The sequence below is a fragment of the Vulpes vulpes genome, chromosome 9, assembly GCF_048418805.1.
Source record: "Vulpes vulpes isolate BD-2025 chromosome 9, VulVul3, whole genome shotgun sequence".
NCBI lineage: Eukaryota > Metazoa > Chordata > Mammalia > Carnivora > Canidae > Vulpes > Vulpes vulpes.
The window spans coordinates 102,673,801-102,934,911 of record NC_132788.1 but is presented as its reverse complement, the minus strand read 5'-3'; the positions used below and the strand labels follow the sequence as shown (position 1 = coordinate 102,934,911).

The 261,111-nt window shown below is 44.2% G+C and overlaps 6 protein-coding genes across 7 annotated transcripts; 4 read left to right on the top strand and 2 right to left on the bottom strand.

Moving 5' to 3' along the window:
* Window positions 1-5,145: 5,145 nt before the first annotated feature.
* On the bottom strand, window positions 5,146-6,084 carry LOC112909748 (olfactory receptor 7G2-like). Its single transcript, XM_025985793.2, has one exon. It carries the CDS (start codon window positions 6,082-6,084, stop codon window positions 5,146-5,148), a length of 939 nt encoding a protein of 312 aa, XP_025841578.2.
* Window positions 6,085-31,250: 25,166 nt separating this feature from the next.
* On the top strand, window positions 31,251-32,192 carry LOC112909638 (olfactory receptor 1M1-like). The gene has a single exon (XM_025985626.2). The coding sequence runs from the start codon at window positions 31,251-31,253 to the stop codon at window positions 32,190-32,192; it is 942 nt and encodes a 313-aa protein (XP_025841411.2).
* Window positions 32,193-52,247: 20,055 nt separating this feature from the next.
* LOC112909635 (olfactory receptor 1M1) lies at window positions 52,248-53,189 on the top strand. The gene has a single exon (XM_025985614.2). It carries the CDS (start codon window positions 52,248-52,250, stop codon window positions 53,187-53,189), a length of 942 nt encoding a protein of 313 aa, XP_025841399.2.
* A 69,877-nt stretch (window positions 53,190-123,066) lies between these two features.
* Window positions 123,067-215,470, top strand: MUC16 (mucin 16, cell surface associated). Its single transcript, XM_072722141.1, has 64 exons — window positions 123,067-135,601; window positions 136,679-137,092; window positions 138,763-138,876; window positions 142,714-145,629; window positions 146,734-146,858; window positions 146,957-147,024; window positions 149,541-149,713; window positions 152,249-152,284; window positions 152,507-152,572; window positions 153,278-153,402; window positions 153,498-153,565; window positions 154,760-154,932; window positions 156,867-156,902; window positions 157,147-157,212; window positions 161,653-161,777; window positions 161,872-161,939; window positions 164,003-164,175; window positions 164,774-164,809; window positions 165,012-165,077; window positions 168,031-168,155; window positions 168,345-168,412; window positions 171,484-171,656; window positions 171,976-172,011; window positions 172,246-172,317; window positions 174,312-174,371; window positions 175,791-175,915; window positions 176,122-176,189; window positions 176,845-177,017; window positions 177,130-177,165; window positions 177,394-177,450; window positions 180,815-180,936; window positions 181,289-181,356; window positions 182,929-183,101; window positions 183,435-183,470; window positions 183,708-183,767; window positions 184,762-184,886; window positions 185,126-185,193; window positions 187,283-187,455; window positions 187,578-187,613; window positions 188,086-188,210; window positions 188,405-188,472; window positions 189,076-189,248; window positions 189,361-189,396; window positions 190,434-190,558; window positions 190,655-190,722; window positions 191,173-191,345; window positions 191,612-191,647; window positions 194,880-195,004; window positions 195,097-195,164; window positions 197,095-197,267; window positions 198,147-198,182; window positions 199,497-199,562; window positions 200,478-200,599; window positions 200,700-200,767; window positions 200,926-201,098; window positions 202,034-202,164; window positions 202,495-202,562; window positions 203,335-203,483; window positions 204,563-204,726; window positions 205,259-205,326; window positions 210,289-210,455; window positions 211,898-211,939; window positions 212,142-212,221; window positions 213,178-215,470. Exons 1-64 carry the CDS (start codon window positions 123,067-123,069, stop codon window positions 213,274-213,276), a joined length of 21,840 nt encoding a protein of 7,279 aa, XP_072578242.1. The 3' UTR covers window positions 213,277-215,470.
* Window positions 215,439-216,071, bottom strand: MBD3L1 (methyl-CpG binding domain protein 3 like 1). Its single transcript, XM_072722140.1, has one exon. It carries the CDS (start codon window positions 216,069-216,071, stop codon window positions 215,439-215,441), a length of 633 nt encoding a protein of 210 aa, XP_072578241.1.
* An 11,345-nt stretch (window positions 216,072-227,416) lies between these two features.
* Window positions 227,417-247,826, top strand: ZNF558 (zinc finger protein 558). 2 transcript variants are annotated; one of them, XM_072721486.1, is made up of 9 exons: window positions 227,424-227,770; window positions 229,017-229,123; window positions 234,727-234,823; window positions 235,345-235,433; window positions 235,783-235,860; window positions 236,035-236,161; window positions 243,271-243,366; window positions 244,023-244,105; window positions 244,602-247,826. In XM_072721486.1, exons 6-9 carry the CDS (start codon window positions 236,128-236,130, stop codon window positions 245,382-245,384), a joined length of 996 nt encoding a protein of 331 aa, XP_072577587.1. In that variant the 5' UTR covers window positions 227,424-227,770; window positions 229,017-229,123; window positions 234,727-234,823; window positions 235,345-235,433; window positions 235,783-235,860; window positions 236,035-236,127; the 3' UTR covers window positions 245,385-247,826. The 2 variants fall into 2 exon arrangements, with proteins under 2 accessions (XP_025841428.1, XP_072577587.1); XM_025985643.2 differs by lacking the exon at window positions 235,783-235,860 and having other exon boundaries at window positions 227,417-227,770.
* Window positions 247,827-261,111: the final 13,285 nt, after the last annotated feature.

Below are 261,111 nucleotides of genomic sequence, written 5' to 3'. Positions count from 1 at the left end.
GCTGTGGTCATCAAGACAGTGTGGTACTGGCACAAAAATAGACACATAGATCAATGGAACAGAATAGAGAACCCAGAAGTGGACCCTGAAATGTATGGTCATCTAATATTCGATAAAGGAGGAAAGACTATCCATTGGAAGAAAGACAGTCTCTTCAATAAATGGTGTTGGGAAAATTGGACATCCACATGCAGAAGAATGAAACTGGACCGCTCTCTTTCACCATACACAAAGATAAACTCAAAATGGATGAGAGATCTAAATGTGAGACAAGAGTCCATCAAAATCCTAGAGGAGAACACAGGCAACACCCTTTTTGAACTTGGCCACAGTAACTTCTTGCAAGATACATCCACAAAGGCAAAAGAAACAAAAGCAAAAATGAACTATTGGGACTTCATCAAGATAAGAAGCTTTTGCACAGCAAAGGATACAGTCAAAAAAACTAAAAGACAACCTACAGAATGGGAGAGGATATTTGCAAACGACATATCAGATAAAGGGCTAGTTTCCAAAATCTATAAAGAACTTATTAAACTCAACACCAAAGAAACAAACAATCCAATCATGAAATGGGCAAAAGACATGAAGAGAAATCTCACAGAGGAAGACATGGACATGGCCAACATGCACATGAGAAAATGCTCTGCATCACTTGCCATCAGGGAAATACAAATCAAAACCACAATGAGATACCACCTCACACCAGTGAGAATGGGGAAAATTAACAAGGCAGGAAACAACAAATGTTGGAGAGGATGCGGAGAAAAGGGAACCCTCTTACACTGTTGGTGGGAATGTGAACTGGTGCAGCCACTCTGGAAAACTGTGTGGAGGTTCCTCAAAGAGTTAAAAATAGACCTGCCCTACGACCCAGCAATTGCACTGTTGGGGATTTACCCCAAAGATTCAGATGCAACGAAACGTCGGGACACCTGCACCCCGATGTTTCTATCAGCAATGGCCACAATAGCCAAACTGTGGAAGGAGCCTCGGTGTCCATCGAAAGATGAATGGATAAAGAAGATGTGGTTTATATATACAATGGAATATTACTCAGCGATTAGAAACGACAAATACCCACCATTTGCTTCAACGTGGATGGAACTGGAGGGTATTATGCTGAGTGAAATAAGTCAATCGGAGAAGGACAAGCAGTGTATGTTCTCATTCATTTGGGGAATATAAATAATAGTGAAAGGGAATATAAAGGAAGGGAGAAGAAATGTTGGGAAATATCAGGAAGGGAGACAGAACATAAAGACTCCTAACTCGGGGAAACGAACTAGGGGTGGTGGAAGGGGGGAGGAGGGCGGGTGTTGGAGGGGAATGGGTGATGGGCACTGAGGTGGACACTTGACGGGATGAGCACTGGGTGTTATTCTGTATGTTGGTAAATTGAACACCAATAAAAATTAATTTAAAAAAATAAATAAATTAAAAAAAATACTTAATTACAAATTTTCATTATTTAATGAATTTATAATTTTTACACACTTATCAATTTATTTTTGCCACACGTTAACTCTTTATGTATAACTTCATTTTAAAAGATTTTAAAAAAATAAAAGATTTTATTTATTTATTTATTTGAGAGAGAGAGTGCACAAGTGGAAGGAGGAGGAGGAGCAGAGGAAGAGGAGAAGCAGACTCCTCACTCAGGGGGAGCCTGATGTGAGGCTCAATCACAGGACCCTGGGATCATGACCTGAGCCAAAGGCAGACGCTTGACTAATGAGCCACCCAGGTGCCCCTATGACTTCATCTTTTAATTAGTGGAATTTTATGGTAGTATTTGAAACCGACATGAGACAAGATGGCATTTGAATGTCATCCTTTCATTTCAACACATTAAATAATAAGTACATATATAAATTCATAGGTGGTCTCATAAAACAAGACAAATTTTTCCATGTGCTATAAAAATAACTCACACATAATGGGTGAGGGCACTGAAGCCTAGAGGCTCTATGGAATCACCTCCATAAGGAAGAAGTTAACTCTCTCCAGGTAATGAGCATCCTGGAAGTTAAATGTCCTAGAAGAGATTAGTGCTTGAAGTCAAAGACAAAAATGGAGCTTTAGTTTTCGAGCAATGTGGGTGAACACAAAAGTTATGGACACTGCCTGGACCCAACCATAAATATGGATTTGGAACAACTGAAGGTTTCAGAAAATGCCCACTATCTCAATCCGAGTTACCTATTCACTTGGAGACTGGGTTTGTGATATTCACAATATAGAAAAAGCAATCCTCAAATTTGTATGGAGTCTCAAAAGACCCCAAGGAGCCAAAGCAGTCCCGAGTAAAAGAACAAAGTTGGAGGTATCACACTTCCTTGCTTTAGACTATGATGCAAAACTAGAGTAATCAAAATAGTATGATACTGTCATAAAAATAGACACTGGGACCCATGAAACATAACCAAGATGCCAGAAATAAACTTCAGTGTATATGGCCAACTAGTATTTGACAAAGGAGATCCATATTCAATGGGTAAGGACAATCTCTTCAATAATGGTGTCAAGAAAAATGGATAAACACATGCAGTGAAATGCAAGTAGACCTCTACCTTATACTACTTACAAAAATTAACTCAAAATGCATTAAAGGCTTAAACAAAAGACATGAAATCATAAAACTTCTCGGATGAAAATTTAGGGAAAAACACTTTGACATTGGTCTTGGCAACAGTTTTTTGGATAGACACCAGAACAAAGACTAAAATCAACAAATGAGACTACATCAAATCAAAGGCTTTGCACTACATCTGAGACTAATTATGTGCCATATGTTGGCTAATTGAATTTAAATTAAAAAAAAAAAGCTTTCACAAGGAGTAAAGCATCAACAAAATGAAAATACAACCTATTGAATGTGAGAAAATATTTGCAAATCGTACATGTGATAAGGGGTTAATATCCCAAACATATAAAGAACTCATACAATTCCTTAGCCAAAAACTAAACAACCCAATTAAAGAGTGAACAGAGGAACTGAATGGACATTTTTCCAGAGAAGATATATGGGTAGTTAACAGACACATGAAACAGTGCTTGACATCACTTATCATCAGGAAAATGCAAATCAAAACCAGAATGTCACCTCGCACTGGTTAGAATGGGTCACATCAAAAAGAGAAAATATAATGTGTTAGCAAGGGTGTGGAATAAAAGGAACCCTCGTGCACTGTTAGTGGGGATGTAAATTGCTACGACTCCTGTGGAAAACAGTATAGAGGTTCCTTAAAAAATTAAAAATAGAGCTACCATATGATCTAGCAATTCCACTTCTTGATACATAGCTAAAGGAATTAAAATCGGGATCTTATGGAGATATCTGCATTCCCATGTTCATTGCAGCACTATTCACAATAGCCAAGTTAGGAAAACAACCTAAGTATCAACAGATGAATGGATAAAGATGTGGTATATATACAACACAGTATTATTCAGCCTTGAAAAAGTGGTAAATCCTGCCTTTTGTGACAACTTGGATGGATCTTGAGGGAATTATACTAAGTAAAATAAGTCAGAGAAAGACAAATACTGCATAATATCACTTATGTGTGGAAAATCTGAAAAAGTTAAATTCACAGAAACAGAGACTAGAATGGTGGCTACCAGGGGCTGGGCAGTGGGGAAAATGGAGAGATTTTGGTCAAAGGGTATAAACTTGCTGTTATAAGATTTAAAAATTTTGGGGATCTAATATAGATCATGATAATTATAGCTAATAGTACTATATTATATACTTAAGTATTGATAAGAGAGTAGAGTCTTAAATATTCTCACCACAGAAGAAATGACAATTAAATAATGGGATGGAAGTTTTATCCATGTAATGGTGATAATCATTTCGCAATACATAAATGCATCAAATCAGCACATTGTACGCCTGAATCTTACAGAATGTTATATACAACTATATCTCAATAAATCTGGAAAAAAATGACCAAATACTGAAAATTAAATACTGGCTGCATAAATCCAATTTATGTCACCATGGTTACATTATCTCTACATTTTTGGGATCATTTCCACTTCTGTCTCTTATAAGGATACATATGATTATATTTAGAAGCTACCCAGATAATAGGGTGGATAAGTTCACCTTCTACAAAGACTCCAAGTAAGTACAATTCATCCTTCTATCATAAAATATTAATAAGTTATGGGACTAGAATGTGGAAAAATTCTTTTGAGGACCACCATACAACCATTTATAGCTGGGGTTCCAGTTGACTCTTGTAACTGACTCTGTGGAAAATTCTATAATCATCTGACTCAAGGAAGGACAGTCAGAGTTCTGTTTCTGGGAATCATGTTCAAGTATGACATCTCCATCTGGTGCCACTACCTGATGGCCCTGAGGAAAGCCAGCCATAGGCCCATACAATCCATGAAGGACTGAATGAATCTACCTGTTTGTATACATTCCCTGCCTCTAAGTGCTTGTAATGAAAGATAACTCTCTTTATTGTTAGCAATATTAGAGTTAGGGATTTTTTTTCTTATTGTAACTGGAAGTTTCCTCAACTGGGAAAGTTCAAATATTTCACAATCATCTCAAACCACTGAGATAACTTAATTATACAAATTTCGTAGATAATAGAATGAGATAAGTAGATGCTAAAGTCCTCAGCAGGATAGAGTTTACAGTGAACAAATTAATTACTAAATAAGTATATAAAAGGTAAACTCCCCTTCTCCATTACAGGTCTAACTCCAGAGTGTTACTGGCATGGCCCTACCCTGAAATCAGGTGGAAGCTAGTCTCTAGCTATGACCACAGTCTTGTTTCAATACTTTCCCTATCCTACGTACTTTCTGCAATATTCCTTCTGAGAGTGATCCCCTCCAAAAAAATCACTATAAAAAGAACACTTGCCTCAAGCTCTGCTTCTGTATAGAACCTGAGCAAAGAAACTGAATTTAGAGAATTGAAATCATGTGTCAAACATCATAAGACCAGACAAAAAAATAAAAGTATGTTTCAACCCCAAGTTAAAATTAACTTGGGCATTCTGTTGCCTGGCTGGTTTAGAGGTATTCAGTGATGGAAAAATTAAGCATTATGGCACATCCAGGATTCCTATCACTTTGCCTCTTTCTAGAAACCCAAGTCCAAAGTAGATGGCATAATCACAGCAAAGAAGGCATCCCACTGATGAGCTTTCTCAAGGCTCCTTTCATGTCCCTGTTCCGTAGGCTATAGATAAAGGGGTTCATCATTTGAGGAACCACAACATACATCACTGAAGCCACTGCAGTCTTCTTGGAAGAGTCACTAACTACAGAACTAATGTACACTCCAACAACTGTCCCATAGAACAAGGACACAACTGACAGGTGAGACCCACAGGTGGAAAAAGCTTTGAGCTTTCCCCCTGCTGATGGCATTCTCAAAACAGAGGAAATGATTTGAGTATAAGAGAAAATGATCCCAGAGAGAGGAATACCACCAAATAGGCTAGCCACAAAATAAATCAGTATGTTATTGACGAGGGTGTCAGAACAGGCGAGCTTGATGACCTGAGCAAGTTCACAGAAGAAATGAGGAATTTCCAAGTCCTTGCAGAAGGAGAGTCGTAGCACCATTAGACTGTGGAGCAGGGCAACCACAAAGCTAAAGAACAGTGAGAGCAGAATCAGCAGAACACAGAGTTGGGGGTTCATGATAACAGTGTATCTCAAGGGGTGACAAATGGCCACATAGCGGTCATAAGCCATTGCTGCAAGGAGAAAATTTTCAAAACCACCAAAAGCCAGGACAAATCCAACCTGGGTAAGGCAGCCTGTGTAAGTGATGCTCTGATCCTGTGCTTGGATGTTCACCAGCATCTTTGGGATGGTGGTTGTGCTTAAACAGATGTCAGTAAAAGACAGATTGGAGAGGAAGAAGTACATGGGGGTGTGGAGGTGAGAGTCAGAACTGATGACCAAGATGATGAGCAGATTTCCCAGGATAGTGACCAGGTACATGGACAGAAACAGGTAGAATAGGAAAGGCTGCAGTTCTGGATCATCTGTCAATCCCAGAAGAAGAAATTCTGAAACATCTGTGTGATTTCTGGGTTCCATGTTGTTGATGAATCTGAGGGGGAAAAACGAGGTAAAAATAAAATAAAATGAATGGTCCTTGGAGGAGCAACAGCAGCATCACCTGGAAACTATTTAGAAACGCAAATTCTTGGTGCTGCTCCAGGTACACTGCTGATAAACTCTGACGTAATGACCAGTAATCTTAAATTTTAACAAACCCTCCAGATAAGTCTGACACATGCTGAAGTTTGAGAGCCAGAGCTTAAGTAAAAAGAAATAAAATTTTATGTATATGGTGAAGCAAAGAGAGTATTCAAATCTTTCCCTCTGCTAATTTCTTCCTCCATCATCATCATATCTTACTTTTCTTTTCTCCACTCAAATTTGTGGCTCAGATTTTTATTGATCACCAGTTCTTTTTCACACATTGTGCCAAGTACTGAGACGAGACAAAGAATAAACCATGGCATTTCCTTCAGAAATATTGCTTGTCTCAAACAGAAAGATGAGAATGAAATTATCCAATTTCTGTTGTAGAGCATGGTGCCCAACCCTTGGTGTGCCTCAGAATCAGCTGATGTACTTGTCAAATTACAGATGAGTTGGATCATACTGTTACTCCATTTATCTATTGGGAAATTGAGGTGGGGTGGAGAACATAGTGCCTGGAAAGGACAAGGTGTGAACTCAAGTGGTTTAACTGCTGAGTTGACTTTCTAGACCAATCATTGCTATACAGAATTAGCATTCCTAAACCGACACTCAGATTTCATAACAGTTCCTTTATTTTTTAAAAAAAGATTTTATTTATTTATTCATGAGAGACACAGAGAGAGAGGCAGAGACACAGACAGAGGAAGAAGCAGGCTCCATGCCGGGAGCCTGATGTGGGACTTGAACTCCAGACCCGGGATCATGACCTGAGCTAAAGGCAGACGCTCAACCACTGAGCCACCCAAGCATCCCTATAACAGTTCCTTTAAAATCTTAATGTATTCACCTTGAACAATGCCCCAAATCTTTTCCCTTGTCTACAGTATTTGTCCACCCCTACCCATGAAGTTCTGTGTAGCAGATGCTTGACATCTCCAAGCATATACTCTGTACCTGAGCAAAGATTAGAAAATGTTGTGTATAAACTTGAAGCTCATAAGAATCCCCCAGAGAAACAGTACTCATCAGCATTAGCAATTAATTTTAAGAGAATCTGGGCAAATGTCAATGACATTCTCTGTCTTATCCTAAGGAGACATCTTCCTTAGGGGATAGGTAGCAGGAATATCATTTTTTAAAAAACCCAGGTAAATAAGAGGAAAAAAAAACATAGTCTTTTAAAAAATAGGTGAAAATAGCAACAATATTTGGTCCTTGGAAGATGGAGAATTATAAGATGGACTTATATGATACTTATAAGATAATCAGGCATCCTTAACAGAAGTACTTCTGTAAAGCAGTGGTCCTCTCCTGCCTAAATGAGACAGAAGTGGCCAAGACAGCATTAATCATTTGGCATATTACTTAGGCTTAAATATTGAATTTAATCCAGACCAGTACTTGATTTGTGGGGGGGAGGGGTGGAATTATTCACTTATATGAAAAGCCTGGTGTCCTCATTTGTATAATGGGGACTATCATAAAACCTCATGTTTTTTTTGCAGTGATGGGAAACAAATAGAGGAAAAGCATCTGGTACAGTACTTAGTACATAAGACCCTCATACTGACATTTCCATGAGTGTGTGTGTGTGTGTGTGTGTGTGTGTGTGTGTGTGTGTTCCTGCTGTGAAGAACAACACTTTATACATTTCACTCCTCACGAGGAAGCAGTGGGGTGGGGTAAGTTGAGGAAAGTCCATAGAAAGACAGAATATCCCCAGCAGGATAGCTGCAAATTTCTGGGAAAAAAATTATGAGCTGGGAACTTTTATCATGTAGAAAAAGAGTGAAGGATTCATCAATGATATCAATATTCATTTGAGGGGCGCCTGAATAGCTCAGTGGTTGAGCATATGCGTTGGGCTCAGGCCCTTATCCTGGAGTCCCCGGATTGAGTCCCGTGTCGGGTTCCCTGCATGGAGCCTGCTTCTCCCTCTGCCTGTGTCTCTGCCTCTCTCTCTCTCTCTCTCTCATGAATGTATAAATAAAATCTTTAAAAAATTCATTTGAAATGGACACAGTGGGAGGATGGGGTAAGTAGGTGATGGGCCTTAAGGGGAGCATGTGACATAATGAACATTGGGTTTTATATGCAACTGATGAATCACTGAACTCTACCTCTAAAAGGAATAATACTATATGTTAATTAATTGAATTTCAATAAAATAAAATTAAAAGTTAAAAAAAGAAAAAATGAAATGGACATATGATGGGGGTGCTTGGGTGGCTCAGTGGTTAAATGTCTGACTTCTGCTCAGGTCATGATCTCAGAGTCCTAGGATCAAGCCCTGCAACTGGGGAATCCCTACTCAGTGGGGAGTCTGCTTCTTCCTCTGCCTTCGCCCCCATCCCACTTATGCTCTTTCTCACACGTGTGCTCTCTCTCTTTCAAATACATAAATAAAAATTAAAAAGAAAATAAATGGGTATATAATGAAAAATATAACAATTAGGATCACCTGGGTGGCTCAGTTGGTGAAGCATCTCCCTTCAGCTCAGGTCATGATCCTAGGGTCCTGGGATGGAGCCCACTGTCAGGCTCCCTGCTCCTCGGGGAGCCTGCTTCTCCCTCTCCCTTTGGTCCTATCCCTGTTTGTGCACGAGTGTGTGCTCTCTCTCTCTCTCATGAATAAAATCTTTTTTAAAATATAGCAATTAAAATAAACTACACAATAAAATGTATTAGATAAAAAATTAGTATAAATAATGAAGCCTATACGGGAAATATTTTTGAATTCCATAAAGTATACATTATTAGAAAATTTTAATTATATTTTGAGTCATTAACAAGGCATAATCCATAATAAAATTTACAGGTTTTTATTTTTACCCCGGATTATTCAAACAAAAACAAAAACCCATAGAGATAAATGAAGGGTGGTACCCACCAATCAATAGCATAAAATTCACACACATCACCATCTTCATTCTAAATGGTTTTTTAAAAATATTTTTTTAAGTTTTATTTAAGTACCCTCTACACCCTAGGTGAGGCCTGAACTCATGACCCTGAGATCAAGTCTCATGTTCTACTGAGCCAGCTAGGTGTCTTGCATTCTAGTGTTTTTATTGCAATAAATGATCCAAGTATACACATTATGTATTTGAACAATCTTGATTCTTTTCTTTCCCTGGGGGAATCACTACATGAACTTCATACACATTATTCCCTAGAAATTTTTACTAAAATTAGTATTATTGTTAATATAATAACATAAACAACTACATTATTTTCAACTTTGAAAACCTTATATAAACAACTATATAGGATATTTATATTTGAAATTTATTTATATTTGAAATTCGTATATGATTTATCTTTTCTTTATTATGATATATTTAGTCCCATTTATTTATTTATTTTTATTTATTGATTTAAAAATATTTATGAGAGAGAGAGAGAGAGAGAGAGAAAGGCAGCAACACAGGCAGAGGGAGAAGCAGGTTCCATGCAGGGAGCCTAATATGGGACTTGATCCCGGGACTCCCGGATCACAGCCTGAGCCGAAGGCAGGCACTCAACTGCTGAGCCACCCAGGCATCCCTAGTCCCATTTTATTAATTTCAATTACCAGAGAGTAATCCACTGTATTGTTATGTCATGATTTATTCCCCATTCCCTAACTGATAGGTATTATAGTTAATGCCTTTTATCCTATGTATGTTTATGAAGACATGTGCATTATAAAGCCATGTATAGGGGATACCATCACATTTGAGAGGAAGTTGTCTTAGGAAGGGAAGAACGAAAACAGAGGATACAAAAATGGTGATTTCTGTATGCATTTTTTTAAGTAGGCCCCACGCTCAGAGTGGAGCCCCACATAGGGCTTGAAGTCACAACCATGAGATCAAGACCTGAGCTGAGATCATGAGTCAGATGCTCAACCAACTGAGCTGCCCAGGCGCCCCTATTTTGTTAATTTATAAAAAAAACCTGAACTTTGTGTTTTTAAAAAAATAGTTTATTTAAATTCAATTTGCCAACATATAGTATAACACCCTGTGCTCATCCTATCAAGGGAAGACCTAAACTTTGTATAGTAGAAGTCAACATTTGTTGATTCTGGAGTGAGTTGAAGGATGTCTTTTAATTTATTATTATTATTATTATTATTATTATTAATTTATTATTATTATATAAAATCATTTTTAAAAAGATTTTATTTATTTGAGAGAGAGGGAGAGAGAGCATGGGGGGGGGAGGGGTAGAGGGACAGGGACAAGCAGACTCCCTATGAGCATGGAACCCGATGCAGCACTTGATCCCAGGGCCTTGGGATCATGACCTGAGCTGAAGGCAGACACTTAACAGTCTGAGCCACCCAGGTACCCCAAAATCATTGTTAATCTTACAGAGAAACAGGTATGCTAAGAAGGCAGTCTTCTAGATCTCTCTGTGCCTCCACTTTCTCCCCCAGCATCCTTAAGCAAGCTACAGGGATAATATACTCTTTTGCTCAGTGGCGTATTGAGAACCAGGAATGCAAATAATAGAAAAGCTCACCCAAATCCCTCCCCATGACCACCACAAAAATTCAAGTAAATTCCAGAACGTTTTATAACAGTGATCTTGTTTGAGAAGGGGCAGATTTCTGTTCAAGAGAATAACTGGGTTCTGCCATTTTTAAAGAGAGATTAGGAGACCAGGTGATTGAAACCAGGGTCAGTATCAGTACAAACCTACTTGGGAACTTGTCAACAGGAAGACAAGCTGGACTGCACAGGATACTCAGTTCTCATCATTTTATGCATGCACACTCCTCACTGCTTTCCCTGGGTGAATCTGCAGCAAAATACCTGCCTCTCTTACAGAAGCATTAACTAAGGGACTTTAAATTACCTGGCTGGCATCAGTGTAGAATGATATCCCCTGGATACTGAAGACAGAAGGTCTGTCTCAGAAAGGGCAGGGAACACCAAGTGAGACATTAGGCTTGTGGTCAAGAAAGGTCATTCCTGGATGGAGCCCTAGGTGTGCTTCTTCTTGACTAGTAAGGGCTGTTTGTTGAATGAGGTTGTCACAGGCTGACTCTACAGTCTCTCTCTCTATCCCTGGGGAATCAATATCCAAAGCTCCTCATTAGACACATGTGTTTAGTATCATTCTTATCCCAGACTGTGCAAGTCCTCAAAGACCAACATAATAGAAGAGAGGAATTCATGATGTCTAATCCCTCACCATGTGTGGCCAGGAGTACACCAGGCAGTCCTCTCCACCTGCTCGTCCTCATTCCCTCTTTCACATACCTTGCACATGTAGACACACATCCTTCTGGAATTGGACTCCAGTCTTCAGTTTTTAGATATAGGCAAAGGCATCTCAATCTAATTAGTGATATCAGGAAACCAGATTTTATTTTTATTTTTTTAAAAGATTTATTTATTTATGAGAGAGAGAGAGAGAGAGAGAGAGAGAGAGAGAGAGAGAGAGGCAGAGACACAGGAGGAGGGAGAAGCAGGCTCCATGCCAGGAGCCTGACGTGGGACTCGATCCCGGGACTCCAGGATTGCGCCCTGGGCCAAAGGCCGGCGCCAAACTGCTGAGCCACCCAGGGATCCCCAGGAAACCAGATTTTAACTTCAAGTTGAAAACACAGTTTATATATGTTGGTGTGAAATATATGTTTATAAATACAGCTAAGCTGTGTAAAGATGCAAACAATCAGTGATGATTTTTTTTTTCCTGAGAGGCATTGAAGTGAACATCAATTTTCATTCTGTAGAGTTCATACTGCAGATTTTAATCTATAATCTGTAACAAATCTAACTGTGATCAATATAGATAAGACTTTAGAATTTCATAAACACCATTTCCAATTTCATCACGATGGATTCAGTGTACATTTTTCTTTACATTAATGGGTCATGGGTTGAAATTATGACACTTCTTTTTTTTTTAAAAAAAAGCATTCTGCTGCTCTTTTTAAAAAGCTTTAATTTAAATTCCAGTTAGTTAACGTACAGTATAATGTTAGTTTCAGATGTACAATATAGTGATTCAACACTTTCATACAAAACCCAGGACTCATCACAAATGCTCTCCTTAATCACTATCACCTATTTCATCCATCTCCCACCCACCTCCCCTCTGGTAATCATTAGTTTATTTTCTATGGTTAAGAGTCTATTTCTTGGTTTGCCTCTCTCTCTCTCTTTTTCCCCTTTGCTCATTTGTTTTTGTTAAATTCTGTGTATGAGTGCAATCATATGGTATTTGTCTTCCTCTGACTGACTTATTTCACTTAGCGTGATACTCTCTAGCTCCATCTCTGACGTTGCAAGATTTCATGCTTTTTTCTTTTTTAATAGAGTTATAACAAATTTCAGTGTCACTGGCAAAGCAATAGTATGCTGGTTCATCCATATTCTCAGTAAAATGAATGAAATTTCAGCCCTAATTTAATAGATGAAGATGGTGCTCAATGTTAATAATTATAAACTTCATCATTAGTGAATGCAACATGTCTAAAAGAAAGTGAAGGAAGTATAGAATTCTATAGCCTTTATGCAAAATTGATATTTCAAACATTGAAACATTGCCTGATCAAATTTTGTTGAATTAATGCTATTTGACAGGAAGGATTTGACAAATTCACTGATTTAGCTTCTCTTTTACCAATGTACTTCTGCCATTCAAATCCTTCCCCAAATCTGTACAGAATCTGTTGTGAATGTTGCTAATATCACAACCTACAGAGCTTCATGGCCTTCAGGCAATCACCTCTTATCTCAATAACATTGGTCAGAAATGATGAGAGTTCTTCCCAGAGCATCATGTAGATCCCCAGAGCAGATGTTTAAATTATGAGTCATGCCATTTCAAGTGTCAGAAGTGCTTATGGCTAGTGTGTTATTTTTCTAAAACTGAGATGAGGGAGGGCCTGGGTGGCTTAGTCAGTTAAGCATCTGACTTTTGCTCAGGTCATGATCTCAGGGTCTGGGATTGAGCTCCACGTTAGACTCACACTCAGTGGGGAGGCTGCTTATCCCACTCCCTCTGCATTTCTCCCTCTCTCCACTTGTGCTCTCTTGCCCTCTCAAATAAATAAATAAAATCTTAAAAAAATAAAAACTAAATTGAGCTAGAATTTACCTAATGTAAAATTAAACATTAACTATTTTTTTAAATTAAAGTATAGTTGACATACAATGTTACCTTGGTTTTGGGTGTACAGCATAGGGATTTGACAAATCTGTACATTGTGCTGTGCTCACCTCAAGTGTAACTATCATCTGTCACCATGCAATGCTAATTTAGTATCATTCTCAAGGCTGTACCTTTCATCCCCATAACTTATTCATCCCATTACTGGAAACTATACCACCCACTCCCCTTCACCCATTTTGCCTATCCACTCATTCTCTCCCTTCTGACAACCATCAGTTCTCTGTATTTATGGGTCTGTTTCTGCTTTTTGGTTTATTTATTCATTTGTTTTTTTAGATTCCAGATGTAAGTGAAATCACAAAATCTTAACCATTTTTAAGTGTTCAATTCAGTGGAATTTATTACATTCATGGTGTTTTGCAGCTATGACTATGACTTGTTTTCAAATGTTTTCCATCATCCCAAATAGAAACTCTGTAACCATCAAGTGAGCACTCCTTCTAGCTCCTGGTAATCTCTAACCTACTTTCTGTCTCTGTGAATCATACAATGTATGTCTTTTAGTGTCTGGCTTCTTTCTCTTTCTCTCTTTTTGCATTGGATTTATTTAATTAAGGAGACTATAATTGATCTTTTAATAATCTCAATTCTTTCAATCCATGAACATGGTATAATCTTTACCTTTATTTAGGTCTTATTTAATTTTTCCTAGAACATGTAGTTTTTTCTTTTTAATTTCAGTATAGTTAACATACAGTGTTATTTTAGATTTAGGTGTACAACATAGTGATTCAACGTTTTTTAAAGACTTACTTATTTTAGAGAGAGAGAGAGAGAGTGCACGAGCACAAGGGAGATATGAAGCAGACTCCATGCTGAGCTTGGAACATGATGTGGGGCTGTCTTACAACCTTGAGATCGCAACTTGAGCCAAAACCAAGAGGCAGACATTTATCTGGCTGTGCCACCCAGGCACCTGGTGATTCAACAATTTTATGCATTATTCAGTGCTCATCATGGTAAGTGTACTTTTAATCCTTATCACCTATTTCATTCATTGCCACCCCCTCTGGTGTGCTTCAGTTTGTTCTCAACAGTTAAGAGTCCATTTCTTGGTTTATCACTCTCTCTCCTTTAAAAAAAAAAACTTTGTTTCTTAAATTTCACATATGAGTGAAACCATAGGATATTTATATTTCTCTGATTATTTTGCTTAGCATTATACCCTCTAGCTCTATCCATGTTGTTGCAAATGGCAATATTTTGTTCTTTTTAATGATTGAATAATATTCCATTGTGTATATATATATACACACACACGCATATATTATATATATAATATATATACCAACATTGTGTGTGTGTGTATATATATATATATATATATATATATATATATATATATACCACTTCTTCCTTGTCCATTCATCTATCCATGGACACTTGGGCTACTTCGATAATTTGGCTATTGTAAAAAATGCTACTATAAATATAAACATAGAGGTGCATGTATCCCTTTGAATTAGTGGTTTTGTATTTTGGGGGTAAATATCCAGTAGTGTAATTACTAGGTAGTTCTATTTTTAACTTTCTTTTTATTGGAGTTCAATTTGCCAACATATAGCATAACACCCAGTGCTCATCCCATCAAGTGCCCCCCCCTCTGTGCCCGTCACCCAGTCACCCCCACTACCCGCCCACCTTCCTTTCCACCACCCCTTGTTCGTTTCCCAGAGTTAGGAGTCTTTCATGTTCTGTCTCCCTTTCTGATATTTTCCACTTATTTTTTCTCCTTTCCCCTTTATTCCCTTTCACTAATTTTTATATTCACCAAATGAATGAGACCATATAATGTTTGTCCTTTTCCGATTGACTTATTTCATTCAGCATAATACCCTCCAGGTCCCTCCACATCGAAGCATAGTGGGTATTTGTCGTTTCTTTTTATATATATATAAATTTATTTTTTATTGGTGTTCAATTTGTCAACATATAGAATAACACCCAGTGCTCATCCCATCAAGTGCCCCCCCTCAGTGCCCGTCACCCATTCACCCCCACCCCCCACCCACCCCCCCTTCCACCACCCCTAGTTCGTTTCCCAGAGTTAGGAGTCTTTCATGTTCTGTCTCCCTTTCTGATATTTCCCACTTATTTTTTCTCCCTTCCCCTTTATTCCCTTTCACTAATTTTTATATTCCCCAAATGAATGAGACCATATAATGTTTGTCCTTTTCCGATTGACTTATTTCACTCAGCATAATACCCTCCAATTCCATCCACGTTGAAGCAAATGGTGGGTATTGGTCGTTTCTAATGGCTGAGTAATATTCCATTGCATACATAGACCACATCTTCTTTATCCATTCATCTTTTGATGGACACTGAGGCTCCTTCCACAGTTTGGCTCTTGTGAACATTGCTGCTATAAACATTGGGGTGCAGGTGTCCTGGCATTTCACTGCATCTGTATCATTGAGGTAAATTCCCAGCAGTGCAATTGCTGGGTCATAGGGCAGATCTATTTTTAACTCTTTGAGGAACCTCCACACATGGCTTTTTCACTTAGCATAATGTTTTCAAGGTCCATCCATGTTATAGCAGATATCAGAACTCAATCCCTTTTATGACTAGTATTTCATTATAGGTATATACACCACTGGACTGTCTTGTGGATTAAAGGGTGCCTAGCAGCATCCTGCCTTCTACTTGGCAGATGCCAGGAGCACTCCCCTCAATTGTGACAACTAAAACTCTTCCAAAACACTGCCAAATATCTTCTGGGGGACAAAATTATCCTGGTTGAAAACCACTATCTTAGCCTCTTTCTGCCTCAATCAACTAGGGAAATATACATTCAGGAATGACATTCAGGGATGCCTGGGTGGCTCAATGGTTGAGTGTCTGCCTTTGGCTCAGGTCATGATCCCAGGGTCCTTGGATTGAGTCCCACATCAGGCTCCCCACAGAGAATCTGCTTCTTCTTTGCCTATGTCTCTGTCTCTCTCTCTCTGTCTCTCATGAATAAATAAATAAAATCTTTTAAAAAGGAATGACATTTATATTTAAACAATGGAAAAACCATTATTAAGGCCTAGCTGACAATTTCAAGATGGTACTCCACTGAGGTCATGATGTCTACCCAAGGCTGATACTCAGGTAAACTCCTATTCCAGTATAGAATTCTTGTCAAATGGGGCTTTCAGGGACAGAGGTTCTTCCTTCTTGTAAATGGGCAACAGTCACTCACTTACTGATCATATCCTAGAGTTCAATGTCAGAAGGTATCCACCTTTACTTATCTCATTCCACATGCCTTAGATGTACCTGCAGTCACATACTGCAGCAGAGCAGGTTTTGTTCCAGCAGAGAGCAGATAAACTCCTTTTGTGTGTGTGTACGCAATTCTCCACAGTATAGTCTGATTAAATTGTGTGTCTAATGGAATATCATTTTATTCTAAGGAAAAGAAAAAAAAATATGTAGTCATTTAATAAACAATAGATATTTATTATATAAATTTATATATTTTATATAATATATAGTCAGTTAATAAAGTATATATTTATTATATAAATTTATAATATATATTATGTATACTATATAAAATATAATATATTATATAAAATATATAAATTTATATAATAAATATATTTTTTCTTAACTGACTACATATGTGTGTATGTGTATATATATATATATATATATATATATATATATATATATATATAATGAGGTCAGATTAGACAGATTGAGGCCCTAGGCAAGAAGGATCAAATCGGCTTTCCCTTTCTGAATGCCAATAAGAAACACTAAGGCAGTCAACCACAGCAAATTTCCACAAAACAAAAACTTTGTTTTTTTGAATCTCATAAGAGGCAGGGTTCCCATCCTGCTCATGCTTTTTTCACTTTTTATTTTGAAATATTTTTAGACTCACATAAATGTTGCAAAAATAGAATCAAGATCTTGGTGTACACTTCCTAGAGCTCCCTTTGATGGTGATGTAATCTTTCATAATTTTAGTAAATTACCCAAACTAGGAAACAGACCCGAGAGCAATACTATTAACTAAAACTATATGCCTTACTGGGATTTAACCAGAGTTCCTTTTTGGGAACACAGAAAAGACAGAATTCATGCATTCACACTGAAATCAGATGGAAGCCTTTGTCTGATCAAAGTCTCAGTTCAGTAAAAGAGGACATAGCCATTCTTGAAATTATGAATAATTTATCTATTTCCAGTCTCAATGTGTGCCAGCTTGTATTCATTAAAGAAAATCACTCCAGGACACCCCCTTTGTACATTAATCCACATGCATGCATGCATGTCTTTTCTTTCTCAGTTCCCAAATACTGCAGCTCTCAGACTTGCTGTGCTTTTGAACCTCCTGTGGTGCTTTTGAAATTCCAATGTATAAGACTCATACTAGATCAATTAAATGAAAATCTCTGGAGGCCAGGTTTTCAAAATTCTTCAATGATCCCAAACTTCAGCCAAAATTAAGAATCACGGCTTTCAGAGATTCTGCAATAAAAAAAAGACTCAAATTGACAGGATCCCAAGCTAACAATAAACTGCAGTGGGAGACAGACTCCCCACTGAATTTCACATCAAGGCTAATTTTAATTTGTGCTGTTCAGGCTGAAGGGGCCTCTTCTCTCCTGCCCTCTAGGCTGTCTTGAACAGCTGTCAAATAAAGAGGTAAAGGATCTATACCCTAAAAACTACAGAACACTTCTGAAAAAAATTGAGGAAGACACAAAGAGATGGAAAAATATTCCATGCTCATGGATTCGAAGAATTCATATTGTGAAAATGTCAATGTTACCCAGGGCAATTTATATACTTAATGCAGTCCCTATCAAAATACCATGGACTTTCTTCAGAGAGTTGGAACAAATCATCTTAAGATTTGTGTGGAATGAGAAAAGACCCCAAATAGCCAGGGGAATAATAAAAAAGAAAACCAGAGCTGGGGGCATCACAATGCCAGATTTCAGGTTGTACTGCAAAGCTGCAGTCATCAAGACAGTGTGGTACTGGCACAAAAACAGACACATAGATCAATGGAACAGAATAGAGGACCCAGAAGTGGACCCTCAACTTTATGGTCAACTAATATTCGACAAAGCAGGAAAGACTATCCACTGGAAAAAAGACAGTCTCTTCAATAAATGGTGCTGGGAAAATTGGACAGCCACGTGCAGAAGAATGAAACCAGACACAAAGATAAACAAAATGGATGAAAGATCTAAATGTGAGACAAGATTCCATCAAAATCCTAGAGGAGAACATAGGCAACACTCTTTTTGAGCTTGGCCACAGCAACTTCTTGCAAGATACACCCATAAAAGCAAGAGAAACAAAAGCAAAAATGAATTATTGGGACTTCAAAAGAAACAGTCCACAAAACCAAAAAACAAACTACAGAATGGGAGAAGATATTTGCAAATGACCTATCAGATAAAGGGCTAGTATCCAAGATCTATAAAGAACTTCTTAAACTCAACAGCAAAGAAACAAACAATCCAATCATGAAATGGGCAAAAGACATGAACAGAAATTATCACAGAGGAAGACATAGACATGGCCAACACACACATGAGAAAATGCTCTGCCTCACTTGCCATCAGGGAAATACAAATCAAAACCACAATTAGATACCACCTCACACCAGTGAGAATGGGGAAAAATAACATGGCAGGAAACCACAAATGTTGGAGAGGATGTGGAGAAAGGGGAAGCGTCTTGTACTGTTGGTGGGAATGTGAACTGGTGCAGCCACTTTGGAAAACTGTGTGGAGGTTCCTCTAAGAGTTAAAAATCGATCTGCCCTACGACCTAGCAATTGCACTTCTGGAGATTTACCCCAAAGATACAGATACAGTGAAACGCCAGGACACCTGCACCCCAATGTTTCTAGCAGCAATGTCCACAATAGCCAAACTGTGGAAGGAGCCTCGGTGTCCATCGAAAGATGAATGGATAAAGCTGTGGTTTATGTACACAATGGAATATTACTCAGCCATTAGAAACGACAAATACCCACCATTTGCTTCAACGTGGATGGAACTGGAGGGTATTATGCTGAGTGAAATAAGTCAATTGGAAAAGGACAAACGTTATATGGTCTCTTTCATTTGGGGAATATAAAAATTAGTGAAAGGGAATAAAGGGAAAGGCGAGAAAATGAGTGGGAAATATCAGTGAAGGTGACAAAACATGAGAGATACCTAACTCTGGGAAATGAACAAGGGGTAATGGAAGGGGAAGTGGGCGGGTGGTTGGGGTGACCGGGTGTTGGGCACTGAGGGGGGCACTTGATGGGATGAGCACTGGGTGTTATGCTGTATGTTGGCAAATTGAACTCCAATAAAAAAAATTAAAAAAAAAAAAAAAAAGAGGCTAGAGAAAGATGACAACCAGGGGGCACTTGTGAGCTAATGTCAGGAAAAAAATTCCAAGTTCACATCATTTTAAAGAAAACAAACGGCACTAAAAAAAAAAAAAAAAAAAATCTCTAAATGGAAACACATGTTTCCAGTTTCCAGTTTCTACATGGAAAGACTCAATATCATAAAGTTTCAGTTCTTTCCAAATAATTCTAAAAGCTAATGTAGTTGTGAAATTATACCAACTCAGGTTAGAAGATAACTAAAAATCCTAAAATTTACTTGCAAGAGTAAAAAGATAGGAATTCCAAGAATATTTTAGGGAAGCTGAATACTAGATATTCTTAAGCAACTGTCAAAATAAAGTAAAAAGAATTTTTAAAAAATGATGTGGTACTGATCTCAGGAATATGTAGGCCAAATGAGTTAAATAGAAAACCTAGAATATACTTCAAAATTGTACCTGAAAGAATCAAGTGATTTTCTATAGGCTTAGACTGTACACTTGAAAATGAAATCAAAGCCCTTGTTCGAAATGAAGGGCTGCTATGTTGAGTTTTGTTTCCTTTGTGCATTTATTTTCTCTAGAGAAATAGACACATGAATAAATTATCATCATCACCATCGTAAGTGTTATTGTTATCCCAGCTAACCTGTATTTAGTGCTTCCTAGTTGTGTCAGAAATACTTATAAGCACATTGTATGTATTGTATCATTTAATGGACATAATAACTTTATGAGGTTGATACAATTATTTGCCACAATTTACAGATAAAGATACCGGGATTTAAAAAGTAGCGGTAAATCCCCATAGAAAGTGATGGTGAGGCCAAGATGCTAACACAGGTAATCTGGTATCAGAGCACAGGTTCTTAATAATTGAACACCTGGGCTGCTCAGTGGTGAGCATCTGCCTTTGGCTCAGGTTGGGATCCCAGGGTCCTGGGACTGATCCCTGCATCAGGCTCCCTGCAGGGAGCCTGCTTCTCCCTCTGCCTATGTCTCTGCCTCTCTCTCTGTATCTCTCATGAATAAAAACATAAAATCTTAAAAAAAAAAAGAATTGAACCATAACTTCACATGTACATATATGCTTATATTTTTAAGTATTCTTAAACAGTGGGCCAAAGTCATGACATAGATGACCTAAAACAGCAGTGCCAATTTTCTTTTGGAGGTGATCATTTTATTTTCCTTATACCTAAATATTTTTAAAAATTATGTAGTAAACATTACTTTTATTACCACATAAAAGTACTTTTTTTAAAAAAATGATTTTATTTATTTATTCATGAGAGACACACAGAGAGAGAGAGGCAGGATCCCAACCCATTTCAGCACTGTACTTGCCCCTCTGACCTGAATCTCCAGGTGGGCTCCCACAGACTCAGCTTCCAAGCTTGCCCCAGCACTAGGCCAGCCCTAAGCTTCCAATTGGCCTCAGCATCTGGCTGAACCTTGTGGCCTTAGGCTCCAAGTGAGTTCACATGAACTCAAACTCTGGTCTTTTTTTTTTTTTAATTTAATTTTATTTATTTATGATAGACACACAGTGAGAGAGAGAGAGAGAGAGAGAGAGAGGCAGAGACATAGGCAGAGGGAGAAGCAGGCTCCATGCACCGGGAGCCTGATGTGGGATTCGATCCTGAGTCTCCAGGATCCGCCCTGGGCCAAAGGCAGGCACCAAACCGCTGCGCCACCCAGGGATCCCTCAAACTCTGGTCTTTCCCACTACCAGGCTGGCCCCAGGGCCCCCAGCCTCCAGGTCAGCTACCACATACCCAAGCACCAAACCCACTTCAGTGGTCTCTGAACCCATGAACCCAGGATCCAGGCCCAGTCATATAGACACAAGCCCTAGGCCCAACCCAGTGAAGCCAGGTTGGTCCCTGTGTATACAAGCACCAGATCTGCCCACCTGGCAACCCAGGTACCAGACTGCCTGCTCAAGAACTCCAGCAATAAGCATGTAAAAAAAGCCAGTTTTATTGGCCAAAAATGGTGGAATGTTGGCAATTTCATATGACTCAGTCTAGTACTATGTTCTCTACTTTTGTCTATGGTTGGGTGATTTCCATAATTAAAGGGTTTTAAAAACTGGCACTTAATGTAGCAGTTGGTTCCATGGATGTTTATTGAGTGGACCCATGACCTGATAATCTGGCAGTGACCTCATAAAACTGAATTCCTAAAAATGCAAAAGTAGAGCCTCCCTCTAATGCTACCCTAGGACCGATACCCAGAGCAAGGATCTGGCTGCAGACCCATTCAACCCGCCTCTCTCTGTGTGTGTGGTCATCGGGTGAGATTCTATTTGCTCCAGTAGCAGAAGTGGAAGGAAGCTATGGTGTCTTTCCAGAGAGTTGGCCTCTTGAGGGTAAGTGGGGCTGGAAGCAGCCTTTGTTTCTCGGTGTGACCTCACTGGGTGAATGTAGGGAGATGTTTCTTGGTTCTTGAGCTGATGAGGAACACTAGCTTCAAAGAAGAGTGAGGACAACCTCAAGGAGAAGCCCTTGACCCTGGAGAGACAGAGTTAGGAGGCTAGGAGAGTTTGTTCTCTAAGGAGAGGGCACAGAGCACATTGAGAAACCTACAATTTGCACCAAGTTGCCTCCTAAAGACCTCAAATAGTCAATAGAGGCTTCCTACTGCTATGTCTCAGCCCCCGTAGGAAACAACTATTCAGGGAGTAGAAGTGAAATTGGACAATTTGTCTAACAAGGAGCCTTGGGAATTGACTTCTTATTGGCCCTGAAATTGTAAATATTCCCTCTGTTCTTACAATTCATCCCCACCCTAGCTTTTACTCTTTGGGCCAGGTGGATACCTACCTGTGCCTCTATGAGGGATCCTTGGTCTCAAAGACATAGCTTCATCATTCTTGTCCTGTCCTATAAGCAGAGCCAGCATCTTTACTGGCCATCACCAGGGAGGAAACTGAGCCAAGTTTGCTTCAGTGATGTCAAGAAGAGGAAAGGTAGCCCAGTAAATGGGCTTGAGGGACAAGGAGAGCGAGCAAGAGAGAACCTCGATGAATGTTGGTAAAGTGAGTAGGTGGCAGCCTTTGTATTGCCAAAAACACTGGGAGATTTTGCTTGGCTGAGCTCAGCACCATTTCCCAGCTCAGAATCGAAGGACCACCCCTATCCACCTAGCTCAAACTAGTGCAGCTAGAATGCCACCAATCACTTTCCAAAGCCAATGATTTAGGACACAGTTCTTAGTATCTGGACCTGCTTTTCCAAGCCCCCTTGAGCACCTCAAAACACAAAGGCATTCCCTCCAAGACACATGTATTATTCCAACCATTGAGTCCCTGAAGCCCTTGGATTTCATGATCTTTTCAGGCTGAGAGGCCCTACAAACAGGTCCAGGGATTCACCTAGGATAGGATTTGGGTTTACTTGAGTAGAGCCTAACCGAGAAGAAGGGAAAACATGAGTCTTCCAGTTTGTAAGACTTAAAGCGTTTCCAAGAGCTTTGAAGGACATAGGATGACAGAGTAAGTGAGGGATAGCTTAGGTGTGCAGAAGAATATGGGATGAGGACATTGATTCACTTAGTAATTTAACTTAAAGGGTATTTGCTAGTTCCTTTTGGTGTTAAAAATATCAGTCTTTTAGCCAAATTATGATACCACTCATGGTAGGATGTTGGCAGTGGTATAGAGGGGCGTAATCTCTGATCTGATGTCAAAACAGAGTAAGGGACATTTGGGGGACTCAGTCCATTGGGCATCTGCCTTTGGCTCAGTTCGTGATCCTGAGGTCCTGGGATCGACTCCTGCATCAGGCTCCCTGCTCGGTGTGGAGTCTGTTTCTCCCTCTGCCTGCACTCCCCGTGCTTGTGCTCTCTCTCTGACAACAAAACAAAACAAAACAAAACAAAACAAAACAAAACAAAACCACAGAGTAAGAAACCACCTTTGACAGGGGGCTCTGTAGGGGTAAAATTTGGTGGATGATAGCAAGTGGGCCAGGGAACTCCAGGAAAAGAGAATGCAGAAGGACAGCATGGCTCAGTGGAAAGGCTGTGAGCTTTGGACTCAGGAAGAACAAAGTTCACCTCTAAGAGCTGTGGGAGCTACACATCCTTTCTCCTCTTTGGGTTTCAATGATCACGTCTGTAAAAAGGGATCATGACCCGTTCCTCATGGTTTGTTGCTGTGACAATATATCATGCATATAAAGTATCTATTGTGGTGCTTGGTACATATTAGGAATTTATTAAATAACTTGAAATGTGAAGGAGCACGGAGACAGAAATAGGCAGGAAGGATGATATTTTAGAGATTGGCATGTCGTCCCACAAAGCTGGTGAAAAACATCATTTTAGGAGGGCAGTAGTAAATAAAGTGAGAAGTATGGATTTGCATGGGTGTCTGCAGAAGAAGTAGACACTTCTTCCAACTTTATGGACTGACTTCTGTAAGAGAACAATTTCATTTGTGTGTGGGGGCAGGCTGGAGCATGCTGTGACCCTGGGTCTAGTGGTGTGGGGTGCAAGTGCAGGGGCTTGTGGTGGTTTGGACAGGGAGGGGTGATGACTGCTGGGACCCACAGCACTGACAACTATGTGGTGGTCCTTGGTGAGATGTCTGCAGTGGCTGCAAGGATTCTTGGGGTCCTTGGCACTGCCTCCAGATCCTTCGGTTAAGGACCACAGCAGACCGGAGTGGTGGCTGGAGCCAGTGATGCACACATTTGGCTGTGGGGACAAGTGCAGTAGGTACCTATGTAATGGTAGGGACTGGTTGCAGACACACATGTAGTGGTGGGGGCCAGGGTAGGCAGCAAGAGCTGGGGCCAGCTATGGATTCACTGGTGGCTATGGGGGCCCTGGCTGTTGGTGTGTTTTCCCATGGCTGCATAATTTCTCTACTGGCATTTGCACTGCATAGAGGCTTATGATGAGTATCAGGCCAGAAGCTTACAGGTACACAGCTGGGGGTGGCTTGTCCCAAGGATGCACATGGTTGTGAGAGCGGGGTGGGGGTGGGGGTCTAGTCTGGTGTCTTGCACTGGTGCAGCTGCAGAGGCCTGAGTTGACTGCAGGGGGGATTCTTGGGCTCTTGCCAGGGCAGGGAGGGACTCAGGCAGCTGGCTTCCATGAATGGGAATCACTGTGGGGCAAAGGCTGATGAGATCTGCAGGTGGTCCTGACAGCTGTTCTCACCACTGATTCCTTCTTCAGTGGTAAAATTTGGGGAGTTTATCTGTAAAGCAGATCACTGGGAACTGTAGTCACTTATGCTGTGTGGCTGCTTTTCTTCCTTGTTTTTTGCTGTGTCGATATATCTCAGCTTTGTAGGGTTTGGGTGGGGTAAATCTGAAGCAAGTCCTTTGCGTAGTGCCCCAGAAGACTGGAGAAACTGGCTGCTTACCTGAGTTTCATTCCTGGTAAGGGCATCGATCTTTCTTGCTTTCTTTCTTCCTTTCTTTTCTTCCTTCCTTCCTTCCTTCCTTCCTTCCTTCCTTCCTTCCTTCCTCCCTCCTTCCTTTCCTTTCTCTTCTTAAGATTTTATTTATTTGAGAGAGAGAGAGAGAGAGAACTTAAGAGAAAGAGAGCATGAATGGGGAGAGGGACAGAGGGAGAGGGAGAAGCAGGCTCCCTGCTGAGCAGGGAGCCCAATGTGGGGCTCCATCCCAGTACTCCAGGATCATGACCTGAATGAAGGCAGACGCTTAACTGACTGTGCAACACAGGTCCTCCAAGCGGGGGGTGTGTGTGTGTGTGTGTGTGTGTGTGTGTGTGTGTCTTTCTAGCTGGGAGGGTCCTTTTTTTTTTTTTATATTTTTTAATTGGAGTTCTATTTGCCAACATGCAGTGTTACACCCAGTGCTCATCCTATCAAGTTCCCACCTCAGTGTCCGTCACCCAGTCACCCCAACCCCCCACCCACCTCCCTTTCCATGACCCCCTGTTCGTTTCCCAGAGTTAGGTGTCTCTCATGTGTTGTCACCTTCACTGATATTTCCCACTCATTTTCTCTCCTTTCCTCTATAATCCCTTTCACTATTTTTTATATTCCCCAAATGAATGAGACCATATAATGTTTGTCCTTTTCCGATTGACTTATATCACTCAGCATAATACCCTCCAGTTCCATCCACGTCGAAGCAAATGGTGAGTGTTCATTGTTTCTAATGGCTGAGTAATTCCATTGTATCCACAGACCACATCTTCTTTATCCATTCATCTTCCGATGGACACCGAGGCTCCTTCCACAGTTTGGCTATTGTGGACATTGCTGCTATAAACATCGGGTGCAGGTGTCCCAGCGTTTCACTGCATCTGTATTTTTGGGGTAAATCCTCAGCAGTGCAATTGCTGGGTCATAGGGCAGATCTATTTTTAACTCTTTGAGGAACCTCCACAGTTTTCCAGAGTGGTTGCACCAGCTCACATTCCCACCAACAGTACAAGAGGCTTCCCCTTTCTCCACATCCTCTCCAACATTTGTTGTTTCCTGTCTTGTTCATTTTCCCCATTCTCACTGGTGTGAGGTGGGATCTCATTGTGGTTTTGATTTGTATTTCCCTGATGGCAAGTGATGCGGAGCATTTTCTCATGTGCTTGTTGGTCATGTGTAAGTCTTCTTTGGTGAAATTTCTGTTCATGTCTTTTGCCCATTTCATGATTAGATTGTTTCTTTGCTGTTGAGTTTAAGAAGTTCTTTATAGATCTTGGATACTAGCCCTTTATCTGACAGGTCATTTGCAAATATATTCTCCCATTCTGTAGGTTGTCTTTTAGTTTTGTTGACTGTTTCTTTTGCTGTTCAGAAGCTTTTTATCTTGATTAAGTCCCAATAGTTCATTTTTGCTTTTGTATCCCTTGCCTTCGTAGAAATTCCTGTGGCCAATTTCAAAAAGGGTGTTGCCTGTGTTCTCCTCTTGGATTTTGATGGATTCTTGTCTCGCATTTAGATCTTTCATCCATTTTGAGTCTATCTTTGTGTATGGTGCTTCTTGATGGTGACTTGGGGGATAGGATAGTATGAGCAAAAAGAAGCTTTCTTCTTTTCTGGTGTGATTAATCTCTGGTTTTGTATTCTACTGTGTTGCTAAAACTCTTTGAGTGGATTCTAGAGCTCTCCCAGAGCTTGTTTTTGTTCACAGATAGCTGTCTAATTGTTGATCTTTGCAGGGGGGTGATAAAGCTGGGTCTTCTGTGTTGCCATTTGGGGCTCTTGCACTTCCTGGCTGATTTAATCAACCTTGGGCAATGTAAAAATATCTTTTAGCTGTAAAGGCCATAATCATAACTATAAAAGCTTTCACTGAGATCTATGAGTCTTTCTAGCAAATTAATGAATCTCAGGGGGCTTAGGGACTCCTTGAAACTTGCAATTGATGTCAGACATAGGAATGACCTTGTGGACTGTGTTCTCTTTAATTTCATAGTGTCCCAACTCCTTGCAGGTCCTGTCAGAGCAGTATTCACTAGGATGATGCTAATTCACTGAAAAACACTCATCCTTCCACTTTGACTCTTGGATGGCCACAGGGTCTGTGTATGGAACTGCAGTTGTGCTATGCTCAGTTATTACAGGTAAAAGTTATCAATTGTTTTTTTTTTTAAAGATTTCATTTATTTATTCGTGAAAAACACAGAGGCAGAGACAAAGACAGAGGGAGAAGCAGTCTCCCCAGAGGGAGTCTGATGTGGGACTCCATATGGACCAGGATCACGCCCTGAGCCAAAGGCAGATGCTCAGCTGCTGAGCCACCCAGGCATCCCTATCAATAGAATTTTTAAATGATGGGATCTAAAAATCCTGAGGATTGGCTCACTGAATGCATTAGGAAATGGAAGCCAACAGGAAATAAGCTTAGCTTCCATGCAATCACTTAGTTACTGTTATCTGTAACAGCTAAAGTATAGTTGAAGGACAATATTGGGAAAGATCCTGACTCTGGTCCAAGTTTGGATATGGGACAGAGGGAAATCCATAAACACAGCTGACAAATCAGATGGATTTGCTGACCAAAGCTCCAAATGGGTCTTGATAGAACACTTACTCTGCACTAGGCTTTTCACACTCAATGGCAGATAAAAATGCTCAAGACACTATGGAAGAACTGAATCAGGAGATACTATATCACTGTGAACCAAGGAACACACTTTCATCCTCAGAGTAATAGTTTGGTAGAGAATTGGAGTGAACATTTGAAACAGTGTTGTCTAAAACAGGGAGAGATATAGCAGCATGATGTGTTGGCTTATACACCATCACAAGCATGCTATCACGCTCAACATGAGGAGGCCCAGGAATAGATAGATTCTTCTATTTATCTGGGGGATCTGCGTAGGTAAGTTTTGGGGAGGATAGTGTTAGGACTATGCAATTCTTCCTTACATCATCTCAAGTTTATTTTTTCTCCCTGATACAATAATCCCAGGACTTGTGCTACTCTGTGGATGCTGGGTGCAAAGATAATCCCTAATCAAGGAATGGCAACTATACCTTTAAATCTTTATGTCTTTATCTAAATCTCTAAATCTCCATATTTATTGGAGACTGACAGTTTAGATTTTGCCTCCACCCCATCTAGCAAAATTGGGGCTAGAAGTGAATGCAGCTCTATCACCTAGTAGACCAGATAGCCACCAGTTCTACACCTATATAACTTTATTCCATGTAGGTGGGAACAGACTGAAGGGGAAGCACTTGGTTAAATATTTCTGACCACCATCTGGGCCAGCAGAGGGACACAACAAAGATGTGCAAGGTTGGGTGAAAAAAATGATAAATGGGGAAAAGGGAGAATAGTTACTGAGGGTAAAGGCCTACATAGATTAGGCAGTTAGGGAAATCCAACATTATACTGTTGCCTTGACACAGGCTCTGAGCAAAAGATGATACTGTTTCTTAGCTCAATTATACCAGATGCTGAGGTCACCTCTGCTTTTGGAACTTGACCAAGTCAGATGGAAGGCTATAACTCTGAGTGGCATTGCTGTAGATGACATTTTGATCATATGATATGATAATGGACTGGACTCACTGTTAATGACTGACTGGAACCCTGGTAATGTTCCCTGTGTCTCTGACTTGTACATTTCAGTTGGCATCTATTACCATACTGAAATATAGTATAACACTGGCATTGTTGGTAAGATTCTAAAATTGATACTGACAGTTTAATGTATTGGGAAATTGAGTTAAAACCTCCTTGTTATGTAATAGTAATGGAAAATGACTGGTCTGGGGAAGCTGATTTTAGCTAATTGTCAATGATTTTCTGTGCTAAATGATTCACAAGTTTATCATAATGTATAAATACAGGTAGATCAAGTGACAAAAATATGAAAAGGGTTGTAATGACTTTATAGGGTAAATTGGTTGTTTCTTTTTTTTTTTATTATTTTATGATAGTCACAGAGAGAGAGAGAGAGAGAGAGAGAGAGAGAGAGAGGCAGAGACATAGGCAGAGGGAGAAGCAGGCTCCATGCACCGGGAGCCTGATGTGGGATTCGATCCTGGGTCTCCAGGATCGCGCCCTGGGCCAAAGGCAGGCGCCAAACCGCTGCGCCACCCAGGGATCCCAAATTGGTTGTTTCTTTAAATTTATCCCTATCTACACTGACAGTGACAAGTGTTAGGCATATAATCATGTTGCTATAAGAGAGCCTTAGCCAAGGATGGTGGATGTTTGCCTGTGTGATAAAGAATTTATCCCTGCTCAAAACACTTCTGGGAGGTAATTTCTAAGCCCCTGGAATTTCATACCTGATAAGAGTGTCTTGGTTTGTCTGGAGGTCTTGAGTCACACTAGATGTAATATGGGGTGGTGATTGTACCAGATAGTCTTAGGGAGGAAATGGCCACAAAAGGTAGCAATAATGTGGTTTCCAGAGGGGATTTGGGTCCTTTTCCAGGAGGACTAGAGCTTGGAGCCTGATATGAGTGATGTGGACAGTCATTTGTACTTACATGATTGAGTCTCAGTGAAAATTTTGAACACCGAGGTTAACGAGAGCTTCCTTAATTGGCAGTATTTTGTGTATAATGAAAGTGATGCTGTCTCGACTCTGAGGATAGCGGACTATAGGGGTTCTATATTTGGTATTTTACTGGGTTCTGCCCTATGTGCTTCTTCTATTGGTTGATTTTAATCTGTACCCTTTAGCCGTAACAAACCATTTTTAATTGAAATATAGTTGACATACAATGTTATGTTAGTTTCAGATGCAACGTATAGTGATCCAACAATTCTATACATTATGCAGTGCTTGCCACAATAAGTGTAGCTACCATCTGTCACCATACAAAGTTATTAGAATATGATTGATCACTGTAATAAACTTTAACCATGAGCATAATAGCTCTAACCATGGGTATAGCAGCTGTATGTCTTTTTAGTGAATTCTGAAATTATGAATTTTAGGGGAACCCCTAACCATGGAGTTAGTGTCAAAGTGGGGATGGTCTTGTGGACTGTGTTCCTTCTGACTTTGTAGTGGGCAAACTGTCACACCCTGATTCATAGCATTTGGTGATTTCCATAGTGTGAGTATGATCATAATGATCAATTTTAAGCTACCAACATTTTAACAGAATTTATTAAAGTTTAAGTTTCTGGGATCCCTGGGTGGCGCAGCAGTTTGGCGCCTGCCTTTGGCCCAGGGCGCGATCCTGGAGACCCGGGATCGAATCCCACATCAGGCTCCTGGTGCATGGAGCCTGCTTCTCCCTCCGCCTGTGTCTCTGCCTCTCTCTCTCTCTCTCTGTGACTATCATAAATAAAAAAAAAAAATAAAAAAAAAATTTAAAGTTTAAGTTTCTACTCATGTGAAACAATATGAGTCAACTTCAAAACACCTTTCCTGTTCCAGGTAGTATGATGAAAATCTCTTTTTTTTTTTTTTCTTTTTTGTTTTTTTTTTGAAAATCTCTTTATTCCTGGTGTGCCCATTGTACCAAATTAGAAGCTACATACTCTATGTTCATTATTTTAGTGATTTCATGAAGTCTTTTATCATATGTGTTTGACATAGAAGGTACAAAATACTCAATATTCCTATTCTCCTGAAAATCAATGCAAGAATCTTATAATAATTTCATTCTAATTACCTTAATATATTCTGTTATTGTTGCCTATTATTTTAACTCACCTTCATTACACACTTTTTAGAATTATTTCTTCACACTGAGTGTTTTATTTAAATGTTTCCTACATATATACCAATTTCTTAGTAAACCATTGCTTCTCAGACATCACTTACTGTGTCTTGATTCAATTTATTTTAACCTGGAGCATATTCTTCTGTAATTCTTTCAGCAAAGATCCATGCATGATGTACTCTCCCAATCTTTATCTGAAATGGGAATATTCAGGTCAAGTTTCTTTGAATTGAGTCTTCAAACCTGTGTTGCTGCAATGTAACAATTATTCAAGGTACAAAAATATGGAAGCTAGTGTTGTAAATAGCACAGATAAGAAATTGGTTATAAGCTCATCTAAACTTACAGAATCATCTTCATAGCATTCAGCTAACTTCCCCCTTTCAATACTTCCAGAGGAATCATACCCATGGAATCAAGGAATCAATCCAGCACATCTGAATTTATCCTCCTAGGACTTTCAGAAAATCCAGAGCAGGAGACTCTTCTTTTTGCTTTGTTCCTCTGCATGTATGTGGTTATGGCTATGGGAAACCTTTCAATCATCCTGGCCATCAGCTCAGATTCCCACCTTCATACTCCCATGTACTTCTTCCTGGCCAATCTCTCCTTGGTTGATTTTGGTCTGGCTACCAACACAGTCCCCAAGATGCTGGTGAACATCCAAATGAAAAGCAAGTCAATCTCCTATCCCTGCTGCCTGACCCAGATGTACTTTTTCCATTTCTTTGGCATTGTTGATAGTGTCTTAATTGCTGTGATGGCTTATGACCGGTTTGTGGCTATATGTCACCCCTTACACTACACCACCATCATGAGCCCACGCCTCTGTGGCCTGCTGGCCGGTAGCCCATGGGTGTTTTCCTACTTTATTTCCCTCACTCATATCCTCTTGATGGTGCGCTTGGTTTTCTGTGGGAACAACAAGATTCCTCACTACTTCTGCGACCTCACTCCTCTTCTCAGGCTTTCTTGCACTGATACATCTGTGAACAAGATCTTTGTGCTCATTGTGGCTGGGATGGTGATAGCCACGCCATTCATCTGCATCCTGGCCTCCTATGCTCGCATCATTGTGGCCATCATGAAGGTCCCTTCTGCAGGCGGAAGGAAGAAAGCCTTTTCCACCTGCAGCTCCCATCTGTCTGTGGTTGCTCTCCTTTATGGGACCACCATTGGGGTCTATTTGTGTCCTTCCTCTGTGCGCACAGCTGTGAAGGAGAAAGCCTCTGCTGTGATGTACACTGCGGTCACCCCCATGCTGAACCCCTTTATCTACAGCCTGAGGAACAGAGATCTGAAGAGGGCCCTGAGGAAGCTTTTTAGTAAAAAAATAATTTCATCTTCCTGACCACAAGGACATCAGGAAACTTCCAGGAAGTAGGATCTCAACATCCAGGGTCTTGGGCAAAAGAAAGGAATTGGACGGTTTGGGAGAGTAGCCACTTGGAATTTTAAATTGTAGAAGTTTAAAAGGAAATCTCAAGATGGTCCTGTTACTATTTTCTCAATTACTGAGACCAGTAGGAGTCCTTTTGGGTATGTCTAATGCTATCTTCCCAGAAGGATCAGTCTAGCCCTACCAGATTGGATCTTTCCTGGTTCAAAATCCATTTAGCTCTCAACAAATACTTATGGAGTTCATATTCTGGGCTTGCTATAAGTGCTGGCCATGGAGTGGTGAGCAGGAGACACAAGGTCCCTATTGTGTGGATTTTGTAGTTGAATATAGGAGAAGATACTGAACACTAATTATAATGGGATGAAATATGCACATGAGGGCAAGGATAGATAGAACAGGAACACCGGACAGAATCTGGAAGGGGGAATCAGGGAAGGTTTCCTAGGAGAGATGATCCTAAACTTCAAAGGATAAGATGATATTTTTCAGGCAAAAATGAGGAGATATAGTATCAGAAAAAGAAAAAACAACAATATGTGAAAAGTTCAGAGAGCAAGAGAAAGAGAGAGAAGGATGAGTTTGTGAAGTAAAAAATCCAGCTATGGTGAATGACTTGGGGAATGCCAGGTCAAGGACTTTGGGACCAATTCAAGAGTTTGGCTTTTTTATGAGAACCAGGTGGTTCATTGACTTCCAAGAACAAAGTCAGGGAGCACGTAGGTAAGTCATGACCACCCCCCTCATCTTCACTCCTATTCTATCATCTGGGGGAGAGGGCGGCACGTGCTAGATAAAAACTGTATAAACACAAGGGAAAAAAATTCAGATTGTGTATTAAGGAAATGAAGAACCACCTGATGGTATAAGTCTTGATAGCCAAAGGGGAAAATACCAATCAATTGAATCATGAATGTCAAAGGCAGAAGGAGGCTGAGGCATGTCTCAATCACCATATATGCCTGTGGAATGCGTATGAGTAGTAACACTGTTTACAACAGAAATGAGAGCTCTTCATTATGAGCTTATTTTGTGCCACACACCATTCTTTGTTAGTTATTCTAAAGCCCCTATGATAGCAATGAATTTCATTTATTTTATTGTGTAGTAGTCCTAATACTCATATGGAGATTTACAACTGAAGTAAAATGAGTGGTGACTTAGCAGGGCCAGAAATTTTCAAATGGTGCTAAGGAGCTGACATCATCTTAAACAGGATGACTTTGAATAATGACACATCTAATTTGCCTTTGGTAATTCCTTCCGTGATAATTAAAATAGAATTTCTCAGTTGAACAAACAGATATACAGGCCTGGTCCTAGTTTAACAACTATTAGTGAAACTACAGGTAGAAAAATACAAAAAAAATCCAGTTCGTGGGGGAATATCCTAATAGATAAAATATAAAATTTAATAATTTTGGACTCTGCCCTCTGCAGGTGGCAGGAAGAAAGCCTTTTCCACTTGAGCTCCCAGCTGTCTGTGGTTGTTCTCCTTAAAGGGACCACTACTGGGTTCTATTTGTATCATTTTCTGTCCAGCAGCTGTGAAAGAGAAAGCCTTGCCGTGGAGTACCTATGCATCTGGTCATGACCTTTTTCACATAACCAAAAAGACAGGGGAAGATTGATTCACAGCCCCCTCCCTTCCTAAGTTCCCTCCATTCTCTTGACACCTGCATGGAAGTAGTTACAGTTGACTGGAAGAGAGCTGGAATTTGCAGACTCAGAGGATCATTACAACTTGGGACTCAGAATATTTGTGAATACTTCTCTCTCTGATACAGAAAGATATGGCTTGAGCTGTAGCACTGATTTGACCACCTCCTCCTCTGTGGAATGAGAGATTCCAGTGGCCAATAAAAATTGCTCACGATTTTTGTCAGCTAAACTATCTTCATCTTGTTTTAAGAAATGAAAACCACAAACCCAGGAGAGACTTGTTCTGTTAGTCCTTGTAATATCAAATTCCATCACTTGTTGGCTTTAGCATATCCATTTATTCCATCTCCATACCTTATCTATTCATTCAACAAATATTTACCAAGTGCCTACTCCATGATAATTATTTTGCTCAGCACTGGGGATAGAGCATTTAACAAGCAAGCGTAAAACCTTCCCTGTGTCCACAAAGAGGCAGTGAGAGGAAATTTTGGGGATGTCCTGTTCCTAATCATAGCACAATTATTTTTAGGGATCATAAATTCTCAAATGGTGCTATTTCCTTTAATAACCACGAATCTAAGGCAGCCCTGGTGGCCCAGCGGTTTAGTGCCGCCTTCAGCCTGGGGTGTGATCCTGGAGACCTGGGATCGAGTCCCGATGTTGGGCTCCCTGCATGGATCCTGCTTCTCTCTCTGCCTGTGTTTCTGCCTCTGTCTCTCTCTCTATGTCTCTCATGAATAAATAAATAAAATCTTAAAAAAAAAAACCATGAATCTATACATGGGATAAAATTCTAAGCACTATGCATCAAAACCAAAACAAACACATTATTGATTGATATTAATTTTAAAAATAAAATTGAATAATACAAAACAAACAACCATTACTAGTCCAGTATGGAAAATAACAATTTAAAAAAGTTACTTGGGCAGCTGGGTGGCTCAGCAGTTTAGCACCTTCAGCTTAGGGCTTGATTCTGGAGACCTGGGACAGAGTCCCATGAGTCCCGCATCGGGCTCCCTGCATGGAGCCTGCTTCTCCCTCTTCCTGTGTCTCTGCCTCTCTCTGTGTGTGTCTCTCATGAATAATTAAGTAAAATCTTTAAAACATAAAAAATTAAAAAGTTACTTAATTAGTTAATTAATCAAATACCAATGGTAAGAACACCAAAGGTATAATGCCAGATGCATAATTAAGGACAAGTTTGCATTTGAATAAATTTTAAGGAGTTGTCCATGTCTTTTTAATAAAGATTATTTCCCTTCTCAATCTTGGAATAAATTATGCAAGCTTTATGAACCCAACATATAGTTCAACTTAAAACAATGCTTAAAAGATTTATCTCACAGTTTCTGTGGATCAAGTGTTTGAGTATGACTTAGCTGAGTGCCTCTGCATTAAAGTTCTCTCATAGACTGCAATCAGAACGTCATGAGCAGAATAGCATTCTTATAAAAGAGACCCCAGAGAGCTCCCTTGTCCCTTCTGTTATGTGAGGACTCAGTGAAAAGTTTGCCATCCATACAGAGAAATGGGAACACTACTGCACTGTTGGTGGGAATGCAAACTGGTGCAGCTACTCTGGAGAACAGTATGCAGGTTCCTTAAAAAGCTAAAAATAGAACTACCCCATGATCCAGCCATTGCACTACTTGGTATTTACCCAAAGGATAGAAAAATACAGATTTAAAGGGTTACACCCACCCTAATGTTTATAGCAGCACTCTCAACAATAGCCAAACTATAGAGAGACTCCAAATGTCCATTGACTGATGAATGGAGAAAGAAGATGTAGTGTATATATACACAATGGAATATTACTCAGCCATCAAAATGAATGAAATCTCTCTATTTGCAGTGACATGGATGGAACTAGCATGTATTATGCTAAGTGAAATAAGTCAATCGAAGATAGACAAATACAATATGATTTCCCTCATATGTGGAATTTAAGAAACAAAACAGATGAACATATGGGAATGGGAAAAAAAAGGAAAGAGGGGAAACAAATCTTATCTAGGAGACTCTTGACAGTGGAGAACAAACTGAGCGTTGATGGAGGGAGTTGGGTGGGGGATGAGCTAGAGGGTTGATGGATATTAAAGAGGGCACTTGTGATGAGTCCTGGGTTTTGTATGTAAGTGATGAATCACTGAGTTCTACCTCAAAAACCAAAATTACAATGTATACTAACTAGGTAAAATTTAAGTAAAAAATAAAAATGTAATAAAAACATAAAAATAAAAGTTTGCCATCTATAAATGAGGAAACAGACCCTCACCCTACACCAAATCTTCTGACACCTTGATTTTGGATATCCTAGTCATCTGATCTGTAAAAATAAGTTTATGTCATTTATAAGTCACCCAGTCTTTGATATAGCAGCCTGAACAGACTAAGACAATTGCTAAAGAGGGAAATTTATAGCTATAAATTCTTACAATGAAAAAGATCTGAAATCTAACTAACAATCTAACTTTACAATTTAAGTAATTAGACAAAGAGGGTCAAAATAAACCCAAAACTAGTGGAAGGAAGGAAAATAAGAATATTAGAGGAGAGATAAATAAAATAAAGAATAGAAAATCAATAGAATTAACAAAACCAAAAGTTGGGTCTTTGAAAACATCGACAAAATGAACAAATCATTAGCTAGACTAAGAGAAAAGAGAGAAAACTCAACTAGAATCATAAATGTAAAAGGGAACATTAGTAGTGATTTTACAGAAATAAAAAGGATTGTACAAGAGTGCTATGAAGAATTACATGTCAGCAAATAAAAGTAACCTAGACAAAACGAGCAATTTCCTAGAAAAACAGAACCCACAAAGGCTGAATCATGAACAGAAAAATCTGAATAGATTTATAGCTAGTAAGGAGATTGAATTAGTAATCCATAATCCCCCAAGAACGAAAAGCTTGGGACCAGATGGCTTCAGCGGTCCTAACCTTTAAAGAAGAATTAGTGCCAATCCTACTTAAACTCTTCCAGAAAGAAGAGAGAGCACTTCCAGCATTGCCCTGGTATTGAAATCAGACAAAGACACTGTAAGAAAAGAAAATTACAGACCAATATCCCTTATGAATATTAATGTAAAAATCCTCAACAAAATACTAGCACACCCCAACATAGTAATAGGATTGTACATAATGACCAAATGAGATTTATTCTTGGAATGCAAGGATGTTCCAACACAGGAAAAATTAATGTATATAGCACATCAACATAATGAAGGGGGAAAACACATAATTATTTCAACTGTTGGAGAGAAACCATGTGAAAAAATTTAATACCTTTTTATGATTAAAAAATCCAAGAAACTAAGAATGGAAGGAAACTACCTCAACACAATAAAGGCCACAAAGAAGAAGTCAAACTCTACCTCTTCGCTGATGACATGATACTCTACATAGAAAACCCAAAAGCCTCCACCCCAAGATTCCTAGAACTCATACAGCAATTTGGCAGTGTGGCAGGATACAAAATCAATGCCTAGAAGTCAGTGGCATTTCTATACACTAACAATGAGACTGAAGAAAGAGAAATTAAGGACTCAATCCCATTTACAATTGCACCCAAAAGCATAAGATACCTAGGAATAAACCTAACCAAAGAGGTAAAGGATCTATACCCTAAAAACTATAGAACACTTCTGAAAGAAATTAAGGAAGACACAAAGAGATGGAAAAATTTCCATGCTCATGGATTGGCAGAATTAATATTGTGAAAATGTCAATGTCACCCAGGGCAATTTACACATTTAATGCAATACCTATCAAAATACCATGGACTTTCTTGAGAGAGTTATAACAAATTATTTTAAGATTTGTGTGGAATCAGAAAAGACCCTGAGTAGCCAGGGGAATTTTAAAAAAGAAAACCATATCTGGGGGCATCATCATGCCAGATTTCAGGTTGTACTACAAAGCTGTGGTCATCAAGACAGTGTGGTACCGGCACAAAAACAGACACATAGATCAATGGAACAGAATAGAGAACCCAGAAGTGGACCCTGAACTTTATGGTCAACTAATATTCGATAAAGGAGGAAAGACTATCCATTGGAAGAAAGACAGTCTCTTCAATAAATGGTGCTGGGAAAATTGGACATCCACATGCAGAAGAATGAAACTGGACCACTCTCTTTCACCATACACAAAGATAAACTCAAAATGGGTGAAAGATCTAACTGTGAGACAAGATTCCATCAAAATCCTAGAGAACACAGGCAACACCCTTTTTGAACTCGGCCACAGTAACTTCTTGCAAGATACATCCATGAAGGCAAGAGAAACATAAGCAAAAATGAACTACTGGGTCTTCACCAAGATAAGAAGCTTTTGCACAGCAAAAGAAACAGTCAACAAAACTAAAAGACAACCTACAGAATGGGAGAAGATATTTGCAAATGACATATCAGATAAAGGGCTAGTTTCTAAGATCTATAAAGAACTTCTTAAACTCAACATCAAAGAAACAAACAATCCAATCATGAAATGGGCAAAAGACATGAAGAGAAATCTTACAGAGGAAGACATAGACATGGCAAACACGCACATGAGAAAATGCTCCACATCACTTGCCATCAGGGAAATACAAATCAAAACCACAATGAGATCCCACCTCACACCAGTGAGAATGGAGAAAATTAACAAGGCAGGAAACCACAAATGTTGGAGAGGATGCGGAGAAAAGGGAACCCTCCTACACTGTTGGTGGGAATGTGAACTGGTGCAGCCACTCTGGAAAACTGTGTGGAGGTTCCTCAAAGAGTTAAAAATAGACCTGCCCTGACCCAGCAACTGCACTGTTGGGCATTTACCCCAAAGATACAGATGCAATGAAACGCTGGGACACCTGCACCCCGATGTTTCTAGCAGCAAAGTCCACAATAGCCAAACTGTGGAAGGAGCCTCGGTGTCCATCGAAAGATGAATGGATCAAGAAGATGTGGTCTGTGTATACAATGGAATATTACTCAGACATTAAAAACGACAAATACCCACCATTTGCTTCAACGTGGATGGAACTGGAGGGTATTATGCTGAGTGAAGTAAGTCAATGGGAAAAGGACAGTGTATGTTCTCATTCATTTGGGGAATATAAATAATAGTGAAAGGGAATATAAGGGAAGGGAGAAGAAATGTGTGGGAAATATCAGAAAGGGAGACAGAACATGAGAGACTCCTAACTCTGGGAAACGAACTAGGGGTGGTGGAAGGGGAGGAGGGTGGGGGGTGGGGGTGACTGGGTGACGGGCACTGAGGGGGCACTTGACGGGATGAGCACTGGGTGTTATTCTGTATGTTGGTAAATTGAACACCAATAAAAAATAAATTTATTATAAAAAATAAAAAGACAAAACAAAACAAAAAACACAATAAAGGCCATACACAAAAAACACATAGGTAACACCACACTCGATGGTGAAAGACTAAAAGCTTTTCCTCTAAGATCGGGAATAAAACAAGAATGTCTGATCTTACTGCTTCTTTTCAACATGATACTGGAAGTCCTAGCCAGGGCAATTAGGCAGGAAAAAATAAATAAAAGACATCCAAAACGGAAAGCAAAAAAGTAAAATGATCTCTGTTCACAGGCGGCATGATCTTATATGTAGAAAGCCCCAAAGATGCACAAAAAATTTAGAACTAATAAATTTAGCTATACAAAGTTGTCCAAAGAATATAAAATCAGCACACATGGGGATCCCTGGGTGGCTCAGCGGTTTAGTGCCACCTTCAGCCCAGGGCCTGATCCTGGAGACCCAGGATCGAGTCCAGCGTCGGGCTCCCTGCATGGAGCCTGCTTCTCCCTCTGCTTGTGTCTCTGCTCCTCTCTCTCTCTCTCTCTCTCTCTCTCTCTCTCTCTCTGTGTCTCATGAATAATATAAAATCTTTAAAAAAAAATAAAAAAAAAATAAAAATAAAATCTTTAAAAAAAATAAAATCAGCACACAAAAATCAGTTGTGTTTCTATACACTAACAATGAGCCATCTGCAAAGGAAATCAAGAAAATAATTCCATTTACAATAGCCTCAAAAAAGGATTTAAAAAGGATAAAATATAATTCTTAGGGATAAACTGAAGGAAACAAAAGGTTTGTATACTGAAAACTACAAAATATTGCTGAAAGAAGTTGAAGAAGACACAGATTAACAAGAAAGGCTTCTGTGTTCATGGTTTGGGAGACTTAATATTGTTAAGATGTCAGTACTACCTAAAGCAAGTGGCAAATTCATTATGCCATGAAATCCCCATGCAAATTTCAACAACATTTTATGCAGAAATATAAAAATCTACCATAAAGTTCATATGGATTTCAAAGACTCTCAATAGCCAAATTACTCTTAAAAATAGGAACAGACTTAGAGGTCTCACTCTTCTTGATCCCAAAACTTACTACGAAGCTACAGTAATTAAAATAGTATGGTGCTAGCATAAATACAGACATAGAAACTAATGTTATAATAGTGGGCCCAGGAAAAAAAAACGTGGCATATATGGTCAAATGATTTTTGACAAGGGTGGTAGACAATTCAGTGGAGGAAAAGACTGTCTTTTCAACAAATGGTGTCGGGAAACTGGATATTCACATGCAAAAGAATGGTCCCAAATGTTGAGCCCCTACCTTCTATCATATACAAAAATTAAGTTAAAATGGATCAAAGACTTAAACCTATAACTATAGAATAGTTTGGAAGAAAACACAGAGAGGAAACTTTATGACATTGGATTTTGTAATGGTTTCTTAAAATGACACCAAAAGCACAGGCAACAAGAGAAAATATAGATAAAACATACTTCACCAAAATTAAAAGCTTTTGCACATAACAGGGCACAATCAGCAGAAAAGGCAACTCATGGAATGGGAAAGAAATATTTGCAAACCATATATCTAATAAGGGATTAATATCCAGAATATATAAAGAAGTCCTACACGCCAACAACAACAGGACTAAAACAACCCAATTAAAAATGGGGAAAGGATTTAAATAGACATTTCTCTAAAGAGGAGATACAAATGGCTAATAAGCACATGAAAAAGTATTCAACATCACTAATTATTAGGGAAATGCAAATCAACTTCAATAAGATATCACTTCACACTTACTAGGATGACTACTATAAAAACAAACAAACAAACAAACAAAAAATAAAAACAAGCAAATAGAAAAACAAGCTTTGACAAGCATATGGATACATTGGAACCTTTGCTGGTAGAAATATAAAATGGTCTAGATGCTATGGAAAATAGTATGGCGGTTCCTCAAAAACTTAAACATAGAATTATCATCTGATCCAGCATTCCACTTTTGGGTATATGCCCCCCAAAATTGAAAGCAAGGACCCAAACAGATGCTTGTATATCCATGTTCATAGCTGCATTATTCGCCATAGCTACATGTGGGGAAGAACTCCAAGTGCCCATTGCTGCTACAACATAGATAAACCTTGAAGACATTATGCTAAGTGAAATAAGTCATACACAAAAATACAAATACTGTGTGATTCCACGTATATGAGGTGCAAAGATGAGTCAGATTCATAGAGACATAAAGTGGAATGGTAGTTACCAGTGGCTGGAGGGGAGAGGATAAGGAATTAGCATTTAATAGAGACAGGATTTCAGTTTGGGAAGATGAAAGTTTTGCACATGTATCATGGGGATGGTTGCACAAGTGTGAATGTACTTAATGCCACTGAGTTGTACAGTTAAAAATGGTGAAAGTGGTGGGGGGAGGGGGAAGGAGAGAAAATCTTTTCTTTTGAGCAGTGAGAATACAAGTGGTACAAAAAAAATTATTAAAAAAAAAAAAACTAAAAAAACCCGAACAGGTGGTTTTACTTTCTCTTTTAGGTTTTCTGTGTTTTCCAATTTTCCTTCAATTAACATTTATTGCTTTGGTAAAAAGAAGAAGCATGAATGCTTTTAAAAATTACATTTTAAAAGATGTTAAAGGAAAATCACAGAGGCTATTTTGAAAATTGACTTTTAGTAGCCATGTCTAACAGGAATAGCATCAGACAAAAAAGAACAGGTGAGGCTAAACCATATTTTAGAGGCAGTTTCTTTTAAAAATATGTATTTTTACATTTATTTTAGAGAGCAAGCAAGAGTGAGTGGGGTGGGGGGGAGATAGAGGGAGAAAGAATCTCAAGATGCCTCCTCTCTGACCAGGTTGTCCAGCTGGGAGCTCTATCCCATGACCCTGAGATCATGACGTAAGCTGAAACCAAGAGTCAGGTTTCATGAATCTTGATTAGATTTCTTGCCATGAAATCCCCATGCAAATTTCAACAACATTTTATGCATAAATAGAAAAATCTACCATAAAGTTCATATGGATTTCAAAGACTCTAAATAGCCAAATTACTCTTGAAAAATAGGAACATTAAGATGCATAATTGACTGAGCCACCCAGGTGCCCCTAGAAGCAATTTCTAAATGAACTTTAATGGGTTGAATACTGTCCTCCCTTCCAACTCATGTCTGTCCAGAACCTCAGACTGTGACCCTCTGAAGATTTAGAGTTTTTGCAGGTGAAATGAAGGTAAGGATTTTAAGATGAAATGATCTTAAGGTGGGCACTAAATCCAATGACTGGCATCTTTATATAAGGAGAAAGAGATGGCTTTGAGGCACACAAATGCAGAGAAGAAGGTCATGTGAACATGAGAGCAGATTTTGAATTTCTACAGTCCCATGCCAAAGAATGCCAAAGGTCTTCTGCTGCCGGGAAAAGCTAGGAGGGAAGCAGAAAATCAATTCTTTCTCAGTCTCCAGAGGGAACTAAGCCTGCCCAAATCTGGATTTTGGAATTCTGGCTTCTAAAAGTATAAGAGAATAAATTTTTGTTGTTTAAAAAATTTTTTTTTTAAATACAGGGATTCGAATAATGATTGAAAAAAAAAAACCACATTCATTGTCACCTATGGGAAATGTTAGGGAGACGAGAAATTATTTTGAAAACCAATAAATAAATGGAAATAATATAAAGATTCAAACATTTTTGCTGACTTTCTTCTAGAAATAGTACCTCAAACTGACCAGAGACTTAAAGAGGGGAAGTTTATTTTTGTAGAAGTATTCTACCTCCTAAAAGACAGTCTGAAAGAATACTTTCATTTGCAATCTTTCGTGAAATGATGTATCCAGGCAATGAATCTAAATGACTGCAGATTTCACAAAAAGAGAAACAATGAAAAAATATGTGCTTTCTCCAGTATTACACTGTTTGTGGGAAATGTAAACTCGTACAGCCATTATGAAAAACAGCACAAAGCCTCAAGAAATACAAAATAAACCTACTATGTAATCCAGCAATTTCATTTCTTTTGGGTATATATCCAAAGGAAATGAGATCAATTTTGAGGAAATATGTGTGCTTCCATGTTCATGGCAGCATTATTCACAATAGCCAAGGTATGGAAACCATATCATATGACTCCGTCTAGTACTCTGTTCTCTACTTTTGTCTATGGTTGGGTGATTTCCATAATTAAAGGGTTTTTAAAACTGGCACTTAATGTAGCAGTTGGTTCCATGGATGTTTATTGAGTGGACCCATGACCTGATAATCTGGCAGTGACCTCATAAAACTCAATTCCTAAAAAATGCAAAAGTAGAGCCTCCCTCTAATGCCACCCTAGGACCAATACCCGGAGCAAGGATCTGGCTGCAGATCCATTCAGCCCGCCTTCTCTGTGTGCGTGCCCATCAGGTGAGATCCTATTTGCTCCATTAGCAGAAGTGGAAGGAAGCTATGGTGTCTTTACCCTCTTGAGGGTAAATGGGGCTGGAAGCAGCCTTTGTTTCTTGGTGTGACTTCACTGGGTGAATGTAGGGAGATGTTTCTTGGTTCTTGAGCTGATGAGGAGCTCTAGCTTCAAAGAAGAGTGAGCACTTCCTCTAGGAGAAGCCCTTGACCTTGGGGGAGACAGAGTTAGGAGGCTAGGAGAATTTGTTTTTTCTGAGGAGAGGGTGCAGAGCCTGTTGGGAAACCACCAACTTACACCAAGTTTATAGATTCATTAAAAAAAGATTATGCTACAAATCATGGGCTTTAGAAAGGGCTTGCTAGAATCACAGCTGGATAACATTGAGTGGTTGAATGTTATCCAGAGGCAGTTATGCTAAGAGCATCTGCCTTTGGTTCAGGTCATGATCTTGGGGTCCTGGGATTGAGCCTCGTGTGGGGCTCCCTGCTCAGTGGGGAGTCTACTTCTCCTTCTCTCTCTGCCCCCCACTTGTGCTCTGACTCTCTCTGTCTTTAGGCTTTCCTTATGTTCTTCCCTGGTTTTATGAATTCATATCTTACATTTAAGTCTTTAATGCATTTTGAGTTATCTTTTGTGAGTGGTATAAGAAGTCCACTTTCATCTTTTTCAATGTAAATATTCAGATTCCCTCACAGTGGTTGAATGTCCTCACCACACACCAAGTTGTCTTCTAAAGACCTCAAATAGTAGAGTCTTCCTACAGCTATGTCTCAGCCCCTGTAGGAAACAACTATTCGGGGAATAGAAGTGAAATTGGACAATTTGTCTAACAAGGAGCCTTGGGAATTGACTTCTTATTGGCTCAGAAATTGTAAATATTCCCTCTGTTCTTACAGTTCATCCCCACCCTAGCTTTTCTTCTTTGGGCCAGGTGGATACCTACCCATGCCTCTATGAGGCAGCTTCAATCTCCAAGATATAACTTCATCATCTTGTCCTGTCCTAGAAGCAGAGCCAGCATCTTTATTGGCCATCACCAGGGAGGAGACTGAGCCAAGTTTGACTCATGCCTCACTGATGTCAAGAAGAGGAAAGATAGTCCAGTAACTGGACTCAGAGAATAAGAGAAGAGAGTGAGAGCGAGCAGGAGAGCAAGAGTGAGTGGGAGCAAGAATGAGAATTTGAGAGCAATTGGGAAGAATGCAGGCAACCGAAAAAGAGGATAGACCCTGTGTTCTCAGAGAACTGGGTGATTCTGCTGGGCTCAAGTTAGCATCTAGGTCTCACGCCTGACTCCTGCATGGCCACTCATGCAACCACTCAATGTTATCCAGCTGTGATTCTAGCAAGCCCTTTCTAAAGCCCATGATTTGTAGCATAGTTTTTTTTAATGAATCTATAAATTTTGTTTAAAAAATAACTCAGAAACATATATACACTCCAGTGATATATGAGCACTATATTAAATTTTACATTTTGATCACCAGAGAAATTATCTTCATGAATAGATACATTTTATAAAGCTGAGATTTTTGTAATTCTAAAGGTAAGTGTAATTTCCTCATTAAGCATCTATTTCAAATATTAAAGGCCTTTAAAGCTAAGATCTGCTAGAAATTTTATGATTAAAAATAAGTCACCAGTGAAGAAAGATAGCTTCTAACAAATATTTGGTGTTTGTTGTTAAACTAATATTTAATTTTGATTTGCTTACAGATTTTAAGTTTATTAGTTTGAGGCCAATTTTATTGAAAATTATTTATCATTTTGAAGTCTTAAAAATATCAGTTTGCAATTTAAATTTCTGGTTTTCTGGTTAAGTATACTTCATATATAAAAGGTATCAAATTGCCCAAAAATACTTTGGAGCTGTCGTTACATGGACAAATAATGTGTCCTTTTAAAGGATTGTTTGTCTTCATTTTGACTTACATTATCTGATCAAATATTAATTTTTAAAAATTATCAAGTTAGGTATTGGATTAAGAAAGAATCCATCCCAAAATGTGAATCATGAGCCTTGACAGACAGTGATTCAAAATAATCATTTCACTTATTTTAATATCCAGGTTTAATTATAAAAATGTTATCTAAATGTGATTAATGTTCTTCCTGTTATTGAAGATTATGGTATGTATATTAACATATTACATTTTTTTCAAAATTTAGGTTAAACCAGTAATTCAAGAAAGGTATTAAACTGCTATTAAAACTAAATCAAAACTCAACTTTTGTATGAACATTTTTCATGTTGTTTGGACTAATTAAAAAAAATTAGTCATTGAAACTCTTGAAGTTTTATTCATAGCTAGATGATAACTATGTTTCTTTAGACAAACAATACTTTGAACTGGAGACATTAAATATAAAGAGTCTTCTTTTTGCAAGAAGCATGTAGCACAATCTTTGTATCTGGACCTGCTTTTCCAAGCACACTTGAGTATCTTAAAGAAGAAAGTGTTTCCGCCAGGCTTTATTAGCATAAATCTGAGTTATTTCCATCACTGAGTCTCTGACGTCATTGGAAATTCCTGATCTTTCCTTGCTAAGAAACCGTGGACACCAAGCTCTAGGGTTCCATGTGAGATAGGGATTGTGCTTCTTTGAGTAGAGCCTCATCAAGATGATTGGAAGTATGTGAGTCCCCCAGTTCCAGAGACATAAACTTCTCCCAAGAGTTGTGGAAAAACAGAGTGACAGAGGAAGTGAGTAGGAATTTAGTGGACAATGATCAGGGGGCCAAGGAACTCCAGGAAGAGAGAATGCAGAAGGGTGGCATGGCTCAGTGGAAGGGCTGTGAGTTTTGGATTCAGGCAGACGTACAGTGGAAGCTTATCATGTAGTAACTATGGGAGCTACATGTCCTTTCCCCATTTTGGGCTTTGCTCATCTCATTTGTAAAAGGGGGATCATAATCCCTTCCTCGCAGTTTGTTGTTAGGATGACATGCCATATATGTAATATGTCTATTATAGTGCTTGGCACATACCAGGAATTCATTAATATGAAATGTGAGGGAGCATGGAGACAGGAAATGACAGGGAAGGATGGGTAGTGAGGGGGATTGGCATATTGCACCCCACCAGATCAGATGTGAGACATAATTTTAGTAGGGCAGTGGGGAAAAAAAGTGAGGCATATGGATTTGCAATAGAATCAGAAGATTTTTTTCATGTGAAGGTAAACATTTGGATTTTGTTCAGTGGACAATAGTGATTCATGGTCTCTTGCATAGATGGCAGACTTTCTAAGAATCACTGCCTGATTCAGCTGTGCTTTCTGAGAACTCTTATAATTCTCAGGATAATTTTCTATTACGCCCATTTCCCCATAATTTGATAAATGCCTCTTGAGTCTGTTTCCTTTATTAAACTGTGAATTTATCAGTTCGCTCCAGATTCTTGAAATTATAGAGATTAAGAGTATAGGCTCTAGATTCAGATGACTTGATTTAGTTCTGCCACCTGCTGTCTGTGAAGCACCATTTGATTTTATTAATCTCCTTGTGTCTCCATTTCCTTGTATGTGAAACAGAACCAAGCTCAGTAGGTTGTTGTGGGTAGCAAATTGGCAAAGAACTTAGAGCAGTATCTTGTGTTATAGGAGGCACTCAATATAAAAGAGAATCATTATTTATTCATGCACATATTTAAAGATTGTGTTTATGCCTTTTATACCTGGATAAGGTGCTGGCTATAAAAATGAGCAAAGATATAGAATCCCTGCTCTCAAGTGTCTGGAGGACAGGGTCTGTGTCGCTTCATGGCCATGTCCCCACAAATCCTGGTATATGGCAACCATCGTTAATTATTTATGGAATAAATGTAAATGGCTGGATGATTGGGAAAGTGAATGAAAGTGACACAGTTAGGGGTATGCTTCATAAGGATTAATCTGGCAGTGATTTCAGGATGGTTTGGAGGAAGGAGAATGGATGCATAAAAACTAAATATTTCATATTCATTTTTTATAAATAAAAATCGATATACTTACTCCAGATTCACCTGAAAAAAAAAAAAAGACTAATTAAGAACTAGGATGTGGCAAGCCAGAAGTAATGGGAGCCTTGATTTTCTCTCAAGTGATGGCAGGAGGAGGTAGATGGAAAAGGAGTAGAAGAATAGAATGTTCAACTTCTGGAAGATGTAGCAACTCACTAATGGATTGGCTTTGGCAGTGGAAGAAATGTTTCGGTCATAGTTATCTAGAAGGATAGTGATTTCATTCACAGAAAGAGAGGGTCTAGAAGAAATTAGACTTTATTTTGTATATAATGAAGTTGCCATGCAAGACAAAAAAAAAGAGAAGGATATCACTGCTTGTTATAACCATTTTATTACGTGTCAGACACTGTAGATAATTATATATATATGTATCATTTGATCCTCAAGAAAACCCTATCCATTGTATACTATTATCATCATTCCCTTTTGAAGAAAGTGAGGTTTTAGTGGTTAGGCAATCTACTCAGGGTAACTTAGCTAGTATGTGGTGAGCTCATGAATCATATCCAAATGTTTCTTTTTTCAAAGTCCTTCCCTAACATCTGAGGTGATGCTGCCTCATGTTGGCTGAGGCCGTGCTGTGATGCTGAGCACTATATGGGTCACTTTCCACATGCTGCCTTGCTTCAGCTTCTAAGAAAACTCAGAGGTGGGTGTTATTTCTCCCAGTATAAAAATGCAGAAAATGAAGTTTAGAGGCGTCAATATTCACTAGATTAGTAAGCTCGGGTTTTAATTCTGGTCTATCTGGATCCAATTATCATTCCACATTGTATTCATAAAAATTTTCCAGGTGGAAATATTGGGTTTGCAGGTAGTAATTCAGGTCTAGGTGTTGGAAGTCTGGAATTTTAAGTCTGAGAATCACCTCTGAAAACTAGCAGACCTCTACAGAGAAAGCTTTTAAAGGTGGATCTTAATGTGGAGTTTAGGATATTGCATGAACACCTTGAAATGGTGTGCAAAGTAATGTCAAGGCATATATTTTCTGGGGGTTGGGGTGGAGAGGGCAGGCCTATAGTTTAGCAGAATCTCCAAAAGATCACAGGACCAAAATTGTTAAGTAAAAGAGAGCCAAAGTGAGAATATTTAAGATCTATTCTCTCAGCACATTTCAAGTATACAATAGAGTATTAGTAACTCTTTGCTCATTAGATCCCCAAATCTTATCCATCTTAGAACTGCAAGCTATACCCTTTCACCAGCATCTCCCCATTTCCCCAAGCCCCTGGAACCACCATTCTACTGTATATTTCTGAGTTTGACTTTTTAAAAAATTCCATATATAAGAGAGGTCAAATAATATTTGTCTTCCTCTGCCTGGAATATTTCACTTAGCATAACTTCCTCTGGGTTCATCCATGTTGTCACAAATGACAAGATTTCCTTCTGTCTCATGACTGAATTTTACATATATCCCACAGCTTCTCTATCCATTTCCCCATTGATGAACACTTAGCTTGTTTCCATACCTTGGCTATTGTGAATAATGCTGTAATGAACGTGGGAGAGCAGATATCCATTTGAGATGCTGACTTGGTTTCCTTCAAATACATACCCAGAAGAGGGATTGCTGGATCATATGGTAGTTCTAGTCTAACATTTTGAGGAACCCCCACACTTTCCACAGTGGCTGTACCAGTTTATACTTCCACAAAGACTGCACAAGGATTCCCTTTTCTCCATATCATCACCAACAGTTGTTATATATTGTCTTTATGGTAAAAGACATCTAAAAGTCGTGAGATGATATCTCATTGTGATTTTTATTTGTGTTTCCTTGATGATGAACACCTTTTCACGTACCTTGTGGCCTTTCGTATCTCTTTAGAGAAATGTCTGTTCAGGTACTTTGCCCATTTTTAATCAGATTATTTGCATTTTTGTTATTGGGTGGTATAAGTTCCTTATATATTTTGGATATAACCCCCATCAGATATCCCCCATCATCAATGGCTTGCAAATATTTTCTCCCATTCTGTAGGTTGCCTTTTGTCTTTGTCGATTGTTTCTTTTGCTGTGCAGAAATCTTTCAGTTTCCTGCAGTCCCAGTTGAGTTTCTTTTTGTTTTTCTTCCCTCTGCTTTTGATGTCACATAAAAATAAAAAATCATTGCCAAAACTGATGTCAAGAGGCTTTTCCCATGTTCTTTCCTCGTTTTATGAATTCATATCTTAAGGTCTTTAATGCACTTTGAGTTACTTTTTGTGAGTGGTATAAGAAGTCCACTTTCATCCTTTTCAATGTAAATATTCAGTTCCCCCAACACCATTTATTAAAGAGACTAGCCTTTCTCTATTGTGTGTTCTAGGCACCCTTGTAAAAGATTAGTTTACTGTTTTTGCATGGTTTTATTTCTTGGCTTTCTATTCTGTTCCACAGATCTATGTGTTTTTATGCCAGTGCCACACTGTTTGATTTCTAGAGCTCTGTAACGTAGTTGAAATCAGGAAATGTGATGCCTTCAGCTTTGTTCTTTCTCAAGATTGCTTTGGCTTTTGGGGATCTTTTATGGTTCCATGCAAATTTTAAGATTGTGCCCTCTATTTCTGCAAAAAATGCCATTGGAATTTTGATAGTCATTGCGTTGAATCTGTAGATCACTTTGAATAGAACACACATTTTTCACCATATTAATTATTCTAATTGGTATAACACAGGATATCTTTCCACTTATTTGTGTCTTCTTTTTTTTTTTTTTTTATTTGTGTCTTCTTCAATTTCCTTCATCAGTGTTTTAGTTTTTTGTATATAGACCCTTTACCTTTTTGGTTTAATTTATTCCTAAGTGTTTTATTGTTTTGGATGCTATTATACATGGAATTGTTTTATTTGTTTCTTCTTCAGATAGTTCATTGTTAGTGTATAGAAACGCAACTGATTTTTTTAAAATTTTTATTTATTTATGATAGTCACACAGAGAGAGAGGGAGAGGCAGAGACACAGGTAGAGGGAGAAGCAGGCTCCATGCACCGGGAGCCCGATGTGGGATTCGATCCCGGGTCTCCAGGATCGTGCCCTGGGCCAAAGGCAGGCGCTAAACCGCTGTGCCACCCAGGGATCCCCGCAACTGATTTTTGTGTATTGATTTCATATTCTGCAATTTTACTGAGTCATTTATTTGTTTCACATAATGCTCAAATCAAGCTGGTTCATTGTGTTACTTATATTTTCTATACCTTTGCTGAAATTTTGCCCTGCTTGCTCCTGGTCTCTCAGCTACTGAAAAAAGATATGATAAAATCTCCTAATATGATGTGGTTTATGATTTTTTTCTTACAGTTCTGTTAGTTTTTTTCTTTATACATTTTTATAAGCCTGTGCCATTAAATGTATATTAGTACCTGTTTTTTTTTCTTTTTCTGGTGAGTTTTCATTTTATTATGATAATGACTTTTCTTATGCCTTTAAATGCCTCAACAAGCTCTCTGTCTTCCTGCTTGCTTCAGCAGGCACATATACTAAATACTTTAGCACATATATTAAAATAAGCTGTTCATCTTCATTTTGGTTAGTATTTCTTTTTTTTTTCGTGGTTAGTATTTTTTTTTTTAGATTTTATTTATTTATTCATGAGACACACACACACACACACACACACACACACACACAGGCGTCTAGACACAGGCAGAGGGAGAAGCAGGCTCCAGGCAGGGAGCCTGACTCCGGACTTGATCCTGGGTCTCCAGAATCAGGCCCTGAGCTGAAGGTGGCGCTGAACCACCACCCGGACTGCCCTCGTGGTTAGTATTTCTTGATATACCTTTATTATTTCCTTATGGTCAAACTTCTCTATATCATTACTGTTTAGATGTATCTCTTGCACACATGAGATAATAGAATTTTGTTCCTTTGTCCAATCTGAGAATATCTGTTTTTAAAGATTAAAATCATTTAAACATTTGGTGTAATTAGCCATATATTTTGTGATTTTATTTCGCTTCTTTATATTTCTTTTCTTGACTTAAAGTGGTGTGACCAAAATCTCTTTAGTTTTGTTACATCTCTACTATAATTTACAAGCTATAAATTCTATATTCATTATTTTAGTGATTATACCTAAACTTAAGTCATGTCCAAAATACTCATTATTTCTATTCTCCTGTAACTCAATTCAAGGACCTTTCAACCCTTATTCTAATTCCTCTTCTTGTAGTATGATAACTGTTCCCTAGTATCTTAATGCACCTTCTTCTCCTCCTTCTCCTCCTCCTTCTTCCTTCTATTATTATTATTTTAAAACTCAACATTTTATTTTTTTTCTACATAGAAACAAGTTACTTGGCAGTTCATTGCTTCCTGGATATTACTTATTTTTAACTCGATTTGTTTTATCCTGAAGTAAATCCCTTAGTTTTTTCAGTAAGTTTTCATGCATGGTAATCTCAGTATTTTTTTGAAATGGGAATATTCATGGAGAGTCCTACTACCAAACCTTGACATATGAGTTGCTGTAAACATGTCATGAATAGTTCAAGATGTAATCCATATATAAACAGGTGTTACACTTAGTCTGGTTGGGAAATTGGTTGTAATCTCATCTGATCTTCCAGAATCATCTCTGCAACATTCATGTAATGTCACCCTTTCAATACTTCCAGAGGAATATTACCCATGGAACCAAGGAACCAAACTAGCGCATCCGAATTCATCCTCCTGGGGCTTTCAGAAAATCCAGAGCAGGAGACCCTCCTCTTTGCTCTGTTTCTCTGCATGTATGTGGTCACAGTAGTGGGGAATCTGCTCATCATCCTGGCCATCAGCTCAGACTCCTACCTCCACACTCCCATGTACTTCTTCCTGGCCAATCTCTCCTTGGTTGATTTCTGTCTGGCCACTGATACAGTCCCCAAGATGCTAGTGAACATCCAAATCAGGAGCAAGTCAATCTCCTATGCCTGTTGCCTGACCCAGATGTACTTTTTCCATTTCTTTGGCATTATGGACAGTGTCTTAATTGCTGTGATGGCTTATGACCGGTTTGTGGCTATATGTCATCCCTTACACTACACCACCATCATGAGCCCACGCCTCTGTGGCCTGCTGGCTGGTGGTCCATGGGTATTTTCCTGCTTCATCTCCCTCACTCATATCCTCTTGATGGCCCGTCTGGTTTTCTGTGGGAGCAATGAGTTGCCCCATTACTTCTGTGACCTCACTCCTCTTCTCAGGCTTTCTTGCACTGATACATCTGTGAACAAGATCTTTGTGCTCATTGTGGCTGGGATGGTGATAGCCACGCCATTCATCTGCATCCTGGCCTCCTATGCTCGCATCATTGTGGCCATCATGAAGGTCCCTTCTGCAGGCGGAAGGAAGAAAGCCTTTTCCACCTGCAGCTCTCATCTGTCTGTGGTTGCTCTCTTCTATGGGACCACCATTGGGGTCTATTTGTGTCCTTCCTCTGTGCGCACAGCTGTGAAGGAGAAAGCCTCTGCTGTGATGTACACTGCGGTCACCCCCATGCTGAACCCCTTTATCTATAGCCTGAGGAACAGAGATCTGAAGGGGGCCCTGAGGAAGCTTGTCAACAGAAAAATCACTTCATCTTCCTGACCACAAGGACATCTGGAAACTTCCAGGAAGTAGGATCTCAACATCCAGGGTCTTGGGCAAAAGAAAGGAATTGAACAGTTTGGGAGAGTAGCCACTTGGAATTTTAAATTGTAGAAATTTAAAAGGAAATCTCAAGATGGTCCTGTTACTTTTTTCTCAATTACTGAGACCAGTAGGAGTCCTTTTGGGTATGTCTAATGCTATCTTCCCAGAAGGATCAGTCTGGCCCTACCAGATTGGATCTTTCCTGGTTCAAAATCCATTTAGCTCTCAACAAATACTTATGGAGTTCATATTCTGAGCTTGCTATAAGTGCTGGCCATGGAGTGGTGAGCAGGAGACACAAGGTCCCTATTGTGTGGATTTTGTAGTTGAATATAGGAGAAGATACTGAACACTAATTATAATGGGATGAAATATGCACACGAGGGCAAGGATAGATAGAACAGGAACACCGGACAGAATCTGGAAGGGGGAATCAGGGAAGGTTTCCTAGGAGAGATGATCCTAAACCTCAAAGGAAAGATGATGTTTTTCAGGCAAAAATAAGAAGAAAGAGTATCGGAAAAAGAAAAAACAAACAATAATATGTGAAAAGCTCAGAGAGCAAGAGAAAGAGAGAAAAGGATCCATTTGTGAAGTGAATGACCTGGGGAATGCCAGGTCAAGTAGGACTTTGGGACCAACTCAAGAGTTCAGCTTTTTCTTGAGAATCAGGCAGTTCATTGACTTCCAGGAACCGAAGTCAGGGAGCATGTAGGTGAGTCATCGGACAGGAGAAGACTCCTGTCTTCTTGGGAAGCAGGATGGCATGTGCTAGATGAAAATTGTACAAAACAAGGGGAAGAAAGAGACTGAGACCATGCACTGAGGAAATGAGGAGCCATTTGGTGGTATAAGTCTTCATAGCCAAAGAGAAAAATACCAATCAATTGAATCATGAATGTCAAAGGCAGAAGGAAGCTGAGGTATGTCTCAATCGCCATATATGCCTGTGGAATGCATGAGTAGCAGTACTGCTTATAACAAAAATGAGACCTATTAGTTGCAGGGTTTACTTGTATCTCCTTGCCATGTTCTTTTGCAGTGTCTCATTTCCTCATTCTATAGCCCCTATGAAAGGAACGCATCTCATTTATGTTTATTGTGAAATAATTCTAATCTTTACATGGAGATTCACAACCCAGATAGACTAGCAGTGAGTTTGGACTCTACTTCCGGGCTGAATGAGCAGTGAGTGGGGCCCGAATTTTTCAAATGGTGCTAAGGAGCTGACATCATCTTAAGCAAAATGGCTTTGAATAATTGTGCATCTAGTTTGCTTAGTTGCTTTCCTTCCAAGAGAATTAAGTTAGACTTTCTTAGTTGAACAAACAGACCTGGCCCCATGGTAGGCTGGAAAGATGATGCTTTCTGGAGATACTCAGGCGAATAAAACCCAGACTCAAGAATATTGGAGTTTGCTTAGAGAACCCACCATCCCACTCAGGGCTTTTTTTGAATAATCAAAAACCAGCTGATCGTTGAACCACAGCTCTCTCTCCTAGTAGCTCCCGTCTGTCTCCTGCCATATGCATGCGAGTAGTCACAGTGATGGTTGGGAGAACGGATGCAATGGCGGACACCTGGTGCCAATAAAAGTCTCTTAAGATTCTGTCAGCCAAACTGTTTCTGTCTTGTTTTGTGTTAAAAAGCTAAGGCCTGGGGATCCCTGGGTGGCGCAGCGGTTTAGCGCCTGCCTTTGGCCCAGGGCGCGATCCTGGAGACCCGGGATCGAATCCCACATCGGGCTCCCGGTGCATGGAGCCTGCTTCTCCCTCTGCCTGTGTCTCTGCCTCTCTCTCTCTCTGTGTGACTATCATAAATAAATAAAAATTAAAAAAAAAAAAAGTTAAGGCCTGGGGATCCCAGGGTGGCTCAGCAGTTTAGCCCCTGCCTTCGGCCCAGGGCGTGATCCTGGAGACCCGGGATTGAGTCCCGCGTCGAGCTCCCTGCATGGAGCCTGCTTCTCCCTCTGCCTGTGTCTCTGCCTCTCTCTTTCTCTGTGTCTCTCATGAATAAATAAATAATAATAAAAATCTTTAAAAGAAAGTTAAGGCCTCACCTCTAGAAGATATTTGTCCCAGTAGCCCTTACAATATCAACTTCCAACATTTGCTGGCATTACTATATGTTTAATTAATTCACTCAACAAATATTTACCAAGAGTCCTTTATGACAGCTATTATTTTTAAGCACTGAAATAGAACAGTAAGCAAGAGAGAAAGAGAGAGAGAAAGCCCTTTCCTATGACAACAAGGTTTAGTACCAAGGAGTTTTTTGGGGGAGTGCAACTGTTCTGTGTCCTGATATCAGAGCAAGACTTTGAAGGTACTAAAAAATTTTAATGGTGCTCTACCTCCCCAGATCCCACAAATCTATACATGGGATAAAATTCCAAGGACTGTATGCCAGAAAAAAAAGAGTTAATTTTACTGATAATATTTTTTTTCAGAAATAAAATTGAACACTAGATAAGACAGCAACCCTTCCCATTTCAGCAGGGAAAACAATAAACATAGAAAACAATATGTCAGATAATTACCAATGGCAAGAAGGACTTCAAAGATATAATGGAGAATATGTAACAGAGACAGACGGGGGGTATTTTAATCCCCACATTTCTGGGGGCAACTGGTCTCTGTTAAGATGACTTCTGAAAAAAAAAAAAAAAAAAAAAAAAAAGATGACTTCTGAGTTGAGACCTGAATCAGGCAGAAAGTATTCCAGGGAAGGAGGTGGGAACAGAGCGTCAGAAGCAGGGAACTGGACTTGCAAACTCAGGAGGAACAAGTCGATATTTAAGTGCTAAGGAGCTGTCCCTGTTTTAAAATATATTTATTTGTATTTCCCTGATGGCCAGTGATATGTGGAGCATTTTCTCATGTGCTTGTTGGCCATGTCTGTCTTCCTCTGTGAGATTTCTCTTCATGTATTTTGCCCATTTCATGATTGGATTGGTTGTTTCTTTGCTGTTGAGTTTAATGAGCTCTTTATAGATCTTGGATACTAGCCCTTTATCTGATGGGTCATTTGCAAATATCTTCTCCCATTCTGTAGGTTGTCTTTTAGTTTTGTTGACTGTTTCTTTTGCTGTGCAAAAGCTTCTTAACTTATGAAGTCCCAATAATTCATTTTTGCTTTTGTTTCTCTTGCCTTCATAGATGTATCTTGCAAGAAGTTGCTGTGGCCAAGTTCATAAAGGACAAATATTAAATGGTCTCATTCATTTGGGGAATATAAAAATTAGTGAAAGGGAATAAAGGGAAAGGAGAGAAAATGAGTGAAAATATCAGTGAGGGTGACAAACTACAAGAGACCCCTAACTCTGAGAAATGAACAAGGGGTAGTGGAAGGGGAGGTGGGCGGGGGGTTGGGGTGACTGGGTGATGGGCACTGAGGGGGCTGCTTGGCGGGGTGAGCACTGGGTGTTATGCTATATGTTGGCAAATTGAACTCCAATAAAAAAATAAAATAAAATAAAATAAAATAAAAATATATATTTAGATTCATATAAATAAATTAGATTTGCAGGAACAAAATCCTGCAAGCATTATAAACCCAGAACATAACTTGGCTTAAAACAACCGATGGTTATTATTGCATGGTTTCTGTGGGTCAGGGAACTGGGAGTGGCTTAGCTCAGTGACTTGGCTCAGAGTCTCTGACAGGGCGGCAGTCACAGTGTCAGCGGGGACTGTGGTCAGGGCCTGTCTTGACTGGGGCAGGGGATCTGGTTCTGCCCTCACTCTCAGCAGATCTCATCTCTTCACTGATCAAAGACAGCAGTTCTTGGACATAGGGGTCTCTCCATAGTGGGGCAGAAGAGAGAGAGGGACAGAGACAGAGACAGAGACAGAGACCCAGAGAGAAGGGGGGGGAGGTGCTGGCTGTTGCCTTGGGCTGGACACTCTGAACTCATGCAGTTCCAGCTTATGACACACGGGAGCAGCAGAGTCACCTAGCCGGGTTGCCTCGTCTTTTCCACTTGCTCGAGGAATAGCACTTCACAGTGAGCCTATGTATACCAGGCACAGACCTGCTAATCCTGGTTCCTGACTCTACTCCCACCTCAGCCCCATCACCACAGGGGAGCTCCAAACCTGTAGCTTCCTGAGGGCATCCCCAGTCAGGGCGTATAGACGAGTGAGTGGTCCTAAGTGTTCCAAATTCCCCATCCATCCCACCCCTGGAACTCCCTGAATCTGTGCTTTCTCTTCCCACCCCAGGACTGGGGCTGTCTGGGGTCCAAATGGGGAAGGTCCACAAGGGCCTTATTCTTTCTGAGGTGGGGAGAGAGAGACAGTGGCAGGGTTGGGGGAGGGAGAGAGAAGGGAAGGTAGTGCCATCACGATTAAAAATAAAACAGCAGCATCTGTGTATGGAGTGTCAAGTCCAGAGGTGGCCTTGGGACAGGTGGGATGTAGTGGCCACTTCATGTGAGGGGCGAGACAAAGGCAGGATTTGGAGAATCCAAGGGGAAGGTGGAGAGACAATATTGACAGTAACTGGATGGTTAGGACACTCAGCATTCCCTTCGCAGATATTCTTTGGGTTCCTGTGATGTTCCTGACAAGTCTCAGGCCTGGGGAGATAATGGATTCATTGACCGACTGCCAATTTCTGCCCTTTAGGAGCTAACATTCAAGAGTCAGAGTCCATGAATATAATTAATGAGTACATCAAGGAAGATGTGATGTCACTTTTTTTTTGAAGAACAGTATATGGATAAGGGTAGAGGGCTATGTTATAATTTTCTTTTTCAAAGCTTTATTGAGATATACTTCATACAGCGTACATTCACCCATTTAAACTATGCAGTTTTATTTATTTTTTTAAATAATAAATTTATTTTTTATTGGTGTTCAATTTGCCAACATACAGAATAACACCCAGTGCTCATCCCGTCAAGTGCCCCCCTCGGTGCCCGCCATCCAGTTTTAAAAATATATACAACTTAGTGGCTTTTGGTATGTTCACAGAGCTGTGCAACGATCACCATGATCACGTTTGAAACATTTTCATTACCCCAAAAAGAAAATCCATACTTGATGGCAGTCCTCATACCCATTTCACTCCTACTCTGTAGTCCCCAGCCCTAAATAACTGCTAATCTATTTTCTCTCTTTCTTTCTTTCTTTCTTTCTTTCTTTCTTTCTTTCTTTCTTTCTTTCTTTCTTTCTTTCAAGATTTTACTTATTTATTCATGAGAGACACAGGCAGAGAGAGAAGTAGGATCCCTGAGGGGAGCCCAATGGGATCCCATGACCCCAGGATCAGGACCTGAGCCAAACCTAGCTCAACCACTGAGCTACCCAGGTGGCCAGGATTGTAGGATTTTAATTATTATTTTTTTATTTAGGTATAATTGACTTACAGCATTCTGTTAGTTTCAGGTGCACTACATGAAATATTTGCATATATTGCAAAATGATCACCACAATAAGTCTAGTTAACATCTGTCACTATGATGAGGGGACAAAGGACTAGCTGAGGACAAAGCACAAGCCCGGGACAGCCCATTGACAAGTCCTTGAAACAGGCAGAGGGACATTCCTCAAGGGGCTCAACTGCCTCAATGTTAGTACTTGCTAAAGGCAAAAGGCAATCTTAGCCTGACCCCCAGGATCCTGTAAGTCTACTTTAACGTATAAAGATTCCTTTAGAAGTGTCCTTTATCTCCAAAACACCTGAGATACATGTTAGCAATCATCCCCCAAGCATATAGCCCACTGATATACATCTGAAGGGTCTCATGACTCAGGTTTTATTAGACGATAATAAGTGACCTTTTCCCAACAATAGCTGGCCCCTCAAGGTCCTGGAAACCTTGCTTCCAAAATTCCTTAGAGAGTACCCTCTCCCCGAACCCCTCCCAAATGCGGGGTATGTAATCAGCCACCCCTCACAGGCCGGGGCAGCAGCTCTTCCTGCCCTTGGGTCTTGTCCCCATGCTTTAATAAAACCACCATTTCGCACCAAAGAGGTCTCAAGAATTCTTTCTGGTCGTCAGCTCCGGATCTCACCCCACCAAACCTCACCTGTATTCCAAAACTTCATCAACCATGCATAGTTGATGCACTTTTTTCTTGTCATAAGAACTTTTAAGATATGTTCTCTTAGCAACTCTTAGCAATACACAATTGTGTCATCAAGAGTCACCACCCTGCACACAGGATTGTAGTTTTAAACTAAGTGGTTAGGGAAGGCCTCACTGAGAAGGCGGCATTTGATCAGTCATCGAACAAGGGGTGGTAGAAAGGGAGGTGGGCGGGGGGGTGGGGGTGACTGGGTGACAGGCACTGAGGGGGGCACTTGATGGGATGAGCACTGGGTGTTATGCTATATGTTGGCAAATTGAACTCCAATAAAAAATAAATTAATTAATTAAAAAAAAAAAAAAGAAAGAAAAGGCGAAGGAGGGAACCAGTTGGACGGCGCAGGGACAGCCAGCTCATGGGTCCTGCAGTGAAAGCAGGCTGGTGTGTTCAAGGAATTACTGCAAATAGAGATTGGACCAATTTAAATGATGAACAGCTTTCTTATCGTCAGGCTGTTGGAGCTGTTCCCAGAGATGACAAAGAGCTTGCAGGAAGCCTGTAGAGCTTAGTAGGTGTGGGGGGTGGCGGGGGAGGCCTGCAGAACAATGAGAGCAGAGGAGATGAGTCATGGCAATGGGAGTGTGAGTGGAGGTGTTACCTGGGTCAGCGAGGTGTTGGTTACCCTGGGGTCAGAGCCAGCTAGGTGGGGGCGGTTTCACCAGTGAAAGCAGGCGGACCCGGGTTTTAGAAAGTGAATCTGGTATTGCGGTGGCCTGGAGCTCCCCTCGGGGAGTGGAATAAGCCCCTGCTCCCCACCCTCCCCAAAGCCTGAGCTGTAAAGGCCTGCTTCCCTCTGGATGCCAAGCCCCCACTCCAGCGGAATGTGGAATGCGGTCTCAGGTGTCATTAGCACCTGATTTGTTGAAGGAGTTGAATGAGATCCAATTTGCCCCAGGGACTGGGGTGGGGGGGCTGATGTCTTTGAGGGAGGGGTCCCACAGCCTGTCCTGCTTATTTCTGTTCCCAGTGCCCCACAAACCTAAGAAACAATCACTTCACTGTGGACAGGCTTTCTCTCTTTGCTTTGGGGTCAGGGAAGGGGCTGAGGCTTCTTCAAAGTCTGAGTGTGAATAGGTTGGAGCTTTCAAGAGAGCGTCAGGTTTCAGCAAACCTAAGGAATGTCCTCCAGCAAGTACTCAAAAGGTGGAGAAAAGGGAAGAAGCTTTTCCTTTAGAACAGAATGGGGTTCCCTAGGACACAATGTGCGGGGCGGGGGGTGGGTGCCAGCTGAGCCGACTAGCAATAAGATGTGCAGCCCCCTCCCCGGGCTTTGAGGGGGAAGGAGGGTGGGAGGTCCTCCTGAGAAGGACTAAGTCTTAAAGCAGTGGCCCATACCCTGGGGGGTGGGGGGTCTCCATTGAGAATCAGACTGGGGCGGGGAGCCTCCTCACTGAAGAAATGCACATCCGTAGACACTCATGACATTTCAGTGGCTCAGAGCCGACTCCAGGGTTCACTGCCTAGACTAAAGTCCCAGAACTGCTGGGTGACCTTGGGCAAAGTCATTGTCTCTCTATGCTTGTTTTCTCTCTGTAAAATGGGGAAGTAGTGGTGATAAGCCTTCCTGCCTCATTGGAGTATTGGGTGATTAGACACAATAAGGCATGTGGAGGGTTCAAGGCAGCAAGGGTAAGTGCTCAGCTTTCATTAGTATTACTAATGAACCCCAGCTATTGGCTTTCTAGGGGTATGTGAAGCTGCTATGTCCTTATGGACGAGAGGAAAATGCACAAGTTTGGGGAAGGCAATTCAGAAAACCTGTGTTTTGTATTCCCCGCCCCCCCTTATTCGGCCTCAAGGCTGATTTCCACAGAGATCAATGGCCAATCCAACAGGTGCTGCTTTCACTGCTTGGAAGCAGGAAGTTAGGGACCCCAGGTGGCTGAGCCTTAAAGGCAGCAAGGAGGGTGTGATCTGTGGGCTTTGGGGATGAGAGTGGGGGGTAATGAGAGAAGGGGGAGTTGTTTTGGGACCCCCTTCGTTGACAGCCTTGGGAGACCCAAAGCCTCCAGCAAACACCATGTGGTTAATGAATTTTCTCCTCCTGTGGGAATAAAATCAGCAAGATTAATTGGTGATGTCTGTCTGGGCCTGAGCAAATGAAGAGTGTGGAGTGGAGGCGGGCATCTGCCTTCCCCATTGTGGACCTCGTTCATTCCTTTATGGAATACCCACGAGGCCCCAGAGAATGTGCCAGAGATGAAGGAGGCCCTGGTTGGAGTCGTGCCCATGCAGGGCACCCTTGTGCGGTAGGGGCTCTCAGCCCAGCCTGAATGTGGGGGGTGGAGGACACAGAGAAGGCTTTCTGGAAGATTGTCCCCTGACCTGAGTTACCCAGGTGAAAATGGGGAGGGGTGGGTGCGCAGAAAGAGCATTCCAGGCAAAGGTGCATGCGGGGTGGCCAGAAATGGCAACTGCATGTCTGGGAAGTTGGTAAAAATGACAACAGGGTCGACAAGGCAGGTGACTTAGACATTTCTAAATACAGTGGTTTGCTTAAAGCATGTGAGGAACACGGCTGTTTGCTGGTTTTCCTCTCTCCAAAGCGTGAACTTCACGAGGACAGGGATGTGGTCTGTCTTGTTTCCTACTAAACATCAACATGTTCAGCTAGACCTAGGCTGGGCGTGCTGGGAAAAGTTTAGCAACTCGTTCTTGGGGGGTTGGGGTCGGAGTCAGGGATCCTGATTAGTAGTGTTTGCCAGTTTGGGTGGTTTAAACATTTCCATCCCTGGCTGATTTCCAGGGACCACTGTGATAGCCCTGAACATGGGCTTGGGAACATGCAGCATCCCAGATTCCTCACCGTAAAGGTACAGTAGACAACGCCAGGGTCATATATTGGCAAAATGTAGGAAGTGATGAGTTTTGAGTATTACTTTTGTTTTTAATATATTTAATCATAAGCTTATATGGTTTATTTTTTTTAATGATGCTCATGTTTAAAAAGTCACTCCCGAAACTGCCAACAACTTGCGGATCACTCTTGTGAGCTGGGACAAGCTGTCTCCAGAACACCAGTGACCCAGCTTATACAAGGTGTTTGGCAAATATTTGTCGAGTGCGTGAATTGATTTACCAAAGTAGCACATGCTTGCTGCAGGGCATCCAGACAATAGTGAGGTGTGTTTGGGAAGAAGTGAAAAAAACCTTCCCTTTATACTTTGTACCGGGGTGACCATGCCACCCGGTTCTGGGCCTTTCTGGACATTTGCTATACATACACATACAGGTCAGGGGAAGATGTTTACTTTTTTTTTTTTTTTAAGATTTTATTTATTCATGCCAGACATAGAGAGAGAGAGGCAGAGGGAAAGGCAAGCTCCGTGGAGGATGCCCGATGTGGGACTCGATCCCGGGACTCCGGGACCATGCCCTGAGCCAAAGGCAGAGGCTCAACCACTGAGCCACCCAGGCATCCCTGCGTTGTTTTGTTTCAATGGGTCTTTTCAAACATGTGCTTCTCTTCTCCCTCCTTTGTTTTTTAAAAGATTTTATTTATTTATTTGAGGAAATAAATAGGAAAGGAAAAGAGAGAGCATCTGAAGCAGACTCTGTGCTGAGTGCAGAGCCCAATGCAGGGCTTGATCCCATGACCATGAGGTCATGACCTGAGCTGAAACCAAGAGTCCTGTATTTGACCGACCGAGCCACCCAGGTGCCCCTCCTCTCCCTCTTCTAAATTCTACTTTTATTATTTTTATGTTTAAATTTTTATTTTTTTATTCAACTGTGCATGCTGGGAATTATTCCTGTTGGCCCACTACGATCTACCTCTCTTCAAATTGGCTTCTTCCAGAGCTCTGTTGTCTAGCTGCCTATGGCCACTAGGCTGCAGAATGGAATTTATAATTTTGTTCAGTTTTTTTTTGTTTTTTTTATTTATTTATTTATTTATTTTTTTTTTTATTTTGTTCAGTTTTAACTTAAATTTGAGAACTGAGACTCAATTCAATGATTGGAAAGCCTCTAAAAACATTTGGAAACAACTTGGGTATAAGAATCTACTTTTTTAAACTGTGAACTTCATGAAGTATTACTCTACAAATTGAGTAATTCTGATGAACATTTGGCATATGAATTGAGATGTACATGTAAAACACACTGAATTTTGAAGAAGTTAGCGTGAAAAAAGAATATAAAATAGCTCAGTAATTTGTTGATTATATGCTGAAACAATATTTTTCACCATGTTGAGTTCAATAAAATACACTACTAAACTTAATTTTAGGGATCCCTGGTTGGTGCAGCGGTTTAGTGCCTGCCTTTGGCCCAGGGCGCGATCCTGGAGACCCGGGATCGAATCCCACATTGGGCTCCCGGTGCATGGAGCCTGCTTCTCCCTCTGCCTATGTCTCTGCCTCTCTCTCTCTGTGTGTGTGACTATCATAAATAAATAATAAAAAAAAATTAACAAAAAACAAAAAAAACCCTTAATTTTATCTGTTTCTTTTTACTTTTCAAGGTGTGGCTACTATACCTATGAGATGCCAGTTACACTGCTCCTCCAACTGTGACAACCAGAAATGTCTCCAGACACTGCCAGATGTTTCCATGCATTACCAAAAATTGTACACGCATACACACACCTTGGCTAAGGAGGGCACCTCATCTCATTGAGCTCTTGACTTCTGTGGTAGGAATGATCTTTACCTTGCAGATAGGAAACTGAGGCTCAGAGAGGTCAAGAGACTTGCCCAAGGTCACACAGCAGGATTGAAATCCAGGCCTTCCTGCCCTAGTTCACAGCCCTTGGCGCTGCATCCCACTATGCTTTCACTAGAGCAGTTCTCCCGAGTAAGTGTCAGACACCAAGTTCTCTGGGTACCTGGCCTGGTCCCCCAAGGCAGGGGGCCACATGCCTAGGATCCCTGAGCATCAGTTTCCTTATGTGAAAAATGAGCTTGCACTAAGCCCGGCCTTTCCTTGGTGTGATGAGAATCAAATTGTATTCTTAGGAATAAGGGCAGGAAGGGCAGGGTTCAGGATTTCTCATTTACTCCTGCTTGTATTTATTAAAACACACGCACAGAATAGGCCTGCTATGTCCCAGGCAGTCCTAACTGTAGCTTCCCTATGAGGCAGTATCTTTCTTATCCTTATAGGCCGGTGATGAGACAGAGGCCCAGAGAGGTTGAAGGACTCATCCAAGGTCACACAGGTAGCAAGGAGCCAAGTCAAGCTTTGAACTCTGGCACCAGGTCTAGAACCTATACTCATAACCACTGGGCTTACTTGGGGGGGCCTACGTGTGTGGCAAATATATCAGAATCTGGGGACACAGACCCAAACCTGGGGAATCCATTCTCTTTTAGCCTGACGCTGGGGTACTGGTTCTGTTGGACCCAGACGCAGACCCTTTACATCAGGAGATGCCTGCTGAGCAGTGTCAGGCCCTCTCCCCCTCCTCCCGGGCATTTCCCTGGTCACATGGGAGGAGACAATGGAGCCAAAGCTTAAAGACAATGGGGCAGCTCAGTTACTAATGCCACTTCTGGGCAGGGTTCCTGCATTCTGCAGGGTGAAAGAGAGCTACAGCTTCCTGGTGGGCTCGAGGGAGCTGGAGGATCCAGCAGCCAAAACTCCTGCTCAGATCTTCTAGGCTCTGGGTCTGGTCTGGTTTGGCTAAAAAAACTTACCCATGTTAAGGGACACTGTCTGCCCCTGCCCCTTGGGGGCTACATTTGAAAAGAGGAATCTGGTAGGCAATTCGTAACTCAAAGGAATCAAGTGCCACCTCTAAGTGGCCCTCCTTGATTGCCCTACTCATGTCAACTCCATTTTTACTGAATATTTTCATCCATCCATCCATCCATCCATCCATCCATCCATCCATGTTTTCACTAAGCCAGCACATTCTATATTGCTAGGTGCCGAGATGAGCAATATGATGAGCTCCATCCCTTAGATTTTGCCCCCACACCACCATTTCTATGTGTATCTCACTCTTACTCTATGGTTTTTTTTGTTTGTTTTTTTTTTTTTTTGCAGCCACACTGGCTTCAGGCACATTCCCACCACAGGGCCTTTGCACTTGTTGTTCCCAGCAATGCTTTCCCCCAGGCATGGCGTGCGTTTTGCATCTTTGTCATCTGTATGTATCACATCCTCAGCTGCCATCCCTGACCACCCTGTCTTAAGTGTCCCCTCTGTAGCCCGAGTACTTTGTTTAATCACTGTCTCTTCCCCATGTTACTCCCTTCTTTATTGTTATTGATATCTGAAATGATCTTGCTGATATTTATTTGCTTTCTTGGGATCTGCCTCTCTATGAAGGAGGGATGTCTGTCTGTCATGTTGATTGACTGCTATGTCCTTTGTACCTAGAACAATACCTACCACATAGTTGGCACTCAATAAATGTAACTAAATAAATGTGTTGCCTGGATGGGTGGATGGGTGGGTGGATGGATGGGTGGGTGGATGGGTGGATAGAGCTCACAGGCTTGAAACAAAGCAGCTGTGAGAACACATGAGTGCAGAAGGTGAGCTCAGCTGGCCAGAGAGGGAAGTGACAGCTGGGTACTGACACAAGGGACAGGATGAGAAGCTTCCTGAGTAGGTCAAGAGGTTATCATAGGATCTTATAGGACAAGCTGCTGTTGGCTAAATAGGTGGAGGGAACAGCATGCCAGACATAAGGAATAGAAAGATCAGCAGATTGGGCTTAGGGGGAGGCAAGAGGTTCAGACATGCAGGAACATAATGTACATGGGGAGGGACAGAGAGACCTGGGGGATGACGCAATCAGGTGGAGGCCAGAGGTATGGGCCGTGAAAGAATTCACCTAAGGCAGAACAACAGAGATAGTTTATTGAATACACCCCTTTGCCCCTGTCGTCCAGCTCCTTCCAAGACCCCCCTGCCTCACCCACTTAGCGTCTGTCCCCACCACTGTGACTCAACTCTCCTGACTTAGCAGACCCTCACTGGCCCCTTTACCACCAATATTTCTTTTCTTTCTTTTCTTTTGAAGATTGTATTTTATTTATTCATGTGAAACACAGAGAGAGGCAGAGACACAGGCAGAAGGAGAAGGAGTCTCCCTGCAGGGAGCCTGATGCGGGACTCGAACCCAGGACCCTGGGATCATGACCTGAGCTGAAGGCAGACACTCAACCACTGAGCCACCAGGTGTCCCACCGCCAAAATTCCTTTTTGCAAACCTTCCTTAATAAGACCACGAGGGGCTTTTTCTAGAATCCCAACTGTACCCTGTTACTGCTCTGTTTAAAGCTCCTCGGCACCTGGCCAGAGACTTTGGAACAAAGTATAAGTCTTCTGCGTGACGTACTGCCTCTTCCCTATCGGACTCCAGGTGGGGATTCTGCAGAGCCCAGCTGTCAAGGGACTCTGCAGTCAGTGCTCATTCTGGCCCTGCCCATCACTGGCTGCACGAGCCGGGGCAAGCTCCCTGGGCCTCACGTTGCCTCCTCCGAAAAATGGGGATAACTGGCTAATCCAGTGGGGTCCTGGGACCAGCAAGATCGACATCACCCAGGAGCCTGTCAGAAATGCAGATTCTGAAACCCAAGGAATCAAGATCCCCGGGTGACCCGTGTCCGTAACATTTGAGATGTGCAAACAACATGTTCTGGTGAGGGAGGCTTTGCTTTGAGCCTGGCGCGGAGCCGACACTCAATAAATAATGATTAGCTGATGATGGGGGACCCATCCCATTTGTGAGCACGTATTTCCGAACAATTAAGCTCAGCCGTTCAGGAAATCCTTCTCCCTGCTGCTGATTCTAGTGGTTATGAATTACTCCACAGGTGTTAGAGCTTCACGGCAGCCCTAGGAGGTGGCTTCTGCTATTATCCCCTTTTACTTGTAAGGGGGCTGAGATAACACGGGAGCCCCACACCCTTCTGCTCTGTCCCCGCAGCAAAAGATGGCAAAGGACCATGATGAAGTGCGAGTCCTCTGATGCCAACAAGCCTGTTCTCAAATCAACTGTGTGACTGGCAAGTTCACTCAACCTCTCTGTTCTTAAAACGGGTCTTGGGTTACGCAGGTTTGGGAAATGCTGGATTTAATGGGTTAGTTCACTCATTCTTTAAGCCTGGAAGGCACAGCGCGTGGGACCCCAGGATACCTTCAGTGGCTCACAAAACTGGTTGCATCTTTTAAGATCAGAAGGGGGAAAAAAAGACTTCACTGTGGATTATATTTACCCTTATACCAAAGCAGGTGAGAGATATGATTTTAAAAATTGTTCCTGGACGGTGGTGGGAAGGTGGGCTCAAGTCCTGGGTGTGGGAGATACGCCAGGGAACGCTGCCTGCTGACACCCACAGCTGAGCCTGTCAGCTTCCCTGGCCCATGGGTCCCTCTTTTCCTGCGGACCAGACAGGCTGAACCACGGGAGCCAATCGGGGCCTGGGAACAGAAGAAGGGGCCCTTCCCAGCCCCACCCAGCCTCAGAGGGATTAGGCCGCTGGGGCACATTTGATACTCAGCAGATCGCAGCCACCTGTCCGCTGGGCCCCGGGGAGGGGCTCCTGGTCATGTCCGTGGGCTCGGCTCGGGGGCTGCAGCAAGGGTAAGGAGCGGCCCCCACACTTTCCTGATGCCTTGAATGGCTGGCCCATGGCGGGGCCCCCCCGGAGGCCAGCATTGGCTCCTGGTGCTGCTGGCGCTCAGATACCTGCTGCCCACAGGTAAGGGCCTCTCCTGGTCCTAGTCCTCTGGGAAGGAGGGGACATGGGGCACAAGTGCCCTGCCCTGGGCTCATTCTCAGATGGCCTTCAGTGTCAATGGCACTGGTCTCCCTTTCCTGCCTGGGCTCCACCCAACCACTGCGTCTTTGATGTTTCCAAACACCTCACCAGACGACCACCCGCCCTCCCTTTCTCCCCCTTACTCTCCTACTCTGCACCTCTCATTACATTCCACCATTATTTATTTACTTGTTTGTCTATCTCCTTCTCCAGCCTGTGAGCCCCATGAGGGCAGTGACGCTGTTTTGTTCACTGATGTGTCTCTAGTGCCTGGGATGGTGCCTGGTGCATCGTAGGCCCTCCATAAATATTTATCTTGTAAACTGAGGGCAGTCGGGCTGGAGATGGGAAGCACGGTGGCCCAAGGCTCAAGTTTGGAAGCTGAACCCACCTTCCCCATTCACTGGCTGGGATTCTGGAAGCTGCTTGGCTTAGCCTTTCTGGGTTTCAGTTTTCCCATCTGTAAAATGATGTGCCAGTGATAACAGCAGTTTATAGGGCATGTGGGGAGACCTCAGTGGGGTCATGGAGATAATGCCCAGCATGGTGAAAGGCCAGTGAGCAGTGGCATTACAGTCACGAAGGGAGAAGGGCATATGTGGGTGGGGTGGCGGCACGAACCGGACCCTCTCTGTGTGGGACCCAGATAAGACTGCATTTTCCACAAGGGCTTGAGGGGAAATGACATGTAGGATTTGGGACCACACAGGGGGCTTAGAGATAACCGCTTCTCTGATGACCCCATTTCCCTGAGGAGAAAACTGAGGTTTAGAAGGATCAGAATTTGCTCAGGACCACACAGCAGGAGGGGTGGGGCCAGGTCACTCAGTCGCTCAGTGGGCATTTGCCTGCTGAGCCCCTGCCATGCACCTCTGCAGGCTCTGAGGACACGGCAGGCCCGTGATGCTCGCAGGGAGGGCAGGTGCAAAAGCAGAAGCACGGTGGGAGAGACAAGACGTTTAGAAGTTGTAGGAGTTTCCTGGAGGTGCCGTAGCAAAGTCTGATGGCTCGAATAATAGAAATTTATTGTCTCACGGTCCTGGTGGCCAGAAGTCTGAGATCACAGTGTTGATGGGCTGTTCCTTCTTAGGGGCTCAGAGAGAGAACCTGTTCGAGGGCCCTCTCCTCGCTTCTGGTGGTTTGCTGGCAATCCTCAGCATTCCCTGCCTTCTGGAAGTCCAACCTCTGCCTTCCGCTTTAACACACAGTGTTCTGTGTGTACCTGTATCCAGATTTCTCCTTTTTCATAAGGACGCAGTCATATTGGATTAGAGGCCCACCCTGCTCCATGGTGATGTCATCATAATTTAATTTTTTTTTTATTTTTATTTATGATAGTCACAGAGAGAGAGAGAGGCAGAGACACAGGCAGAGGGAGAAGCAGGCCCCATGCACCGGGAGCCCGATGTGGGATTCGATCCCGGGTCTCCAGGCTCGTGCCCTGGGCCAAAGACAGGCGCCAAACCACTGTGCCACCCAGGGATCCCCTGTCATCATAATTTAATTAGTTGCATCTCCATCTGAACATAGCAACCCTATTTTCAAATAAGATCACATTCAGGGCAGGTGGGTGGCTCAGCTGGTTGAGCATCTGACTCGTGATTTTGCCTCAGGTCATGATCCCAGGGTCAGGCCCCTCATCAGGCACCATGCTGGGTGTAGAGTCTCCTTAAGATTCTCTCTCTCCTTCTGCCCCTACCCCACAGCCCCCAAAAAAGAAAAAATTCAAATAAGGTCATATTCTGAAAGGAACTAGGAGTTAGGACTTCAACATATGAATTTGGAGGTTAGACAATTCAAGTCATGACCAAGATGTTGGGTGAGGTAAAGGCCACTGAAGTATGCTAGGGTATGGGTGGATGGGAATCTTCCCCAAGAAGGTGGGGTTTCTGGTGAGTTCTAGAAGAAGGCTTGGCTGACAGAGAGGCTCTTTCACGGTCTTGGCCTGAGGCAGGGGCTGAAACCAGCCCCAGAGGGTGAGGTTTCAGTCAAAGGATACCTGAGCAAGAGTGGACTCTGTCCAGCCCCCCACCTCCAGGACCCACATTTGCAGAGAGAGAGAAGTGAGAGAAAGACCCTTCACTCCCATGGTTCTCACAGTTGAAGGTATAGAAGCCCCTACTGCGCTTATGAAAACAGTTTCTGGGACACTAGGTCTGAGTGAGATGACATGGCTCACAAAGAATTAGTCCTCTAATCATATCCATTCAGATGACTACTATAAAAATAAATACATAAATTAAAAAAACAAACCCAGATGACAAGTGTTCATGAGGAGAAACTGGAACCCTTGTGCACTGTTGGTGGGAACGTAAAATAACATGGCCATGATGGAAAGATGAGATGAATGGAGGTATATAAGATGTACACGTATAGAATGGAATATTATTCAGCCTTTAAAAGGTGGGGAATAAAAAAAATAAAATAAAATAAAAGGTGGGGAATATTTTGCAATACATCTCGAAATTTGGGGAGTGTGATACCTCTAGCTTTGTTCTTTATCAAGATTGCTTGGCTATTTGGGGTCTTTTGTGGTTCTATACAAATTTTAAAATTGTCCTAGTGCACAAATGCTGTTGATATTTTTATAGGGATTGCATTAAGTCTATATTGTGTTGGTATAGTATGGAAATTTTAGCAATATTTTTTCTCCCAATCCCAACCTTTCCATCTGTGTCATCTTCATATTCTTTCATCAATGTTTTTATAGTTTTTGGAGTACAGGTATTTCACCTCCTTGGTTGAGTTTATTCCAAGGTATTTTATTCTTTTATTCTTTTGAGGCAAAAATACATGAAATTATTTTCTTAATTGCTCTGCTGTTACTTCATTATTAGTGTATAGAAATGCAACAGATTTCTGTATGTTGATTTTGCATCCTGCAACTTTGCTGAAATCATTTACCAGTTCTAGTGATTTTTTTTGGTGGAATCTTTAGAGATTTCTATGTATAGTGTCACATCATCTGCAAATAGAGTTTTACTTCTTCCTTACCGATTTTGGATGCCTTTTATTTCTTTTTCTTATCTGATTGCTGTGGCTAGGACTTCCAGTAGTATGTTAACTAAACGCAGTGAAAATGGACATCCTTGTCTTGCTCCTGATCTTAGAGGAAAAGTTCTCAGTCTTTCACCATTGAATATGAAGTTAGCGGTGGGCTTTTCATTTATGGCCTCCATGACATTGAGGTATATTTCCTCTACACCTACTTTGTTGAAGATTTTTATCATGAATGGATATTGTACTTTGTCAAATGCTTTTTCTGCATCTATTAAGATGATTGTGTGGTTTTTATCTTTTCTCTTGTTACTGTGATGTATCATATTGATTGATTTGCACATCTCAAACCACCCTTGCATCCCTGGAATGAATCTTATTTGATCATGGTGAATAATTTTTTTCATGTTGGATTCAATTTGCTATTTTGTTGGGTATTTTTGCATCTATGTTGATCAGAGGCGTTGGTCTACAGTTGTCTTTTTTTGTAGTGTCTTTATCTGGTTTTGGTGTCAGGGTAATGCTGGTCTTGTAAAAGAAATTTGGAAGCTTCCTTTCCTCCTCTATTTTTTGGGAATAGTTTGAAAAAAATAGATATTAACTCTCCTTTAAATGTTTAGTATAATTCACCTGTGAAGCATTGGGCCCTGGACTTTTGGGAGTCTTTTGATTACTGATTCAATTTCTTTTTTTTTTTTCTAAGATTTTATTTGCTTATTCATGAGAGACACAGAGAAAGAGAGAAAGGAGCAGAGACACAGACAGTGGGAGAAGCAGGCTTCCTGCTAGGAGCCTGATGTGGGACTCAATCCCAGATCCCAGGATCACACCCTGAGTGAAAGGCAGACGCTCAACCCCTGAGCCACCCAGGCGTTCCTTTTTTTCCTTTTTTAAAATTTTACTTATTTATTCATGAGAGAGACACAGAAAGAGGCAGAGAAATAGGCAGAGGGAGAAGCAAGTTCCCTGTGGGGAGCCCAATGTGGGATTGTGCCCTGAGCTGAAGGCAGATGCTCAACCACTGAGCCACCCAGACATCCAATTACTGATTCAATTTCATTGCAAGTAATTGGTCTGTTCACATTTTCTATTTCTTCTTGATTCAGTTCTGGAGGGTTATATGTTTCTAGGAATTTATCCATTTCCTCTAGCTGGTCCAATTTATTGGCATATAATTTTTTCATAGTATTCTCTTACAACCGTTTGTATTTCTGTGGTGTCACTTGTTATTTCTCCCTGTTCATTTCTGATTTTATTTATTTGAGTCCTCTGTGTGGTTCTTTTTTTTTTTTTTACTTAAAAAAATTTTGCACTGGGTGTTATGCTAAATGTTGGCAAATTGAACTCCAATAAAAAAAATAAAAAAAATTCCCAGTGGCGTACAAAAAAAATTTTTTTTTATGAGTCTGGCTAAAGATTTATCGTTTTTTTTTTATCCTTTCAAAGAACCAGCTCCTGGTTTCATGGATCTATTCTATTGGGGTTTTTTAAAGGTTCTATTTCATTTATTTCTTCTCTAATATTTATTATTTCCTTCCTTTTACTGGCTTTGGGTTCTGTTTGTTCTTTTTCCAGCTCCTGAAGGAGCTGGATACTACAATGCTACAAAGCTATAATACTACAAAGTTGTAGTAATCAAAACAGTCTGGTCCTGGCACAAAAATAGATCAATGGAACAGAGAGAATCCAGAAATAAACCTATACTATTATGGTTAACTAATCTATGACAAAGGAGGCAAGAATGTGCAATGGGAAAAATCTCTTTAACAAATAGTGCTGGGAAAACTGGACAGCTACATACCAAAAATGAAACCTTGCTGTTTGCAACAACATGGATGGATCTAGAGAGTATTACGCTAAGTGAAATAAGTCAGAGAAAGACAAATACCATATGATTTCACTCATGTGTGGAATTTAAGAAACAAAAGAACAAAGAGAAAAACAAAAAAGCAGACTCTTAACTACAGAGAACAAAGTGGTGGTTACCAGAGGGAAGGTGGGTGGGGGGGATGGGTGGAATAGGTGAAGAGATTAAGAGTACACATAGTGATGATCTCTGAGGAACGAACACAATTGTTGAATCACTATATTGTACAATGGAACTAATGTAATGCTGTATGTTTTTATTTAATTTATTTATTTTTAAAGATTTTATTTATTTATTTATGAGAGGCACAGAGAGAGAGGCAGAGACACAGACAGAGAGAGAAGTAGGCTCCTCGCAGGGATCCCAATGGTGGGCATCACGCCCTGAGCTGAAGGCAGATGCTCAACCACTGAGCCACCCAGGCATCCCTATAATACTGTACATTAATTACACTTGAATTTTTTTAAAAAAGGAAGGAAATACTGACATGTGCTGCAACATGGATTGACCTCAAGGACACTGTGCTCAGTGAGAAAAGACAGACACAACAGGACAGATACTGCAGGAATGCAATTCTATGAGGACCCTACAGGGGTGACATTCATAGAGATAGGAAGTAGATGGTAGGAGCCAGGGGCTGGGGCATCAGTGTTTAATGGAGACAGAGTCTCAGTTTGGGTTGACCAAAAAATTCTAGAGATTAGGATGTTGTTATGGTTCACAACAATATGAATGTGTTTAATGCCATTATACCGGACGCTTAAAAATGGTTAGGGAAGCAAATTTTATGTTATGTGTATTTTACTGGAATTTAAAAAAACAAACAGGAATTAGTCCAGTGTCTGCCATATTGATCAGAACTAAATGTTAGCTTTTGTTGAGAATGTGGATATAATTCCACTGTTATTAATATCAGGGTTTAAAATAGTGCTGATCCAGTAAGATGAGCAATCCTAAAACAATGGTGGTGTTATTATTAACTAAAATTATTTGCTTTGTGGTGGGATTTGCACTAAGCTCTTGGCCCATTAGTCTTGCCAAACACTCTCTGAAATAGGCACTGTCACACATAACCCTAATTTACCAAAGGGGAAACACAGACACAGAGAAATTGAATGCCTTGTCCAGGGCCACACAGCATTTGAACGCAGAATTGTTGACAGAGCCTACTGTGCTGCTATGAAAGTATAATAACAAACTGGGCCATCCCTTGTAGATTAGAAAAAAAGAGGAAGTGACATGAAGATGTTGGGGAACTATAATAAAAAAACATTAAATCATAAGCATTAAACCAGAATGTGATGGGTGTGGAACCCAATGTGGGGTTTGAATTTATCACCCTGAGATCAAGACCTGAGCCGAGATCAATAGTCAAAAACCAACTGAGCCACCCAGTCGCCCTAGGAATGCCATCTTTTTACATAGGCAATGGGATGTAACCCATTAAACACCTGTTTTCAAGATAAACAATGATTAATCCTCAAGACAGAGGACTTGACAGCACCATTTGTCACACATAGGTCATCTGAGATTCACCCTGCTCACTGGGGTGACCATCCGTATTAGCTAATTGGCTCTATCCACAGGAAAACCAGACGTCTCCCATCTTTATGATAGGAGGTGGTTGTGCAATTCGGACCAAGGTACCCACTGACATTAGTCTCCTACCCTCCCACAGAAACTGAGAGACAGGGAGATTAAAACCTCTTAGTTTTAATTTTTATTTCTCCTTACACAGATAAGTCCAGGAAATAAAGTCAAAGGAACATAAATAAGGAAACAGAGAGAGATGAGGGTTAGGGGTGCTTTGCCTTGCTGTTGTCATTCAGGGGACTCCAAAGATTTCACAGGAATTAGGGCTTAGAGGAGCAAGAGTGATAAGGGCTAAGGGTGAAGGCAATTGGAGCATGAAAGGGGACCCAGGATGACTATAAAATGACCTCCTACTCTCATGTTATGCTCCCAGGTTCCTGTTCTCTGGATAAAATGCTAACCCCTCATGTGCCCTACAGCTGGCACATTCTGCTCTCCTACCTCTCAGCTCCTTGCTCCAACTACATTGGCCTCTGCTGTTTCTGGAGAGATTTGGGCCACAGGGCCTTTGCACTTGCTATTCATTTTGCCCGAGTGTTCTCTCTATAGCTCTCCCCAAGGCTGGTGTGAACTCTCAGAAAAAAAATAATACAGGAAATACCCTATTTTAGAATCTTCAGAGAATTCAAATGTCTGAAATTACCTTGTTTACTTAATGATTCTGCGTCCTGCCTTAGACTGTATGTTCCACAAAGGCGGTGAGATGCAGGGTAGTGAAGAGCACTGGTCTGGGGCCAGGTAGCCCAGGTTCAAATCCCAGCTCAGCTGTGTGACTTAAGGACTCTCTGAGGCTGCATAAAATGGGGGAAAAACAAAGAGTTTCAATAAGGAATTGATAAACAACTCCTAGAAACTATAGGTGACACAGAATAGGGACTCTACGAGTGTTTGCAATTTTTGTTGTTATGACAGTAATAATAATTTACAGGAATTTCCCCTTATCCATGCTCTGCTTCCCCAGGTCGCAGCTCCCTGTGGGCAATGGCATGGGGAAGTAGATCCCTCTTCTGACCCCACGGTGGCCAGAAAGTCAGTGGTAGCCTACCTCACTCCCCACACTGAGCCTCAGCACCTGGGTGTTTCATCATCTCGCATCAGCACAGGAAGGCTGAGTATAGCAGATATTTTGAGAAAGAGCACATTCACATAACTTTTATTTTTTTTAATTTGTTTTGAAAGATTTTAAAAATTTATTTGTCAGAGAGAGAGAGAGCGAGAGAGAGCAAACACAAGCACGGGGAGTGGCAGAGGGAGAGGTAGGCTCCCCATTGAGCAAAGAGCCCGATGTGGGGGCTCCATTCCTGGACCCTGGGATCATGACCGGAGCTGAAGGCAGACACTTAAGTGACTGAGCCACTCAGGTGTCCCCAAGTAACTTTTATTACAGTATATTATAATTTCTCTGTCTTAGTAATGTTGGTGTTAATCTCTTACTGTGCCTAATTTAGAGATTAAACTTTATCATAGGTAGGCAGGTACAGGAAAACACGCAGCACATAAAGGGTTCAGTACCACCTGTGGTTTGGGTGTCAGGCATCCACTAGGGGTTTTATTGTATTTTATTTTTATTTTTATTTTTTTCACTAGGGGTTTTAGAACCCGGTGGATCCCCACCCCCCACCCCGCACTAGCAGATAACAAGGGACCACTGTCATCTTTAGCTTCTCGCATAGAATTTAGCATATGTTAAATGCTCGGTACATTTTTATTGGATGGGTGGACAGATGGGTGGCAGGTTTCTGAGCTGAGAAGGGCAGCACCAAGCCCTTTCTGTGCCCTGGTTGCTCTGCACCGTGGCTTCTATCAGAGAGCCCGCCTGGGAGAGGGGACAGGGGTACTGTTGTGGTCAGGGCTTCTCAGGACCCCCTACCCCCCCAGCCTCTGATCAGTCCACTTCAGAGCTCAAAGGTCAGATCAAACAAAAATGGGCAGATACATGGTCATACAGTAAGCGAGGTCTGGTCTCTCTTTGAAGAGTTGGAATCTTGAAAACCAAGTTTCAGTTAGAAGGAGCCTCCGCTGACTCAGTGCTCAGCTCCAGGGGAGAGCACAGCCCTTGGCTCCAAACCAGAATATAACCCTCCAAAGCTTCTGGTTGCTCCAGCCCTTTTAATTCTCTATAATTTTAGAAGGAAGAAAAGGCTCCCTGCAGTGCAAACGGTTGGGGGTGGTGGTGGTGATGGATGGGGGGTGATGGATGGGGGGGCCTTCATTCCTGTCAACATACTTTTATTGTTTTTCTCCCACAGCCGCTTTTGCGGTCTTGCAGGAAATTATGTGGAGGTTTCCTCCGGCTTGTAAACCGTGTAAGCCTCGTGACCAATCCTGTTTGGTTAGGATTAGGACTGCTCAGCTTGAGCCTTTGCAGGATCTGCCAAGTCATTTATATACTTCAGGCCTCCGGGCGCTTCAGAGCTGAAAAGTCAGTGAAAATGAAGAGACACAGGATGGCCATCCAGAGGGGCTTGTTGTAGTCTTCCCCTTTAGGGTGACAGATGTGAGACGTGAGGAATGTAAAAGGGGAGAAAGAGAGACAGAGGCACAAGGGGACAGAGAAAGAGAGAGAGAGAGAGAGAGAGAGAGAGAGAGAGAGAGAGAGAGAGAGAAGGGGGTGGAGAGAGAAAGAGATTTTAATGTACAGCCAGGGTTGAAAACCATTGATGCAAATCAGGTTTTTGAATAATGACCTAGGGCTTGACTTTGTGGAGATCAAGATTATTCCTCTGCATTAGTAATACAAAAAGCACTTTGCTGGGGCACCTTAGGTGGCTCAGTCGGTGAAGTGTCTTGCCTTAGGTTCAGGTCTTGATCTCAGGGTCTGGGGATGGAGTCCAACATGAGGCTCCCTGTTCGAGGGGGGCCTGCCTCTCCCTCTCCTCTCTGCTTGTGCTCTCTCTCGCTATCTCTATCAAATAAATAAATAAAATCTTTAAAAAAATATGCTTTGCTTATGGCTAGGTCAGCTCAATCATGGACATTATATACCCAGAGGGTGGAGAGTGGGGTTTAAAGGAAGGGCCCTAGAGCTGTGCTTCCCAATAGAACAGCCTCTAGTCACATGTGGCTATTTAAATTTAAATGAATAAAAATTAGATAAAAATTAAAGTTAAGGGACGACTGGGTAGCTCAGTGGCTGAGCATCTGCCTTGGGCTCAGGTCATGATCCCAGGGTCCTGGGATCGAGTCCCACATCGGGCACTCTGTGGGGAGCCTGCTTCTCCCTCTGCCTGTGTCTCCCCCTCTCTCTGTGTGTCTCTCATGAATAAATAAATAATTTTTTTTAAGAATTAAATTAAATTTTAAAAAGTTAAGTCCCTCAGCCACAGTAGACATGTTTCTAGCCCCGGGAAATGGTGCAGGATGGCTGGCTACCATGTTGGATGGTACAAAACTTGTCCATTGCTACAGAAACATGCAGGGGTCCATCAGGCAGCAATGCTTTAGGGGGAGACCACCAGGCTTCAAAACCTAGGTCAGACGCTTCCAGATTGCGTGACCTTGGCAAGTCACTCTGCCTCTCCTCACCTCGGTTTGCTCATCTGTAAAATGGGTTTATTTAACAACGACACTGACATGCAAGGGTTGGTGTGAGAATTCTGTGACTTAATATCTTAGAAATTTTGGAAGAGTGCTGGGTACATGGTAAATGCTTATAAACATGGTAACAGCATTTCATATTTATATTATCAATATTAGCATATGTTTATATAACAAAATTTGTTGTATGTTTAAAAATTAGATTATATAGTCATAATAAATATATAGGAAATGTAATATATTAGTTAATATATAAGTATTATGTATAACTGTAATATGTAATATAAAGTAATAACATTAATTGACATCTACTATTAATGTTAATGTTATTTCATAGTTATATAATTATTATATATTATTTAAAATATATATTGGGGCACGGCTGAGCATCTGCCATTGGCTCAGGTTGTAATACTGGGGTCCTGGGATCGAGTCCTGCATTGGGCTCCCCGTGGGGAGCCTGCTTCTCCCTCTGCCTGTGTCTCTTTCTCTGTGTGTCTCATGAATAAATATATAAAATCTTTTATATATGTATTACATATAATAACCTATAATATAGTATAATATAAATGAACATCTATTACTAACATTAATCTTTTACTGTAATAATTATATGTTATTATCTATTAATGCTATTTCTTATATATAAGTGTATAATTATATGTGTAATAATCTATTATATAATTATATATAATATAATATAATAACATTAATTAACAGCTACTATTAACATTAATATTGTTATTTATTTTACTCTACTAATAATACTTATTAGTATACCTCCCTGATCCAGATGAGCCTCTCATCCCCTCTTAATCCTCAGTCATTATTAAAAGGTACACATTTTCCACTCTGCTAGATATGGAGAAACTGAAGCTCAGAGGGGTTTTGCCATTTGCTAAAGATCAGTAGCATTCAGGAGGTGAGACTGGGATCCAGTTTAAAGTTATTAGATTCTGATGCTCATGCCTGTCCACTCTATCATAAGCTTGCTTCAGGTGGAAGCACAAAGGTCCTGGGGTAGATATAACCAGGTGTATGATGTGTAGGCCAATTTTGATGGGACACAGAGTATATGGAAGGGAGAGGTGCAGAGGGGAATAAAGTTAGAAGGGGTCGGTGGGGTCTTTAGGGAACAAGGGAGCACACTAAAAAGTATCTGATCTGAGATATCCTGCCCTTTAGCTTATGGCAGTGAGGACAGCAGCCCACATCTACTGAGCACAGACTATATGGGGGGACCAATGCCCATGGTCCTTCTCTTGGACTCCTTACAGGAACCTTTGGAGGAAGGTTTTGTTACTGTCATTCCCACTTTAGAGATGAGGAAACAGGCTCAGAGAAGCCCACACGACTGGCCAGTGGTGGAAGCAGATTGCAGCTCAATGCCTTCTTCCTGGCCTCACTGTGGCAAGGCTGTGCCAGGGAGCTGCTCAATCTGTCAGCTCAGGAAGACAGGGGTGGGGCAGAACTTACGGTGGGTGGCAAATTCTGGTGCCGGCGGTACAGTTTCCTCTAGAAGCATTTGCACAACACGGATGTTGAGGTGCCTTTGGCCTCTAAGAGCTTCCAGAGGTGTGTGGCATCCCCAGAGTCAGACCTTGGCCCTACGTGGACTGGTCCCTCCCCCAGAGGGAGGGCCCCTCCTGTTCCTCCGCTCCCTCCCTCCTCCTCCTCTTCCTTATTCTCTTCCTGGACATTCACCAGGAGAAGCCCTCAGGGGGTTCTTTGAGGATCAAAGGTGTTACTATACCTGGCAGAGGTTAACAAGACCTACCCTCATTTTGGTTCTTTAGGTAATGAAGAGGCTGTGACATCAAACTTTTTTTTTTCTTAAGGATTTTATTTATTTGACACACAAAGAGAGAGAGGAAGAGAGAGAGCATGAGCAGGGAGAGTGGCAGGCAGAGGGAGAGGGAGAAGCAGACTCCCTGTTGAGCCAAGGAGCCAAGGTGGGACTCGATCCTAGGATCCTGGGATCGAGCCCCACATCAGGCTCCTTGTTCAGTGGGGAGTCTGCCTCTCCCTCTCCCTCTGCCCACCCCCTCATCCCCCTACACTTGCTCTCTCTCTCTCAAATAAATAAATGAAATATTTTCTTAAAAAAGGATAATGTCCATAATTACTTTTTAAATTCTGGTTCAGGATCCAGTTAAGAATCATGCACTACATTCAGTTGTCTGTCATGTCAATGTATTTTCCTATAATCTGGAATAGCACTCAGCCTCTGTCTTTCATGACATTGACATTTTTGAGAGATCACGACACTGGATTTGTAGAACCCACCTCAATGGGTTTGTCTGATGTTTCCTCATCATGAGATTCAGTGTATGTAAATTGGTGAGCACCGTGGAAGTGATGCTGGGTCTTCCTCAGCGCATCCTAACAGGAAGCACGTGCTGTTGGTTTATTCCTTTCCTGGTGATGATGACTTGGATTGCCTCGTTAGGGTGACATCGGTCAAGTTTCTCCACTGGCAATGTACTATTTTCTTCTCTGTAATTAAGACATGACTTATGGGAAGACTCTCTGAGACTATGTCCTCTATCTCATTAAACCTTTACCTGCTGGTTTTAGCACCTGTGTTAATCAAAGTTCTCCAGAAAAACAGAATCCACATTATCTATCTATCATCTATCTATCTATCTATCTATCATCTATTGAAAGAGGGAGAGAAATTAGTTTTAAGTAATTTGCTTATGTGATTATTGAAGCTGACAAACCCCAAGATCTGTAGGGTAAACTGGCAAGCTGGAGACCTAGAAGACTCTGTGGTGTGGGTTCCAATGTGAGTCTGAAGCCCTGGGAACCAGGAGAGCCAACGGTGAAATTCCAGTATGAAAGCCAGCAGGCTTGAGATCTAAGAAGAACCAGTGTTTTCTTTGAAGCTGAAGGCTGGAATGTCCCAGTCCAAAGGTGGTCAGGCTGGAGGAATAGTTTCTTAGTTGGGGGAGGGTCAGCATTTTTGTTCTACTCAGGCCTTCGACTGATTGGATGAGGCCCACCCACATTAGGTAGAGTAATCCACTTCACTCGGTCCACCATTTCAAGTGTTCATCTCAGCCAAAACACCCTCACAGAAAAGCACATGGGATAATGTTTGACCAGAGGCCTGTGCTCCCTGCTGCCCAATCGAATTGACATATCCACCCAACCATCCAGTGATGATTTCTGCTGAATTCATTATTCCCATGATGGTCACAAAATGTTGATTTCCTAGCTCTGTTGTTCTTTCCACATTTATTCACTGGCATTCTGCTGTAAGGGAAGCTTATATATTTACTTATATATTCATTACCAGCAGAGTACGGTTGGTTCATGGACATAGTTTATCTTGATGCCCAAATTCTCCCCGCCTTGGCCAGTAGGGGAATCTCTTTCAGTCTGGCTCCTTTGTCCTATCATCATATCCTCGTTCATCTCTGAGTATCTTCCTTACTTTCTGGTACAAGATATTCTAGGTTCTTTTTATATTTTCCAAGACGGGAATCTTTGTTTTCTCCAGTGATGTTTAAGTGTTTAAAAAGGGACCCGGCACACAGTAGCCATTTAATTTGTATTTGTTGAATCAAATAGGGCTTAAGAGGTATCACTCCTTTCTTGTCTGTCTACACCCTTGGTTTTATGTATATTTGTTTCCTTGCTAGGATCTAAATATATCCATGGGTAACTAAGGGTGTGTATGGGTGTATCTGTAAATTGGCATGTGTTAATATCTACACTTCTGTATGTTTTTGTCGTTAAATCTGCAGGCAGGTCAGTTGGTAGGTGGTGCTACTATCTACCTGTGGGACTTTCAATATATGGGCATCTCTTCCTGGTGCTGCATATTTGGGGATATATGTTCAGGGAGCTGTATATAGGATCTGTTGGAAAAGTGTTTTGATTAAGGGCACTGAACATCTGCACATACATTTGAGAGTAAGAAAGTGTTTACTTTTTTATTTTATTTTTATTTTTATTTTTTTATAATAAATTTATTTTTTATTGGTGTTCAATTTGCCAACATACAGAATAACACCCAGTGCTCATCCCGTCAAGTGCCCCCCTCAGTGCCCGTCACCCATTCACCCCCACCCCCCGCCCTCCTCCCCTTCCACCACCCCTAGTTCGTTTCCTAGAGTTAGGAGTCTTTATGTTCTTTTTTATTTTTATTTTTATTTATTTATTTTTTTTATTTTTATTTTTTTTTCTTTTTTATTTTTCTTTTTCTTTTTTTTTTTCTTTTTTTTTTCTTTTTTATTTTTAAAATGGAGATCTTTCTTCCGATCCATGAGCCTGGAATGTAGTGCCTTTTCTTTGTGTCGTATTTAATTTCTTTCATCATTGTTTAATAGTTTTCTGAGTACAGGTCTTTCATCTCATTGGTTAAGTTTTTCCTAGGTATCTGATTATTCAGAGTGCAATTATAAATTGGGTTGTTTTCTTAATTTTTCTTTCTGTTGCTTCATTATTAGTGTTTAGAAATGCAACAGGTTCTTCACATTGATTTTGTATCCTATGGCTTTACAGTTTGGTTTCTTTGAATATAAGAACACAAGGTCCATACATTTGGTGGTTGTTTTTCTTGGGTCTTTTATTGTGTAACAGATGTGGGGTGACTTGTGGTCTGTGGGGTAGGTTAAATAATTGCAGAAGAGTCCTGCAGGTCTGTTCCTGGTTGTGTATTTTCTTGGAAATGATGCATTGTAGAGACAGGTAACAGTGGCAGTATGCTTCTAAGTGGGTGGGCAGGGCAGTTAGTTGCTGGGTTTGTGTGAAGGTCCTGTTGAGATATGATCTGAGTCCCCAGGTCCCTGATGGAGCATTCCGGCGAGGGGTGAGGACTGGAGAGTGGCTGCACCTGGGTGTGTTGTGCAGGTTTGGAGTGGATAAATCTGGGTGTGGATATCTCTAACCACAGGTCAGTTTGGTTTTAGTGACAGGCGATTGTAGCTCTAAATAAAGGTCTCTAGAGGCAAAGAGAGTTGACATTCCTCTTTCATCTTTCTTTGCTGAGAGACCTCTGTAGTAGCGGGAAAGGTCTCAAGTTCTGGTAATTCTGACCAGCTGAAGACCTTTCTGCTGGGAACAGGTGTCCCAGGAAGCTGGGTGCTGGCCTCAACTCTGTCCCTAGGGCCACCCACACTCAAAGAGAGAGAGAGAGAGAGAGAGAGTTTCGTTTAAACCTAATCATCCAGAAACACAATTATGTTTTGTTCCACACCTCACTATTTCTTCCACCTGATGCTCACAAATATTTCCTTCTTGGTGTGTTATGAGGCTCAATATGAGGATGATCAAGATCCGCCCTGGATGAGAATCTATAGGGGAGAGACAGACAAGTCCAAACATGTTGTTCAACCTTAGGCTTTCTCTGTCCAGTGCAGATAGTCTTTGGTATCTTGGTGCAAGGGCTCCCTCCTTGAGGTGGAAGCTACGTGGGGGCTGGACTCTCATCCTCGGATATTTCCCTTCCCACAGACTTGGCAAATGATGTATCTGGGATGTTGGAGCCAGTGGCTAAGTGCCCTAGCTTTGAAGCAATATGTTCTGGATTCAAATCCAACTCAGCTACTCACTAGCTGTGTTACACTGGGCATGTTACGTAACCTCACTGTGTCTTAATTTGCTTTTCTGTAAAATGAGAATAATTATAGCATAGTACTGCCCAATAGAAATATATTCTGAGTCACACACATAATTTTAGTTTTCTTTTCTAATAATGATATATATTTTTGATATATATTTTTAAAATAGAAATAAACAGATGCTATGATCTGAATATCTGTGTCTCCACTACCCCAGCTACTAAATTTGTGTGTTGAAATCTAATGTCTCATATGATAGTATTAGAAAGTGGTAGGGCCTTTGGGAGGTGCTTAGGTCATGCTGACCAAGGCTTCATGAATATTAATCCCCTATAAGAGTGATTTCAGAGAGGGGATCCCCGGGTGGCTCGGCAGTTTGGCACCTGCCTTTGGCCCAGGGCGAGGTCCTGGAGTCCTGGGATCGAGTCCTGCCTCGGGCTCCCAGCATGGAGCCTGCTTCTCCCTCCTCCTGTGTCTCTGCCTCTTTCTCTCTCTCTGTGTGTGTCTATCATAAATAAAAATGAATGAATAAGTCTTTAAAAAAAAAAGAGTGATTTCAGAGAGATCCTGCCACATGAGGATATGAGAAATCTGTGAGCTGGAAGAGGACTTTAATCTGACCATGCCAGCACCCTGATCTCAGACTTCCAGCTACCAGAACTGGAAGAAAAAATTCTTTTATAAGTTCTCCTATGGTACTCTGTGATAGCAGCCCAAACAAACTAAGATAGAAGTGAACTTTACCAATAAGTTTTATTTAACCAAATTTATCCAAAATATTATAATTTCAAACTCATACTCAAAATAAAAAACAACTATTAATGAGGCACTTTGTATTCTTTTTTCTTTACCAAGTCTTCAAAGCCAGGTGCATATTTTACACTCACAGCACATCTTGATTTGGACTAGGCCACTTTTGTTGGGAATACTTGATCTTACAGTTGAAGGTGTAGATTCATATACCTAAGTTGTCCCAAACAAACTTAACAGTTTTCTTTTTTTTTTTTTTTAAGATTTTATTTATTTATTAGAGACAGAAAGAGGGCACAAGCAGGGGGAACAGCAGAGGGAGAGGGAGAGGCAGACTCCCTGCTAAGCTGAGAGCCTGACATGGGGCTAGATCCCAGGACCCTGAGTTCATGACCTGAACTGAAGGCAGATGCTTAACCAACTGAGCCACCCAGGTGCCCCCGAACTTGATAGTTTTTTAATAACTGGACTGAGAATTAATTTTAAAATTTAAATGAATTAAAACCAAATAAAATAAGAAATTCCGTTTTTGTGTTGCACTGGGCACATTTCCAGTGGCCACACAGGGCAGCTGGCTGCCATACTGGATAGCATCTGGTACCTAATATATGGAATTGCTTTTAATATTAAACAAGTTAGTACCTTTAAAGCATTTAACTGTAATGCTGGTGAGTGCTACATTAAGTGTCTGTTGCAGAGCAGAGATATGCAACTAATATTTATTGAGTACCTACTTTGTCCCCAAATACAGTATGAGATGTTGGGCTCAGATAGGGAGTGAGACCCAACCTGGTTCTCATGCAGCTGACATAGATTCTGGTGGTTACAATCAGAACATTACAAAGTCCGTGCATGGTTAGGCATTGCCACGAGACCCACAGAGAAGAAGAAATCAGTACTAAGGAGGTATTTCTAATAGGTGGATCAGGAAGGGCATACCTAAGCCTCCTCATCCGCGGGTTGAATCTGAATGATACACAGGCAGGAAGAATGTTCCAGACAGAGGGAGCAGCCTGAGCAGAGCCCTGTGGTGGGAGGCAGGACACTGCACAACTCCCTGAGAAATGGCCAGTGTATCTGAACCAGAGAATGCCAGAGGAGAGGGGCATGATGTGGAACTGGTCAACCCTTGCAGGGCCTTGGAAGCTGGAGGATAGCCTTTGGTCTAGGTTCGCAGAGTCACAGGTTTGAAACCTAGTTACAGCTCTGTGACCTTGGGCAAGTTATTGAACCCCTGTGAGCCTCAGAAGGAAGGACCTGGCATGTCAGAGGTGCTCAAGAGTGCTGGTTTTGAGCACCTAGTCAGGATGGCCCATCTTCCTTAGGTGTTTTTGTGGGGCCTCTTGCGGGTCTTCTGATGAGCTCCAAGACTGTGTCTTCTCAATGTGTCCCTCTCTTGCTCCTCATGACTTCTCCAACTTTGAAGGCAAGTCTCAGACAGGTAGACTTGACCAAGCCCCACAGCTCTTGGGCTGCAGACTTCCTGTGTGAGAGAACTCAGGTCAGTGGGTTCCGACGGGGCATCTTTCATCTCTTTGCAGTGTGAACTCCTGTATCCTCAATTCCATTCACCTGTGTGACCACAGCCTGTCGCAGCACCTAGATGGAAATCCTACCCCCGCCCCACCCCAGGTTCTCATGCTCCACCTGTCCAGGCTCTGCCAATTGCTATCAGCAGACCTCACCTTTCCTGCTTCTCCAGGGTTATTACAGGGGTGAAAGGGGTTGCTTAAAGGGGGTGGAGGTCAGGGCAGTAAGCACTTGATACCAACCTTTATGTCTGAGGAGTCACTGACTGCCAACCTCTCTTTTCTGCCTTATTGTCTCCTAGTACACAGTGCCTGAAAAACAGCAGGTGCTCACTAAAGGCTTACAGATGGATTAAAGACATAGATGAACAGATTCAAGCCTGGTACATTGGTAGGCCCTGGAGATACAAAGTTTACATAGAGCTAAAGGTATGAAGGGGAACACAGGGCTCCGACAAGCAATCGTAATAAACAGCAGTGGTTGTTATGATAGGGATGGGCAATGTCTGCAGATGAGGCTAGTGGAGAAGATGGGGTGGCCTCCGGGTCTTTGGGACTAATCAGTGGGTGTTGGAATCATTAAGAGGAAGGAAGAACACTACTGGGATACTGGGTAACAACCAAGCTAGATTACAAAGCGGTAACCTAGCTCAGTTGCAGCCATGTAGGTAGGACTTGAGATCAGTGAGATACCCCATAAGGGGCATCTGGGTCCAGAACGATCTGGACCTCAGGAAAAAGAAAGTGGTGGTGGGGGGGCTTTAGAGGTTTGGTTACGCGGAGTGTACGACAGATAATTTAAGCCATGCCATGACCAGGGAGAGGGTTTGGTGTAACACGATCAGAAGGACAAGATTAAAATTTTTGCGTGGTTTGCACTGGCTCGTGAGAGACAGTTGTGAAATTTTTAGGATCTTTGTGTGTAAGTTGATAAACAGCTGTTATTAAAGATGATATCACTTTGTAGTTAAGTTACATTAAAAACGAAAGTCATAAATACTCAACACCTCAACACGTTCTAAGTATTTTAAGACATTTTAACTCCTCCGCAATTGCAGGAGTCAGGAGGCTCACAACCCACCAATGAGGGGCTTTTCCACTTCCTGTGAATGGTCAGCACCATAGTTCAGAGGAGGAAGAAAAAGTTTTCTGTCTCAACCACACAGGCTCATTTGGACTATTTTTTTCTCATGAGTAGAATAGAGATATCCTTAAAATGTATAACACTAAAAGTATCTCCGTCATTCATTCAGCAAATCAGTACCGAGTACCAAAACTACACCATCCAAAAGCCACACTGCTGCTACTGAGGCCAGGGTTTCAGCCCAAATTTGACTGATTTTAAGCCCAGACCTGATTCTCTGCACAGGCTTTCTGGCAACAGCTGTCAGGAGGGAAAAGGCAAGGGGATCCCTGGGTGGCTCAGCGGTTTGCCACTTGCCTTTGGCCCAGGGTGTGACCCTGGAGTCCCAGGATCGAGTCTCATGTTGGGCTCCTTGCATGGGGCCTGCCTTCTGCCTCTCCGCCACCCCTTTGTGTCTCTCATGAGTAAATGAATAAAATCTTAAAAAAAAAAAAAAAGGAGGGAAAAGGCAGATGTACTTTTCTTCCACACAAGGGACGGATCTGAAGAACTCAGGAACTGGAGGGCGTTCGTGTGACGTGTGCCGCAGCCTGGGGCTCACTAGCCAGAGGAGTGGGGCCTGAGCAGGTGCCAGGTTGTTCAGGACTCGGAGTTTCCTGGTCTCAGCTTGCTCTGCAGATAGTACCCACCCGGGAGCTTCCCCTTGACCCCGGGACACTTGACACCTTCTGCTCTTCCTTTCTTCAGCTTGACTGAGATAGAATTGCCATAGGACATCGTGTAATTTTAAGGTATACAACGTGCTGATTTGGGACTCGGAGATATTGCAAAACGACGACCACCTCCATCACCACACATGATTGCCATTTCTCTTTTGTGGTGAGAACACTTAAGATCTACTCTTAAAAAAAAAAAAAAAAGATCCAATTTTAAAAGGGGCAAAGACACTGAATAGACATTTTTCCAAAAAAGACAACTGGCTAAGGCACACAAAAAGTTGCTGGACCTCACTAATCATCAGAGAAGTGCAAATCATGACCACAATGCGAGATCCCTTCACACCCTAGAGGTGAGTGTTGGGGGATGCATGCCAGCCTTAGGGGACGTTGTCTGAACCATTCCTTGCACTGTCTCGAGAACCTGGAGTGGGGACATTGTCTCGTTCCAGGAACTGTACTTTCAAAGTTTAATTTTTAAAAAGCCTCCCACTCCACATCAGGTTTCACAGCTTCTCAGTGTCCACTGAATCCATTAACGTCCCAGGTGTGTGCGTGTGTGTGAGTCACTCATGGTGGGGATGGGGGTGGGACAAGCCCTGGGGACACTTTGTCCTGGAACAAGTCCTTTCCTTCTGGGCTTTCACACCTGCACTTCCTCCCCCCTAGGTTGACCCCAGCACTTAGCAAGGTGTGTGGCTTAGGTGTCCAGGAAATACCTCTCCTCTGGTTGCAGGGAAGCGAGTCTCGCTGCCCCTGAGAGGTGGGCACCACATCCATTGCTCACGTATCCACGTGTCACCTGCCTGGAGTGTGTCCTGTTTCCCAGGGTATGCCAGGCTGACCTGCAGCTCTGAGGCTTTCCCGGGAATGCGAACACACAGCAAACACCCACCCCCCACGCTAGCTCCCTTGTGACCCTGGATCACCTCCCTGAGCTTAAGTTTTCTTCTCTGTAAGGCGTCTCTGGGTCACACCCACCTACCTCACTGGGGGTTTGTGATAATTATTATAATTAAATAAGAATTACCTCTACCCAGCTTCTGCTATGCAGCAGGTGCCATGCCAGAAGGCTTTTTAAAGCTATGTTGGCATTTCGTAACTGATATTTTAGGATTCCTATTTTATGCTGCTGCTTCCTCTTTTTCTCCTCCTCCTCCTCCTCCTTCTTCTTCTTCTTCTTCTTCTTCTTCTTCTTCTTCTTCTTCCTTCTTCTTCTTCCTTCTCCTCCTCCTCCTCCTTCTTCTTCTTCTTCTTCTTCTTCTTCTTCTTCTTCTTCTTCTTCTTCTTCTAACTAAGCCGAAATAGCTTCAACAAATTCTCAGTCTTTGGGTCCTTAGTGAGCCTAAGCGTGTATTCTGAAGAAATTATTGAAGGACAGGAGAGAGAGAGAGAAAAAAGCAGGAAAATATTGGCTCCATCTAAGAGTAGCCCTTAGGACAATGGAACATATAAGCTGATTACATTTCTCCCTTTACATTGGCTCGGAGACAAACGTACGCTCAACCTGGACTTAATATAAAGCACTTCATAGCATGGAAAATGGGCACCACCTCTTTATGGACACTGCTTCATTTTCCCCCTTCCCTCTGATGTCCTCACTTAAGTTTTAGCCTGTTGTATGTAGCTTTATTTCCTTTTTATTTTGCATGAGGAGGTGTATGTATGTTAATGAAAAAAAAAAAAAAAAAGCCTGGATGAACACTGCAGTTCATCCACATTTACAGGTTAGGGCCTTCTAGGCTAAAGGATTTAAGATGGTCAGTAATGTTCCTAAAAATTCAGGAAGTGGGTTTGGATGGATGTCTTGGCATCCCCTCCCCATACTCAGAGAATTAATAGATCTCATCAGATTAGCAAATGAATCCATGACCCCCACCCCACCCCTGCAAATAGTATGTACCTCTGTTCTGGATAATACAAATGTAACTCCTGGGTCAAGCCAGATCGTCAGAAAGTAGCTTGCATACTTCATTGGTGGGGCTCACTGTCAGCAAGCTTTATTTATTTATTTTTTAAAAGATTTTATTTATTCATGAGAGACACAGAGAGAGAGGCAGAGACACAGGCAGAGGGAGAAGCGGGCTCCCTGTAGGGAGCCTGATGTGGGACTCGATCCCAGGACCCTGAGATCACGACCTGAGCCGAAGGCAAACTCTCAACCACTGAGCCACCCGGGTATCCCTATTAGCAAGCCTTAAACCATGGGTCTGAACTGAAATGATCCTGACTCCCAGGGGACCGTTGAGACATTCCAGTACCCACCTGGAGAGAGGAGGGTACTGTGGCATCTAGGGAAAAGAGGCTCAGCATCCTACAGTGCACACAATGCCACCCTCCTATTCCAGGATCAGAGATGGTAAGTCCTCATCGTTTGAATCTTCCAAGGAGAGACATTTTGTTGGGCATAGGAGTGTTTTATTGTTTTCGGTTCTGTCCTTGTTGGTTTACCAGATGTGGAGTTTGTGTGCCTGATGCTGAGGGTCAAGGATCACTGCAGCCAAACCGGTCCAGGCTTTGCGCAGTTCAGAGGCAAACAGTGAAGGGAGATATCAAACACATCACAGTGAAATTGTGATGATCCAGAGGAGAGGAGGAGGCCTTGGGGTTCAGGCAGGGGGGGTCTAACCTGGTAAGGGGGTCTGGGTTTTTCCATTAGGAACTGAAATTGAGAGGAGTTCACCAGCAAGGGGGGTGTGGGAAAGATGCTGGGGGAGGGAGGAGGGTGCACACTGGTGTTTTTTCTCCTTCCTCTAATTCTCCTCTCTTTCTCTCTCTCCTTTCCTCTGTTTTCTTCCACTCTTCCCATTTCTCTTTTCCCTCCCTCTCCACTTTCTCAACATACTTTCTTTCCCTCTTCTCCTTCCTTCTCCTCATCCTTCTTCAATTATTTTGAAATACATTACCGTTTGTTTCTTGAGTGCTTCAGGTCATGAGTAAAGGCCCTGTGGCCCTGTTTTTGTAAAGACCTCAAGCTAAGAATGGTTTCTACATATTTAGAGGTCTGGGGGTAGGGGCACCTGGGTGGCTCAGTGGTTGAGTGCCTGCCTCTGGCTCTGGGCATGATCACGGGGTCCTGGGATCGAGTCCCACTTCTGGCTGCCTGCATGGAGCCTGCTTCTCCCTCTGCCTGTGTCTCTGCCTCTCACTCTGTGTCCCTCATGAATAAATAAATAAAATCTTAAAAAAAAAATAAAGGGGGATCCCTGGGTGGCGCAGCGGTTTGGCGCCTGCCTTTGGCCCAGGGCACGATGCTGGAGACCCGGGATCGAATCCCATATTGGGCTCCCGGTGCATGGAGCCTGCTTCTCCCTCTGCCTGTGTCTCTGCCTCTCTCTCTCTCTCTGTGACTATCATAAATAAATAAAAATTTTAAAAAATAAAAATAAAGGTCTGAGGGTAAAACTTATGAACCTCAAACCACAAAAACCAAAAACCCACCCAAAACAAAGTGGGAATATGCAGCAGAGACAACAGTCCTTGAAACCTAAAATACTCAGATTCTTTACAGAAAAGGTTTCATATGATTTTCACCTGTTTCTTTTTACTTTTGTTGGGTGTGGTTGCCGGAAAATTTTTTTGATTGCGTTGTATTTTAAATTGCATTGTGTTTTAAATTGCATTGTGTTCCTTCTGGAAGAAATACAGTCTCTGAGGGGGATTCCAGCATCCTGTTCCAGGAAGGGCACATGTCCTGCCTTGGCTCTTGCTCATCTTTGCCCCGCAAGGCTGTCCTGTGGGCACAGTTGGGTGGGGAGAGGAAGAGATTGTAGTTATTCTTGTTGGCTTCTGGCATTGAATTCGAGTTTAAATCCCAGCCCTTTTGCATCCTGGTTGTGGACACACTCCTTATCCCACTGACCCAGCAGCGTCATCTATGAAAGGTGAATAGAAGAGCATTGGCGCCCCTCTGGATTTCTGTGAACGTTTAGTGAGCTAACATGTGGCAAGCCCTTAGCACAGTGCCTGGCTCATAGACATTATCAGGAGGAGAGTGGTTCCTGAAAGCCATTGACTGAGGACCCTACCAGTCATTTCTTCCCTAGGACCGAATGTGTTCTTGATTCTTTTCAAGAGAGCCAGCGCCCCTTGGCCGGGGATCTCCTGGTCTGGCTCCATCCGAACCCTTCCTGGCAGCCCTGCCCAGCTGCTTCTGTGGTCACTTGAGATTAGCAACCTGTCATGGTATTACCTGAGCTGGCCAACACCCACAGGTGTGGCCAGGAGGCCTTGAAGACCAGTAGGGCATGTCGGTCACCAGACCAATTTTACAGCAGGAGGGAGTCCTCCTGGCAGGTGGGAAGTTCCCCCTCAGGCTCTACTAGGGGCAGAGGAAGTGCAGGCTGACCTCTACCTGCCCAACCGGCAAGACCTGGGCAGGGCATGGTGCCGGACATTTGGGCATGTGGCGCCAGCTCCTACTCTTGCTTTGTTTTCTAGCTGAAAGCATCAAGCAGACACATCTCCTTGGCACCAGCTTCATTCACCCACTCACTCACTTGGCAAATATTTACTGAGCACTTGCTCTGTGGCTCCGCTTGTGCTAGGCAGGAAGACTGCACAAGCAAGCAACACGGTTCGGGTCTCCGCTCGCAAAGGCCAAAAATCTAGGTTATAGAAAAGTGAACATAGAGGCAGGTGAGCGAGGGGCTGGAGGCTACTACAGATAAGGTGGTCAGTGATGGTCTCTCTGAATCCGTGACATCGGAGCCACGACTGAAAGGGATCCTGCAGGAGGAAAGGCATGTCAGGCAGATGCAACAGCCTATGTGAAATCTCTTAGGAGACAACACGCGTGGCATGTCCAGGGAGCTTTACGAAGGTCGAACGGCAGTGATGTGTGAACAGGGAGTCATAAGAGGTCAACGAGGGGGGCAGGGGTAGCTTGGGGTGGGGAGCATTTGTATCTGTTGTGGCAGAAGAGATTAATGTCCTCCCCATCCCCACAAACTTGCTGGCTTTTGGCAGGAGACCACCCTCGATTCCCACACCCGTGGTCCTCTCCCGCGTGGCCATTTGCTTCACCAGAGCATGCAAGCCAGAAAGCCAACAAAGGGAGTCCAACAAGTTAGAAGCTGTAGTCTTGGAACCTAATCACAAAAGGGCCATGCTGTCGCTCTTGCTGTATTCCGTTCATTAGCACAGATTCATTAAGTCCAGCCCATATCTGAGGGGAGGGGATTCCACGAGGGTGTGATGGTCAGGAGGTGGGGATCATTGAGGGCCAGCTTTGACAATGGCCTACCACCACTTCCCCAGCCAGTGTGTGGTGTTTGGATCTCAATCTGAGTGCAGTGAACTGAAGAGGCACATACATTATTTTGCAATCTGTTTCTGGCTGAAGAAAAAGCCAAGAGATTGTCCGTTGGAAGGGGGAAGAAGACTTTGGGGCTCTAGCAGTCAGAAATAAGTTATCAACAGAGGGAAGTTGTCGTGGTTAATCATGAGAGTTGGGATTACTCATGAGAGTTGAGCAAGATAGTGAGCTCCCTATCACCAGAGGCATCCAAGTAGAGGCTGAAAGACTCCACAGGGGGAATGTTGTAGTGGGGCCTTATAGATTAGGAAAACCCAAGCATTTTCACAGAATTAAAATCTGTCCCCATGGCCTCTCAAAAAGACCACTCTTGGGAAGTCCCTTCTTGAAAGAAAACAGTATAGTACTGAATCCCGTGAGAGGCCTCAACCTGGGGCTTGTGCCCCTTGCCCCCATCCTGGCATACTGGGGTTCAAGGTCTCCTCAAAGATTCCCCCCAGAAATGTTCACTGCTGCCACCTCCTTGGAGGAGGGTCTTTGGAGAAGGACATCTCAGCTGCAGGATCATGGATGCTTTCGTTGGTCTGTTCATCTATTTTAACAAACACACAGCGAAGTACAGTGCTGGGAACACACAGGTGCGGGCTCTGGACTTGGACCTGCCCGGGTTCAAATCCTGCATCTGCCTCTGCTTCACCCAATGAGCAAGTTGGACGATTGCCCTGAGCTGTGGGGAGATAGCATCACTCCTTTGAGCACCCCCATAAAGTCCCTCTCAACTTGCTCTGGGGTGTACAAGTTTCCTATGGCCAAGTCACCACAAATTGTACCAAGTCACCACAAACTGAGTGATGGGGAGAACCTGTTCATTGCCTCTTCCAGCTTCTAGAAAATTGTCCACATTCTTTGGCTCATGGGCCCACCCTCTGTCTTCAAACTAGTGGAGCATCTTCAGATCTCTCTCTCACTCTACTTTCCTTATCACATCTCCTTCTGGGACTCTGACCTCCCACCTCCCTCTTAGAAGCACCTGGGTGATGGCACTGGGCCACCAGGGTCATCCAGGAGCATCTCCCCATCTCAACGTCCTTAACTCAACTATATCTGCAAAGTCCCTTTTGCCACATAAGGTCACATTTGCGGGGCTGGGAATTAGGATGGAGACATCTTTGGGAAGCCATTATTCTGTCAACCATGCCTGGGCCCATGGCCTTCTGGGCCTCACCACCTGTCTCTCCAGATTCTCTCTGGGCCTTTCTCAAAGGAAACTTCTGCTCCAGCTCACTCTAGCCTCTGGTTTTGGCATCTGGTGAACTGCTCCTCTGGGCTCCCTTTGTCTGATATTACTCACTCTTCAGATCTCCTCACTCCCAGGGTTCAGCAAGCCTGAGGCTAGATTAAATCCCCACCCTGTAGGTCATCTGACATCACAGACACATGTATGCTATTCCTTATCACCTGCCTCCTTCCTCACTCCAAAGCCCCCTAGGGCAGGGGCTGTGGCTCTTGTTCACTGTGACATCCTCATACCAGACACAGTACCTGGCATGTGGCAGCCTCTGGAAAAAACCTATCAAGATTTTTTTCATTATTTTATCTTAATTTATTTTAATTCCAGTAGAGTTAACATACGGCATTATATTAGTTTCGGGTGTGCAATATAGTGACTCAGCACTTGCACACATCACCCAGGGCTCATCATGACAAGTGCACTCCTTCATTCCCATCACCTGTTGCCCCCACCTTCCTCCCCTGCCTTCTGGTAACCATCAGATTGTTTTCTATAGTTCAGAGTCTGTTTCTTGGTTTCCCTCTCTCTTGTTTCCCCTTTGCTCATTTGTCTTGTTTCTTAAATTCCACTAAATAGTTCTGACCAACAGTGAAATCATATGGTATTTGTCTTTTCTCTGACTTATCTCACCTAGCATTGTACTCTCTGCCTCCATCCGTGTCATTGCATCGATGGATGAATGGATAAAGAAGATATGGTCTATGTATACAATGGAATATTACTCAGCCATGAAGAAAGCCTGTTGGTGTGAATAAAACCATTGACCCCTGCCCTCCTGCCCCACTCCTGGCTTCCTTGTTGCTATTTACAGGTGTATTCATTTCCTAGGGCTGCTGTAACAAAGTGCCACAAACTGAGCGGCTTCAACAAGGAAATATATTATGTCACACTTCTGGAGGCTAGAGGTCCATGATCAGTGTCAATGTGTTCACAGGGTTGGTTCCTTCTGAGAGGGAGAACCCATGCCGTTTCCTCTCTCTTGGCTTTTCTGAAGTTGATCAACATCTCCCCTAGGGTGACTGCAGAAGCTCTCTTACACATGCTCCCCAATAAGCATGCTTAATGTCACCTCTAGTTGTCACTAGCTCTGCTATATATGGATACGAGGCATCACATGTCAGCCTCATTAGCAATGTTGCAAGGTAGGCACTGTCATTGCCTGTTTGACATGCACAGGAGAGGTCATTGTCCAAGGCTGAGAAGTGGTGGAGCCGTGATTCGAACCTGTGTGTCTGACACTAGAAGCTTGTACCTGGGACCTTGCCTCGATAAATCACCACCCCAAGTTGATGGGAGAGAAGGCAGTTTCCGAGGGAGAAAAGGCGCAGCTAGGTCAGTGGTGAATCTAACCACAAAACCATATAGGTTCTTATTTTCTCCTTTTTAAAGGAATTAGAAATGACATACATTAATAGCACAAATTTTTTTTAATAGCACAAATTTAAGTGTACATCCCAAGGCACTGTTTTCCAACCTCTCATTATGAACAATTTCAAACATACAGCAAAGTTGAAAGAATTTTGGTGTGAATTCTTTAATACCCACTACCTAGATTCTATATTCACATTTTGCCATATTTGCTTTATCATCTATCATCTATCCATCCATACATCCATACATCATCCACCACTTCATCCATTATCCATCTACCCAGACACCATCCATCTGTCCGTCCATCCAATATCTGTCCATCTACCCATCCCTCTACCACCTTATCTAACCATGTTCTTTTTTACGCATTCTAAGGAAGTTGTATTATCGATACTCTTACCCTCTAAATAGTTCACCATGCAGAGAGCTAACCAAAGTTCAGTATTTGTGCATAGATTTTTATCTTTTGAGATTAAATTTACAGTCAGTGAAATGCACAGATTTCAGGTATATTTTAAGTTTTAATTTTAATCCCAGTATAATTAACCTACGGTGTTATGTTGGTTTCAGGTGTATGATATAGTGATTCAGCATTTCCAAGCATCGCCTGGTACTCATCACAAGTGTACTCCTTAGTCTCCTTCACCTATTTTGCCCATCCCACCATGCACCTTCCCTTCTCTATAATTAAGGGTTTGTTTCTTGATTTCTCTTTTTTTCCCTTTGCTCATTTGTTATGTTTCTTAAATTCCACATATGAGTGAAATCATATAGTATTTGTCTTTCTCTGACTATTTCACTTAGCATTATACTCTCTAGCTTCATCCACATAATTGCAAATGGAAAGATTTCGTTCTTTTTATGGCTGAATAATACTGCATTGTGTATACCGTATCTTCTTTATTCATCAGTGGGTGGACATTTGGGCTCTCTCCATAGTTTGGCTATTCTTGATAATGCTGCTATAAACATAGAATTAGTGTTTTTGTGTTATTTGGGTAAATACCCAGTAGTGTGATTGCTGGATCACAGGGTAGTTCTATTTGAGGAAACTCCACACTGTTTTCCATAGTGGTTGCACCAGTTTGCATTCTGACCAACAGTGCAAGAAGGTTCCTTTTCTTTTTAAATCTTTTTAAAAATTTTAAAAAAATTTATTTATTCATGATAGACAGAGAGAGAGAGAGAGGCAGAGACACAGGCAGAGTGAGAAGCAGGCTCCATACAGGGAGCCTGATGTGGGACTCGATCCCAGGACTCCAGGATCATACCCTGGGCAGAAGGCAGGTGCTAAACCGCTGAGTCACCCAGGCTGCCCCAAAGGTTCCTTTTCTTCCACATTCTTGCCAACACCTGTTGTTTCTTGTGTTTTTTGATTTTAGCCATCCTGACAGGTGAGGTGGTATCTCATTGTAGTTTTGATTTGTATTTCCCTGATGATGCAGGATGTTGAGCATCTTTTCATGTATCTGGAGGCTTTCTTTGGAGAAATCTCTGTTTATGTCCGGCCATTTTTAAAATTCAGTTATCTGTTTTTTGGGTGCTGAGTCATATATATTCCTTTTTTAAAAAATATTTTATTTATTTATTTGAGAGAGAGAGAGAGAATGAGCCGGTGGAGGGGCAGACGGAGAGGGAAAAGCAGACTCCCCACTGAGCAAGGAGCTTGACATGGGACTCAAACCCAGGACCCTGAGATCATGACCTGAGCCAAAGTCAGACACTTAATAGATTGAGCCACCCAGGAGCCCTGTATATGATCTTTGTATATTTTAGATACTAACCTTTTATTGAATATGACATTTGCAAATATCTTCTCCCATTCTGTAGGTTGCCTGTTAGTTTTGTTGATTGTTCCTTTGCTGTGTAGAAGCTTTTTATTTTGATGTAGTCCCAATAATTTATTTTTGCTTTTGTTTCCCTTACTTCAGGAGACCTGTCTAGAATCAGGTATAATTTGCTAAGTTGGGGCAAATGTATATATCAGTGCAACCTAAACTCCTATCAAGCTGTAGATAGAACATCAACATCACCTTAGAAACATGTAGAATATTACCTCCCTTTTTCTCTTTTATATGGAAGTATAATTTATACCTGATAAAGCTCACAGATCTTAAGTGTATAATTCTGTCAATATTTGTGAGAACTCTAAGTTTTTAACCACTGGGCGATACTTGGAGTCACTTCTCTTCTTGATGACTCCCATTTTATCTTTGGGCCAGATGCTTTGGGATTGATCTAAATCTGTGGTTCTCAATCTGGAGTGATTTTGCCCCTCAAGGAAAGTTGGCAATATCTGGAGATATTTGGAGGTGAGGAGGGGAGAGGGTTGCTATGGTATCTGTGGGTGGAGGTTCAAGAATGCGGCTGAGCACCATAAAGTGCATAGGACAACCCCCCACAGTGAAGGATTATCCATCTACAAATGTCAGTAATGCCAAAGGACAGACACCCTGATAACAATGGACCTCAAATCCATCCTCCAGAATCTCCCAGATGTGTTCAGATTTGAGACTGAATCAGTTTAGGCTCCCTCAGGGGGTCCTGCTCACCAGACACAAACACCCACTAAAATTGGAAGAAGGATGAAGCACCAAAGGGGTATAGAAAGCACAAGGGAGAGGGCCACATGGGTGGCTCAGTGGTTGAGTGTCTGCCTTTGGCTCAGGTCGTGCTCCCGGGGTCCTGAGATTGAGTCCCGCATCGGGCTCCCTGTGGGGAGCTTGCTTCTGCCTCTGCCTATGTCTCTTCCTCTCTCTGTGTATCTTTCATCAATAATTAAATAAAATCTTAAAAAGAAAAGAAAACACAAGGGAGGTGCAGTGGGTAGGAAGAAATTTATTTGCTTTTTCAGCCATGTCTGTCTCATTCACCTCTCTATCCCCTCGGTGCCTGGTGAGTAGTCAAAAAATGAATGAATCAGTCGGCAAATTTTTATTTATTTATTTTGCATACCTCCTGTATGTGTCAGATGCCCTATGTGGTACTCATGAATCTAGGGAGCCGTAAGAGATGAAAACACAGATATGAGATGGTGTGGTCGGGCCCTCTCACAGAGGAAGTTACAGGGTGTTCTGGAAACTGGGAGGGCAGGTAAGCATTCCGTCTGTGGGAGGCAGTGGGGAGCTTCATGGATCACCAGGCATGTCAGCAAAGCCTCTGAAGAAATGAGTCAGGTCCAGAGCAGGAAGGCCACCCTGGCCGAGGAAAACAGCCCTAGAACGCCTCGCCAGGTAGAAGCTGTGTCCAATGTGGTGGTGAAGGATGGGGTTTTGGCAAGACTGAAGTGCGCTGGTGTATGGGGAGATTGTAATTAGGCAGGTGGGGGGGGGGGGTAGGTCCTAGAGCAAGGTGGGCCAGAGAGCCAGGCTGGAGAGCTTGGACTTGATCCTGAGGGTGATGAGACGGTCCCGAAGAATTTCAACCAGAGGTGGGGCATGGCCAGTTTGCATTTTTGAAAGGTCAGTGTGTGACTGGGTGGAGGGGAACTCAGAGGGGAGCTGGGGCAGGGGATGAGTAAAGAGACGATTTCGAAAAGTCGGAGAAGATGAGGGCTTGAACTGAGGTGAGGTGGCTGGAAGGGAGTCAAGAGTTACGTCAAAGATTCCATGAGAGGTGGGGTCCTGGGCAGCATTTCACAAAGTGTGCGCCCAGAAGGCTGGTTCCAAGGCTGCCCTGCCCTCATCCAGCTAAACTAAATACAGCAGGATTCTCTTCTCAGCTGGAGGGAGGAAATCTTCACACTTTGGTTACTTTTTCTATTCAACCAATGTTTGAGGGCCTATTGTGTGCCATTCACGGAGATGCAGCCATGACTGAGCTAGAGCCAGCCCCTGCCCCCCAGGGAAGGGGAGAGGCAAGTGCACACATGGATGACAAAGTAGACTCAGAAAATTGGCAGGTGCTAGGGAGTAAAGGAAGGGGATGGTAAGGTGGCGAGAGAGGGAGAAGGCAGGACAGTTCGGCGGTGGGGAGGGCAGACTTCTCGGAGGAAGTAACATCTGAATGGAGGCTGGAGGGATGGGAAGGAGCCAGTTGTATAGAGAGCCGGGCAGAGGGAAGAGCATGTGCAAAGGGCCTGTGGTGGGTCAGTTCCAGGGCAGAGGCCAGTGTGGTGGAGCAGAGCAGAGAGAGGAGAAGACCCAGAGGTGGCTGGAGGCAGACCTGAGGGCTATGAGGGTCACCGTGGGGGAATTCAGATTCTACTCCAACTGTAGTGGGAGGGCATGGGGGGCTTTGAACAGGGGGGTTGTACAGAAAGATTTGGAGAGAGTGAGAAGGCAAGCAGGGAGCAGGCGCTGTCTCTGGCCAGGGGGAAAAAAATATTATTTCACACAGGCCTCAATTCAGCATCACACTCTGCCAATTGGAGTTTTGAAAATTTTAAGCTAATTTTTAAGCACTTTCTGTTGAGGTCTGACATCCACCCAGTAAAGTGCACGAAACGCCCTCCTCATAAGTGTATGGCTCAATGGATTCTTACATATGTGCAACCCTGTACAGCTCGAGGTATAGAACATTCCTTTCCTCTCTAGAGGAAAGACATGATGTCTCGGCCTCCGAGGTATTGACATTGGGTGAGGCAGATTTTGGCTGCGAGGGGCTGTCTTGTGAATCTAGGATGTTGACCTTGACCCCGGCCATTGGCCCCTGGATGCCAGTAGCATCCATACCTCTCTGCTGGTTTTTTTTTTTTTCCTGGAAGTTTTTACCTTTTGACCATCTTCACCCATTTCCCCCACCCCTACCTTTGGCTCCGACAGCCACCAATCTGTTGTCTGTATTAGTGGGTATGGTTTCTTTAGATCCCACATGTAAGCGGGATGGCACAGTATTTGTCTTTCTCTGTCTGACTTATTTCACGTAGCACAATGCCGTCACGTTTCATCCGAGTTGTTGCAAAAGGCAGGATTTCCTTCTTTTTCCACAGCTGAATGCCACTCCATTGTTTACCTATACCGCATTTTCTTTTCCCGTTCATCCACCCAAGGGCACCCAGGTTCTTTGCAGGCCTTGGGGATTGTAAATAATGCTGCAGTGAACATGGGGGCGCAGATATCTTCCTGAGATCCTCTTTGCATTTCCTTTGAATATATACCCAGAAGTGGGATTGATCGCTGGATCACATGGTAGCTCTATTTTAAATTTTTTTGAGGAATTGCCATACTGGTTTTTAAAATTTTTATTTTCATTCCAGTAGTTCAGTGTTATATTAGTTTCAGGTGTACAGTATATAGCGATTCAACACTTTCATACATCACCTGGTGCTCATCATGACCCGTGCACCTCTCAATTCCCATCACCCGTTTCCCCAATTCCCCACCCACATCCCCTCTGGTAACTAGCAGCCTGTTCTCTGTAATGAAGAGTCTATTTCTTTATCAGAAAGGGAGACAGAACATGAGAGACTCCTAACTCTGGGAAACGAACTGGGGGGGTGGAAGGGGAGGTGGACGGGGGGGTGGGGGTGACTGGGTGACGGGCGCTGAGGGGGGCACTTGACGGGATGAGCACTGGGTGTTATTCTGTATGTTGGCAAATTGAACACCAATAAAAAATAAATTTATTTTTTTAAAAAGGAGTCTATTTCTTGGTTTGTCTCTTTCTTATTTTTCCCCCCTTTGCTTGTTTGGTTTCTTAAATTCCACACGGGAGTGAAATCATATAGTATTTGTCTTTCTCTGACTGACTGATTTCATTTTATATTATACCCTCTAGCTCCATCCTCGTTGTTGCAAATGGCAAGATTTCATTCTTTTTGATGGGCTGAGTAATATTCGATTCTGTTCCATCGCATCTTTATTCGTCCATCTATTGATGGACTGGCTTGCTTCTATACCTTGGCTATTGTAAATAATGCTGCATTAGACATAGGGGTGCGTATTTTCCCTTTGAATTAGTGTTTTGGCTGCTATATGGTTTTCCGTAGCGGCTGCACCAAAGTAGATTCGTGCCAACAGAGCACAAGGGTTCCCTTTTACCTATATCCTCACCAACAGTTGTTATCTCCTGTCTTTTTTTTATAACAGCCAGCCCAGCAGGTATGAGGTGATATCTCATTGTGGTTTTGATTTGCATTCCCCTGGCGATGAGTGACACCTTTTCGTGGACCCGTTGGATGGCCTCTGTGAGACTACCTCTGTTTTGGGAGCCAGATGTCTCCAGACATTGCCAAATGTCCCTGGGGTGGGGGGCATAACTGTCCCCAGTGGAGCACTCCTACTCTAGAAGTTTCCCTCATGTCTCTTTTCCAGGCACTATTCCCATCCCCAGAACATTACTCTAGTTTCCATCCCCATCCCCATCCACTAGTCTTGCCTCTTCTCGAACCTGTTGTGAATGGAAACATACAGTGCCTCACTGCAAGGCCTCTGCACTTCAGTTCCTTCCTCCGTGGAATGGGTCGATGGCCACACCACCTCACAGAGACACCACGAAAACCCAGTGAACTGTTACAGTCCATGAAGGGTGGGGCTCAGAGAAAACATTGCATAAATGCCGGGCGTTAAGGCTGTGGTTTAATGTTAGCGCTCTCAGCCCCTGGCACCCTTCTTCCTGGTTCCCTAATACCTGGCATACAATAGGTGGTCAGTAAACATTATTATTGCTGTTGTCATTGCCTTTTATTTATTTTTTTTGTATTTTTTTTTAAATTGGAGTTCTACTTGTTGTCATTGCCTTCTAAGTGGACAATCTGTCATCCTTCTGCATGGAAACTCCTTTCTCAAGTATCACCCAACAGTTTCTCTGGAGCTTCTCCTTCCTCCTATGACATTTGTATGGAGGATTTTCTCTTGTCCTAGAAACCCACTCCTCCTGCTGGTTCCATGATGACACTGTGGGTTTCTCCTCTCTCTTTCTGCCCTGTTGGTCTGGGGACGGCAGGAGCCAGAGGCTGTTTCACTTCCTCTCTGATACCACCGTTCTCTCCACGCACCCACAGAAGGACAGGCAGGCCTCTGAGAGAGGAGAACACCCAGACACCGGCCCTGTCACCCCTAATTCCCAAGTGTTCTTGCTGACACATCTGAACACACTCAGAGGTAGACAGGGGACCATGGATGCCACCCCATGGTGGAGGAACCGCCAAGACGAGGGAGACAGAGCAAAGAGAGGTGAAGGTATTTCTTTGTTAAGGTGTTTAAGATTCAACAATTAAACAATAATGGTATTATTATCTTAAATAATTATTTATAGTGGGGAGCACTTCGATCCCAGACCAGCATTATCCAATAGGAAGGGACCCCAAGTCACATATGTAATTGTAGATTTCCCAGTAGCCAGGTTAAGAGAGTAAAAAGTCATCAGGTGCAATCAATTTTCACAAAATATTTTTTTTAACCCAATATATCCAAATATTTATCATTTTAGTAAGTAAGCAGTGTGAAAATGACCAAGGGGATGGTTTACGTTTTTTTTCCCCCCCACACCGTGGCTTCTAAATCCAGCATGCATTTCCAACTAGAGCTCATTTCATTTCAGATACTAGATTTTTTCATATGAAACGATTTGACCTGCCTTTATGTTTCATAAAATTCCCATCGAAAAGGTACGTTATATGGTCTCATTCATTTAGGGAATATAAAAAATAGTGAAACGGAATAAAGGGGAAAGGAGAAAAAACGAGTGGGAAATATCAGAAAGGGAGACAGAACATGAGAGACTCCTAACTCTGGGAAACGATCTAGGGGTGGTGGAAGGGGAGGTGGGCGGGGGGTGGGGGTGACTGGGTGACGGGCACTGAGGGGGGCACTTGACGGGATGAGCACTGGGTGTTATTCTGTATGTTGGCAAATTGAACAGCAATAAAAATAAATTATATAAAAAAAAAAGAAAAGAAAAAGTACGTGCACATGTCCAAGGTGTTGCAAGCCTAAGCACACATTTTCCACTGACCAAACCGAGAGTTGGCTTTTTAAATTAAGATGAAGCGAAATTAGAAATTCAGATCATTGACTGTACCAGCCACCTTTCAAATGCTGGAGAGCCACATGTGGCTCACTGTGGGTGGCCCCATCCGGTGGCACAGACGTGGAACCTGAACATTATCACAGAAGGTTCTGCTGGACGACAGCACAGGTTTGAACCAGGGTTTCGTATCGGTGGCACTATTGACACTCAGGGCTGGGTAATTCAGCGTTGGGGGGCTGTCCTGGGCACTGTAGGGTTTCCACCAGCATCTCTGTCCTCTACCCGCTTGATAGCAGTAGCAGCCCCCTTTCCTGTCACGACAACCAAAAAATGACTCCAGACATTGTCAACAGCCCTCTAGGGTGAAGAAATCACCCCTGGATGAGAAGCACTGTTCTAGATCAAATTATTTATTTTAATTTTTTTTTATTTATGATAGTCACAGAGAGAGAGAGAGAGAGAGAGAGAGAGAGAAGAGAGAGGCAGAGACACAGGCAGAGGGAGAAGCAGGCTCCATGCACCGGGAGCCTGACGTGGGATTCGATCCCGGGTCTCCAGGATCGCGCCCTGGGCCAAAGGCAGGCGCCAAACCGCTGCGCCACCCAGGGATCCCTTTTCCAGATCAAAACTGAGTTTAAATCCTAGCTTTGCTAGATGCTAGTTGAGTGACTTTGGGCAAATCCCTAGGCCTTGGGGTTCTCATTGCGCCATGCAGCAGCGCACAGCCGTTGGCTTATAGAACTGAGGTGAGGGTGATGGTGATGTCCATGTCCATGATGTCCATGATGTCAGTGTCCTGGTGATGACTGGATGCTGTGTCCGCACATAGCTGGGTGTTCAGTAAACAGTAGCTGTGATCACCCAGTGTGAACTTGAACCCATTAACCCCTGTGTGCACCGTGGAGAGCAGGGCAGCTCCCAGACCCTGATGGGGCTCAGGGGGGCTTGTTGTCACCTTCTAGAGAAAGAAAAATTGAATTGCTTAAATGAGGACAGTTTGGGGGATCCAGAGGTCTGGGGTGTGGTCCCAGCTCTGTCATTAATCTGATGCTCTTGGGTGCCCTGTTGTCCCCTCTGTGAGGTGGGGGGAGTGTATACGGTGATCACCTTCTAATAGGACCCACCACCTTGGCCTCTGTTTCTTTTTTTTTTAATATAAATTTATCTTTTATTGGTGTTCAATTTGCCAACATATGGAATAACACCCAGTGCTCATCCCGTCAAGTGCCCCCCTCAGTGCCCATCACCCAGTCACCCCCACCCCCTGCCCACCTCCCCTTCCACCCGCCCTAGTTCGTTTCCCAGAGTTAGGAGTCTCTCATGTTCTGTCTCCCTTTCTGATATTTCCCACTCATTTTTTCTCCTTTCCCCTTTGGCCTCCGTTTCTCTGTGATTGTTTTACTTAAAGAAGGGAAGGGGTGCCTCAGGGTAGAGAACTCTCAATGGGGGTCTAGACAGAGGCCCCCTTCCCGCCGCCTTCAGTCTTTGCTAACACTGTGTCTTTCCCCTGGACCCCTCTCTCTATCTTGCCTCGCCCAGCCGACCCAGCTTATCCTTCAAGCTCAGTGTACGTGGCACTTCCTTCAGGAAGACTTCCCTGATTCCCTGTCCCCTCCCAGTCTGAGACGGGTGTCTCCTCTCAGCCTCTATGCCGCTGCCACTCCAGCTCGACCACCTGTAAACTCATTGGTTGTACATCTCGGCCAGGCTGCATGCCCAGAGCAGAGTCGGGGCTCGGGGTGCCTCTGTCCTAGGAGTGTGTGAATGGGGAGCAGGGCAAGAAGACAGGGACACCTGCGTGGCTCAGCGGTTGAGCATCTGCCTTTGACCCAGAGCGTGATCCTGGAGTCCTTGGACCAAGTCCCACATTGGGCTCCCTGTGGGGGGACCCTGCTTCTCCCCCCGCCTATGTCTCTGCCTCTCTCTCTCTGTGTCTCTCATGAATAAATAAATAAAACCTTAAAAAAAAAAAAAGAAGACAAGAGAGTAGGTTAGCAGGAATTTTCGCTGAACGTGGAAGGACCTGGGGGTTTCTGATAAGCTTCCCTTGATTACCACGGGCTCATGGAGTTTGGCTCTGGATATAAGACGCAGTAGGGTGTCCCCTGCCCACCGCCTTCACACTGGGCACCTGCCTGCATTTTCCTCTGGTTCAGAAGATCAACCCACCTGTCAGGCTGTTAGAGGCTTCAGGGGGGTTGGGGAATGAGTGGGGGGCCCGGGGCTCCTAAGTGCAAAACAAAAGGGGAGTGGATGGGGGCCACTGAGGAGTACGGGGTACCTACGGAGGATTGTTCTGGCCATCTGCACTGGGCAGGTGGCAGGAGAGACGCAGTTTCGGGTGTCCAGCCCAAAGCCTGGGGTGGTAAGAAGCCTGTGGAGCCTACAGTGTTTCCAAGGAGGAGTCAGTATCCCAAATCCCCTCCCTGCAGCCCTTGCCAGCCTCCCATGCTCCTCTCTGCCCCGGACAGGGACAGCAGAAGCGTTTGGCTTGCGAGTGAGGGACTGCGGACCCCCAGGACTGCCACGTGTGCCTCGCGGGGTTCGGGGGTGGTCCGGGCCGCACAGGTGCAACAGGCCCAGCCCTCGGCTCCCCTGGCAGCCGGGCAGTTCCCATGTGGGAGTGCAGTCTCCTCTCCACTCCCGCACATTCCAAAGCGCTCAGAGCCAGATGTGCCTCCCCCAGGGAGGGTCCACCCAGCTCCAGTCTGGTGGTACCAGCCCCTGAGCAGGAAGGTGTGCGTGGAAGTCAGGGGCTTCAAAGAAGGGAACAGGTCCCTGCCCTGGGTCCCTGTCTGGCCTTAAGCCCAGATAGACCCTGGTGGGTCTCTCTCTGTCTGACAGCAGGCTCGGGATCCACAGGGGGCTGGCGGGTGGGGGTCCCCTCCAGCCTCTCCCCACGGAGGGTGTCTCTCTGTGGCTGTTAGCTACTACGTGGGCACCGAGAAATGCCAGCTGACCTTTGCCAGCAGCGAACCACTGCTTCCCCCAGGGCGGGCCCTGCCTCTCTGGGAAGCTCAGCAAGGCGTGTCCTCACCACCCTCCCAGGAGCCAGGGCTGGGCTGGGCCGGGTTCAGTCACTGGGACTTGTTCAGGGCTGAGGAGCACGGCCCGGGGCGGCCAGGCAGGAGCATGGGCTGGGGGGGCCCTGCACACCCGGGGCGCCGGCGCGGGCACCTGCTGGCTCTGGCTGCGAGCCTCCTCCTCATCTGTGCGCCAGGTGAGTGGGCCGGGCTGGGGCCAGGAGAGGAGGGGGCAGATGGGACAGGTGGCTCAGGCGTCCCCAACACCCCCGCCACCCCGGGGGCAGCCAGGAGGCCTTTTGCTTTCTGGCAAAGTCCTGCATCACCGCTGGCCAGATGAGGCTGCGTTTGCCCCCACTGACAGGCCAATTCACAAAACCACTGCGTCACCCATTAAACATCTGCCGGGACCGGTGCAGAGATGGCCAGGCACTCCTTCCTTCGTGCACTGCCCCCTGGCCTCGGCACCTGTGCCCGGCTCTGAGGTGGGGAACGAGGCCGCCACAGAGCCCGGCTTCCAGGAGCTTCTGGTCACGCGGGGTGCAAGGATGAGCAGAGGAGCACTGGCGGCCGGGGAGTTCCTGCGCTGCAGGGTGGCTTTGGGGTTGGCAGGGATTTCTATGGGTACGATTAGTGGAAGGGAGGGAAGGGCAGCCCTGCAGGGAGATCTGTGTGCTCAGAGGGCCAGGAGGCAGGGAACTGCCAAGAGTGTTTGGGTTAGTTCAGTGTGATGTGAGCGGATCTGGGCTGCACGGTAGGGAAGGCACAGGGAGGGGTGGAAGCAGAAAGGCAGCCTGTGAGGTTTAGGGAGGTGTGTTCTTAGATCCCGAAGGGGACTTTGCAAGCCGGCTGGTCATTTGGGGGGATTAGCTTGGGCCTTGTTGCCTATAGGAGGAAGCCCACTGGCTTCTGGGAAAGGCAGGGGGCCGGCTTGGTGTGCTTGCATGCTGTGGGGAGAGACCAGGCTCTCTCGTCTACAGAGGGAAGACCCAAGATTTCCCTCATGTGACCCCTGGGCTGTCTGGCCCCCTGGACTGTTACACTCCAGCTGCTTCCTTGGGCAGGAAGTCTGGGCTTTCTAGCCAAACCTCTTGGGTGTGCGAGACATCCGGAGGCTTGTAGAGGGAACATCGACCCTCTGCCAGGTGCCTAAGTACCTGTTCCTTTCCTCGTCCCAGGAGAAAGGACTGTCCTCAATGTTCAGCTGGGAAACAGAGGCCACCAGGGCATGAGGGGCAGTCGAGAGGGGCTTCCCCATCCTGGACGGGCATGAGACCCTGGACAGTGGCAGCCTGGAGCCCCCCTGCCCTTCCCTCACCCAGGCCAGGCTGCAGCTCCCAGAGCAGGTGGGGAAGGCTCCCCAGCCCCCCAGCCCTGAGTCACGGAGGCCCGGCTCTGGCCCCGGGAAGAGCTTTGTGGTTAGATGTCATTGTGAGGCATCCATCCACACAATGACCTGAATGGTGGGCGGGTTTATATGGGACAATCCCACCACCTCCGATGGGGTGTGTCCCCCCTGAGCTGTCCCCAAAGCACGTAGCCACAAACAGAGGCTGTTTAACAGCTTTTGTCCCCAAGGCTCACTCCCAAGTCTGATGCTAGGGTGCTGTTTGAGCTGGGTAAACTGCTGTTCCTGTCCCAGGGAGTGCTGGTCGCCTGGACTATGGCTTGACTCCCCTCCCCACCGCCCCATCATTTCCATAATGCCTGGGACACCACTCAGGGCAGGGATTCCCCTGGAATCAATCCAGACACCCTCCAGGACTTTTGAGTTAAATGCTGGAAAAGACTCCCTTAATCCCTGGTCAGAGATGAAAAGAAATCTAAATCTAGCACTGACTGACAGGCTGAGTGTTCTTGGGCCAGACACTTAACCTCTCTGAGTTTCCTTCTCCCCAAAGAGTAATTTTTAAATTTTTATTTAAAATTTATTTTAAATAAAAATAAATTTTTATTCTTTAGTTCATTTATTTATTCATGAGAAAGACACACACACACACACACACAGAGAGAGAGAGAGAGAGAGAGAGGCAGAGACACAGGCAGAGGGAGAAGCAGGCTCCATGCAGGGAGCCCAACGCGGGACTTGATCCTAGGACCTTGGGATCATGACCTGAGCCGAAGGCAAATGCTCAAACAGTGAGCCACGCAGGTGCCCCCAAAGAATAATTTTTTAAAAATTCCAGAGCTGGAGGAAATCTATTCCTTACTTCTCCTTCCACCTTGGGCCCCATCCATCTTCTCCCACATCTGTATCCTGTGCTCTTTCTCTCCTTTCCCCTGGAGAGATCCCAAAGGACCTTAGTAACCGTCATCTTACATTGTGCACATCCTGTGTGCCAGGGTTTTACCTGCAATATCTCAATTGAGCCTTGTGTGGCTGAAAATGGGACGTCTACGTCTCCCGTTTTGTGGACGAGGAGACAGGCTCAGAGAGAGGTGAATTCTTTTGTTCAAAGTCACACAGCAAGGATCCAAACCTCAGTGTCTGGATGATTCCTAAGCCTTGACTTCACCCTCTGCCTGGCAAGAGGGTTGACCAAGATTACTGGTGTCCTGGGAGTTTCCTGGTCCCCGGGTGCCTCTCCCAGGAGAAATGAGGGGCTGTCCTCCACTGCCCCTCCCCCCAGCAGGGCTCCCCAAGGGTGAAGACTGCATAGAACATATAAAGATCTCACTGCGCTCTGCTGAGTGCCTTCCTGGGTCCCTGGACAATGGCCAGAGTTTATTTGGAACTAAGAGGTGGGCCCCTGAGTCCAACCCTCTCTGGCCAGGATTTCAGTTCATCTTTTACCACTTGGGACTCATTTCCCAAAGAAGAGGAAAGATTTGTTCATGTTTTCCTTGGGCCTCAAGGAAGAGTCACCTTTCTTCCCAGTTATTGGGTGGCCTCCCCCAAAAGGAAAGTGATGGGTCCAGCCAGGTGGGGCAGCCCTGGGCTTCTTTGCATCTAATTTGTCACTTGATGTCCCCAGGGCTGCCCCCAGGTGGGCAGTGTGAGCAGGTGAATGAGCCTTTCCCACCTTCTGGGAGAGTCCAGGCCTGACCCAGTGGCTTTTACAGGGACCCACCCACTCTTGACAGTAGATTCCATGGTCCAGATTACCCCACCCATTGCACAGATGAAGGGCACAGAAGCTCAGTGGAAGGTCCCCCATGTGGCCGGGGGAGAGCTGTGCTTGGAACCCAGGATGCGACTCCAAACACCATGCTCTGTATCGCCCTGCCACTATTCGGATCTGGCTTCTGGATGTGGGTACCAGCCTGCTCCCTTGTCTTCTGGCTCCCTACTCAGATCTCAGAGGTGTCCCCAGAAGCTTCAGTGCATCACAGATCCAGGGTTGTGGGGGCACGAAGGCCAGGTCAGGAGGACACATCCCAGGAGGGCCACCACCCAGCCATCCTGGTTTGCCGGAGACTGAGGGTGCTCCCGGAATGTGAACCTTCAAGTGCTAAAATTGAGAAAGTCCAAGGGCAAACCACAACAAGTTGGTCGCAGTCCATCCTGGTCCCTCTCCTGTACTTATTCCATTCCTGGCACTTCTTCTGCGGCCTGGCACACCTCCTCTGCCTTAGTCATGAATATTGGCTTCCCTAAGAGCAGCCAGGAGAGAGACAACCTGGCTCTTATCCCTCTGCCTCTACCCTCCTGGCTGCCAATCCACCTTCTCTATCCACATCTGTCTCCTATCCTGGCTGCAAATAGTGTGGACGGGTCTCAGCCTGGACCTGGCCATCAGCTCTGGTACATGCACAGTCCAGCTTCCTGTTGCTGGGATACAGCTGCCCACATGTCCTCTCGGGGGGAACGGGTGCAGACAAGAAGAGGGAGTTTGAGGCCCGAGTCCCATCTGGCTTCTTCACGCTCTGCTCCTTGGCCCTGAGTGGTGGCTCTTCCTCATCATGGAGTCTAAATTGTCCCCTATATCTGGATGACAAAGATGCAACCCAGCAGAGCAGTTAACAGTACCCGTGCTGGTGCCAGACAGCCTGGGTTCTAATCCCGCCTCTGCCACTTTCCGGACAAGTGAGGTAACCTCTTTAAGCCTCCAGATTCTTATCTATAATGTGAGAAAAAAATGTGTGATTGAGTAGTTGTGAAATCTATATTAAATGAGAAGATGCCTCCAAAATAGTGGTTCTGAACTGGGCGCAATTTTTGCCCTCTGGGGACATTGGCTGTGTCTGGAGAGCAGGGGCTACTGACATCTGGTGGGTAGACACCGGGGATGCTGCTAAACATCCTGTCCTTGCTTCTTCCAATCCATCCTTTTTGCAAGAAGACTGCTCAGTGCCCACTGTCCTCTGTCCTGGGGTTTTCACACTGGGGGCTGTCTCCTTGGGAATACTGGTCTTATCTCTGTCAGGGCCTCTGGGAGCATTTAAAAACTTACACCAGTCTCTGGTTTCTGAGATACACCACAGACCTCTCTGTGCTCCATTCCCCAAAACTGCATCCATCTCTTTAATCGCTTGTAAGATGACAACCTGACCTACTGGGTCCTAAAGATTCCTTGCCTTCTAGATCTAGCAAGCTTTCACAATCCTGACCTTTACTCTGTTTTGAGATTTTACCTCTTACCAGTTGGAGAACAGAAAGCCAGTGTGTAACCTCAGCTTTGGACTCTATACCAGAACCTTCTCAGAAAGAATTCTCTGTTCAGAGAGTGAACTTTTATACGTACCATTGCTCCTTGTGTCTTCCATTGCCTAACTACAGAGACCATCATGCCAAGCTCAATTGAAACAGGGTGTGGCGGGGTAGCTGGTGACACTCCAGGTACTGGAGAGAGCTGTCTAGATCTTGGGTATGAAAACAAAAATGATCTTGTCTATACTACCTCTGCATTAGGTTGTCCTGAGAAGGTAGAGTGACTTGATGTTGGGGTGCCTTACTATGTGTCAAACACTGTACATATTTTTTTTCTTTTTTAAATAAATTTATTTTTTATTGGTGTTCAATTTGCCAACATACAGAATAATACCCAGTGCTCATCCCGTCAGGTGCCCCCCCTCAGTGCCCACCACCCAGTCACCTCCACCCCCCCACCCTCCTCCCCTTCCATCCCCCCCCCCCAGTTCGTTTCCCAGTTAGGAGTCTCTCATGTTCTGTCTCCCTTTCTGATATTTCCCACTCATTTTTTCTCCTTTCCCCTTTATTCCCTTTCACTATTTTTTATGTTCCCCAAGTGAATGAGACCATATGGTGTTTGTCCTTCTCCGATTGACTTACTTCACTCAGCATCATACCCTCCAGTTCCCTCCACGTCGAAGCAAATGGTGGGTATTTGTCGTTTCTAATGGCTGAGGAATATTCCATTGTATACATAGACCACAGCTTCTTTATCCATTCATCTTTCGATGGACACCGAGGCTCCTTCCACACAAACACTGTACATATTAATTCATTCAATAGTAAGAACTTTCACAGGGTTATGGAGAGTCAGTGGGGCAACCTATGTAAAGAGAGGACCCGGTACAGAGATCTTTGAATAATTTTTTTTTAATTTTACCATTATCAGCTCTGTCTCCATCATCCTCTACCCCTCTGGATGGAGGTGGCAGCTTTCTGCAGGACAGATTATCTACAGGTGTCTAAGGAAGCTGATGTCATCTTTAGCTCAGCACAGTATTTCTGTGAACAGTGGAGACTTAATATATGAATGGACCAGTGAATTTTACTTTCATCCCATTCCCATGATAGGTGTGCTCAGGCTGTGCTCTCCTGAGATGAAGTCATTCATGCACTGATTCATTCATGCAACAAATGGATACCCAGTTACCCCATCCTCCCTCCCGCCTCCCTCCAGCAACCCTTTGTTTCCCAGAGTCAGGAGTCTCTCATGGTTTGTCTTCCTCTCTGGTTTTTCCCCATTCAATTTCCCCCCCTTCCCTTATGGTCCCTTTCACTAGTTCTTATATTCCACATATGAATGAAACCATATGATAATTGTCCTTCTCTGATTGACTTATTTCACTCAGCATAATACCCTCCAGTTCCACCCACGTCGAAGCAAATGGTGGGTATTCGTCCTTTCTGATGGCTGAGGAATATTCCAAAAGGCAGTTGGCTTCCTAGAAGGTCACTCTGCCTGTTTCAAGGACTTGTCAACGGGCTGTAAGTCATAGGGAAATTTACCTACGTATTTAATGTTTACAGCCTCTGTTTTACAAAGTGAATGATAAAGATAACCAAACTTAGATCACAATTTAAAAATAAAGTAATCTGAGTGGGAAATATCAGAGAGGGAGACAGAACATGAGAGACTCCTAACTCTGGAAAAGGAACAAGGGGTGGTGGAAAGGGAGGTGGGCGGGGGGTGGGGGTGACTGGGTGACGGGCACTGAGAGGGGCACTTGATGGGATGAGCGCTGGGTGTTATGCTATATGTTGGCAAATTGAACTCCAATAAAAAAAAAACCTAAAAAATAAATAAATAAAGTAATATACTAGGGCTCCCTACAGGAGCCTGCTTCTCCCTCTGCCTGTGTCTCTGCCTCTATCTCTCTCTATCTCTCACGAATAAATAAATACACATCTTAAAAAAAAAAAAGTAATATACTAGTCAACAACAAAAAATGCAGAGTAACAAAAACATTCACTAAGACACTAAAATGATTTTTAAATGAACTAAGAAGGAAGAAATGTTGAATTACTGTCATGTGTCTTTCACGATACAGTTATAAATTGGCAACTCCAGGAGTTTGCCCCAAAAGAGAACCATAATCCTAGTTTGAGCAGGAGTAGCAATACTGATATACAGCACCTCTAAGACAAAATTGTATTGAATAATGATCTTTTTAAAATTATCACAGTAGCTTTTCAATTTTATTTTCCTTTTTTCTATTTTATTTTTATTTAACAATCTTTTAAAATTCAAATTCAATTGAATTCACATATAGTATACTATTAGTTTCAGGGGTAAAATTCAGTGATTCATCAGTTGCATTCAATACCTAGTGCTCTTTACATCAAGTGCCCATCTCCCAGTCACCCCATCCCCTCACCCACCTCCCCTCCAGCAACCCTCATTTTGTTTCCTAGAGCTCAGAGTCTTTTATGGTTTGCTTCCCTCTCTGCTTTTATCTTATTTGATTTTTCCTTCCCTTCCGCCATATGAGTGAGATCGTATGGTACTTGCCTTTCTCTGACTGACTTATAAGTTGCAAGGAAATTTAACTTTTTTTTCCTTTTGCCTCAATATTTATTTTCCTTCTCAGACTTTCCTGAAAATTCCAGTGGAAGTCATGTGTGCCCATTGTAGAACACTGAGAAAATTCAGTGAGGACACAAGAATGAATACACTAGCTTGAACTGGATCTTGAATGATGCATAGGTCTTAATTTGCGAAAGAGGAGAGTGTGAACCATGGACAGAGAGGAAAGAGGCATGAAGAATTATGATTTGTTTGGCTGGGGAACCTCAACAATGTCACTATGACTTACAGAAGGCGATGGGAAGGATGTTTTGGGAGGTCAAGCTGGGGCAAGGTTTCTGGACCTCAGCCTTCTTGACCATTGGGGGTCCAGTACTCTTTGCAGGCGGTTGGTACTGTGGCCCAAGCCTCTGTGGTTGGTAGCAGCATCCCTGGCCTCTGCCCACTAGGTAGCAGCAGAGGGGTTTTTTTTTGGGTTAAAAACCCAAAAGGCATCACCTTTATCCAATATTCCTTGGGGGAGAATGTCAGACGGAGTTGAGAACCAGTGTGAGAAGAAGAGGCAAGATGGATCTTTAAGGACTAAGATTTGAAGGGGGAACCGATGCAGTCTGGTTTTTCATCTTAGGGAAATTCTGTGGTTGCCCTGTCCTTTCTCTTGTACAAATTTGTCTCTTCTCAGTCAGAAAGATTGCCCAGTTTCCCCCCAGCTTCCCACATCCACAGCAGGTCTTCTGGACGGACGTAGGTTTGCTCAGGAGAAGTGCAGAGATTCCAGTTACATCACCCATCAGGAAAAGTTGCAGGGAGCCCCGTGGCAGCCAGCAGCTGGCTCCCAGAGGACAAGTCTTAGACCTGCCCCCAAAAGGCAAATGCTGACCCATCCCTGCTTGACCCCGTGGGCCTCCTCGGATCCAGGGCTCTGACCCCATCGTGTAACACATGGGGCTGCAGCACCTAATCCACATGGGCACACAGGCACCAGTTTGCGATGTGAGGTTTCCACAGGTGTGACTACAGTGAACAAAAGTGCCCTGTCTTTTACTTCCCCAGCTGAGACCACGACCAGAACCTCTGCTCCTGGAAGACAGAACAATCTGTCACTTCAGGCTCCAGCCCAGGTTTAACCAGCCCTGACAGCAGGGCGACAGGTGATGCTCAGGCGTCCTCACCTGACCCAATGAGGGAGCTCAGAAGCACACGGGGCGCCCCCACGGGGCATAGCACAAGCATGGCTATGCCTGGGAGCTCTGAGCACTCCAGGGCACCCCTTTCTGGCACAGCAGCGTCACAGAACCCAGGGACAAGCTCAACCATGTCACAGTCCAGCTCATCTTCGGGAAGGAAAATAAATTCCTCTACTTACACATCCCCCACCATTAGCAATAGTCCTGATTCTTTTGATCTGTCCACCACAGCAGTGACTGGGGCCTCTCCCTTAGATCCCAAGGCCTCAAGCTGGGTCTCTTCATCAGCATTTGCCAACCTCCTGGCACAGACTAGCCACGCTTCTCCTGAGACTAGAAACCCAGGGCTGGAGCACACCAGCCCGGGAGTGGAGACAGGCCTGGCCAGAACCTCACCAGGAGCACTAACATTTTCTGAAGCCAAGAGAGAACCCCTCCGGACATCCACCTCTGCACTGTCAGAGGCCTCATCCCACAGAGGTGAGACTTCTGGGTTAGGAAGCACCTGTTCCTGATTGTGATAGTTTGCCTCCATTCATGAGTAAGGACCTGCTGCCTCTGCCTTCTTGGAAATGGGTTTGTTTTCCTTGGTTGGTCATTGAGGATGGTAAGAAAGCCCCTTCCTTTTTTTTTATGGGGTATTTTGCTTGTATTGCTTCAGGATTCTGGGTGCAGGGAAATGACCAGTTGGCCATGGTTGCCACTATGGCTCCCTATATCTGGTTTTCTAGGACTGTAGAGAAGAAGTTCACTGTAGAAGTTGCCTGCATATACCCAGAGTATGGGATTGCTCATCCATATTGTGCTTTGTAGCCATTCCTGATGAATATCACATTTTTACTTTACTTTAAGATTTTATTTATTTGTTTGTTTGAGAGAGAAAGAGAGAGAGAAAAAAAAAAGACAAATGGAGGGGAGAGGCAGAGGCAGAGGGAGAAGCAGACTCCACACTGAGCAGGGAGCCCAATTCAGGGCTGGATGCCAGGACTTTGAGATCATGACCTGAGCTGAAAGAAGATGCTTAACCGACTGAGCAACCCAGGCACCCCCGAATATCACATTTTTTAAAAAGATTTATTTATTTGAGAAAGAGAGAGCATGAGCAGGGAGGAGGGGCAGAGGGCGAGGAAGAAAGACAAGCAGACTCTGTATTCAGTGTGGAACCTGACACAGGGCTTGATCTCACAACTCTGAGATCACGACCCTGAGATCATGACCTGAGCTGAAACCAAGAGTCGGATGCTTAAGTGACTGAAACACCCAGGTGCTCAGTGCATATCACATTTGTTAAACACTTTTTATTTTTATTTTTTTAATAAATTAATTTTTTATTGGTGTTCAATTTACCAACATACAGAATGACACCCAGTGCTCATCCCGTCAAGTGTCCCCCTCAGTGCCCGTCACCCATTCACCCTCACCCCCCGCCCTCCTCCCCTTCCACCACCCCTAGTTCATTTCCCAGAGTTAGGAGTCTTTATGTTCTGTCTCCCTTTCTGATATTTCCCACACATTTCTTCTCCCTTCCCTTTCACTATTTTTAGTGAACCTTTAGTGAACCTTCTCCCTTCCTTTTCACTATTTTATTTCATTATATTCCCTTTCACTATTATTTATAATCCCCAAATGAATGAGAACATACACTGTTTGTCCTTCTCCGATTGACTTACTTCACTCAGCAACACTTTTTTTTTAATTGAGGCAAAATATATAGTTCAGTGGCATTAAGTACATTCACATTGTTCTGCAACCATCCCCACTACCCAACCCCAGAACTTTTTTATCTTTCCAAACTGAAACTCTCTTCCCATTAATCCCTAACTCCTCATTTCCCCATCCTCCCAGCATCTGAAATCACCATTCTACTTCCATCTCTACGAATCTGACTATTCTAGGTACCTCATATATGTGGAATCATGTAATATTTGCCTTTTTGTGTCTGGCTTATTTCGCTTGGGGTAATGTTTTCAAGGTTCATTCTTATGGTAGTAGGTGTCAGAGTTTTCTTCCTTTTTAAGGCTGAATAATATCCCATTGTGGATATAAACCACCTTTTGTTTATTCACCCATAGGTGGACATCTGGGTTGTCTCCACCTTCTGTCTATTAAGAATCATGCTGCGTGAACATTAGTGTACAAATACCTGTTTGAGTCTTTTTCATGTTTTAGGGGCAAATACCTAGTAGTGGGATTCCTACACAATGTAATGGAATACTATATTTTTATGTTTAGGTTTTGAAACTTCTTCTTGGGGTCACCTGTTCTCACCCAGATGAGAATCAGCCCATCATAACTAAGCTTCCCCAGGTATCCCTGATTGATGAGATCCTTCTCAGTAAGACTGGTGGCTTCTGTGTCTGACTCATCTCCCTGAGATGACTGATCACATCACCTTAGTTGTCATTATCTTTAAAAACAAACAGCTTCCCATCAGGAATCTTTCTTTTTTAAAAATATTTATTTATTCATGAGAGACGCAGAGAGAGGGGCAGAGACATAGGCAGAGGGAGAGCAGGCTCCTCACAGGGAGCCTGATGTGGGGCTTGATCCCAGATCCCAGGATCACGACTTGAGCCAAGGCAGGTGCCCCACCGCTGAGCCACCCAGGCATCCCTCCCAGCAGGAATCTTGACAGTCTTTCCTGACACTCTCTAGTCTATGCCCTCCACTATGACCTATTAGAATATCTGACTTGAAGTCACTTGGGCAGCCGTCAGCCTCACTCATATACCTCTTTGACCAGCACATTCTTTATGGAATAGACCAGCACTTTGATGCCCATGACCTTCCAGACTTAATGTGGATTCTGATGATGCTGGAATTAAGGAGAGAAGAGAATCAGTTACTGCCCATTAATACCTTATTCCATTGTGCTTGTTCACGGCACAATTCTTGTGCAGAGTTGGTATTTAAATCACCCCTACCCTGTGTTCTCCTGTCTCTAGCCTTTGACTAACACTTCCTTGTAAATAATCTTTGTTTCCCAAAGTGTGATTTTTCTCAGGTGCCTTCCTTCTAAACTGACCAATATCCACCCAACCCACCTGTCTCTCCTACAGGCACTGATGGGACTGTGGTGTCCATCACTAACTTTTCCACATATGAAAATTCCTCATGGCTGAACAGTGACCCTTCAACACCTGTGACAGTGGTGGACTCTGCAGGTATGATAGCCGCTGCTTAGCTTTGTCTCTCTAGGAAGCATGCTTTCTGATCCCTGGTAAATTGTGCTTTTGCTAGAACTAGTCTGAGAAATTGGCACTACCTGGATTTCTCCTAAGAATGTAGGTCTCTTTGCCGTTTCTTCAATATGGAACATAAGTATCTCCAAGAACACAAGAGATCATACTGTGTTCAGGACAAATTCATTAGTATATGGCTCTTACTGAAAGAAGTCCCAAACTATCATGATAAGAATTGATCACGGACGGTTGATGGTTCCTGGAATGATCCTTATGTGAGAAAAAGCCACCATCTTGGAAGATGTGATGCCACGAGAAAGTCAACTCTGTCCTAGAGGTTTTTCTGAAAAGGAAATGGTTCTCTCTTGTCAGGAAGAAGTGATAGGAGTTTGGAGACTGACCTATCATTTTATAATCTAATATTCCCTGCACTTAGTTTCTCTTTAAGGGTCAAACAGGAGTTTCCAAAATGGGAAATAATAATAATAACAACAACAATAATAATAAAATAGATATTAAATTATGCCCTAATTCCTTGGAAATAATATTCAGTGGTCAAGAGTTTCAGATGGGTTAGCAGGGACCACAGGCACTTGGTGAATAAGGCCGGATATGGGAAAGGAACAATACATGTAGAAAAGGAGAAACAGATTCTCCCTCAGGTGGTCGGAAATGGGATTGTTAAATGTTTTCTCAGGATAAACTCAAAAGAGATCAATCTGACATTCATAGAAACCTCACCACAATAACTAATACCTCCTAACATCATGAGTACACTTTTTAGCAATAGAGGGCTGGGGGGAGCCAACTATACTGTCCAAGTCACAACTTCTCCTGATGGCCAGCAGATGACCATTTGCTGAGGCTTCCGGAGTAGGTCAGACATGGGAGGTCAATCAATGATGAATTCACATATCATAGGTAACGAAGACAGAGTATCACCAAATGCTTTCGCTTGAGACCAATCAATACAACAGTCCGACCATCAACACGAAGCTCTTCTATTATTATGATGCAGGCCATCTTGTGGGTTTGACTTCATGCCAGCAAGAGAATTCTTCCTTGCAATGTGCCTTCTCAGAGATAAATGAGGACATGGCCGAGCCAGCATCGAGTGAGAGCATTTCTTATCTATGCACATCTTGAGGGAATGCTAGGCTGACACCTCAATCCTCTTATCCTTCAGGGACTCAGGAATCCGTGACAACCACCAGCAGGGAGCTCAGTGAGGGAGCACATGGAGACACCACATGGTCAACAAGTGACCCTGCATCTCTGATGACTACCATCAGCCTGGGTACGTATGATTATCTGTGTACACTATGTTTAACACTGGTCTCTGGGATAAAATAATTGATTGCCTGGGTCCCACGTGCTGGTACATAATCAAAATTTTCTGCTGTTGTATCCAGAGGCTATTGATAATATATATTTATTTTTTATCTTTTAACTTACCTTATTTAAATTCAATTAGTTAACATATAGTGTGTGTTCAGTTTTAGACATAAAGTACAACTACTCATCTGTTGCATATAACACTCATTGTTCATCACATCACATGCCCTCTTAATGCCCATCACCTATTTACCCCATCCCCTCACCCACCTCCCCTCCAGCAGCCAATATTTTTATGGAGAAGTTATTTATTTATTTATTTATTTATTTATTTATTTATTTATTTATTTATAAAGGTTTATTTATTTATTTTAGATACAGAGAGAGTAGGGAGGGGCAGAAGGAGAGGGAAGGAGAGAGTCCTCAAGCAGACTCCTCGCTGAGCACAGAGCTCAATGTGAGGCTCGATCCCAGGATCCTGAGATCGTGACCTGAGCAGAAATCAAGAATTGGTTGCTTAACTGACTGGGCCACACAGGCACTCCTGTTTCTAATATGAATTGTTTCTTAGTAATTTATATGTTCAAGAACCAATCACTTCAACCTTCGGAACAGATATAGTATCTCTACAAATCAGCTGACCAATTGTGAAGAGCCTTCCTAACTCAGACACCAGGTCACTAAGGTCAGGGATTTCCATGAACAGAGAAAGGAACACTTGTCATAAGTTTATCCTATGGGTCACTTCATAAGTATAAGATGATTGTAACACTGTCCCTTGTTACAATGTTCAGTACATGGCCTGCAGGTGAGAGGTGTCAACGTATGGTGCTTAAGTAGATGGATACAGTTGTCCTGAGTCCTGAAAGCAATCATTTGACATGTCTTTTGTGCTAGACATTAAAATGTTCCACCTTTTCCTGATGAGAGGTGAAAGAACATGAAAATATATAGGAAGTAAGGTGCCTTGGTTGACCTCTTTCTTTAACCTGTTAAAACCAAGCCATAGAACTTTTAATTAGAATCACAATTTTGAAGTCTAGGGGATAAAGGCAGATATCAGACTAAAATTGATTGATTGAAGGTTGGACCAAGGAGGAAAAACAGAGCAAAAGGTGGGAGAGTTTTCCCCTGTTCCCAGGTAGAATCTTTACCCTCCATTAAGACAGGAAGATGTGGTACATAGGTCCACATGGAGGCCACACTGATATAGAAAGGTGGGATGCCAGGGGGAGCCCTGCAGGCAGTAGACCAAGCTCATATACCCAACATCAGACACAAGGATGGATGATAGGATTCCTACCATCCAAAGGAGCAGAATATGTACAGATTTATAAGGAGAATCAAAACCAAAATAACCCCCCCCTTTTTTAATCTCCTTGCAAACTTCCTAACTGAAGAGCTGTTTTAGTCACAGGCTTGTCCACCAGAAGCCCAGGAACATCTGAAGATATCATAAATCCAACCTCCAAGGGGTCCAGCAGTAGCTACAAGACCAGGACCACTGTGGAAACTTCTTTTAGAGAGACTTCAACAGAGACTGCTATGACCACAGGGAGTGACAGCACCAGACTCCTTCACTTGCCCACAGGAACCACGGTGCCAGCAGAATCATCTACAGAAATGGCAGTAGTTACAAATAACACCTCCCACTCCCCATATCCAGTTACAGCTCGGGCCACTGCATATGCTGAAACGCCAGAAAGGACAAGCCAGTCAAGAGGAACAATGTCCTTCCTCCACCCAGAGGCAACTTCCACAGGGAATGTCCAGCAAGTCAGCTCAGTCCTGACTTCCAAAACAACTGAAGTGGACTTGTCCACACGGCTTGGCTCCACTGAGGGAATTGCAACGGACACACATTTCCCCTCCAGCACATCTTCCACTGGCCTTCAGGACTTTGAAACAAGTTTAGTTATAACCCCCAAGATAGCCACAAGCTCAGTGACAGAGAAATCTGGACTTGAAGCCAGGACATGGGTCAGCACTATGGTCACTCCTTTCACTGCCTTCAGTAAAAAGGCAATGACAGCTGAATGGCTTTCAGGTGGATCTGTGGATGGGACTTATTCGCCTGCTAGCCCATGGTCAAAGCAGACAGCTAGGAATGGCCCAACACTGAGTGCCTCCCCTGTGGATCCAGACACAACTTTTACCACCCTCCCTTCTGATGGGTCGGAAGGCTCAACCACTATCAGCCTCATCAGAATGACAAGAGAGAAAACTGGCTCCTCTATATCTGCCACCTCCCCTTCAGTGGGGCCTAAGTCTGAGTCCATCACAGGACTGGAGACCACTGAAACTGCATCTCCACCTGAGGCCCTTTCTGTGACATCATCTCCTACAGAACTAACAAGCAAGGGTGGGACCCCCACTGTGAGGGTCATCACCTCTAGCCCCAAGGGAGCAAGGTCAGTTTCAACTGTAATGCCTAGCCCACAGAGGAAGTCCAGAACCACAGACAGCACCCAAGCACCAGAGACCTCTCCATGGACTGTCACAGACACAGCTGCCCACTTCCATGCCACTGGCTTGCCCAAAGACACTTCTACAGGCAGGACACTTGCTTCCTCAGCTGTGGCTGTTGCAACAGCTGAACAACAGTCAAGTATATCTGTGGGTGAGGCTTATTCATCTGCTATCACATGGTCAGAGAAGACAACTGGAAGTGATCTGCATGATGCGTCTCCAGAGACCACAGACACATTGCATCTAACCTCCATAGAACAAACCACATCACCATCTCGGACCTTTAAAAGTCAAGCCATTACCAGCCCCCCCAGTGCCTCAGGAGGAAAAATGAGCTCTTTACCATCTATCATACTTCCTTCAATGGGATCTAAGACTCTGGTGGCCATCACAAATGTAGTGACAAGTGATGCTCCCTCTAGGACTGGACTACTGTCACAGACCTCATCTCCTGCAGAAATGAGCACCGTGGGTGTAACCACACCTCCCACTCCAGATGTTACCACCACCATCACCACCATGGGAACCAACCCAGTCCTGACTACCATGTCTGACTCAGAGAGGACAGTGAGCACTCTGGCCACAGAGACCAGCACATCTGCCCTAGAGCATCCTTCCACATGGTCACCTACAACTGCTTCTGCCCCAACATCAGGCCTTTGGAGTTTAAAAAAAATAACTTCAGTTTTGGAAGTCACAGGTTCCCCTGAAACAAATTCTGCAATGGGCACAACTTCATCCTTAGCATCAAGCACTGAATCAGGCTCTACATCTACTCCCCATGACATTGCGACTGTCACTGGAACCAGCCTACCCATTCCATCTTCTCATGCTTCAGCTGAAGAGATGAAGTCCACAGGTATGAGAACATTCAGTCATTCAGACACGACGGCATCTATGCCCATCTCAACTACTTCTGGTATTGAAAGGATGAGACCCTCATCTCCTCATATTTTAAGCACAAGTTGGACTACTAGTAGAAGAGAAACATTTCTACCTGTTTCAGTAGTTTCTACTGACCATTCAAATGCAAAGTCTGATTCTCTGCCCACTCCTGACTGGGATACTGGGATATTTGTGTCATCAGCCACAACCACTACCTCAGTTCCTCAAGGGGACACAACTCAAACATTCCCTGTGGAGAACATAATCAGCTCAACTACCTCACAACAGCCACTATTTACAACAGAAATGACAAGTGGGGTCACACCTGCATATGTGGAAAGTAGTTCTAGAGTCACATTCTCATGGAAGCTAGACAATGTCAGCAAAGAAGCAGAGCAGAATTCTACCCAGGTTTCTGCCACAATATCTGAAAGCACATCCCAGAAAACTGGCATTACCATGAGGAAAAACGCTGTAACGTCTGAAGTACCCACTGAGACTACTAAGGAGGACTCCTCTGAAAGGATGTTAACCAATGGCCCTGCGTTGACCACAATATCACCAAACATCCCAAAAGAAATGAACACCAGGCTCTCTACCTCCCCCAGCATGGCAACTATAACCATGGCTAGCAAAACTAACATACCTGGGCCCTCATCAGAGGGCACACAAACCACAGATGCATCATTCATAGTCTCCAGGACAGAGAGTCACATGGCTGAGACTCAGGGTTCAGGACAGACAGACATGACCATTAGCATGGACACAGGATCTGAGAGGGTGCCACAGACAAGCCCTTCCTATGAACATCACACCACATCCCCATCTTCCCTGGTGCCTTCACATGCCATGAGGTTGACTTCTCTAACATCCCCCACATCACAGACCGGTGGCCTTTCTGCACCTGTTCCTGCCACCTTACCTGGAACCTATGACCCACTGATGACCACTGGCAGTTGGACAACAAGAATGGCACCTGCGACAAGTTCACCTTCAGATTGGATCAGCACCTCAGAAGGGATACAGGCCACTTGGGAAACCTCTACTGCCACAGCAGACGTCCAAGATTCCATTAACACAAAGGTAACCAGTGTGGGGACCATCACTTCCACACAGGAGTCCCACTCCTCTGCACCCCCTGGCTCAGAGAACCATAAAGAAACCACTCCAATCATCACCTCTTACCTAAATGAGGACTCCATGGTCTCCACACCATTGCCAGGCCTCCCTGACACCACCAAGCTTGAGACACAGTCAAAGTCACCCCTGTCTCTGGAGCCAACAGGCACCAGCACTGTGCAGCACACCATCATGGCCAGGGAAAACACAATTGTACCTTTGGGGCTGTCCCCTGCTAGTCCTACTATGGCCTCCTTGACAGATGTCATCTCCTCTAGCGGGATGTCTGTCTCTGGCCCTACTCAGTCCACAATGTCACCAGACATTCCCACAAGTATCAACAGCAGGCTCTCTACCTTCCCTGACATGACAGTGTCTGCAGGAATGACCGTGGCCACCAAAACAGTCCTCTCTGGGGTCTCATCTCAGGGCACAGGAACCACAGATGTATCAGCTACAGCCTCCTGGGCAACGAGTCACATGGTTGGGACTGAGGGCTCAACACAGTCACACATGACCATTAGCATGGACACAGAGTCTCAGGGGGTGCCACAGACAAGCCCTTCCTCTGATGTCGACATCAGATCCCCATCGTCCCTGGAGCCCTCACATGCCGTGAGCTTGACTTCGCTAGCATCCCCCACATCACAGACCAGTGACCGTTCTTCATCTGTACCTGCCACCTCCCTTGGAGTCTCTGACCTGCTGAAGACCACCAGCGAATGGACAACAAGCATGGCACCTGTGACAAGTTCACCTTCCGATTGGATCAGCACCTCAGAAGGGATACAGGCCACTTGGGAAACCTCTACTGCCACAGCGGACATCAAAGATTCCAGTAACACAGGGGTAACCAGTGTGGAGACCATCACTTCCTCACAGGGGTCACAATCCTCTGCTCCACCTGGCTCAGAGACCACCAAAGGCACCACTCCAATTGTGATCTCTTCCCTCAATCAGTCCTCCACAGTCTCCACACCATTGCCTGGCCTTTCTGAAGCCACAGAGCTTGAGACACAGTCAAAGTCATCTCTGTCTCTGGAGCCAACAGACACCAGCACCATGCCTCACAACAGCATGGCCAGGGAAAACATCACTGTCCCTTCTGGGCAGCCCACTGCTAGTCCTACTATGGCCTCCATGACAGATGTCATCTCCTCTAGCGGGACGTCAGTCCCTGGTCCTGCTCAGTCCGCAATGTCACCAGACATTCCCAAGAGTATCAACACCAGGCTCTCGACCTTCCCTGTCACGACAGTGTCTGCAGATATAGCCATGGCCACAAAAACAGTCCTCTCTGGGGTCTCATCTCAGGGCACAGGAACCACAGATGTATCAGCTACAGCCTCCTGGGCAACGAGTCACATGGTTGGGACTGAGGGCTCAACACAGTCACACATGACCATTAGCATGGACACAGAGTCTCAGGGGGTGCCACAGACAAGCCCTTCCTCTGACGTCGACATCAGATCCCCATCGTCCCTGGAGCCCTCGCATGCCATGAGGTTGACTTCGCTAGCATCCCGCACATCACGGACCAGTGACCGTTCTTCACCTGTACCTGCCACCTCACTTGGAGTCTCTGACCTGCTGAAGACCACCAGCGAATGGACAACAAGCATGGCACCTGTGACAAGTTCACCTTCCGATTGGATCAGCACCTCAGAAGGGATACAGGCCACTTGGGAAGCCTCTACTGCCACAGTGGACATCCAGCATTCTGACCACACAGCAGTGGCCACTGTGGGGAACATCACTTCCACACAGGAGTCCCAATCCTCTGCCCTCCCTGGCTCAGAGACCCCCAAAAGCACCACTCCAATTGTCACCTCTTCCTTCAGTCAAGACTTAATGATATCCACACCATTGCCTGGCCTTTCTGAAACCCGAGAGTTTGAGACACCGTCAAAGTCATCCCTGTCTCCAGAGCCAAGGGTCACCAGCACCGTGGGCCACACCAGAATGGCCACCGGGAACACAATTGTCCCTCATGAGCAGTCAACTGCTAGTCCTACTGTGGCCTCCATGACACATGTCATCTCCTCGAGCCAGGTGTCTAACTCTGGCCCTGCTCAGTCTACAACGTCACAAGACGTTTCCATGAGTGTCAATACCATGGTCTCTACCTCCCCTGTCCTGACAGTGTCTGCAGATAATGCCAGAACAGTCTTTCCTGGGGCTTCATCACAGGATGCAAGAACCACATCTGCTTCAGCCCTGGCCTCCCAGGCAGAGAGTCAAACGACTATGACTGAGGGCTCAACACAGTCACACATGACCATTAGCATGGACACCGAGTCTGAGAGGGGGCCACAGACAAGCCCTTCCTCTGACGTCGACATCAGATCTCCATCGTCCCTGGAGCCCTCGCATGCCATGAGCTTGACTTCTCTAACATCCCCCACATCACAGACCGGTGGCCTTTCTGCACCTGTTCCTGCCACCTTACCTGGAACCTATGACCCACTGATGACCACTGGCAGTTGGACAACAAGAATGGCACCTGCGACAAGTTCACCTTCAGATTGGATCAGCACCTCAGAAGGGATACAGGCCACTTGGGAAACCTCTACTGCCACAGCAGATGTCCAAGATTCCATTAACACAAAGGTAACCAGTGTGGGGACCATCACTTCCACACAGGAGTCCCACTCCTCTGCACCCCCTGGCTCAGAGAACCATAAAGAAACCACTCCAATCATCACCTCTTACCTAAATGAGGACTCCATGGTCTCCACACCATTGCCAGGCCTCCCTGACACCACCAAGCTTGAGACACAGTCAAAGTCACCCCTGTCTCTGGAGCCAACAGGCACCAGCACTGTGCAGCACACCATCATGGCCAGGGAAAACACAATTGTACCTTTGGGGCTGTCCCCTGCTAGTCCTACTATGGCCTCCTTGACAGATGTCATCTCCTCTAGCGGGATGTCTGTCTCTGGCCCTACTCAGTCCACAATGTCACCAGACATTCCCACAAGTATCAACAGCAGGCTCTCTACCTTCCCTGACATGACAGTGTCTGCAGGAATGACCGTGGCCACCAAAACAGTCCTCTCTGGGGTCTCATCTCAGGGCACAGGAACCACAGATGTATCAGCTACAGCCTCCTGGGCAACGAGTCACATGGTTGGGACTGAGGGCTCAACACAGTCACACATGACCATTAGCATGGACACAGAGTCTCAGGGGGTGCCACAGACAAGCCCTTCCTCTGATGTCGACATCAGATCCCCATCGTCCCTGGAGCCCTCACATGCCGTGAGCTTGACTTCGCTAGCATCCCCCACATCACAGACCAGTGACCGTTCTTCATCTGTACCTGCCACCTCCCTTGGAGTCTCTGACCTGCTGAAGACCACCAGCGAATGGACAACAAGCATGGCACCTGTGACAAGTTCACCTTCCGATTGGATCAGCACCTCAGAAGGGATACAGGCCACTTGGGAAACCTCTACTGCCACAGCGGACATCAAAGATTCCAGTAACACAGGGGTAACCAGTGTGGAGACCATCACTTCCTCACAGGGGTCACAATCCTCTGCTCCACCTGGCTCAGAGACCACCAAAGGCACCACTCCAATTGTGATCTCTTCCCTCAATCAGTCCTCCACAGTCTCCACACCATTGCCTGGCCTTTCTGAAGCCACAGAGCTTGAGACACAGTCAAAGTCATCTCTGTCTCTGGAGCCAACAGACACCAGCACCATGCCTCACAACAGCATGGCCAGGGAAAACATCACTGTCCCTTCTGGGCAGCCCACTGCTAGTCCTACTATGGCCTCCATGACAGATGTCATCTCCTCTAGCGGGACGTCAGTCCCTGGTCCTGCTCAGTCCGCAATGTCACCAGACATTCCCAAGAGTATCAACACCAGGCTCTCGACCTTCCCTGTCACGACAGTGTCTGCAGATATAGCCATGGCCACAAAAACAGTCCTCTCTGGGGTCTCATCTCAGGGCACAGGAACCACAGATGTATCAGCTACAGCCTCCTGGGCAACGAGTCACATGGTTGGGACTGAGGGCTCAACACAGTCACACATGACCATTAGCATGGACACAGAGTCTCAGGGGGTGCCACAGACAAGCCCTTCCTCTGACGTCGACATCAGATCCCCATCGTCCCTGGAGCCCTCGCATGCCATGAGGTTGACTTCGCTAGCATCCCGCACATCACGGACCAGTGACCGTTCTTCACCTGTACCTGCCACCTCACTTGGAGTCTCTGACCTGCTGAAGACCACCAGCGAATGGACAACAAGCATGGCACCTGTGACAAGTTCACCTTCCGATTGGATCAGCACCTCAGAAGGGATACAGGCCACTTGGGAAGCCTCTACTGCCACAGTGGACATCCAGCATTCTGACCACACAGCAGTGGCCACTGTGGGGAACATCACTTCCACACAGGAATCCCAATCCTCTGCCCTCCCTGGCTCAGAGACCCCCAAAAGCACCACTCCAATTGTCACCTCTTCCTTCAGTCAAGACTTAATGATATCCACACCATTGCCTGGCCTTTCTGAAACCCGAGAGTTTGAGACACCGTCAAAGTCATCCCTGTCTCCAGAGCCAAGGGTCACCAGCACCGTGGGCCACACCAGAATGGCCACCGGGAACACAATTGTCCCTCATGAGCAGTCAACTGCTAGTCCTACTGTGGCCTCCATGACACATGTCATCTCCTCGAGCCAGGTGTCTGACTCTGGCCCTGCTCAGTCTACAACGTCACAAGACGTTTCCATGAGTGTCAATACCATGGTCTCTACCTCCCCTGTCCTGACAGTGTCTGCAGATAATGCCAGAACAGTCTTTCCTGGGGCTTCATCACAGGATGCAAGAACCACATCTGCTTCAGCCCTGGCCTCCCAGGCAGAGAGTCAAACGACTATGACTGAGGGCTCAACACAGTCACACATGACCATTAGCATGGACACCGAGTCTGAGAGGGGGCCACAGACAAGCCCTTCCTCTGACGTCGACATTAGATCTCCATCGTCCCTGGAGCCCTCGCATGCCATGAGCTTGACTTCTCTAACATCCCCCACATCACAGACCGGTGGCCTTTCTGCACCTGTTCCTGCCACCTTACCTGGAACCTATGACCCACTGATGACCACTGGCAGTTGGACAACAAGAATGGCACCTGTGACAAGTTCACCTTCAGATTGGATCAGCACCTCAGAAGGGATACAGGCCACTTGGGAAACCTCTACTGCCACAGCAGATGTCCAAGATTCCATTAACACAAAGGTAACCAGTGTGGGGACCATCACTTCCACACAGGAGTCCCACTCCTCTGCACCCCCTGGCTCAGAGAACCATAAAGAAACCACTCCAATCATCACCTCTTACCTAAATGAGGACTCCATGGTCTCCACACCATTGCCTGGCCTTCCTGACACCACCAAGCTTGAGACACAGTCAAAGTCACCCCTGTCTCTGGAGCCAACAGGCACCAGCACTGTGCAGCACGCCAGCATGGCCAGGGAAAACACAATTGTACCTTTGAGGCTGTCCCCTGCTAGTCCTACTATGGCCTCCTTGACAGATGTCATCTCCTCTAGCGGGATGTCTGTCTCTGGCCCTACTCAGTCCACAATGTCACCAGACATTCCCACAAGTATCAACAGCAGGCTCTCTACCTTCCCTGACATGACAGTGTCTGCAGGAATGACCGTGGCCACCAAAACAGTCCTCTCTGGGGTCTCATCTCAGGGCACAGGAACCACAGATGTATCAGCTACAGCCTCCTGGGCAACGAGTCACATGGTTGGGACTGAGGGCTCAACACAGTCACACATGACCATTAGCATGGACACAGAGTCTCAGGGGGTGCCACAGACAAGCCCTTCCTCTGACATCGACATCAGATCCCCATCGTCCGTGGAGCCCTCGCATGCCATGAGCTTGACTTCTCTAACATCCCCCACATCACTGACCAGTGACCGTTCTTCATCTGTCCCTGCCACCTCACCTGGAACCTATGACCCACTGATGACCACCGGCAGTTGGACAACAAGCATGGCACCTGTGACAAGTTCACCTTCATATTGGTTTAGCACCTCAGAAGGGATACTGGCCACCACAGAAGCGCCTACTGCCACAGGGGAATCCCAGCCTTCCAACAACACAGCGCTGACCAGCATTGGGACCATAGCTTCTGCAGAGGAGTCCCACTCCTCTGCCCCACCTGGCTCAGAGACCCCCAAAGGCACTACTACAATCGTCACCCCTCCCCTCAGTCAGGACTCCACCGTTTCCACACCATTGACTGGCCTTTCTGACACCACAGAGCTTGAGAAACAGTCAAAGTCATCCCTGTCTCCAGAGCCAAAGGACACCAGCACCCTGTGGTACACCCGCATGACCATGGAAAACACCACTGTCCCTTCTGAGCTTTCCACTGCTACTCCTACTGTGGCCTCCACAACAGATGTATTCTCCATGAACAGGATGTCTCTCCCTGGCCCTGCTCAGTCTGCAACATCCCCAGACATTTCCAAGAGTGTCAACACCATGGTCTCTACCTTTCCTGTCCTGACAGTGTCTGCAGATAATGCAACGGTCACCAACACAGTCCTCCCTGGGGCCTCATCACAGGGCACACATTCCTTGGCTGTATCAGCCATGGCCTCCTGGGCAGAGAGTCACAAGGTTGGAACTCAGGACTCATCACAGTCACATATGACCATTAACATGGACACAGGGTCTGAGTGGGCGCCACAGAGAAGCCCTTCTGAACTCAACAGATCACCATCTTCCCTAGTACCTTCACATTCCATGAGCTTGACTTCTCCAGCAACCCACACATCGCAGACCAGTGGCTTTTCTACACCTGTCCCTGACACCTCACCCGGAGCCCCTGATTTGCTGACGACCACCGACAGATGGACCACAAGCTTGGCAACTGTGACAAGTTCACCTTCAGATTTGATAAGCACCTCAAATAGGATACAGTCCACATGGGAATCCTCTACTGCCACAGCAGAAATACAGGGTTCTGACAACACAGTGGTAACCAGTGTGGGGACCATCATTTCCACACAGGAGTCCCACTCCACCACCCCAATTGGCTCAGAGACCCCCAATGTCACCACCCCAATCATCACCTCTTTCCTCAGTGAGGACTCCACAGCCTCCACACCTTTGGCTGGCCTTTCTGAAACCACGGAGTTGGCAACACAGTTAATGTCATCCCTGTCTCTGGAGCCAGGGGACACCAGCACCAGGCAGCACACCAGCATGGTCAGAGAACACATCACAGATCACACTGAGATCTCCACTGCTAGTCCTACTGTTGCCTCTATGACAGATGTCATCTCCTCTAGCAAGATTTCTGTCCCTGGTCCTACTCAGTCCACCATGTCACCAGACATTCCCACGAGTATCAACACCAGGCTCTCCAGCTTACCTGTCATGAAAGTGTCTGCAGGGATAACCATGGCCGCCAAAACAGTCCTCCCAGGAGCCTCATCACAGGGCACACGAAGCACAGATGCATCAGCCACATCCTCCTCGGCAATGAGTCACACAGTTGGGACCAAGGACTCAACACAGTCACACATGACCATTAGCAAGGACGCAGAGTCTGAGGGGGTGCCCCAGACAAGCCCTTCCTCTGAACATGATGTCAGATCCCCATCTTCCCTGGAGCCCTCACATGTCAAGAGCTTGACTTCGCTACCATCCTTCATATCGCACACCAGTGGCCGTTCTTCACCTGTCCCTGCCACCTCACTTGGAGTCTCCGACCTGCTGCAGACCACCAGCAGAAGGACCACAGACTTGCCACCTGTGACAAGTTCACCTTCATATTTGATCAGCACCTCAGAAGGGATACAGGCCACTTGGGAAGCCTCCACTGCCACAGTGGACATCCAGCCTTCCCCCAACACAGCACTGAGCAGCATGGGGATCATCACGTCTTCCCAGGAATCCTCTTCCTCTGCCCCACCTAGCTCAGAGACCCCCAAAGGCACCACTCCAATCATTACCTCTTTCCTCAGTCAGGACTTGATGATCTCCACATCATTAGCTGGCATTTCTGAAACCACAGAGCTTGAGAAACAGTCAAAGTCATCCCTGTCTCTGGAGCTAGGGGACACCAGCACCCTGCGCCACACCAGCATGGCGACAGAATACATGACTGTCTCTCATGAGCTGTCCACTGCTAGTCCTACTATAGCCTCCATGACAGATGTCATCTCCTCGAGCAGGATACCTGTCCCTGGCCCTGCTCAGTTTACAATGTCACCAGATATTTCCACAAGTATCAGCACCATGGATTCTACCTTCCCTGTCCTGACAGTGTCTGCAGATAATGCAATGACCACCGAAACAGTCCTCCCAGAGGCCTCATCACAGGGCACACAAAGCACAGATGCATCAGTGACGATCTCCTTGGCAGAGAGTCAAACGGCTGGGACTCAGAGTTCAGCACAGTCACACAGGACAATTAGCATGGACACAGGGTCTGAGGGGGTACCACAGACAAGCCCTTCCTCTGAACACCACACCAGATCCCCATCTTCCCTGCTCCCTTCACATGCCATGAGTTTGACTCCTTTAGCATCCTCCACATCACAGACCCTTGGCCTTTCTGCACCTGTCCCTGCTACCTCTCCTGGAGCCCGTGGCCCGCTGACCACCACTGGGGGATGGACCACAAGCTTGGCACCTTTGGCAAGTTCACCTTCAATTGGGAGCAGTGCCTCAGAAGGGATACAGGCCACTTGGGAAGCCTCTACTGCCACAGCGGACATCCAGCCTTCTGACAACACAATGGTGACCAGCGTGGGGACCATCACTTCCGCACAGGAGTCCCACTCCTCTGCCCCAATTGGCTCAGGGACTCCCAAAGGCACCACTCCAATCATCACCTCTTCCCCCAGTGAAGACTCCATGGTTTCCACACCATTGCCTAACCTTTCTGAACCCACAGAGTTGGAGACCCAAACAGTGTCATCCCTGTCTCCAGAGCCCGGGGACACCAGCACCATGCAGCACAGCAGCATGGCCACGGAAAACATGACTGTCCCTTTTGAGCTGTCCACTGCTAGTCCTACAGTGGCCTCCACATCTGAGGTTAACTCGTCTAGTAGGATGCCTGTTCCTGGCTCTGCTCATTCTACAATATCACCAGATGTTTCCACGAGTACTGACACCTTGGTCTCTACCTTCCCAGTCCTGACAGTGTCTACAAAAACAGCCATGACCACCAAAAGTATCCTACCGGGGGCCTCATCCCAGGGAACACGACCCACGGATGCATCAGCCATGGTCTCCCTGTCAGAGATTCACACAGCTGGGACTCAGGGCTCAGCACAGTCAGACATGACCATTAGTATGGACACTGCATCTGAGGGGGTGCCACCGACAAGCCCTTCCTCTGAACACCACACCAGATCCCCATCTTCCCTAGTCCCCTCACATGGCATGAGCTTGACTTCTCTAGCTTCTCCCACATCTCAGACCAGTGGCTTTTCTACACCTGTCCTTGACACCTCATCTGGAGCCCCTGACCCGCTGAAGACCACCGACGGAAGGACCACAACCTTGGCAGCTGTGAGAAGTTCACCTTCATATTTGATCAGCACCTCAGAAGGCACACAGCCCACTTGGGAAGCCTCTACTGCCACAGAGGACATCCAGCATTCTGACAACCCAGTAGCGACCAAGGTGGGGACAATCACTTCCCCACAGGAATCCCACTTTTCTGCCTCACCTGACTCAGAAGCCCCCAAAGCCACCCCTCCAATTGTCACATCTTTCCTCATTCAGGACTCGATGATCTCCACACCATTGCCTGGCATTTCTGAAACTACAGAGCTTGAGACACAGTCAAAGTCATCCCTGTCTCTGGAGCCAGGGGACACCAGCACCCTGCGGTACACCAGCATGGGAATGGAAAAGGTCACTATACCTTCTGAGGTGTCCATTACTATTCCTACTGAGGACAGCAGGACAGATGTTACCTCCTCGAGCAGGCTGTCTGTCCCTGGCCCTGCTCAGTCTACAATGTCACCAGACATTCCCACTAGTATCAATACCAGGCTCTCTACCTCCCCCAACATGGCCCTTATCACCCTGGCCACCAAAGCACTCTACCATGTGGCCTCATCACAGGGCACACAAAGCACGGATACATCAGCGACAGTCTCCTTGACAGAGAGTCACACAGCTGAGACTCAGAGCTCAGCACAGTCAGACATGACCATTAGCATGTACACCGGTTCTCAGGGGGTGCCCCAGACAAGCCCTTCCTCTGAACACCACATCAGATCTCCATCTTCCCTGGTCCCTTCACATACCATGAGCTTGACTTCCCTAGCATTCCCCACATCACAGACTCTTGGCCTTTCTACACCTGTCCCTGCCACCTCACCTGGAGCCCCTAACCTGCTGACAACCACCGGTGGATGGACTACAAGCTTGGCACCTTTGGTAAGTGCACCTTCAGATTGGAGCAGCACCTCAGAAGGGATACAGGCCACTTGGGAAGCCTCTACTGCCACAGCGGACATCCAGCCTTCTGACAACACAGCAGTGACCAGTGTGGGGGCCATCACTTCTGCACAGGAGTCCCACTCCTCTGCCCCACTTGGCTCAGAGACCCCCAAAGGCAGGACTCCAATCATCACCTCTTCCCTCAGTCAAGACTCCACAGTCTCCACACCATTGCTGGGCCTTTCTGAAACCACAGAGTTGGAGACACAGTCAAAGTCATCCTTGTCTCCAGAACCAGGGGACAGCAGCACCATGCAGCACAGCAGCACGGCCATGGAAACCACGACTGTCCCTTTTGAGCTGTCCACTGCTAGTCCTACTGTGGCCTCCATGACAGAGGTCATCTCATCTAATAGGATGTCTGTCCCTGGCTCTGCTCAGTCTACGATGTCACCAGACGTTTCCTCGAGTATTGACACCAGGCTCTCTACCTTCCCAGTCCCGACAGTGTCTGCAGATACAGCCATGGCCACCAAAACAGTTCCCCCCGGGGCCTCATCACAGGGCACACAAACCACGGGTGCATCAGCCATGGTCTTCCTGTCAGAGAGTCACACAGCTGGGACTCAGGGCTCAGTACAGTCAGACATGACCATTAGCATGGACACAGCATCTGAGGGCCTGCCCCAGACAAGCCCTTCCTCTGAACAGGACATGAAATCCCCATCTTCCCTGGTGCCTTCACATGCCATGAGCTTGACTTCTCTAGCATCCCCCATATCACAGACCAGTGCCTTTTCTGCACCTGTGTTTGCCACCTCACCTGGAGTCCCTGAACCGCTGATGACCACTGGAGGATGGACCACAAGCTTGGCACCTGTGACAAGTTCACCTTCAGATTGGAGCAGAACCCCACAAGGGATACCGGCTACTACTGAACCCTCTACTGCCACAGTGGAAATCCTGCGTTCTGACAACACAGCAGTGACCAGTGTGGGGACGAACCCTTCCACACAGGAATCCCACTCCTCTGCCCCACCTGGGTCAGAGACCCCCAAAGGCACCACTCCAGTTGTCACTTCTTCCCTCAGTGAGAAATTCATGGGCTCCACACAATTGCCTGGCCTTTCTGAAGCCACAGAGTCTAAATCACCCCTGAGTATGGAACCATGGGAAACCAGCACCTCTAGGCCCACCTACCAGGCCATAGAGAAAACTACTCTCCCTTCTGATGTGTTCACCAGTAATGCTGTCGAATCCTTCAAAACAGGTATCTTGTCCTCTAGTAGGAACACTGTCCCTGGCCCTGCTCCATCCATGTTACCTGATATTCCTGCAGGAATCAACACCAGGCTTTCTACTTCTTCCCTTTTTTGATCATAGGAAAATCACCCTCTTAACCGATACATCCTTTGGGGATGTATCAAAGATCACTCTTGGATGCATCAACCACAATCCTGGGTAGAGTGGTTGGTTTTAGCACAGGCTACATGACCACTAGTATTGTGAATGTTTGTAAGGGGTTATGTGAATTTTTTTTCTTTTTTCAAACTTTGTGCTTCGTCTTTCTGGCAGTGATCCCTTCCACGATATTACTTTTAATTTTTTTTCACAGTATCTTTAGTAAACGTCATTTCCTATTCCTGTGACCTCACTTCTCATTTTTGTCCCTGTAAAGCTTAGTTTCTTCTTATAGTCTTGGAAACTAAAATCATTTTACCTCTAGTTTTTAAGAACACCTTCCTTGAAACATTGGCCACCTTTGATGTTACTACAGATTTTAAAAGTATGAATATTTTTTTATAAATATAACTTTAATTAATGTGCTGACTAGCCTTTGTAGATATCATACACCTTCCTCTGTCCCCTTCTCTGTGACCTATGCAGAGCCTCTTTCCAGTTGATAGTATCTGTTCTATGGAGGAGACCACTATGTCTACTTCAGTACTTGTCTTTTTTTGACCCCAGAACATTGAGACAGGTCCACTTTCCCATGTCTTTTCTGGCCTGCAGGAGATACTCATATCCCTGGACTCTAGTTCCACCACTCCCTCATATACACCTTTATCTCCTCGCCCACCATGTTTTGAAGTGTTCCAAGTCTGATATTACCTTTTCGGTTTTGGTTTCAGACCAGCCTTCATCTGGCCAGTGTGCTAAAATTTCAGGGGAAATCTCTCTCTCACTCTTATGCTTCTCTCTTGTGCAGGGTCTGCTGGTATAACCTCCTCTCCAGAACCCAAGTTTTCCATGTCTGTGTCAGAAACTACTTATCACCTGAGCACAGTAAGGCTGTCTTCAGGTGAGGTCATTTCAACTGACACATCGGTGCCTTCTCTGTCTGCAGCTACAGTCACATCTGGAGTTTCAGGTGCCAGCCCAGCTGCCTTCTCAGCCAGTCCATTTTTGAGAACAGAACCAGGCCCTGGAGATGCCATGTCCACCATTGCAGAGAGTCTACCTTCATCAGCTTCAATACCATTCCCCTCTTTGACCTTCACTACTGCTTATTCTTCAATCAGCCCAGCCCCTCAGGGAATTACTTCCTCACTGGTTACCCAGCGTACAGTGGGCACCAACATCGGGACAGAGAAGAGCACTGCTGAACAACCCTTGGCTGTGGTCAGTACTTTGGAGACATGGACTGAACCAGTCAGGACATCTTTGTCGTCCAATGTGGATACCAGAATAACAGAACAAATTCACTTGGAAGCAGTGACAAGTCCTTCTCAACTTCCTCTAAATTCAACACAGTTGACAAGTAAGGTCCCACAGCTCCTATACTCCTATTTTTAGTGGCTTATATGAAATGACTCTTTTCCTGAGAGGCATAAGGGAGTGAATAAGGAACTTATAACTGCACAGAAATTCTTTTAGGAAACATTTGTTGATCTATCCTCAGTCCTAGGCTAGAAACTAGGAAACAAAGTATAAGTAAGCAAGTAGATGATTCTAGTACCGTGATAGATGTTTTAACATTACTATGATTATGATGATAATGCTAACAACAGCAGATTTTTTTATAGGGCACTTATTCTGTGTCAGGCACTGTTGTATTAAGTTATTTAATTCTTATTGGAACACAATTTGAAGAAAGGATGATTATAAGCTCATTTTTACATATTAGTAAAATGAGGCACAGACGGTTATGTAATCCACTCAAAATCGATCACAAAGCTAGTAAGTGGTAAGAATTCAGATTGTGTGGCCCTAGGAGTCTATGTTTTTAGTTATTAGGCTAAGTAGGAGTGGTCAGAGAGGGGGGTGAAAAAGCAGGAGATTCTGACATTGCAGAAGCTTTAGGATGGTTGAGTTTTAGGAAGGAAAATGGTCAGTTCTGTCAAATGCTACTAATAGTCAAATTGAAATGAGGTGAGTCCTTCTATAACATTTGGGCACTCAGGGACTTTAATGAAGGGAGTATGAGTAAGTTGCAAAGAACTAGAACTAGAACTACACATAGATGCCGGGGAGATATCCCCCCTTTTAATTACATTTTCTAGTTTAAATTCAATTTGCCAACATATAGTATAGCACCCAGGGCTCATCCCATCAAGTGCCCTCCTCAGTACTCGTCACTCAGTTACCCCATCATCCCCCCACTGGCCTCCCTTTCCACAACCCTTTGTTTGTTTCCCAGAGTTAGGATATCCCCCTTTGAATTGAGTGTGTTTTTATATTAAGAACAGAGTCAAAAGTAAGGGAAAAGTGAAAGGAAAAGGTGAGCAAAGGAAATGATGGAACCAAGTAACTATGCAATGTGGGAAGGATTCGGGGTCAAGGAGGTACACCATCTCCAAGAGATCCTTAGATGAAGAAGGGAACCTCTTGGGGATTCCATTCCTCTGAAAAGTTGAATTTTCCCCCAACTTTTGTTTGGGAGACAAGTGTAAAGAAGTCCTCTAACTACTTTAGCACCTGCATTGCTAGACAATATCTATAGGAAGACGAATTGACTACCTCTCAATTCACAGTAAAATTAGGCACATTGAACGGTGTTGATGCATGTCTTAAAAGGTGGCTCAGTACTTGAGTCATGGGTGTTCAGTAAGCAAGTGATGAGTGGGATGATAAGAATGTAGATGAGTGGTTGGATGGATAGAAGGATAAAAGGAAGAACAGAAAGACATAAATGAAAGAAGAGAGATCCGATATATAGAAGGGAGGCTTGATGTAGAGAAGGGAGAAAAGAAGGAAGGATGGATGGGTAGATATAGGGATAGATGGAAGGAAAGATGGACAAATCTACAAGTGGATGAATGGGTCAATGGACAGAGGTGGCCACTCATAGCACATAGCCTGGCTCAAGTCCATACAGGTGGACTTGAGAAGAATTGAATTGTATAGTCATCTAAGTGGATCCAGTCAGACAGTGCTCTCCTTCTGGATAAAATGAATTAACTCAGGTTTCTTCTCCAACCTCACTTGCAGGGACTGATGGCATCGTGGAACGCATCACAAAGATACCCAACGAAGCAGTCCATGGAGGTGCCACAGGACCAGACCATGTCCATGTGTCACCCACATCATCTGCTAGTCCTAGAGGTAGGTTCAACTTTGCTTACTTCCCAGTAATCCCACATGTGGCCTTATTTCCTTTTCCAGAGAGATGGCATGTTTGTTTCTTTAGAGGAAGAACAATGGTGGGGTGGCCATGGGCTTCCCTGTCTTAGCTGGATTTTTGTCTAATAGCTACCGGGTGGATGTTGCCACTTTTCTTTTACTCATAACATGCATAGTGAGTTGAGTTCAAGATTGGATATGTCAGTTCCACAAATATGACCCAGTTTAACTTAATTCTTAAAATGCTTATTAATCACTTTCATTGTATTAGAGACTGTGCTGAAATGGAGGATGCACAGATGAAAATACTGTATCCATGGAGCTCTCAGACCAGCAGGGAAGCAACAAAGGAACAGAATTACTATGATGCAACTTTAAACACATGCAATGAAGATGTATTTGAACTATAGAAGGAAAGTTTAATGAGGAAGATAATATTTGAATTGGGTTTGAAAGAATGACTAGGGATTTAACAGAAAGACGAAGGGGGTTGATGAAGACATTCTGGATAGAGGGAACAGGTGCGTGCAAAGGCATAGAGAGGGATAAGACTGGAAATATTTGGGAGGTACAAAAAAATTGTTAAAATGTGAGATAGAAGGATGGAGTGGTGGAAAATGATACTGGAGACAGAGGCAGAAAACAACATTCAGAAAACCTTCTAAGGTTTGGTAATGCTTGGTTGGATATTCTTTAACAAAAGGACAAAGAATTTTGAGGCAAAAAAGGTTTGACAAACATGTTGTTCCTTCCTAAAGAACCATAACATGTATAAACATATTAAAGGCTCTGAGAAATCCTACTGTAAAGAAATTGTTTAGCTTTATTCAACATAGAGTTTTACACAATTACTTGACTACATAATCTTTCTCTCTAAAAGGCACCTGCTAACATTTCTCAGTGATTATTCTGCCTGAGAGTTTAAGAAGTGCAGGTGTATACAGCAAGGGGTTCTCCTCACTGTATGGTTAAAAGGTAAAGCTCCCCATACCCATTGATTTATTCCCAAGATTTTTGGAGCCCAGACTATTTTACATTTTGGAAGCTTTCTGCAAGATACAGGCTTTAGACAGAGTTACCCCACAATCAGATGATTAGTCTCATCCTGTGACCCAGGCTTCTTTGGTTGGATTTCCTCAAAAGCAGAGTTGAGTTAAGGATATGGGGCAAGTGGCTTGTCTCAGGTGGGGGATGGTCCCAGGAAGCACTGGAGAAGACAAGGAAAGGAAGTGAATGCGAGTTGCATTCATGAGCAGGCCACAGCCGTGAACACCAGTGTCAGTCCCACTAGGAAGCTCTGGGAGACAGCAGAGAGTACCTCAGTGTTGTTCTATCTGAGGAACGAAGTGGATGTGGGGCATTTGTTGTCCGACTCTCTTCTACCATTGGCTCTAGAATGCTTGATCCTTGGGTAATAACTCTCAATACTTCCAGCCTACCCCCTGCCCCCGCCACAGGCTAAGTGAGAGCCCTTAGGTGTGGAGTCACAGGGGCTGCATCAGGACCCCATTGGGGTCACTATATGGAATATAGTTGGGCATTGACAGGATTGGTTACATCAGTTCACCAGGAAATGAATCACTGGGTTTCAGGTGGTGACCAGTATTTAGATAGCAAAGCATATGAGGAATAGCTAACGGTTTCATTGACTCCTTTCAATATAGAGCAGGGTTTCTCAACCTCAGCCCTATTAGGCAAATAATTACTTGTGAGCTGTCCTGTGCACTGTAGGATGTTTAGCAGCATCCTTGGCTTCTACTCATTAGATGCCAGTAGCATCCTACACATACACATCCTACACAGTTGTGCCAACCAAGACTGTCTCCCAACATTGCCAAGTATCCCCCGGGAACAAAATCACCCCGGATTGAGAACCTGAACCAAAAAACTTCTGTTTAACATTCTCTCCAGATGTGCATTTCCTCCTTACGTTCTTCTCTTTTCATCAGAACCCCCACAAAATCCTGAAATTCAGTTAGAGAATGATATACTACAGTGCCAGAGAGCATTGGTTTAGCATGAGGCAGAATAATGTTCAAATTTCCACATTGGCAGTCAGTAGCTGTGTGACCTTGGCAGATGATGATTTCTGAGTTTCTGTCTTTCTCTTCTATGAAACGACAAGAATAATATGATGTATATTCAGTGCTCTGGTGAGGATCAAAGAGATAAAACATGCTAGGTGCTTGCAAATGCCCCTCTTCCTCCTTTCCCCCTCCTCCTCATCTTCCCCCCCCCCCCTCCTCCTCATCACCAAATACATATTAAGCACTTCAGTACGTCCACTCTCAGAAATTTAGGGGTTTGGGATAGTCTTAGCAAAAGAGGGACATCGCTTTTCCATCAGAGTCTAAATCCCCTTTATTTTGTCCCTGGATCAAGCGCCGATAGTCTTGTGGTCCTTATAGAGAAGTCTCCTGCCTTCCTGGGGACCATTTTTTGAAGCTCCAGTCAGCAGCTGCTGTCTCAGCCAATGTGACTTTATGCATCTTCAGGGTCTGAATTCCAGTCACCCTGGCCAGTTTCAGTACTGGTCTAGCACGATTCCTGGCAAATCTGACTCAGCAAATAGTTATTTTGTAGTGGAAATACAAAAAGTAGCAGTAGCAGTAGCAGAAACAGTAGTAATAACTAGTAATAGTTGGTAAGAGTAGCAGTAACAACAATAATAGTAACAATGGTAATAGAGGTAACAGCAATGATGGTAGATATTAGCCGTGGTAGTAGTCACAGCATTAGTAATAGTAGCAATAAGAGCAGTCATGGTAGGTAGTAGCAGTGACAGTAGTAATGGCAGTAACAGCAGGTAGTTGTAGAAGTAGCAGTGGTAGTATTCTGAGCCAGGAGGCACCAGGCTTGGTGCACTTTTTAAAAAGATTTATTCATTTATTTGCGCGCGAGAGCATGCGGAAGAGTGAGAGAGCAAGAGCAGGGGAGAGGGAGAGAGAAATCTGAATAGACTTTAGGCTGAGCACAGAGCCCAACATGGGGCTCGATCCTACAACCCTGAGATCACCACCTGAGCCGAAACCAAGAGTTGGCTGCCCAACCGACTGAGCCAGCCAAGTGCTCCAGCTTGGTACATTTTTATCAGCATTCTGAGATGGCCACTCTACTTATACCTACTTTTCAAATGAGAAGATGAAAGTCTCGCAAGGTTTGATAATACATCCAATTAGTGGAGAAGGCAGAATGTAAGTGCAGGACTGCCTTCTTCCAGAACCCAAGTTCTTAAGTACAAAGACACATAATCTCTCTCAAGCCAAAGGAGACCTGTCTCTGCATACATCCATCTACATATCCGTTCATTCACTCATTCATTCATTTATTCAACAAATGTTTGTGGACGCCTCCTATATGCCAAGCAGTCTTCTAGCTATTAATAGCTATTATCAAGCAGACTGCCAGGAGTGCCACGGTGCAGACTCAGGCAGTAGAATAGTGAAATATTGAGAAAGGAGAAATTAATTCTGACATGGATTGACATGTAAAGGTCAATTTGAGAGTCTGGAAGCTGATGAAAGATGGGCAAGGCAGACTGAGAAAACAGCTTGAACAAAGGGTTAGGGACTGGAGAGTACAGACAACATTTGGGAACAGGGAGTGGTTAAGAATTCACGGAGTTACAGCACAAGGTGAGAAGGGGAAGGTGCAGGAATGTCAATGACAATTCCTTTTGCCATTCCAGAAGCACTGCAGGCACATCCCAGGCAGACACATTTCTCTCCCTTTCCTCATGTGGAGAAAAAATAAGCTATTGCCAGTCCGGTAAGCAACAATCATTTTGTCCAAACTGTGTGTCCATCCCCCAATTCACAGGACTACCAACAGAGTGGACAGAAAGAGCAGAGATCACAGCTCTGAAGCCCACCTCTACAGCAACTTTGACCACTACAGTCTCTACTCCCACTTCCGGAATGCTGACTCTCCTGGGGACATCAGGTAAAACGGCCAGCACAAGCACAAGAAGAACAATTATTACAGCCCCAGATGTTTCGCCTGATGTTCTAGAAATGACAGCCTCATTGGCCACCAGACCTGAAGCAGAGATCAGCACAGAGGTTCCCAGGACAACCTCATCTGTCTTCAATAGAGGGTCAGAAACCACACCATTACTGGTCCTGAGTTCTGAAGCAAAGAACAGTTCACCTGTTCCAACTATGACTGTTTTCTTTGGTGAGCCAGAGACCACAACCTCATGGGTCACTCATCCTGCAGAAACCAGCTCAACTGTTTCCAGGGAAACCCTGAATGCTTCCCACAGTGAATCATATAGCATACCCCCAACCAGTTCTGGGGAAGACGTCAGTTCAGCTGTTCCAACTCTGACTGTCTTCCCTGGTGTATCAGAAATCGTGACCTCACTGGTGACCAGTCCTGGAGCAGAGACGAGTATGGCTATTTCAACTGATTCCCAAGATGAATCAGAGACCACTGCCTCATGGGTCACTCATCCGGGGGTACAGAGCAGTTCAGCCATTCCAACTTCACATGTCTTCCCTGGTGAGCCAGGGCTGGTGACCTCACTAGATACTAGTTCTGGAGTAGAGATCAGCCCAGCTGATCACACCCTGACTATTTCTCCTGGTGAGCCAGATACAATAGTCTCATTGGTTACCCATACTGGGGCACAGACTGGTTCAGCCATTCCAACTCCAGCTGTCTCTCCTGGGACAGAAACTATTTCCACTATTACAACTTTGACTGTTTCCCCTGGTGAACCAAATACAACAGCCTCACGGCCTCATTCCAAAGAGAACAGCACATCTGTTTCCAGGATAACTCCAAATTTTTCCCAAAGTGAATTAGACACTGTACTTTCTATGGCCACCACTCCTGGAGCAGAAGCCAGTTCAACCACTCCAGCAATTACTGTCTCACCTGGTATACCAGCTATGGTGACCTCACAGGCCACTAGTTCCAGGACAGATGCCAGTACAACCTCTTTGACTCTGACTGAATCTCTGCATGAATCAGATACAACAGTTTCCTTGGCCACCCATCCTGCAATGTCCAGCCCAATGGTTCCTAGGACGACAACCCCCAATGCTTCCCATAGTGAATCAGAAAGTGCACCCTCAACAGCCACCAGCCTTGAGACAGAAGCCAGTTCAGCTGTTCCAACTACATCTGTCTCCCCTGGTGTACCAGATATAGTGACTTCACAGGCCACTAGTTCTGGGACAGATGCCAGTATGGTTATTTCACCTCGAACTCTTTCTTCTGGTGAACCAACAAACACAGTCCCATGGGTTAATCATTCTGGATCACAGACCAGTTCTGTTCCAACTCTGACTGTCTCCCCTGGTGTATCAGGGGTGGCAACATCACTGGTCACCAGTTCTGGGGCAGAGACCAGTACAACTTTTCTAACTCTTACTGATTCCTCACATGATTCAGATACAACAGCCTTACAGGTCACCCATTCCACAAAGACCAGCACACTTGTTTCCACAATAACTCCAAATTTCTCCTACAGTGAATCAGATACCTCACTCTCAACAGCCACAACTCCAGGGGTAGAAGTCAGTTCACTTCCAGCTAAAACTATCTCACCCAGTGTGCCAGGGTTAGTGACCTTACTGGTTACCAGTTCTGAAGCAGACACCAATACAACTTTTTCAAGTCTAACTAATTCTCTGCATGAACTAGAGACCACAGCCTCATGGGTCACCCATCCTGAGAAAGAAGCCAGTTCAGCTGTTCCAGCTCTGCCTTCTTCCCCTGGGGAGCCAGATACAGCAGTCTCATTGGTCAACCATCCTACAGAGACCAGCCCAACAGTTCCCAGGACAACCCCCAATATTTCCCATAGTGAACCATATACCACACACTTGATGGCCACCAGCCATGCGGCAGAAGCCAGTTCAATTGCTCCAGCTCCAACAGTCTCTCCTGGTGTAACAGATATGGTGACCTCCTGGTTCCCTAGTTCTAAGACAGATGCCAATATGACTATTCCAAGTGTGACACTTTCTCCTGGTGAACCAGCAACCACAACCTTATCAGTCACCCAGTCCAGTGCAAAGACAAGCACAACTGCTTTTCCTCATTTACCAGAGACCATAGCCTCATTATCTATCCAACCCGAGTTGGAGATCAGTGCAGCTCTTCCAACTCAGACTGTTTCCTTCAGTTCAGCAGAAACAACATCCTTCGCCACATCTGTGACCAAGACCAGCAGAGTTGATCTAGGTCCAACTGTCCCACCTGGTGTTTCTGCAGAAACGGCCTCACTCTCCACAGGTCCTGGCACAGACATCAGCACAACTAGTTCAACTTCAACTCTTTCCCCTACTTTTTTGGCAGCCACAGGCTTACTGGCCACCAGCCCTGCATCAGATGCTGGCACAGGTATCTCAATGTTGACTGCTGGTGTTCTTGGGCTTGTCAGTACCCCTGAAACCACCGGCGAGCCTTATACCTTAACTTCCTGGGGCACAGAACCATCACCACCTGTGACATCAGTTGGACTCCCTGAATTGTCCAAGACTGTGACCTTGAGAGCATCAGAGACCCCAACACCACCTAAAACAAGCCACAGGGAAGGATTGAGTGCAACTACTGTCCTGAAAACCACAATTCTTGAAACCACTAATTTAGCCACTACAGGTTCAGGCCCCACCATGGCAGAGACCACAACCACCTTCAGTACAATGGCAGGAAGTTCCTTTGTCGCTGAGACCTCGCCTGAGATGTCCACCTTGGCCTCTCTGAGTGTTACTTCAGAAACAAGTAAGAATGACTTTTTTTTTTTTTTTTTGCTGCAGTAAGAATGTATATATACTATAAAACTAGCCATTTAAACCACTTTAAATGTATAATTCAGTGGCATTAATTATATTCACAGTGTTTTACAAATATCATCCTTTGTCCAAAACGTTTTATTACCCCAAACAGAATCTGTGTACCCATTAGACGTTAGCTTTCCTTTGGACTCCTTTCAGCCCCTCTAATCCACTTCTGTCTTCTTGAATTTGCCTATTTTAGAGATCTCATGTATGTGGAATCAGTATATTTGTTTTTTTGTGTGTGTCTGGCTTATTTCACTGAGTGCAATGTCATGGTGGCTCATCATGTCATAGCGTGTATCAGAATTTCATTCCTGTTTATGGATGAATGACATTCCATTGTATGGATGGGCCACATTTTATCTGTCTGTTCATCTGTTGATGGACACTCAGGCTGTTTCCACCTTTTGGCTACTGTGGACAATGCTGCGATGAATGTGGGTATGCACGGATCTGTTTGAGTCTCTGTTTCCAATTCTTTGGGATAATATCTCGAGAAAGAATTGCTGAGTCATGTGGTGTACTAGTTTGTTAGGGCAGCGGTGAACACCAAACACTGGGTGCTTTGAACAATAGAAATTTATCAGTTCTAGAGGCTGAAGGGGATCCTGGGAGAATGTATAGAACATGAATTTTGGAGTCATCCTCTCTGCAGGGGCAGTTAGGGAGCTGAGGTATTTATCCATCAGCTCCCATCAATCATTGCTCCCTGGGCCTATTTATTCCCCTGAGACAAGGAGATGCAAGCATTGCTGTGTACTGAAATGGTAAGAGACAAGGGGAAGTGAGAGGACAGTGACCAACTCACCCTGGTTTTCCCAAGACTGTCTCACTTTTCCAACCGGACGTCTGATCCCAGGAGCTCACATAGTCCTGGGAACACTGGGATGGTTGGTCACCCTGTATGGGAGGGTCTTGAACAGCAGACCATTCTAGGCCAAACCCCAGCTCAGTGCTGGAGGTAAGGTATGTCCTCAGAGCCTTCCCTCCCATCCCTAGCCCAGGCCTGACTCAGGACTGGGTCATTTTACTCTCCCTACCACCACAGCTGCAGTTCCTTTCTTGACACCTTTTACCATCAACTTCACCATCACCAACCTGTACTACACAGAGGACTTGGAAAACTCGGGCTCTGAGATATTCAATGCCACTGAGAAAGACCTGCAGAGCCTGGTGAGAGCCCCCCCCCCCCCAATGCTCACCTTGTTCCAAGCCTGCCAAACCCTGAAGTCTTGGCCTCTCCAGCTCATCACCCTCTCATTTGTTCCCAGCTCAGGGTTTTGTTCGAAAACAGCAGTGTTGGCTCCCTCTACGCTGGCTGCAGGCTGACCTTGCACAGGTGAGGCTTCTTCCAAAGGACTTACAGAACCCCAGTTCTTTCCTTTCTTGGTCCCCCACATCCCAGTCAACTACAGCCTCGGGCCTTTGCCAAGAGGCAGCACATCATATTGGATCCAAAGTGCCTGGGTTTGAACCTTTGCCCTCCCATTTGTTAGCTGTGTGACCTTGGGAAAGTTGTATAACCTCTCTGTTCTTCAATCACGTTATCTACAAAGTGGTGATAATACTAGTACCTTACTCTCTGGGTTCTTAATCACTCATCACCATGCCTAGCCCATTGTGAACACTTAATGTGATCTAATAGATGCAGGATCTAATAATATTAGCCAGTGTAGGATCTTTGCCAACTATGTCCCCAGAATCCTCGACACTCTGCCTGCCCCAGCTCTTATCTACCCTATTGGGGACAAACTCTGGACACTGCAATTCTGCAGTATATTCCTTGAAAAGAGATAGGGACTTTCCCAAAGGATGTTATATAGAACCAAAGGGGGCAAAAAACCCAAATGTCGAATACTGGCAGGATATATTGCAATTTAAAAATTCCCAAATGGGGATCCCTGGGTGGCGCAGTGGTTTGGCGCCTGCCTTTGGCCCAGGGCGTGATCCTGGAGACCCGGGATCGAATCCCACGTCGGGCTCCCAGTGCATGGAGCCTGCTTCTCCCTCTGCCTATGTCTCTGCCTCTCTCTCTCTCTGTGACTATCATAAATAAATAAATAAATAAATAAATTAAAAAAAATATTAAAAATTCCCAAATGGACCTGAACTCTGCGGAAATAGTCCATCTTCTCCTCTCTGCCTATGCCCATTTGGTGTCTTCTGAGGTCAGTGGGGGCTCAGAATTCTTTCCGTACATTTCACGACCTTATGACTTCTCCTTGGGGTCCTGCATCCAGCCAATGCAAGTCATCCGCCAGAGAGGGGTGTCTTCTACTCAAATGGCTTCGTGAGAAGAGGTTCCTGGAGTGTTGCAGACCCACTGAGATGGGGGAATCAATAAGATAATATTGCCCATATGATATGCCACCTAAAAATCTAAGTGATATACATGTTTTCATTCATTTCATCTTTACAACAACATGATTATTATCCTACACTGCTGAATAGAACACTGAGACTCAGAGTAATCAACTTACTTGAGAGGAGCCAGGATTTGAACCCAAAAGTTCTAGATCTTGAGTTCCTCCTTTTAACCACTGCTGGCTCAGAGTCACGGGGATTAACAACTTATATCCTTAAGAGCACTCAGAACTCCAAAGAGCCTGTGGATTTGGAGGTTATTTCTGCTAACATTTACTGGATTAGAAATTAAAACAAATGTTATAAATATTTATTCATTAATTTATTAAAAGTAATAACTATATTACATGTTAACATAAATAACATAATTTAATGAATAATAGCCATATTTCCCCTGCCTCCCCCAAAAGCATAACAAGAAGAGAGCCATTATTTACCTTTATGCAGATCTTTTTAATGTCTGGCTTAGGAGAAGACACTGGGATATCTGCTTCTGCATTCAGTCTTTTACAATATTTCACTTTGTGGCCTCTGGAAAAAAATTCACAGTGACACTCCAGAGAGAATAAAAGTGAAAATAATGTCTTGGTAGGAATATGAAAATATTTTTACTTGATAGACTCCCTGTAAAAGTTTGGGAATACCAGGAGTCCCTGGGCCACACTTTGACAATTATGCTTTGAGTATCATGGATAATAGAAAGAATTCCCAGGCAAGGGAAGAAGAGGATCTTTCTCATTGTAAAGCCCCCAGTGTGGGCCAAGCACAGTAGGTTCAGCTAAAATTCAGGACAAAAGTCCTCTTATCACCTCTTAATTCATTTTCTCTGTTTTTCTCCAAACTTGGTTGCCTGCTCCTAAGGTGTTCCCAATGGGTTGGGATTCCCAATGGGTTAGTCTGGCTTGGGATTCACCAACTTGAAACAAAGTCTTCCTTTCAGGCTCCATGACGGCTGTTACACAGTGTCACAGTCAGCCACAGGGGTGACTCACTCACCTCCTCCAAGGTCTTCAGTCCTTTGCTATTCCTTTCCATACGTGGCCTGGGCTCAGGATTCTCGTTTCCTCCCCAGGAACTCCACACCCCCTATTCCATGATCCAAGCAGGATTCAGCTGTTACTGGAGGGGACACCATCTATACTTACCTTCTTGAGTGGACAGGGACTGTACTAGGTGCTGGTAGTTGACACAATGAACATAAACCAATTAATAAAATGATTGAGGAGCAAAAGAGGGAAATTAGGTATGGAGCAGCCCTGGAGAATACTGCATTTAAGGTGGGGTGGGGTGGTCTGGATCCCCATATGAGACAGAAAAAGATGTGTTTGAGAAAGCAGATGAAACCCAAAGAAGAGTGCTAATACACACCAAGGGGTACAACGAAGGAAGGCTTTGTCAAGAGTGGCCAACTCTCGGGTGTCTCTCTGCATGTCCCTATTCCTTTTTTTTTTCTTTCTGCATGTCCCTATTCCTGTGTCTCTCTTTCCCCAGGGCTGAAGAGGATGGAAAAAGCACCAGAATGGACGCAGTCTGCACCTACCGCCCAGATCCCACAGGCTTTAGGCTGGATAGAAAGCGGCTGTACTGGGAGCTAAGCCAGCAGACCCATGGTGTCACTCGGCTGGGCTCTTACACCCTGGACAGGGACAGTCTCTGTGTCAATGGTGAGCACCTCCATTGCTGTTGGGGTCTCCTCTTGAGTCCCGGATGGGCGCTCCTTGGTACAGTTTCTCAGTACCCATGTTCATAGTTTTGGGCCAACCTAGAATTTCCAAGGGGAAATTCTCTTCCATCAGAACACCTAGAAAGCAACTTTCCTTCCTTCCTTCCTTCCTTCCTTCCTTCCTTCCTTCCTTCCTTCCTTCCTTCCCTTCTTCTTCTTCTTCTTATTATTATTATTCTTCTTTCTTTCTTTCTTTCTTTCTTTCTTTCTTTCTTTTCTTTCTTTTCTTTCTTTCTTTTTCTTTCTTTCTTTCTTTCTTTTTCTCTCTCTTTCTTCCTTTCTTTCTTGTAAATCTAATATTTATTTTGTGCATTGTCATTTTAAATATTAGAAACTTTGAGAATGAAAGGGGTATTTTAGGGAAAATTCTTAGGAACCTTCTTATCACATGATTTACAATACAGAGCCTGCCTTTTTCTCTGCCAAGGTGAGTTGTTATATTACTTTCTAATTTTTGATCAGATTCCAGCATTTTACCCTGTGTGCTTTCCAGTATGGTAAACTACTCTGAAAATGTCATTAATGTGAAGTTTTGTTTGCTGAGGTCACTTCCTTGGGCTATCACTTTTTTGTTACATCTCTTCTCATGAATACTGATGTTTGTCTTCACTACATTCCTCTAGTTGCACAAATGTAGCCTCTCAAATATCAGCAGTGTGGACATTCCATGGTCAGTTAGTCTCTAAGTCCTACTATTTTTTTTTGTTAACGTTTTAATTTTAATTCCACTTGGTTAACGTATAGTGTTACATTAGTTTCAGATGTACAGTATAGTGATTTGGCACTTCGTGCATTACCTGGTACTCACAGAACAACTTCCAAGGTATGGAAATAAGGACTCCCTCCATAGTCTTCTTTATTGCAGTAACCTTTTCCAGAAACCCAAATCTGGAGCATGCAGCTGTCAGGGACGGAAGAAGGTAAAGCAAGCCCACAGTGGCTGTAGGCATTAACTCCTCCCCAACAGGCAACAAGTTCCCAAGGTGGTGACTGATCTGCCTCTTTCTCTTTGTCATGACAGCCTGTGGCCCTTACGCATTTTCCAGGGGCCAGCCAGATTACACCTCACCTGAGTATAAAACAACAAGGCTGTTAGCAATGTTTTTAGCAATAAATCCCTCTGCACCAATGCTCTTAGCAACAAAACCCACAGTAACGCCTATACTAAAGGCTAATATTTATTGAGGGATGCCTATGATCTGGAACATTCTGTGTATCACCTTTTACTAATCCTGTCCAATACCCTGTGACATATTATGTATGTTTTACAGAGGAGCAACCAAGGCTCAAGGAGGGAAATCTACTTTCCCAAGTTCAGACAGCTAATATAAGTGGTAGCAATAGGACTCAAACCCTAAATTGGCTCCAAGGCCCCCCAAGAGGCCCCCTAACTACTAGGCTACCTACAGACTAACTAGAACAAGCCTCAAATCTCAGGATGGGAAGGCATATCAAGAAACCTCTAATATGACAATTTAAACTAATGGTCGATTAATTAATTACATTCCCACTGTATTGCCTTTGACATTGGCTTTCTATCTGGATTAAAACCTGTATTGTATTTCAATAGTCCTCAAGAATTCCTTAAAGCTGTAGTTGAGTGTGGGTTTGGGTGATTTACAAGTCTTTCCTTAAGCCCTCATCCTGGTTTTTTGCTCATTCTGTGACCCTGGGCAAACCATGCAACCTCTCTAGGCCTCAGTGTCTATTTTTAGAATGGAATTTTTAAAAACATCATCTAAGATTATTGTAAAGGTCAAATGAGATAAAACCTGAATAATCTAAGTACACTACAGGGCTCTCTCCACAAGATCCAGTCTCAAAGAAGAATTCCATTTCAAGGAGCCCAGTCAGACCATCAAATATAAAATAAATCTAAGTTTTACTTGTATTACTTACAGATGATCAGAGAGGATCCAATCTGTGATCCAGAACCATACTTATTCTAACTCTCTTTTCCCCTTTCCCTCTTACTCTCCAACTTTATACTCTCTATTTGACTCCCCCCTTTGTCTGCCTGTCTCATTCTCTCACCCTCATGATCTCAGTTCCACATTATAGAAGTATAGGAACCATGTCAAAGATCACACTGTCCCTGAAGAGTGAGGTAGTGGGAAAAATTCAGATCAAGGACAAAGGTATATTTAATTGGCAGAGAAAACACAAATAAGGCTGAAAATACTCTCATAAAGTTGTTGTTCCTAATACTCATTTAATGAGGTTAATACTGTCCCAGGCACCTAGTAAACTCCTACACGATGAGGGAGATTTTGATCATTATTGTCTTTGTGGTGGGTGACCATGAGGATGACATGGTCATGAGCACTGGAGTATGAGGCAGTTAACTTATAAAGAGTTGATGAGTCTCAGAGAAACCACTCAAGGAGATTTGTGTTGTGTGTTTCAAGTCCTACCCCTTACTCTTTTCTTAACCTCCTCCCATCAGCTTACTCTTCCTCTCTGGCTCTCTCTGCAGGTTATAACCATCAGTACAGGATCCCCACCACCAGCAGTAAGTCACGATGGCCCAGATGTCCTTGCACCCCTGGGATGCTTCTTCCCTACACCCGCTCTCTGAGGGGGGGAAGTATCCACTGACCCCCAGTTCTCAGCCCCAGAGCAGCTCCAGACCACCCATTAGAGACGCAAGCTCCTGTCAACAGCCCTGTCCTCTCATTGCTTCATGATAGAGCCCAACAATTTGCATTCATGTTGTATTCTTTCATTCCTTCAGCTCTGCTGACTTCCACATTCTCTCCAGGACTCCCTACATCTCTGCCTCCCACTCCCAGCTCTACAGGTAGGAGTTTAATCTCTGAGTCCCATGAAACTTCAACTCCTGTTCTGACTGGTGAATCCCTGCATGATCTGGACCCTGCTATCCACCCAACCCCAGGTTGTCCCACTGTCTCCCTTGCTCCCTCATCTCTGGCTATACCAGCCCCATTTCTGTTCCGCCAGAGACCAAACATCTTTCCATCCTCAGGGCTTTTGCTCTCACTGTAATGGGAACTCAGCTCTGTTCCTGGTTTCTCTTTGTCCTCCAGATTCAGGTCAGCTGGCTCTTGCTCAGACCTCCTCCTAGAAAGTAGCTTTTCCCCATGTCTCACACATAGATGTGTTCTAATCTCTATTCTATCTCTATGATCATTTCCTTCATGGAAATTACTATTGTTTGGATTTCTTGACTGTCCAAGCATTTGTGACACCAAAAGTCTTGGCCCCTCCTCTTTCCACCAAGATGTTGTGACAGGTCAGCCTTTGAACACTCTGGGATGAGAAGATTGAAGTTTCCTTTTGAGCTGCTATGACACATCTACCATGGAGGTCCCCTCTCCTCCCTTGGCTGGCTAAGGGGGGAGGGTACCCCAGAAGGGATATCTCAGGCTTCACCTACTGGACACTGAACAGAGAGATGGCACTAGTGCCTTCCCTCTAACGTACAAGGGGAGGTCTCAGGCCTAAGACTGTGATAGGTCTCCTCCCTCTCTCCCTCCTGCTGCAGGTGTGGGTCCAGCCCTGGTGCCATTTACCCTCAACTTCACCATTACCAACCTGCTCTGCACCCCAGACATGAAGCACCCAGGCTCTATGAAGTTCAACTCCACTGAAAGGGCCCTGAATCTCCTGGTAAGAGCCCAACAATGCTTTCCCTGGCCTGCCTTGTCCTTCCCTCACCCAGTCACCTCAGCCTCTCCTGCTCAACTCTTTCTCCTTCCTCCCAGCTTGGCCCCTTGTTCAGGAATACCAGTGTTGGCCCACTGTACTCTGGCTGCAGACTGACCTTGCTCAGGTGAGACTTCCTTCTCTTATAACATGAAGGCTTGCACTGTTACAGGCAAGTTCACCTGGTAGTGTGGACCTGAACATAGCAACCAGAAGAATCATGAATGGCTGAGGTCTTCCAGGAATTCAGATGAAAGGCATCCCCTCTGACTGGGTATTTCAGAGAGGGCTTCCTGAAAGAGGTGGCTGTCAAATAATGGTCTTAAATTACTTGTATAAGCAGAGCCATGGAGCATTCATGCTCACTGGTCAGAAAGGGCAGCACTGACTCTTTAGGCAGACATAAAATGACACACCTCAGGCCATGGCCTGTGACAGGTGCTGAGGGCACTGAGAGAGTCAGTCATGGGCCCTTCCCTTAAGGTACCCACAGTATTGAGAGGACAGCAACCATATGGACTTAAAACCATAATAGGAACAGTATTACTACAATGATAAAGCACTACACGGAGGCCATAGAGGCCCGGAGGATGGACTTTTAGCTCATTGTGAGGAAGTGGAGTGGAGACAGTCTGGAGAAGGTGATGCCTGAGCTGAATAAGTATGAATAGGTATTAGCTAGAAGAAACTTTGGCAAAGATATTTCAAAGGGTGGCATATCTCAGATCCACGAGGAACCATGGAGTTGTATGCAAAATTTTGTTTTTGTTTTTTTTTTAATTTTTTTATTTATTTATGATAGTCACATAGAGAGAGAGAGGCAGAGACACAGGCAGGGGGAGAAGCAGGCTCCATGCACCGGGAGCCTGACGTGGGATTCGATCCCGGGTCTCCAGGATCGCGCCCTGGGCCAAAGGCAGGCGCCAAACCGCTGCGCCACCCAGGGATCCCTGTATGCAGAATTTTGATGTGATATCATTTATTTTAAGTAGTGCACTGGTAGATGTGAGGAAGGAACAGGAGTTGGGGAAACCAGTGAGATGTTGGGCTAGACCTGGATGTTGCTTGGATGCTTGGGGTACCAAGGACAGGGGAAGGTCCAGAATGCTTCCACATGTTTGGCTCCATATATTTGGCTCATCTTAGTTGAGAAGACCCGAGAAAAGAATGTGCATGAGAAACCAGACAAGACCCAGGAACGTGAAACGTCATAAAACAAGGCTGGGGGCAAGGGGCAGCAAGCTGAAGGCTAGAGTTGAACAAAGTATATAATTCTCCTACATCTCAGGATACCCCTATTCCCATGTCCCTACTACCCTAGGACTGAAAAAGATGGAGCGGCAACTGGAGTGGATGCCATCTGCACCTATCATCCGGACCCCACGGGCCCTGGGCTGAATAGAGAAGAACTGTACCAGCAACTCAGTCAGCTGACCCATGGTGTCACCATGCTGGGTACCTACACCCTGGACAAAGACAGTCTCTATGTCAATGGTGAGTGTTTGTGCTGCAGTTAGGGTCTCCAGTCCCATACTTCTTTATACTAGCAGTTCTCAACCAGGATGATTCTGCTCCCCAGGGGACATTGGCCATGTCTGGAGATATTTCATGTCATAATCGGAGTGGTACTAGTGACATCTAGTGGGTAGAAGCCAGGGGTGCTGCTAAACATCCCACAATATACAGTGTAGCCCTCCACCATGAAGAATTATCTAGACCAAATTGTCGATAATGCTGAGTTTGAGAAATTGCTATATACAGATTTATAGTTCTGATGCAAACCTAGCATTTCCTTGGGGACTTATTTTTGACTGCTTAACACATCATGGGAGGCTGATTTCCTTTCCCTTTTCACCTCTTAGATGACATTTTTCTTCCTCCTTATTTCCACTGCTCCCCACAAGAGCCCAACTGGGGCATGCAGACTCTAGGGGGATAAGTGGGTGATGCGGGACTCTGTGGCTAAGGTTTCCAAATGGGCAGTGGGTAACCATGTCAACCCTCACCCCATGTCACTCTCTCCATCACGACAGCCAATGTTTAAGTTCCCACAGGCCAGTCAGAGCTACACAGACTTCATGAAATAACATCATACTTAGCACATGCTCCATAAGTAATGACTCTGTGCACAAAACCATTGGCAACAACGCCCCTAAGACCAATGCGAACACTGAGAATAGTAACTATAATCATGGTTAATTCTTATCAAATGGTTCTTATGTGCCAGGAATAGTGATAACGTCTTTATTTGTATTATCTCATCTCAAAACCCTGTGAGTTGTTAGTTATTTTTACAGAAAGAGCCATTGTATATTCGAACAGGAAGTCATTTGCCTGAGATAATCCAGCCATCATGCATGACAGAACAAGACTCAAACCCAGAACTGAATCTAAACCCCAAGTTCCTAACCACAAGGCAACACCACAGACCATCCAGATAGAGAAAGCCTCAAATTTCAGGAACAGAAAGGGGCATGAGTGACATCCAGCCTAACAATCTAATCTATATCTTGATTAGTTATTTCCGCTCTATATCAACATGGAGATTTCCTTAAAACAGTGGTTAACTTTGAGGATTTTGAGGATTGGTGAATGACAGATCTCTGTTTTATGTGATGCTGAACAAGCTGTGCAACCTCTCTAGGCTTTAACATCCCATTTGCAGAATGGAATAAGTATACATGTCATGTAGGATTGTCCTGACTGTCAAATGAAAGAGGTCCAGTCTTGACGCCCACCCCTCACAGAGCATCCAAGGAGATGACCATGACTCAGAGAAACACTCATAAAAAATTCTCAATTCCCAATTCCTTTCAGACTCCAATTTTTATGCCATCCATCTGACCTCCAGTTCTCTTCTTATCTTCATTATCCTAGCCCATTTCCAAAGTTACTCTGATATTCCAAACCACATGGACATTCCCTCTCCATCTTGTTCACTTCCACAGACCCCTCTCTCAACCTGCCACAATTCTATCATTTTTACATCACTCCCAAAAAGTCAGAAACTAAGCTATAAAGATAAAATCACATTATCATAAAATCTGTGAATGGAGAGAAGCTGAGAGAGCAAGGATAAGTTATCTTTCTGGATTGAGAAGACATGGATAAGGCTTGGAACACACTTGTTTGTAAATTTATCCCCAGTTCCTTGTCATGTGGTGTTTAGCATTATTTCTGGTGCTTAGTGTATTTCCCAATAAATAGGGACAGCTCTTACTATTGTATTTTTCTTTTGGCAATAATAACAGTGAAGATGTTCACCATTATTTGCAAAGGACACGGCACATAAGGGCACTCAATAAAATGTGGCCGTTATTGTTCATTTATGAATCTCACCAAGCATGTTAATGAATTTCATCTCTATGTCTACCATCTTACTCTTTAACTCTTGCTCCCTTATAACCGTCCTTTATTCCTTTCTGCAGGTTATAACCATCGCTACCAGACCCCTACCACCAGCAGTGAGTATTCACGACTGTGAAATTTCAATGCCCACTCGACCCTATTCCCCAAGCACATTCTTCTGGAAAGAAGCTGACAAGGCTTCCTCCCTAAGTGTCCAGCCACAGACTCAGAGGAACCCCCCAACTCACCCAGGGTCTTGCTCAGAGTCAAGACAGAAGACCAAATTCTAATGAACAGCTTTGGTCCCACATTCCTTCAGGATGGGACTTAATAATTTTTTCCGTGTTCTTTTTTTCTCAGCTCCAGTGACTTCTACCTTCACTCCACAATCTTCCACAACTCTGTCCTCCATCCTCAACTCTACAGGTAGGAGTCTGCTCTCTGGGACCTGTGAAACTTCAACTCTACGCGGTCTGGTTGCTATCGACCACCTATCCTTAGCCTATTCTACTCACTGTCTCCCTCACTCTCTAAATTTGGCCACATCAGACACTTGTTTGTTCCTCTAGTGTCCTAACCTCTGTCTGGCTTTTATACCAGCTCTTTCTGGAGATCAGCTGCACCTGGCACCTTATTGCCTTTCAAATCTCAGCTCAACCATCGCCTTTGAAAAACCCTCCTATGAGGATCCCTGGGTGGCTCAGCAATTTAGCACCTGCCTTTGGTCCAGGGCGTGATCCTGGAGTCCTGGGATCAAGTCCTACATCAGGCTTCCTGCATGGAGCCTGCTTCTCCCTCTGCCTCTCTCTCTCTCTCTCTCTCTCTCTCTCTCTCTCTGTGTGTGTGTGTGTGTGTATGTGCCTCTCATGAATAAATAAATAAAATCTTTAAAAAAAAAAAAAACGCTCCTAGACTACCTTATAGGAAGTAGCACATCTGAATACACACTTGGGCCACAGGTTTTCTCTATCCACCACCATGAGTATTTTCTCATGGAATTTACTACTATTGGCTCTATTTAGTCTACTCATTTATTTGTCACCTTGGAGCTGAGGGCCTAGTCTGCACTTGCTTTATATTTATTGACTGGATGAATGGATGAATGTAGCAATCTTGTATATGTCCACATTTGTGGATTCTATTTGAACATCCAGAAGATCATTCAGGATCTGAACTTGCTTCTTGTTCTGTCTCCTCATCTTGTCCAGATGTGGATCTGAGGGCTCTTGAGTTTCCAGGAACCTGACACAAGGCCTTGGTTTATGTCAGGAAACCATCTTACTCCAACCCTTAAGATTTATTTTAAAAATTGAGTCTATGGGTATTTTTCATGCTTACATCACGACCCAGGCTGGGTGTCCCTGACCTTTAATCCTGCCATGGGAGTCTGGAGTTGTGGGATCCAAGCTGGTGTCCTATAATTTGATTTCTGTCTTCTGGCATTCTTTGTTTCATGGGTCAAAGCATTGCAAACTTTTTATAAGCTTTAGACAGAATGCACACTTTCCATGTCCTTACTCTACCCTGATCAATTCAACCATTTCCATAATAGGCCTAACTGCTACAAGCTTGTAAATTTGTGACATACACCATAGACCAAGTCATTCCATGTTTGATGGCATCATTTCTGTAGATGCATTCAAGATTTCTTCTTCATCTTTGGGTATGATGGGTATGATGTATCTCAGCATGATTTTTTTTTCGGTAAATACTGTTTGGGATTTTTGAAGCTTCCTGAATTGAAAATGTGTGTTTTCAAGAAATTTGGGGAAGTTTTAGCCACTCTTTCTTTTTTTCTAGTTATACCATTATCATTTATTTCGAAAATTTCTTTTGCCCTTAAATTGTACAGGTTCCCTTGTTGAAAATCAATTCATCACAAATATGAGGATTTGTTTCTAGACTTGTGTCTATCCTCATCCAGTACCTTGCTATCTTGATAACTATAGCTTTGTCTGCTGTAGTTTTCTTTTTCTGTGTGTTTTGATTTAAATTCCAGTTACTTAACTAACTCTTGTATTAGTTTCAGGTGTATGATATAGTGATTCAACACTTCCATACATCACTTCGTACAAGTGCACTCCTTAAATCCCCATCACCTATTTCACCCATCCCTCTTCTGGTGACCATCAGTTCTCTATAACTGAGAGTCCTGTTTCTTTCTTTTTTTAAGATTTTATTTATTTATTCATGAGAGACACAGAGAGAGAGAGAGGCAGAGACACAGGCAGAGGGAGAAGCAGGCTCCATGTAGGAAGCCCAATGTGGGACTTGGGCCCAGGTCTCCAGGATCAGGCCCTGGGCCAAAGGCAGCTCTAAACTGCTGAGCCACCTGGGCTACCCGAGAATCTGTTTCTTGATTTGACTCTCTCTCTTTTTTTTCCCTATGCTTGTTTGTTTTGTTTTTTAGATTCCATATATGAGTGAAATCATATGGTATTTGTCTTTCTCTGATTGACTTATTTCACAAGTGCAATACTCTCTAGCTCCATCCATATTGTTGGAAATGGCAAGATTTCTTTTTTTATGACTAATATTCATACATATATGTATACATTACATCTTCTTTATCCATTCGTCCGTCAATGGACATTTGAGTTGTTCTTATAGCTTGGCTATTGTAGATAATGCTGCTATAAACATTGGGGTACATGTATACCTTTGAATTAATATTTTTGTATTTTCTGAGTAAATACCCAGTAGTACGATTACTGGATCATAGGGTAGTTCTACTTTTAACTTTTTGAGGAACCTCCATACCTTTTTTCAGTGTCGCTGCACCAGTTTACATTCACACCAACAGTGTAGGAGGGTTCCCCTTTCTCCACATCTTCACTAACACCTATGGTTTCTTATTTTTTAATTATTTTAGCCATTCTGACAGGTGTGAGGTGATTTCTCATTGTAGTTTTGATTTATAACACACCTTATTTATCCACTCATTTGTCAATGGACATTTGGGTTACTTCCACCCTTTGACTATTGTGAATAATGTTGCTATAAACATGGTTGTACAAACAGAAAAAATATCTATTTTTGAATTAAAAAAACCATTGTAGCTGTGCTGTTTATTTGCATGTGGGCCTTGGGTAAAATTTACTTTCTGAGTCTCAGTTTCCCCAACTGTAAAATGGAACTGGTAATACTTCACTCTCAGGATTGGGATGAGGGTAAATTGAGATGCTGTAGATGAAGTGCCCAGTACAAAGGCTAACACACAACTGGTGTTCCTCAGATGAAATTTTTTTTTAATTTTTTAAATTTTTATTTTTTTAATAATAAATTTATTTTTTATTGGTGTTCAATTTGCCAACATACAGAATAACACCCAGTGCTCATCCCGTCAAGTGCCCCCTAAGTGCCCACCACCCAGTCACCCCCACCCCCCGCCCTCCTCCCCTTCCACCACCCCTAGTTCGTTTCCCAGAGTTAGGAGTCTCTCATGTTCTGTCTCCCTTTCTGATATTTCCTACCCATTTCTTCTCCCTTCCCCTCTATTCCCTTTCACTATTGTTTATATTCCCCAAATGAATGAGACCATATAATGTTTGTCCTTCTCCAATTGACTTATTTCACTCAGCATAATACCCTCCAGTTCCATCCACGTCGAAGCAAGTGGTGGGTATTTGTCATTTCTAATGGCTGAGGAATATTCCATTGTATACATAAACCACATCCTCTTTATCCATTCATCTTTCGATGGACACCGAGGCTCCTTCCACAGCTTGGCTATTGTGACATTGCTGCTAGAAACATCAGGGTGCAGGTGTCCCGGTGTTTGGTTGCATCTGTATCTTTGGGGTAAATCCCCAGCAGTGCAATTGCTGGGTCGTAGGGCAGGTCTATTTTTAACTCTTTGAGGAACCTCCACACAGTTTTCCAGAGTGGCTGCACCAGTTCACATTCCCACCAACAGTGTAGGAGGGTTCCCTTTTCTCCGCATCCTCTCCAACATTTGTGGTTTCCTGCCTTGTTAATTTTCCCCATTCTCACTGGTGTGAGGTGGGATCTCATTGTGGTTTGGATTGCACATGGATTGGCAGAATTAATATTGTGAAAATGTCAATGTTACCCAGGGCAATTTACACGTTTAATGCAATCCCTATCAAAATACCATGGACTTCCTTCAGAGAGTTAGAACAAATTATTTTAAGATTTGTGTGGAATCAGAAAAGACCCCGAATAGCCAGGGGAATTTTAAAAAAGAAAACCATAGCTGGGGGCATCACAATGCCAGATTTCAGGTTGTACTCAGATGAAATTTGTAAAGGGTATAGTCACCCAGTTCAGACCTCTGGCCTTTTGATTCTTCATACCCTAACCCCAGGATGACCATACAGTTGTTTTTTTGTTTGTTTGTTTGTTTGTTTGCTTGCTTTTATGGGGCACTTTTGACAAAGAAAGGGATGGTTGAAATTAACATTTACATGAGAGCCACATGACTGTCCAGGGAAAACCAGGAAATGTGGTCAGTTCATGCATAATTCACTTTTCAAAGATGGCTTAATGAAGCTGAGGCAGGAGTCACCGTACAGGGAACAGACTTGACCACTCCGCGGTTGCACATTCTCCCATGGCAAAGTCAGAAGACTATGCGAGATCTCTATCCCAGGGGCCAGTGGAGCGACTGCTTTTTTTCCTCCCACCAAAATATCTACCAATTGTTTGCCTGTAGACACACTGAACTGAAGGGTTGGAGGTTCTTTTTGCAGCTGAAATCATCCATCCAGTATAGAGGCCCCTCCCCATCTGTAAGTCTGGCTGGATGCAAGGGTAACACTGAGGGAGTGGCAACCCTCGGATCTGCCTCTTCCAGCATCCTAGCCAGAGATCATAATGAAACCCCCTCCCCTTTTCTGGCTGCAGGTATAAGCCTATCTCTGGTGCCATTCACCCTCAACTTCACCATCACCAGCCTGCGCTACACAGAGGACATGGGGCCCCCAGGATCTGAGCTATTCAGCACCACAGAGAGGACCTTAAATCGTCTGGTAAGAGCCCCTCTAATGCCTACCCTCCAGTGCCTGCTTTTGTCCTGCCCAGCCCCTTGGTCCATCTACTTACCTCCATGTCTTTCATCCCCAGCTCAAACCCTTATTCCAGAACAGCAGTATTGGGCCCCTCTATAATGGCTGCAGACTGACCTTGCTCAGGTGAGAACTCCAGGGTGCACATGCAGGCAATGGGCAGGGGGTGAGGGGACCACTGTTCCAGGGACTGCTGACCAATCTGTCACATTGTGTTCCTAACCAGAAAAATGCAGAATCCTCTCAGACTCTCTTCCCAGGTAACAACTACCCAGGTTGAACTCTTCAGGAAGATCATTCTTCTGGAACCCATTGAGAAAACAACTAGTAAATCATGCTAGCTTCATCACAATAGAGCCCTAGTTTTCAACCAAGAGCGATTTCCCTCCCAGAGGATATTTGGCAATGTCTGAAGACATTATTTGTTGTCACAGCTCAAAAGTGGGAATCGCTAATGGCATCTAGCAAGTGAGGTCAGGGATGCAGCTAAATATCCTACAATATGGAGGACTGTCTCCCAGGACCACGAGTTCCTGACTTGAAATATGCATAGTGCCAAGATTGAGAAACCTTGCTCTAGGGATGCATAATTCTCTCTCCTGCTTGTGTCACATTTTGGCTCATGGTTGGCCTGCCTGGACCACCTAGCCAGCCCTCCCTTCTTCTGTCCTCCATCAATGACCTCCTGCTTTCTAACCTCTCAGAGGTGGACTTGGGATCGCTGAGTAGTAAACTACAGGGGTTATAAAGAGTCCAACAGGCCTAGCTCCCCTACTTCAAGGCTGTGTGACCCAACAGGCCTATTTAGAGTTTTATTTAGAGTCCAACAGGCCTAGCTTTCCTACTTCAAGGCTGCGTGACCCTAGCAAGTTACTTAACATCTCTGTGCTTCAGCCTCCTCACCTGTCAGTTGGAGTGCCTCAATTTGCTTTCTTGCACAACAAATTTAGCCTATGACTCTGTTGGATGGTGATTTGGTCTAGATTCTGCTGGTAGATTCTCCTGCCTGACCTGGCTCACCTGATCTTAAATGAGGGTCATTCATATGTCTGCACTCAGCTCCTGGCTGGGATACTTTGGTTCTCCTCCGTAGTTTCTCATCATCCAGCAGGCTAGCCTGGGCTCATTCACATGCTCAGAGTTCCAAGAGCAGCAGAAATGGCAAGCCCTATTGCACACATGCTTTCCAATCCTCTGCTTACATCACATTTGTGAAGGTCCATTGGCCAATGCTAGTCTTGTGGCCAAACCCCAATTCAAGAGACAGAAACAGACTCCACTAGTGATTGAAAGGAAGAATTTGTGGCCATTTGTGTGAGCATAATAAGGATTAAGATGAAAGGTGCTTAGGACAGGAACTAGCATATTGAGAACATGCAGTAAATTATTCATGACCTTTCCTAAACCCAGGTGCTGAGAATTAACTCCAGCACGTGGGAGCCCCCATCTGTACGCTTGGGTCACCTTACCCCTTGTGTGAGATCTCCCAATCACTGACCTTTCATCTGAGGATGGAATGCCCTCAACTTCAAAGATACATTGTCCTCCATCCATGATGCTACGTCTTCCCTTTCCACTGGCCTTGAGATTTCTCTGGCTCTGGGATACCACATAGCCTCATGCCCATCTCCATCCTAGGATGGCTACTTGGACTCACTCTTTCTTTCAAAAGGCTTAGGCTCTCTCACTGCAAGGTCCATTCCACACCAAGAACTTTGGGCCCATTAATGCCTAATAAAAACAGTTGTCTTTTCTTGAGCACTTACTAGGGCTATGAAGTCTGTCCTGTTCATTTGATGGATGAAATAAAAATAAGCCACAGAGAGGTTGAGAGACTTACTCAGAGTCTTGCAGAAATGGAGCAGCAGAACTGGAATTTAAGCCATTTGACACTGCCTTTTTTCCCACCTTGTCCAAGTCCCCTCCATCATGCTTCTGTTGTTAGCATGTATGTCGCCTTATGATTGTCATTTTAAAGCTCAGCACAAACGTTAGCATTTGGAGATGCTGCGTCCTCTATGCTCAGGGACCGTGGTCATCCCATCCATTTCCAATCCTCCACCAGCACCAAGACCATTCCAGGTTGCCTACCATTCCTCCTGCTTTCTCTGTCCCCTCCCTCAGTGAACCTTTTCAGGGGCCCTGCCTGGAGTCCCCACCTCCCCATTCCTGTGTCCTTCCCTGCCCAGGCCGGAGAAAAAGGGAACAGCCACTGGAGTTGATGCTGTCTGTACTTACCACCCTGACCCTATGGGCCCTAAGCTAGACAGAGAGAAGCTGTACTGGGAACTGAGCCATCAGACCCATGGTGTCACTCAGCTGGGCTCCTTCACCCTGGACAAGAACAGCCTCTATGTCAATGGTGAGCAACCATTTTGTAACCACAAGTTAAAGCTGAGAATCTGCCCCCAGGAAGGGATATAGACTATCCACTTTGCCACAGGACTCATTGTATGTATTGTTTTCCACCTAAGCGATGTCCCATGATGAGTCAAAGGCCCTCATAGGCCCTTAGGTTTGCAAACCCTTTTCTTCCCTTTGCATCTCTGCATTTCAGGGCTGTGATTTATATACTTGTCTGAGCCACAAAGTCTTTATCCAGACTGATGAAAGGGGATATCCCTCTGGCTGAAGTCAATGATTCAAGCATCTGGCTATTTTTCTCCCTGTTGATATTTCAAAAATCCCCTTTGGACCCTGAAAAGCACAGTTTGCAAGCCCATTTCTAGAAATGTTGGTGTATTTATCTTCCCAAATAAATTACAAGCTCATGAAGACAGGAAACTGGGTCTTTGATTTCTCAGCCATTTAGGAACAAGAAATAGTTACCCCTGAATCACAATTGTTGAACTGTGTAGACTTGCAGTCTTTGTTGGGGGTAGAGGCAGGTGGCTTTGGGCTCCACCTTGGACCTCCCTCTCGTGCTTGCATTCTAGTTCTGTCTCCTTTTCTCATTTCAGGTTACACCCACCAGATCTCAGCTCCCACATCCAGTGGTGAGTACCCACAGTCCTGATAACCATATGCTCTGGGCCCCTGGTAGACAGCAACTGACCCCCTACTCCAGGGCCTGGGGAGAGAAGAAGCCAAGAGACCTGATAGTCTTACCCAGTTCCCCCTACATTCAGTGGCTATAGCCGGATAGGAAAGACACCCCACTCAGAATCCCCATTCTTACTCCAGACTGTTTATCCTCAGCTACTGTGACCTCCGTGCTCTTTCCAAGGACCTCAGCGGTGCCAACCCACTTCTCTAGCTACACAGGTAGGCGACTTCTCTCTCCAGCTCCTTGTAAGGAGGCTCAAAGATAGATCTGGAAGTTGTAGAGAAAAGCTGCAGTGAGGGATCATGGAGCTGCCATGGGCTCCCCTGCTCTGTTCTGAACTCCACAAGAGCAGAGACTGTGTCCTCCTTATCTTTCCAGCTGTGTTGACCTTGGACAATTGACTGACCCTCTTCTCAGTGTCTTCACCTGCCAAGTAGTTGTTAAAATCCACAGACTTCAGATTTCAGATGTTACTAGTTTTACACGGACTCGCGTGTGCACATGCACACGTGTGTGTGTGCACTCCCATGTACATGTGTGATTCTATACCATTTTATCACGTAGGCAGATTTTTTTTTTTTTTAAGCATCACTGCAGTCAAAGTACAGAACAGTTCTATCACTGCAAGGATCTTTTACAGTTTTACCCACCCAAACTCACCCTGGCAACCACTCATGTGTTTACCATCTCTGTAATGTTGCTATTTTGGGAACGTACCAATGGCATCATTATAGCATGTCGCCTTTGGGGACTGACTTTTTTCACTCAGCATAAAGCCCTTAAAATATGCTAACTCTTTTAGCAGTCACTTAGCCTTTATAATTCCTCTACAAAGTAGTATTTTTTGTAGTGAAGAAATGAAGGTAGAGTAGTCCTCTGTTATCTATGGGGGATTTTTTCCAAAACCACAGATGGATGCCCAATGGATGCCCAAAACCACAGATAGTACTGACCCCCTATATAAACGTGTTTTGAGCACTGGGTGTTATTCTGTATGTTGGCAAATTGAACACAAAGAAAAAATAAATTTATTATTAAAAAATATATATATGTACCTAGGATAAAGTTTAATTTATCAGTTGGGTACAGGAAGGGATTAATAAGAATAACTAATAATAAAATAGAAAAATTATAACAGTAAAAGTTATGTGAATGTGCTATGTCTAAAAATGTCTAATTGTACCATATTCACCCTTTTGTGATGATGTGAGATGATAAAATTCCTACACAATGAGATGAGGTGAGGTGAGTGACGTAGTGTTAGGCTGCTATTGACCTCCTGATGATACCTCAGAAAGAGGACCACGTGCGTTGAGACTGCAGCTGACCTCCGGTAAGTGACACCATGGAAAACAAAGCTGCAGATAAAGGGAACAACTGTAGAGACAGGTTTAGTGATGTCTCCATGGTCACACAGCTGGGGAGAGGACAGAGGGCACTTGAAACCAAGTCTGACTTATTAGTGTGGTGGTGACCATAGTAACCACAGCTCTGCGCTTGGTCTCTATTAAAGGTCAAGTCCTGAGAGTTATGGGGCAGGTAAGGTGGGGTAAGTTGAGTAGGTGACAGGAAGGTTCCTTAAAATTTGATATTTGGCTTATATTTAAAAAAGAATGTTTCTTCTGTGTTGGATGGGATTGAATTGATTTTTTTTCCTTTCTTTTCCCCTTAATCCATGAGATTGCTCCAATCCTATTACTTTTAACCTCTCAAGTAAAGACTATCAGGCCAATCTGGAGTCTCACCAGAGCCAAAAACCTCAACACCTGACACGTACCCTGGCCCATATACAGACTCAAGAGCTCCATAACCTACATTTTGATCCAACTGCCGCATTAAACAATTTTTATGGAACACGTAGAATTTACCATTTTAACCAACTGTTAAGTGTGCAATTTAGTGGCATTGAATACATTCCCAGTGTCATGCCACTATCACCACTATCCATTCTCAGGACTTCTTTATCATTCCAAATGGAAACTCTGTTCCCATATGAACACTAACTCCCTATAATCCCAATCCTAGCCCCTAGTTACTTCTATTCTACCTTCTATTTCCACGAATTTGCCTATTTTAGGTACCCCATGTGATTGGAACCATATAATATTTGTCCTTTCGTGTTTGTTTCATTTCACTTAGTATAATATTTTCACAGTTCATCTGTGTCGTAGCAGGTGTCAGAGCTCCCCTCATGTTTATGGCCGAATATTACTCCACTGTATGTATACGCCACATTGTGTTTATCCATTCATCTGGCGATGGACTCAGGCTGTTTCCACCTTTTGGCTATTGTGAATGATGCTGCTATGGATATTTTGTATTCAAGGATCCGAGTCCCTGTTTTCAGTTCTTTTGGGTCTATACCTAGCATTCGGCAAAATTGCTGAATCATATGGTAATCCTATATTTAACTTTTTGAGGAATCACTAAACTGTTTTCCATTGCAGCTCCGCCAGCATTCCCACAAACAATGCACGAGGATTCCAATTTCTGCACATCTTTGACAAAACTAATTCTTTTTCTTCCCTTTCTTTCTTTCTTTCTTTCCTTTTTTAATGATGTAGAAATAGATTTATTGATAAAAAATATTCTTTTTTATAAATTTATTTTTTATTGGTGTTCAATTTGCCAACATATAGAATAACACCCAGTGCTCATCCCGTCAAGTGCCCCCCTCAGTACCCGTCACCCAGTCACCCCCACCCCCCACCCACCTCCCCTTCCACCCCCCCCCAGTTCATTTCCCAGAGTTAGGAGTCTCTCATGTTCTGTCTCCCTTTCTGATATTTCCCCCTCATTTTTTCTCCTTTCCCCTTTATTCCCTTTCACTATTTTTTATATTCCCCAAATGAATGAGACCATATAATGTTTGTCCTTCTCTGATTGACTTTTCTTTCTTTCTTTCTTTCTTTCTTTCTTTCTTTCTTTCTTTCTTTCTATAATAGCCTTATAGCCATCCGAAAGGATGTGCATGTTACTGTACTTAATAGCATCTAGCTTTGCTCTTTATCTGGCCTCTGTCATTGGTCCTAAGGTAGCTAGGCTAGATGGCCTACTCGGAACCCCTGCTACCTCAGATCTGGACCCTCCATCTCCATCCCCAGAAGTTGCCTTAGGATCCAGACCAGGTGTGACTCATGCATGGCCTCCTTTTTCCTCCCCCTGCTTCAGCAGCAGTCCCTTTCCCGGTGCCATTCACCCTCAACTTCACCATAACCAACCTGCGCTACGAAGAAGGCATGCAGCGTCCAGGCTCTTGGAAATTCAACTCCACGGAGAGGATCCTGCAGGGTCTGGTGAGAGCCTCACCCACCGGTACCAGCCTAACCCTACAACACCCCCTGCCCTGCCCATCAGTGTCAGCCCTGTCCACCTGACTTCTGCCCCTACCCATATCGCCTCTGCCCCATTCACATCACCAATACCCCTGCTCCCCCTGGCCTCCCTCAAAGGTTCCTTCTCACCTTCAATCTCTTTTCTCATAGCTCAACCCCCTGTTCAAGAATAGCAGTCTGAGTTTCCTCTATTCAGGCTGCAGACTGGCCTCACTCAGGTAAGACTCTCCCCAAGAACACAGCCCAACAGGTGTATGGGACCCTCACCTACAGGCTCCCTGACTTTGTCCATACTTGGAACGACTACCACCACGGATACTACACATCACCATTGACAATGACAATCCAGCAGTTAGTAATTCCTAAGATCCGAGGCACTGTGCTAGTACTTCATATTTCAACCCATCAGCCCTCACGACAGCCTCATGAAGCAGGAACCAGAGGTGCAACAGGCTCAGAGGAATTGAGTAGATTGTACAGGTCACACAGAGCAACCCCACATTGTGGGTTCTAGAGCCAAACTCCTAGCTCTTAAGCAGCACTGCTTCCTCTGCCTCATTATGACCTTGCAGCATGGGGAGATTACCGACCTGGCAACCTCTAAAAGGAAAGAATCTAAGAGGGAAGGAAAGCAAGTACACTGTTACAGAGAGAGCGTGTGCTCCTGAATGGGTCAGACTCACGGAAGGAGGACTGCCCTGCCCTCGGATGGCTCAAGGTTGGGGACGACACCATCCCATGGGTGCAGCTGGGGAGGCAGTTGGTTGACCTACTTCACACCTGGCATTCTTGCCTCCTACATCTCTCTCAGAATCTCTAGGTCTGGTTCTCCTCACATTCCTGTTTTATCACAGGCATTTACCTCCAGCTCCCCTGCTTTCCTGGGGCAAGACCAGGCATAGGAGCCTAGTGGCTAAGAGCCTCGGTGAAGCCAGAGCAGAGTTCAAATGCGAGCTCTGCCATTTAATGAGATCCCAAACCTTGCTGTGCCTCGTTACTCCGCATGTTATATATGACATATTAGGCCTATACATAATACGTGTATACTAACATACATATGTCTACAGAGAGAGAGTTGACCCTTGGACACTGAGTTTGAACTGCAGGGTCCACTTATACATGGATTTCGTTTTTGAAAAATACAGTACAGTGCTATAAATGTATTTTCTGTTATGATTTTCTTAACGTTTTTTTCCCTAGCTTACTTTATTGTAAGAATAGAGTATATAATACCAATACCATAAAAATATCTGTTAATGGACTGTGTTATCAGTAAGGCTTCTGGTCAACAGCACTCTTTTAGTAGTTAAGTTTTAGGGGAATCAAAAGGTCTATGAAAATTTACAACTGGGTTAGGTGTCCGTACCCCTAACCTCCATGTTGTTCAAAAGTCAGTTGTATAGGGACACCCAGGGTCCTGGGATCAAGTCCCACATTGGGCTCTCCCGGGGAGCCTGCTTCTCCCTCTGCCTATGTTTCTGCTTCTCCCTCTGTGTCTCTCATGAATAGATAAATGAAATCTTTAAAAAAAAAAGTCAGCTGTAAGCATACATATATGTATGCACATATATAAAGAGAGAAAGGGAGAGAAAGAATAGGTATAATTTTATAGTATATCTGTTATATCTATACCTAATATATATGTTATACCTATATATACCTATATATATGTTATATATGTTTTTTTTTAATTTTTATTTATTTATGATAGTCACAGAGAGAGAGAGAGAGGGAGAGGCAGAGACACAGGCAGAGAGAGAAGCAGGCTCCATGCACCGGGAGCCCGATGTGGGATTCGATCCCGGGTCTCCAGGATCGCGTCCTGGGCCAAAGGCAGGCGCCAAACCGTTGCGCCACCCAGGGATCCCATGTTATATATATTATGTATAATAATATATATAACTATAACTATAATATAGGTATATGTTATATCTACATATAATATATAACTATAATTATTATAATATAACTATAATATACATAATCTATATATAATACAGAACTATAACATATAATAACTATAATAAAGTTATATATAATATATATCATATATAAGTATAATATATAATCATACCTATACTTTATACATGGGTATATATTACATATATGTCATATATACACATAATAGGTATATGTCATATATAGATATAATGTCTAACATAGATGATATATAAGTATATTCCTAATATATTTGTATATTATATAATACACATATTACCTAAGTATAGACAATATAAGAATAATATATAATTATACCTGAACCTTATTTTTTTAAAAATTTATTTTTTATTGGTGTTCAATTTGCCAACATACAGAATAACACCCAGTGCTCATCCCGTCAAGTGCCCACCTCAGTGCCCGTCACCCCGTCACCCCCACCCCCCGCTCTCCTCCCCTTCCACCAACCCTAGTTCGTTTTCCAGAGTTAGGAGTCTTCATGTTCTGTCTCCCTTTCTGATATTTCCTACCCATTTCTTCTCCCTTCCCTTCTATTCCCTTTCACTATTATTTATATTCCCCAAATGAATGAGACCATATAATGTTTGTCCTTCTCCGATTGACTCATTTCACTCAGCATAATACCCTCCAGTTCCATCCACGTTGTCAGGGGGTGGTTGTTTTTACAAGAGACATTGCATCCATGGTTCTGGGGTGTGGGAGCCCCTTTCTTTCCACATCACTCAGTAGTGTATGGCTGCGTGGGCAGGCGGGTAGGTAGTGTCCTGTGGCCAGAGGTGATGCTGAGACATGGACAGGTCATGCTTTCAGACTCACCCAAAGGGCATGTGTGTCTCTGACCATTTAGTCTCTTGAATTTTTAGAAATGCCCCAGTCCTGCTTCCAGACTTAGTGACTTTAGCTTTTTGGTCTCACTCTTTGGAAACCTCAACTCTCTGCAGGAAAATGTCACCAAACCATGCTGAAGTCACTTTTCCTGGGGCCACTGCCCCCCCCCCCATTGCAGCATGATCTTAGACATCTTTTTTTGTGCTCATCGAGACCTGTAACAGGATGTGGCTGTTGGAGCTTCATCTGGCATCTTCCGGCTCACTCCATCAACAACATCCTCGTGTATCTGCCACTCCCAGGGGTTTCGGAGTCTTCTCTCCTAGGCATGCAGGAGGCTTCAGACCTGTGGTGTGCTAATTGTTTATGGAGGGCATCTCCCTGATGGCCACAGCTTTGTTAACTAGGGTTTCCCAAGTTTCTGCCTTAGGGGCTAGAAGGAGAGAGAGAAAAGGATCAATAGATAGATGGTTAGACCAACTATGTGGTGATTTTTACCCAGGCCTGAGAAGGATGGGACTGCCACCAGAGTGGATGCCATCTGCATGTATCGCCCTGACCCTGAAGGCCCTGGACTGGACAGGGAGCAGCTGTACTGGGAGCTGAGCCGGCTGACCCATGGAATTGCCATGCTGGGCCACTATACCCTGGACAGGAACAGTCTCTGTGTCAATGGTGAGCAACCGTGATGTGGTCAGAGTCTCTTCCCCCTCACCGGGCAACCTCTGCCCTCTGGTTGAGAATGCGCTCCCTGTCTGGCCCTTAGGGCCTTAGCCCTATGCACTAAATGTGCTGATTCTGGTTCATGATTTCCTCTTCATCTTGGACTAACTTCACCCTTAGAGCCTTCTTTCCTGATGGGTATTGATGGAGAATCCCCAACAGCACCCCCTGCTAGAGACCCCTCCACTGCACCAGGATAGCCCTGCCTCCTGTTTGGTCCTCTGCCTCTCCCTTAACCCTTACCCATAATCTTCCCTCCCTCTCCCTACAGGTTTCACCCATCAAAGCTCTGCACCCATCACCAACAGTGAGTATTCATCTATGACCCAGGGCCCCCTCACCCAGGGCAGGCAAAGCACTGATGCCTCCTCATGCCAGGAGGAAGAAAGATCCTGGGAGGCCACAAGTTATTTACTCTCTTCTCTGCCCCAGATCCAGAGGGAATCTCAGCCCCACATGCAGCCTAATAAATAGTCTCTCTTGCTGGCATTTCTGCTATGTGATTGCTTTTCTGCTTTCGCTGATGAGGGCTTTTTCTCAGCTCCAGGGACCTCCACAGTGGACCTAGGAACCTCTGGGACTCCATCCTCTGTCCCCAGCCCCAGCCCCACGAGTAAGTACCAGTCAGTGGCACATCTACTGGGGGCACCTGATGAGTAAAAACATACTTAATATTGCTCACTCAAATAATTATAGAAATTCATAGTAAATCTAGTGATAATGAGTCAGTCAAAAGCCTTATTGAGCACCTACTCTGTGTCAGGACCTGGGGAAGACAGCAAGGAACACAAACTGACAAAAATTATTGCCTTCATAAAGCTCATATTCTTATGATAACGATAATGATGATGATATTGATAATGGTGGTGGTGATGGAGCTGGTGATGATGGGGATGGTGATGATGATGATGGTGGTGGTGATGATGGTGATGGTGGTGGTGATGATGGTGATGGTGAGGATGGTGGTGATGGTGATGGTGGTGGTGGTGGTGGTGATGATGATGATGATGGTGGTGGTGGTGGTGATGATGGTGATGGTGGTGATGGTGATGATGATGATGGTGATGGTGGTGGTGATGATGGTGATGGTGAGGATGGTGGTGATGGTGATGATGATGGTGGTGGTGGTGGTGATGATGATGATGGTGGTGATGGTGGTGGTGGTGGTGGTGATGATGATGATGGTGGTGATGGTGGTGGTGGTGATGATGGTGATGGTGGTGATGGTGATGATGGTGGTGGTGATGGTGATGATGATGATGGTGATCTTAGGTCATTTGTGTATTGTAAGTCCACAGGAAGTATGTAGATTTTTCTCAGGATAAGAAGGAATGAAATACGCTTTTTTGTAATAGGTGGAAATACTTCCTTCTTGTCCTTGTTCAAATCTTTAATGACTGTCAGATTCTTTCCAGGACAAATACATGCCATCTGTGCCATCACTCCCTATTCCCTCATCCATGGCAGACATCACTAAGTGGCAACAGCCTCCCTGCTTTCTGAATTCAAAACAGCTCCAGAATCCTTACCAACAAAATACCCTAGGCAGTCACTACCAGTTCAGTTGAAGTTGCCACAGGATTGTGGGATAGAGTTCAAGGAAATTAAGTTCCTTGATGTGTGGAAGGCTCTTTGGTTTTCCTGGAAGGCATTTGTGAGTTGAAAACTGCTCAACCTGGGGCAGCCCGGGTGGCTCAGCGGTTTAGCACTGCCTTCAGCCCAGGTCATGATCCTGGAATCCCGGGATCAAGTCCCACGTCGGGCTCCCTGCATGGAGCCTGCTTTTCCCTCTGCCTAGGTCTCTGCCTCTCTCTGTGTGTCTCTCATGAATAAATAGATAAAAATCTTAAAAAAAAAAGAGAGAGAGAGAAAGAAAGAAAGAAAAGAAAACTGCTCAACCTCAGCTGGGTCATGACTGAGAACAACAGTTTGATCCAAGCCTCTTCACACCTCCTCCTGACCAGTATCCAGGAAAAGTTAGTAGCAACTTTGGCTTGCACCTTTGTTTTTTCTTGTATGAGGCAATAAACATTCACAGCTTTTCTGGGGATTCATGGAGGGATCAGACACATGGAGAGAATTGGGGCACAGATGGCAGAAGGATAGTCTGTAGGTGACCTGATAGAGAAATGCCTCCTTGGGTTTCAGTTGCATTCTCTGGAGTTTGTCTACTGGGTCTGCACTTTGAGGGGGCTCTCTAAATGCTACTTACATAAATAGATTCATAGACACCCAAAGAACCCCAGATTCTTGACACTTCCTTTCTTCTCCCATCCTTACAACTCTTCATACTTTCTCTTCCTATCTTTCTACATGTTACACCCATCAGGTCCTGACCTCCAATCCCAACAGTGTGTAGTAATTTAGGCCCTCGCATTTCTCTGCATTGGGACCCATCTCTCCTCCTCGCTATCCCTACCCCACCTCCCCAGGGACAGAAGGGTCCTGAAAAGCTCTAGTCTTTCCCTAACTTCACTACCCAGATCAGAAAAGACAAGCCTGACACAGGCTTGAGGAGCATTTCATGGACCCCTGATGGGCCTTGTTTAGCTGGGGAGGCCCTCCCTTCTCCCATATTTGCCTCACTGTTTTTTTTTTTTTTTTCAGTTGGAATAGCCCCTACCATCTCCTCAGCAACTTCAGCAACCCCCACCTCCATATCCACAGGTACGAGCTTCCTCTCTGCCATTCCTCCCCTACAAAGGTCTCATGCACTTGGCCAGTGGCTGGTATCATATGGAGCATCATGCCCATTCATTCATTCATTCATTCACTCAAGAAGCATTCATTTAGCCCTTACTGGACAAAAGGCCCTGGTAATGCAGCAGTGAACAGAATAGAAAGGGCCTTAGTCTTTGATGGGCTTCCAGCAAGAAAGAGAATAGAATAAGGACTTGAGTGTACGAATAAGTATTGAATTACAATCAGCATGGTTGTGGGGTGAGATCTGCAAATGTGTATGTGGGCTTCTCTCTTGAATTCTTGGTCTTCATTTCCAACAAAGAAGGGAACAACAGCGTGAGCTACGTATGTACCTGAAAATGCCCTCCTACAGGTCCTGGTTAGGGATTTGGGCAGACTCTGGTTGGGCCAACAGCTAACTTCCCATTCTTGGCTTCTCACTGGCCCAAGGTAGATTTTGATACCACCCACTGACACTGCTGAGGGTCCTGGATGACCCATCATTACTAACACTGTCTTACTTGAGTCTCTACTTACTCATCAGCTAGGGCCTCCTGAGGGTGTTCTGACCACTGACCATTCAGGCCAGAGTGTGGTTATTGCATGGACCTGCCCTTGGTACTAGAGTAGATGGGTTAGAAGCACAGGCTCTGCAACCACAATGCTCAGGTTTGAACTGTGCTCTGCTATTTATAGATTGTGTGACTGGGGGCAAATTATTTAATCACCCTTGGGCTCAGTTCTTACATCTGTGAAATGAGATAAGAATACTATCTCCCGGGATCCCTGGGTGGCGCAGCGGTTTGGCGCCTGCCTTTGGCCCAGGGCGCGATCCGGGAGACCCTGGATCGAATCCCACGTCAGGCTCCCGGTGCATGGAGCCTGCTTCTCCCTCTGCCTGTGTCTCTGCCTCTCTCTCTCTGTAACTATCATAAATAAATAAAAAAAAAAATTTAAAAAAAAAAAAAAAAAAAAAAAAAAAAGAATACTATCTCCCTCTGAATGATTTGCCTCAAAGTTTAAATGGATTAAAATTTAAGTGAAGCATTTAAAACAGGGCCTGACCTATACAAATGAAGTGTATTTCTTCAAATAAATCTTTAAAAATCAGTAAATAGTTGGGTCCCAGAGAAATAATTTGAGATAAAAAAAAAAAACCCTCAGAAAAAGGGATGTCTGTCTGGAATTTTAGCCAACTGGAGGGTCAGAATGTTTGTTGCATTTACCTCCATAGTGTTTTTCCAAACTTATCCCCAGAGCCCCTCACTTAATGCTAATGTCTGGGATCTCCTTCTTGTGGAAACTGCCCATCATGGAGGAAGCCCCTCTCCAGTACTTAAAGAGATAAATGTGGGATGACCCATGTTTAGGCTCCCTGACATCTCCCTCTTGCCCCCATTGCAGCCACTGGTCCGACCCTGGTGCTGTTCACTCTCAACTTCACCATCACCAACCTGTCCCACAAAGAGGATATGAGTCACCCTGGTTCCTGGGGGTTCAACGCCACCCAGAGAGAGCTGCAGGGCCTGGTGAGAGCTCCCGCCAGCAGTATTCCTGCCCCACCCAGTGATGCAGGCACCGCCTACCTGATCTCTGTCACGCCCACGGAGACCCACCTACCTTACCTGTGCAGCCCCCCATGCAGGCCTGGCTCACTGGTGCTGGCCCGACTCCTCTCATTTCTGCCCTGCTCTCCACCCCTGAGACTTTCTACTCCCTTGCCTCTCCTCTACAGCTCGGACCTTTGTTCAAGAACACCAGTCTGGGCCCCCTGTACTCCGGCTGCAGACTGACCTTGCTCAGGTGAGACCTTGCAATCCCCGGCCAGGGCTGCGTCAAGGGCTCCCTGAGGACCCCAGAGTTCCCTCTGCTTCCTACCTGGCCTCTCTGTCCATGTCCTCAGCAGAGGTGGAATTCAGGAGCTACTGGCTCCAGAACCAAGGCCTCTTCTGGTTGTAACCCCCCCCCCCCCGACACACACACACACACACACTGTCCCCAGCTTCTGCAGAGCCCCTAGTCTGGATCATCCTTCCCAATTCCCTCCGGCCTCCCTTTGACCAAAGAAGGCATTTCCTTTGGGTTTTCAGTTCCTTCCCCAGGATTCCTCTCAAGGCAAGCTTGCCTTTTCCACTTGCTTTAATCCAAATTCCAGCTTTTCACCTGTCTCAAGTAGGAGCTCTCCTGTCCCCATGCTCTGAGGTTGCAGGTTTCAGATTTGCAATTTAAGAAATCCTGCCACCATCACCACCACCACCACCACCACCACCACCACCACCACCACCACCATCACCACCACCACCACCGCCCCTGCCATGACTGTTTGCACATTCCCGGGCTGGCCAGAAGTGGGTGCCAGCCTTCTCACTTGCCCTGGTCCCCTCCTGGCCTGCCCCCAAGGTCCCAGGGGCCCTGCCCTGGGACTCCATCTAGTGATACCCCTACCCACCCTCCCCAGGCCTGAGAAGGATGGGGCAGCCACTGGAGTGGATGCCATCTGCACCTACCACCCTGACCCCATGGGCTCTGGGCTGGACAGAGAGCGGCTGTACCAGGAGCTGAGCCAGCTGACCAGAGGTGTCACTAGGCTGGGTATCTACACCCTGGACCCACACAGTCTCTACATCAATGGTGAGGGATTGCCATCTTGGTCCACATTTCAACAGGCCCTACATCCTCCTCTCCATTCCTCCCTTTCTGTGATTACTCACCCTCGTCACCCTTCCTCCCTCTCCCTGTGCAGGTTACACCCGCAAGACCCAGGCCACCACCCCCAGCAGTGAGTATTCAGAGGCTTCAGGAGTCTCTACAACCCTGTGTGTCCCTGCCCTTAAAATGGAAGTGTCCAGGATCCCATGGCCTGCCCTGTGCACCCCTGCTCCACCCCCAGCCCTGTGTGAACAGGGACCTACACCTAAGAAATTCCCAGGCACGGCCACCCCCTCGCTGGTAATCCCTGAAGTGAGGGATCCTCACCCCCAAATTCTTGGGTTTTTTTTCTCTCCAGCTTCTATGGTGGCCACAGTTTCTGCAGGGATGCCAGCCTCCTTCTCCAGTCCCACAGGTAGGCATTCTCTCCTCTGAAGAGGCTCCCAGCTACTCTTGGTGGGTACTAATCACAGGACATGAGAGGAGGAGTAGAGTGGGTGGTATCTCCCAGGGGAACCCAAGGGTGACTTCTGAGGATCTGCTAGGCCCTACCCAGGTCAGGGACTTCTTGAACACCAATCCCACTCTCAGCACTGGGAGTCTTCAGCCATTCTCTTTAGCCTGTGTCTGAAACCTATAGGTGACCCCTGACATCCAAATCACCCTGCATCCCTTGGAAAGTAGAGAGCAGATCTATTCACTGATAATAGATTTGTCCAGTGGCCAGCTTGCCAAAGCCAAGTCAGTGAAGAATCAATTCTTCAGTTTCCCCCGCTAACCAATTTACCAACAGCTTATTTTAAGGAATATTCTCTGTGAGCATATTCAATAGATATGACTTTATTTTTCTTCTTATCATGTCTTTATGAATATGTTCCTTGTGAATATATATAGTCTCTCCCTGACCATAGTCAATGCATATAATCATTTCATTTAAGGAATGTTGGATCTGTCAAAGTCTAGGGACCATGGGGTCATTTCCACTTTTCGTGAATATCTAAATCCTTTTATCCTTTTTATTATGAAAATTGCCAAAAGTAGTAGAAACATTGAAAGAATAGCGCAAGGAAATCCAGCTGTCCACCACAGTTGTTGACCTTTTGTCTTTGTACATGATTCTGTTATATGACATAGGTGTCCCTAAACTATGCTATGCAAAATCACACGACAGAAGGCGCAGGGCTGAGGATGGGGTCAACACTCGAGAACCTTGTCAGTGACAACATAAAAAAATAGGCATCTAACAAGACAGCCCAGTTGTACAAATGTTCAATGGCTAAGAAATATAAATTAGTGCAATAAATGCAGCACTTTACTCTGAAAGAGGCCTGACGTTGTTGGCTTGTGGAAGTAGTTAGCAAGTGGATTAAAGCTTGTGAGCTATTGCAAAGTATAGAAGGAGGGTTACCTGAAATCCTACAGAAAGCGGAAACCCAGGATGAGTAGGGCCATCCCTCCTAATACCTCAGGGGTGTGTGTGATTGAGCCAGTAGACGCTTGAGTCGTGTCCATGCATTTTGTGTACACCTACAGAGGGGGGTTTAGCTGCGTTCAGGGTTCAGCTTTTGTGTGTCTTGCAGACAAAATTGCACACACACACACACACACACACAAACACACAAACATGAAGTCTACATTGTGTTCACAGTTACCTAATGTATCAATGCCCCTGAAAAAATTGTGTTTTCAAAACAAGCATCATGGTAGAACTGACTAGACAAAGATGTAGACGTAATTTTTTTCCCCTGATCCACGTGAAACTTGCAAATATCATGAGGCTTCACCATTAAAGATTTCAGCAAGAATCCCCACAAAATCAGGACATTGCCTTATGTAACCATAATAGCATTACTGTGCTTCAAAAAATAAGAATATTATGGCGTCATCTAGCATTGCAGTTTGTACTCACATTTTCCCCAAATATCTCCCTTTGGTAGGTGGCTTTTTTTCTTTTTTTAAAGATTTTTTATTTATTTATTCATAAGAGACACAGAGAGAGAGAGGCAGAGACATTGGCCGAGGGAGAGGTAGGCTCCCTGCGGGGAGCCCGATGCGGGACTTGATCCCAGGACTGATCCATCCCAGGATCCCGGGATCCCGACCTGAGCCAAAGGCAGACACTCAACCGCTGAGCCACCCAGATGCCCCTAGGACTTTGATTTTTAAAGTCAACAGAACAGAAGCTGGTTTTGCCTGCTTGTTTTAAATATACTTTTGAGTAAGAATATTCTTGAGAGGAATTATTCACACGATACATCTTATTAAATGAGTAAGTTGGGGAAAGAAATTGTTAGTTGGCAAATTGCTCCTGAGGTCAATTTTCAAACACAGCATTGAAAGCTGAACCTGTCTGGGTGGGTCTTCAAAGGTGACCCGGGAGGAGGAAGAAACTGGCTCAAGCCAAGACAGTCTCATGGTCTTCAGCTATGGGTTTCTCACCGATTTTCTTTCTTTCTTTCTTTCTTTCTTTCTTTCTTTCTTTCTTTCTTTCTTTCTTTCTTTCTTTTTTACCTATTTTCTTTTTCTTTTTTAAATAAATTTATTTTTTTATTGGTGTTCAATTTGTCAACATACAGAATAACACCCAGTGCTCATCCCGTCAAGTGCCCGTCACCCAGTCACCCCCACCCCCCGCCCACCTCCCCTTCCACCACCCCTAGTTCGCTTCCCAGAGTTAGGAGTCTCTCATGTTCTGTCTCCCTTTCTGATATTTCCCACTCATTTTTTTTCCTTTCCCCTTTATTCCCTTTCACTATTTTTTATATTCCCCAAATGAATGAGACCATATAACGTTTGTCCTTCTCCGATTGACTTACTTCACTCAGCATAATACCCTCCAGTTCCATCCACGTTGAAGCAAATGGTGGGTATTTGTCGTTTCTAATGGCTGAGGAATATTCCATTGTATACACAGACCACATCTTTATCCATTCATCTTTCGATGGACACAGAGGCTCCTTCCACAGTTTGGCTATTGGGATTTTGAGGTATTTCTAGGTTGAGCAAAGAAAAAACATGACCACTAGATGACAGTAGCAAGCACAAATGTTTGTGAGTAGCGCAGGGTTGCCTTCCCAGCAGGTGTCAGCCTGTGACATCTTCAGGAGGTTCTGGGTGGGCATCCCCTCTCAAAAGGGGGAAGTGCAAGAGGACTCCCAGGGGAGGGGAGTGGTCGGAGAAGACATTCTCCTGTCTAGGTGATGTCACCCGGCAGCCTGGCGAGGAGTCTCTGGGTTGCACAGCTCTGCCCAGCAGCAGTGGCTCAGGCTCTCCAAAGCCACGGGGTCCATCTATTTTATAGCTCCCAGCTATTGGGTGCAGTTTCGGGGGTATGCAAAGCAGGCAGGCTCAAAGTGACTGAAATCGGCTGAAATCTGCCTGTTTGGGCTATATTTAAAAGAACTGGATATAAAATGTTGAGTTTGGTGCTGGCAGGCTTTTGAGCTCATGGATCCCAGCCTGCTGTGAAGAATTAAGTACCCCATGAGCTCATATGCAGGCACCATCTCTGGCTCATTATGTAACACCCAGACACCAGGATCTTCCATTTCCGTATGTGGCCAAAGCTGCCTCCACTCCCCACCCCCACCCCATCTCCAGCCTCACATGAACAGAGAATGATACTCAGGAGACTCCCAGGGGAGGGCAGCCTCTCCCTAGTATCTCCAAGATGATGGGTCCTCTGAGCAGGCTGGAGCTGTGTCCCAGTGGCCCTTTGCCCCACATCTGATCCAGGCCTGACTCAAGGCATGGCCTCCTCTCCTCCTGTCCCTCTGCAGCTGCTGGCCACGCCCCGGCGCCCTTTACCCTCAACTTCACCATCATCAACTTGCCCTACACGAAGGACATGCGGCCGGGCTCTGCAAAGTTCAACTCCACCAAGTCAGTTCTACAAGGCCTGGTGAGAGCCCCCTGCTGCCCATCCCTCTTTTCCATCCTCCCCATCCTCTTTGAGTCTCCCTACTGTGCTTTTGGAGAATACGGAGGGCCCCAGGGCGGACAGTTTCTGGGTTCAAAACTCGGAACTGCCACAGGCAGGTGATGTGCCTTCGGAGTAGTGATCTTGCCTTTTGGTATCATTGGCTCATCCGTAAAAGTAAGATAATAAAAGCTTTTAGCCCAGAGGGTTCTTTTGAGAATTCAGTGTTGTAGTGAGACGATTGGGGACTTGCTGTTTCCTTGTAAAATACTGTGTTTTGAAATGATGGTTGGTTTTACATTTCTTTTTCATTCACTCACTTCATTCTTCTCAGCTCAAGCCGTTGTTTGCCAACAGCAGCATTGGTTCACTCTACACTGGCTGCAGAGTGACGGCACTCAGGTGAGGCCTCCTTTTTGGCCTTAGCAGGTGTAATAAGGTGTGGGCTGGTTGGGCTAGCCAGGGTCCGGACTAGGGAGGCCAGCAAGATACCTTGAGCACAGTATCGAAGGAGGTGCTCACGCACAGGGACTAACTCGATGTTTGCACAGCCCTGAGAGTAAGCACTCTCTTCCGTTAGATGTTGTGTCCAGGCCCCTTGCTTGTCTCACAAAGTTCCCAGCTCTGGTCCAGACCCATGCACTGCCCTCTCTGGGTCATCTTAAGCCCAATCAGATAATCAGACTTGCAAGACCTGAACAAGCCATACACAGATAGGAAAGGGCATGCCAGTGGGGCAGCACTGGGCATTTCTTTTCTTGTAAGAACCTTCTTGGCAGTCCAAGGACTATTCTTTTGGCATCCAGGTGACAATTAATAAATATGACTTCAGTGGAGGTCGCTGGAGGGAAGGTGGATGGGGGGACGGGGTAACAGGGTGATGGGCATTAAAGAGAGCACTTGATGTAACGGTCACTGGGAGTTATATGGAACTGATGAGTCACTAAATTCTACCCCTGAAACGAATACTACACTATATGTTAGGTGACTTCGATTTAAATTAAAGAATTAAATTAAATTTTAAAAAGAAGAACTATAACCTCAGTAGATAGGTGATCGAGCTCCCCCGGTTTACATGTCCCATGTCCCAAAAGGTAACTAATATCTCTTGTAACAGTCCTGACAAGTTAAGAGATTTGCCATAACCAAAGGAAGCCCAAAGCTCTAGCTTCCCGCCAGGTATTATTGTCCGTTTTCTGCCCTCCCAGAGAAGATGCAGGTCACCAACGAGGGGTCATTTTCACCATAAGCAACATCACCAGGTATCACAACTGACATTGCACCTGTAGCAAGTTCCTAGGAGACCAGAGCTAGAAGCAACTTAGCTCAAGGTCACTTCCATCCTGTTGAGGCGCAAGGGATATTCTGTTTCTCCCCAGGAATACCCTCTGGCAGTGCAGCCTGCTAGTTCCCCCAGGTTGTCCGGTCAGGGTTAATTTTTCCTGCTTCCTTCCCGGATAGCTGAGAATATGGGGAGCAGGTGGCCAGTGGGTGGGGGTCTTTGCTATGCAACATCTCATGCTCAGATGCTCAGGTCCAAACATTGGGTTGTTCAGAGCTGCTATCCAGTGCTAGGGACTGTAAATATTCAGCTCTGTGGATATTTGTTTAATTAAACAATTAACTGATGAGCATTTGGCACCAGAGCTAGGTGTGATAGATCAGTCATTTCTGAACCCCATGGCATTCCAGGTTAGAGCTTTATCCACACTGCAAACATGGGAGAACCGAGTCAGACACAGGTGGATTATTCAACAAGTGACAGAGCTAAGGTTTGAACCAATGGTCACCTGACTCTAGAACACCCACTCTGGTCCTTTATTGGGCAAGGATGTCCCTTCTCTTATGAGCAGCTTATGTCTGGACCAAGAGGGCAGATAAACAGGTATTCACATACAAGTGGGCTGTTGAAAGGATGTCCTGGCAGGGATGCCCCTCCGTCCTGTTCCCATACCCATGTCCTTCTCCCCTCAGGCCTGAAAAGGGTGGATCAGCCACTGGAGTTGACGCTGTTTGCACTTACCAACCTGACCCCTCGGGTCTCCAGCTGGACAGGGAGCGGCTCTACTGGGAGCTGAGCCACCAGACCCGTGGTGTCACTCAGCTCGGTTCCTACTTCCTGGACAGGGATAGTCTCTATGTCAACGGTGAGCATCTGGTGGCGACAGGGGTCTCCTCCTGCACCCCAGATGGACTATTCTGTGGATGCTCTGAGCTCTGGCCAGAGGATACACCTGCATCTGCCTCTAGACTTTTCTCTCCTCCTTCTTCCTTTCCTTATGAGATCCCCCTTCCCCACCAAAGGCTATATCACACAGAGGCAGGTGGAAAGTCAGATAAAGGTTCTGGGAGGCACCATCCACAGTGTGGAAGGGACAGGGCCTCCTCATGGCAACTGTTCTTCCACCAATGGTCCAGCCCCATCATCCCTCACTTAAGCCTTTCAAACATCCCACCTCACTCTTATCCACTTCCTGCAGGTTACACCAGACCACCACTGACCTCCAGCCCCAGTGGTAAGTGCTCAAATCCTAGATGGCTTCATGTGCCCACAGCTCATGGGAACAGCTGCTCCCTCTCCCCACCCAGGGCCTCATGGAGGAATGGAGCCGTAGGGGCCTGGTCCCCCTCCTTTCCCCACCTCTGCCTTCCGTGACTCAGGCTGGGCATCAGGGGCATCAAGAGCTCCTGTCTCTGGCATCTCCAAGGTGACGGGGGCTTCATCTTTCTTATTTCTGCTGCTTCCTCCTCAGTCCCTGTGACTTCCACGCCCTCAGAAACCTCGGCGGCTCCAATCTCCTCCAGCCCTACAGGTGAGAGCCTTCTCTCCATGTCTCCTTCCCTGTCACCATACACCTGTGCTTTGCAACGAGAAGAGCAAGAGAGTATGCACACACAGCGCAAAGCAAGGGGACAGCCTGGGGAGGTGAAGAATTTGTGGTCACTTTTACAGTCCACCCCATGTGTCATGCCATGGTCCAACTTGTGACCATGCTGGCCTGAGGGGACCCAGGGGGTGAGTAGTGAGATTAGATGCAGTGGTACATTCTAGAACAATTCTTAAAGCTTTACTTTCTCTAGAATGGAATGGAAATAGTCAAGGTCAAATCCAGAACTAATTCCCAGAGCACAGAGACTAAAGCAGAGGAAGCAGGCATAAGTAGCAACGAGAAAAATGACTACAAAGCCATGACAGCAGCATTCACTGATTGTTTGTCACATGATGGGGACTCTGCCTCACATGTACCATCTTCAGTCCCAGCAGATGGACACTGATCTTTCTCTGTTGAAGAGAAACAGGCTGGTTCTTGGGGATCTGGGTGTTTTTCTGAGGTCGCGCAGCCAGTGGATGGGCAGGACTCATGTTCAAGTCATTCAAACTCTAGAATCTGAACCTGTGCCCTAAAACAGCTGTGTGGCTTTGAGGAAGTGACTTAATTTCTCTGAAATTTATTTTCATCCTCTGTCAGTTGGGGGGATAAATAAGAGGATTCACTTCCAGGGTTTGCTTGAGGATGACATGAGATACTGGATGAAAAGCTCTTAGCACAGAGTGAGCTCTTACCAAACATCAGGTCTTATCATTATTATTGCTATTTAGGACCATTGTTTATATCATTACTGTATTAGTAGAATAACAAAATAAAGTTCCCCATTTGGGGAGGAGATTTTCTGAACTCTCGCACCAGATGTGAATATACTGGGCACCAGGGATGTGGATCCAGACACTACCCCCACCATCCCTCCATCCCTAAATCCAGCTAAGGCAGTGACTCGGGGGATATTTCTCGCCCAACCTCACTGCAGTCTCTGGACCCGACCTGGTTCCATTCACCCTTAACTTCACCATCACCAACCTGCACTACACGGAGGACATGCAGCTAATAGGCTCAGCCAAGTTCAACAAAATAGAGAAGATCTTGCAGAACCTGGTGAGAGTCCCACCCACCTCATCCCACCACCCACTGATCCCCACCTACCCTCTGAGGCCAGCTCCACCCACCTCCCCCATACCCTGCCCAGCTCCTCCCACATACCCCCCCCCTGCCCACTCTTCCCCCGCCTCCCAGCAGATGCCAGCCCCACCCACCTCCCTCAATGCCCCACCCAGGTCCCTCCCTGTCCTGCCCCTGTCCAGCTCAGTCCTACTCACCTCCTTCTCCTTCAACAGCTCAGACCATTATTCAAGAACACCACTGTTGGCTCCTTCTACTCTGGCTGCAGACTGACCTCGCTCAGGTGGGACCCCCTAGGAGATGGCCCAGTGAAGCACAGCGGAGATTCTTACCATGGCTAGGGCTAGGTCTTCCCTTTGGCCTCAGCCCTTTCCAACTCCCAACCTGGGGTAGCCTGTCCTTTGGGCTGCTGGCCCCCCAGGTCCTGCTCTGGCTGGACCTTCCCCTCCTCCTGAGCCTCAAATCTCCCGTGGGGTATTTGATAGGAACAAAATGACGAAACATAGCAACTGCAAAGTATGCACCAAAATCCTTCATAAAGGATGCACCTCTGATCCTTCCCAAAGGATGCAATCCCTGGTCTACTGTGCCTCCGGCCCCACACTGCCTTAAATATTTCTGGCTAACACTCAGCCGGTACTTAGTATGTGTCAGACATTGGGGTTCTCAATGTTTGGTCACTATTGACCAGCTAGTTATTGTCATGGGTGGTTATCCTCTCTGCACGATAGGATATTTAGCAGCATCTTGGCCACTAGATAGATGCTGTAAGTACCCCAACCCCTGAAGTTGGGGACAACCAAATCTGTCACCAGACATTTCCAGATGTCTCCTGAGATGCAAAGCACCCCAGGTCAGAGTCACTGGGTGAAATGCTTCCTGTCCATCATGTCCCTAGACTCTCTTAATGTCACTACTGTTATCTCTATTTTACAGATGAGAAATCAAGCACAAACAGGTTAAGGAACTTTCCCAGAGCCAATGGCTGCCAAATGGCCGAGCCAGGATTCAAACCTAGCCTCTTCAGAGTCCATACCTTTTCCCACTAAGCTTGTTTTGCTTCTTTGGGAAGAACCATCAGTTCACTCCCCCTCCCTGTAATCGTAGCCTTCACTTCCCTGCTCCCTTCCAGGGTAGAGAGGTGCAACTTGGCCTCACTTCACTGAGCGATGGGGCTTCTGAGCATTAGTGAGATTCTCCGCTCCAAGATCCCCTGGAGGCTTTAGCCTCAGTGGACAGCTCTCCAAGATATCTCCCTGCCTCCAAAAATAGAATCTAAGAAAGCATTCCCTCACTAAGGTGCTAGGATAGAGACAGATGGAATAAAGCCCTTTGTCTCAGGGCCTAGCCCACGATGCTGATGCACGCACAGCAGAAGTGACCTCTCCACTCCCCCGGCCTGGAGTTCCACAAATTTTCTTTCCATCCATAAACATTGCTTGAACACCTACTATGTCCAAGCTCTTTGCTGAGCCCTGAAATCTCCGTGGAGGCCAAAGCACAGACTCTGCTATCAAGAAGCGTGTATTATATTAATTATAATGTAAACAAACGCATTTATACAAATTAGTTGCGTGTGATTATTATATGTGAATTTTGTGAATTTTGTAATTATATATAGAGACATATAATTAATAGCAAAAATAATACTAAATAAAATAGTGACAGACACTTCCCTGGCACTTAGGGATGCAGCAGATCCTATTAGAAGCATTATGCTTATATCAACAGACTTAATCTTCACAGGATACACCTGGGTACCATGATCCTACCCATCTTACAGATATGAAACTGAGGCCCAGAGATCCTATTGAAGTGTTGGGATACGGGAAGTGGGTCTAGGAGGAGCTGAAGCGGCAGCTCAGTTCCTAGCAAGAAGGTCGCTGTGGCCAGGAGACACAGCTCCGGGCCAGGAGGAATGATTCAGGGAGAAGGAAGCACAGGTGGAGCAGAGCGTGCAGAGCAGAAATGCTCACCAGCAGGGGTGGGGAGGCAGGGAGATGCACAGGGCAGGTGGTGGATGACCTGTTGTACTTGATGGGGCAGGCGCAGTGGGGCTTCATACACAGGCAGTAGGGGGCCAGAGGATTTCAGCAAATTCCTAACAAGGGAAGATTCCCATCTTAAGTGGGATTTGGTGCTGTGATGACCGTGGATCGCGGAGCACCTGGAGGCCTGGACTCAGAAGGTGGCCACATTTCAGAATGTGGAGCAGGTTCTCTCAGCAGTGGATGATGGGCCTCCTGGGGCCTGTCAACAGAAGCCCCACTACTTCCTAGCTGTCCCCATGGTATCCCCCATAATGGTACCCCTCAAGGACTCTTCACAAACGGACCTTAATCATCTGCACTGTTGTGTCCTGCCCTCCCCAGGCCCGAGAAGGCCGGAGCGGCCACCCACGTGAATGCCATCTGCTTCCGCCGCCTGGAGCCTGCAGGCCCCGGGCTGGATAGAGAGCAGCTGTACTGGGAGCTGAGCCGGCTGACCCATGGTGTCACCTGGCTGGGCCACTACAGCCTGGAGCAGGACAGTCTCTGTGTCAATGGTGAGCAGTGGCCACCCACGCTCCGCTGAGCTGTGAAGCTCATGGTCCACCCCCACCCCGCAAGGCTTCTTTATTCCTTCTCCACCTCAGCACCTCCTCTCTCTTATGTCCTCTCTCTACAGGCTACACCCAACAGACACCAGTGACCGCCCCCAGTGGTGAGTACTCAAGGGTCTTCAGGAGCTCTGCCCCCCACCCCTCATTAGGGAAGGAAGCAGCATGCCTCTGCCTACACCTCCAGCTGTCAGGGAGGGAAGGGGTCGAGGATGCAGGCTGGGAAGTCATCGCAGTAAGCTTCAGCTGTGCATCACCTCTGTGCTGTTGGCTGCACACAGAGAAAGGGCCACCATGTGGTCCAGGTCAGGTGCACGGAAAAAGGTACCTGTACGTGGGCTTGAATAAATAAGAACGTTAGGTGGTAGATTGTCCCCTGCAAATCCTGCCCACCTTCACCTGCTGCTTGGATTGGTCTCCTGTGGTCCACACTGGTGGTTCTGGCATTAGGTCCCCAAGGCCCCCCAGCATTTGCTGTGCAGTCTCCAGTGAGGTAGCTGTGGGTCCCAGGCCCTGCCCATATATCCATCCCTGGCCTGACTCAAGGTAGCCTCCCATCTCCCTCCCCTGCTGCAGCCACCGGACAACCCCTGGTGCCATTCACCCTCAACTTCACTGTCACCAACCTGCCCTATACGGAGGACATGCAGCCTCCAGGCTCCTTGAAATTCAACAGCACAGAGAAGTCCCTGCAGCGCCAGGTGAGAGCCCCGCACACCTCCCCCTGCCAGTCCCGCCCAACCAGCCTTCATGCCTCATCCTGACCATCAGGCCGCCCATGCCTGCCCCGACCTTGGGACTAGCCCCTCCCACCTTATTCTTGCCCCACCCACCCATGCCCATCCTGCCCCTGCATCTCAGATGATCTATTTACTTCCCTTGCTCTCACCCACAGCTCGGACCTTTGTTCAAGAACACCAGTCTGGGCCCCCTGTACTCCGGCTGCAGACTGACCTTGCTCAGGTGAGACCTTGCAATCCCCCGCCAGGGCTGCGTCAAGGGCTCCCTGAGGACCCAAGAGTTCCCTCTACTTCCTACCTGGCCTCTCTGTCCATGTCCTCAGCAGAGGTGGAATTCAGGAGCTACTGGCTCCAGAACCAAGGCCTCTTCTGGTTGTAACCCCCCACCACACACACACACACACACACACACACACACACACACACTGTCCCCAGCTTCTGCAGAGCCCCTAGTCTGGATCATCCTTCCCAATTCCCTCCTGCCTCCCTTTGACCAAAGAAGGCATTTCCTTTGGGTTTTCAGTTCCTTCCCCAGGATTCCTCTCAAGGCAAGCTTGCCTTTTCCACTTGCTTTAATCCAAATTCCAGCTTTTCGCCTGTCTCAAGTAGGAGCTCTCCTGTCCCCATGCTCTGAGGTTGCAGGTTTCAGATTTGCAATTTAAGAAATCCTGCCCCCGCCCCCCATGACTGTTTGCACATTCCCGGGCTGGCCAGAAGTGGGTGCCAGCCTTCTCACTTGCCCTGGCCCCCTCCTGGCCTGCCCCCAAGGTCCCAGGAGCCCTGCCCTGGGACTCCATCTAGTGTTACCCCTCCCTAACCTCCCCAGGCCCGAGAAGGATGGGGCAGCCACTGGAGTGGATGCCATCTGCACCCACCGCCCTGACCCCATGGGCTCTGGGCTGGACAGAGAGCGGCTGTACCAGGAGCTGAGCCAGCTGACCAGAGGCGTCACTAGGCTGGGTATCTACACCCTGGACCCAGACAGTCTCTACATCAATGGTGAGGGATTGCCATCTTGGTCCACATTTCAACAGGCCCTACATCCTCCTCGCCATTCCTCCCTTTCTGTGATTACTCACCCTCGTCACCCTTCCTCCCTCTCCCTGTGCAGGTTACACCCGCAAGACCCAGGCCACCACCCCCAGCAGTGAGTATTCAGAGGCTTCAGGAGTCTCTGCAACCCTGTGAGTCCCTGCCCTTAGAATGGAAGTGTCCAGGATCCCATGGCCTGCCCTGTGCACCCCTGCTCCACCCCCAGCCTCGGGTGAATGGGGACCCATACTCCTACCCACAGATGCCAACCTTGACCCACCCTCTCACTCACCTCCCACATCCATCTACCACCAAATCATCTCTTCTCCCTTCATAATATCTTGCAAGTCCTTTCTCTACATCTGTGTCATTCAGCCTTTATTCAAGCCACTGACATTTTTTTGCTAGGACTAATGCAGTAGCCTCTACTCTGGTTTCCTCTGCACAGCAACTGCAATGGCCCTCCCAATGTACCTCTGTCCATGTAGTTCCTGTCTTGTTCACAATCTTTGGATGACTCCATGTTATCTACAAGTCGTGTCCAAATCCCTGAGATGCACAGTCGCTGCCCCCCCCCCCTTTCTGGGCTCAGAGGGCTCCTCCAGTCTCATGTGTATACTTTTACATGCCCATAATGAAAACATTCAAGTCCCCTGGGTGCAACTGCTCTGTCCTCCTGTCGGGCTCAAGCCCAGACTGATTCTTCTGCTTAAGCACTCTTCTACTTGCTCAGCTCATGTTCACCTAACTCTTATTTATGCCTTTGGTAACACCTGAAATGATGCTTCCTCCTGGGTGCAGTCCTCAATTGTTGGTTGGGTGTCTCCCTGGAATTGTACACCCTTCTGGCTCTCCTGTAGCATAATGGTCTAGCCACTCTCCTGGCCACAGTATTAAGAGACTATGCCCTATTCATCCTTGGACCCACGGACCCCAGCACAGAGCCGCGTATACATTAGATACACACTTGCTGAATGAGTGAGCAAAGGTTGCTGATGTCTTAAAAACCTCATAATATTCTCTCCTTCAGCTTCTGCAGTCCATGGCTGTACTTAGGTCCATTGCTGGTTCTCCACTGTTAGAGCTCCAGGCAACCTTGGTGTCCTTACTATCGCGCAAACTGGACAATTTTCTATTCCTCCCCCATTGCAGCCACTGGCCCCACTCTGGTGTCCTTCACCCTGAACTTCACCATCACCAATCTGCACTACACTGAAGACATGGGGCACTCAACTTCTTCAAAGTTCAACTCTACTGAGAGGATCCTCCAGCACCGAGTAAGAACCCCTCAATGTCTACCATCAGCCCCACCACACGCCTGCCCACATAGTCCTTTAGCCCTTTTGCTCACGCCCCCTCTCTTTCCTCACCAGCTCAGGCTTTTGTTCAGTAAGACCAGTATTGGCCCCCTCTATGCTGGCTGCAGACTGGCCTCGCTCAGGTGAGACCCCCCAATGGAGGGATGTGTTGGGTCTGGTGGACTCTCATGTGCTAGCTAGCGGGGCTCAGTTCCTGGGCATGCCTTTGGCACTGCTGGCGTCCAGCACCCACCATTAACACCTTCATGTGTTCTTTATCCCTAGATGCTGGGAATGCTCAAGGCTTAGAGATGAGGCATCCTGTTTATCTTTATGGAATCCAGATGATTATTTGTTTTAGATGAAAGTATTCCTCTTAGAAGAACCACTGTACCTTGTCTGCAAATTACAATTAAAGTGTTTTCTGTCCTTAGTTGTGAAGGAGTTGTCCCAGATGAGAGACACTAAGGAGAGCCCCTTCAGAGCCAGACCTTTCTGTACTCTCTCAGCCTCCTGCCTTCTATTCTCTTGCTTTCCACATCCAGAAGGACCCCTCCTTATGATTTCACGTCCCCATGTCCTTTCTTCCCCAGGCTTAAGAAGGGTGGAGCAGCCACTGGAGTGGACATGATCTGCACTGTACACTCTGATCCCAAAGGCCCCAAGCTGGACAGAGAGCAGCTGTACTGGGAGCTGAGCCGTGAGACACATGGCATCACCCGGCTGGGGTCCTTCACCCTGGACAGGGACAGCCTCTATGTCAATGGTGAGGGGCTATGCTCCAGCCAGGGTCTCTCTCCTGGCCAGAGCTCTGTGTTTCTCTAAAAGGAGCTGCTGTGGTGCATCTCCTCTGGTCTGGGCTCAGTCTTCATTCTGATGATATAATCATGGGCTCCAGCCACCTACAATCTCCTTCCCTCCACTGCCTATTCCCCTCTGCTTTTCCCATAAAGGCCCCTAAATCCTACCTTTCCCTTAATCCTTTATGCTCACCCTGACTCTTGCTCAGCTTCTCCTGCCTTCTCTCCGCAGGTTACACCTATGGAGCTATAGCCCCGACTACCACTAGTGAGTATTCCTGGGCCCTGTCCCTTCTCTTTTGCCTCTTGTCCTCAGTGAGGAATATACCTGGAAGGGCCCCTCACTCATCCCTCCTCTCCCCTGGTTCTGGTGGAGAGTTCTAGCCCAGGGCAAGTGTGTCTCTCACATACAGGTCTGTCCTCCCACTATCCTGACTCTCATGTTATCACTCAGATTCTCCTAAAAACCCTGCCCTGATACTTTGCTCTTATTCTTTTACTCACCTCTATGCTTGTTACTCTGGTTGTGTCTTGGCATCGGTGTTGCACCATTCGTTGGGTTTTCAGTAAACACATATGGAAGTTGACCACCTTCTGGGCACCATGCTAAGTTACATACCGTCTTAGCTCTGGTTGCCAAAGCAAAATACCACAGGCTGGGTGGCTCAGATGACAGAAATATATTTTCTCATAGTGCTGGAGGCTAGAAGTCCAGATCAAGGTGCCAGCAGGTTGGTTTCTCTACAGCCTCTCCTTGATGTGCAGATGACACATTCTTGCCGCCTTTTGGCACTGTCAGTCCTTTGTACACACATTCCCAGGGTCCCTCTGTGTCCTAAACTCCCTTTCTTACACCAACAGCAGCCAGAATGGATTGGGCCCCACCCCAACAGCCTCATTTTAACTTAATTACCTCTCTAAAGGTCCTGTCTCCAAATACAATCACCTACTGAGGTACTAGGGATTATAGCTTCTTCAATTTTGGTGTGTGATGGGGAGTGGAGACACAGTTCATACAAAAACACATACATCTTATCCTTTAGTTCTCACTACAATCATGTGACTTAATTCCATTTTAGAGAGGAGTAAACTCAGGCTTCGAGAGGCTGCCAAGCCACACAGCAAATAAATAATAGAACCAAGAGTTCCTGTGTCTCCAAAAACTCATAATCTCACTCATCCATCAGTTCATTACTTTAGAAAGACATGCTAATTTTTGGTGTATACCTGTTGTGTTCAAGTTCGTGGACCAAACTCTCTTTGCATCCCCAGCAAATCCTGAAATAAGGATCTTGTAGCTTTTTCAAGAATTAATTGCCCTTGCATTAGAAGTGTTTCTGCAACCCTCTCAAACTCTCTTCTTGGGTCCATCTCTGGTCTTTTACCACAGCATCCTCCCTTGCTCCTTTGAACATCAGTAGGGTTCCAGGATCCTCAGGTCCAATGACAACCATCTTTCCCCAAACGATAGGAGGAAAAATAAGCTAAAGTTAGTTCCATTGACTGTGTTTTGTTTATCAGTATCCAGTCCTTGGAATAGTTCAGAAGCGTTGTAGGATCAATTCAATGTACATGGAGGGAAGGCAAGATGGATGGATGAATGGGTGGATAGATTGAAGGAAGGAAGTAATGATAAATGGAAATAGAGATGGTAGATGGAAGAAAAGATGAATGGAGGGGGAAAAGGATGGAGGAAAGATGTCTGGATTGATAGAAGGAAGAGATATGGAAGAAAGGAAAGATGGATGGATAGATGGAAGAAAAGAAAGAGTGGAGGAAGAAAGCAAGGGAAGCTGGATAGATGGAAGACAGTGGGGTTAGAAGGAAGGACAGAGAGAAGGATGCAAAGAAAGGGGTATGAATAGGAAGAAGGAAGGAAGTGAGGAATGAGGAAGGAAGGAATGTTGTATGCAAGGATGGTGCATGGATGGATGTCATGGGTACATGGACGGATGCATAGATGGGTAGATGGATGGGAGGGTGGGTGGATGGATGGAAACATGGAGGATGGATGGATGGAAAGATGGATGGGCAGATAGATGATAGAAGAAAGGAAAGAAAGAATGGAGGGAGATAAAATAAAAGATGGATAGATGGAAAGAAAGGTTGAAGGAACAAAGGATAAGTGTATGGATGATTAGAAAGAAAAACGGAAGGAAAGAAGGAAGGATGGAGGAAAGGATAAAAGGGAACTTGGAAGGAGTAATAAAAATAGGAGAGGGAAAAAATAAAAATAAAAAAAAATAGGAGAGGGAGGAAAGAGGGGAGATAAGTCTTTCTTCCAGAGGTCTATCCTGAATAGTTAACCCTGCGCTGCTCATTGCTTCTCTATTCTAGAGTCAGGCCACTGGGCCTCTGATCTCATTTCTATCATATGTTCATTTATTATACTTCTTCTGGGGTCTACACAGGTCACCCCAACTATTGAACCCTGAGCCAGTGGCACGTGTCTAAACAAGAGTGTGTGTCTTCACAGGGGAGGTCATTAGAAAGGACTCTAGGGGCAGCCCGGGTGGCTCAGCAGTTTATCGCCACCTTTGGCCCAGGACCTGATTCTGGAGACCCAGGATTGAGTCCCACGTCAGGCTCCCTGCATGGAGCCTGCTTCTCCCTCTGTCTGTGTCTCTGCCTCTCTCTCTCTCTCTCTCTCTCTCTCTCTCTCCCTCTCTCTGTGTGTGTCTCATGAATAAATAAATAAAATATGAAAAAAAAAGAAAGAAAGGACTCTGGGATTGGAGAATCTGGGTCCAAACCCAGACACTCCCTGTCCAGTCATGTAACCCTGGGCAGATAACCATTTCTGTACTGTGGTTCCTCTTTTGTTCAGTGTGGATGATTCTAGTGCCCAGTTCGTATTTATCCAGGGAAAGAGCTCCATATGTACTGAGTGATCAGAAAGTATTTTCTTATATGTTTTATATGATGAACACTTATATGTTGTTTACTCTGTACCCAGCACTGTGCTCAAGCACTGTACAGAATTTGACTTGTTCAAACCTCATTACAACTTTTGAAATAGGAATCATTATCTTGTAGATGAGTAAATCAAGATACAGAGAGGCTGGTTACAGCTGCTGGTTGGCCTTTTGTGTGTGTGCAATGCATAGAAGATTGGCATACCTGGGTGAGAGAGAGAGAGAGAGAGAGGAAAAGGGTGATAGAGACAGAGAGATAAAGACAGCAGAGAGAATGGAGGACAATGTCTGAGGTTATCCCCAGTCCCAAATTAGTGTGGTAAGTTGGAGCCTTTCCTTCCTGGAAAGAACAAAGCCACCAGTGTTTTCACAGAGCCCTCCACTCCTGCACCTGGGTAGGAAAACCATATCCAGCCCCCAAATCATTAAGCCTGTCCTTACCTGTCGCTGGAGTAGTCTCTGTTAACAAGTGACCCTCGGGTTCATTGGGAGGAAGACAAGAGGTCCTTGGAAGCCCCACCGTGGGTTGATGTTGGGCGCCTCGACCTCCCCACACATCCTTGGCTCTCTCTGCACCAACCGCAGCTGGGGAGGTCAGTGAGGAGCCATTCACACTCAACTTCACCATCGACAACCTGCGCTATTCAGCGGATATGGGCCTTCCCGGCTCCCTGAAGTTCAACATCACGGACACCCTCATGCAGCACCTGGTGAGAGGCCAGCTTCCCCGTCCCCCCCTCCACGACCCCTCCTCGGGGCTGTCGCCAGCTCTGACCACGCTGGCCCTCTCCTTCTTCTCCAGCTTGGCCCATTGTTCCAGAGGAGCAGCCTCGGTGCCCGATATGCAGGCTGCAAGGTCACCTCACTAAGGTGAGAACCCTTCTACCCACCATGGCCCACCACCAAAGGACAGGACTTCTGACTGTGGGAGGGGGTCACTTCCAGTCGTGGCAAGCTGTCTTGGAGGGTCCTTTTTGGAATCCACTTCTTCATGTTACTTTATTGTTATGATTCTGACAAAATACGTATTGGACATACAATTAGCCATTTTCACCATTTTTAAGTATACATTTCAGTGGCTTCTGTTATATGCACAATACTGTGCACCCATCACCACTACCTAGTTCTGGAACTCTTCATCACTGTGTGCCCATCGGGCAATTACTTGCACTTTTCCAGGTCAAGGTGTATCCTGTTGGTGTTTACAAAGCACTTCTCCATCTTTGTTTTCTTTTTTTTAATTTTTATTTATTTTTTGAATAATAAATTTATTTTTTATTGGTGTTCAATTTCCCAACATACAGAATAACACCCAGTGCCCATCCCATCAAGTGTCCCCCTCAGTGCCCATCACCCATTCACCCCCACCCCCCACCCCCCTCCCCTCCCACCACCCCTAGTTCATTTCCCAGAGTTAGGAGTCTTCCATCTTTGTTTTCATTTCACTTTCATTGGTGATGCAGCTCTTCTGAGGCAGGTCGTAGGCACCACAGTGACAGGACAGGCACTGCCCCTGCACTCATCTGGTGGAGAGAGCAGAAACTAAGTGGGAGAATAAATATCTAAAATGGTCTCAAATATGGTAAGGTGATGGGAAGCAGAAATGCATAGAGATGGGAAAGCAGCTTTACCCAGGGCACAGGATAGCCTGTCTGCGGAGGTGATTTCTGAGCTGTGTCCCAGTTAGAAAAGAAGGACATGGCCATGAAAACTGTTCCAGGCAGAGGAAACAGCATGGGCAAAGGTCCTGAGGTAGGAATGAGCTTGGCATATGCAGTGAACAGCAAGGAGACCGGGGTGGCTGGAGCAGAGAGAACAAGGGACAGAGAGAAAGTAGGTGTGTTTCCAGACATCAGCAGGGTCTACACAGTATAGAGTCTGGGCGGGAATTGATATTTTTTAATCGTAGTAAAATATTCATAAAAGAAAAATTTTAAGTGTCTGGTTCAGTAGTGTTAAGTATATTCACATTGTAGTGCAACCAATCTCCAGAACTTGCGACTGAAACTGTACAGATTTTGACTTGTTCAAACCTCATTACAACTTTTGAATGTAACAGCTCCCTGCTTCCTTCTACCCCCAGATGTTAGCAATCGCCATTCTGCTTTCCATCTCCATAATTTGACTACTTTAGGTGCCTCATACAAGTGAAATTATATGGGTTTTTTGGTGACTGCCTTATTTCACTGATCATAAAGTCCCCAAGGTTCATCTACGCTATGGCAGGCACCAGGATTTCCTGCATCTTTAATGCTGAATGATATTCCATGGCATGGATATATCATATTGAACTATGAAAGTCACATTTTGTTTATCTATTCCTCGGGACTTTGGTTTTTACATGGAATAGGCAATATGTGAGGTGCTGGGGTTTCAGCACAACAGTGAGCTACACTGTCCTGTTACTTGCCCTCATAGAGGTCACCATCTGGAAGGAACAGGAAAAAATAATATATGTTCACACTGAGAGCAATCAGGGCTTTGATGGGAGAAGCCTGAGGAATGTGGCAGCCAGAACCCTCTCTTGACAGCGTGGGAGGATTCTTGGAGAAGGAGGAGGTGTCTAAGTTGAGATCTAAAGAATGACCAGGAAATTACCCAAGTAAGGACAGAAGGGGAGAGATCTCCAGAAAGAAGTCACTGCATGTGCAAAGATCCTGGGGTGAGAGAGCATGGGCAGGTAGAGAAACTGTGAATGGTTCAACAAGGCTAGGACACAGGATATGAGGTGTGGAGTGACCACAGGTGAAGAGGTGCCACATGAGCTGCATTCCCTAAACATCAATCTCTCCTTCCTCAGGTCTGTAAAGAATGGCGCCAAAACAAGGGTGGATATCCTCTGTACCTACCGGCAGCACCCCAGCAGCCCGGGTCTACCTGCCAAGCAGGTGTTCCATGAGCTGAGCCAGCAGACCCGTGGCATCACCCGGCTGGGCCCCTACTCTCTGGACAAGGACAGCCTCTACCTCAATGGTGAGTGGTTCTCAGCCCACCTCACTGCTTCCACCCCTCATTCCCAGAAAAGTCTCCACTCACCACAGGTCAGGTCTCTAGGGGAAACCTTGAGACAAACTCGGGTGTGAATCTCACCTCCACACTGACCCCCCGCCCTCCAACAGTTACTCTGTAAGGCTGTCCCTGATCACACCTGATGAATAAATAGAGGTTCTGAAAGGTTAAGTAATTTTCTCAAGTGGACACCCAGGTTAAAATGGGGTGGAGCCAGGCATGAGCCCCAGTGGTCAGCATCCAATGCTGCACCCCACCCTATGCCTGAATTCACATCTGCTCCCTTCACCTTGGCCATTGCAGAGGCCATTTTAGGATATTTCCCCCTGTAAAATGTGCTTCATTTTGTTCACTCAGTCAGCAATCACCAGCATCTGTTATAAGCCAGGCTTGGCACCAGGGACACAGACAGGTCACATGTGCAACCTGTCCTAATGTAAGCAGAGACATTTTGTAGAGTGCTGTATTCCCCAAATGTAATGGAACTTAGCACACAGTAGGTTCTCATTAAATATTTGTTGGATGGAGGGATAGATTGGAGGGAAGGTGGAAGGCAGATGGTGGGATGGTTGCCTATGTAGGGAAATAAATGTGTGAACATAAATGTGATGAGTTTCTTGGGGACATGCTGGAGAGGTGAATAGGGAAGGGTCATTTCTAACTGGAAGATCAGGAAAACCTTAATGGTATAGATGACATTTGAATCTGATCTTAGAAGATGCATAGATGCTTACCTGGTTCACAGATGGAAAGGCATCCAGCAGGAGCCCCATATGGACAAAGGCATGGAATATCTGGGATTTTTCTGCCATCTCCCCTTATGTGTGGCATTTTTGTTTCCAGGTTATAATGAACGCGGTCCAGATGAGCCTCCTACAAGTACGTATCTTTGCATCCAGCACCCATATCAGCCTGTATGGCTCTTGAGCCAAGCTTTTCTCCTCGCTAATAAAGGGAGCTTGCCCCAAACTCAGGCTGCTCTCCTGAGTAGGGCCAGGAGTCAGTGGGAAGAAGAATGCTGAGTCCCTGGGTCCTTTCTGGGCCTGCGGGCATAGTATTGGCTTTCTAAACTTTCCATACCTTTCTGGGTTGGAGGAAGAATTTTGAACAAGCATTTCCTACAGGGATGGGGATTGAGGTCAGATGAGGAATCCATGCCTCCTGAAAGCAAGATCTCCTACAAGGGCCACAGAAGGGGCCTTAATGTCAAGCTGCAAACTGTGGTGGCCATTCAGTGATTTGGCCAAATTTGCCCATTCTGTTGTCCAGTGGTTCCTTCATTTATCTTTTAACCCATCCATTCTTCCATTCTCCAAGTTATCCCTTCTCTCAGACTTCGCCATTCTTCCTTCCTTCCTTCCTTCTTTCCTACCTTCCTTCCTTTCTTCTTTCTTTCCCTTTGCCCATCCATGTATTCATCCATTCTTCCTCCATTCGTCCATCCATCCTTCCTTTTCTTCTTCCCTCTCTTCTTTCATCCACCCATCCATCCATTCATTCATCCATTCTTTCATGTCTCCATCCTTTCTTCCTTCTTTCCATTTGTCCATCCATGTATTCATCCATTCTTCCTTCCATTCATCCATCCATCCTTTTCTCCTCCCCTCTGTTCTTTCATCTACCTATCCATCCATTCATCCATCCTTCCATCTCTCCTTCATCCCTCCATCCATCTTTCATTCCTCTCTCCTTTGTTCATTCTTCCATCTACCCATCTTTCATTTTTTCCTTCTATCCATTCATCCCTCCCTCCATCCTTTCTTCCTTTTCCCTTCCTCCCTCCCTTCCCCTCCCTCCATCCATCCTGTTTACCTGTTTGTCCTTTCCTCTTTTTGTCCTTACATCCATCTGTCCAACTTTCTTCCTTGTGTTTATTCTTGCTTTCTCTTTGACCTTTCATTTGCTCATTCTTCCTCTATCCATCCAGGTTACCCATCTGTCTGTCCACTTTTATGCCCATTGATTACTCTCTCTCTTGTTCACCTACATGTACTCTCTTGGGTTTACTTTATTCATGGGCTCACTCAACCCTCTGCTCCCACAACTCTTCCTTCCCTTACTCTCACTAATGGCATACCTGTGAATGCTTGTCCTGGGTAAACCACTGTTGGAGCCCAGGCAAGGTTTGGGGAGTTTCTCCTGCTCTGGGGGGGGGGGGGCTCTGCTCTTTTCTGATGACTGCCCTTTCCACAGCTCCTGAGGTAACCACCACATCCCTGCCTCGTTCATCATCACCTGCACAACCAGAAGCCACCACAGGTATCTGGGAGATCCCTTTTCCTTCCCAAGAGAAGTTCTCCAGCCCAACACCTCTACCAGCCAGTTGTACACAAGAGCTGGGAAGCCAGGGTGTAAAATTCTGGTTTAGGACATTCATGCCAATCGGAAAGAGTATACTGACAATTTAATCTAATGCGTACACTCATGGAGCTCCCAGTCTTATGGGATCAACAGACCATGATAACACAATGTGAGATATTCTGGGGAGAGGCATCTAGCATGATTTGGAGGGGAAGGGCTTTCTGGAGAAAGTTTCACCCAAACTGAGTCTTTAGGAACGAGTAGGAGTCATCCAGGAAAATAGAGGATAAAGAGTTTTCCTGTTCTAGGGGATTTGATGAGCAAAGGCTCAGCATATTGTATGGAGACAACTGAGAGGGATTTGGTTTGCATAAAGCATAAACTTAACCTGGAGTATATGGATAAGTGAAGCTGAAAGGTTGGCAAGAACTGTTTTGGGAAGGACCTTGAATGCCATGTCAAGAAGCTTTAACCTGACACTGAAGGCCAAAGGAAGCCATGGATAGCAGTGACTATATTGAGATTTTTTTCGCTTAAGAAAACTTCTTCTAGTGTTCAGTGTAGAGAACATTCTTTAAATGTGGCATCCAATAAGCCTGCTGAGGTATTTGTCTAGGTGAGAGAATATAAGACTTGAACTGGGACAGGATAGAGAGAGAGGATGCATGTGAGGGCCATCCTAAAAGTGGAATTGGTGTTACTTGGTGGGGAAGCGAGAGGACCTGAGCTACATGCTAGTTTTGACTTAGGCGACCAAATGGTGGGTGGTGGTGCCAATGGAAGAGAAGACGACAGAGTACAATGAATTCAGGACCCTGATTTGGTCTCAGGCCAACTGTACATAGTAGCCCTCTCTCCTCTCTCTTCTTGTAGCTACAGGACACAGTCTGAAGACCCTCACACTCAACTTCACCGTCTCCAACCTCCCATATTCAATGGACATGAGCAATGGCTCAGCCATGTTCAACTCCACCAAGAGGACCCTGCAGCACCTGGTAAGACCCTGCTCCCAGCAGTTCCTAGTGGGTTAAATTCCACCCAGCCCTTCCTTTATCCTTGTCCCTCCTGTTAATCCTCCTCATTCTTCTTCCCCAGCTTGGATCCTTGATCCAGAGGAGCAGTCTGGGACCCTTCTACTCAGGTTTCAGATTAATCTCCCTCAGGTAGGACTTTTTCCTGAGTATTTGCCAGTAGTGACCATTTTGGGGACTGACCCTTCTGGTCTTCCCACTGACCTCCTATTTTGTCCCTCCCTCTTTGTGGTCCCCATGGTAAGGTTTCAGGACCTCTCTTTAGAGTCCCCACATCCCTCTCTCCCCAGACCTGATAAGGATGGGGCAGCCACCCGTGTTGATGCCATCTGCAACTACCGCCATGACTCCATGGGCCATGGGCTGGACAGAGAGCGACTTTACTGGGAGCTAAACCAGCTGACCCATGGTGTCACCCAGATGGGCCCCTACACCCTGGTCAGGGATAGCCTCTTCGTCAATGGTGAGTGATTTACAGCAATCATTTTTTGTCCCCGTTCTATTTTATTTCCTCTTTAACAAGTCAGCCCAAGTTCTGATTAGGGGAAACCTTTCCCAAATCTCCATGGAGAGATTCTTTCCTGTTATTTCAAGTAAGTAGAATGATAATCTTTAACAAATTAATATAATGAATTTTAATTTGAACCCCAGATATCTGACTCAAGGGATCTTTGGGTACAGGAATTCTCTATGTGAAACTCCTCTATGTCAGTGGTTTTCACCAGGGGTCAATTCTGCCTCTCAGGAGACACTTGGCAATGATGAGACATTCTGGTTGCCACAATTGGGGAAGAGTGAGATGCCAGGGATGCTGTCAATGTCCTCCAATGAACAGGAGATCCTCAACAAACACATATACATTCTATCCCAAGCCATGTGCTGGGTACAGAGATAGAACACACAGTTTCTCTCCCTGAAAAACTCATAATCAGGATAACTAAACATTACTTGGGGACACACAAAAAAGGCAGAAACACTGCTATTAACAGGGCACCATGAAAGCACAGATAAGTCAAGGAGGACTTCCTGGAAGAGGATATTATGTATGCAGCACTATACTAAGCACTGGGACATGACAAGAACAAGACAAATGGGTCCCTACTCTCCTTGAATTCCACCTCACTGGAGTTCTGAAACATGAGTAGGAGTTTTACAGGAAAAGCAGAAGATTGAAGAACATTCCAGGAAGTGGGACCTGCATAAGCACAAGCAGAAAAGCTCACCTCAGGAGAATCCCTGTAAAGTTTCCATTTTCCCTCTCTGTGGGGTGACTTTCAATTTGGAAGCCCCCAACATGTGGGCCCGAGTTTGGCTGATTCTGATGATAGGCACCACGCCTCTTTCTGTGCTAAAGGCTAAGAGTTTCCAACTGTCTTCTCTTCATCTCATTGGCTGCAGGCTATGCACCCCAGAATTTATCTACCCAGAGTGAGTATCAGCTAAATTTCCGCATCATCAACTGGAACCTCAGCAACCCAGACCCCGCATCCTTGGAGTACACATCCCTGCAGAGGGACATCCAGGACAAGGTGGAGTCTCTCTCACCCATCCCATCTCTCCTTGACCTGGGTGCCCCCCTCATTCCTCTGATTCACATCTATTAAGTGATTACTTCAACTCCTTACCTATGTGCTCTGAGTTCTCTCAGTTTCCAAAGATGGTGCCCTGCCTGCCTTCTCCATTTCCCAGATGTGAAAACTGAGGCTCAGAAAGGGGAGTGGTGTACCTAAGATCACACAGTCAGGATTTAAACTCAAACCTCCTTTGCTCCAAGGCCTGTGCCCTTTCACTGGCCCCAGTAGCTCCCTCCAGCCCCAGAAGGTCTCCATCTCACCCATTATCCCCACCCTTTATTCTAGGTCACCAAACTCTACAGAGACAGCCAGCTACAAGACATGTTCCGCTCCTGCCTGGTCACCAACTTGACGTAAGTTGAGGAAGTTGGAAGCACTGGCTGAGCTGGCAGTTTGTGACTCTGAGCTCCCATCCTGGCACAGTTCTTGAGCTGGAAGTCACTGACATGGTGCCCATGCTCCCCCACATCCCTTTCAGCTCCTTCCATAGGTCTAGGGGGGTGGGCAGGAAAAAGATTAACCTCACTGGGCAACCTATACCAGCATCCTCCACCTTCTCCTCTTCTGGATACTTTCAACAAATAAGACACTTTCATGCATGGTCATCTTATGGGATTCTCACACAGCCCCTGTGAGATGGATATTATCTGTGATTATCCCCGTTGTTCAGATGGGGAAGCTGAGGCTCTGAGAGGCAAAGTGAAGAGCCCAAGAATTGCCCAAATTGGGTTGGAAGAATGGGTGGAGGAACCAAAACATCTACACTGGGGAACAGGAGGATCATGGGACACAGTGCCAACTTTGAGTGTTTCCAAATTTCAGTTCCTTTGTCTTTAAGATGGGGATAATTATAATAATAGCTTCCACCACAGTGATGTTGAGGGAACATGTATGTCACTTCCTAGAGGTGCTCAATAGATGTTCATTATTTTTATAGTTATTTGTTCTATTCCCAACTCCTGGAAACCTTGTATTTTTAGTCAGAGTCTCTTCTCTAGCTTGGGGGAAGAGGCAGCCAGATAATCTCTCACATCTTGCCTCTAGGTCTTTGGGTCTATAAAACAGGAACTCGGGAGGTATTGCTGGTGTTGAATGCTGGCTGAGTTCTATGGTCTCTATCCCTAGGTTGGACTCCATGTTGGTCACCATCAAGGCACTGTTCTCTTCTAATGTGGACCCCAGTGTGGTGGAGCAAGTCTTTCTGAACAAGACCCTGAATGTCTCATCCCATTGGCTAGGCACCACCTATCAGCTGGCAGACCTGCATGTGACAGGTGCAAGACTAGGGGCTGGTTTCATGGTTTGAAGAGATGGGGCTATGAGGAAGGATGGGGCTTCTCAGTAGCAGTGGAATGGGTAGAGGCTCTGGAGGGGAAAGGGGGACTTTCTGAATGCCCATGTTGATGACCCATGGCAGTGGGTCATCCAACGGGAGGTAGGAAAAAATCATGGAGCAGTTGCACCCAAGGGAATGGTTATTTTTACATGTAAGTATTTCCCACCCCAAATGTAGAGTATCCTGAGTTGCCTTCTTAGGCCTTCTGATTATGAGTCATGCATTGATTGATGGAAGGACTCATTCATTCATTCAACAAATATGTTATGAAAGTAAATAGGCACTGATGATGCACTGTGATAACTGTTATAATCAGGGAATTTCAAGAGCCTGTGGGAACCCCTAGGAGGGCCACATAGCCCATCTTGGGAAGTTTTCTGGAGGAAGTGAGGAACAAACTGAGATGTGATGGTGAACATGACCCAGCCAGTGGGAACAGATGGGGAGTTGAGCTGCATGTGTTTATAACCTAGACGATAGAATACTTAGGGAGGTTATAAGGAGTTTGGTGTGGCTGGAGCAAACACTTTGACATGGAAGAAGTGGCAGGTAAGACTATAGGTGCAGGGAGGGACTTTCTTGGGCACTGGAATAGTTTTCAGGGGAACACAATACAGAGTTCTGCCTTAGAAAGCTCATCTTCTGGTGCTGTATAGTGAGTGGGTTGGGAGGGGGAGAAGACTAGAGATGGCAAGACACATTAGTAACTTAGCTCAGCAAAGGTGTATGAGGGATGTCCCCTGAGGTGGTCAGCACCTGCACTTGCCTTCTGTGCCCCCAGAGGGGCCCAGTCTCCTCTTCCCCACATACTTGTGAGTTCTCATAATGCTTAGAGGAGAGTCAGATGGATGGACAGATCAGTAGGTTCAACATGACCCAGTAAATAGAAGGTCTTATGTAGCTCACTTTAAAAATCCAGCTCAGGTCACATTTCCAGGAATAAGTAGCCAAGCTAAAATGACGTCTTGGCTAAAATCTTCACCTAATTAGGACTTCTATACCTTCTTTTTATTATAGAAGTGGAGCCATCAGCTCACCTACTGACAGACAAACCAACAAGCAGTCCCATCACCGAGCACTTCCAGCTGAATTTCACTGTCACCAACCTACTCTATTCCGAGGACATAGCCCAGCCAGGCACCACCACACATCAGCGAAACAAGCGAAGTATTGAGAATGCGGTGAGAATGGGGTTGTATGTCCACTCTGTCCCTATGTAGAGACAGACCTATGGATACTGGGTAGTCAGAGGGTGATTTTTCATAACAATTCATGAAGACAGGTTCTTTTTTAAAAAAGATTTATTTATTTATTCATGAGAGAGACACACAGAGAGAGAGGCAGAGACATAGGCAGAGGGAACAGAAGCAGGCTTCATGCAGGGAGCCCGATGTGGGACTCAATCCCGGATCCTGGGATCACACCTGAGCTGAAGGCAGATGCTCAACCGCTGAGCCACCCAGGCATCCCGTGAAGACAGGTTCTAATACCCATTTACAAATTAAGAAACAGGCTCAGAGAGTTTTAGTAGCTAGTCTGGGGTCATATAGCTAAGTCATACCCTGGAATGGGATGTCCTTTGGTATACATATCCAGGCTAGTGTGTGTTGAGAAAAGAAAAAAATAGGTGGGAAAATTTGCTCAGTGGCTAAAAATTCTCTAATGCCACTGGGCCTGGGACGGTGATCAATGGAATATCGCCCTGTCTTTCAGCTCAACCAGGTCTTCCGAAACAGCAGCATCAAGAGCTATTTCTCTAGCTGTCAAGTTTTGGCATTCAGGTGGGTTCCAATTCAAGACCTAATCACTCTGGAGATTCCCACTATCCTTTAAGTAAAAGTGTCCCTGTGTCATGGTCCCAGTTTCTAGCTCTTATGGAACATAGCCCTGGGAGCATAGAACTATTACCTAAAAACCAACTTCTTCCGAAACCAGTGAGCCCAACTGGTTTAGAAACTCAAGAGAGGCAGTGTAGACCTCAGCAGACATGGAGGTGCCTTGTGTTGGGGCCATAGAATATGGAGTGTAGCATCCACGCCTTAAACTAATTACTGTTGAAGTCAAGATCCATAGAAGATAGTCTAGAAGACTAGAACCAGATGACTTAGAATCCAGCAGTCTAACTGTACTGCTCAGTAGTGTAGCCACTAATCACATGAGGCAATCAAAACTGTTTACACATCTATTGAGATATGATTCACATATAAAATGTACCCCATTGGGGTTTTTTAAAAAGAGTTTTTAAAATTTATTTATTCATGAGAGATACAGTGAGAGAGGTAGGCAGAGGGAGAAGCAGGCTCCCTGTAGGGAGCCCGATGTGGGACTCGATCCTGGCACCCTGGGATCACGCCCTGAGCCAGAGGCAGACAATCAGCCTCTGAGCCACCCAGCCATCCCTAAAATGTACCCCTTTGAAGTGTACAATTTAGTAGTATATTTATAGAGTGGTATAACCATCCCACTAATGGTGGATTTTCTTAAAATCCTGTCCCCATTAGCAATTGCTTCCTTTTCTTCCCTTATCCCCATCCCCTAGCAAACAAATAATCTCCTTTCTGTCTTCTAGATTTGCCTATTCTGAACATTCAATATAAAAGGGTTTTATACAATGTGGTCTTTTGTGACTGACTCTTCCCCTGAGTGTAATGTTTCCCTGAGGTTCATCCATGTTGTAGCAATATAGTACTTTATTCCTTTTTTAATTACTAAATAATATTCTGTAATATAGCTAGGCCACTTAAAAGGCTTTTCCTTTAAATCCAATTTAATTAACATATACTGTATTCTTAGTTTCCGAAGTAGAATTTAGTGATTCATCAGTTGCATATAACACCCAGTGCCCATTATGCCAAGTGCCCTCCTTAATGCCCAGTACCCAGTTACCGCATCCCCTCTCCCATCTCCCCTCCAGCAACCCTCAATTTGTTTCCCATAGTTACGAGCCTCTTATGGAGGCAAACCATAAGGGTGGCTATACCACTTTGCGTTTATCTATCCATTCATTGATGAACCTTGGGTTGTGGCCACTTTTTGTCTATTATGAATAATAGATCTATGATCATTCTTGTGTGAATTTTTGCATCAATTTGTGTTTTCAGTTCTCTTGGGCATATACATTGGGCTGGTATTGTATGGTCGTATGGTATTCTGTGTTAACTTTTGAGGAACTAATGAACTGTTTGCCATAGTGGCCCTACCATTACCCATTCCCACAAGCAATATATGAGGGTTTCAAACTATCTAGATCCTCACCCACAATTGTTATTGTCCTTTTTTTACATATCATCCGTATCATCCTAGTGGATGTGAAGTGGTATCTCACTGTGGTTTCATTTTGCCTTTTCCTAACAATTAGTGATGTTAAACATATTTGCATGGACTTTTTGGCCATTTCTCTATCTTCTTTGGAGAAGAGCCTATTTTCTTTTCCCAGTTTTACATTGATTTTTTTTTTATTGTTGGAGTTATAATCATTTTCTGTATGTTCTGATACTAGACCCTTATCAAATATGTGATTTGCAAATATGTCCTTCCATTTGTTATGCTGCCTTTTTAACATTTTTACCTGCTTGGTACTGCCTTTTGAAACACATTTTTAATTTTGATGACTCAATTTATCAATTTTTTCTTTGGTTATTTGTAATTTTAGTTCTATATCTAAGAAACCATTGCCTAATCCAAATTCACAAATTGACACCAGGTTTTCTTCTGAGGTTTTTATAATATCTCTCACATTTAGTCATTTGATTTATTTTGAGTTAATTTTTGTATATGTCGTGAGGTACAAATCCAACTTCATTCTTTTTTTTTAATAAATTTATTTTTTGTTGGTGTTCAATTTTCCAACATATAGAATAACACCCAATGCTCATCCCATCAAGTGCCCCCCTCAGTGCCCATCACCCAGTCACCCCCACCCCCGCCCACCTCCCCTTCCACCACCCCTAGTTCGTTTCCCAGAGTTAGGCGTCTCTCATGTTCTGTGTGCATATCTAATCGTCTCAGTACGATTTGTTAAATAGACTATTCTTTCCCTATTATCTTGGCACCCTTGTTGAAAATCAGTTGTCCATGATTGCATGAGTCTGTTTATGGATTCTAAGTTCTGTATATTTTTAAATTTTTTATTTAAATTCAATTTAGTTAACATATACTGTATTATACGTTTTAGGGGTAGTATTTAGTGATTCATCAGTTTCATATAACACCCAATGCTCATTACATCCCATGCCCTTCTTAATGCCCATCACCCAGTTACCCCATCGCCAACTCACCACCCCTCCAGCAACCCTCAGCCTGTTCCCTATAGTTAAGAATCTCTTATGGCTTACTTCCCTCTCTGTTTTTATCTTATTTTATTTAATTTTTCCTTCCCTTCCCCTATGTTCAATTCCACTGACTATATGTCTATTCTTATACTAGTGGCCACTGTTTTTATTACTATAGCTTTGTAGTATATAGTATATTACTATAGCTTTGTAGTTTTTAAACTGGGAAATGCAGTTCTCTAATTCTGTATTTTCTCCATATTGGTTTACCTATTTGAGGTCCCTTGCAGCTCCATATGGATGTTAGAATCAGCTTGTTAATTTCTGTAAAAGAGCTGGGATTTTAATACAGATTACATTTAATCTGCAGACCAATTTGTGGAGTATTTTAAAAATAATAAGTCCCCAGTCCATGAAGATGGGATGCTTTTCCATGTATTTAGGCATTTCAAAATTTAGTTCAACATATTTTGTAGTTTTCAGTATACATATCTCACAATACTTTTCAAATTTATTCTTAAGTGTTTTGTATTTTGTTCTTTGATGCTATTATGAATGGAATCGTTTTATGAATTCCACTTTAAGAACTAATTACTAGTGTATATAAATACAGTTGATTTTTGAAGATTTTTAAAAATTTACTCATGGGAGACACACAGAGAGAGAGAGAGAGAGAGAGAGACAGGCAGAGGGAGAAGCAGGCCCCATGCAGGGAGCCCAATGTGGGACTTGATCCCAGGATCCAGGACCACGCCCTGGGCCGAAGGCAGGCACTAAACCACTGAGCCACCCAGGGATCCCCACAATTGATTTTTGTATATTGGCCTTCTATCCTACATTCATACTGAACTAGCAGTTTTTAGTTTTGTGTGTGTATATTAGGATTTTCTATATTCAATAGTATATCGTCTGCGAATAGAGATAATTTTACATCTTTCCTTCAAAACTGAATGCCTGTTCTTTGTTTTTCTTGCCTGTTTTATTAGAATTTCATTTATTAAAATGTAAATAAGATATGAAATGAGGGAAGACAACACTGTCTTGTCCCTAGTCATAGGAAAAAATTTTTAATCTTTCATCATTGAGTATGGTTTTATCTGTGGGTTTTTCATGAATGCTATTTTTCAGGTTGAGCCACTTTCCTAGTTTGTTTACTTTTTTGTTTGTTTAATCATGAAGAATGTTGTATTTTTTCAAATTCTTTTTTTGGATATGTCTGACATTGTGTGGTATTTGTCCTTTATTCTATTAATATGCTCTATCCCACTGATAATTTTTTTCAGATATTAAGCCAACCTTTTAGCTAGAGGTGAGAGATTAAGACCTTTTCAAGTATTCACACAGGGGAATCCCTGGGTGGCTCAGTGGTTTGGCGCCTGCCTTTGGCCTGGGGCGTGGTCCTGGAGTCCCTGGGTCGGCCCACATCGGGCTCCCTGCATGGAGCCTGCTTCTCCCACTGCCTGTGTCTCTGCCTCTCTCTGTGTGTGCCTTTCATGAATAAATAAGTAAAATCTTTAAAAAAAAAAAAAAGAAGTATCCACACAGCCCCCACACACTTGTGACCTTCTAGATCCCCACAGACACATTGGAGTTTTCCAAACCCCTCAGAGACATCTCTTTCCCCACTTAAAAAAAATTTTTTTTGTCTCACCTCTTGCCTACCCTAACTGGTATGGCTCCCTCAGTCAGCTGCCATGTTAAACAACTACCACTGATTGTTTTTGGCAAGTGCCCTGGGGATAGGCTGTCCTCACTGACAAAGCTGTGAGTCAAATAAAGACAGTCCCTAGAAATGGGGCTTTTTAAAGGAATCTCCAGACAAGTCAACTATTGAAAATTCCCTACCCTCATGGGGTTTATGTTGGAGTTGCAATAACAAGAATGGGCAATTGAAAATGGGAATGAATCTTTTTGGGATCTCCAAAAGATTATGGCTGCTAAGCTGCTGGTTTTCTAAGCTACCATGGTTCTCAGACTGCTGGCTTTCAAAGTTTCTGGGGATATTATGAGAGCAGGATGTGAATAATGGAAGTTCTAATGCCATAAAGTTTGTTCCCTTTACTGAGATTCAGCCATTTTTTTCTTAACTAAATGATCCTCAGATTGTTGCAAGTCTTTGGTTAATTTCTAGACTCCTGAAAAAGTTGATTTTGATCATTCTTGCCAATGTTCTCAATGATTTTATGGATTTCTGGAAGGCCTTACTCCAAATATTTCAAAAATTTTCTCCCCATGGCTATTTATTTATGAGCTAATTAAATTAAATTAAATGACATGTTAAGCTTCTCATTCACACTAGCATATTTTAAGTGCTCAACAACAATATGGGGCTGTTAATGACTGTATTTTGATATTGTAGACACAAATGTTTGTATTATTGCAGAAGGTTCTTTTGGACAGGACCTAGAAGCAGGGAACCTAGAAGCAGGGTAGAATTCAAGATATCCTTGTTCATCCCTTTTGCCCTTCCAGGTCTGTCCCCCACAGCAACCACACTGGGGTGGACTCTGTGTGTAACTTTTCACCATTGGCTCGGAGACTAGACAGAGTTGCTATCTACTTGGAGTTCCTGAGGCTGACCAAAAATGGTACCCAACTGCAGAACTTTACTCTGGACAGAAACAGTGTCCTTGTGGATGGTAAGGCTTCCTAGTCATTGGGCCAGGACAGGGGACTGGGTACCAACCTCCACATGTGGGGCCTTTCCTGAGAATCTGTAGACCTGGGATTGAGTCAGCATTAAACTTTTTTAGGCTGGCAGGAGGTGGCATAGCTCCTCAGGCTTTACCCACCACTGAGGGAGAGGCCCTTTTCTCCCCAATAAAATATTGGAGATATTTGCCTTCTTAGAGATAGCTCTGTATCCTCCGGCTGGTCACTTTCCCTCTCTGTAATTCTGTTTCTCATCCCTGTACTGAAAGTCACTTGGCCAGTGGTCAGTGAGGGACTCTAGCTCTGAACTATACGTGAACCAACCTTGACAGGCATAGGGGATGGACCTGTTTTCTCCAAGACAGACTATATAAAAACAGGCAATGGACCTGATTTGGTCCACAGGCTATAGTTTGCCAAGTTCTGTTCTAGATCAGCACCATGCAGCAGAACTTTCTGCAACGATGAAATGTTCTATATCTGTGCCATCCAGAGCAGTAGCCACATGCAACTATTGTGTACTTAAAGTCTGGCTATTATGACTGGCTTTTGCAGTTACTGATTTTTAATGTTACTAAGGTACCATATTTTAAAAATTTTGTTTAATTAAGATTATTTTTAATTTAAGAAGCCACTTGGAGCTGCTCCATATTGGACAGCACATCTACAAAAAGTTGACTGGGGAGAAGTTGTACAGTAGCGGGGACCTGAAACTCTCCCCCATGCCTCGTGGATGCTGTATGTCCCTACCCTCATGGGGTTTATGTTGCAGTTGCAATAACAAGAATGGGCCATTGAAAATTATAAATTATTTGGTGTGAAATAATTCATACTTGGGAGTGGGGATCAGAGAAGCCTTCTTGGAAGAAATTACATTGTACCTGAATCCTGGAAAATGAGTATAAAACAATTTGGTGAAGGAGAAGGGGTGAGTATTTTTCTAGGCAGAGAAGAGAGCATTTTAGTGGGAATTTACAAAGTTAGAGAGATCACTTGGGCTTGCCAACTATGATGACCCATTCTCTCAATCATCATAAGATGGCCTAGCCCAATTTCAGTCCTCCATCCTCAAAGGTATGAATTTGATTGATTTATTATACTCCTGTAGTGTGATACTAGCCTTGAATTATGTAGCAAAGTGTCCTCATTTTTCAGAGAAAAATGGATGAACATTATGATTTTTACTTTAGGATTCCAGTGAAAATAGGAATGAAGCAAGGATGACAAGTGCTGATAATTGATACATTGGATGAAATATTGTTTTAATATTTTATTTTAAACAATATTTTAATATTGTTTTAAATCATATGTTTATGATAGTGTTGTTTTTCTGTATATTTGAAAAGTTTATTTAAAAAGCATAAAGCAAAACAAAACAAAAAAAGCATAAAACACACTCACATGCATTCTCCACTTCATTCACTTGCAGGATATTCTCCCAACAAAAATGATGTCTTGGCTGAGAATTCTGGTAAGCCTCCAAGAAGCCCCAGCCCAGGTGGGGAAGGAATGTCTTAATGCTGTCCCTAGTCAAAGAAAACCATGTACCCAGAGTCTTGATAATGATGAAAACTGGACACCCCATGTCAGGGACTATTAGGCACAGTGCAAGGACAATAGGAACCCTGGGGGGAATGACAAGAGGTGGCTTACATCAGCACTTGTCTCCCCAGATCTCCCCTTCTGGGCCATCATCCTTATCTGCTTGGCGGGACTGCTGGTACTCATCACATGCCTGATCTGCTGCTTCCTGGTAAGTAAAGAAGGGTTGCTTGTCTTTTAACAATTGGGGTATAAGAGTTCTGTCATCTAGCCCCACAATGGTATACTAATTCAGCAATAAAAATGAGTGAATTATAAATATTGCACTGTCATGCATAAGTCTCAAAATAATAATGTAGAGTAAAAGAAGTTCAGACAACAATAAGTATGTAGTATATGATCCTGTTTATAAACAAATTGTAGAATGCGAGCTAATCTACAAGGATATTGGTCAGATCAGTGGTTGCCTGGAAATGAGAATGTGTTTGCAAGGAGCAGGGAAGGAGGAATTACAAAGGAGCATAGGACACTTTTGGAGAGGACGAGCATTCCTTGTCTTGATTGTGGTGATGGTTTGAGAAGTTATAATCAAAACTTATCAAATGGTTTGCTTTACTACATGTAAACAGTTCATTGTATGCCAGTTATACCTCCATTAAGCTACAGTGTGTGTGTGTGTGTGTGTGTGTGTGTGTGTGTGTGTGTGTGTCTGTGTCTGTGTAGGGAGGGGAGGGAAGGGGGGAGGGAGAGCATATGAATGGGATATCAGAGAAAAGGGTAGAAAAATAGAGTTAGGGTCACCCAGGTGGCTCAGTGGTTGAGTGTCTGCCATTGGCTCAGGTCGGGATCCTGGGGTCCTGGGATTGAGTCCAGCATTGGGTTCCCTACAGGGAGCCTGCTTCTCTCTCTGTCTATGTCTCTGCCTCTGTGTGTGTGTGCATGTGTGTGTGTCTCATGAATAAATAAATAAAAACCTTTAAAATATATATATTAAGAATAGAGTTAAAGGGAAGAAAGAAGAGAAAGAGATAAAAGAAGGACAAGGCATGAGAGAAAATGAAGTGGAAAAGGTTGACAGACATACAGAGAGCAGCAGGCCTCTGTAGCTTTGGCCACCCCCATCCTGTGGTCCCAGGCCATTCTCATGCCCTCTCCTTGCCCTCGCAGGTCACTGTCTGCCGGAGGAAGAAGGAAGGAGAATACGAGGTGCAGCAGGACAGCCTAGGCTATTACCTGCCACACCTAGACTTGAGGAAGCTACAGTGAAAGCTCTGCCTGAGGCTCCAACGGAGCTTGGCTGAAACAAGAATAAACCACATTGGTCAGACACAGTCTCTGGGCCCTTCTTGACTTGGCCCCTTATGAGTTCACAGGAGACCAAGACAAAAGGTGAAGGTCCCCTTTCACTAGGTCTTGAAGGACAATTGCAATTCTGTCTTTTGGTTTCATGCCATTTCACTTCTCAGGGGCAACAGAACTGCCAAGAGGCCTAGATGTGGTCATTGTGTAAAATCAACATCCCACCTCCATGAGAGACTTCTCTTCCTAGAAACCTTGGAGCACACCTCCCCTTGGCTCTGTGTCAGCCATTGCACCCATCTCCATTCCTCCAATATTTCCCCACTCCCAAAGTTAACCCAACTCTGTCTCATTCTCTGAAGCTCAGGTTCACCGGGACTTCTAGACCAGTCTGCTTCAGTGGCTCCTCTTCCCTCCTGGGTACTCCAAGATGGGAAATAGTCCAAGAAAGAACAAGCAGTGGGTCAGAAATAACTCTGCAATCGATATTAGGACTTGGAGCTGAAATCACTAGGATCTGGGAAGCCTCAGTCCCAGAGAAATACCAAGGCTTGAGAGACATAGTGTCTGCTTTGGATATAAAGACAAAGAACACCCAATGTGGAAAAAATTCTGAGGAAAAAGCTAGACAGTTTTTCCTCATCTTTCTCTGCACTGACTCCAACTAGACAGAGCAGGGGCTTCCCAGCAAGGAGTGCTCAATGAGCCAGGCACGAGGCAAGCTGTGCTGTCCTGCTTTGGGTTTGTGAGAATAGTTGGCATGATCTCTACACATTTTGCAGACCACAGCTGAAGACACCCAAGGGCAGAGAAGTCACAGCAATGCCACCCATTCAAACTTACTTGGTATGAGCTTCACATCCTCAGTCTTAAGCAGCCATTCTCTGAGAATGCCTTCTCTGGAGATTATAATAAAGATAACAAGAGATATCATTATTGACTACTTAATATCTACTACGCAACACGAGTAGCAAGTTCTGTGTGCATTGTCTTACACCCACTGTCCTTGAGAGCTACATTCCCATTTTATAGCTAATGATATGGAGGCTCAGAAATACTAAATAACAAGGAAGGAAAAGAATTCCTAAGAACCTAAATTAAACACCTCACCCACACTGTCTGTCAAAGAAAAAGATAAAAACACTCTCTGAAATATGGACAGACTCAATGTTGACCTCCACAGGCCTTCAGTCAAAGAACCAGTAAAAGGATGTACATCAGGAAGCAGAGATGTGAACCCAGAAAAACGTAACAGGACTCATGAGGAAAAGAAGAAATTCAGTGTATCGAAATCAAATTAGTTTTAAAACAAGATGATAAAACACATTCTAAAATTCCAGATGCATATCATATGGAAGAATAGAGAAGATTCCGTTTTTTAATAATTCATTTTTAGGGAAGATAGAAATACCTCAAATATTATTTTTTAATAACTCATTCTCAGAAACTGATGAATCCATGACACCAAAGTAAGTAATGATGAAAAGGATTTGAATATTACCACAGGTTGCTCAAGCACATTGACAATTAAATCCCAATGGGCAGTGGCTCAGTGATAGATTAATGAAGCTGAAAACAGTCTCTCTTGACATCATGATCCCCAAAATGGCACATCAGTTTTCATGAATCGAATTTCCAACACACAGATATTTTTTTAAAAGTGAAAAGTCTGGTATTTCCTTGTATTGAACTCTGAATTAACATGCGACGAAGAACAGAAAATAGAGACCTACAGATATCTTCTTTGAGAGCAGATATCTTCTTTGAGATAGAACACCTTTAAAGAAATATTTTGTTGGGATCTTCTGGAATATAACACAAAAAGAACAGTTCGCTTCGACAAGGCCTATTTTACCGACTGTGAGGGCAGACACTAAATAATCCCATGGCTTTGATTACTCTCTGTTGACTTTACAACACAAATAATATACAAAGTAAGGGAAGATAAGAGTACGACATGGAAAAGAAAGATCTCCTTTCTCGCCTGAAGCCCAATCTTGCAGCTCAAAAAGATCCCTGTCTCGATTGTCTATGTCACACAAAATAATTTAATACAAGAAAATTACTGGTGCATATCAATAAGTCAAGGGCTTGGAACACGAAGACAACATGGACACTGCAAAGAGGCATTAATAAAGTGCTGTGCTGCATTTCATCTGCACCAGCTTCTCTTTCTTTTCGTGGTGTTTTTTGGAATGTCTTTCTTGGTCCCTCATATTCTCTGTCTCTCTAGCGAACCTGTCTACAGCCAGTGCCATGGCCAACCTTTGTCTTGCTGTCTTCACTTTCCTGTCCTGTTTCCTGATATCTTCCTCGGTCACCAGAAATTGTTTGCACAGGAGCTGTGGGATAGTCAGGCCAGCTCCTGGAATCAACTTTGCCAAATCTGAAGACCCAGCAGGGGTGGGTGTGGGGCTAGAGTTCAGACCCCCGGCAAGAACACCTGGCAGATAGTCACCTGTGCATGTAGGTGCAAGTTTTTGTAAGATTTTCGCAAGATCCAAAGTGCTTAATGGCTCCCCTGTGCTGCTGCAGGCCTGGAGACCTTGCAGCCTCTTCTGCCAGTACACCTGTTGGGGCTTCTCCAGAGTTTCCTCCCAGTGATGGCATCTGACCTCATTGCCATGATGAGATGTGATTCTGGTAACTGGCCTCTTGAATATGTAACTGGACATCCTCAAAGGGATTGAGACACTTAAGCAAGACTTTAGTTTGGATTGGTTTCCACAATCACGTTGCTTTCTCTGTGGAGGCTTGACCATCATACTTCTTTTCCTTTTACCCTATAAAAATAAATCATGAGATTGGACTAAAATGATAAATGAAGGCTGACGACTTCTTAGGAGCATCATATGGGTTATCTTGTACTTCTTCCTTCCTTCTCTACCTCTGGGGATAGATCTGACCTGTGTCCTGGGATGTCATCAGAGATGAACCTCGAAAGTTCAAGGTCAAAATTTAGGACCTGCTCTAGATCATTTCTCCTTCACCATCATGTAAGGCCCTCTCTTTTATGATTTATTCTTATTTGTCCTTGTCACTTTCAACCACACAATTCCTGGTCCTCCTTCCCTGGATAACGGTGTCCAGTCTTTTTCTAAATCTCTAGCCCCATCATCCTTCTGTGTTGTGTGACTATTCATTTGGTTGACCCATTGACTACTTGGTTTTCATAGCTCCTTCAGAGCTTACACCAATATTGAAATTATCATCTGCCCAACACTTAGCAATTCACTCCGATATCCCAAACTTTTTATCAACCCACATAGTCGTGGTCAAAAATAAATAATTCAGAAAACATACTCACCCATCAAAAATTCCTAATTTTTTGTTTTCATTGAAATGCTCATACAATAGTTACCTGTCCCGCAAGATCGTAAGTGATGCCAGATCACCATAACCTCACCTTACTTTGTCTCCTATTCCTATCAATCCTGGATTCCATGGTCTATGATCTCAATAATTCCCTTGGAATAATCCAGAATTCCTTAACACTCATCATATCTGCCTTGTAAAATTTCAAATCTGTAAGACCCTGGCTATGTGCCATGTCATAGCTACTGTTAGTCTTGTGATAACTGATGAGAAGAGCACACATACTTTGGTACCACTATAAATCCAAAATCATCTGCATCCACTGCAAAGCATCCATAATGCCTGGAAACTTTTTTTTTATGTGTTGGCATATTTATTTCTTGGTTTTTCACAAAGCTTATTTCAAGCTTTTTACTTTTCTTTTTCCTTTATCCATATCCAAGATCCCTTAACTTGCCTGATATTTCACAGAGGAAGGGCTCCTTCTACTCCCTCCGTTTCATTGTGAATCACTGAGAAAAGGTCATCTCCATCATGTGCCTCTGGGGCCTCATCTTCACCTCCTCAGACCACCTCACTCTTCCATCTGCCCTCACCATTCTGTGGGCCTTTCTGGATAAGGCCACAATGATTCCTTTGACCCAGGAGGAGCTTTCTGGTATTCATATGGCAACATCTTTAAGTGGAAAACCTACGTTTGCAACAACTTAGTTATGTGAATCCTATTTTACAGTTGTGAATAGTATACAATCTAAATACAAAGCAGGTACATCTGACAAAATTCAACTCTCAAATTGAGACTGTGCTGTACATGGAAAGGGCTGGATTTCTGATACTCGGTACACAGGCAAAAATGTGAGCTATCCCTATTAATTTTTACATTGATTGCATGCACAGGTGAAAACATCTTGTTATAGTGTTTTAAAATCTGCTATTAAAATTCATTTCACATGTTTGTTTTTATATTTGTAAAGGTGGCCACTAAATAAAAATTTAAATTCCATAATATGGAGTGCTTAGTGGTCCTACTGACAGCACGGCTCAAGGCATGTGTAAAAATAAAGCCCAGAGCAAAATGTCTGGGAAAACTTTTCCCAAGGAGAGGAGTGTATCTCGACCCCATAGCAAGATGCAGTGTGCCTCAGCACACACACCCTGAAGTAGACATTGTCTCAGAGTACTACCACTACTTCTCAAATGCCATGAGGTTGCACCCTCACACAGCCCAAACTGGACTTGATCTCAAGAGAGACATCCAAAGTCCATATAATTTACCAATTAAGAAGAGCCAAACCAGAAACCATGAGTCAAAATTTTTTGTGACTTGCCCACCATTGGCTTCTATTGTAAATACAATTTGTTTGGGAAACTTCTTCAGGGAGGGTCGTTTTAAAAATACACAATAAATCTAAATGAGAATAATTCTAACCAATAAATGAAAATAAGAGGATAGAACACAAATATCATTATTATCAAATTACTATTGGATTTGTGAGTCAGGGAACAGATGAGACTGGATTAATGTGGACTCGTTAGGCTGATTCTGATTACATGGCTGTGAGATTGATCGTGTTGCACTAGGACTTCTGGAACATGCAAGCCCTATTTAACTACCACTGCTGGCCAACCAGACCAGTTGGTGCTGGCCAATCCCCTGGTTCCACCCCTCTGACAATACCTGGAGGATTTTTCCCAACATCCCACTCTACCACTGCATTCTTCTACCCGCTACCAGCCAAAGAAACATTTTCTCCAAGGTTCATGTTCTGTGTGTTTGCCCAGCTCTGGAGGTGACACTTCTCTCTCAGGTGAAGGAAAGAATCAAGGTGAGGGCCTGGGAGCTGCAGAGATTGGACAAGGACTAAGATTCGCTGACACAGAGAAAAGAATCTATAGTGTCCAGGGGTGTCAGGGTCTAAGAAGAAGCTCCAGTGATTCCTGGATAGAATCAGAGAAGAGGGTGCCAGACAGAGCAGGTATGTTTGGGTGTGATTTTGCTAGGGAATATCAGTAGGAGGACATGTGTGACATAGGCACTGCATTCACAAATGTGGTTCATTCATTTACCTGTCGTTTGTAATGGAGTGTTTTCTACATACATCAAGGCACTAGTTCCTGCCCTCGGGAGCCTACAGTCAGTGCCAGAAGAATTTATAAATTTTATTTATAATATACAGATATAACACTTGAAATATGTTAGGTGCTCCAAGCATCTTTCAAATACTAACGCCTTTAATGATTCTCCATGACCTTATAGTTACACTTATTATTATGCCAATGGCAGATGGAGAAACTGAGGCACAGACAAGGTAAGTCTACTCATAAATGGTAGAGCTGGACCCCAGGCCCATTTTGAGGAGTATTCTGTGCTATGTCTCTTTATTATAATTCTCATCTCTGAGTTTATTCATCAGATACATGTGTCACCAACCCACAGATGTTGCAGATATAATCTCATGTACACTTGGTGATGTCAAAAGGAAGTAGTTACTAGCATGAACCCCATTATGCATGTTGGGAGACTGGAGAGGTCCCCAGTGGCACAGAGGCTTTTCCAGAATAAGAAACTGACAGAAAAAAGAGAACTGAACTCAGCTCAGACCTTCTCCAAGCTGGGACCCTGGTTACATTTTCAAGGAGCTGTGGGGGTGGGCTGTGTTGGATATTTGTGTACAGTTACGGAGATAACACAACCAAGGAGGGTGAGTAGTGGGGGTCTTGAGTGGGTTTCAGTGAAGGAAGGGGCCCAGGAAATGGAATCTTGGAAGTAACCTCAATTCCTTGGTGACAGAACCCAACAGAATTCTGGTCACAAATCACCCACATTCTAGAGACAGTCCCTCATCCAACTCACTTGACCAGAGATGCTCAACAGAGCAACATGTAGTCCTGTTGTATCCCTAACTTTCCAAGGCTCTAGCCTCAGAAGAGTCAAGAGTGAGAGCCTTACTGGTCTCTATAGACATTGGCTCCTTATTTCTAACACCTCTGGCCATTTGGTACAGAGTACTCTAAGGTAATACAGGACAGCTCAGGACAGGTCAGTCCAGGCCCAGCCACAACTGTGATCCAACCAGGCAGCCCACGCCCTTTACACCTTCCTATGTATGTTGGGGGGTTAGGGGGAGTAAGGCAGGAAATGAGGAGGGGAGGCCTTCCTGGGCAGGAGTAGGTTGTTATTTGTAGGAAACCTGGCAGTCTGTCATGTTCATGCGCCAGCTCATGGCTGGTGGGATGGAAAGGTGAGTTCTGGGTACCAAGGACCTCTACCCATGTTAATCCCAACCCTCAAGTTGTCATCTTGGTTTCTCCCTGGCTAGAGGTCTATGAAGATGCTCCTCGGTGTGCTGGATCCTGGGAGCAGAACCAGTAGTCCTCATTTTCTCCTCTGGTGTTCTCCAAGAGGACCCCTGAAGCATCCTCCCCAGTTACACTTCAAGAGCTTTAAGAATTAAAATGAGTCCAAGAGGAAATAGGGATTCAGGTTTTATATCGTAAGTCTCCATCACATTTTTAGGCTTTCCAACAATAAACCATTCAGATACATGACATTATCTGTTTATTCATTCAGATTTAGAAAACAATCAAAACTGTTTTACCTCTATTCATCAAGAGATTATCCCTTCTTTTTTAATTTTTAAATTTTATTTAAATTCAATTAATTAACATAATGTATTATTGGTTTTGGAGGTAGAGGTCAGTTATTTATCAGTCTTATAAAATACCTAGTGCTCATTACATCAGGTGCCCTCCTTAATGTTCATCACCCAGTTACCCCGTCCCCCCACTCTTCTCCCCTCCAACAACCCTCAGTTTGTTTCCTATGATTAAGAGTCTCATGATTTGTATCCATCTCTGATTTTGTCTTGTTTTATTTTTGCTTCCTTTCCCCTATAATCCTGTGTTGTTTCTTAAATTCCACATATGAGTGAGATCATATAATTGTCTTCCTCTGATTGACTTAACTTTGTTTGCATAATATCCTCTAGTTCCATCCATGTTATTGCAAATGTCAAGATTCCATTTTTTGATGGCTGAGTAGTATTCCAGTGTGTGTGTGTGTGTGTGTGTGTGTGTGTGTGTGTGTTTTGATTTTGGCTCAGGTCATGATCTCAGGGCTCTGGGATAGAGCCCCATGTCAAGCCTTGTGTGGGGCTCTGAGCTCAGTGGGGAGTCTACTTGAAGATTCTCTCCCTCTCCCCCTCCTCAACCCATGTGTGTACACACTTGTGCTCCCTCTTTCTCTCTCTAAAATAAACATTTAAGGAAAAAGAAAAAAATTCACTTTCTTGAGTTTGAGAATCAACATCTTCATCTAAAAAATTATATTATGGATTCTATTCCAACTTTATTACACTGAATCAAATATTTGGGGTGAAAATAAGTTCTTTACAATATCGTAACCATTGATAAATACAAGTTTATTTTTACTTAATCATGGATTTTATCTCCTTTTTAATGTTTTATCATTTTTTCATATTATCTATTGCATTTGCTTTAGAATTTATTGACATTATTATTGTCATTATTACCTTACTTCTGATTGCTCTGAGTTTATGTTCCTCTTCTTTTTAAAAAATTCTTGAGATGGGAGCTTAGATTAATGATTTCAGACATTCCCTCTTAACTAATGTAAGCATTTAGAGCTGTAAATTTCCCTCTATGCACTGCTTTATCTGCATGCCACAGATTTTGATATGTTGTATTATTTTCATCTTTTTAAAAATTCATTTGAGAGTGCCTGTTGAACCATAGATTATTTATAAATGGATTAATTTCCAGTTATTTGGAGACTTTCTTGTTATTTTTATGTTCTTGATTTAAGGATGATTCCATTGTGGTCAGGGAATATACTCTGTATGATTTCAATTTGTTAACATTTGTTTTATCACCCAGTACCTGTTCTATCTTGGTGGATGTTCCATGGGAATTTGATAAGAATGTGTGTTCTGTAGTGTTTTGTTGCAATGTCCTATAAATGTCAACTGACTGTTCTATAAATGTTGATTGGATACTGATATTAATGACATCATTCAATTGTTCAATTCTTCTATATCTTTGTTGACTTTTTGTCTTATAGTACCATAAATTTATTAGGGAGATGTTGAAGTCCACAGTTAGAATTTTGGATCCCTCTACTTTTCCTTCTGGTTATATTAGTACTTTTTTTAGATTTTGATTTTATTATGAACACTTTCAAGAATACAGAAATTAAAAGAATTTTACAGTGAATGATTGCATACTCATCATATAGATATTACCACTAATGCCTTGTTATACTTGTTTTAGCATATAGCTATCATCTATCATTAATAAAACCATCTTATGTTTTGATACATTTCTCTCTTTCTCTTTTTCAGCTTTATCAAGATAGGATTGACAAAAAATGTATATATTTAGGTTGTACAATGTGGTGTCTTTTTTATGGTGTACAATGTGATGATATATCAGTTTTTGATTCACATATTTTGATTCTCTGTTGTAATCACGGTCTTCTTGGTGGAAAGATTCTTTTATCCTCAAGTAATGCCCTTGTCCCTAGCAATTTTCTTTGATCTGAAGTCTACTTTTGGCATGCTATTTCTCCAGTTCCTACTTCTTCAAGCTTCTCCCTCTGTCTTTAATTCAGAGAATAAGGGATGCCACGTGCCCACCACTGGAAGGGAGTGGAAGTTTAGACTCCCACTCCATCTCTACTGACAAGATGCCAGCTGGAAAAGGGAATGCAACCCTGGTTTGCCTGCTGATTTCCCATGGGTGTGTGAATGACCAGATTTCCTACTCATTCTCCCCTCACGTTGATCCAGAAGGCTATCTTCTACCACACCAGCAGGAGACAAAGAAACACTGTGTCCACTGATGCTGCCAGTGAAGTAGGAAAGCACCCAGCTGGGATGTCTGCTGTTGTCCAGTAGGTAGCAAGAGTCCAGGTGTCTGGCTTGCTCTTTGTTGTTGGTGGTGGCAGGACAGTAAAGTGTGTTCCTGGGGCACTTGCTGCTGCTGAAGCAGGGAGTCAGTAGACCATTAGCAGGTAAGAAAGTACCTGCCTCTGCTGCCTGATGCTGATGGTAGGAAATAGATGTCTATACTCCCACTCCGTTTCACTGACAGCACAGAGTTTAGGTGGAGTAGAGTGGGTAAAAAATGTTTCTGTCCTGCTGAGTTCCATGACCTGACCCTTTAGCCAGAGAGAACATGTTTTTCTAAGAGCTTTTAATTTGCCTGTGTCTGTTGGTGATGCCAAGTTACAGACATCTCAGTGATGAGAATAATGGGGAAAATGGAAAATTCTAATAAAATTTAAGGAACTTACTGTGTCATTCCTCAGGTGCTGAGGTCCTTAGCCAATCTACCTTCTTATTTCCATCTTCTAGTCTTTATACAATTATTTGTTGAATTTTTCCCAAGGCTTTTGATTGTATTTATCAGGGAGAAGCAGGGAAAAGTGAGTCTATACCATTTTGTTCAAAACCAGGAGACACATTTTTTTTTTTTTTTACTATTTGTGTATTTCTTTTCTTTTCTTTCTTACTAGTTGGGTATTTCTTAAGGTTTTGCTTCATATTTTTCATGTTTTGTTGATCTAATAAAGGAGTTCTTTTCTCTATTACAGTTTCAACTTGTATAAAAAGCTTCTTATATATTGGTCTTGTATGCAGTCACCATGATGAGCTTACTGATTATAAATCAAATTGTGATGGGGTGCCTGGTGGCTCAGTTCGCTAAGTGCCTGACTCTTGATTTTGGCCCAGGTCATGATCTCAGTGTCATAAAATCCAGCCCTGTGTAGGGTTCAATGCTTAGCTGGGAGTCTGCTTGAGATTCTCTCTCTCTCCTCCTCCTCCCATCCCACCTGTGCACTCTTTCTAAAAAAATAAAAATAGAAAACAAATTGTGAGTAGAACTTCTAGGATTTCCTGGGCAGATGATTTTATCATTAGGAACATTAATGACGGTGTAGATATCCTTGTCCTGGTCTCATATAGACTGAGAGTTATTCCAGTTCTTAACCATTAGTGATTTCTATGGGCTGAAATGTGCACCACCCCTCCCTTCACAATTCCTATGTTGAAGCCCTAACTCCCAGTATCTCAGAATGTGACTTTATTTGAAGATAGGTCTTTATAGAGGTAATTAAGGTAAAATTGGGTCTTCAGGGCAGTCCAAGTGACTTTATAAGGTATCTTTATAAGAAGAGGAAATTTGGACAGAGATATGGACAGAAGCAAGACCATGTGAAGACACAGGGGGAAAACAACCATCTACAAGCCAAGGAGAGAGGCCTGAGAGAGATTCTTCCCTCATGATCTTCAAAAGGAACCAACTCTGCTGACACACTGACCTTAGAATTCTAGCCTCCAAACTGCAAGAAAACCAATTTCTGTTGTTTAAACCACCAAGTCTGTGATACTTTGTTATGGCAGCCCCAGGAAACTCCTACAAGTTTGGTTTTTTTTAAAAGATTTTATTTATTCATGAGACACACAGAGAGAAGGCAGAGAGAGAAGCAGGCTCCTCACAGGGAGCCCAATGTGGAACTCAATCCTGGAACTCTAGGATCACTCCCTGAACCAAAGGCAGACACTCAACCACTGAGCCACTCAGGCGTCCCTCTCCTACAGGCTTTAACGCCCTTTTAAGATTTCCCAAATTAAGGAATGCCTTTCCATTCTGTGCATTCTATATTAGAAATGGATACTATGTTTCTCAAAAATATTTTTATTATGGAAAAAAGGCACATAACATAAAACTCATCCTGACATTTGTCAAGTGTACATTATAATAATATCAACCACATGCGCATTATTGTGCAACAGATCCTCAGAACCACCCGCTCTCATCCTGCATGACTGAAGCTCTACTGAACTACTCCCCATCACTCCCTACCCCCAGCCCTTGGCACCCATCATTTTACTTTGTTCCTATGAGTTTGACTATTTTAGATACCTCATATAATCATGCAGTATTTGTCATTTTGTGACTGATTCATTTCACCTAGTGTGATGTCCTCAAGGTTCATGCATGTTGTAGCATATGACAGGATTTCCTTCTCTTTTAAGACTGAATAATTTTCCATTATATGAACACACCACATTTTCATTATTCTTTCATCCAACAATGTACAATTAGGTTGTTTCCGTCTTTTGGCTATTGTAAATACTGCTGCAGTGCATTTTTCTCTAATGTTTTCCTGTCACTCAGAGAGACTGAAAAAGAAAATTCTTATATACATTAGCTAATGTAACAAATTATCTTTGTAAATTTCTAAAGTTTAAATATTTGCCACTCTACAGATAAATCTTGCCTAATTGTGATTTGTGTTGATTTCTGTTCATTAATAATTTAAGATTTTTTCATCAAATATTTTTTCATAATGGCTTTTTGTGTGTTCAGGAAGTTTGCATATGATTTGAGAATTTCCTAATTCTTGAATATTTAGTAGTGTTTTCTAGGATAGGAAGTATCTTCCTAGATGTGAGGCAGAGAGCAGAAAAATAAAGTGATTGCTATAGTTAACTATATTCCAAAGAAAACTGTAGTTTTATTAAATCATTTTTTACATAGTCTTTGCTTACTTGTTAGAATGGCACATGTTATTTTATTAATGAAAAGAGAATTCAGGGGTGCCTGGGTGGCTCAGTTGGTTAAGCGTCTGCCTTCAGCTCAGGTCATGATCCCAGGGTCCTGGGGTCAAGCCCCACATTGGGCTTCCTGTTCAGCAGAGTCTGCCTCTCTCTCCATCTGCCTCTCCCCCTGCTCATGCTTGCTCTCTCTCTCTCTCTCTCTCAAATAATTTTTAAAAAGAGAGAATTCAATAAACAATGTTAAAATAAGACAAGAATTTCTATGAAATATGAAAATTTTAGCAATATGATGCCATCAATTCCCTCATCTGTAAAATGGAGATAGATAATAGCATCTTCCTTATAGATTTGCTGTGAAAATACTTAGGAGTGATATGCATAAAGTGGTTACCATCATGTACATTGGAAAGTAATGCTGTATGCATTTTCCACAAGGATGACTATAGTTTTTTTTTTTATAATTGAAAACTGAAGTTTTCAAAATCTATTCTATTGTTACAAACTGAATCACTTTCAAAATTCTTCTTACAGTCCAATGATCCCTTTGGAATACAAATTCAGGCTTCCGTGTGTATGTGTGCCTGTGTATACAACTATGTATATATTTTAAAGATTTTATTTATTTATTCATGAAAGACACATCTAGGAAGATACTCCCCCAGGGGTGGGAGAGGGAGAAAGAATTCCAGACTCCCCACTGAACATAGAGCCCAACTCGTGTCTGTCTTTTTTTTTTTCTTAAGATTTTATTTATTTACTCATGAGAGACACACAGAGAGGCAGAGACACAGGCAGAGGGAGAAGCAGGCTCCATGCAGGAAGCCGTATGCGGGACTCAATCCTGAGACCTCGGGATCATGCCCTGAGCCAAAGGCAGATGCTCAACCACTGAGCCACCCAGGCGTCCCCTATATATACAATTATATTTTAAATAAAACTTAATGCTTTATAATGAAAAAGTATCCTCTTTTCTGACTCTCAGAAACAACTTCTTCATTGTAAGTTGTAACTCCGTATTTCTAAATTAGCTCCTTGTACAGCGTTTTCATTTTTCAGCTTTTGACTTTTTCTAATAACTTCTCTGAAAAAAAAATGGCATTCTCTTACATATCTTAAAACATAATTCCCCTTGGGCAATGTAATTATTTAACGAATTAGGATAAGCCAAAATTCTATGTCTGTTTTATTACATAAATGTTTAGCACTTTGTGACATGTGAATCTTATCCGTGGATATGCCATGCAGAATATTATAAACAAATTTTCTTTCTCATTTTTTTGACTCTTTAAATGGTAAAATTCTTTTTTTGCCCCTTATCAATCTATTGCTGCTTTTTCCCTCTCCACCAGAAATGTAAATGTCTTTTCAGTAGATCCAGAAGCATGGGACAGTCTATCAGTTTCAGTTGTTGCTTGGGGACATCCCTCCTGGGCTTGAGCAAATACGGATGCATACATATACACCTATATCTAAAAGGATAGAGGAGGAAAGGATGTTTATCTCTGGGCAAAGGACTGGGAGACACTGCTGGGAGTGAGGATATTTTGCTGACTTTGTATCGCTTTCTAAAATTTTCCTATATGTGTATCTATAACCTAGCAGCCTCCCCGTCCCCGCGAAATTCTTAAAATAGCGTTAGATCTCTAAGACAAGTTGTAGAGGAATGTGCATATATAATCCCATTTTTAGAGAAATTAAGACAGCAAACATGCACACAAAAAAAATAAAAAGCCCTAAATAGGGGCACGTCGTTCAATAGGGTTGTGCGGTGCTGCGGGAACGTGGAGAAAGGACTGCAGAAAAGTCGTTCCTGCACTTGACGGGATGAGCACTGGGTGTTTTTCTGTATGTTGGTAAATTGAACACCAATAAAAATTAATTAAAAAAAAAAAAAAAAAAGTCGTTCCTGGCGCGCCCGGCGGCTGAGAGCAGCCAGGGAAAGCCCCGCCCCCGGCCCCGCCCCCGGAGCCGGTTTCTTCCCACCTTCCCGCCCGCCGAGCCTGTTCCGGCCACTCCCCTGCCGCGGGAATTAGTCTCCGCCCACCGCCCCGCCCACAGCCCCGCCCCGAGCTCGTTCCCGCCCACCGCCCCGCCCCCTGACCACGGCCCCGCCCACCGCCCCGCCCCCTGGCCACGACCCCGCCCACAGCCCCGCCCCCGAGTTCGTTTCCGCCCGCCGCCTCGCTGTTCCCGCCCACCGCCCCACCCACAGACGGGGGCTCCGCCCGGAAGCCTGGCGCCGCCCACAACCCCGCCCCCGGAGCTGGTCTCCGTCCCTGGTGCTGACCCAGCCCGGGGCCCTAGGACCCTCAATAATTGAGCCGGGAAATCCCCCGCCCGAGGCTGGGGTGCGCGGCGGTCGCCCCTGCCCGCACCACGCCCAGCCCCCCGGGGCCCCTAAACGTCCTTCTCGGCGGCAGCTCCACAGAGACCGGAACTGGGGCGCGAGGCGGCCCGCCCGAGACCGGAAGCGGAAGCGTGGGGCGGTGCCGCGGAGGGAGCCTCGGGTGGTTTGCTGCGTGGGGTGTGCGGTCTCCTCCGCGCGTGACCGGCTTCACGTGGTATGTTTGGTCTCCCGGGCGAAGGGCCGAACTCGGTGCGCGGCGGGCAGTCCGGGGCTTCCGGCGGGCGCCCAGGGAGGGGCCCGGGCCGCGGGCGTTCGCGGTCGCGGGCTGTGGCGTCCCCGCGCCCCTGCGTCCCTAGCCGGAGCCCCGCAGACCTCCCCCGGGCTGTTTCCGCAGGTCGGTCCCAAGCGGCTGATCCTCCCAGCCCCGGACGCCACCGACCCCGCTCTGAGGGCTGATTTCGCGCGCACACGCGCACCCCGGGGACTTCGAGCAGCGCCGGGAGGCATTGTTTTGGTTGCACAAATAGGGGTGTGGGGAGGCGCAACCAGCATCTCGGGGGTGGAGGCCAAGGGATGCTGCTCAGCACCCCACCCCCCACCCCCCACGACGATGCATTATCAAGAATGCAGGGGTCCGGGAATCCTGCTCTCGGGCTGCAAAATCTCTGAAGTCCCGAGTCAGCCGTGGAAATTTGTTTTAAAGTCAGCCGAGTCACTTACGGGCCCCCTAAGTGACAAGCCGCTGTTTATAAATAAAGTGTCTGGAGTCGGCAGGGCGCCTGCGTGGCTCAGTCGGTTAAGCCTCTTGGTTTCCTCCCAGGTCACCCTCTGGGGGGTCCTGGGATCCATCCGCCTTCAGGCTCCTTGCTCAGAACGGAGTTGGCTTGAGGTTCTTTCCCTCGCCCTCCCCTTCAGTTCCTCCCTCCATCCCCACCCTCCGCGCGCTCTCTCTTTCTCTATCTCTCTAAAGTAAATAAATAAATCTTTAAAAAATAAAATTTGGGGGCAGCCCCAGGTGGCTCAGCGGTTTGGCGCCGCCTTAGGCCCAGGGTGTGATCCTGGAGACCAGGGATCGAATCCCACGGCGGGCTCCCAGTGCATGGAGCCTGCTTCCCCCTCTGCCTGTGTCTCTGCCTCCCTCTCTCTCTCTCCGTCTCCCATGAATAAATAAATATTAAAAATAAATAAATAAAAATTTGAAAAAAGTGTATGAAGTCACCATAAAAATCTTTATCCAGCCAGATGAGTTGAGCAAGTCAAATGCACGCACAGTATGACATGGCTTTCTCCCACTTAGGGTGCAGATGGCTGGATGGGAAGCAGGTAAATCCAATTTACACTTTTAGTAAATGAAAAACAAACAAAAAAGGATGGGTGGGTGGTCTTTCTGTCTGAGAACTATTACTCCCTGTAAAAAGGCCTCAAAAGCAATCTTTGTGCCTTTTTTTTTTTTTTTCTAGACAGGAAAAGGATCTCTCGAGCTCCAGTTTGTGTTAAAACCAGCTTCAGGGCCCACCATCCTCAAAGTCCACCATCCTCACTGATCCGTGGATTTTGGTGTGACCAGGTGAGTACTTGCAGCAGGTTCCAGCAGCTTCCACTGTTCAGAGGAGCTGTTAATGGGCTTTCCTGTGCTCAGGTGGTAATCACAAGAAGCCCCTAAGAGCGAGGGTATCTTAAGAAAAATTATTTGTATGTTTGATAGATTATGTTCAAAGGAGAGATACTAAGGTGAGTGTGGCTATATGTGTGGAAATAAGGCAGTAAATACAGTTATATGCAAATAAGTACACATTAAACAAATATGTAAATAACTAAATGTGTGTTATTTAGTTATTTAGTTAGCTAGGGAAAGACAGATTTTCTTGCATTCCATAATACTAAAAATTTCAGAAGTTTATAAATAAGCATAAATATATGAAATTTTTACATATACATGTAGTATTACAAGTCATCCCACTAAAGATTAGCAGGACTACTCAGCAACATTCCTCAGGCCCATTCAATTTGACTTCTAAGCCCTGTAAATCCTCCACAAAGATTCAAAATATATGGACATCTGTGGGGGGAAAAATGCTTTTAACTTCTTTCTATGAATAATAGAAATGTAAAATTGAATGGCCCAGCCACCAGATGCATGTTGAAGAAGTAGATTTTTTTTTTCTTAATAAGATTTAAGATTATTTAGAGGAATATCCAGCAACAGCTTAGATTTTGAAGGTTAGGGCACTAGTTTCCACAAAGATTGTCCTCTCTACCGTGTCGTCTGGCAGGAATTAACTTCATTTCTTAAAACTTTTCTGAAATAATAGTCTGATGATTCACATTACAGAGAATCCTGTTAACTATTTAATTGTCGGGTTTTACTAATTACATGTATGTGCCCCTTTTTCATTCTCGCTTTCCTGTAATGTTTCGGAGGGGAATGTTTATCTGTCATGCAATAGATATTTTTTGAGTGCACAGTTTATGGAGATCAACCCTCCTTGTTTATTTGAGACTGAAAGGTTTTCCAGGACACAGGACATTTAGTGTTCAAACCAGGACAGTTCTAAGCAACCAGGATGGCGCATCATCTCCCCCAGCCAGACCCTGGGCCAGATGATAGAGACCAAACAGAGAGAGCCAAACAGACCTTGTTCTGCTGCCATGGAATTTACATTCTAATAGTGATTTTATTTTTATTTTTATTTTTTAAAGATTTTACTTATTTGAGAGAGAGAAAGCACAGGTGGGGTGAGGGACAAAGGGAGAAGCAGACTCCCCGCTGTGCAGGGAGCCCACTGCGGGGTTCCATCTGAGACTCTGGGACCATGACCTGAGCCGAACGCAGATGCTTAACCAACTGAGCCACCCAGTCACCCAGGAATTGTGATTTTAAACAACTAATGACGGAAGTGATGTGGGGAGCTTGACAAAGAGCACTCAGTCGAGGGAACAGAGAAGCCTTCTTGAGAAGAACTGATATTTAGCTATCTGTAGGGTTAGCTGGAGCAAGGATATGGGATTACTTTCAGGAGAGCATATCAGGCAAAGGGAACCACATGAAGACAACCCCCAAAGCAGGAGAGAGCCTTGTATGCTCCAGAAACTGGGAAGACAGGTCCAAATCTAAGACCTGACCTGGTCCAGCCTGCCCTGCTCTGGGCTGGCTCACACCCCTGCCCCCAACTTGGTTGTCTCAGCTCAGCCATTCCTATCTTCCCAGTTCCTGGGAGCCCTGTGACTCCTCAGCTCAGTGACTAGAATCTTCCTAACTCTAAATTGGGTCCCCGGTGGGGAGAAAGGAGACATCCTCCACCTCCACAGCAGTTGTCTGGGTCTCCTGGACCAAGCGTCAGGGAAAGTTGGAGGTGAGAGGCAGTATTCATTTCCTGTGGCTACTGTAACAAATTTGCAGAGACTCGGTGGCTTAAAGCAACACAGATTTCTTTTCCTGCCATTCTGGAGGGAGAAATCCTAAGTGGGTCAACAGGGCCACATTCCTTCTGGATGCTCTAGGGGAGACTCCTTTTCCTTGTATTTTCCACCTTGTGGAGGCCACCTGCGTTCCAATGAGTAGTATCTCAAGTCTCTCTCTCTCTCTCTGACTCCTTGCATTATCACAGCTCCTTCTCTGACCCTTACCTTCTTACCTCCCTCTTGTAAAGACTCTTTTTTTTTTAAACATTTTTTTTTAATTTATTTATTTATGATAGTCACAGAAAGAGAGAGAGGCAGAGACACAGGCAGAGGGAGAAGCAGGCTCCATGCACCGGGAGCCCGACGTGGGATTTGATCCCAGGTCTCCAGGATCGCGCCCTGGGCCAAAGGCAGGTGCCAAACCGCTGCGCCACCCAGGGATCCCTCTTGTAAAGACTCTTATGATAACATTGTGCTCACCTGGATAATCCTGGATACTCTCCCCATATCAGGAGCCTTACCTTAATCACAGCCACACAGTCCCTTTTGTATGGAAGCTCACATATTCACAGATTCTCAGGAGTAGAATCTGGGTGCCTTTGGGGCAAGGGCGTTAATCTATCTCCACACAGGCCCAGGAGGCAAAGATCCCTGCAACTGGTTCCCTCCACCTGGCCCAAACTCTTAATGTCCCAGATCCTCCTCCCTACTCACACTCAAACCCTTTATTGCTGTTAGTTATCTGTTGGGTACAGGGAAGACACTCATAGAGACCTCGAGAAGCTGGTTTTATGGAGGCACCTGTGTGGCTCAGTTGGTTATACATCTGCCTTCAGTTCAGGTCATGATCTGAGGGTCCTGAGTTTGAGTCCTGTGTCAGGCTTCTCGCTCAGCAGGGAGTCTGCTTCTCCCTCTCCCTCTGTGGTATATCTCTCTCTCCCTCTCTCTCTCTCTCTCTCTCTCTCTCTCAAATACATAAATAAAACCTTAAAAAAAAAACTGGTTTTAAGGAGTTGTTCCCTAACTCCAGGGAAAGGAGGCATTCATTCCCTTTTTATAAAAAAGGAAACATTCCATAGATACTGCTCTGAACCTTCATTTTTTTTTTCACCTGAATTTATTGAAGATAAGAATTTCTATCAGTACCTAGAGGTCCTCTCTTTCTTTTTTGGCTGTATATTTCTTCATTCTTTATTTTCTTTAAAGATTTTATTTCTTCATGAGAGACACAGAGAGAGGGGCAAAGACATAGGCAGAGGGAGAAGCAGGCTCCCTGCAAGGAGCCCGATACGGGACTCAATCCTAGGACCCTGGGAACATGCCCTGAGCCAAAGGCAGATGGTCAGCCACTGAGCCACCCAAGCATCCCATGTTTCTTCATTTTGTGGATATTCCCTAATTTATTGAGCTAATTCCCTATTGATGATCCATTGTATTGTTTCCAGTCCTTTGATATTATAAGTAAGGCCAAGGTGAATCATAGCACCCTTGCCAGTTAGTATTTGTGTATCCTCAAGATGGGCCCCTAGAAGTGTGATTGGCAGCGAAAGTGTAAGTGTTGCATTTTGCTTGAAATTGACAATTTTCCTTCCATAGAAATTGTGCCCCAGAAGTGTATGAGAGTAGCCTTTACCGACAGCTTGCGCAGAGATGTGGTCCACCAGGTCTTTGTTGATCTGACGGGTAAAAAATGGTATCAGTGTAGTTGCAGTGTGTGTCTCTGTTATTAAGAATAAGATCAGGGGATGCCTGGGTGGCTCACCGATTTAGTGCCTCCCTTTGGCCCAGGGCATGATCCTGGAGTCCCAGGATCTAGTCCCGCATCAGGCTCCTCCCTGCCTGGAGCCTGCTTCTCCCTCTGCCTGTGTCTCTGCCTCTGTGTGTGTGTGTGTGTCTCTCATGAATAAATAAAATCTTTAAAAAAAAAAAAAAAGAATAAGATCACTGTGATTCTATCAAGGGTGGTGTCCTTGAAATGGTAGTGGTGGAAACCAGAGTGTCCCAGGTTGAGGAGGGTGTGGAATATGAGGAAATGAGATAGTAAGACACTTGGCCTGTGGTCAGAGAGAGAGGCTGGCCAGTAACAGAAAGAAAACTGCCCTTAAGATAGATTTACTTCACTGCTGAAAACCACTGCATCAGGTTTAAATGGTGTAGGAAAGGATCCAGTAGAGTGGGAGAGCGGGGAGGAAGGGCAGGCAGGAGGCAGTGGGTTGTGTGCAGCCCCTAAAGCAGCAGGTGGACCAGAGCACGGAGCAGAGCCCAAGAGCTGGGCCTTCTGCAGAAGGGGACATGGCTCTGGGTCTGTAACAGGAGGGAGGGCGGAAACCGTGGTGCACGTGGCCATTTGGGCAGCAACGCAGGCAGGTAGATTCATTCTCAGGAAGGTTACTTTGAGAAGTAGGAGGCAGGACCATCTGCCCAAAGTGAGGGTGTGTTTGTTTTCTGTTACCACCTAACAGATTGTCCCAAACCTCAGTGACCGAAAACCATAACAATCATGTGTTATCTCTCATGGTTTCTGTGGTTCAGGAATTCAGGGCAGCTTAGCTAGAAGGTTCTGGCTCAAGGACTTTCATGAGTTCCTAGCAGGATATCAACTGGGGCTGCAGTGATGTGTGGTGTTGGCTGGTGCTGAGGGTTCATGGCCAAGGCCTTTCACTCCCAGGCCGGCCCCGTTGGTGCTGCTGTTGGAGGGAGGCCTTGGTTCTTCTCCCAGAAAGTCTCTCCATGGGGCTGCTTGAGTTCCTTGCAGCGTGGCTAGCACCCAGCCTCGGAAGTCACCTCCAAGGTAGTCTTGTCTGGCAGGTCAGTCTGATGCAGGTGGGTGTGGACACCAGGAGGCCTGGGTCATCGAGGGCCATTTAGGAAGCTGGTTAACGTAGAGGGAGAGGGGAGGGTGTGTGAGGTGTAAAGAGATTCGAGCAGGTGGGTAGGGAGCCACCCTGACTTACAGGACGCCCTGCAGGGTCAGGGGCTTTTTGCACGTTGGTGACCACGTTTCCCTAGAAGTGGCAGCGTTACAGCCCTGGTGCCGGCGGAGGATGGGAGTCCTGCCTAGTTGGAGTTCTTCTGGGTGAGCGTGAAGGTGGGGCGTATAGATGAGGAAATGCGTACGTGAAGGGTCATGAAATCCAAGGTGGGGAAGCGTGAAGTGAGAACAGGGAGCACTGGGGAAGCAGGAGAGCAGCTGGATGGGTCCTCTGTGTGGTGAAGGAGATGCTGGGTGAGCAAGGATGTAGTTTAGGAGGCTGGGTTCAGAGACATTTCTGAGCGGTTGTTCTAGATGGTAAAATAGTGTCAGGTGATGACGAGGTCTAGGGTGATGCGGATGGAAGGTGCGGCCAAGGTGGATGGGAACAAACATGTGACACAGTGAGGTGATCCTCACGAGCTCTGACATCATCCAAGGGTGCTGGAACCAGAGGTTGCAGGCAGGTGCCAGCAACCCCAGTTGGTAAAGGGTTGTGCTTGGGAATGTGTGACGACCACCTGGATGGGAAGAAGGTGCCCTGGGACCCAGTGAAGCTGGGGACTTGAGTGGGGTGGGACAGGCATGTGCTGGTCGTACCGGTCAGGACAGAAGAGGACAGGTTATGCCTTCACGTGCCCTGTGCCCATCACCTGCTAAGCAGAGTGAAGACCCAGGACTGGAGAGCCCACTTGCATTTTGAAGGAGGACACGGCGGGCAGGCTGAGGCAGGTTCGTCCTCAGGAGAGGGAGAGGGAGAGAGACTGGGAAGGCTTCCTGTTTCCCGTTTCTTCCAGAGCCTGGCCTGCGTGCACTGCGGGGACAAGAGCACGAGCATCCAGGTTCTCTGTCTGAGTCACAGGATGGCGGCCATGGTTCTGTCTCCCACCTGCGGTAAGTTGGGGGGCCCCCAGGGCCCCGGTGTTAAAGGCGCCTGCACCACAGAGCAGGAAAGGAGGGGCTGAGTGGTGAGGCAGGAGGAGAGGCCCGAGTGTCCGGGGGTCCCTGGGACCCCAGGTGGTTCTTGGGATTTGGGGATTTGAGCGTCCGTGGGGGTGTCACCTGTGTGGTGAATGTGGGGGAGCCTTTGAATTATACCTTTCATTCTTTCTATAAACTTGATAAAGTAACAGTGCTGTCCCTTGAACTCCAATTTCCTCATCTGTGAAATGGGAATAATAATGTCTTCCTCCCATTTCCTGTGAAATGGGAATAATAATGTCTTCCTTCCTTCCTCTTCCTAAGAGCCTTGGGCCTATTTTCTGGCCCTGGTGAGACAGAGCTGTGCCCTCGTGTGTGTGTGTGTGTGTGTTGGGGTATGGCCAGTTACAACTGAGTGGGGGAAGCCTCCAAACTGGTGAGTGCCAGAGTATAGAGCAATCCTAGATTCTTCTGACCTATTTCTTCTTCTCCAGCTCAGCCTTCCCTGTACTCGGCCTCCCCTCAGAGAGGATGCGCGGAGGGGGAAGGGTTGGCTCATGGCTTCCTGACAGGCTGGTTACCGGTGAGTCACATACTCTTTTTTTCCGAATCATTATTCCTCTCATCGGCACTTGGCTTTGTTATCTTTCAGTGACTCAGAGCCCCACAGCCGAACCAGGTCTCAGACAGCCCAGGGTCTGAGGGCGTCTGATAGGGGGTTAGGGGCTGCTGCGCGAACGTCAATGTTTGTCAGTGTTTTTTACATTTTCATAGTTTCCTCTAGGGTTACTGTCTACATCGTGCTCTGCTGAGAGTTTTAAGGGGAAGGTAAACTTAAGTGTCCTAGAGTCAAGTAATTGATGATGGCTGTTGGGAAATCACTCATTCACTTACCAAGTATTTCTCTGATGTCTACCATGACCCGATCTTAGGCTCAACCCTGAGATTGAGGGAATAAGACTGCAGTTTCACAGTCTCACTGGAATAAGAGAATCACCTACGTGTTAGAGGTACGTTTAGCCTTAGGAGTGGGAGTAGGTTGACAGGAGAGGAGCACTGCAGGCTGAACTCAGAACCGTACCGATGCATCCTGTGCTTTGGGTTCCCTGTTTCAATCCTGTCATCCTCCTGTTAACTTGGTGGGGGTGGTCCTTGGCTAAGCCATGATGTTTGTGACCACTCAGGACTTGGTGACCTTCGAGGATGTGGCGGTGGAGTTCAGCCAGGAGGAGTGGGCGCTGCTGGACCCTTCTCAGAGAACACTGTACAGAGATGTGATGCGGGAAAACTGCAGGAACCTTGCATCTCTAGGTAAGCCCGACCTCAGCCCTGCATTTATTTCATGATGCAGGTGACAAAGATAACATGATGCAGGTCGTCTTTTTTTTGTTTGTTTAAGATTTTATTTATTCATGGGAGGCACAGAGAGTGAGAGAGGCAGAGACATAGGCAGAGGGAGAAGCAGGCTCCCTGCGGGGAGCCCCATGTGGGACTCAATCCCAGGATTCCGGGATCACGACCTGAGCCAAAGGCAGAGGCCCAACCACTGAGCCTCCCAGGTGCCCCTCCCTCCTTCTTCAGTTGACATGACATTCACAAACATGAAATTTACCACTGTAACTATTTTGAGCTTACAACTCAGTAGCTTTCCATACAGCCGGCAGCCCTAACACTATCTAATTAGAGAACATCATCCTCACCCCTCAGCCCCTCCCTATCAAGTGCTCAGTCCCCATTACCTTCCCCCCAACCCCCGCTGGCCACCACTAATTTGCCTTCTGTTTCTATGGATTTGCCTGTGGAGAACATCTAATTTCATTGGAATTTTAAAATACGTGATGTTTTTTTGTCTGGCTTCTTTCAGGCAGCATAATGGGGTTTTTTGTTGTGTTTGTTTTTTTAATATTTTATTCAAATTCAGTTTGCCAACATATAGTATAACGCTCAGTGCTCATCTCGTCATGCGGGCAGCATAATGTTTAAAAGTCCAGCTGTATCGTTTCATGTACCAGTTCGTTATTCCTCGCTGTGACTGACTAGCATACCTTTTTATGGGTCTACCATATTTTTAAAATTCATTCATCAGTTGATAAACATGGGTGGTTTCCACTGACTGGCTGTTACAAACAGTGCTACTATGAATATTTGCGTTCAGGTTGTTGTCTGAACATGTTTCCACTTTTGTTGGGTATGTATGTGTCTAGGAGTGGAATGCTGGGTCACATATTACTACGTTGAGCTTTTGGAGGAACTGCCAAACTATTTTCCACAGCCGCTGCACCAGGGTGTGACGGTTCTGATTTCTCCATGTCTTCGCCAACATCTGTTTTTCTGACCATAGCCATCCTCGTGGTTATGAAGTGGGATTTCGTTGCTGTTCTGATTTGCATTTCCCTCATGACTAATGACCTTGAGCACTTTTTCACGTACCAGTGGGCTGTTTGCAGATCTTCTGTGGAGTCCTTCACCCAGTTTGAAATTTGGTTGTTTATCTTTTGTTCTTGGATTATAAAAATATATTATATATTGTGAATACTGGTCCCTTATCCACAATATGATTTGGAAATCATTTCTCCCATTTTGTGATGTATTTTCATTTTCTTATGTCCTTTAACACATGAAAGTTTTTATTTTTTTTTAAGATTTATTTATTTGAGAGAAAGAGAGAGAGAGAGAGAGAGGGCATAAGTGGGGGGTGGGGGAGAGGGAGAAGCAGGCTCCCCTCTGAGCAGGGAAGTCTGATGTGAGGCTCCATCCCAGGACCCTGAGATCATGAGCTGAGCCAAAGGCAGGTGCTTAATCAGCTAAGCCACCAAAGCACCCCAAGTTTTATTTTTTTTAAGTTTTGATTTAAATTCCAGTTAGTTAACATACAGTGTTAGATTAGCTTCAGGCGTACAATACAGTGATTCAGCACTTCCATACATCACCGGGTGTTCATCACAAGTGCCCTCCTTAATCTCTACACCTACTTAACCCAGCCATCACCCACCTCCCCTCTAGTAACCGTCTGTTTGTTCTCTATAGTTAAGAGTCGATTTCTTGGTTTGTGTGTGTCTCTTCCCCCCACCCCTTTCCTCATTTGTTTTGTTTCTTAAATTCCACATATGAGTGAAATCCTGTTTTTCCAAACAAGACATCTTGATAGCCAACAGTCACATGAAAAGATGCTTACCATCACTCAATATCAAGGAAATTCAAATCAAAACTACAGTGAGAGATATCGCCCCAGAGCTGTCAGAGTGGCCAAAATCAACAACACAAGAAACAACAGGTGTTGGTGAGGATGTGGAGAAAGGGGAGCCCTCTCTCACTATTGGTAGGAATGCAAACTAGTGCAGCCACTGTGGACAACAATATGGAGGTTCCTCAAAAAGTTAAAAATAGAACTACCCTATGACTCAGCAGTTGCACTCCTAAGTATCCAAAGAATACAAAAATATTGATTTGAAGCGGCACATGCACCCTGATATTTATAGCACCGCTATCAACAATGGCCAAATTATGGAAAAAGCCCAAAGTCCATCAACTGATGAATGGACAAAGAAGATGTGGTGTATGTATACAATGGAATATTACTCGACCATACAAGAGAATGAATCTTGCCATTTGCAATGACGTGGATGAAACTAGAGAGTTTTGTGCTAAGCGAAATAAGCCAGACACGGAAAGTTTTAATTTTGATAAAGTTTTTATTTTGATGGATAACTATCGTTTTCCTTTTTTTTGCTGTTCCTTTGGTATCATACCTAAGAAGTTATCGCCAAACCCACCAAAGCTTTGAACATTTTTTCTAGTTTCTCTTCAATTAGGTCTTTGGTCGTTTGCCCATTAATTTTCAGTATAGCTTGGAGAAAGTGCCAGTTTCATTTTTTTTGCTTGTGTTTACCTAGTTTCCCAGCATTTCTGTAGGAGACTTTTCTTTCCCCCTTGAATTATTTGTACTCCCTTGTCAAAAATTGACCCCACTTGGGAGTTTACGTTCACTCAGTCCCATTCCATGGATCTTTACAGCTCTCCTTATACCAGGACTGCAGAATGTCCATTACTCTTGCTTTGAAATAAGTTTTGGTGTCAGGGAGTGTGAGAATTCCTATTTTGTTCCTTTTCAAGAGTGTTTTGTCTATTTGGGATCCTTTGCAAGTTCATTTGAGTTTTAGGCTTCGTTTGACCATTTGTACAAATAAAAGCTGTTGGAATTTTGGTAATGATTGCACTGAATCTGTAGATCACTGTGGTGAGTGTTGTCATCCTAACAAAATGAAGTTTTCCAATACACGTATTTCTATTACTAATTTTTTACTTGATTCTGTTATACTCAGAGAAAATACTTTGTACAATTTCACTGTTTTAAAATTTATTCAGACTTGTTTTATGGCCTCACATATGGTCTGACTGTTCTGGAGAATGTTCCATATGCACATGAGATGAATGTGTCTTCAGTTGTGGAGCAGAGTATTTTATATGTCTGTTAGGTCTAATTAATTTGTAAGATTAAGTTCTCTTTTTCCTTATTAACCTCCTAACTAGTTGTTCTACCCATTGTCAAAATGGGGTGTTTGCAACAAAGTTTGGAACTATCATAGAATTTCCTATTTCTCCTTTCAATTCTGTCAGCTTGAAATTTAATATGTAGAATTCTGTTGTTACTCTCTGTAATGGTTACATCTTCTGGATGAGTTGACCTTTTTTAAGAAATTTTTTAAATTTATTCGTGAACACACACACACACACACACACACACACACAGGCAGAGACACAAGCAGAGGGAGAAACAGGCTCCATGCAGGGAGCCTGATGTGGGACTCAATCCCGGGTCTCCAGGATCAGGCCCTGGGCTGAAGGTGGCACTAAACTGCTGGGCCACCTGGGCTGCCCTGAATTGACCTTTTTATCATGAAATAATTTTTTTTGTGTGTTGTAATAGTTTTTGTCTTAAAGTCTATTTTGCCTGAAATTAACATAGCTACATTCTCTTTTGGCTGCTCCTTGCATGGAATATATTTTTCTATCTGCTGACTTTCAGCTCCTTAGTGTATTTATTTTTTTTTTTTCCTTAGTGTATTTAGATATAAATTGAGTCTCTTATAGATAGCATATAATGGAATATTTTTTATCTATTCTGCCAAAATCTGCCTTTTAATTGGACAGGTTAATCCATTTACATTTAAGGTGATTACTATTAAAGATTCATATAGGTAGGCCATTTTGTTATTTTCAACATGTCTTATGCCATTTTTGTTCCTCAGTTCTTTCATTGTTATTTTTGTGTTAGATGTTTTATAGGGGACCACTTTGATTCCCTCTCATTTCTTTTTGGTTTTTGGTTATTTTTTTAAATGGTTGTCCTAGGGATTACAATTAACATTTTAACTTATAGCAGTCTATTTTGATTTAATTGCCAACCATGTTTCAATAGCATACCAAGTTTTTGCTCTTGTATAGGTGCACATACACTACCCCCTTTATATTGCCTTTTCACAAATTATATCTTTATATTTTCTATGCCCATTAACATAGATTCATAATTACCGGTTTCTCTTTGAAATTATATAAGAAAAAAAGAATTTCAAATCATAAATTTGAGTTAAAACCAAAAATAAAGAGCCAATTATTATTGCCCTATGTATTTCCATTTATCGGGCTCTTTGTTTCTTTGTATGGATTTGAGTTGATATCCATTATCCTTTCATTTCAGCCTGAAAGCCTCCCATTAGCATTTCTTGTAGGGTAGATGTGCTAGTGATCTCTGTGTCTCTCAGTTTAGCCTACTTGAGGTTTCTTAAGCTTCTTGGTTGTATACATTTGTGTCTTTCATCAGTTTTTTGGAAGTTTTTGGCCATTATTTCTTCAAATATTCTTTCTACCTCATTCTCTTCTCCACTTCAGGAACTCCCATGATATGTATGTTGGTATGTTTGATGGTATCCTATAGATTTTTAGGGTTCTGTTCATATTTCTTTCATTTTTTTTTTCTATTCTTCCGATGAGATAGTATAAATACTTATAGATTCTTTCTTCTGCCTGCTTATATCTGCTGTTGGACACATCCTCCAAATTTTTCATTTCAGTTTTTTACTTTTCAATTCCAAAATTTTTTACTTGTGTTTGTAATTTCTATCTCTTTAACATGTGTTCTATTTCATGAGAATTCATCCTTAAGGTTTCCTTTATTCTTTATATGGCTTTCTTTTTGTCTTTGACCATACTTAAAATAGTTGATTTAAATTCTTTGACTAGTAAGTCTGATGTTTGGGCTTCCTCAGGGAGGAATTTTTTATCCTGTGATGGGCCACACATTTGTTTTTTGCTTGCCTCAAAATCTTGTTGAAAACTGGATATTTGGAACATTGTTATATGGCAATTCTGGAATCAGATTTTTCCCTATCACTAAAATTTTTTTTTGTTACTTGTATGTTGTTAAATGATACTCCTGAACTAATTTTGTAATGTCTATATTTCTCACATGTGGTCCCTAAAGGCTGTTTTGTTAACTTCATGGCTAGCTAGTAGTTTGTCAGAGATTAAAAACCTGTAGTCTCTGCAGATGTGTTCTGCACGTGTGTATAGGGCATACCTGCAAAATCAGCAGGTGGTTTACAACTCAGCCATAATCTTCACTTTCTGCTTGTGCAGGACTTGAAGGTCAGCCAAAGCTGAGGACTTAGCACTGTTTCAAGTCTTTTCTGAGCATGTGACCAATCCTGGCTTTCTAGATTTAAAGAAATAGGAGGGAAAAACATTTTTTAAAGATTTTATTTATCTGAGAGAAGAGAGATCATGAGTAGAGGGGAAGGGTAGAGGGAGAAGTAGATTCCCTACTAAGCAGGGAGTCCCAATGTGGGACTTGATCCCAGGACCCTGGGATCAAACCCTGAACCAAAGGCAGACGCTTAACTGACTGAGCCACCCAGGCACCTTAGGAAGGAAATTTTTAAAAATTTACCCAAACAGATTTACCCCAAAGATACAGATGCAATGAAATGCCGGGACACCTGCACCCCGATATTTATAGCAGCAATGTCCACAATAGCCAAACTATGGAAGGAGCCTCGGTGTCCATCGAAAGATGAATGGATAAAGAAGATGTGGTTTATATATACAATGGAATATTACTCAGCCATTAGACACAACAAATACCCACCATTTGCTTCGACGTGGATGGAACTGGAGGGTATTATGTTGAGTGAAATAAGTCAATCGGAGAAGGACAAACATTATATGTTCTCATTCATTTGGGGAATATAAAAAACAGTGAAAGGGAATAAAGGGGAAAGGAGAAAAAATGAGTGGGAAATATCAGAAAGGGAGACAGAACATGAGAGACTTCTAACTCTGGGAAATGAACTAGGGGAGGTGGGTGGGGGGTGGGGGTGACTGGGTGACAGGCACTGAGGGGGGCACTTGGTGGGATGAGCACTGAGTGGTATTCTATATGTTGGCAAATTGAACATCAATAAAAAATAAATTTATAAAAAAAATTTATAAAAAAAAAAATTCCCCAAACATCTTATTCCACACTTTTCCTCCCAAGTTTCTTGGCTAGTCTTTTGTTTTCTGGGCTATTTCATATGCCTCTGGTGGCAGTGGCTAGTATATTTGCCTTTAAATGTGTTCAGCATGTGCCCACTGAGTAGGTAGCTCAGCCTTTGGAGAGTTTGGAGTTAGATAAATAAAGGCAAACCCTTTGAGCCAAACCTGCAGAAAGGTCAAAACAAACAACCACAGAACTTGGAGAATAAGGTCCATCCTTCTCTCTCTTGTCCTAGAAATGTGGGCTGTCATCTACAAGGTCACAGCCAAAGCAGGACATAGAGGATGAGACAAGGATCAGTCAAAATGTCAGCTGGTTGTTGTCTTTTATTAAACATTTTCCAAGTTGCTGTGAACTTTTGTAAGTTTCCAAAGTTCTGATAAAGTTGATTCTGATGGTTTTCCCCAGTTCACCATTTTTGTAAAGTTACAGACTTTTGGTTCAGTTTCCCTCAGTTTTCACTATGATCACTTCTCACAAGTCTTTCTGAAGCACTTCTGTGTCCTTGGATCAATACTGTCTTTAGAAATAGTGATGAGTGAGTCCTCACCCTCATGGAGCTTTTTGTGTGATGCCTTCTCTGTGAATGAACAGCTGTTGCTTGCCCTGACTTTATATTCTCCATGGTTAAAAGCTTTAGAGCTTCTGAAATATGTGTAAACTTGGACATGAACTCTGGGACTGTTTATGTCCTGTCATCTGGACATTGAGTTTGCTTGAATTTTTGCTTCTTGAGAATTACTATATTCACTAGAGCGTATGCATAGTTACTCCATTGCTGCAAAAGTCCTACTCGATCATCTTCGGAATTGTTGGTTCCAGTTTCATAGGATTACTTGTCACCTGCACAATCACCCAACATCACGTGTCTTTTCTCTTTGAACAGGATATCATGTTGATAAGCCCAGTCTGATCTCCCAACTGGAGCAAGAAGACAAGGTGATGACAGAGGAGCGGGGAATTCTCCAAGGCACCTGTTCAGGTGAGCACCAGGTAGACAGGTGGATATGCATCTTTTTGAGGAATAGCTCTGGCCGGTGATTTGGAGCATCAGAGTATTACATTTAGGAAATGTCAATCAGGGAAGTTTGTATAGTGTCCTTTTTTCTGACAGAGATGGTCAAGAATTTTGGTATGAGCTTCCTTATGTATGTTTTTTCACTCCTTTTTACTTTCTATTCAACATCTCAAACATTACCTTGGACTCGGAGGGAAAAAAAGACCTCTTTTCCTTTTTTTTTTTTTTTTTTTTATTAAAGTGTAGTTACATGCAGTGTTAAATTAGTTGCAGGTGTACAATGTAGTGACTTGACAAGTTTTAAGTTACACTATGCCCACCATAAGTGTAGCTACCATCTGTTACCATACAATGCTATTATAGTTCTTTACCTTTTTAAATAAATCTCATATGAGCGCTTTTTCCAATTCCTTCCAACTTTGCATTCCTGATAATCCCTTCTTCTGTAAATTTCTCAATGGTCTTAATCTTCCTTGAATCACTTTTTAAAAATCTACAATTTTCATATTCCTATCTCTTTCATGGCAAACCTCAAATATGCTGATCCCTCAGAGTCTGCATTTACTCATATGTACATTTTTTCCTCCATCAACTTTAATTTCTTTTTTATTTTGTTTCAGATTTGGAGACTGTACTTAAAGCCAAATGGTTAACTCCTAAGAAGCATGTATTTAGAAAAGAACATTCTAATGGTATAAAAGCGGTAAGACTAAGATGGCTGATTTCTGGTTTTTCACAGTAGGAGAATAAGTTAGAAAAGTCACAAAGTAAACAGAGTCATTAAAGAAAACTATCATTTATACATGAGGAAATTGTGTCTCTGGAAAGATAATGAAAAGTATGAAAAGTTGTCAATTTGGAGAAAACTATAAATTAGCTCCAAACTTGTTTCCTCACTGGGAGTTTCCACAAGTAAATATTTCTTTAAATGTGACTAAGATATTGACTGCTGAAATATAAAGTGGTCTTAAGTTTATTAGCAGATGCTCTGTGATTATGATGAGGACTTGTGGCAAAGTGTCCATCTTTTTTAACTTCTGAGAGCCCAAACTGCGCAGAAGCCATATACATGAAAATAGCCAAAACATCATTTGTAATAATGTAACAGAATCCCTGGGAAAGAGAGTCCATATGCATAAAATTCATTGAATATTAAAAATAGTATAAATTATAGTTATCATTCATCTCTTAACCAACAGGAAAGAAGTCACCTTGGAGTGAAACTCAATGAATGTAACCAGTGCTTTAAAGTCTTCAGCACGAAATCTAACCTCACTCAGCACAAGAGAATTCATACTGGAGAAAAACCCTATGACTGTAATCAGTGTGGGAAATCCTTCAGCAGTAGATCTTACCTGACTATTCATAAGAGGATACATAATGGGGAGAAACCCTATGAATGCAACGACTGTGGGAAAGCCTTCAATGATCCTTCATCCCTTAGACTGCATGTGAGAATTCACACTGGAGAAAAACCCTATGAATGTAATCAATGTTTTCATGTTTTCCGCACTAGTTGTAACCTAAAAAGCCACAAGAGAATTCATACAAGAGAGAATCACCATGAATGTAATCAGTGTGGCAAGGCCTTCAGCACGAGGTCCTCCCTTACTGGGCACAACAGTATTCATACAGGGGAGAAACCTTACGAGTGTCACGATTGTGGGAAAGCCTTTAGGAAGAGCTCGTATCTGACCCAGCATATGAGAACTCATACTGGAGAAAAACCCTATGAGTGTGATCAGTGTGGAAAATCCTTCAGCAGTAGCTTTTCTCTGACTGTGCACAAGAGAATTCATACTGGGGAGAAACCCTATGAATGCAGTAACTGTGGGAAAGCATTTAATAATCTCTCAGCTGTTAAGAAACACGTGAGAACTCACACTGGAGAAAAGCCCTACGAATGTAATCACTGCGGAAAATCTTTCACCACTAACTCTTACCTTTCCGTGCACAAGAGGATTCATAATAGGTGGATATGAGTACAGTAACCAGGAAAACATTCGTTGATTTCTCATCCCTCCGGCAACCGATGGTAACTCACTAGATGTATGCGTTATCTGTTGCTGCATATTTCCCTCCAAAACATTGTGGCTTCAGACAACATACATTTATCTCACAATTTCTGTAGGTCAGGAATTTGGAAATGGCTTAGCTGTGTAGTTCTGGCTCAGGATCTGTCATGAGGTGAGGTCAAGACGTCAGCTGGAACAACACTCATCTGAGTCTTTACTGCTGAAGAATCTACTTCCAAAATGGCTCACTCACTCACGTGTCTGGCAGCTTAATGCCAGTTGTTGGCAGGGAACCTTCGTTACCTCACTCTCCACAGGGCTAAGTATCTTTATGATGTAGCAGCAGGTTCCTCCCAAAGCATTTGATCTGTGGGAGAACTAAATGCAAAAGCCACATTGACTTTATCAACCTAGCCTCAGAAGGACATATTATCACTTCTTCCAGACTGTATTGCTCATATAATGTGGGAAGAAATTACACAGGGTATGTATATCAGGAGACAGATTGTAAGAAACCATCTGAGAAGCTTGCCATGAAATCAGTGGAGAAAAGCCTTTAGCAGACTCTCATTCTATCCTATATGAAGTAGCCTTCAATAACTCATATTAATTCACTCTGGAGAGAAATCTCACATGTGCAAGCTTTGTGGTAAGCTTGTCAGCTCAAACTCACCCCAATGTGCAGAAAAGATTATGTATGGGGAGAAACCTGAGGAATGCAGTAGCTGTAGGAAAGCCTTTATGATATTTCTAGGGAGTCAGGTGACAGTTCACACTATGGAGAAAGCCTTTTCAATATCATCAGAATGCAAAAGCCTTCAGGGACACTCATCCCTTAGAGCACATGTGAGAAACCACTAGAGAGGAATATCTGTAGAAAGAATCTGGAAACCCCTTCAGCACAAGTCTTTGCATTAACTGAACAAAAGACAGGGAAATATTCTGAATACAATTACTATGGGAAGGCCTTGAATGTTCTCTGAATTTTTAAGAAGCATGAGGATGTCTTCTGGAGAGAAAGTCCTATTGAATGTCATCAGTACTGGAAAGTCATTTTTCCACATTCCTTAGGAAACTGAGAATTCACTGCAAAGACGCTTGTGAATATAAAAACCAAGGGAATGCCTTTAATAATACCTCCTACATTAGGAAAAATATGAAGTTTTCTCTGGATGCAAAACTTGTGGGTGTATTAATTTTGAAAAATCTTTCAGTGATTCTATGTTGATTTATGAGAACTGACTTTGGAGGCAAACCCTGGAAAAGTAATCAGTATGAGGATGCCTCAGCTCTTTACTGAGTGGCCACAAAATAAACTGGGGCCAGACATTTATTAATAGATAGTTGAGTGTGAGATTACTTTTACAGTGTCTCATCCTAAGATTGGGCCACTAGTTTGTTAGTTTTCAGTCTTTTTGTTTTAGTATAAACACTTATGTCTAGAGCCATACTCTAAAATAAATGTTATGTTCCATAGTTTTGTATTTAGTATGTTTGCTATAATTTACTCTTTAAAAATATCAGTACGTAGCATATTCAAAAAAGCATTTCTGAATATCTCCTGAGTGAATTAGTTTATCATAGTGGAAATTAGACTATATTTACTATATACTTTTCCTAGTTTAATGGCATTTTTGTCAGGTAAGTGGAGTTTATGACACTGATTCTTTTTTATCTTTCTACCCTGGTATGGTATTTTGTTTAGCTTCTTTCCCAATGTCCATTCTCCCCTACTTATTTACTTTAAAAATGTTTTCGTTGTTGTTCAAGCTGTCAATGAGCAGGATTGAAAATACTCAATCTCCAAGGCTTCTTTGAAGCCCAGAGGGGTATTGCCTTGCTCTGCTGACCATGAGAAATAGGTAGGAGTCACTAAGGAGAACATCATCTGACTTGTTTGCCTCACCTATATTTTGTTCATCTTACCTGATATTTCTCTTGAAAGTGGACTCAAGGCAAGAGTTGAAAGAGCTATATTTTGATCATGATGACAAAAACCACAGTGCAGCAAAAAATCACAATGATATGGGCTCCTCCAAAATCTCTGATTGGCGCTATCAGCTCTGGACTGCTTGTTCACAGACTTGTCCTTATATGATTAAAAATAACCTCTAACTGGTTGAAGCCAAAGTCATTTTTATTTTTTGGTTTGTTTTTGAGGTGGTATTCTGTTCATGTCCAGCTGAATGCAATATCTAACTAGTCAACCTATTAGTTGGTCACATTCTGTAAGTGTTCATGTTTCTTTGAAAATAATGTATATTCCCTAAGTTTTAGGTGTAGAGTATGTGCCTATTAACTCAAGCTAATTGTGTTTTCAGAGATAGTATGTACATTCAGATTTTTGTCCTCAGACTTATTTAATGATAGATATGTATTAAAGTCTTCTGCTCTGGATATGGATTAATACTTTTTTGCCATTTCTGTCATTTTTTTCTATATATATTTTGACGTATAACTGAGTACATTCAGGATTAGGTTTTTTTTCTTGTGAATTGTTCCTTTTTATGTAGGGGTAATTTTTTATAGTGTTATTTCAATACATTAATAAAGGACTAAACATTTACATAGCCCTTCCTATAGGCGAGGCATTCTTCTGAATGCCTTATGAATATTAACTTACTGAGTACTCAGTATAAGCTTAAGGAAGCATGTACTGTTATTATCCCCATTTTACAGATGAGAAAATTAATGTGGTGTACCTGTAATTTACCTGAGCTCCCTGTCTAGTAAATGGTAGAGCCAAGTTTTGAACCCAGACAGTCTGTGCTCTTAACCACAAATCTATCTATTAAATATATTCTATATGCTAGGCACTGTTTAAGACACTGGTGTTTATAGCAATGAATGAAACTCAAGTTTTGTTATTGAAGCACTTACGTTTTAGTGGGGGAAAGATGGATTATAGAAAAATCAAGAAAACATGCAACGTAAGTGTTCAGCAGAAAAGCAAAGCACTGGGGCACCTGGGTGGCTCAGTGGTTGAGTGTCTGCCTTCAGCTCAGGTCATGATCCCCAAGGTCCTGGGAACAAATTCTGCATCAGGCTCCCTGCAGGGTGCCTGCTTCCCCCTCTGCCTATGTCTGCCTCTGTGTGTCTCTCATGAATAAATAAATAAAATCTTTTTTTTTAATAAAAAGAAAGAAAACCAAAGCATTATAAAATAGTTAAGGGAGATTGGGATCTTACCATTGTATATAAAATAGGAAGGAAAAGCCTTTTAGTTAAGGAACACTTGAGCAGAGACCTTAATGAGTTGAAACAGTGAGTCATGAATTTGTGTGGCAAGAACAGTCTTGGCATGCAAAGTCTCACAGCATAGAAGCCAGTGACACTGGAATAGAACAAGCTGGGGACAACGAAAGTGTGGTAGAAGTTGATATGGTCAGAGACATGGTGGATCCTGATCGTGTTGGGTCACATTAAGACTTTTTCTTATACTTGGAACAAGTGGGCATGTCAGTCAGAGTCTCAGCAGGAAACAATTGACACAGACGAGGACAATCATAAAGGAGTTTTCATAAAGGGGCTAGTCACAGAGTTGTGGACAGGATATAGGATAACCACAAGAAGTGGCTGGTACCTAGTAGCTGGTAAGGACAGGACTCTATTAACATCCCTAAGCTGGAAAGGGCAAGAGAACAGAACAATTGTTGAAATCCAGAGACAAGAAAGCAGAGAATTGCATTCCAAGAGCTGGGAGGTCAGCGGTAGCATTCTGCAAGAAATAGCCAGAACTAAACTTATTTCATGTCCAGGATCCCCATTGACCAAACCCAACCAGACACCAGAAGGCAAGGACACCTATTGATGTAGTTCATACTGATTAATGTTACTAGGTTCAGCAAGGTAGAGAAAGTGGGTCAGTTGGGGCAAATGGAAACTATCCAGAACTATTCACCCCTTGTGTTTCTCAGAATCTACTCTTGTCAGTCACCGGGGCAGAAAGTTCATATCCCTGAATTCTGTTGGCTACTATACTTGGCATTGGGTATTAAAGCATTGATGTTCCCACCTAGAGTCTAGAACAGTTGCCTTCACAAGTGTTCTTCATATAAGATGGGTCATGGGGCTCTTGGGAGGAAAGCACACACACAAAAATTAACCTAAAAGCCCTAGTTTCCAGAGGGGGAACACTTTTGCCAGTAAAGTAAGGGTCCCATTGAGCTTTATGATTGCTTGGAGACCAGCACATGAGGAAAAGGAGTCACCATGGCTTCTGGCATGGTAATCCTGTGCCAGAAGATGTGGGGCTTTTGTTGCACAGTAAGGGCAGAGCAGACATTTGGCACTCAGGTAATCCTCTGGAGTTTCCCCCCCCCCCCAATTTTGTTGATAAATAAATGTAGCAGGTGTATCCTGAGAAGGGGATGTTGACCAAGTGTTCAGACTCCTCAGGGGTGAGGATCTGGATCATCCCTCCAAGTAAGCCGCCTGGTCCAGCAGAGGTCATAGTCAAGGGGGAAGGGAATCTAGATGGGATAGAAGTGTGATGATTATCAGTTGTGGGGCACCTGGGTGGCTCCATGGGTAGAGTGCCGGACTCTTGATTTCAACTCAGGTCATGATCTCGGGGTGGTGAGATTGAGCCTTGTTTGGGACTCCATGCTCAGTGTGGAGTCTGTCTCTTTCTCCCTCTGCCTCTCTCCTCACTCATGCTTGCTCTCACCCTCTTTCTCTCCCTCTCCAATAAACAAAATCATATATATATATATATGTATATATATATGATATATATAGCTTATATATAAATATATTAAATATATATATTGCTTCCCTGGAGAGGAAGAAACTTAAGAGAGTAAGGAAGAAGCTCCAATACGTTTTATGGCCTCATATATGACATACCATCATTTCTGCAGCATTGAGTGTATCATCTGGGTCATGTCTGATTCAATGTGGGAGGAGACTGCACAGGGCACAAATACCAGGTGGCAAGGACCCTCGATGGCCATCTTGCAGGCTAGCTGATGCACCCACTTCTTCTCTAGGCCACTATTCCTTTATCAGGCCAGAATTCCTTTTTTCTGCTCCACTTTTCTCCTGAGAGCCTGGTTTCAGGGTAGCTGTTTGGAGCCTCGTGGATTCCTACGTGGGGGTGGAACAACTTGGAAGATCTCCTTTTCCACTTTACTATCTTTTATTCCTCTCCCATCTCTATCCCTCTCAGTCTTGACCCCAGCTCCAGCCTTTCTTGCCCACTAGTGTCCTTTGAGTAGATGTTCTGAGGATCAGCTGGGAATGCAATGGATAAGAAGAGTCTGCTAGGGCAGGAAATGTTGGAGGAAGCTTTGCTTCCTGAGTCCCTGTCCCCTGAATAATGGGAGCTTGGGCTCTGCTGGCTTATCAGGACTATGATTGTCTTCCTTATTCTGACCCTGGGGTCCTCACTATTCCTCAGGACAGGGGACACTAGGTTTGATGGGGACCTATCTATCCACTATAACCTGGGAACAGAGATACCTGTATTGCAAGAGGAAGCTGAAAAGTTGCCTGCTGGGGTTCAGATTGTTCCTTGTATTTGGAATAAAGGAGGGGGGTCACCACAGAGGCAGTCATCTCATGCTGGGAAAAACTTGAGGGATTTGAATGGTGGTCTTCTCTCCTTATTTGGATAAGGGTGCTGCTTGCTGACTCTTCTATCAACTTCTGTTTTTGTAATAATAGGGAAGAGATGCAGTTTTCTGGGAATGCTTGACACCCAGGTTGGAGAACCTGGAGGGTTGCCTGTTGAAACTGGTATTGCTGCCTTGGGAGAGACAGGTTTACTCTTTGCGGGGGTACTCCTATCTCTGGTCTGAGGGAGTAAAGGGAGGCAAGCTGGGATTTGTGTTGATAATGGTGTGACATTTGCTAGGGCTCTTGCTCCTTTAGTGTGTAGGGGACTGTAAATTGCTTTTTGGTGTTTCCATCATTTCTAATCTTGGAGAGAGAACAAATCATTTGCAGAAGCTTCCATCATCAGATGGAATCCTCATGATGTTGGGGGTAACTGGAAAGTATGAGGCTGGAGCTCCTATTGTCTCTGGTGATGGGGGACTGTAAGGTCACTGCCTGCCTGGGGCTCCCATTTTTCAAGTGTTGGTGTGATAGGGAGGAGCCTTGGAGGGAGGTCCCATTGTGTTTAATTTGGGGAGAGGATGGGGGGATAATTGCATGGGATTCCACTTATCTCTAGTGATGGGGACTGGGGAAGTCTTTTTATATAAACCATTTTTATCTATTTTGGAGGGAACACAAGAAGAATCACTTACTGGGTCTCCCCTTGTCAATATTGTTGGTATAGACTGAGTGGGTCAGTGGACTGGGGCTCCCCATTGTTTAGTGTTGAGGAGAGCTGAGGAGTCACTGATGGGGCTGTTGTCACTTCTAGAATTGAAAGTGAGGAGGGAGGTACTTGCTGGAGTTCTATTGTTTCTAGTTTGGGGGCATGGGAGGTCTTGCTTGCTCAGACCCCATCATTTGGGGATGACATTTGCTATCTAAGGTCCTGTTGTCTCTAGTTTTGGATGGGACTTGACATCTTTTGCTAGGGCTTCTGTCTTTTCTACTGTTGGATGCAGATTGTGAGCATCACTTGCTGGGGCTTCCCATAATCCTTGTCTTGGGGAATGGACTGGAAGCTCTCTTGCAGTGGCTTACATCATCTCTAGATTGGAGGGATAAGTTCAATACATTTTTAAAAGCATTTCATTTTGAAAAAGTCTAGGCTTACAAAGAAGTTGCAAAACTATACAGGGTTCTTTTATACAGTCAATATTCATTTATATTTACTTACATTTTGTTTCCTGCAAATGTTTTGTTTCTTGATGCTTGGGAGTTATGTGTCTGAAATGATTTTCCTTCAGCCTCAAAACTCTCTCTCTTTTTAAAGAGTTATTTATTGGAGAAAGACAGAGAGAGACACGTGGGGCTTGATCTCATGACCCTGAGATCATCACTGGAGCCGAAATCAAGAGTCAGCTGTTTAACCTGGGCTGCCCAGGAGACTCAGCCTGAAAATTCTCTTTAGCTTTTCTTGAAGTGCAGTCCTGCTGTTGATTATTTATTTCAGCTTTTGCTTTTTAAAAACCTCTGTTGGAACACATCTTCAGTTTGTCTGCATTTTCGAAGAATATTTTTCTTAGGTCAAGGGACACCTGGATGGCTCAGTGGTTGAGCGTCTGCCTTCCACTTGGGTCCCCATCCCTGGGGCCAGGGATCGAGTCCCACATCAGGCTCCTTGCGGGGAGCCTGCTTCTCCCTCTGCCTATGTCTCTGCCTCTCTCTCTCTCTCTCTCTCTCTCTCTCTCTCTTTCTGTCTCTCATGAATAAATAAATAAAATCTTAAAAAAAAAAAACACTTTTTCTTAGGTCATTGAATTTTACACTGGCAGTTGATACTCCCCCTCCCCAACCCTTTGAATGTCATTGTTTTCTTGCTTCCATAGTTTCTTTTGAAACATTTTCAGTCTATTGCTTCTTTGAAAACTACAGGTCCTTTCTCCGGCTGATTTGAAGATTTGCAGCTTGTCTTTCATTTTCTAAAAATTTTCCGTATTTTCTCCATTTTTCTTAACCTATTTTTCATAGTTATTCTGAAGTCTTTGTCTGCTAAATTCACTATCTATAGTCTCTGATTTGTATATCCCCAATTGAGAGAACATCTTCCTGCTGCTTTGCATTTCTACTACTCTTGTTTACTGGATCTTGTGAATGATATATTTGGTAGAGGCTCTTAATTATGTGTGGTACCTTCCTCTAAAGATTAAGTTTTGTTATGGCAGGCAGGTATGGTACTGATAGATCACCTGGAGCCTATGAAGGCTATTAAGCACAGATCTAGTTCAGTTTGGAACTGACTTCTAAAATGCAGCCCTTACTTGTAGTGCATGGTATTTACTTTGGGGGTGGGACATTTCTAGGGACTTAATTGAAACCCACTATGTACATACTTTTGTATGCATGTATTTTACTAGGGTCATTCCACTCCAGAGGAGTCCAAAATCCAACCTCTGACTCACGGCATGTGTGATCTCTGAAATTTCTGCACAACCTCCAGCTTTCAATAGCTACTGTCTTCTAAGCCTCCTAGTCTTCCTCTGTATATGCACAGCTAAGGTATTATTTAAGGACCTAAGGTCATGTTTTAGGCAGATTTGGGGGGCTTCTTCTCTGTCAATCTTAATTTTCCATTAGAAGAAATTCAGGATCGGGTTCTATATTCCCTATGACTGTCCCCATTTCTCCAAAGAGCCCTAGTTCTCACCTCCCTCTCCGCCTCCATCCATCTATCAAAAAGCATGAATTCCTACTGGTACCCCCAATTCCAATCCAATCCAACACCACAGTGTTTATTCTAGTCTTTTCTATTTACTTGTTTGTAACATTTCTCTTTGACAGAAGAAACTCACTTTCAGATCTACAACATATTTACTTGTTCAACCCTAGTATACACATAAAATAGTTTCACAATTGCTAATCCACAACATTGTAAGAGACAAATTTTTGAACTTAAGTAGAGGATTTCTGGACAATTGTTTTTGTTTGTTTGTTTGTTTTTGACAATTGTTTTTGTAGTCAGCCTTACGTATCTGGTCAAATTACAGCTTTCCAAAGTAAATTTAGTTGTTACTCATTTGTTTTTTGTTTTTTTTAATAATTAATTTATTTTTTATTGGTGTTCAATTTGCCAACATACAGAATAACACCCAGTGCTCATCCCATCAAGTGCCCCCCTCAGTGCCCGTCACCCACTCACCCCCACCCCCCGCCCTCCTCCCCTTCCACCACCCCTAGTTCATTTCCCAGAGTTAGGAGTCTCTCATGTTCTGTCTCCCTTTCTGATATTTCCTACCCATTTCTTCTCCCTTCCCTTCTATTCCCTTTCACTATTATTTATATTCCCCCAAATGAATGGGACCATATAATGTTTGTCCTTCTCCGATTGACTTATTTCACTCAGCATAATACCCTTGTTACTCATTTGTAATACAGTTAGACTCATTCATTATAGTTTATTCATTATAGTTTATTTTGCATTCCCCTGCTACCTTGCAGATTATTTTTTTTTAACTCATAGTAATAGTCACTCTTTATGGCTTACAATTCTTCAGGTTTTGGCAAGTGCAGAGAATTGTGTATCCATCAACAGAATCACAAGAGAACAATCGCATCACTCCCAAATTCCTTTGTGTTACCCCTTTGCAGTCATCCCCTTCTCTTACTCCTTGCCCCTGAACACCATTGATTTGTTGTCCTTCCATAGAATTTTGCCTTTTCCCAAATGCCATACAATGGAATCATTCAATACAGTTTTTCATATTTGGCTTCTTTCACTTAGCAAAATAAATCAGACTGAGGTGCAAGTTACAGTGCAATGTACATATCTTGAATGTATAATGTGACAAATTCATACACTTATGGAGCCTATATTTCTACTGAGATACAGAGCATTCTCTTCATCCCATAAAGTTCCTTCATGTCACATCTCAGTCAATCCCTTCTTCTTACCCCTGGCTCCCATGACCTGAGTTCAGAGGCAACCACCATTCTGAATTTTTTTATCAGTTTTTGTTTTTGGTTTTTTTTTTTTTTTTTTTTGGCTATTCGTGAAGTACATACAAATAGATTCATATAATATTTACTCTTTGTGTGACTTATCTTGCTCAGTATATTCCTACAAATTTTAACTAATTTCTAATAAAAAATAAAATGTTTCCTATATACCAGAAGTCTCATAAGTGCTTTATAGACACTAACGAACTAAATCCTTAATACAAATCTACAAAGTAGGCATTGCATTGTTTCTATTTTTTGGGTGAAGAAATAAAACAAAAAAAAAGTTTGTCACTTGCATGAGATAACCATCTTTAAAGGAGAGAACCAGGATTGTACAGAATAAGAGGTTGAACTCTGATAAGTTAAAAACGGAGATAACAAAAAAAAATTAAAAAATTAAAAAAAAAAAAAAAAAAACGGAGATAACAGTTGATCCCATGGGGAGTTCCAGAGCTGCGGTGGCCCTTCAGTGGTGTCACAAATTGAGGCAATGGAATGGGGGCATTAGTATTCCTCACATGAACTAGTCATTGGAATTGGGCTGCCTCTTGGAGATGGACATAACCTTAGATGTGGCACTTTCCTTTGGCCTGAGAAAATTCCTGAAAGAATGACAGGATGAGCGATGAGAACACTTCCAGCAGCTGGGGAAATGAATGACTTAGGCCTCAAAGGAGAATCTGAGAAATATACCACTGTCTCCAGTATAGCCCAACGCTTATGCCACTTGGATGCACTTGCTTCTTAGAGGTAAATGCACACAGGATTCTGGTTGGCCATCTTGGTTGGAGAAACTTTCAAGAGGAAGATCAGTAGAACAAATTATAGACAGCTCTCAACCGCAGCTTCTCATGGTGTTGCAATTAATATACATATATATGCCTAAATATTTAGGGGTGAAGTCTCCTGCTGTTTGTAACCTACTTCAAAATGCCTTTTTTTTTTTTTAAGGTGGATTGATGGATGGTAGAGGAATGGAAGAGACAAAGCAAGTATAGTAAAATGTTGCAGAATCTGAGTGGTAGATTATATTAGTTTGTTAGGACCGCCATAACAAAATGCCACTAAGTGAATGATTATCAATCAATAAATTGAGTGGCTTAAACAACAGAAATTTATTTTCCGACTATTCTAGAAGTCCAGGCTCAAGGCGCCAGCAGAGTTGGTTTTTCCTGGGGCTTCTTTCCTTCGTTTGCAGATGACCACCTCTTGCTGCCTCTTTATGGGTCATCCCTCTGAGTGTGTGTGCAACTGTCATCTCTTGGTCTGTATGTTATAATCTGTTATAATCCCCTCTTAAGGACACTAGCCAGATTGAATTACAGCCCACCCTAATGGCCTCATTTAGCCTTAATTCTTGAAAGGCCCAACCTCTGAATATAGTCATGTTATGAGTTACCAAGGAATTGGGTTTCGACATATGAATGTAAGGGGACGGAATTCAGTTCACCACACGAGTGTTCAATTCTTTCAAATTATCTCCATTCTTGAAAATTTTTCATAATAAACAGGGTACAAGTGATATGCTAAGTCAAGAAAGGAAAAATGGATTGTTTTTGAAAATCATGCTGGAACAACGAGCTGGTCTGTGAAATAAGCATTAAAATATTTTAGGGGCACCTGGGTGGCTCAGTGGTTGAGTGTCTGCCTTTAGCTCAGGTCATGATCCTGGGGTCCTGGGATTGAGGCCTGCATCCTGCTCCCCACAGAGAGTCTGCTTCTCCCTCTGTCTATGTCTGCCTCTCTCTGTGTGTCTCTCACGAATAAATTAAAAAATATTTGACAGCATTAAGATATTTTATTCAAATGTAAAAATTGAAGCTATGAAAGTCCTAGAAGAAACCAAGGCATAAATATTTTATATATAATCTCAAAGGAGAGATGGTCTTTTAAAAACTATACATAAAACAAGAAGAAACAAAAATACATTTGATTTCATTTTTTAAAATCTGCATGGCAACAACTAGAGGCAAAAAAAATATATTTTTTTTTAAGAGGAAATTTTGGCAGCTCCTCACCAAAGGCTAATTTATTAATAGTAGAGAAATCCTACCAACCAAAGAAAAATACCAAGAATCCATTGAAGAGTAGATAAGTGCTGGAACAGAGCTCGCAGAAAATATAGTCTCAACAGAAGAGATGATCCCCAACTTAATCCATCGAAAGAAAAATTCGAAGCAAAATCCAGAGATTCCTTTTTACATGTATCCGATTGGGAACATCCTTTTTTTTTTTTTTTTCTTAAAGATCTTATTTATTTATGAGAGACACACACACAGAGAAAGAAAGAGAGAGAGGCAGAGACGCAGGCAGAGGGAGCAGCAGGCCCCATGCAAGGAGCCCGATGTGGGACTCGATCCTGGGTCTCTAGGATCCCGCCCCGGGCTGAAGGCGGCGCTAAACCGCTGAGCCACCCGGGCTGCCCGAGAACATTCTTTTTTAGGTTTATTACGTTACCAGCCAGAATGTGGGGAGGGGGGCACCCCACACCACTACGACCGGAACGTGGATCTGAGCCTCTGCCCACCCACACACGCCCCTGATCCGACCGAGCGAGCCCCGCAGAGCCCGGTGTGGCGGGGAGAGGCGGAAAGAGCCGAACTGCGGCGGCGCAGTCGGAGAAAGCCGAGAGGCGGAGGGGGACGAAGCTACACGGAAAGAGCCGAAGCTACACGGAAAGAGCCGAAGGCGAGCGGAGGGACCCGAGGGCGGCAAAGGGCGGGGTTGTGGGCGGGGCGAAGCGGGAAGAGGCGAGAAGAGGCGGGAGAGCCGAGCCCAGTGCTCTGGGCCGGGGCCGAGAGGTCGGGGGGGCGGAGAGAGCAGGGGCTGGCGCGGGGGCGGCGGAGAACCGAGGCACCGAGCCCTGCGGGAGGAGCCCCCCAGCACCGAACCCCCGCGCCGGCGAAGGGGTCGTGGACCCGCCCTGCCGCTGCCCCCCATGCCCCCCCCCGGCCCTCCCGCCCCCCCCCTCCCCCCCACCCGCTGGATCGCTGGGAGTCCGGCGCCGATGCCCGCAGCCGGGACCGACGCCCCCGGGGTGCAGCGTCTGAGCCGCGCTGCGCTCGCGACCCAAACCCCGGGGAAGGCCGCCGGGGTGACCTGGATGCCCCCCGCCCTCCCCCGGCGTGCGGCTCTGCGAAGAGCCCCCGGATCCCGGACGGAGGCTGGCGTGCCAGGTGCGGGCCCGGTGCTGCCACCAGCGCAGCCCTCAGCCGGGGGCCGCCGCCCGGCCCACCTCTGCCTCTTCGGGCCCCCGCTGAGGGTTCGTCAGCCTGTGCCTTGAGAAGAGCGTGTTCTGATCCTCCCTCCGCCGTGGATCCGTCTTCCCAGTCTCTGCACTGTTGACGTCTGGGGCTGGGTAACTGCTTTGTAGGATGTGAGTAGTCCTGGCCTCCACCCACCGGATGCCAGTAGCAAACCTCTCTCCCCTGACCTTGTGACGCAGACAAGTGTCCCCTCCTCTAACCCTTTGACAAAGACAAATGTCTTCAGTCATTGACAAGTGTCCACTGGGGTAAAATGTCACCCTCTGTTGACCACCAGTGGCCTAGGCTTCCTGTTTTCTGAGCTACATAGGTTTTTTACTAGGTAAGGTTTCATGCTTAGAATCCTTTTAAATCCCTATCTGGGGTCCCGACAGTCCTTCATTGTGCACCAGTCTCTCTTCTAACATGGGTCTTGCTCCTGGATCATGGCCCGGTGATGGGTGCCCCCAACCTGGGCAGCTGCATCAGACACCTGAGCTTTGCCCTGGGACACCGGCTTTAGGTACAGAGCCCAAACCTTACTCTCTTTTCAGATTTCAACCCCAGGGAACACTCTCTTTCATTCACCTCCTGTTTTCCACAACAGCCTCCAAAGTCCACAGTGAGAAGCAAGGAAGAGCAGGTCCCTAACAGCTTCGTTTCTACTTCATTGGCAAGAAGTCCAGCTCCCGCTCACTGCCAGCTGCAGCAAATTCCCACCTCACAGAAACAATCTCACCAGCCTCTGACCCTGCAGCTGGTTCTACAATCTTATTCATTCTCATGATATTTTCCTTCTACAGGTGCTTCTGGTTTTATCTTCGAGGAGGTATCCAGATATCAGTGGACTAGGAATTTTAGGCAACCTCCTTCTCTACCTGCTTTTCTTCTTCCAGTGGGTTCAAAAAATTGTAATCCTAACTTAAATTTATACTAAAATGTATATGTTTCTACTGCGGACTATTGAAGGCATAAAGAATAATTACATTATTCCATGTAATAAATGAGAACAGGATAACATAAATTGAATATCACTGTTTGCAACCCCTAATGACATATTGGACCCATAGAGTTGAGTCTTTGTTAACTTCAAAAACAGATTCTTTTTTTTTTATTGGAGTTCAGTTTGCCAACATATAGCATAATACCCCAAAAACAGATTCTTCCAAGACATCAGTTGCTTGCTGATGGCTGATCACAAAACCACATAAGAATTCTTCTTTCTGAAAAACAACACGAACACTATCAAGCCTTCATTTCCAACTTTTATTCCCCTGAAATAATAGATGCCAGACTTGAATGTTAAGTGGAACCACGGAATTGCAATAAGAAAAATCCAAACTGTAGTAAGCCCTGCAAGACATACAACCCCATTCCTTCTAGAAATAACTCTCACACACATCATCATCATTCTTCTCCACCCCCACCCCAACTTGGATGAGCTGTGGAGACTGAAGAGACTTCACATACAGATCAACCAGATGCAAATTGTGGATTCTACAAAGATCCTGAATCAAATGAAATGTAAAACCAGAGAACAAACAGTTGAAGAAATTGGAAAATTAATAATATATTTGTTTACTTGCAGGACTTATTTTAGTGTTTGATAATGTTGTGTTCCTGTTCTAAAGATTCCTATCCTTAAGAGATGCTAAAATGTTTGTAGTTAAAATCATACGCTCTCAGGAATCTGCTGCACTTTCATCCATGAGAATAGCGTCTGAATCATTGGAATAGAATCCAAGTCATTTATGAGTTGACAATTTTTGAAGTAACCTGATGGAGACTTGGGAATTGGCTTCTCCTTAATCTCTACTTTTGCAAAATTTTGAAAAATTTCAGAATATTTTAATACAGTATACTTAGTTCACTGTCCACAATACTTAAGAAAAATTAAACAGATATGTAGGAGTCCCTCTGAGCATTTGTTTCTGATCCCCTTTCACTCTCATTGCATGTAGAGATAACCACTATCTAAAATCTAGACATTTTTATTCTAATTTCACATTCTTTGAATTCCTCACACCCTCTGGCCATGAAGTACTAGTTTGCTGTCCATCCCTGAGGTCACTGATCTCAAGGAGCGACTCATACCAGGCGATCCAGAGAGTAGTTTAATTAATTCTTTCTTCACTGATTGCCATTAATTCACCTTTCTTGACCTTCATGCCATGGCTGGCACAATTAGCTGTATATTTAAGTCATCTAGGTAAGTTTCAAAGTAGTGTGGCCTTCCCCACCCCCTTCGCTTAATATACAGATACAAATGACCCTGCCTGGGAGCCAGTCCTTTCCAACTTTACCAGGTAATTCTAATGTGCTATGAAGCCTGAGAAACTCTGAAATGAGAAAAATGACCTTCATCTTGCAGTCAAAAAAACTTGGTGTTCTTAGAAAATAAATTCTGCGGTCCTGGCCTCTCCCACAGTCATTTTGATACTTGATCTGGAATGTGTCCAGGCATCCATAGCATTAAAAGCACCCCAGATGTGTTTCACACAAGTCAAGGTGCAGGACCACAGCCCCTCAAACCCAGAGATGTAGTTTCTCATCCTTGGCTGTACTTTAGACCTTTGGAGATTTGTAAAATTCCTGTAGACCAGGCCACATCCCGCATCAGCAGATGAGAAGCGGTAGGACCAGACACAGCCATCAGCAGTTGTGAATGGTCCAGGTGATTCCAATGTGGGTCGGGGCTGAGAGCAGTTAAAATAGATCCCCTGAGGTTAATCCTAATTAAAATCAGGTGATGCCAGATGCTAACTCTGGATGCTTCCACTTCCTCTGGGGCACCAGTCTGCAACAGCAACAGACTGTTTTACCTAAGTGTGAGGGGACGTAACGCCCAGGCTCTGGGGCAGCTTTTGGAAGGAAGAGGAATTTTGGACAACAGGCTCAACGATCAGGAA

What these genes read in the sequence shown, in the direction of transcription:
- LOC112909748 (XM_025985793.2), bottom strand. Translation starts at nt 6,084, where the DNA reads ATGGAACCCAGAAATCACACAGATGTTTCAGAATTTCTTCTTCTGGGA.
- LOC112909638 (XM_025985626.2), top strand. Translation starts at nt 31,251, where the DNA reads ATGGAATCAAGGAATCAATCCAGCACATCTGAATTTATCCTCCTAGGA.
- LOC112909635 (XM_025985614.2), top strand. Translation starts at nt 52,248, where the DNA reads ATGGAACCAAGGAACCAAACTAGCGCATCCGAATTCATCCTCCTGGGG.
- MBD3L1 (XM_072722140.1), bottom strand. Translation starts at nt 216,071, where the DNA reads ATGGTCAAGCCTCCACAGAGAAAGCAACGTGATTGTGGAAACCAATCC.
- ZNF558 (XM_025985643.2), top strand. Translation starts at nt 234,793, where the DNA reads ATGGCGGCCATGGTTCTGTCTCCCACCTGCG. An exon ending in GGTTCTGTCTCCCACCTGCG is followed by an intron (nt 234,824 to 235,344) that starts GTAAGTTGGGGG and finishes CTTCTTCTCCAG; the next exon opens with CTCAGCCTTCCCTGTACTCG. An exon ending in ATTCTAATGGTATAAAAGCG is followed by an intron (nt 244,106 to 244,601) that starts GTAAGACTAAGA and finishes CTTAACCAACAG; the next exon opens with GAAAGAAGTCACCTTGGAGT.
- MUC16 (XM_072722141.1), top strand. Translation starts at nt 123,067, where the DNA reads ATGACAAGTGGGGTCACACCTGCATATGTGGAAAGTAGTTCTAGAGTC. An exon ending in ACTGACCTCCAGCCCCAGTG is followed by an intron (nt 183,471 to 183,707) that starts GTAAGTGCTCAA and finishes CTTCCTCCTCAG; the next exon opens with TCCCTGTGACTTCCACGCCC. An exon ending in TATAGCCCCGACTACCACTA is followed by an intron (nt 191,648 to 194,879) that starts GTGAGTATTCCT and finishes CACCAACCGCAG; the next exon opens with CTGGGGAGGTCAGTGAGGAG.